Raw genomic sequence first — 247,142 nt, forward strand, 5'->3', positions numbered from 1 at the left:
AACCTGGTTGATTCTATGATTCTATGATCTAATGCTGTCTGCAAACAAACCTCTCTGAAGACTGCAGTATTATTTATAAAAAGTAGGCTGTAAAACTACAAATGGAAGAAAACTGCCATAAACTGAGTGCAAGTATATGAACTATAAATTGGCTTAGAGGGAAAACAGGCTCATATTTCCCCTTCCTCTGCTTAATAACCTACATGGAACTCGATGAGGTAACCCAAAGTAAATTTAAGCAATTCCATTCCTAACTGAATCATCCCATCTTACTGTTATTCATTCTATCTAGGCATGGAACACACAATTTTTTCCTGCTAGCCTATTTAGCAAACCACAGAGTTATCCAGTTAGTGATCAAACCTTAATTAGATTACTTACAAGCCAAAAAAACAAAACAAAACAAAACAAAACAAAACAAAACCCTTCCCCCTCAAAAAAACCCAACCAATAACCCCCCCCAGCAGTCACTTGTGTGAACCACATTAGCTTCAAATAATTTAGAAGGAAATGACAGCCACTGAAAGCAGCAACCTCTGTCATGGATGGGAGAGCAGCTGCCTGTAAGATCCCAGTCATGCCAGAGATACTTTACACTGTGCAGATGGTTCCCTTCCATCTCAGGTCTGAAGATAGAGAGGTGCTGGAGAAGGCTTTTGTAACATTCCTATTGAAAAGTTAATAGCCTACAACCAAATCTGAGCAAAAAAAAAGAGCAGTTGAGTAGTCCCTCTAAATATAAAAATCTATCAATGGTCTTTTAGCAACAGCAACTAATTTGGTATTTCCTAAACAAGGACTTGATTGATGGTACTTGGAAGGAGCAGTGCTTTTAAATGTTAGAAATGGAATGGAATCATTCTTGATTGTAGTGCATGCCTGCTCACACCAGTTATCATCCTTTGCCTGTCTGAGGGTTAATACTCTGTGTACATACTCTAAGAAGAGGAAGTCAGAACAAATTCCTTTCCAAGCATTTTTTTCAGTTCAGTTAGATTTTTTTTTTTACCCTGTAAGAAAACTCTATTTCCAGCATTTCATACGCAGGAAAATGAGCCACAACAAGCAGTACCTTTTGTCACAAAGTTGTGAGTGGCAAAACCTCACCATGTGCAGCAGAATTTTTCTGTGATGTTAGTCAGTTCCTGATGAGCAAGGGCTATACACTCACTTGTAGAGATAGCTTGCAGTTAGGCTGCATCACTGCAGCAAGCTTAGCACACACCTCAGGCAAAAGAAACTGTTAGGGAAGGTGTATAAAAGTGACATAAAGCCCTAACAGCAGGATGCCCTTTCCCTCAGGAACTGAAAATAGCCACCCTCTGAAGGCAGAAGGAGAATTCTAACAGCTGTTCACACAAGTTCATTTTTGTCTTTTGTTCTAATGTCATTGTACAGCTCCAATACTTCCTGTGGCTTCAAAATTAAGCAGGGTGGGTTTCTCTAGCAACAAGAAACACACCAGATCATGAAATGCCATTCCAGCTCTTGCCAGCAGAAACAGAGAAAGAAATGTTCTTCAGTGTTCCATATCAACTGTCTCTGTAAACTAATGTCTGCTTTGTTTAGCATTAAAGTCACTGCTGGCTTTCAACAAGTAGATGGGATGAATCAAAGGCACTGGACAGAGTGGGCTCTCAGGATACTCCCTGTTCTTATGAGTTACTCAACAGCACTCTCCTTACTTTTGCAGTTACTGCAAAGTGCAGGACTCCAAAAATAAAGTCCTGCTGCTAGTATTTTATTTTACACCTGTGAAAGTGGTATCCTGAAAGGTATTCTTGATTGGGATTAAAATGGGATAATAGTTACAGTGTGAAAATAAAACAGTCTCTGCTCCTCTGTAGTCCACAACTACTTAGACAACTGAATAGATTCAATCCATATATAAGCAGGGAAATGGCAGGGTTTGAATTCTTTGTTTGCTTTGCTGGTCTTTTGCAGCATTCTGTAGGTATCCATTTCTTACCAATTATCCCTCCAGTATTATTTCTGGTGAGGACATTGCCTCTGACTGATCTGCCTCTCTACTACAAGCTTTCATCAGCTTGCCAAAATTACTTCATTTGAGCCCTTCCCCAATCCATTCAGGAAAAGACATCTCTGTTCTCATCTGCATACATACTGATGATGATGGCAATGATGATGGTGACTACTATTATTGTTGTTATTTCTAACCACAATTAATATTTTTGGTACTAGTTTGCAAAATAAAATTCAATTGGACTTTTGGGCAAGTATAATTGTAGATACAGAGTGACACTGACTTTTTTATCTCAAATTAAAGCATAGTAAAATGCTAAAATTGAAATAAAATTTTAGTTTAGATTAGCCTCTTAACATTTCTATATTTCACAGTTTTATTGAGTCTGTAATGTTTAGTCACTGATTTTACTACATCATTGTCCCATATATTCCCTTCAGATAGCAGGTACTCTGTCTCAAGAAAAAAAAGACTCTCTGCTTTTAAAATTTAGTAGTAGGCAAAGCAATATCCTGCCACAGTATCTAAAGAGAAGTATGCAAACTGCTCCCCTTCTTAATGCCTATGCCATAAGATCTCCTTTAATGTATGGGGTTTTGCTAATAGCCTCCCAAAGGAAGAGAGATGTGAGAAGCATAGAATCATAGAATCAATCAAGTTGGAAGAGACCTCCAAGATCAGCCAGTCCAACCTAGCACCCAGCCCTAGCCAGTCAACCAGACCATGGCACTAAGTGCCTCATCCAGGCTTTTCTTGAACACCCCCAGGGACGGTGCCTCCACCACCTCCCTGGGCAGCCCATTCCAATGCCAATCACTCTCTCTGCCAACAACTTCCTCCTAACATCCAGCCTAGACTTCCCCCAGCACAACTTGAGACTGTGTCCCCTTTTTCTGTTGCTGGTTGCCTGGGAGAAGAGACCAACCTCCACCTGGCTACAGCCTCCCTTCAGGTATTTGTAGACAGCAATGAGGTCACTCCTGAGCCTCCTCTTCTCCAGGCTGCACACCCCCAGCTCCCTCAGCCTCTCCTCATGGCATTCCAGGCAGCTGTCAATGTGTTTCCAATAAGGTGCTCTGCTATTAGTTTAAATTGTTAGAGTAGCAGGAATTGTGTAAAAGGTTAGTAGGTGGAATTTTTTTTTTTGCCTTCCTTAAACATTTACTCCTGGTCCAGAAATTCAGTTGCTTGCAGCTCAGTGTTTGTACTGGCTGAGCTTCTGACTGAGGCTTACTTTATAAGCCTTTTGTATAACAGTAATAATGCAAATACTTGATGCATATTTTCAAGGGAACTCAGTTTAAACTCTTTAGTTTCTTACTTATTTTGATTTGAGGCAAAATTCTGACCCTTCCCCCCTCAATATTTCCCTTGCATTTTCAAAGGTGATTTTGTATCTACTATTTACATAAATCTTTAGTTCAAAGGTAGCTCATGTTCATAAATGGGCTACCTAATAAAATGTTTAATGCAAGCTAAACACAGAAGCTATGGCTGAGCAATAATGCTGTCACGGAACAAAATGTTGTATTACAAGATGAAAGTGAAGTGAAGATTCACACAGTCAGACCTGGAGGCTGGCAAGCAGCAGTGTCATTTGCCGTTGAGTTGGTGACTATCCTGAAGGAGGGAACTTCATCAGATTCTCTAACCATTCCATGAGCAGTGGTGGCAGCAGCAGAGCACAGCACACCGAAAGCCACCACTGGATGCTGGCTACATCAGCTTCCTGGCACTGGGCTCTTCTTCCAGAACAGGGAATCTGTTCACCCATAGCTGAACTTCTTCAGGATAGGTAATGATTATGCTACTTGGCAGAGCAAAGTTGGTCCTTTTCACTTGGACAGTACCTGCAGAAGTGCTCAGCATCTCCACCCCCTCAGCTATCCTCTCCAGAAAGCCACATTATGCATCCAAGTGTTTCTGTGGCCCTAAGCTATTCTTCATGGCATCATAAACCCTGCATATTTCCAGGGACCCAGGAGGGAGAGTATAGGGAGAAAGCTGCAGTACAACCACAGACAATACAAAATGAATCTGTTACCAGCACACTCTGATCATTTGTGTGCTTACTGATAGATGTATTTACACAGTATATGACTTCAAACAGTACCTCCAGCATGCCACTAAGTAGCTCAAGAAATGTCCTGGTGTCTTTTAAATGAATCAAGGCAGAAGAAAGTTTTTTTTCATGACAGATCAGTCTTGAGCCTAAAAGCAATTGAATGGGCTCCAGATGGCAGCTTTACAATTTGCAGTGATGAAAACATCTTACAGAGAGGACACTAGGGCCAAATGAGCTGTAATGGAGGTTCAGATCATACTGTGCAGCCCTGTCTTACTGATGCTTAATGAGTTTTAACACCATCTGTGACCCACTATGGCAGTCTCTGTGTGGAGATATCTGACCCTATATGAGCCTTGAGACAGAAATTTCAAGACAGGAATAAAATTACATGTGGTTTTTATCCTGACTAGACTGCTTTTTTAATATAGAACATGCAAGAGTAGTCTAAGCAGAAAAAAAACACAGACTGTTTTTTCAGCTAGTATGGAAACTGGACTTTCTCTCAGAGAGACACCATGAAGAATTCCTAAACTTTACTTTTTCAGGGAAAAAGAACAAATGAAAAAAAAATGACAAGAGGCCTATTTTCCCTGAGATGGAGGAAGGAGCTCCATGCTGACCTGCCAGGGACAGCTTCAACTCCTCCAAGAACTGGTGTCAAAGATTCTCACTAACATGTCAGTGAATTCCTCTGCAGCAGAGCAAGAAAGGTCAGAGCAGCTTCTTATTGTGAGAACTGGTTTTCTTACTAAAAATAGCCATTGACTACTCCTTGCCTGGGCTGGTAGCTCTGTGGTTCAGTCCCACGTAACCACAGGTTAGGTGGTGGAGTCGCCATCGTCACGAAAAGCCTGGATGAGACACTTGAACACCTCTAGGGACTGGGACTCCACCACCTCCCTGGGCAGCCCATTCCAATGCCAATCACTCTCTCTGCCAACAACTTCCTCCTAACATCCAGCCTAGACTTCCCCTGGCACGACTTGAGACTGTGTCCCCTTGTTCTGTTGCTGGTTGCCTGGCAGAAGAGACCAACCCCACCTGACTATAACCTCCCTTCGGGTAGTTAGGGTGTGAACGATTTCAGAGGTAGTTGCAGCAGAGAAAACCAAGTTGTGATGGTTTGGGTGTTCCCTGTCCCACTCTTCCCCACCTCCCCCCCTACTTTGGAAATCACCCAGACTAGACTCAGCCAGCTCTGGAAATTGAATGAAGCTTATATTTACAGCTTAGCAGAATACACAATCAGACATTTACAGTAGATACAGTTATAGACAGAAATAGACAAGGGAAAAGGTAATACAGAAACACAACAGCCCTCCCAGAAACCTGAGTCCCCAGGAGGGGCTCCCAACCACCCCTTCACCTTCCCCCTACCCCTCTCAACCTTACCCCAGTCTCAAGGAAGAATGGAGGTTTGGCCAGGGGGTTAGGAAGCAAAGTGAAGCAAAGTGGATTAGTCAAAAAAATGGCAGAGAAAAGGAGGGTGAGGTTAGAGAGAGATGCAGCTCAGAGCTCCCCAGCAGGAGTAGTGAGTGCCTTGTCTATGTTTTGATTCTTCTTCTTGTATCTCTCAGTAAACCTATGAATGAAGTGGACATCACCTTTGTTTTACTTTCCCAGCCTGTAATCTAGTTCTTCTCACCAAAACATTCTAGGTAGCTTCAAACTAGCACACAAGTGCATAGGGAAATGTTTAAGGGACAGGTGAACTACAGGTTTCCAGATGGTTGAAGAGAAAAGCTGAATAGGCAGAACAAGAATGAGTGTCCTTGAAAGAGGCCTCATCTGAATTGATCAAGGTCAAGTTTCTTTTGGAGAAGGTGTTTGAGGCTGCTTTCTACTTTACTAACTTCAGAGTTTACTCTTAGGTTTTCTCAAAATCACAGAAACTACTGTATACCAAATGCACACATGTGCTCTTTGTTGAGAAAACCAGTTTTCCTTTTGTCTGGATGAGGTGAATAAAGTCAAGGGGGTTCAACATCTGCTTCAGAAAAACAAGCTCTCTAGTCACATTTTGCTGCAATAGATGCAGAACTCACCTAACCTTGGCCATGTGAGAAAGACAGCTCTGGTATGTTTGTTAGCAAAGTGTGTATTTTGGTTACATCTTCACTTTCTTTTCAGGAAATTAATAGCCAATGCATTTAGTTAGGCAACTGAATCATAGAATCCACATAGAATCAACCCAGTTGGAAGAGACCTCCAAGCTCATCCAGGCCAACCTAGCACCCAGCCCTAGCCAGTCAACCAGACCATGGCACCGAGTGCCTCATCCAGGCTTTGCTTGAACACGTTCAGGGACGGTGCCTCCACCACCTCCCTGGGCAGCCCATTCCAATGGTGAAACATCTTCAAATGGAGTTCTTTTGGCCTAAAACCTCTGTGTTTCTTCAGGATGGGCAAATGAGGCTGATAGTTGTCTGTACTCATAGAAAATGATTCCTAGAACTATCCAGGAAGCCAGGCTGCTGTGTGAAACAACAAAAGGTGAACCTCAGTTTGTAGCATGACACACTAACTCGTGGCATAGCACAGCAAATGGCCTAGTGCCATAAAAAACGACCCAAACTTTTGCAAACAAGAGGACTGAATTACAGTTAAGCATTGTTACAACTAAATAGCTCAGGTACAACTTCATAAACACTTCAACCAGTGCTCTTGATTTTCCAAATATATTTACTTTACTCCTTTAAAGCACATTAAAGAAAATTGTTCCTTGTTATCTGGGACTATTCAGAATCTTTAGCAGCTCACTTAACAGATCATAATGTCTGTCATAGGCTCTCCTAAAATGCCAGGGGAAAATGCATACTTTGGGAGAAGAATAAATCTCTTCAAAGGTATTAGTGTAATTAAGTAGGTCACCCTGTAGAGGTGAAGTGCCTGTTAGTATAAGTGGATTTTAGTCCTCATTCAGCAGAGTACTTCAGCAAGTTCCACTAAAATCTGTAGGCAAATACATGTGCAAGTTCTTTTTCTAGGACAATCTTTAATTTGGGGGGGGATTTTGCCACTGGCTTGCTTGCTGGTGGAGAGTCATCCTGACAACACATGACATGACACAGCCAGGTGTCAACATATGCATTTTAAATCTGTCTTTCAAGTTCATTGCTCTTCTCCTGAATTGTCACTGTGTAAACCCACCCTACACCAAATATACATGCTTGAGAGTTGCACTGGAAACCTTGTGTATCCTGTGACAAATCTGCAAGAAAGCCTGTGAATGCTCACACAGCATCACAGAGAAGGACTGAGTTTGGAAATGGCCTCTGATAACTGTTTAGTCCAGTCCCAGCTGCTCCGAGCAGAGTCAGATAAAGTAGGTTTGCCAGGATTGTGCCCCATCAGTTATCACCACAATCATAGAACCAACCAGGTTGGAAGAGACCTCTAAGATCATCCAGTCCAACCTAGTACCCAGCCCTAGCCACTCAACTAGACCATGGCACTAAGTGCCCCATCCAGGCTTTGCTTGAACACCTCCAGGGACAGTGACTCCACCACCTCCCTGGGCAGCCCATTCCAATGCCAATCACTCTCTCTGTGAAGAGCTTCCTCCTAACATTCACTTTGCATTCCCACATGTACAAGCTTTGGAAACAAAGCCTGGATAAAGGGAAGCAAGATCCATGCATCATCAAAACAACTGGCTTGCATAATACCATTTTAGCTTTTAGATTGAAGAGTCCAAAGAGTATTTGCTACTCTGGCAGCACTTTGTATCATTCTTACAGACTGTAGTTTATGTCTCCTGTTTCTGACATTCCCAGGCCAGACCTTCCCTGGCCACTTAAAGATGTTTATTTGCTACTTTCCATTGTTAAATCTGTCTCACATTGGGAAAAATTTGAAAGCAGTGAGGTAATTTGGCTCTGACATTACAGTTGAAATTACTTTGCCTGCCTGATACTACAGGACAGTGTCATGTAAATCCTAGGTAAATAGGATGTGAAGTATGCTTCCTTTAGCTTTCTATGTTCTGGCTCCCCATAGCCATGGCAGGAGAATCAATGTTTCAGATACCTTTGTAGATTAAAATAGCCTGACATAAAACATGGATCCCAAAGGACTGAACAAACAAACCAAGTGGTCAGAAGAGCCGACAGAGCAGCTGTCACTGCACACAGAAGCCAGTGAAGGAGAAGGTATGTAAACTCTTGGCTAAGCTGCAAAATTTCCATAGCTGTTCAGCTAAGAAAATTCTTTCCCTTTCTTTCATCCTGAAGATTAAATCATGACCACTCAAGTCCAAATTTAGTAATTCCAGCACTGGCTGAAGAACACTTTTACTGTCGTGCAAATAGGCCATCCCTACTTAGAATGCAGGTATTTCAACTTCCTGCACAAGAGAGCCTCTGCAGTTAGGAGTAGGGATGCTCCTGTGTGCTGAATCACCTCTTTGAAAGCTATCTGCAAAATGGTTTGCGTGCTGGAAGTGCTACAGTCTGTGACAGTTTAGGTGTTACCTACCCCCCAGCTCTTATGAAAATCACCCAGACTAGACTCAGCTGAGCTGGAAATTAGAATGAAGCTTTCTATTTACAGCTTAGCACAAGATACAAACAGATACTTAACAATATTTACAGCTACAGACAGAAATATACAAGGGAAAAGGTAATACAGAAACACAACAGCCTTCCCTGAAACCAGAGTCCCCAGGAGGGGCTCCCAACCACCCTTCCACCTCCTTTCCACCCCTCTACCTTATCCCAGACTTTGTCTTACATTCAAGATGAGTTTGAAGAATTGGCATGGGGGGTTAGAAAGCAGAAGGATTAGTTAGACAGCAGGTTAAGGAGAAAAGTGCAGGCAGCCAGAGCCAGAGAGCAACTGTGTTACTTAAATTTACGTTCTTGGTTTTGTATATCTCAGCAAGCCTATGAGTGAGGTAGACATCACCACTGTTTCCTTTTCATAGCCTATAATCTAATTCTTCTCAGCAAAATATTCCCAGCTAGTTTCAAACTAGCACACAGTCACACAAGAGGTGTCATTAACTTGCATATTGTAGCTGCATATTGTGGTTGGATGTTGCATTTGTATGTTGCATTTTCACACTGCAGTTTCAGCTGAGGTAAAGCTGTTTTCCAGGAAGAGCTCACAAAGCTGCATGAGGGGACCTGGAGCACAAATCCTATGAGGAGAGGCTGAGGGAGCTGGGCCTGTTTAGCCTGGAGAAGAGGAGGCTCAGGGGTGATCTTATTACTGTCTACAACTACCTGAAGGGGCATTGTAGCCAGGTGGGGGGTGGCCTCTTCTCCCAGGTAACCAGCAATAGAACAAGAGGACACAGTCTCAAGTTGTGCCAGGGTAGGTATAGGCTGGATATTAGGAAGAAGTTCTTCACAGTGAAAGTGATTTCCCATTGGAATGGGCTGCCCAGGGAGGTGGTGGAGGCACCATCCCTGGAGGTGTTCAAGCAAAGCCTGGATGAGGCACTTAGTGCCATGGTCTAGTTGATTGGATAGGGCTGGGTGCTAGGTTGGACTGGATGATCTTGGAGGTCTCTTCCAACCTGGTTGATTCTATGATTCTATGATTCTATGAGTGGACAAAAAAGTGGCCTTCTTTTTTTTGTTTGTTTTTTTCCCCCACATTGGCATTAGTAAGCATTAATAAATAAATAAAGGAAGGAAGCTTTGGGGAAACCAATCTAGACTGTTCTTATGGGATGCCAAACTTGAAATTGGCAGTTAAACCTCAGGGAAGTGAGCTAGCAACCATCACCAACAGCCTTTTGAAGGCCAGAAGTAAGAAAGGGGAAAAAAAAAACCAAAAGCAGAGAGTCAAACTCCATCAGAACCACTGAGAACACAAAAGAAAGCATCATTTTGCTTCAGTACAAAATCTCATGCTCACATCTTGGGCATTGTGTGCTGTTTGCTCCTCACTATAAAGTGGAGCTAGAAAAGATGCAGAGAAAGGCAAAAGAAGTGATCACAGTTGTCAAAGAGCTGCATTAAAATGAGAGACTTAAAGCACTACATCTTCAGTTCTGAGTGAAGAATGCTCAGTGAGAAGTGTGAAAGCACTTAGTGAATGAATGCAGAACTGCTAACTCACCAAATCCTTCAGTAATAAAATTAGGTGCCTCCCATTAAAACTACTGGGAAAAGGGTTTAAAAGAGGACAAGCATATACTTCTCTTTCAAACAGCAGACAGCCACATTCTAACATTTGTTGCCATGATTTTTTGGGTCAGCTTCAGCAGAGCATAATAGGAATTTAAAGCTGCTGGTACTATATTCAAGAAACACAAACCCCATGAGGAGAGGCTGAGGGAGCTGGGGGTGTGCAGCCTGGAGAAGAGGAGGCTCAGGGGTGGCCTCATTGCTGTCTACAACTCCTTGAAGGGAGGTTGTAGCCAGGTGGGGGTTGGCCTCTTCTCCCAGGCAACCAGCAACAGAACAAGGGGACACAGTCTCAAGTTGTGCTGGGGGAAGTCTAGGCTGGATGTTAGGAGGAAATTGTTGGCAGAGAGAGTGATTGGCATTGGAATGGGCTGCCCAGGGAGGTGGTGGAGTCACCGTCCTGGGAGGTGTTGAAGCAAAGCCTGGCTGAGGCACTTAGTGCCATGGTCTAGTTGAGTGGCTAGGGCTGGGTGCTAGGTTGGACTGGCTGATCTTGGAGGTCTCTTCCAACCTGGTTGATTCTATGATTCTGTGATTCTATGAAAATAACAAGGAGTTGCTTAATCAATAACTGAACACAGGAGAAGTGGTAGGGAGATTATGGCCAAGACTGCATGCTCTCCATTAACAGCATCTCCTAGCCACTGGTGGAGGCCCAGTACAGTAGGTTATTTTTTGTGTTCTGCATTTCAACACTGAGCCCTACTGAGATGTAATCTGCATCTGCTTCACAGCATCCTCGTCTCCTCACTTTTCCATAGCCTTGTGTAGAAGAGTGCAAGATGATGTCAAATGACTAAGTCATCTGCTGCATATCATACCTGGCTGTTTAAGAACTGTGACAGAGGAAGGCATTGAGAATATCAGGTTGATAGGTAGCAATAACAAAAAAAATGTATATACATTATTCCTTTCAGTTCCTTCTGTTGGCTTTTTGGCTCCTACTGCAGGACATTTTGAGAGTTGGATCATGGGAGGCCATGAACGAGCTTAAATCTTTGGCCTATTTAACCATCTCTGATTTTGTATGTGGGAAGGAAGTGGCCTCCATGTGACCCAGCTAATATATATAATATATTCCATGGCATGTAATGTTTTGACAGCTTAAGTAGATATACGAGCACTGAATTGGTAACTCATTCAGATCAAAATTGGTATGCCTCCTATCTAAGTATTGCAAGTTCTGTTTTTATTCAGATAGCTCTGTTTATTTTTTCTTTTCCAGAAAGATAATTGTGCATATTACTTCAGTCTCTGGTATGTGTTAGTCTTGTCCAGGTTTTTTCTAGTGCACTCTCATGAAATTTTAGATATAGATATCATCTCTGTCAGTGATAGGGAATATAGGTGCTGGACAGGAGCAGCAGATTGAGAATTTCCTGACTTAAACACATTGTTTAGGTCAGAATGCTTCCTTTTTTTTCTTCCCAAGTACAATACTAAATGGACTGTGTGAACACTCGATGAGGGCATGGAGTCAGTCATCAGCAAGTTTGCAGATGACACCAAGCTGGGGGCAGATGTGGCTGGGTTGGAGGGCAGAAGGGCTCTGCAGCAGGACATTGACCGCCTGGACAGATGGGCAGAGTCCAATGGGATGGGGTTCAATAGCTCCAAGTGCAGGGTGCTGCACTTTGGCCACAGCAACCCCATGCAGAGCTAGAGGCTGGGGTCAGAGTGGCTGGAGAGCAGCCAGACAGAGAGGGATCTGGGGGTGCTGATTGATACCCACCTGAACATGAGCCAGCAGTGTGCCCAGGTGGCCAAGAGAGCCAGTGGCATCCTGGCCTGCATCAGGAATGGTGTGGCCAGCAGGAGCAGGGAGGTCATTCTGCCCCTGTACTCTGCACTGGTTAGACCACACCTCGAGTACTGTGTTCAGTTCTGGGCCCCCCAGTTTAGGAGGGACATTGAGATGCTTGAGCATGTCCAGAGAAGGGTGACAAGGCTGGAGAGAGGCCTTGAGCACAGCCCTACGAGGAGAGGCTGAGGGAGCTGGGATTGGTTAGCCTGGAGAAGAGGAGGCTCAGGGGAGACCTTGTTGCTGTCTACAACTACCTGAGGGGTGGTTGTGGCCAGGAGGAGGTTGCTCTCTTCTCTCAGGTGGCCAGCACCAGAACAAGAGGACACAGCCTCAGGCTGTGCCAGGGGAGATTTAGGCTGGAGGTGAGGAGAAAGTTCTTCCCTGAGAGAGTGATTGGACACTGGAATGGGCTGGCCGGGGAGGTGGTGGAGTCGCTGTCCCTGGGGCTGTTCAAGGCAGGATTGGACGTGGCACTTGGTGCCATGGTCTGGCCTTGAGCTGTGTGGTAAAGGGTTGGACTTGATGATCTGTGAGGTCTCTTCCAACCCTGATGATACTGTGACACTGTGATACTGTGAACACTGCATAAATAGTCTGATCTTCCTAATGTCCCTATTATAAACATCTCCAATGTATAAATTAGGAGCTAAGGCACAGAGAAATTTGTGTTTTCTCAGGAAGAGTCAGTGGCAGAGGGATAAGACAGATCTCTGGAATGCCTTAACCACAAAGCTGCTATAGATCAATTGAAATTATTTGGCATGGAGCTAGCCTTATGGTGAATTTGTCAGAGCTGCAGAGTGCTTCCAGGGACATGGTCTGAAACAGAAAGATGAGTTTTATCTGCAGTGTCTATTCTCATCTAATAATGGTAAAATTTGGCACACATCAGATACTTTCCTTCCAACTATTTAAAGCCCTTCAGCATATGCCTGTAACACAGGTAAATGGAATAAAGGGAGTTGTACCACTGGGAACTTGAGCAGATGCAAGGAGAGAGAAGCTAGGTCTCTTGAGGAAAGCTTCCCAAAAGATCCCAGAAGCAGCTTGCACCTCCAGCCATTTGCTTAAATCACATGAACATTTGTGACACTTTTTTTCTTCAGTGCTCTCTTCCTTTTCTCCTTTTTTCTTTCTGTTTTTTTCCCCTAAACACTATTTTCACTTTGCCCATTAAATGTCTGGTTTCTCTCAGCAGCTCAGCCTCTGAGTCTTAAACCATTTCCCACCCCTGCTGAAGGCTTTTCTTACTCCTCAATCGGTGGTTGTGGATAGACTGTCTGGGAAAACTGCATTAGCACTCAAGAACACAATTCTCATACTTCACAGAGTCAGAAAAGCAAGAGAATCAGGAATGTCTCCTGATCATGCTTCCTGCAGTCCCTCATCTTCTCCTCCAGCCTGGGGTCAGCATGAATTGTGAGTAGATGTGCTCACAAGTAGTCTCTTCTCATACCAACCCATGGAATGCAACAATGCTACAATGCTATAGTGCTTATTTATCTGGGGTTAGTGAAGAGGACTTTTAACTCATTTGCTATCTCAATGGCTTAGTGAGAAGATAAAAGATGGTTTTACAGTACTTAATCCCCAAACTTGACTTCAGATGCTTAAAGGAATCTCTGTCTAGATATAGTCTTTGTCTACCCTTTGCCTCCTAGATCTCATTTTTCTACCCATTTTCAACTGTCTTTTACTTTTAACCTTTATTTTCTTCTCCTTTGCTATCTACATTATTTCTTTTCCCAGAATTTGGTAGGCAATGGTATGGAGATTCTTCTTCTGAGAAGCCTGGGAAGATGAGGTTCAAAAGCCAACCTGCAATATATTTACAACAGAGATGGGAAACCTCTAAAGGATCCCTGCACTAATTTGGTTTGAAAGCTGAGTTAATCTCGATGTTCCTTTGGGTTGCTAGTGCTTCAAGGAGTAATAAAAGTGATTGAAAGTATATATAAAAAGAAAAGAAAAATTGCTTTAATAAAACAGATGTTGGCATAGATTTCAAGGGGAAGGAGGAAGAAAGTCTTGCTATTTCCCAAACCCATGAGAAGAAGAATGACCAAAAGAACCTTGCCCATTCACAGGCTCTAATTATGAGCACCATTTCAGATGAATTGAATGGCTGAGCTAGATTGTGTGTGTCTGTTCCTTCCATTTAATAGCTCCTGTTACACCAGTCTATAAACAAGCTTCCCACTGGCTTTAATTTATTTTCCCCATTCTGAGGGAATAATATGGCTTAGAGTAAGGTGGACTGGGTTATTTTGGCAACAGGCTAACTCAAGTACAGAATAAATCTGGCCCTGAAGACTTTAGGCAAGCAAGCATATCTTGTAATGTGGAGTTCTGGGAGCTCAAAACAGGTCTCCTTCTTCTGCAAGCTGTCAAATCTTTGTCTGCATTTTTAGATACAGTATCAATTCAGACATAAAGCTGAGCAGCTGAAAGACTACAAATTCAGAGATGCAGTCACTCAATTTCCCTCCCCTGCACCAAAAACAACCCAAAAAAAAACCCCACCACCCAACTAAGTCCAGCAGGAGCACATTATACATGCAAGCAAAGAGCTTAGGCATGCTAACAAATTCCTCTTGCACTTGAAATGTTGTAATCCTTACTGGAGACTACCGAAGTCTTTGATTATGAAAACCTGTAATCAAAGACAAGAATATGCAAAGGACCCTGGAAACTCCCCTGTGATATGCTGCATAACTGAAGAGGAAAACTTCAGACTCAAGGTAGAGAGCAAGCTGTTCTCTCTAAGGATTTGCAAAGGGACGAGTGAGGAATGGTAATTAAATGTCTGAGTCTGCTTCACCAAACACTCTCAAGGTTATCTATGCTTTGAGATTAACATCTCTCTGTAGCCACAAAACTACAGGAAAAGGTAAATTCTTGAATGCTTTATATATATATATAATATATAAATGTCAGAGCAATTTTTGTTACATCTAGAGAAAAAGAAAACACACAGTCTTTAATGTTAAACCTTTACAACTTATTTCTACATGAGTTCTTTTTGGTTACACAGTGAATTTTAAAAGATCCTGACTGGCTAGGGCTGGGTGCTAGGTTGGACTGGATGAGCTTGGAGGTCTCTTCCAACCTGGTTGATTCTATAGTTCTATGATCCCTTTACAGCTTTCATATTGAGACGTTCAGGTTTATAAGTTGTATTAGTCATTCAAGTTTTGAAGATGGCCAAAGACTCATTAAATAAGTAGTACATTCCTCATAACTTTTTTTCTTCTGTTTCCATTTGTGAAACTGTTTTGATGTTATTATGAGAGTTTTGCTTATTCTCTCCTGACAGAGCAGGGAGAATGTCAGGTTTTATTTTATCACCCCCCCTGACTTCAGCTCAGTATAACTCACTTTACTGCAGCACCCAACTACAAGAATAAAGCCATAGATGCTGAATAGGTGCATCTTGTTAAAAAAATCAACAATTATATATGTAGCTGCTCTATATTTTAATCGATCTGCATAGATTTTGCTTCTGTAGTTAGTAATTTCTTCACATCTTCACATATTTCCTCCTGAATTATCTGAAGTGAACTGGCTCTGAATGCTTCCCTACATAGACCTCAGCAGCACATTCAAATTCCACAAGAAAACCATCTGACCCACCCACAGTATCTGTGGGGCAGAGCACTGAGGATGTTTCCAAGGCCAAACTAATTTCATTGTGCAGACCAAGAACTTGAAAACATAGCCCCAGATATGATGCGACAGTGCCTAATGGAGCATGCAAGCTCCTGTGTGCCTGAACCCTTGAAGTAATTTAGCACAGTACCACAGGCTGCTGGCTGGCAGCAGGCAGATGTCCACAAGTCACCCACATCAGTGAGAGACAGGCAGGTTGATGCCTGCTCACAGCCACTCCCAAACCTGCTCTTTAGAAGAGGTGTGAATGTTGCTAGAGGTGATTTATTGCTGCTGGGTTTCGGTTTATCACTGGCACAGTCTCATGTGGCAGGGAAGGCAGGAGCTAGTGGGTGGCATGGAGAATGAAACTGATCATATTAGAATGGTGAGGGAAAGCGAAGAGATAATAATAATAATAACAAGCAGCACATAGCAGCTGGGCTTTGTAGTGATGAAAAGAGAGAATCATGCAGCATGAGGCCAGCTGGGGAGTTATAAAACTCCGTTTGACAAAAGACCTAGAGCATCTGTACAGGGAAGAATGACTTCTGCACTAGGAGATCCTTGTTCATAGTTTCCCATTAAGAAAGGCAGCCAGACTCTGTAATGCGTTGCTTAAAATACTAGTTCTTTGGGCTAACACCATCAGAAAGAGGATAGTAAATGAGAGAGGAGTTCAGCTTTGTCAAATGTGTTCAGCCATAGCTGAACAGGCCAGGGCTGAAGTGTATTTTCTACAGTGTGTTTTCTATGTGTCTCAAACATGTAGCATTGGTTGTCTGAACAGTCTCCAGTGCAACCGTTCTGGCCCATCTGTGTCTTTGCACCACCACCTCTGCCGCTGATCCTGCCCTGGCTTTTACCAAAGGCAGCCAAGAGGATTCTGCAAAGGCAGCCTTATGTCTTTCTCCCCTGTTTAACACAAAAAGAAACGTAATGACCTTCTTTAGGAAAGAGGCAGGCTGTCTAAACTGCACTTCTTGGAAAAATGCCAAATCAGGCATTTTGATGCTGTGTTTGTAATTCCTAATAGGCTGCAGGGTAATAAGTAAAGAGCAGGGCGAACTTATAAAGAACAAGTGATGTAGCACTAATCTCATTTCCTTCTGTAACATGGTAATTGGCTGTGTGGGTACTGGAGAAATAGTAAATGGATTGTCTTAATTTGGTCTTAGATGATATAAGCAACTTGAGGGTGTATGGTAAAGTAAATCTAATAAAATGGTGAATGGAAAACTGCTTAGAAAACTGTACTCAAAGGATAGTTATAAATGCTGCCCTGGCAAAACAGATGATTATAGCAAGTGCATTTAGAAAGATATTTCCCTAAATCAGTATTTTCAACACTTTTGCTAATGATGATTGGAAAAAAAGACATCTTATTTTTGAGATTATTGAAAAAAAACCCACATTATTTTATTATAAGGACAAGGAAAAAACTAGTGAACTTTAAAATATTTATTTGCATGACTGAGAGATGGAGAACAACCATCTAGATGTCCTTCCTGGGCAAAACAATTAAGAGATTTAGAATCATAGAATCAACCAGGTTGGAAGAGACCTCCAAGCTCAGCCAGCCCAACCTAGCACCCAGCCCTAGCCAGTCAACCAGACCATGGCACTAAGTTCCTCATCCAGGCTTTTCTCAAACACCTCCAGGGACAGTGCCTCCACCACCTCCCTGGGCAGCCCATTCCAATGGCAAATCACTCTCTCTGTGAGTTCACAAACTGAATATAATGAAGGAGGCATAAAAATGTGCCAGACATACCTTAAAATCGTACATCGTAACTCTCCAACTTAGCTCTGGCAAGACTTATTCTGGAGCCTTAGGTTTAGGCTTGGGCAGCCCATTTGAAAAAATCTATGAAACAGAGGGAAGCAGCAAAGATTACCAACAGCCTAGAAAGCCTGCCCTCTGAGACTGAAAGGTCTGGTTGACTGGCTAGGGCTGGGTGCTAGGTTGGACTGGATGATCTTGGAGGTCTCTTCCAACCTGGTTGATTCTGTGATTCTATGATTCTATACAGAAGAGGAGAGGTGTAAGAGCCACCATTAAGTAGGTAGAGACTACTGTGCAAAGGACAGAAATAACTTGTTCTACATGTTTGTTGGAAATAAAGATAATGTGTTAAACTACAGTGCAGGAAATTCAGGTCAGACATAAGCAAAGACTTCTCACCTATGAGACAATTCGCTGGAATAGATCCCTCACCTGATATAATACTTCAGAGCCCTTTGATGCTCTTCCAGCCTTCTTACATGGCATGAAGAATCTCTCTCCAGCAGTTGTGGAAATGTGTTATGTAAGTGGAAATGAGCAATGCTAGAAGGCAGAGTGTGATGGTTTGGGTGCTCCCCACCCCCCACACTTTAGAAATCACCCAGACTAATCTCAGACAGCTCTGGGAATATAAATGAAGCTATTTATTTACAGCTAGCACAATATACAAGCAGATATTTACAGTAGATACAGTTATAGACAGAAATACACAAGGTAAAAGGGAATACAGAAACACAGCTCCCCTCCCAGAAACCTGAGTCCCCAGGAGTTGCTCTCAACCACCCCTGCACCTTCCCCCTGCCCCTCTCAACCTTACCCCAGTCCTAAAGAGGAATAGAGGTTCAGCCAAGAGGTAAAGAAGCAAAGGTGAGTGGAAGGTGAGGTTAGGGAGCTGCAGCTCAGTCAGAAGCCCAAGGCAGAGTGCCACAAAATGTCAAGAGTGTTATCTAATGCTTTCATTTCTTCTTCAGCAAGACTCTGAGGGGAGTAGACATCACCACTGTTTTCCTTTCACAGGCTATGATCTAGCTCCTCTCACCAAAACATTCTAGCTAGCTTCAAACTAGCACACAGAGCATAGGGACAAGTTCCTATTTTGGATTAGATGGAAAGACTTGGGTCAGAAGGAAGTTTCTGGGGCAAGGATAAGATGATGTGAGCACATGGAAGTCACTTAGACATAGAGAAGAAGAAAATAAACCTAAAATCAAATGTGATTTTGATAGGATGTGACTTCCACTATAACTCCAAGTAAGGAGAATAAGTAGCCTGCTACACTTCATAGAATCTTCATAGAATCAACCAGGTTGGAAGAGACCTCCAAGATCAGCCAGTCCAACCTAGCACCCAGCCCTAGCCAGTCAACCAGGCCATGGCACTAAGTGCCTCAGCCAGGCTTTTCTTGAACACCTCCAGGCATGGTGACTGCACCACCTCCCTGGGCAGCCCATTCCAATGCCAATCACTCTCTCTGCCAACAACTTCCTTCTAACATCCAGCCCATACTTTCCCCGGCACAACTTGAGGCTGTGTCCCCTTGTTCTGTTGCTGATTGCCTGGCAGAAGAGACCAACCCCCACCTGGCTACAGCTTCCCTTCAGGTAGTTGTAGACAGCAATGAGGTCACCCCTGAGCCTCCTCTTCTGTAGGCTGCACACCCCCAGCTCCCTCAGCCTCTCCTCATAGGGTTTGTGTTCCAGGCCTCTCACCAGCTTTGTTGCCCTTCTCTGGACACCTTCCAGCACCTCAACATCTCTCTTGAATTGAGGGGCTCAGAACTGGACACAGCACTCAAGGTGTGGCCTGAGCAGTGATACTTAAGGAACTACCAGAAAAACCACTGAAACTCTAAAGATAACTAAACCATCTTAACTTTTCTAATTGTGTGTTATTGCCCCAAATATGGCATAAGACACTGCATAAAAACATCTTCAAACATCCATCATACTATTAAATGGCTGTCAATCATGCATTATATTGTAAATGTTAATTGATTATGTTTCATTAACTTCTTTGATAGGAGCTGCAAAATTATTTGGTGCAAGAAATTGTATTTTAGGAACAAAGCATAGGCCTTTGAAGAAATCCTTTCCTTAGGCACTGCTCAGAGTGCATACATTCATCCACATGTATGCCAACTTGCCCTTCTAATCTACTGCATCCTCTTTGGATATCATGCTCTGTGAACTCAGCTGGCAAAGCAAGCTTTTGCTTCAGGATTCAGAGTTTTATGCTGCTTTGTGCTAACCACAGCTGCTCAAGGCCACGTGGTAATTCTGGTTAAAAAAATTAATTGCATTAGCAGACTATTTTAAGGATATTCATAATGGAAACCTAAACTTCATAAACTTCCTGGGCAAGCTCACTCTCTGCCTAATTATCTGTAGTGCACTAGTAGCAACAGACTAGTTCACTTCTAACAATTAACTGATAATACAACAGCAGACAAAATCATAATGGGAAAACTGCAGCTGTGGCTAAGTGCTCCAGTTACAATGGTTTGGGAAAATCCACCTAACCCAAAGATCTCCCTCTCAGACGAACATAACCCTTCTCAAAATGTATTGATATGACTAAAAAGTAACAGGACTGGAGTTTAGACCAAACTAATGCTGTGAAGGTAAGTATCTATGCTGTTAATGTGTATTTAAAAGGTTAGATTGAATGTGCATTGATGTGTGATAACTCTATCTTGAAAGCCCCCTCAAAAACCTGTCCTTGGCTAAGTGTGTTTGCACAGCAAGAGTAAGTTTCTGCCTCAAAGGGTTTCCAAACTCAATAAATCAGAAATAAAAGGGATGGAACTGTGCAGAGAGATGGGCACATTTGAGATTTTGTAGGAAGAAGCTGGAAATGTTGGGAGTAGTATTTCTGAGTCCCAATGACTCAAGGAAGCACATTGCCTGAAGAAATCTCTCTTATGTACAAATACTTCTTGCAGGTCTAATGGTGTCTGGCTTGCTCTTGTTGAATTCAAAAGGCTATTCACATGAATAAGGTGAAGACAGTTGAGCCCTAGAGTTTTCTAGTGTTTCATTTATTCAGGCTGCTTATTTGACAGACGACTCAGCAGATCCTCACTATAAAGATCCTGGTCTACATCAGCTTCTCCTCACTCTTTTTCTCACATTATTATCCCTTTATACTATCTATCTCATTTAAGTAATTATATCAAGTTTCTGGGGGCACAGAGAATATCTGTCAAAGTCTCTATCTGTCAAAGTTGGTGTCTCTGTTTCTCCCTGGGCTTCTGTTGTTCTGCTGCATCTCTGTAACCCAACTAATCATCCTGCTCCTAACCCCCCTTGCTGATCCTTCCAGCTTACCTTGCATGAAAGGTAGACTCTGGGATAAGGTAGAAGGGTGGAAAGAAGGTGGAAGGACGATTGGGAGCCTCTCCTGGGGACTCTGATTTCTGGGAGTGTTATTGTGTTTCTATGTTACTTTTTTAAACTTGTGTCTTTCTGTATATAGCTGTACATATTTGTAATATATATTGCAAAGATCTGCTTTTATTGTTGTGCTAAGCTGTAAATAGAGCTTCATCATAGGGTCATTTCATAAGTGTGGGGGGTGGCTAACTCCCAAACCATCACACACAACAACTCTTCAACATTCTTGAAACAACTAAAACCTAAGGAAAATAATGCCAAAGTATTCTGGCATCTCAAATTTTAGTGAGACAAGAATAATTTGTGAAGCAACTACTGATTTATTTGTTGCTTGAAACTTCATCTCTTGCAAATACTGTGGTAACTGGAAAGTGAAAAGTTGAATTATGAGAGTCCAGTGTTTTCATCAGTCACAAATGACTATCATCAGTCACAAAGATGCACTGCTTGTATTAGAAAGAAAGATGGGTATGTGTTTAAAAGTAAGAGTTGGAGACAGACCCAAGTTCAGTTGCTTACTAGATCATGCAGTCCTGCAAAACTCTCTCATGTCTCCTGTAGAACCTGATTTTTCCACCTACACATTAAATAGAACTTAGTCTGGCCATAATAGCTCTGTTCAACGGTTTCTTAAGGGCATGGCAGCCCAGTTGCCATGGCAGCACAGAGGCTGTTGAGAGAAGACTGAACAAACTAGCTGAAGAATGGGCACCAGTGAGATTGAAGGGTCAACGAGCTTAGGGACCCCACAGCAGTGTTGGGACCTCAAGTGGAATTGCTGTCCTTCCAGATCTCTCTCAGGCCTCATACAAAACTGAAAGCAAGGTCTAAGTGGTTAATCCTGGTCTCTCACGTCTCTGAACATTAAGGGTCATCTGCTTTGGCACTTTAGTGCCCATGAGAAATGCACTTGTAAGATTAATCTCCTCATAGCCCAAACTTGTGCACTTTGACTCTCACGATGGAGAAACTATTGAGTGTGCAAAATGACATCCTTTCAAATGAAGCTTAGGAGAGAAATCCTGCAAGAGCACCTCTAACACATTTGGACTGCCAATAAGCATTCAATCCTTGGGATGCAGATGGTGCTGTGTGTGAAACACAGAGAGTCGAGGCTGGATCCTCTGCACTGTTTCATTTTGCAGATGCCATTCAGTCACACTAATTGCTAATATAGGCAGAGCCAAGAAGTAGACTTGCTCCCTCATTGCTACAGCACATGCATTAAAGCAAAACAATATTAGGATGATTTTATCAATGACAGAACTCTCTCTGGCATTACACCTGGAATGATAATTAACCATAAAATGTGTGACTTGGGACATTAATATAGGTGAGGCTGATTATACAAACAACAGTTCTTTAATAGTATGTGACCTCTGGGCAGGGAGAAGTAGTTATCTTCTACTAGTAATTTACTCCCTAGTGGGAACTACAAAGCATTTGTAAGTTCAGATGTATATGTCTCTGTTATAAAGCCAATATATCTTACAAACTCTGTTATGGAAGTCATAAGATTACCAATACAAATTTAATATGAAGAGACTGTGCTTAGACTTCACTTTCATACATCCTGGTCATGAGATTACTCATTTTCTCCTAGGAAGAAATATCCTGAATGCAGCATGCAGAGGTTTGATCAACCAAGTGACTGAATTTGGAGCAGATTTACAAGGAAGTTAGCATCACTTCAGTGAAGTGGCTTGGAGGATGGTAGGAGCACTTCCAGCAGATCTTTTCTTTGTCTTTCATATATGTGGCCAAGAAATACTCTCACAGCACAGAAAACCAGCCATGCAGCATTTGGCATCTTGGCAAAGGTAGCTTTAAACAATCTTTGCATCTTTTAGTGACAGCCCAGAAGCTGGAGAAGTGTTTGATTTCATTTGTACAGCTCCACCTGTAATTTCCTAAGCATTGCATGGCACTTATCCTCCTTTAAAGGTATTCCTTCTGACCTCACAGTGCTTCTTGTACTTGGAAAGAGGTCCTAAAGGAAAAGTTTTATGGTTGCCTCTCTATATTGCTCAGGCAGCCATAACCTAGACAAACACACTTCTCTTCTGAATCTTGCACTAGAAAACCTTATCTTTTAAGGCTAAGGTATTGACTGCATTCAAGATGTCCAGATTGTAAGTTGATAGCCCTTATGGAGCAGTCTCAGATGATAACAACAGAGAATGAGCATCTTTTCGTGCATCATTCTGAGGATTGTTCAGTAAAGCCTATGGAGAATACATTCTTTAATCTTCTTTTCTTCTTCTTTTACACCTTTGTAGTAGTCTTTACAAAAGCCTGCCAGCCTTCTGACTTCTAACACTTTATGTCTTTTCCACAAGTACTTCCTCAAGCAAGGGAAAAGCATTTCCAGGACTCAAGTTTTCACAGTTTAGTGAACCCAAGGATGTTAAACTTAGCCTCACAGAGAAGTCTTAACAGTTTAAATTTAATTGTGGCCTAACATGAGAAATAATCTGGGGTGGAAAAACAACCCAACCACCAACCTTACCTAAAAAGGTGACTCACTGTTTGTATTGCACCTTGTCTTTCCAGATGCTTCTGCAGCCCAGTGCTTTGCTCTCTCTCTACAGCTGGCCTATAAAAGAAGGGTTTGCTGTCATGTTCCTGTGTTTTTTCTCTTTCTCGTGCACCTCCTTGAGCTTTGAGCTCTGCATTGCAAACTCCATACGGTGAGGAGATTATGCCCTCCCTTTCCATTCAATACAGCTTCATTAGCAGTGCTTTATTTCAGCAGAGAAGCGAGCTGGGCCCTATGCAGTGCTGCTCTGCACCACATTAGGTCGTTTCTACCAGCCAGGTGGCTCTGTGACATGAGAGAGTTTTACAGATTTTGTATCAGGGTTACTAACAGTGCAAAGGGCAAAAATCAAGGATAAATTGGACCCTAGCATAATGAATTCTTTTGCATGTGAGCACACCTAAATTTCAGATTCAGTAAATATTTGACACTCCTTCACAGAAGATAAGAATCCAACTTAGGCATAGAGTACTTCATAAATGAAATCTTCTTGTGTTTTACAAAATAAGACCCTTGAAAATTCAAGTGGAGTGCAGTAAACAAGATAATTCAGCAAACCCTAATCCATAAAAATGAGCATGTGTACTCTGGCAGTCTATCTCAGCATTTAAATCAAGCTTAAATATTCAAAACAGTCCTTAAACCTACCTCAACATTTGGAAATGTTATTCCAAAGTTTGAAAATATTCTCTATCATATTATTTATGAACCAAAAATGTCTTTTCATGACCATATATTATTTCTAATTTTCTTTCCTCAGGACTCTCATTATGAAGTGAACTTTAAAGCTACAACTGGGAGGTGAATTTAATACCAGTCCTAAAAAGTATAAAGCTCCAGTCCTACAAACACGTCTATGTCTAACTTTAAGCTGATGAATATTTCTATCAACTCAGTGAAGTGCTCCCACTAAAGTTAAGTACATCTATTAAGTGTTTGGAAACCTGGATCTGAAAGTACCACCAAAATAATCATAGGTAAATATTTGTACAGCCTTTCCTTTCTCTAAATCTCTAAACGTTTCATTCTCTGAGCATCTTTAAGATTCCTGGCTAAGAAGTCTGTAAGAGTTTTGGAGCAAATCCAAAAGCTATAACTCTGCAGACCTTGCCAGTTTTGATTTACAGGGATGTCAACAATTCCTGGGTACTCTCAGTTCTGGTTTGCATCCTTGCAATTTGAGATTAGTCTGTTGTGTTCAACCTGATACAGAGAAAATGTAGCACTTTCTGTTTCAACCATACTAAATATAAACATCTTTGATTTGGTTTTGACTGGAACCAGAAACAGGGCAAATAGCTGCATAGTTGAATATTCTCAAAGGTAAGTCAAATTAAGATTAAACAAGTTTGTTTTGGAAAGGACAATATTTCCAACTTATCCAGGCTAGAAATCCAGACCCTAAAACTGTTTTTTAGACAGAAATTTTCAGTCAAACAAATGTAAACCAAATTTGACACATTTCTAAGTGTGTTTGTGAGCACAAGCCCACACTAGAGGTGTAACTGCCACACTTTCTTTTAAATATGGCTCTTTTTTTTTAGATCAGAGTTGAAAGGAGACAAGAGGAAGGAAAATGAGTCTTCCTTAATTATATCTTTCACAGGCACACAAACATGCTAGCAATTTTTCTTCATAAGATTCTTTTTAGCCAGAACTGTTGCATGCTACATGCTCAGTAAGTTTATACATTTTTCTTTCATTCTTTTGTTATATATTTTGTATTTCTCTGTATTCTGCCTGTGCACATTCTATGGCCACAGCTCATAGAATCTTCATAGAATCAACCAGGTTGGAAGAGACCTCCAAGATCATCCAGTCCAACCTAGCACCCAGCCCTAGCCAGTCAACCAGACCATGGCACTAAGTGCCTCAGCCAGGCTTTGCTTGAACACCTCCAGGCACGGTGCCTCCACCACCTCCCTGGGCAGCCCATTCCAATGCCAATCACTCTCTCTGCCAACAACTTCCTCCTAACATCCAGCCTAGACTTCCCCCAGCACAACTTGAGACTGTGTCCCCTTGTTCTGTTGCTGGTTGTCTGGGAGAAGAGACCAACCTCCACCTGGCTACAGCCTCCCTTCAGGTAGTTGTAGATGGCAATGAGGTCTGCCCTGAGAATCATAAGAATCAACCAGGTTGGAAGAGACCTCCAAGATCATCCAGTCCAACCTAGCACCCAGCCCTAGCCAGTCATCTAGACCATGGCACTAAATGCCTCATCCAGCATCAGAATTTCTATACTGCCAGAAATTGACAGTAGATGTGTGTAAAGAAAACACCTACAGACCAGCTTTTGAGGAAGAAAAGCAGCTGCTTTGCCCAGTTGCAATATATGAGAAGTGGAACCAAGTACAAACTTGTCACTGTGCTCCCAGCTGCATTCTAGGGAGATTAGCATCAGTTTCTGTAGAAAGGGCTTTGCAAATACTGAGATGAAGCATATTTCAAAAGAGGGATACAAAGGGTGTACAGATCTGTGGAAATGTCCTTTCACATGCCACATAGAGTGTGTGAGGGTCTGTTGTTAACACAAAAGAAACTGAATCAATGCATCATTTTTCACACTTTGGGCAGAGGCAAGTATGGTTGTGGCAAAGAAGCTAACTTACTTTGGACTAAAACTCATCACGGTGATGACATGAAGCACTCTCATACCTGTGGAGACAAAGTGACTGTCAATGAATGGAAGTTAGCTGTACACACCTGCAGATGATAAACTGACCATCACCAGTGACCAGAGAGGTCATTATAGTAGGAATTACATCCCAGTTTAATCTGCTGAGTGTAACTGATAGACAAATATTAGGATGTGATGGAATTCGAGTGCAAAACTTATCCATCAGAATATGGGCTTGGCAGCATATAACATGTGGGCATTCATAGTGTATCATTTGTCATCTTTATTTTCAAGTGAACTTGCACTTACTCAATGTATAATCCCTCCCAGAGATCCCAAAAATTAACAGCAATGCTCATATTTTAGATAGCAGTAGGAAATAACTGCGTGGCTTCTTTTATATTAATTCTATCAACAACTACATCAAACTCAACTGCCACATGGAGTGTCTGCAATAAAGACAACAGAAAGTATCCATTTGGAGAAAAGAAAAGGGAAAAAAACAAACCAAAACCACAACCCACAGTTGCCACTATATTGTGACAGAACCCCTGCATCTTGACAGGTACTCTAAAAACAGATTATCAGGAAATACTCTGTAAAGAATTCCCAGCCCCCTGAATCAGACATCCCCAACTCACCTAGAGCAACATCATACAGAGATCTTTCCTCCTGTGGCACCAATGGTCCTCCCTGCCAGGGCTCTGCCCAGAAGCTGATGTTTAGTCTGATGGAGGCCTTGCTTCAGATCATCTTTACCCTTTCAACAGGATTCTAGAAATCGTTTCTATTCCTGTACCCAGCTGTACAAGGTTAACCCTCCAGGGGGAGTGACCTTGAACCTGACTCTAGGTGGTCTTGACCCCTCCCCAGGTGGATCTGAACACCACCATGATTAGCCCACTCCCTCTTCCTCTCTAAAGGCCTATAAAAGCTGGGGGACTGCCTGTTCTCTCTCTCTGTGCTCCCTGCTTACCAGCATCACCATCCTGTTTCTGGTTCTTACCACGTGGCCATCACCCACGAGGCAGACAAAGCATCACCATCAAAAGATCAGGTTGTATTTACACATTTTGTATTTGTTTTTCCCTTCCCTATACCTCTGTAACTTCCCTACCTCAGATACCTTTTTAATTTATTGTTAAACTTTTCTTCTTTTTAGCTTCCAAATCAGAGTGAGATTATTTATTTGGGTGTGCTTACCTTTTCCTCTCTCTCCATCTAATTCCTTTCTTTTGGGAAAGAAGGGGGAAGAGGGAAGGGCACTCTATAAATTGTTATTGGTTCTATCAAATGTCTTTGAGTCTCTGGGAATTTCAATTAGAACCAAGACACCAGTGTTGCAGCAGTAGACAAAAAGACCAATAAAACCAGCTTTACAGGTCAGAATGGCATAGGCTTGACAAGACTTCTTCACTCCTTGTCTTTCCTATGGTAGGTTATATTAGACTCTGATACTGATTTCCTTTCCAGAAAAAAAAAAAAGAGAAATCAGGACAAATGCTAGGATGCCTTCCATGACAAAGACTTTAAAAAAGCCCATCAAACCAACAGTATCTGGGAAATAGCAAGAGAAATAACCAGTTCTCCTAGTTTTCTTTCTTATAATTGAACCCAATCTGTAGGCTTGCACTGATAACCAAATTCAATGTGCTGGAGTCCAATTTCCTTGGAGCAAACATCTATCTTTTATCCACCTCCCAAATGAATCTTTGACAAAATAGTACACATAGCTCAAAAGTGAAACAAGATATTTTTTGTTCCTAGCTACCCACAAAAGAACATCTTTCAGTGTTGTTTTGGAAATACTGCAGCACCATTCAGATAAATCATAGAAAGAATATTTCCTGGAGCCTTTGAAATATTCTAAAGCAGCCTGAAGTGAAAGCAAAGCCCTTGACTCTTGCTTAATGCCAAGTAAGTGCTCCTGTCCAAGAAACCAATGATTAAGGTCTTAAAAACTAACACCCAAATAACAACAACAAAACACAAACAAATGAAGAAAGAAGTCCCTCTTGTGTTTCAAAGGCTGTGAAGATGATGATGCTGCACATATTCTGTGTCAAGTAAAAAGAGCATCCAGAGAGTAATGCAGGATCATGCAAACAGGACTTCATGACCTGTCAGGAAAGTATGAGCATTGGGCTCTGCTGAAATGCCAATTGTGAAGCTCATTTAAAGTGAAAAAGAAATTTGGGGGCAAGGGTAGGGGAGTTATGAGAGAACAGGGAGAAAGGTACTTAAGAGCCACAAAAAGAAGAGTCTTTATATCAACTCTACTGTGAGAAAATAGTGGGAAATAAAGCAAGCCTGCATTTTGTCTCCTCTTCACCAGCCAGGTTGTCTGAAGGAAGTCTCGAAGACAGAGGAAATTGTTCAAAGGTGCTTTTGTGGAGGACCTTGATCAGAGTGCACACTGGATCAGTTTATTAACACAGAAGTGAAACCATGTTTGCACTAGAGTCCATATCAAATTCTCACTTAAATTTCTTGTATTGTCAAAGGTACTTCAGGAGTTCATCTCAAGATGCTTGGTAGACCACGAAAGATTTCCGTCCAGACTCAAGAAATTCTTGTCTCTGCATTTGTTCTCAGAACTGGCTCAGCAGGTGTGTGTATCTCCCCTTTCATAATGAAGGCTTATGAAATACCACTGAAGCTCCACGTACCCAGTGATGCTATTCTGATTTCTGGTCTTCACATACATAGAAGTCTGAATCTTCCTGTCTGAGGTAAGGAGATACTATCTGAATAAGTAGCTGCACTGGATCCAGAGAAAGGATGAGATCAAAGGGCAGACATACTTTTGCATCATTTAGAAAGTGCCTCCACATCATTGTCCCATTATTTTATTAAGCTGAGACAGTTCTGGAGACAAAACCTGTGCACAAGATGAGGTATTTCTGAAATTAAATGAAGTTTTCAACATGTGCAAGCTGATTACCACTGGATAGATCTTCATTTGTCAGAACAGGAGGAAAGTGAGCACAGACACAGTGTCTCCTTTACTGAATAGTATGTAATAGTCATTTTACTAGCAACATATAAACAAGCAATAGAGTGATGAAAAGTTCCAGTCTTAAAAGTTATCAGTAGAGAAACAGTGCTAATGGCACAAAGATTCTTCAAACAGATGTCTAGAAATTATCAGCTTAGTAAATATAAATGCTCTAACTTAAGTGCTGCTCCATTTATGGAGCACTTGGAAGCTGGACAGCTGAAACATCATTCAGAAAACTATTCCCAGCTAGATTCCAGACATTTTGAAATGCAATCTCTTCTGTACTTCTATTTATGTCCAAACAACACTAACAGTATTTATTAAAATACACAGGAACTGTTCAAGATTAACTTGGTTCATGCCTCAAAATGAAATTATCACCTTAGATCACTCCTAGAGCTTCTCCTTATTCTTGAAAGATTAAGTTGGTTCTTGCCTCATCTTGGATCACTCCTAGAGCTTCTCCTTATTCTTGAAAGATTAAGTTGGTCCATGCCTCATACTGAAACTATCACCTTGGATCACTCCTAGAGCTTCTCCTTATTCTTGAAAGATTAAGCTGGTTCTTGCCTCAGAATGAAATTATGACCTTAGATCACTCCTAGAGCTTCTCCTTATTCTTGAAAGATTAAGCTGGTTCTTGCCTCATCTTGGATCACTCCTAGAGCTTCTCCTTATTCTTGAAAGATTAAGCTGGTTCATGCCTCAGAATGAAATTATGACCTTAGATCACTCCTAGAGCTTCTCCTTATTCTTGAAAGGTTAAGCTGGTTCATGCCTCATACTGAAACTACCACCTTGGATCACTCCTAGAGCTTCTCCTTATTCTTGAAAACACTGAGTAGGGTATGAGGAAAAGTACACCTTATGCAGGTAAAGCAAATATTGATAACCTTGTATTTTAAAGGAAACAACAATTTTCCCACTCATAGGACAGAAAACAGGACATGAGAGTGTACAATATGTGTTGCACAGATTATTTTGACAAAGATCCCAGAAGCTCTTACTAACATAATTTTCAAGAGGGTTGTATGAATTTATTTGAATCAGAACTGTTTATTCAGCTTGGGCCTGATATAACCTATTAACATTGATGAGCTGATTCCTAATTAACACTAAAGTGCAAATCTCTGTACTTTTAGCTATACATCTGAGTAGTGATGACATTAAAAATAATAATAAAAAATAATTCTTTCCAAAAACCCCAAACAACAACAACAAAAAACCCCTACCAGATATTCCTGTGAAGAGTAGGTAATAATGTTTGTTAGATTATGTAACCATCATGACATCCAGTGTCAGGAGACTTTCAAACCTAATCAGACCTGGACACATCTGAAGTTAGTATCATGTCACATGTCTTCTGAAGTGAAATACACCCGGCAGGCTCAGGGGGGGCCTCATTGCTGTCTACAACTACCTGAAGGGAGGCTGTAGCCAGGTGGGGGGTGGCCTCTTCTCCCAGACAACCAGCAACAGAACAAGGGGACACAGTCTCAAGTTGTGCTGGGGGAAGTCTAGGCTGGATGTTAGGAGGAAGTTGTTGGCAGAGAGAGTGATTGGCATTGGAATGGGCTGCCCAGGGAGGTGGTGGAGGCACTGTGCCTGAAGGTGTTCAAGCAAAGCCAGGATGAGGCACTTAGTGCCATAGTCTGGTTGACTGGCTAGGGCTGGGTGCTAGGTTGGCCTGGCTGATCTTGGAGGTCTCTTCCAACCTGGTTGATGCTATGATTCTATGATTGCAGCTCTCTATTAAAACAGAAGAACATAGTAGGGTCTCCTCTTCCATTAACAAGTTAGAAGTTGCTAATACAACTCTTTCCATGGCATTGCTTCTTGTCAATTGTTTTCTTGTTTTCCTGTGCTGAATATAGTAGGAAGTTTTGATCAAATCAAAAGGTTCTAAATGCTGCTGTGGTTCTGAATGGGAATTTAGTCCCACTGAAAGCATTTCAAGCTCATGTCACATCTGATTAAACAGTGCAGTTTTCCACCATTTTGAGGGAAAAGACTGCACAAAATCATGCCATAATCAGAGATTTGTGGCATAAAATAGCTATTCTATTTTCAGTCTTAAGAACAGAAGCACACTGAAGAATTTTGTCTTATTTTTCCAGATGTTTTAAGCTTATGTTTCAGCTATTTTCTTGTGTGGTTTCAGTTTCCTATTGCTAATTGAGGCAATCTGGGATGCCATTTGAAAAAAGAAAATAGAAAAGAAAGGGTATTTTATGTTTTTTCTTTCTGGATATAAAATCAGTAGCATGAAGAGGGAATGCATTTTTCCATGTGGCTGATAGGACCTCATAAGTTGCTGTGAATAGCAATTAAGGTTGATGCTTTAAGCTCTTTCTCTTTTTTTAAATCATGGAATCGTAGAATCAGTTTGGGTTGGAAGGCACCACAAGGATCAGCCAGTTCCAGCCCCCCTCCTATGGGCAGGGACACCCTACCCTAGAGCAGGATGCCCAGAGCCTCATCCAGCCTGGCCTTAAACACCTCCAGAGATGGGGCCTCAGCCACCTCCCTGGGCAACCCATTCCAGCCTCTCACCATTCTCATGGTGAAGAACTTTCTCCTCACATCCAGCCTGACTCTTCCCACTTCCAGCTTTGCTCCATTCCCCCCAGTCCTTTTACTCCCTGATAGCCTAAAAAGTCCCTCCCCAGCTTTTTTGTTAGGCCCCCTTCAGATCCTGGAGGCCACAAGAAGTTCACCTGGGAGCCTCCTCTTCTGCAGACTGAACAGCCCCAACTCTTTCAGTCTGTGCTCATAGCAGAGCTGCTACAGCCCTCTGAGCATCCCTGTGGCCCTGCTCTGGACACACTCCAGCATCTCCACATCCCTCTTGTAATAGGAGTATTCCAGGTGGGGTCTCACCAGAGAGGAGTAGAGGGAGAGTAGAGGGGGGAGAAATTTTTGTTTGCTTACAATCCCAGAAATGTGACTCACATTGATATCTCCACTTGTATTGCTGAGTACCAATTCAGTTGTAGAATTTATTTTGATTACAAAGCACAAGTGGGTAGAGGAACTCTGGATTACATCTTTACAGTGTTCCAGACTACTGATGGATCATTCTATCAGTAAATGTTCAAAATAAACAAGTCATTAATAAGAGAATAATCTTCTCATCAACTCAATGCCCACACATGTGGAAGGGTTTATTTTGCAAAAGGGAACATTCTCTGTAAATGGGTTAAGGGTTAACTCTCAGTTTCCCTGAAGAAAAGCCTCCTGTATTCTACTAAGAGTTTAAACATTTGTTTCTTTTACCCAAATTGACAGTTTGCTCCAATATTCCAGTCTTATCTCCTACTATTACATTTCCTCCTGTACGTGGCATTCCTTGCTTGTCAGTGTAGCCTGTTTATTCCTTCTTTCAAGAGCTTGGGGGAAAGCTGGCAGAAAGTCATGCCAAAAAATGTTGCTTCCTCTAAAGATATTGCTCTTGTTAATTTCCTGAGGCTCCAGCATCTCAGTGAAGTACCAGGGAATGAAAATAAAGAGAAACCCAATGGTTTGGCCAAGCAAAACATAATCCTGTAACACTGTTCTCAGGAAGTGTCTTCTGACAGGTGACAGACAACTGAACACCACCAAAACATCCACTCTGTCTTTCCCTTCCTTCCTCTGCCTCCACTTCCAAATACCAGGTAGCATCTTGCTCACATCAGTGTCAGCACCTCTTTTTATCAGGCTCTTCAGAAATGAGAGCAGACTGCTTCCTGGGCAGACTATTAGCGCACAGAGCATTCGGCCCCGCATTTTCACTTCTCACCACAATGCCAAATCCCATCTCTGGGCTTTGCTTTAGAAGGTATTAAGGAAATGTTGGGAACAAACTAACATTTAGCAGTGTGGATGGCCAGAAAACCAAGCCAAGTGGAGTCAAGTATTCAACACTGTAGATATACAGTGGTCACTTCCATTGTTTGTTACCATTGTGTGGTAATTGCTCTCTAGAGTGAACAATAAACCACTTTGCACTTCTCTGCATTTTGGAACAAAAATGTGCATGTTGCAAGGCAATATGTGTAGATGTTTAAAACTTCACACCAGCCTGCAGGGAGAATTTCAGTCAGGATGAATAACTAAACTCTCCAGTATGTAAGATCTTCAGGGGGTTGAAGGATGCTTTCCACATTAAAATCCTCATTTTCATAGAATCAACCAGGCTGGAAGAGACCTCCAAGATCAGCCAGTCCAACCTAGCACCCAGCCCTAGCCAGTCAACTAGACCATGGCACTAAGTGCCTCATCCAGGCTTTGCTTCAACACCTCCAGGGACGGTGACTCCCAGGGAGGTCCCTGGGCAGCCAATTCCAATGCCGATCACTCTCTCTGCCAACAACTTCCTCCTAACATCCAGCCTAGACTTCCCCCAGCACAACTTGAGACTGTGTCCCCTTGTTCTGTTGCTGTTGTCTGGCAGAAGAGGCCAACCCCCACATGGCTACAATGTCCCTTCAGGTAGTTGTAGACAGCATGTGAAAAACCCCTAGTGTTGCTTGGTTGACATGAAATACTCTCTCTCAAGTATGATTTTTGTCCTTAGTGGGAAGGCATTGTGCATGGGGAGGAGTCAGAACTTGACACCCCATTCCCAGCACACAGGCAACTCTGGAATGGTCTGGGCACAGGTCCTGGTGCTGCACGCCTGTGCTGACCAGCTGTAGCCTCAAGGCTGAATTCCTCTCTTCTCCCATTATTTGCTATCAGCCATCCCTGCCATATCCTGGCACATTTCCCCCTATATTCTCTCACACTCTTCAGAGATACCACTAAATTGTTGTCCTGGGAGTGGGAAGGGTGGTAGGGCCATGGAAGGAGGACAAAGAGTGAAAACCAACATTAAGAGAAAAAAAAAGAGCCTGTTCTTCCTCTTGCCCAAGAAATGTGTGCCTAGGAAGTGTAAGGCAGGCATGAGTTAAGCGGGATATGGGCTACTAGAGACTGCCAGAGTTAGGTTGTCTTTTTTTCCTCTCTCATGTAACTCTAATTTAAGCCAGTATGCATAGTGGTTCTGGTGAGTTCCACAAGTGGAAAATAAGAAACAAAGATATATGGAAACTTTGATAAGAAAGAGAAAGAAGACTGAGCTTGGGATTTTTTTATCAAAATTCATTTTCCCAAGGATTTGTCAGTAAAGAAGGAGGTGTGTAAGAAAAAGGTTTCATGCCTGCTCTTTTTTTAACAGGGGTAGTTTTTCCTGCAGTGAATAGAAACTGTGAAAACAGTTTTGCTTTCCAAACCCAAGCACCCTCTTTGGCATCTTTACCTAATAAAATTATCCAAGAGTAGGAGCCCATGAGAGTTATGGTCCAGTGGCTCATAGCTTCTGGAACCAATGTTGATTCATGTGCAAAGGAGAAAAATGAAGATGAATATCACAGAAGTAAACAGCACTGTTTTAACTGAAAAATAATAGCAGGACCAAAGGTATTGCATGAGCTGTCTGAACCTTAGCTATGCTGCATACAGGCAAGAATTTCAAGAAGGAGACTCAGAAAGCCTACTGCCTGAAAATATTTAATCTTAAAAGTACCTAGATATCAGAAGCTAAATAGTTGTCCAAAAGTAGATACCATACCTGTTCAGAGACAAGGTAATCTGGGAATTTAGCTCCTGTGTTATCTAGATCTTAATACCTCTTTACCTATGATCTATCAGAGACCTTATCTGAAAAGTATGCTCAAAGGATGCCTCCTACATCACATATTTGGTTTCTAAGGAGAACAAAGCATAGCCCATGCTGGAAACTGGTGGAGGACTAGTGCTGCAGCACTTAGAGAAGTGAGGAGAGGCAATCTGCCCTCTTCAATGCATGCAGAAGGAAGAGAGAAGAGTGCAAGTGTGCAATGCACAGTGTGCTTTCACTGGATGAAAGAAAAATAGTTCAAGGAAGCTGGCAATAGAGCCCCTGTCTGTATGCTTTTACCTCTGAGGAGCCCTAATATGGCAGTGTCAGGATCAAAGATGAATCCTTGCTCCCCTTCTGGCCTTGGGATTGTTGCAGTGTTAGACACTCAACACAACATAAAGGCAAAACAAAGATGCTCAGGAATTTGAATGCTGAGTAGAGATACTTCAACTATGTTACCTGAAGGGAGGCTGTAGCCAGGTGGGGGTTGGTCTCTTCTCCCAGGCAACCAGCAATAGAACAAGGGGACACAGTCTCAAGTTGTGCCAGGGAAGGTATGGGCTGGATGTTAGGAGGAAGTTGTTGGCAGAGAGAGTGATTGGCATTGGAATGGGCTGCCCAGGGAGGTGGTAGAGTCACCGTCCCTGGAGGTGTTCAAGCAAAGCCTGGATGAGGCACTTAGTGCCATGGTCTGGTTGACTGGCTAGGGCTGGGTGCTAGGTTGGACTGGCTGATCTTGGAGGTCTCTTCCCAATCTGGTTGATTCTATATGAAGTGCTAGGAAAGTATGTGTGCATGCATGCAAGTGTGTGTGATATGGCTTGGGAGTACAAGGAGTGAGACCACACACTGGAAGAGAGAGGAAAAACAGCTTCAGCCATCTGAACAGCTCTGCTGTGTAGGCTCATGGGAAGCCTGGATTCATAACTCTTGGGTTAAGGTTCTGGCAGGAAGAATCTTGCAGGAGTAAATGAAGAAGCTGCCATAGGTTGTCTAATTTTTCTTCTGCAGTCAGAGGAGCAAGATTTGTACATTCCTGTAATTCAAAGATAAGTGACTGAATGCATTACTAAGTTTTTTTCACAGCTTGGCAGATCTTGGAAGCTCTCAATCTAACAGTTGCGTACATTAAAACGTGCTGCTAATAGCAGTAGTATGTTTTTCTCTCTGTTCATGGGGAAGATATTTTTAGAAATATTAATATTTGAGTGAGTGCTGTGCCTAGTACCTCATTGCTGTTGTCCTTTATTCATGGTATTTAGAAGTACTTTATATTTCATAAAACCAGACTTCAGTTAGAGTGCACCATTTTGATCCTTTGGTCTGGAAACAACTCAACTCTGAGCTCTCCCAAGAAGGTAGGCCAGCTTCCTGCCTTAGCTATATTTCTGTAAAGCTTCACCAACTGATCATAAGTTTGAAGTGAATCCTGCAATTCAGATCCACAGAGTTACTCCAGATGTATATATGAAATAAGAATTTTAGTCTCATCTGACAAGGGAGGTTGTAGCCAGGTGGGGTTGGTCTCTTCTGCCAGGCAACCAGCAACAGAACAAGGGGACACAGTCTCAAGTTGTGCCGGGGGAAGTCTAGGCTGGATGTTAGGAGGAAGTTGTTGGCAGAGAGTAATTGGCATTGGAATGGGCTGCCCAGGGAGGTGGTGGAGGCACCGTGCCTGGAGGTGTTGAAGCAAAGCCTGGATGAGGCACTTAGTGCCATGGTCTAGTTGAGTGGCTAGGGCTGGGTGCTAGGTTGGACTGGATGATCTTGGGGGTCTCTTCCCACCTGGGTGACTCTATGATTCTAAGTACAGACCATAACCATACATGTTACCTGCCTTGTTGCAGAGTCAGTGGTTTGGCACATCACTCACTGTCGACAAAGAGGAAGAGAAGCTGACATACAGCTGAAAGCCTTAGTTAATCTGAGAAGCCTTAATTAATCTGAGAGAGGTTAAGTCTCCCTTTTGTTAAAGGGAGGAAAGCTGGTGGGGAAGCCAGTTAGCTTTCTTTCAAAAGGAGCCAGGAGACTCCCTTCCTCCCTCTGAGGAAAACCTCTGACTTTTGGAAGGGAGGATCTGTCTACAGAAACAAAGATAGCTCAGGCTTAAAAGAAATTAATGAACTGCAGGCTGGCTGCCCTGTTGAAAGCAAGCAGTGCTGGCTTCTGCAGAGACAAGTAAATAGTTGCATCTCTTTGACCATAACATCCCACTACCACTGACATAATTTAAGATGCAAATTAAATTTATGTACAAAGAATGCACACACAAATCCTGCTGGATTTGTGCTCATAATTCATCAGTCCTGCTGTGTGAGCACTCAGGTGAAGTTTCTCCCCACTCACTGTCAGCAGGATGTTAGGAGGAAGCTGTTGGCAGAGAGAGTGATTGCCATTGGAATGGGCTGCCCAGGGAGGTGGTGGAGTCACCATCCCTGGAGGTGTTCAAGCAAAGCCTGGATGAGGCACTTAGTGCCATGGTCTAGGTGACTGGCTAGGGCTGGGTGCTAGGTTGGACTGGATGATCTTGGAGGTCTCTTCCAACCTGGTTGATTCTATGATTCTAGGCTTAAGCTCAGTCTTAGGCTCAGGCTTAGCATCAGATATGTTCCCCAGCAGTTCTTGGGGCTCCCATGAGCTGCCAGTGATGTGGTCTGTGTTCTGCACGACCACAAAAGCCAGCATGGAATTTAACTGAGTAGTTTAGCCATGGATATTTCAAAGTAACCTTTTCCCTGGTCTTCTATTTTTTTTTATTTTTCAAACGAGGGATGGATGTTTTGCTGCCAGTTTGTGTTTATTTTCCAGTTGCCATGGAAAATAATTGACCTGTTTTCTTCCAAGAATAAATATCTTTATTCAAGCTCCCTAAGAAAGCAGGCAGCCAAGACTTGCACCGAGACCCCACCCATGCTGTCTGCTGCTACAGCCCACAGTGGACAGATAAAGCTTTACTATTTTTACTGAGGCTTTTGAACTGTTGGATGAAAAAGTGTTTCTTACAGTACATTTATTCTGCTGACTCCTACTGTTTCAGCCCAGAGATGTGGTTCTAATGAGAAGCCTAAGCAGATGCAAAACGTAGGGACAGCAAGGCATTCCGCAGTGTCATTGCCCCAGGCTCCTTGCTCGCTTTCTGCAGTCTCTTTAAATCTCCCGAGCAGATAACCGAGCCACCTTTCATGCTCCATGCTTTGGCTAGAGAAGGACTTCATCAAAAGCCCACTGAATTTTCAGGGAAAGCTGATGACACTAGGATTTCAATGCTATGTAGATTATCCTTTGTCTCTGGAGCATTTCCTTTTGTTCACTCAGGGATGTAAAATGAGGACAGAACCCCTTGGAACTCCTCATGCAGCTCCCCCCTGAGAAGCAGCCCATGTGCTCCATTGCCCTCCCTCTAACCCCAGAACATGTATTCAGACACCACTCCAATCACACTAGTCCCTGCCTGTTAACCTTTGTGCATACTGCTCTCGTTTGCATGCTGCTGTGCACTTGAAACCATTCTGAAGCTATTTTTGCTAGGCTATAGGCCGTGTTACTATTTATACACTCTGCATTTGTTTTTTCAGTGCTGCTGAGCACTGCTTTCAGTCTTTGGGGTTTATCCATTCTGGTCAATGTTCAGCGGTGAACATGGCAAGTGAGGCAGCCTTCCTTCTTATGACTGAGAGTGTCTGTAGCTGAAAATGTGGAGGTATGTAGTAAATGCAGAGCCAGGACATGTACAGTGAAATAATGGCTTTGTAAGTTTGATCTTATTTTATCTACCTGAACAGATCATTGTGAGGAAGAAGAACAGTAGTGGCTGCTGCTTCTGTTCTTGTGCAAAAGGTAGTCAAAAGGAGGACTAGGTAGAAAATTCCACAATCGTAGGTGCATCTGTGCTGTTTATTGGGCCATATTTTAGGCCAGACTTGCTCCTTTTCCTTGTATGAATGCCAGGCAGTGGGGTCAGGAGCACACCAGTTGTCTCCAGTGAGACTTGGACAGACAGGAGAACTGGGCAAAGAGGAACCAAATGAGGTTCAACAAGGACAAGTGCAGAGTCCTGCATCTGGGTAGGAATAATAAACTGCACCAGCACAGGCTGGGAGGTGATCTGCTGGAGAGCAGCCCTGTGGAGAAGGAGTTTTGGTGGCTAATAAGTTACCCATGGCACAGCAACGTGCCCTTGTGGCCAAGAGGGACAATGGGATCCTAGGGTGTATTAGGAAGTGTCCAGCAAATCAATGGAGGTTCTCTCCCCCCCTGCTCAGAGCCCATCTTGAGTACTGTGTTCAATTTTGGGTTCTGCAGTTTAAGAGGAACAGGGATCTGTTGGAGAGGGTCCAGCAGAGGGCTCAAAGATGATTAGGGACTGGAGGAGAGGCTGAGGGACCTGGGGCTGTTTAATCTGGAGAAGAGAAGGACTTGATAAAAGTTTATAAATATCTGAGGGCTGGGTGTCAGAAGGCAGGGACAGGCTCTTCTTTCTTGCTCCCTGTGATAGGAGAGGGAGCAATGGATATAAGCTGCAGCACAGGAGGTTCCACCTCAACACAAGAGGGAACTTCATTACTCTAAGGGTCACAGAGCACTGGAACAGGCTCCCTAGAGAGGTTGTGGAGTCTCCTTCTATGGAGACTTTCAAGGCCCATCTGGATGTGTTCCTGTGTGACCTGAGCTAGATTGTATGGTCCTGCTCTGGCAGGGGAGTTGGGCTCGATCTCTTTGGGTCCCTTCCAACCCCTGACATCCTGTGATCCTGTGACCAGTAGAGAGAATCCAGACACATCCTGCTCATGAGTGCCAGTTCAAGCACCCATCTGCACGGATGCTTTGCTCCACCTGGCAGGTACTGCTCTTCCATCAGGGCGAACAGCGACAGCTACAGGATGCTCTCCGAGCTGCAGGGATGCAGCCAGCATGCTGCACGCAGCAGACATTGCAGGTGTGAGCATGTCATGCACCATCTCCTGTGCCCTCCAGCACGGTATGCACCATGAGGACAGCTGTATGCGGTTCCCGAGCCCATCCATCGCATCTGCAGAAGGAAACTGCTGTAAGCCACCCATACTGTCTCCTAGCTATTCTTACAGGACATCATGTATGCTTTAAATTGCAGTTTAAAACCAATTCAGCTTCGTTGAAAATTCCTTTCCCAAATATGCAGCTATACTAAAATGCTTTCCTAGTGTGCATTGCAAGGCTGTTTCAGAAATTAAAGAAGAGAATACCTGGAATTCCTGAAGTAAATGAAACTGATAACCACTAGGGAAAGAAAACTATTATTTACTCAGTGCTGGCTGTAACTCCAAAGTGGTGGTTTTAATCTTGTGTCTTCCCACTAAGTTTTCATGTATGTGAGCTAAATAGTACCAAAGATGCTCACGAGTCTCAGCGTTCCAGCATGACAAATGACTTTGTGATCTCTGTGGACTGACAGCCAGATAACTAGAAGCAGTGTTTATTTTACCACTCAGCAGAGCTTTCAAATATTAGTGCTGTGGCATATTTCCTTTGTTTTACTTTATTTCAAGTGGAATTCCATTCAAGATTTTAGGTCACTGGTTTATGCCCTTGGGCTGGGTACGTAGCTTTAACCAAGCCACTGCAAATAAACAGCAGTGATTTTTTTTGTGTGTGGTTGCAGCTCATGGCAATGCTGTTGTGAGCATTTTCTTTGAATGCCATGTCACTTTCACCTACTGCTTTCAGTGCACTGCATGATATGCAGTAAGTGTCAGTCGAAATGTCACATCTGGGAGGAAGAGCTTGTGTGAACATTAAACTGGAATGTGGAAAACTGGTGTCACATGCTCTGTAAGCTAATGCTGTTTCTGCCTTAAAAGGGATGTTTTCTCTGTGTTGAAGATATGTGTTTAATGACTCCTACTTGAAGTTCAACAGAAACTAAACTTATCTGTTTATCCTCAGTTTCTTGGGAAGCTCTTGCTGCAGTGGTTTTAGGTCCTTGTATATTTTTCTGATGTGATAAGAGCCCTTAACAAATTCTGCAAATGGAAAAGAGAGGAATTAAATTAATCTGTGTCATGCCATGAGAAGGTCAACAATTTCCTAAGACATGAGAGTAGCATTCTACCTCCAAGACTCAAAGTCTTAGGAGAGTCCCTGTTCTTGCACATGGAAGAGTCCCAGTGTAGGAATGTGCAAGCTGTCTACCAATGCATGCCAAGTAACCAACTCAGCTCAGGGATTCAAGAACTTTTTATGCATTATGTGACCTGTTTCCTTTCTGTTTGTTTTTAATCTGTCACCTGCTAGGTCTATTTGCCATCCATACTTCTGACATCAGAAAAACAAGCTGATATTTAACTCCCATTTACTTTGCTGCTTTCTGTTTAGGGAAGTCAATCACTGCACCCTTCCATTGTTTTCTGGGTTATGTGCCATTCCTCTCAAGAAAGCCCTTGTTTGGCTTCAACAATCCTTCTTGTCCTCTCTTTATCTTTGTTTTTACTCTGTTTTGGGGGGATGACAGCAGTGAAAATTCACACAGTTGTTCATTAGTAAGGATTTCTCTTTCAAAATCACTCTCCTGAGTGATAGAAAATATTCCTGAGTCTAACACTTATGCACAGGCATTACTTTTACATTCATGCAGGCAATTTCACCTGTTGTTTCATTACTTCCTTAGCAAGATAAGGCTCTTCTGTAAATCTTCACAGTCAGCTTCCATTCTGATTGCTCCAAACAATATCGTATCATCAGCAACTTCTGCCCCTTCACTGTTTAGCCTCCTTTCCCAGCTCACCGATTATGCTCTCTACCACTGCTTATACTGGTTTAGCTGGTACTTTCAATGGGTTTGAATTCTTACTTCTGAGACATGACATAAGTTCTTTCAGCTGGTATTCAAGTGGTTTTAAACAAGAAGTTAGACAAGTTAACAGTCCAGCTCTTTCAGACTTGCTTTTCTTTCCAGTTCTGCTTTGAACAACACCTGTGTGCAGAGATTTCTCACTATTTACTTGGCTGATGGTTCTGCTCACACCGACAGTTCAGCTCATGGCACATCCTCAGATTTATCCACAAGGGAGAAGGAGTCTGATGGAGAAATGTTCCCAAAGTCTTTAAAGAGAGCACAACTACAACTTCTTTTATTTTCTTTTTCACTGAATATTTCCTTTTATGCCCTGCAAATTTTCTGGCCAGCTTTTTATACCTCATGTTTTTGAAGAAGAATAAATATGACTTTTTAGGTCTTTTCCAGTTTGTTTTCCAAACCTTTTTCCAACCTGCCTTCATATGCATTTATATTTAGCCTGCCAGTTTTTATATTTCCTATTTTTCTCCTTTCAGTGTAGGCTCAGATATTTGAAAGGCTGTCTTCTGCAAATACCATCCATTAACCTGATATTAACTCATGTAAATTGGTTGATTTGGCTTAGAGTGGAGTGTGCTGATGCATCTGAAGTCTGCATGGTAGAAATCCTGCCACCCTTCTGAGCCTTTGATATCTTGTCTATATATAGTCTTCATGTTAAGTGCAAACATTTACTCTTTTAATTGCCTCTTATAGGTATTTATTTTTTACAATAGACTTCTCATTTTTAATATATCTGTCCTTTTTTTTCTTTCTTTTTTTCATCAACTACTATTGAAGTAGATTTTGAAGAGTTGCTCACCAAAATTTTGCTTTCCTAGATTTTAAATCTAGCTGCATAATAATCTGCTTCATTTTCACCTGCAGGGAGACTCCTCCTGATGTTTGGGTTTGGTTTTCTTTTGTGATGCTATGCCATGCACAGTATTGTCTGCTTGGCTCTTTGCATCTTGTCCAGTGGCATAAGCTGCATATATTAGTGTCTGCAGCTCATTGTGTTCTTTTTGTTAAGCAGCAGTTGCATTGTCCACCTTTTGACTGATGGAGTTTGGATGACTAGCAGAAAAAAAGACTGTTTACCAGTGCCCATCAGTGATCTCACCAACAGTGATAAAACACCCATTGGTATCAAAGGGAACACACTTGGTGACAGTGTTTGATCTCCAGAGTGTCTGCCTGCTTATTTTCCACTCCAGAACCTCTGTCATTGCCTTTGGGACCTTGCTGCTACCTTCTCACTTGTTTGAATAACTGGCCATAACAGTGTGTCTTTATGATGAGAGCTTCTGCCTATGTCCTGCTTTCAACTAAGAGGTCACGCACCCAAAGGGCATCCTCTGCACTGCACTTTCTTCAGGTGATATATTCTTCCCTCTGAACCATAGCATTGGATCAACATCCAACTTGCTCTTTTATTTCTAGGCAGGAGGATAATCATGTGGCATCATCCCAGACACTGAAATGAAACTCAGACTTGCAACAGCATCATCACACTACATCTGATAAATCAATCACAGGGCTGTTCACATCTGCCAACACATCAGCATTGCTACTTCTGCCCTCAAGCTGATCACCTGCTCCTGAACTCACATTTCCCACGTGATGGTACAGAACAGGCCACTGGTTTACTGACCTCACTTAATATTTTATTAGTGAACAACTAAATTATTAAAATGCACATAGAAAAGAGGGAAAAAAAAAGGAAACTATGATATAAATAGAACAAGCTTGCTGAGAGCTAAGCAGTCATCCATACCCAGCTTCTAAATGATTTAACTCAGTGCTCTAATTCATTAGCTTCTTCCAGTATTAAAAAAAGAAGCACTTCTTCTATGGCAATCCCCTGAATTTACATTGAGCTGAAGATCTACATAGCCCCTTATAATTTACAAGTTTTTTCATCTCTTCAACCAAAATCTATAAACTCAAGTTAGAGCTTAGCACTAGGTCTATACACTGATGACAGCTACAACACAGTAGTAAAAATGAGTAAGGGAGGTTTAAATCGGCATTATCAGGATGTTGCAGGCACAGTTAGCCTTGACATAAACCAGCTGCAAGCTTCTCAGGCTAAATCAGCACTGAGATAAATCAGGCACTTCTGGCTTGTGTACCATTTTAATTCTATCTCAAAATCCTCCAGGTTTATTAAGATCAAGAGATATTATTATTATGGTGGTTGTTGTTGTTGTTGTATTTGCATGAGTCCTGAAAAACTTCAGCAATAACCTCCCCATATGCTATTTACTTTAGAGGGTCCTAAGTGACCTGTAAAGAAGTTTGAGGTAAATCCCATATTGCAGGCTTGGGAAGATGGACACAAGTGTAACAACGGAGTTCAGAACAAATATTATGTCTGTGTACCAAAGGTCATGGAGAAAAAACTCTCATTCTCAGCAGCTTCCTTCAGTTCTCATTAAGGGGTGGGCTTGGAATTGCCTGATTTGCCAGGAGTTATGCCACTACTGTAGCTTATAAACAGTGCAAAGCTGTCCCCTCTTTCCACAGTTCAGTAAGGTTCACTTTAAGGACAGTAAATGTAAGTATCTTCAATCTGATTCTCCTGAAGTCCTGAGACCAGAAGTGTGTTATGCTGTTTAGTTACTGTCTCAATTGATCACAGAATCATAGAATCAACCAGGTTGGAAGAGACCTCCAAGATCAGCCAGGCCAACCTAGCACCCAGCCCTAGCCAGTCAACTAGACTGTGGCACTAAGTGCCTCAGTCAGGCTTTGCTTCAACACCTCCAGGGATGGTGACTCCACCACCTCCCTGGGCAGCCCATTCCAATGCCAATCACTCTCTCTGCCAACAGCTTCCTCCTAACATCCAGCCTAGACTTACCCTGGCACAACTTGAGACTGTGTCCCCTTGTTCTGTTGCTGCTTGCCTGGGAGAAGAGACCAACTCCCACCTGGCTACAACCTCCCTTCAGGTAGTTGCAGACAGCAATGAGCTCTGCCCTGAGCCTCCTCTTCTGCAGGCTGCACACCCCCAGCGCCCTCAGCCTCTCCTCATAGGGTTTGTGTTCCAGGCCCCTCACCAGCTTCATTGCCCTTCTCTGGACACCTTCCAGCACCTTGGTCCCTTTCTGCCTGCACTTGCAGAGTAGAGTGAGGAGTCTGTAAACACCAGGATTTCTTGTTATTTCACTGGAGGTAATAATCTGAACCTTTCTTTCCAAAAATGCCATCAAGAATTGCAGCTGGTTGCATTTGAACGAATGATCTCACTCTAAATGTATGCCTTTAGTCTTCTCCTTTCTCAGCACCCTGTGATTTTTTCCCTTCAAGAAGGGGAAATGTAAAATGTGAACATCAGTTTAAAGCAGCAGCGAGAGACTCTTTGCAAAGTAGACACTCACAGCTTGAGAAAGGTCCTTTTACACCACTGGATTTGCTGTCTGGCTTGACTAGATGATGATCTCACTGCTGTCACTGAACCAGAAGAAAGACCTCACTGGAGCTGTTCAGGAATTTGAGGACAAAATGTAATGTCACTGGAAAATGCTGATCTGTCAAAAGCAACATACTGTTTGGATACAGTTTGGTTTCAACAAGCGTGTCCCAAATCACAGCCACATTTCCTTTAAAACCTTGCCTGCTTTTCTGACAATTCATATAGCAGGACATTCAGGAGTGTCCAAAGCCTAAAGCTTTGGCCAGATCTGGCAAAGCTTAAAATGAGTTGACTTGGAAGGAGTTGAAGGCTCCAGATTTAGAGTGTGTGAGCAGAAAGGTGGGTTGCAGAAGAGAGCGCTTGACAAGGCATTCAGGAGAAATCCCTCTAATTGCTTGCTGGCTTCACAGGCCTGCTTCTGGGCTACAGCAGCTGGTGACATCATCTGCAGAGAGCAAGCAAGGTCCACTGCTCGGCCTGCCTGACAAAAGAAGATAATCCAGCATCACTGGCACCACCAGGACTGCTCCTCTCATTTCCATCCCTGCAAAACCTTGCTGGGAAAGGGCCAAACAGCACCTGCCTCTGCCGGGTGTCAGAAAGGAAGGATGAGGATGCTGCTATTACAGCAGCCCTCTGTACAGCTCCAGCCCTCTGAGCATCCTCGTTGCCCTTCTCTGGACACACTCCAGCACGTCCACATCCTTCTTGTAATGGGGGCTCCAGAACTGGATGCAGTACTCCAGGTGGGGTCTCACCAGAGCGGAGTAGAGGGGGAGAATCACCTCCCTGGCCCTGCTGGCCACACTTCTCCTGCTGCAGCCCAGGCTCTGCTTGGCTTTCTGGGCTGCAAGTGCACACTGCTGGCTCATCTTGAGATTCTCGTCCACCAGCACCCCCAGGTCACTCTCCCCAGAGCTGCTCTCCAGTCAGGCACTGCCCAGTCTGGATTTGTGCTTGGATTGCCTCGACCCAGAGGCAGGACCTTGCACTCTCTTGTCCTGCCTCTCTTGCTGTAATTGATCAATCAAAACATTGTCATTGACACCTACAGCTGTCTGTCTTATTACAGATGCTTTGGATAGCTGAATGTATCAGCTGTCTGAATTTCATTGATCCATAGATTCATAGAATGGTTTAGCTTGAAAGGACCTTAAAAATCAATTCCCCTGCCATGGACTAGGACACCTTCCACTAGGTCAGGTTGCTCCAGGCCTTGGCCCTAAATAAGAAACCACTTTACTGGCACTTTCTGTCACTTCTCTTTGGCAACCATTGGAGCAAGGGTTAAGAAATGTTGCATTTCATACAGTTAGAAGAACCTGTCAGTCTTAATACTTTCTGCCAAGGCTGATGTCCACAGATGGCAGGCAAGTGTCACCACATACTTCTTTTGAGCCTTGCAAGTGTGCTGCTCATGTCAACAATATGTGACATAATCATATCAAACAAACAAAACAAACCAAAAAGACCATCAGAGGTCACTCTCATGTTTGGACTCTCCAGTGAGGACTACAAAGTACCATGGTAAGCAGGATACTTTTTCCTCTGAGAGCAACAACTCTTTCTGCCTCTGCTCCACACACTGTGAATCCTGCAACAACCCTTCAGTCCCTGCTGGCAGGACCTCAACACAGCTCAGACACAGGTTGGCTGGTGCTGGGTAAGATTAGTTTTGCCATCCCTGCAAGCAGGGCATGGTAATCCTCACTGACAACTATGCTGTCTTGTGAAACCTAAATAGATGGAGAAGTATTTGAGGGATATAATGTGTATGTACAATGGTCTGTCCAGAGCCTAAAAGTCATCCTGGCCTTTGTTTCCTCAGCCACAGTGAAAGCTGTTGGTGAAATAGAGGGTTGGAAATGAGAGCTTTGAGTTGTTCTATGCCACAATCTTTTTTTTTCAATGCTCACTGAAGAAATAACTTCCTTCTGAAGCACATGTTGTTCACAGGCTGAACTGCTGAATTCCATGCTGAAGCTGATATTTATAGCTCCCATGTAGCTACTACAAATCTTTCAAAGGAGAACACTGTCTGACTGCAACAAGGTGTGAGGTTTTAATAAGACAATACTTTCATGGGCTGGACAAAATGTATGTAGCCATTTGTGATGGTTTGGGTGTTACCCCTCTATCCCCCCCACTTTGGAAATCACCCAGACTAGACTCAGCCAGCTCTGGAAATTGAATGAAGCTTTTATTTACAGCTTAGCAGAATACACAAGCAGATATTTACAGCAGATACAGTTATAGACAGAAATAGACAAGGGAAAAGGTAATACAGAAACACAACAGCCCTCCCAGAAACCTGAGTCCCCAGGAGGGGCTCCCAACCATCCCTTCACCTTCCCCCTACCCCTCTCAACCTTACCCCAGTCCCAAGGAAGGATGGAGGCTTGGCCAGGGGGTTAGGAAGCAAAGTGAATTAGGAAAGAAAAAAAAAAAAAAGGTAGGGTGAGGTTAGAGAGAGAGATGCAGCTCGGAGCTCCCCAGCAGGAGAAGTGCCTTTATCTGTGTTTTGCTTTCTGTTCTTATACACCTCAGCAAGCCTACGAGTGAAGCAGACATCACCACTGTTTTCCTTTCACAGCCTGTAATCTAGTCCTTCTCACCAAAACATTCTAGCTTGCAGCGAGCTGGCACACCACTGCACTGCAAACAAAAAGACAGAGAATTAACTACACCCGTGCTAGTGCCAGCAGTCACAGCTACAGTTTGCATCCAGTGCAAAAGAAGCATTCTCTCTTTTTTGTTAGGGCTACCTCCTAGCTGGCTGCAGGTTTTTTGACCGATGACGGTTCAGTATGCAGAATTCCAGGTTCTTTAGGAGTTTTGTACAGAGGAGAGACCAAGCGAGACGACAGTTGCATAAAAAGCCACACTAACGGCATGCGTGATCAGCCGCTGATCTGCATCTGCTTCCTTCACACAGCGAGCCCAAGGTTAGCTGCCTGTGTGGGGACACAGTGACACCCAGTGCCTGCTGCTGCCACACGTTACTGCAGCGCAGCGCTGGACCAGATCGCTAACTCCAGAAGTTCCAGCCTACGCTGTCCACTGGCATAAACACGACTCAGCAACTCGTTGTATTTTATCTGTTTTATTGAAGTTCCTAACACTAAAATAAAAATACACAGCACTAATCACATCAAAGAATAATAACAGTCTCACAAGGCTCTAACTTTTCAAGTTGCATTTTGTACTTGCTTATGAAGAAAGATCCTTTCAGAAAAGAAAATCCAACACCTCTGGATTCACAGAATCAAACAGGTTGGAAGAGGTCTCCAAGATCAGCCAGGCCAACCTAGCACCCAGCCCTAGCCAGTCAACCAGACCATGGCACTAAGTGCCTCATCCAGGCTTTGCTTCAACACCTCCATGCACGGCGACTCCACCACCTCCCTGGGCAGCCCATTCCAATGCCAATCACTCTCTCAGAGTGATTTCTTCTACTGTCTGTCGTATTGATACGTGTTTATTATTGTGAGGAACGAATGATGCAGCCGTGCCAGCTGATACAGAATCACAGAATGGTCTAGGTTGGAAGGGACCTCAAGGATCATCCAGTTCCAACCCCTTGCCGTAGGCAGGGACGCTCCCCACCAGAGCAGGTTGCTCAAGGCCTCATCCAACCTGGCCACAGCAACGTGAAATGAATATAATATTTTCATAGAGCCTTTGCTAAATAAAATCATATCAGCTCAAGTATAATTCAAATCATTAACTGTTTTCCCCATCAGAAAAATGTTTCTAATCAAGTCTGCAGGGGAAATACTCTGTTTTGTATTGAGGGCAGGAAATGGGATGGTTTACATTCAGTTTTATTTTTGCATTTTGACTAGCAAATTTGCTCTTACACTTGACCATGTGTGCAGAGCAGGTCAATGTGTCATATTTTCAAGAGCAAAGATGGGTTTCCTCTTTCTCTGAAGCACAGATTGGAATTTTATTATGTTGTTTGTTTTTGTTTTTTTTTAAGACTCAGGTCAGGCTTTAAGATGGAAACTGAGTGGCAGGTTTAACTAAAGAACAAATTGCTTTTAAATCACTTCAGAATAAATAACCTTCCTTAGAATCATAGAACCAACCAGGTTAGAAGAGACCTCCAAGCTCAGCCAGTCCAACCTAGCACCCAGCCCTAGCCACTCAACTAGACCATGGCACTAAGTGCCTCATCCAGGCTTGGATTCAACACCTCCAGGGACGGTGGCTCCACCACCTCCCTGGGCAGCCCATTCCAAAGACCACAGGCTCCTGACAGAATTTTCTAGTAAGACACTACTGCTACTAGTAGTGCTAAGGGTAGGTGCACTCCGCATTCATACCTTCAGTTGGAAGCAGTCCGTGGTAATTTTGAGTAGAGAACTTAGGACTTAGTGAGTAGAGCTCTTGAGACATCTGCATGTCACAACGGAGACCTAGAAGTAGTTTGGTTTCTGCAAGTACCTTCAGATATAGGCTTGAGGAGGAACAACCCATTCCTGTTTTCCCTATTACTGTTTTTGTGATTTGGAGGAAAAAAAACCTGAGTTTCAATGCCAAGTCTGTTCTTACTGTTACCTTCTGCCCTTTGGCAGGTGGCACCAACTGATCTGAATCTCAAGCTACTTTTTGAGGTCTTGGTAACACGAGAGTTTGAGCAGTTGCAATTGCCATAAAAGTAACCTGATCATTGCTATATCCCAGTCAAAATTTAGTTTACATAAGTTTTGTTTAAAAAAATCCTGTGTATGAAAGAAAGAGATGTCAGGGAACACTCACAAGTAAAAAGGAATGGCAGTATGTGCTGGTTTGAGGCTAATTGGAATATTTTAATGAGGTAAAATAGATCATTGGTTGTGAAAAGGAAAATTGAGTGATGTCTATTTCACTCATAGCTTTGCTGAGATGTGTAAATGCAAAGACACAAACACAGATAAGGCAGTCAGTGTCTCTCCCTGGCCTCTTCCCTATTAACTGCTTCTGCCTGACCTGGCACATAACCCAACTAATCATTGCTTTCTAACCCATCTTGCTGAATCTTCCAACTCACCTGGCATGTAAGGCAGATTCTGGGATAAGAGATGGGAGTGGAAAGAAGGCGGAAGGGTGGTTGGGAGCCCCTCCTGGGCACTCTGACTGGTGGGAAGGGTATTGTGTTTCTATACTACTTTTAAGTGGTATACTACTCTATATAGTTGTATATATTTGTAATACATTGTAAAGATCTGCTTGTATATTGTGCTAAGCTGTAAAATAGAAAGCTTCATTCCTTAATTTTCAGCCAGCTGAGCCTAGTCTGCATGTATTCATTTAGGGGGTGGAGGGGAGTGGGTGAAGCCCAGAACCACTACAGAGTAGAAAAGAGTAAAGTTAAAGCAGGGAAAAAAAAAAATGCAGAGGAGTAAATGTAAAGGGCTGCTTGCCAAATGGAAAGGAATCTCTGCAGTAAGAACTAGTCCCACTCTTATTTTCCCTCCTCTGAAACCCATTCTGTTTTCACACAAGAGAACTACCACAATAAGAACATTAATGCTCTTCTTGCGTGCTAGCTGCTTATTAGAGACTCACAACAAGGAAGGTGATCAGAGAATACTTGTCACATGCCCAAACTACCCTAATTCAAGGAAACTGCCACCTCAGGGCATCATATGAGGCAGGTCAAGCTGAGGGTGAAGCAAGCTTTCTGTGTAAGAATTTTAATTAGCAATGAGCAGAATAAAATACATAAGCTGCTGAAAGTTAACAAGTGCTACTCTTTGAGCTTTACGTTCGAATCCATGCTGTGAGCTTCCACTTCCTCACCGCCACCGTGGATTAGCAGCAGAGTGGATAGTAATCAACAAATATTACAATCATCCTTCTAATCTTATTAACAAACTTGTAAGAAGCATTAAGGACACATTTATACCACTTGTGGGAAACAGTCCAAATACAACGAACCAAAAGCTGCTTATCTAGAAGCAAACCCAGCATTACACGACTGGAGTGGGCCAGGTTAATCAAAGCTATCAAGAGACTAATTTAGATCCAGAGGGCTGGGAAGGCAGATTAAATGATTGCTCCTACATCACTGAAAGCAGACACTATACAGTATTGTACCTATGAACAATGATCTTCTGTAGGGTGCAGTTTCCTCGTTTCTGTGTATCTGTGTTTTGACATTTTAAGTATCTCATCAGCATCTCTTGATCCTGAAGCTGTGAATGTGCAGCAATAGCATTATAACTCAAGCTTGTTAATCACCAGACCTTTAGGAAGGGAGGGGATAGGTTGTAAAAACAAACCTAAAATTGTGCATGTTCATAGGCAGCACTACAGTGCTACATGCAGATACACAATATGAAAGAATATGATCCAAGATACGGTGGAAAAAAATGAGGAAAGCAGCTGAGCATCAAAAATCAATATTTCAGGCTCCTTTTCTTTACAGGGTGGAGGAGAGGACACTGCTGGTTAACTTTTACTCCACAAACATTTTGTAGAAGTACTGAAATACACTGCTTTAGTGAGAAAATCAGCACACTAAAATGGGGGCTTATTCACTGGCTTCATCGTGGAACAACTTGGGGTCTGGTCTCATTATGCCTTTCACAGAATCACAGGAACATTCAGGTTGGAAAAGACCATCAGGATCATCAAGTCCAACCCATATCCCTACTATGCAAGGTGCACCCTAAACCATATCCCCAAGCACCATATCCAAATGACTTTTAAACACATCCAGGGTTAGTGACTCAGCCATCTCCCTGGGCAGCACATTCCAATGCCTGACCACTCTTGTTGGGGAAAAAAAATCCTAATATCTAATCTAAACCTACCTAGTCACAGCTTGAGGCCATTCTTTCTTGTTCTATCACTATTTACCTGTGAGAAGAACCCAGCACCAACCTCTCCACAACTTCCATTCAGGTAGCTGTACAAGGAGGCCTCCCCTCAGTCTCCTCTTGTTTCAAACTAACCACCCCCAGGTCCCTCAGTTGTTCCTTGTAAGACTTACTCTTCAGGCCCTTCATCAGCTTCCTTGCCCTCCTCTGCAATGGCTCCAGCACCTCCACATCCCTCTTGTAACGAGGTGCCCAAAATTGAACACAACACTTGAGCAGCCCATTCTTGTGGTAGGATTGAGACAATCCAGAAGCTATGACCAACTTCTCTGCAGAACTCTCTTCCAAGGCTCAGTGACTCCCTTTCCAGAGCAGCTAAAACACTGCTCTTTGACTGCTTGCTTTTCCCCCGTCATCTATCCTAACAAAGACTTTTTCACCACTTCCCAAAAGTAAAGGATTCTTCCAAAGACTAGTTAGTGGTATTTAGTTTCTGATCACACATGACATGAAACACATTTTGGTACTCTATACAAAATAATTGTCCACATTCGTGCTGCTTGATTTTCCATTGCCAAGCATTATATGCATTAACTTCCATCAGCACAAAGTGAGGGGAAAAACAGCTGTTGTTACAAAGCACTCTGCCTGGAAACATCATGTTCTGGGTGTGGTGGGTTAGGAACTTACACACACACACACCCCCCAGGTAAAGTTTACCAGATGAGGTCAGATGGCTTGGAAGTAAGATAAAGCTGCATTTTACAGCAAAGCTAAATTTACAAGCCTGTATACAAAATATATTTATGTGTATTTACAATTATATATGACTTAGAAATAATACAGAAATCAAATCTTTCCCTCCAGACAAAGAAAAGCCCAGGAGGGGCCAATCATCATAGAATCAACCAGGTTGGAACAGACTTCCAAGATCAGCCAGGCCAACCTAGCACCCAGCCCTAGCCAGTCAACTAGACCATGGCACTAAGTGCCTCATCCAGGCTTGGCTTCAACACCTCCAGGGACGGTGCCTTCACCACCTCCCTGGGCAGCCCATTCCAATGCCAATCACTCTCTCTGCCAACAACTTCCTCCTAACATTCAGCCTAGACTTCCCCCGGCACAACTTGAGACTGTGTCCCCTTGTTCTGTTGCTGGTTGCCTGGGAGAAGAGACCAACCCCACCTGGCTACAGCCTCCCTTCAGGTAGTTGTAGACAGCAGTGAGGTCCCCCCTGAGCCTCCCAATGCCACCCTCTCTCTCTTCCCAGGCAGTATACAACCAGCAAAGCTCACCTGTTGCCAGTCAAGGTTAGTGGAGGAGTTAGAAAGAGAAGCAAAGGAACAGTGAACAGATCCAGTGCCAAGAAGACAGAATTGTTTATACGGTGGCTTTTTATACCTCCTCTTAGCAAATCAGTGAATGATACAGACTTTTCTCATTATTTTCTTTTTACAACCAGTGTCCTGCTCACTCAGATTCTGCAATGAACTCCCAGGAAAGTACCCATTTCTCTTGTTAGAATATCGCAATGAGCCTTAAACTACCATACTGGGATAAAAGACAACACAACACATTAGGAAGAAGAGAGTAGGTTTTTTATTACAATTAAGTTGTGTGCTTTTGTTATTTTTTTCGTAGGAAACAGAAAGGTCTTCAGACTGGAAGAATAAGTGAAGTCAGCAGTTCCATTTTACACACTGCCATGTCAGACTTGCAGAGTCCTGTCTCAACTATCTGAGCAATTGGCTCATTTTTGTGACTTCAAGGATTTGGTTTTCAGTTCTCCTTTTCTTCACTGAAAAACTCTGCATCCCACTCATAGTTCTAGAAGGGTCATTGCCTCAGTACTCATAGAGTGCATAGTTTTTTGGCATAGGACCAAACATAAGCCCTCATCCAGCTCTTGTTTTCTCTCTAGGCCTTACCCCAACCTGGACCCCTAATAGAACCAATCTGGTCCTATTTCATTCATAATGTTGACTGGCAACAAAACTGCACAGCAACCTGAAGCACAAAGTAAATACTTTTTTGGTCATTCTCATTTCTCAGTTTCTTCTTTCAAATCCTGGTTTGCTCCCTATGGTCCTTCAATTGCAATCATTGTCTAAACAAGAATCACCCATCTCCATTCAAGCTCCATCATTCTCCAAGATCTTGTTCTTACAAGGCCACCTGCCTGGACTACACCCTTTCTTCTTCAGATTCAGCAACTTCTATTAAAGTTTTTCTATCAGATGCTTTCTCATTCTTAATTTTTGCAACGACTTCTAAATGGAAAATGAGGTCCTATGAAGGTATATTGGTTGTTTCAAACACCTGTTCACATTCTAGTACATGCTGAACTGAAACTCTGTGCAAGATGTGGCAAAAGTAGCACTAGATTGCCCTCCACTGGCACAGTCCAGGCAGCAGACAAAGGGTTTCTCACTTGTGTAATGTGAAGGGGAAGTGGGTTGAGAGGATGTAGAGGCACCCAAAACCTTCATACTTGAGCAAAGGTGTGTTTCTCAATCCTTCACTGTTCTTGTATGATGGAATCAGATGTAGCAGCTCCTAAAAATCTACTCATTTCCACCTTATTTCAGGTAAGCATGGGCAGAATATCCTGTCTCCTTCAGTGTTTCCTCTGTGTGAAATTCCTTCTGGATCTCAGCTGGTTAAGAACTCCCTAGAAAAAGAATTACAACAGATTTCCTTCTTTTACCAAAATCACTTTAAAAAAGACAATCAGGTGGGGCTTGGTCTCTTCTCCCAGGCAACCAGCAAGAGAACAAGGGGACACAGTCTCAAGTTGTGCCGGGGGAAGTCTAGGCTGGATGTTAGAAGGAAGTTGTTGGCAGAGAGAGTGCTTGGCATTGGAATGGGCTGCCCAGGGAGGTGGTGGAGTCACCATCCCTGGAGGTGTTGAAGCCAAGCCTGGCTGAGGCACTTAGTGCCATGGTCTGGTTGACTGGCTAGGGCTGGGTGCTAGGTTGGACTGGATGATCTTGGAGCTCTCTTCCAACCTGGCTGATTCTATGAAATGATAACAAATGTCTTTACAAATAATGTACTGAAAGCAGAGAAACAGAATGACTTGCTTGCTGGTGTTCATACGAAGACTGTAGTCAGAGTCACAGACAATGAGAAAATATGGAAAATAATTCCAAATAGCAAAAAAGTCTCCTATTTGTTAGGCATGCTCAGCAGCATTGTGAAACTGTCTTCTCCTTCACATCAATCCACATATACTTTAGGTGCACTGAGGAAATCATGCAGTACATGCAAAACTTAGGGTACAGAGCATGAAGCATGAAGAGAAAGAACTCCCCATCTAGCCTATGAAGCAGTTTCATTTGTCACTGCTTCTGCTTGGCATGAGACACAAATGCATACTTTATTAATCCCATAATGTAATATTCTCATTCCTTCTCATTGTCCCAAGTTTCCTCCTCAAAACTGATCCAGAATCAGGCTTCATCTCCTTATCTTTTGTCTCTTCCTACACTTTCACGGTGCCCTGAGAGCTACTCCTTTTATCCCTTCAAGTCTTCCTCTAGCAGTGTATGATCTTCTCTTGTTAGGAGACTGATACCAAATGCCTTAAAGGTTTTGAGACACAATAAAGCAAGTGACACATTTGCATTAAGTGCAAGTAGTTTCTTGATGCAATGTTCTTGTCATCATCCCTGTATGTAGTTAAATAAAGAAAGTTAAAGCAAGCAAACAAAAACAGCCCAAGCCCAGAAACAAAGAAACGATACTAAAGAAGCCTAGGCTTTACAGAGGAATCCAAACAGGTTGAGGCCTGTGGCAGAGCACTCCAAACTGCCTTCCCCATCCTCCTCTCCAGAGGTTTGAATGGGGAAAGAAGACACAAAACTCTTTTCCCTACCCCCACCTCTGATTGCAGAGGTTTGAATGGGGGAAGAAGTAGGCGAGAAGCTACTTCTCCCACCCCTGCAGGCTTGAATGGGGAACAGCAGAGAGCACTCAGTACATATATATATATATATATATATATACACACACACACATATATATATATATATATCTCCTGCCAGCCCTAGGGCTCTGGGCTGCCTTTTATTTTGAAGTGGGGTAAAGTTATTTTGTGGCTTAGCCTTTTTCATTTCCCTGAATTACTAAAATTGCCCATTACTATCCTTGTGAAGGTTTCCTGGCTGAATAAGAACCCATACATAAAATCTATCTAGTTTGTGTATAGTTTAGGGGCAGGGCTCTGCAGGAACTAACAATACCTATATTTATACATGCCAGTGACAACTGAGAAAAAAGTGCTGTGGACTACATCAGCTTCCCATTCTCACTCTTCAGAGGGGGAACATTTTCTTTAATCTTTGCTGATCGATGCACCTGTAGAAGTCCTTTTTGTTAGTGTGTCCCTTGCCATGCTCAGCTCCAGCCCTCCCTCCTGACCTTACCCCTACACCGCAGGGCAGCGCTCCGATACCCCTCATGGGCTACCTGTCCCTGCTTCCACTGTCTAGGCAGTTACCACATTTCTGCTGTCGGCCTTCAGAACAGCTCTGGGAGGTCAAACTGGGCTAAGACATCTAGCCTCATGTCTTGGACATCGCCCACCCTGATGGCTGGAGCGCCTGCACAGCAGCAGCCAGCAGAGCACCGGAGCTGCCATGGCAGTCGTCCAGAGCCTCTGCCACAAAGCCGATCATTTTTACCGTTCGCAGGGTCTTGGCAGACAGACCTCCGCGAGAATTTGGCGAGGGAACAGTTCCGCATGTGGTTTGATCGCAGTGGATCTCCCGGGGCTACATTCTGGAGTGGCATTCAAGTACCATACCAATGCAGCACGTCAGTAACCCACAGGTCTCGGAACGTAAGGCACTATTCGCAACACAGCACTACCACAGCGGCAAGCTCAGAAGCCAGCAATCGGTGGGGATTACCTCTGAGCTGCAGCCCCAAACCGCCCCTCATCGCGACTGCGCGCTGCCAGCGCGTATCCGTCCCGTCCCGGTGAGCAGCCCCGAGAGAGGACACTAACGGCGTCGGGGGCAAGCTCATCAAAAGCCAGCTGCTTCTGAAGGAACGGAGCCGGCCGGGAGGCGGCGGCGGCGCCCCTGTCCGAATGGTGACTAAGGAGCCGCCCGTCCCAGCGAGCGTGACAGCGCAGCGCCCAGCCCCGGCCGGCGCCCTCCCCCTGCCGCCGGTCGGGTCCCGCTCTTCCAATGGGCAGGAGCTTTACACTGGCGTGGCAGCGAGCTCCCAGCAGCGGCGGAGCCGGGGAGCCGCACAGCATTGGCCCTGCCACAGCCAGTCACGGGGAGCCTTGCAAGCAGCCAATCGGAGCGGCGGTGTCGGTTGTTGTTGCCCCGTCAGGCGGCTGCGCTCTGGGTGCTGCCTGCTGATGTAGGAAGGATCTGGGGCGGCTCAAGGCCCTGGTGCCCGCTCGCCTTTCGCTGCCGTCACCGGCCCCTCGGTCCCCGCGGAGGGCGGGGAGATGCAGCCTCCGGGCCCTCAGCAGCCGCCGCTCTTTGCGCCGAGCAACGGGGACTTCACCTTTGTCTCCTCGGCAGACGCCGAAGGTGAGCGCGGTGCCGCGGCTCGGGCCGCTGGCGGAGTCCCGAGAGACAGGCTCCGCCAGGCTCCGGAGGAGCGGCCGGTTGCCGTGCCGTTGGGGTAAAAAAATGCCTTCCTTGCTCTCCTCCCGCCGCCCCCGAGGCTGGCGGCGTGGCTGAAGGCGGAGCAGGGTGGCTGCGACAGCCGCTACTCTGGGGCCGCGGCGCCGGTGCTTGGCTGCTGGAGGGTGCCGGCAGCGTTGTTCGACGCGGGTTGGAGAAGCTGCGGGCGCCAGCGGCGTGGCGCTTCGTTTCTCAGGCTCTCTGAGAGCCCCAATGCAGGTTGTGTCTGGCGGCCAGACCAACTGCTAAGCGCTGTTACAGACCGCTCCTCTTTCCCGTGTTGCTGGAAGCAGTTTGTTGTATGTTGAGGATTGTACCATATGTTCAGATTAGTCGTAACGCTGTGCCAGAGTTCTGTGCTGTGTCCTATTGCAGTACAGTCATGAGAGAGGGAAAAAAGCCCTGTGTTTAGTCAGGGTGGAGCGTGGCCCCTTGCTTAACTGCTGCATAAATAACTCTGGTGTTCCAGCAGTTACTCAGTCTGTGAAAAACGGAGCAGAGTGAGCCGTGTGCCTGTTTCGAGGGCAAGTTATCTTTTGGGCTCATTTAAGCAATGGGCATTCCACTTTATGTGTGTATTTGGTTGCTGTTGTAGTTGTGCATGGCATAGGGAATCATGTAAATCCTGAGTCCTGTGCCCCAACCTGGAAAAGAGTTACTGAAACGGAAAAACCACTGCAGAATACCTCTTCTTTGATAAACTTCACAGTTGTCCTGACGGGCAGTACTATTCAGTAGGTATTGTCTTGGCAGCGGCTTTTTGCTTGCTTGTTTGGGGCTTCCTGAGTGTGTTTGGTATTTAATTTGTTTGTGAATAGTTTGGGGTTTGTTGTTTGTTTTTCTTCACCGTGGCCTGAAGAAGGATCCATGTATCTCTGAATGGGGTTTTCTTCACCTTGGCCTGGAGAAGGATCCATGTATCTCTGAATGGGGTTTTCTTCACCTTGGCTTGAAGAAGGATCCATGTATCTCTGAATGGGGTTTTCTTCACCTTGGCTTGGAGAAGGATCCATGTATCTCTGAATGGGGTTTTCTTCACCGTGGCCTGAAGAAGGATCCATGTATCTCTGAATGGGGTTTTCTTCACCATGGCCTGAAGAAGGATCCATGTATCTCTGAGTGGGGTTTTCTTCACCATGGCCTGAAGAAGGATCCATGTATCTCTGAATGGGGTTTTCTTCACCTTGGCCTGAAGAAGGATCCATGTATCTCTGAATGGGTTTTTTCTTCACCGTGGCCTGAAGAAGGATCCATGTATCTCTGAATGGGGTTTTCTTCACCATGGCCTGAAGAAGGATCCATGTATCTCTGAATGGAGTTTTTCTTCACTGTGGCCTGAAGAAGGATCCATGTATCTCTGAATGGGGTTTTCTTCACCTTGGCCTGGAGAAGGATCCATGTATCTCTGAATGGGGTTTTCTTCACCATGGCCTGAAGAAGGATCTATGTATCTCTGAATGGGGTTTTTCTTCACCGTGGCCTGAAGAAGGATCCATGTATCTCTGAGTGGGGTTTTTCTTCACTGTGGCCTGAAGAAGGATCCATGTATCTCTGAATGGGGTTTTCTTCACCTTGGCCTGGAGAAGGATCCATGTATCTCTGAATGGGGTTTTCTTCACCATGGCCTGAAGAAGGATCCATGTATCTCTGAATGGGGTTTTCTTCACCTTGGCCTGAAGAAGGATCCATGTATCTCTGAATGGGGTTTTTCTTCACCGTGGCCTGAAGAAGGATCCATGTATCTCTGAATGGGGTTTTCTTCACCGTGGCCTGAAGAAGGATCCATGTATCTCTGAATGGGGTTTTCTTCACCTTGGCCTGAAGAAGGATCCATGTATCTCTGAATGGGGTTTTCTTCACCATGGCCTGGAGAAGGATCCATGTATCTCTGAATGGGGTTTTCTTCACCTTGGCCTGAAGAAGGATCCATGTATCTCTGAGTGGGGTTTTTCTTCACTGTGGCCTGAAGAAGGATCCATGTATCTCTGAATGGGGTTTTCTTCACCTTGGCCTGGAGAAGGATCCATGTATCTCTGAATGGGGTTTTTCTTCACCTTGGCCTGAAGAAGGATCCATGTATCTCTGAATGGAAGCACCTTGGATTCCCCTGAAGTGCTTATTGAGCAACGCAGAACCCAATCCAATACAGCCACGTTTCCAGTGGGATGTACTGAATTGCACTTGACTCTGTGGTTTTTCTGTGAACACAGGCAAGGTTCTGCATAGACTTACCCTAACAGGAAAACATGAATGAAGTTAGACAGCTTCATCTTTCTAAATTTAAGTACTGCACATTGCACTCCACTTTTTGTTTGCTTCCCAAATCTAAGCCATGTGAGAAATGGAAAAGCATAAGGTGTTTTATTTTCTGATCTTGTTTCTGTGAAAGGTGGGAACTGTTTGTGGGGAAAAAATGCTGGAGAGAAGTACTCTGTTTAGTGGACAAATGAGGTACAAAGAACAGACTGTTTGGCTGTTGTTTATTTGGGTTTTTTTCTTCTTGCACTACTTGAGAGTACAAGTCTGTCTTGAAGGCTATTTTCCTACAATGACTGGTTGAAATGAGACATGTGAGGTATCTTGGGTTTGCTTCTCTGGTGTTCTTGTCTAAGATAGTAGTAGTGAAGGTACCTTAACTCTTAGAAGCAAGCATTAGAACTACAGTTCTTGGCAGATTCTCGGCACTCTGTTGATGTGGTGATGACCATTCAAAGCAGCTTCTAGAAGAGGATGGAGCACAAACCCTATGAGGAGAGGCTGAGGGAGCTGGGGTTGTTTAGCCTAGAGAAGAGGAGGCTCAGGGGGGACCTCATTGCTGTCTACAACTACCTGAAGGGAGGCTGTAGCCAGGTGGGGGTTGGTCTCTTCTCCCAGGCAACCAGCAACAGAGCAAGGGGACACAGTCTCAAGTTGTGCTGGGGGAAGTCTAGGCTGGATGTTAGGAAGAAGTTGTTGGCAGAGAGAGTGATTGGCATTGGAATGGGCTGCCCAGGGAGGTGGTGGAGTCACCATCCCTGGAGGTGTTGAAGAAAAGCCTGGCTGAGGCACTTAGTGCCATGGTCTAGTTGAGTGGCTAGGGCTGGGTGCTAGGTTGGACTGGCTGATCTTGGAGATCTCTGCCAACCTGGCTGATTCTGTGATTTATTCTCCTTGGTCTCTGTAGCTTTATGTCCCACTTGAGATACCTTGCAAAATGAACTTGTGTCTAGTGAAAATAGTCTACTGACAGGAGCAAAGAGAAATTCCTTCCAGGTTTACAGTGATCATTACAAGGATTGGGCTCAGGTGATGTTACAAGAATCAAAACAATGGTCATTAATTCATTATTGCTCATTCTTATGAAACACCTGAAAGACATTTGTGGGGGAGCTTAAATTTAAGCTTGAGTTGCCTAGCAAGATGATTAAGGAGGGAGAATTCTGTTAATTGCCAGACTGAGTGGTCAGTGAGCGCTTCAGATGTGCTGGCTGAAGACTCTCTAAGATCACTGTACCAATTTTTTTCCCTATAAAAATATGCTGCATTTTGATAGAAGATGTTGCAAGTGTAATCTACAAATATGGTTTTTCTTCCCTCCTGAGGATGTGTTTCAGAAGTGCTTCAGAAATGTTTCAGCATAGCCAAGTGTTCTGGGAAATTTGGGTCTAGGAACACTTTTTTTGTGTGAAAAAATCCCACAACAATGGTAACTTAGGTTTTCTTTGTTGAAGTGAAAAGCTGTTTGATGAGAAAAGAGTTTTCTCAGTATATTTGAAATATATATTACAAAATGTAATGTACCTGTTTTTGTTGGGAATTTTCTTTTTTGGCAAATAATTGAAATTGATGATTTTCTAAAGGAATGATTATTCCCTTCTTCTATATTTTCTTTCTTTGAATTGCTTTGCTCATTTTCAGCTACTATTTTATATTTTTCACCTGTGTGTAGATGACTACAAAGAGGTAATCAGCATTTATTGGTGACTTTGACACAGCCCAAATGTACACTAATTGTTCTTTGCGTTAACTGGAGTTAAAGGGTCTGGAGTGGTATTCTTTTCCTAACATTTTCACCCATATTTATGGTGGGCTACAAATTATAACATCCTGTAGTGTTTTCCAGTCATGAAAAATTGGACATAAAAAGAATGAATTGTTTTGGCTGAAGCAATGCCACTGTGCAGAAATAGACTCCAAGAGAAATATAGCATGGTCAGCAAAAAGACTGTAAGCTCTTCACAACTTGTAGTACAATGGAACTTCTATTAACTCCTTTCTAGCTTTTAAATGCTTAATGATAAAGCAGAAATTGAAGCATTTCTGTTATGCCATAACATTGGCACACTTGTTTTGGTAACACACCCAGAAGCTAAAACTTGGTAATTTGAGACCTAAACTAGTATTGTTACTCTTGCATTAAAACCAGAAGTACCCTTTCAAGTTATGTGATGTTATATTGTTTAACTATGGTGATGATCAGCACCTTTGTCTTTGTCTGTTGTTTATTTTCCCTTTTTCTTTAAGATCTTAGTGGCTCTATAACAACTCCTGATGTTAAGCTCAATCTTGGAGGAGAATTCATCAAAGAATCTACTGCAAGTACATTCCTAAGACAGAGAGGATATGGCTGGCTTCTAGAAGTGGAAGATGATGACCCAGAAGATAACAAACCACTCCTGTATGTCACAGTTACTTTTGGGTATCTGTCTTTATTAGCTGTGTAAGAAAAGCAAAAATCTTGTGCCTCTCAATTTGTCCCACAGCATTTTGCTGTGACTAGAATTCTGTGACAGATTGCTTGATCAGTGAGTGTTTTCTGGGATGGGAATGTGAACATTGTTTATCATTATGGTGGAGGAAAGAAGTGAAATCCAATTTTATTAATCTGTATAAATATGAAGGTTTTATGACTTTCCTGCTATTGAATGTTGATCTTGTAATGGTTCAAAAATGGTTTAAATTACTAGATCATATTCTTTATATCTCTTGTTCTGATGTGGCAAATTTCTTAATGCTGTTAAACAATCAAAGGCAAGACAATTGTGGGGAAAGATTCATGTGGGGTAAATCTAAGCAAATACTGTCAGTTACTCTGAATTAACATAATTGTGAATCATGCTTATTACAATAAGAATACTAGAAGCAAGGTGGCACAGACCTTGTAATCTTTCATTCTTATAAAGCTAGATTAAAAGGGTGTTAGTGTTCAAAGACAAAAATGTTGTTAAAACTGAAAATCTCTGCAGTTCTTGTTCTATTGACAGAAATGTGTTTGGATAAAAAAGGTTTGTGTCTTAAGATGACTGCACTGTGAGTCACCATGAGCCTGGGTGTTAGTCCTTGTTCTGCACCTCAGCAACTTTATTCTCAGTGTTTTCCTGTGCCAATTAATAACAATGGTGCTTTTAAAAATCGAGTAAGCAAGAAGTACTTTGAAGAACTTGATTAAGAGTGTTGGGAGAGAACAGATGTCTGGAGAGTTTAATGATACTGCTACTTGAAAAGTACTTTCAAGTGTGCAGAATGAATAAGTCTTTTCTGTAAACCTCTAACTTTCAGTTAAGGAAGAGAGTGGTGTACTGAGGTGACAAGTTAGGAATTCTTCCTTTTGTGTAACCTTTTATACTCCAAACCCAAAGTTTATGATTTGGAGAGGTGCTGATTGCTTGAAGTGAGAACAGGAACATGATGAGTTTGTGACAAACAGGAGATGATGATAGCTATCCTAACATAGATGACCTTAATCTGATTTTCCTGTAGCTTTTTACATGCATTTCTGTTTATTCCCAAAATGTGTGTTCTAATAAAGCCTTCTAATCTGAATCATACTAAGAATTAGCAAAACAGTCTTCAGCAAAGGGAAATTCACCGAGGCAGTGCTACCACACAAGTGTTTTGCTCAATAGAGTGAGATTATTTTTTAGTTCTTGTTGGTTAGCCTTAATACAGACACCTGTTCCTGGTTACAGCTGCCATTGCTTCTTAGCTGAGGTAAGTCAGCTTTATGTGGAAGACAGTTTATATACATGAGTAACTGTCAGAAGCTCTAGGTGATAACAGATTATTATTTCCAGAAAGGAACTATTTGTATTACAGTTTTCAGAGTAAAATCTGGGAGAGCTACATCTTCTTCAGATGAATGGAGGGAAACAGCTGCTTCTAGTCTCCAATCATTAGATTCAGGGTTGAGTTTAAAGAACAATTTTTGTCATTTAGTAACAGCTTAGTTCAGAAATAGCTTCAATAATAGCAATCCCAAAATTGCCTTGGGAGGCTCAGTGAGCTTTGTTTATTTTAATGACACGTTGTGGTGAATCATGTCTTTGCATTTATTTCTTGCTTCAGATTTTCTGAGGAAAAAGCCATAAATCAAATCCTCATACAAAATTTTCATAAATGGGCTTGGGATATAAATCTACCTTTTTTCCCCACTATGTTCTGAAATGTAGAGCAAAGTGATACCTGCCAGAAACCCCTTGACACTCTTTGGAGCTCCTTGGCCATGACTGCATAAGGCACTAATGTTCTGTCTTAAGGTTCCACATGCAAACTTAAAGAAGCAGAATTGCCAATTACTTCCCAGTGTGCTATGACAACCAGGGCAAGATGTTAAGTCTCCTGTGCAGAAGTCTTCTGGTCAATTTGTAGCAGCTTACAGATTGCACGTAGCAGAGAATGGAGAAGGCAATGAGAACAGCAAGATCTGCTGATAGAATGTATTGCTGATTTCATTAGTTTTTACTTATTTTTACCCATATTGGGAACGAGTCAGTAGTAATTAATTGGTATAAACTGGATGGCTGAAAACTACTGTTGCTGAATGTATTTTGAATGATTTAAGATCAGTGAATGTAGAGCTATTTGTTCTCCTAGAGTTTGAAACAAAATGTTTCCACAAGTGCAGTCATAGCAAACTGCTCAGCGTAGAAATACACAGACATCCTATTTTGTGTGTGCCTGTCTTTGGCTTGTAGGCAATTACAGTGGTGTGAATGTATTCTGTTCCTGCATGGCAAAAATTACATCTACTTAATGGAGATTGTTAGGGTGTTGTGGGAGCCCAAAGGAGTAGTTAACAGAATGTTTAGCTGGGTGCCATATCTCTGTGGGAGCCTGGAGGGTGATGAGTGATGAGACGTTTTGTTGGACCTTGGAAATGTGTGAAAAAGGATGGGAATGTGGAGGTGACAAATTGCTCTATGGCTGAAGTGGATGGGAGAATCAGCTGGGGAAAAAAACATGTTAGAATAAGACAAACCAGTGGGTTGTAGGCTGTGGGAAACTGAAGTAAAGCATGTATGAGTCTCTCAAATAGCTGCTGGTTCTGTAGCTTGAGGCTGTTTTGCCCACTTGGAGCAGTGGTCACCTCATGCAGACTGGTCTGTTGGTTCATATTTCAGCTCACTGTGGTGGGACTGGTTGGATCAGGCTCACTATATTTTCACAATACTCATGAAGAAGATCACAGCTTATGTTGTGTATGATTTCTGTTGTTAGTCATGTAATTGATTTTTGAGTAGCTAAACATGTCTAGCTCTATCAGACCAGTTGCTGAATGTGGGATGAAGATAAGTGTTGCTCTGTTGTGGATGAACTGTTCTGTGCTTTCTATGGTTTTAGAACACCTTAATGTATGACAAGAGATTGGCTCTATAAACCTACTGTTTGCTGCCCTACTTATTTTTGTTATGCTCTGTTTCGTTCCTGTGATGTATAGTAATGCTCTCTTGCTTTGCAATTCCAGAGAAGAACTTGACATTGATCTGAAGGACATTTACTACAAAATTCGATGTGTGTTGATGCCTATGCCATCTCTTGGGTTTAATAGGCAGGTAGTAAGAGACAATCCAGACTTCTGGGGTCCTCTGGCAGTTGTCCTCTTCTTCTCAATGATTTCATTATATGGACAATTTAAGGTGGGTAAAAGCCTCTTTCTACCTAAAAATAAATCTAAGCTAAGTCTGGGGACCTGATTGCAAAGCAGTTTGCATTCTTGGATAGATTATTGTTCACGTACTAATGTGGAGCACTTCAAATGTAGTTTCTCAAGCTACTGTGTAGCAAGACAGGAAGAAGAAATGTAATCAGTAGCTTACAGGAAAGTTAATTATGAACAAGTGTCACATTTGTGTTTTATGCAGTAAATAAAGGAAAGATGTGGTTTCTGGAGGAAACAGATTGATGCTAACAAGTCCAACCAATCTGTTGGTTCATCTTTCCATTTTAATTGTGTTCTTTAGTTAACATACCTATACTAAAATATGTTACCAAAGAACATTTATTTGGATGCCATGAATTTTAATTTTCTGACAAATAATGCTACTTTTAAAATTCATACTGTATCACTGCTGTTACTTGCTATGTTTGTTCTTCATTTGTGCCATATATTGTTCTCCCTGCTGAACTGCCACCAAATAGACTGGTCAACAGACTTTTTCCATAATTCCTTGTGAATTCCAGGGTGAAGAGCTGCTCAGGGGCATTGTGCAGATTTCATTTGCCTTCACAAACACCGTTTGTCTTTTTCTTTATTTTTAGATTGAAATGCAGCAGTGGTATCATTTATAGTCACAATTTGAATGTGAGCCCATGTGATGCTGTCTTAGAAATCTTTGTGTGTAATTAGAGCTGTTTTAAATTCAATACAGCATAGCAATAAGCCATACAGGAAGTAGCAGAACATGCTTATGCAACAATTTTTGTGACTGGTGAGATAAAAACATTCTCTCTGTGACCTCTGGCTTCCATACGGTGCTGAATGAGAATTCACTCTTGTTTATCAGACTACATTTCAGGAGTAGTCTAAACCACTGTTAAAGTCATCTGGGTGGACCACTTCCCTGTCTCCCAGGGAAAAGAAGGATTATTCCTTGATCCCATGATAGAAAATTGACCTTTTGTAGTTTGTGTACCTACTGTATGTGAACAGTAGGTCTCATGTTTCTTGGAAACAATGGATTTACCATCCCAATATAAGAGCACTGTGTATGTGAGGAGGGAAAGTTAGTAGCTAGCAACAGGGTGACTGACAGCAGCAGCATTGGATGAACTGAAAGATGGACTGTAAGATGGAGAGAGATGAGCATTCCTACTCAAGCTTTGATCTGGTCCTCTTCATGTAGACAGTGGAGGAAGTGAAATGAAGGCTCGTGCTACTTTCACAAATGGCATAAAGCCATTCTATTTTTTAAAGCAGTCCTCTGTTTTTTATCTGGTTCTCCCCTATATGATTCTTCTGGGAATCTGGAACTTTTAATTAAGCAAAACATTACATACTAACTTCAGACATTGGTCATTTGGTAATGCAGAGATTAGACTAATTGTATTGTTTACTACTTAAAAAGGTATTTTGAAAGGAAGAGCTTCACTTCTAATAGTTTTACTGGCTCAAGTACAAGAATAGCTAAATTACTTCAGAGGTTCTGCTAAGCCAGAGAATGATTTTTAAGATGTGTGCTTCAAAAAATCTTAGGAGGAGAGCAATGAAAGAAGCAAGAAAAGATGACAAGCTTTGTCCCAGGACTTTGGAGTTGTGTATTAAGATGTATTCATCAAGTTTCTACTGGAAGTCCTATGTCATCTTCTGAACACTCTCTGCTTCAGTGAAAAATAAGGTGGCATATTTAAAGAAATAGAATTCCAGCACCTTGTATTGCTTGGACTGACCTTGGAAAACTTGAGCCCACATTTTGGAATGAGCAGGCTGTGAAGACATTTAACTAGGGTGGTCTTAGCTTTAGTTTTTAAGTAAACTCTTTATACTTTGCTACATTATTGTAGTACTTAAAAAAAACACATTGCATGTGTATTCTATGTTCACCAAATTTACAGTTAATGTGATTCTGTAAACCCCACTTCTGTGTTTTATTCTGAAGTTGCACTGAGTTACTAAGTAAAGCTATTCTTGCTGCAGTTCAGAATTCAGTTTTGAATAATAAAAGTTTTGCAGTGAAAATTATTAATAGAAATGAGTTTGTTTTTCTTGCAAGGAAATGATGAAATTAATTGTTCTTTATCTCTTAAGGTTGTTTCTTGGATTATAACAATTTGGATATTTGGATCCTTGACAATTTTTTTACTGGCCAGGGTTCTTGGAGGAGAAGTAAGTACCTCTATGTGAAAAGGACAGAGGGAGATTATGTAAACTCTGTTGGCTACATCTTTCAGTACTAATTAGGTCTTCTTGGTGCTTGGCTTTGTACCTTCTAGCCAACTAGGAATGGTTGCAGCTGGTAGGTGTAACATCTATATTTCAGGTTCTTAACCTCAACAATGTGAAATACAGACATGGTCAGCTAATCTTTGTGTGATAGATAGGATCCCGGGCATGATAGAACAAAACATGACCTTGTGCTGTGTAGCCCAGACATTGTATCAGCTGCTTACGATCCAGAATTGAAGTGCATTCTTGAGGGACAAGTACTTTCATTTTTTTTTGTCACTAAGCTAAATGGGACCCTTTTGCCTCCTTTGCATTGCTGCCCTTTATTTAATTCTTTTTCAATGGGGCTAGCAGCAGTTGAATAATGTACTTTTGGCTAGAGCACCTACCAGTTGTTTTCATCCTTGTTCTGATGCGGTTGTAATGCATTAAAGGATAACAGCACATATTCTTCAGGAGCAAAGCCAGTTACACATCTACCCTGCATGCCTCTCTTCAGCAGTTTTCACCAGTAGGGTTGGAACAACTCAGAGCTGTCTACAAATCCACTCACGAAGTGATTGAGGTGTAAACAAAAAAGGACTTGCAGCAACACTCAGACAGCTACAGCAGAACAACCTTTAAATGGATTAGCAGCATAAAATGCATTGAACTGTGTTATGAAGAACTAAATATTCAGTGACAGTTGATTTTTGTATTTGAACTGCATTAATGAACTAGTTGCAGACTTCCTACATTGATGTTTGTTTTCATTTTATTTTTTTATATATTTGTCCTTTCAGTCATAATTGCCAGAGTTACCTTCCAGGAACACTGTTTTGAAAGGAAAAGCTTTTATAAATGTGTTTGCATTGAACTGCATGCCAGTGTAATTTTGCATGCTCTTGTATCAATCTATTTTGTGACTCAAAAATTATCGGAGTGGATAACTGGAGAGAGAGCATAGGTCTGCACAGTTCACTGTGAAAGATCAGTGGCCACAAGATGGCTTTCAAGATGGTCCCTTGTCTATCCACTGATTTTTCCTGTTAAATCAAAAAAGCATAGCTGGACCTAGGAATACTTCAGATTGTAGTAGAGGAAAAATCTAACATCAATGCGAGGAACAGTTTTGGAAATACTCTGGACAGAATACTTCTGTCTAAGATAGTAATAATAAACTTAAACTGGAAATCAAAAGATCTCTATGCTTAGAGGGATCAAGTTCTAGGTCTTATACTAATGCCAAAAAGCATTCATGTACTTTATGTATTTATGTATAAATGGATATGAGCACATTAATGCAGAGAATAGTATCTTTGCTGTTTGTGACAGCCAGGACTACAGCTGGTGACTGAAAGGTATACATGACCCTCAGTTATGTGCTTCTGGGTGCCATATATACACTCCATGGAGAGTGCTGGTCAGACCTCTGAAGGTGGAAGATGAAAATATGAGGGGTGGGTGAAGTTGCATATTTTAAGCTGTGTAAACACTTCCATTTGAAATGACCAAGTTGTCATTTAGAGTGTTACAAAAACACAGCATCTTTCTAAGAGAACTGAATTGTTAATGACAAAATTCTAGAGGGTAGCATACAGAAACAGTTTTCATACTACTAAGCTTCCTTAGCTGAAATTTCATGAATACCTGACATTATTATCACTATTTATACTGTTATAACAAGGTCAAATTGTATTTGTTGACAAAGATTGAGTACTTAAAGCTTTTTTTTTATGTGCTTGAAAATTTCAGGTTGCATATGGCCAAGTTCTTGGTGTGATAGGATATTCCCTACTTCCCCTCATTGTCATAGCACCTGTTCTTTTGGTGGTTGGATCATTTGAAGTTGTCTCTACCCTAATAAAAGTAAGTTCAATACAAACATGAGAAGTCTTTACTGTTAGTTTTATGTCACTTTCCTAACACTTTTAAGAATTAATGTGTTCAGGACAATATAGTGATGTAAGAATATGGTTTAATGACCATGGTGGTGTTAGGTCAATAGTTGGACTCCACCTTTGTGGTCTTTTCCAGCCAAAACAATTCTGTGATTCTGTGATATTCAGAACTGCACATGAACTCTGATCCAGTTGTCTAGCATGGTGGACATGACTGCTAAGCAGATTCTGTTTCAAGTGTTTCTTTTCAATGCTTGGAGATATAGGTTGCTGTTGCTATAACAACACCTCTTGTTATCAGGTTAGCTTCTCTTTAAGTATTTTGCTGTACTATACTAGTTGCATTAAAAATAGGATTACACTTTTGAGAATAATTAAACTTCAGAATGAAGAATCTGAAAATAAAGTGTTGTATCCTGCAGCATGTACTGCAGCATGAATATGACATTAGTCATTGTTCTGAGACCTTCCCATAATTGTAGCAGTATAGGGCTTTCAACATCCTTTGCAGAGAAGGTGAGCATTGTTCTGATTTTTACAGATGTGGAATGTGAAGCACAGAGCAAGAATATCTTGCCTGATGCCACCTGCTGTTAGACACCTTTTATGAAACTGGCAAAGCACCTGGTAGATTGCAGAACTCCATCATGTTCTAAAATACTTCCAGTACTATTTGAAACCTTTTTAGGTAACCTTTGAAATTACTGCTGAACTTTTGGGAAGGTTTACTGAGAAGATTGTTACTAGCTAAGCTGGATGCTTTTAGAGTTCTTGTTCTCTTGATTTGATAGATTTCTGTCTTTCTAGCATGCTATTAAACAATATAGTTGTATTTCATGCACTTCAGTTAAAGTGTATGATAAACAACAAAATTGCTGTTAGTGATAACTTGCAATTACTATTAAATGGCACAGTCAAAGAACAAATCGTTAACTTTTCACTTAACATTTACTGTGAGGTTGTATATTAGTTAATTAAATCTCTGTTACTTGATTACTACTAGCAGTCTTAGCATGAGAGTGATCTGTGCAATGTCCTTACCTTTGCATCGTTTGAACCTTGCCCTGCATTTTCACACATATGGCCAAAACTGCTTAGGCCATGACAAGTACTACTACTTGTGACTTGAGAGCTCTGTTCTTAAGGAAATAATTTCACTCTCCTGAAGTGGAATAGTGTAATATCAGTCATTTTTTTTCCAGTTGCAGTCAGCAAAGTGAACTATTAAAGTAATGCACCTTCATTGCTGCAGTGGGTTTTTGGATTATGTTTGGGGTTTTTTGATGGTGGTTTTCTTTTCTTTGTGGTTTGTTTTGTGTTTTGCTTTCTTTTTACTGTAGCAGTTGAATAGGACACAGTCCCACAGGAGGCTTCAGCTTCTCTGACAGAGTTGTGTAAAGTTCTTTGCTGGGATCTGTAGTGGGTTAAAGAGTTTTCCCCCCTCCCAGTCATGACCAGTTCAGACAGCTTGGAAGTAAGATAAAGCTATATTTACAGCAAAGCTAAGTTTACAAGCATATGTACACAATATATTTATAGGTATTTACAATTATATACAATTTAGAAATAACACAGAAGAAGCCCAGAAGGGGCTGAGAGCTACCCTCTCTGACAGAAAAGAAAATGAGCAAGGCTCGTTTGTTACCTAGAAATGTTAGCTGGGGTTAGTGGAAGAGGTTAGAGAGCAGTGAATAGATCCAATGCTCAGAAGGAAAGAAGGACAAATTGTTTATACTTGGGCTTTTTTTTCTCTTGTAGCAAACCAGTGAATGATACAGACTTTATAGTTTTTTTTTTGCAACCAATGATCTAATTTCTCTCATTAGAATATTCCAATTAACTTCAGACCAGCACCAGATCCTATTATGTCAGCTCTCTTTGGTCCTATATTTTGCAGGAAAATAGTGGCTTTGACACTAAAGTATTTTTCCCTTTTCTTTAATGATGCAGGCATTGATAGGGGATAACAATATCTGATTTTTGCTATAACCTTGTTAGTTTCATGTTTGAGACCTCTATTTTTTTAAAGTATGCATGCTAACAGTGGATATCTGTAAGTAATATTGATTTCTACCACTGTTAAGCTGGTTATTACCTAACTTAGCAGTATAGTTTTTGATGCAGACTGTGTTTTGGCAGGCTTCTCACTGCACCTCACAAGAATAGGACTGTGAGGCTGTTACCCTGTGGTGATGGCACCATATTTAAAAATAAGCTTATGAGCCAGATGAATCTTGATGTGAAAAATGGTATATATTGTAGGAAGAAGAGTCAAGTATAGCAACTTTTGTTTAAAGAAAAGGAGGTGGTCAGTAGCTGAGGACAGTCAAGGTAGAGGCAAAAGTTCTTAATCCAGTGAAGTTTTAATTTAAATGAGCTATGTGCATAGGATTGTGGCTTGCTTTATTTTGTCAGGTAATCTCATAGGCATCAATTAATCCAGAATAAATACTTGGTGAAATAGTCACAGCAGTGTGTTTGATTTCTTTAGCCCCCTACAGAAAATTGATAGTATGTGGCTGCAGAGCAAAGTAGGCTTGACATGTCAACCTGTAAAGCAGCTAAAAACTAACAAGGAATATAGTTTGGAGATGCAGGAAAAGTGTCACACATGGGGAAAGTGGCAGCTGAGCTTTCCTAAGGGACATTCTGCCTTTCAAAAAACTGCTGGAATTCTTAGGAAGAGCAGCCAGCATCTGTATAACCATCCCTGGAAGTCTCTAAAAGACAGGTAGATGTGCTTAGTAAAATGGTTTTGTGGTGAAATTGGCAGTGCTGGGTTAGTGGTTGGACTTGATGTACTTAAAGGCCTTTCCTAACCTAAATAATAATTCTATGGTTTCTCTGTGGTATAAGTGAGAGAACATTTACTGTAGATCCTTAGCTGCTCACTTCACTAAAAAATAATCTCCAATTAAAATAACATGCCAGTTTGTTAAAAATATTGCTGAATTTAAATGAAAATGCACAGTATATGCTTTGTGTGTAGTTCCTCCACCAAAAATTACTCCTTGGGGGAGGCTTATTTTTAATTATGTTGAGAATTTTTTATCTTGGTTTTCTTGCAGTGTCAGTTAAGGTTATTCATCTTCTCTTTCAGTTGTTTGGAGTCTTTTGGGCTGCTTACAGTGCTGCATCATTACTAGTTGGAGAAGAATTCAAGACCAAGAAACCCCTTCTAATTTATCCAATCTTTTTATTATACATTTATTTTCTGTCCTTGTACACTGGGGTGTGATCTAGTGCAACATGTGGCCAGAAACCATATTATATTAACTTGCAGACTGATAATGCATAAGGTTAAGGGGACTGGAGAGAATACAAGTGACTGTTTTGTATCCAGTTGTGGAGATGTTTTAAGATTGAAGAGTGTATTTGTGTATATTATTTAATGAAGCAATTGTAGCTATATAGATTTGTATCAAAGTTCTAGGTTTGTTTAAGACTATTCAGATTTTAATTAACAAAATAAAAGAATGTTGGGTTTTATAAGAGAGCATAGCAAAACCACAGCTCAATACCTGTGCCAAAAGCACTAGGACCAGATCACTATATTCGAAGAGAAAAATGAGAAGAAGTAAATGATAACAATCTCCAAGTGCAATTTTTCTTTTGAGTTTAAACACAGCTGGCTTTTTTGACACAGCAAATTCTGTAGATAATATATATTTATGAAACAGTCCTGATTGTTCACAGACTAGTCTGTATAATCAAGACATGACGATGCTACTTTTAATTTAGTGCCTCAAGTACTTTGATTTGGCTATTGAGTTTTTATAACTTCCAGTTTGTTTTCAAAAGGTGTATATACTGTGTATTTTGTACCTATGGCTTGTGTGTAGAGTAAATACTCCTTGGTTAAGGATATATATTGGTTTTTTTTAAATGGAAACTACAGATATTTGAAGTCTTCATTTGCTATTTCTGACCAAAGGAGCAAGATACTTACTGTGTGACACAATTAAAATGCATATTTAGACAATAAAATTATTTTACTGACAAGTATAAATTTACAGAGAAATGGCTCACACCTTTCTCAACTGTAGTGCTGGTTTAATGTTGGAGGGAAAAAAAGGATGATCTATCAAATTTGTGTGATCTTTAAACAATGTTATTTTATGACAAAATAAAAATGCTTTCCCCAACTATGATTTTCAACATCTTGCCCTTACTTTTAATAGTGTGGTATTTAACATGCATCTATTTTGTTTTCTCCAATACTATTAATCCCTTGTGAGGAGTAATAAATATTTGTAAGGCCAGATTCTCCCTCCACTAAAGGCAGAATTACAGCCTTGGGAAAAATTACAGCCTTGCCAGTTTTGACTATCCAATAATTATGTAATAACATGATGACATGTTACATATTTCCTGTGTGCTGTGTTGATTGCTCATGTAATGGTCCTTATTCTAATGTTTCTTCACAAGGGAAGTCCACTGAAGTTCAATTTGCATGGTCCTTCCTAACTTAGGCATTTGCAATCTTCAGTATTTGGTATTGCCAAATTAATCTTAAGTTGTTCTGTTGGGTTTGAGTTGTGGTTTGTTGTTGTTGTAACAGAAAAAGTGCATTTCCCCTGTGCGCTTTTTTTAATGCTGCAAATAAAAATGAACCATGACAAGGTAATAGCAAGGGCTGTCTCTGATCCCTGATGGATGTATTTCCTTACCAGGACTGTGCATTTTCAGCTTTTTAGGCTGCATAAGTTGCCATTTTGGGTAAATTATTTTATCATTCATTACTGATGAAAATGATAGATATTTAAATTCCGGCTTGTGAGGAGTTAAAGAAGAAAAACTGGTGGAGTGATCAACTTTTCACCTAATCTGCAGAAGTGCTGGTGGAATTACTGCAAAGTTGTACTAAACCAATTATACTAGCAGTCTAATTCTTACCTGAAAGTGCTTTGTGAGCATCCATACCACATGAAGAAAAAAGCAAGAGTGTATTAAAAACAGCATGCTAGCGTCAGAGTCTTGTATGGTGATCTGGTCTTACCTCTTTATGACATATTTCTTTTGTAACAGGAATATTAAAATACTATTAGAAAGGTCAATCTAGACTGTGAAATATGTTAACACGTTTAACTGGCATCACCACAAACACGAAGGGTGAGGACACATGTAGGTTACTAGGCTGGCAGATAGCTTTAAACTTAGTTCTTCTTTGTGTAACTGTTCATTAGATGTCCATAATGGATCCTGAAGATTCAGAAGATGCAAGAATGTTGTACTTGAATATCCAAGTATCTTAATTTCCTCTCTGCTAATGTCCTGTGAAACTTAGTTGCAATTTTAATTCTTTCTTTCCACAGACTTGGTACATGTGTAATATGCAATGTAGATATGCACTTAACATACTACATATTTTGTACACAACTGCAGATTTGCACCTTTTAATCTTAGTCTCTCTAGGATTACCTTCTGCATCTACCATGCAAGAAATATGTAAAACCAGCTTTCAGCTGGTTCTGATGGTTTGTAGTAACTTTCCTTTCAAGAAACTCAGCTGAGGTACATGTGTAAATACAAGATGTGTTTTATAACAATTTTGAATTAAACCTGTTTCTAGAATGTATGAAGCTCATTTCTATTTACTGAATGGGGACATCTATATTTCTATGTGTCAATCTCGGTCTTGGAGGCTATAAGTTTTTGCAATACTATACACACTTACATCTTTCTGTCAAAACTGGAAGCTTGAATATGCATCCAGCAACACCTCATTTCAAGAGACATGGCTATCATACCCTAATGAGATATGCTCTTTGGATGATCTTCTGTATAGAACTGCTGGATGGGTATGGGTTCTTCTCCCTCTTCCACCAGTCATTTAAGCTGTTTATCATAAAAGTTCTACCTACATGAAAAACATATTAAATAAATTGTTCCGATGATGACAACATCCACCTTGAGCTTTGCTTTAAGTTTTGTCACTCCTCTGACTGATTTTTAATACTAGGGTCACTTGAAGTGGTAAAGCAAGCTTAAAAGCTGCTGCTTTTGCTTAGAACAGTTTGATTAGCCTGAATTGCATGCAGACCCATCTCGGTTTGGTTTATTTTCCTTTTACTTTTTTTCACCTTTACACAGACACTGGTTCTTAAATAATTTCCCTGCTACCACAGCCTGTGCTATTTTGGGTACTGCTACTACAAACCTTTCCTCTAGGAAACCACATTATATTTGAAACTTTAAAACCAGTGGTAGCTTTCTCAAATATTTCAGCAGAACCTGTCACCCCAGAGAGCCTGGCTGCAGGTATTGTTAGTTAACATACTGTGATGGTTTGGGTGTTCCCTGACCCCCCCCCCCCCCCCCCCCCCACTTTTGGAAATCACCCAGACTAGACTCAGCTGGCTCTGCAAATTGAATGAAGCTTATATTTACAGCTTAGCACAATATACAAGCAGATATTTACAGTAGATACAGTTATGTACAGCAATATACAAGGGAAAAGGTAATACAGAAACACAACAGCCCTCCCAGAAACCTGAGTCCCCAGGAGGGGCTCCCAACTGCCCTTCCACCTTCTCCCCCTCTTCCTCCTCTGAACCTTACCCCAGTCCCAAGGAAGAATGGAGGCTTGGCCAGTGGGTTAGGAAGCAAAGTGGATTAATCAGAGAAATGGCAGAGGATAGAGAGAGAAATGCAGCTTGGAGCTCCCCAGCATAAGTAGTGCCTTATCTATGTTTTGATTCTTGTTCCTATACATCTCAGCAAGCCTATGAGTGAGGTAGACATCAGCCTTGTTTTCCTTCCACAGCCTGTAATCTAGTTCTTCTCTTCAAAACATTCTAGCCACAGATGCTCAAGCTGCACTGGTGCTCCAGGGGGTGAGAGGACAAAATCCAGAACCTTTCCTTATACTCCTGTTATCTTTGAAACGTGTTCAATACTGCCTCAGAGCAAGCGCTGTCATGGGTGCAGTGACTTTATCTCTGGCTTTTGGGGTGGGTGGGTGGTGGCGGTGTTGTGTTTGCTTTTGGGGGGGCCGGGGTCGGGGGGGGAGGGGACAGGACAACGCCGCCACATCACGAAACCATGGTGTGTAATTACACGCGGAGCCGCCAGCGGGCAACGGTGCCGCCCACGGGAAGAGGCAGAGGCAGTCCCTCCGCCACGCAGGGGCAGCCTCCTTAAAAGCAGGGTTTTTTCTGTAAGGGGGAGCTGTAGCACTTCTGCGCTGTGACTTCGTGGTTTGGTACCAAAGCTGGAAGCAACTTCAATAGGGCCTCGGTCACATCACTCCTCAAGGTCAACACAAAAAAGCGGCCTGAGAGACAGACTAACTGTTAACTCCCCATTCGAGTTTCCCGAGGAGGAAAACGGAAAATGCGCTCGTCCGCTTATGCCTCAGTCTTTATCCGAAGCGGTAACGACACCGCACCTACGACAGCCAGGGAGAGGCGGCAGCCAGCCTTCCCCTACCGGCCTCGGGACGGGGCCCGGCGCCCGGCGCCCGGCACTGCTGCCGGCACAACCCAATGCAGGGCTGCACACCGCAGCCTGCCTGCCCGATTCGCTCCCTGCGGGCCACTCGGGCCTGGCCCCGGGACGAGGGGCAGCTCGACCCAGCAGGCGCAGCACCCCCGCACACCCTCTCCTCACACCCACGGCCGCGGGGCAGGCGTCCGCCTCCTCCCGGCAGCGGCGGCGCCCCCCTGAGGCCGCGCAACAGGGAAACCAGGCGGCGCGCGCGTGGCGGCCTCCCGCCGCTCGCGTCCCCCTCCCTCCCCCGCCACAAGCAGCGGCGCTGCCCTCCGAGCCCGGGGCGGGCAGGCGGACCCGCAGCGGCGCTGCCCTCCGAGCCCGGGGCGGGCAGGCGGACCGGCAGCGGCGCTGCCCTCCGAGCCCGGGGCGGTCCGTCCGCATCCGGCGCGGCTGTGTCACTTCCTGCTCACGCTGGCGCTCTCCCTTTCCTCCTCTCCCCGGACCCGGATGGTGACTGGCGGCGGCGGCGGCTCCAGGGACTGTCAGTGAGTGGCTCCCCTCGGGCCTCTTGTACTGAGGGCGGCGGCGACAGCGGCCGGGAAGATGGCTGCGGCGGCCTCCTGCTCTTCGGCAGTAGCTGCGCCGGCTGGGCCTGGGCCCGGGCCCGGGCCCGGGCCGGTGTCGGCTGGGCCGGGTTCCTGCGAGTGGCTGCTGCTGCGGGACGGCTGCTTGCGCTGCGATGCCGACGGTCTCTGCAGCCTGTGCTACCACCCGGCTCTCAACGCCATCCTGGCCGTGACTGCTCGTGGCGCCATCAAAGTCATCGACGGCACCTCGGGGGCCACGCTGCAAGCGTCGGCACTCAACGGTGAGTGCCGGGCACCCGCGGCCTGCCGGGCCCCTCAGCCGCGGCCCAGGCGGGGGGAGGATTGGGCCGTGGCAGCCCTCGGGGCGACTGCAGGGCGCGATCACGGCACTGCGGAGTCCCGGGGAAGCCAGGCCGGAGGGTTTCCCGAAACAGGTGTCGTGGTGGGCGAGGGACTTCCGCGTGGGGAGGCTCATGAGGAAGAGGCCGGCCTTCGTCCGGGCCTTGGTGCTGGGAAGGTTCCCCTGTCTCCGTTTCAATCCTAGCTATTCAAGCCTGAGCAGCAACTAGTTTTGGGGGCAGAAATACTGGTGTAGGTATCATTGAGACCGTTTTATTTGTTGTTGCTGATGATTTTTTTTGTTGTTGGGTGGTCCTGTAAAACATTGGCGTGGTTACTGAAAGATGAAATGGAGGTGGAAGGCTACTACATATACTCCTGTGTTTTTGTATTTGAACTTATTAAATGTGCTTGTGGATAACGTAATGCTGATGCTTCCGAAAATTAGAAGCAAGATGTTATGCAGGGTAGGTCTAGTTCTTATTGATAAGTGATACTGTAATCATTAATTTATTGAGTCTTAGTCTGGGTTTGTTGAGAAGCCTTATGTCTTCAAGGTGTCATTTGCCTTGTAGTTCAGAATTATTGAATATCAGAGCGTTTCATAAAGTTATTTGAAGATATGTTTTTATATGTATTTGCACAGTTCTCTACACCCTTTCTCTGGTGCTGGTAACAATATCCCTGCTGTTGTGTTGTCTACTGATTTTAGGGAGGCTGTTGCATTTCCACTACTGTGAAGCATTTTTTGTATGTTCAGGTTGATGTTTTAGTACTAGCTACAAGCTAGCTGTGTAGAAAAAGATCTCTGTGCCATTAACGGCTTTGTTCTTGGGTCATTAATGGTGCTTAAACTCTGGCACTTGTCAGAACATGGGTAGGGGACTTACTGATTATATTGTGAGCCCAGTCCTTGGAATAGAAAGATAGCATTCTTACTAGTTGTGTGTTTCCATGTTGAGGTTCCCCTTACAGTTATATACAGCTGTTAATAACCTCTTGCTTTACTGAGTGGTGGTAGCGAGGGGTTGGTGTTTGCCACCTCTGCCCAGCATAGTAATGTTGGGATTTCTATGTATATTACACAGTGTACTTTACCTTGAAACCCAGCAACTGTACTACAGTGTCAAACTGAAAAGATCAGGACAAAAATGTCTGATTTCCTTTCAGAAGTTGAAGTTGGTACATTATAAAGTGTAGAAGTGTTGGGGGTCAATAAACATTTGTGGCATTATTAAGAAGCTGTCACCTGCTTATGCTGTCAATCACTTGTATTGAAAATGAGGATCCTGTGTGGCATTTCCTACTTTGTTTAGAATTCAGATCACTTTGCTTCCATAATTCCTTTTCATTGACTGTTCTTTTTTTCCTCCTAAAGTGCTTTTTAAAATTCATAATTTCATTTTTTCCATCAAATTCTTCCTAGAATTTAAGAACTTCATTTCAGTTGTAGATGAAGAGGGCATAAATCAAGGTCTTCATCTATAATTGGTTGTCTGTGTAGGAGATACTTAATACTCATGAACAGAAAAGAAAGGACTATAAATCAAACCCTGAATTGTTGTTTTATGCTTATCCATGCTAAAACCCTTGCAAAGGATTAGATTTAGTGTTCAGAATGCTAATGGTAATTCTTCTCCAAATAGTAACTATTTAAAAATAACATTACTTTGTTTCTGTTGCCTACATTCAGTCATGTATACCCTTTAGTGTCAGTCTTCTCTGTGACAGCATGACTGCAAACATTGTTTTCTCCTCCTCACATGAAACAGCAGAATTGCTTGTAATCTACCCATATTTTGTCTGTGCAGTGTACCTGGGGAAAAAAATTAGTTTGGGCTGAAGAAACTTGAGATTAATGTCCTCATAGATACAGACCTTCATGCCTGTCAGAAAACTGGGTTCATCTCAGCAGTTGGTGTCTGTTAGGGCTGCTAGCAACTGTGTTTACTCTTGTCCTCTCCCTCTTCGGCCTGTCTTTGGAAAGAGGAGGGAAAGAGGATTCAGCTGTTCTCTGATATTTGCTTACTCTGTACAGCTTTAGCTCTTTTACTGTAGCTTAGTCGTAGTTGGACACTTAGATCTGTAGACCAACCCTGTTCCTGATTCCTGCCCTGACATAAATGACAGGTCAAAGGATTTTGCTTCAGGGACTTCTGGTGCTATAACTAAAAATAGAGTCCTTAGGAATTAAAACTACTCCTCTTGGGAGACTGCTTGTCCTCTTTGGTAATTGGGGCTGCAGGTCTTTTGCTCTGCCAAAACATTTATATTGGACAGAACTACTGTTACTCATTACCTAAGGAAAACCAAAACATAGCAGGCCTCTCTTTCTGGAAAGCAGAGTGAGAAAAAGGATCCCTCATGAAGGGAGGAGGGAGGTAAAATAAAACACCACCAGGCCTCACTGTTTCTTTTATTTACAGTTGCAGTTCACCATGGCAATACATCAAACTTTTAGCTCATTCTCAGTGAAGAGATTGAACCTGTGGGATACTGAATCTGGAACAGTGGAGGCTGCCTTCATTAAAATGTGAACGCAGATGTCTCTCTTTGATGTGTAAAAGTACAAGACAGAGGATTTGCAGCCAAAATGGTTATAGATTGTTTCCAAACATCAGGATGTGGTCTCTGGTCTGCGTGCTTCAGTTTCTCATACGAGTATCATTGGTCTGGTCTCTGTAGTGATCCAGGGATAATGTTCTGAGCCCAAACTGTAGAAATCCGATGAGGATTATGGTGATCATTATACCACACTGAACCTTCATCAGATCTGTTTCTTCAAAGTATGTGATCATCTTTAATCTGTTTCCTGTCTGGGCACTGTAGACCTGCTTGAGGGCCGGGTGGTCATTTGCAACAGCCTGGACATGGTAGTGAATAAGACTGCCATTAGTAAGGGGAAATTCAGGTAACATTAATTTTTGCATTACTTAGTTGCAAGATTGTTCTTTCTACTCTACTAAGGCTGTTGCAGGCACACTGTGCCAGACTGGGAGTGCAGGAACAATTCTTGTAGTTGTTGGATATCATGCTTTTCTATGTGTTTGCTAGTTGTGGTTAATCAGGACTAGTTTTGAATGTCATGCAAATCTATCAAGTACTTTATTTGTCCTCTTAGGCATTTAAATATTTGTGTTTTCAGTTGCAAGTTGAGCAATGATAGCCAAAAAGTGTGAATGATCCGTCTCCAAGTAGGGTACTAAGGATGAGTCTTTTCCTCTGCTTCAAGAAACCCCAGACAAAAGCAAAAGCCAGAGAATCATCATCACCTCCCCTAAAACAAATTTCCTGGATAATCTTCAGTAACTCGTAGTAGAGATGTTTGACCTACCAGTTCCTTCTATTTACAAATAAAATAAAAACCTCTTTGCACTGTGAGAGTACTGTAATTCTCAGAGAAGATTTTAGGAACACAGTAAGAAACTAAAAGGTACTGCTGGATGGAAAGTGACTATCTCGAGTGTTTCTGTAGGTTTCTCTAGATCAATTTGACACAGCAGTAGCTTCAAGGCCTTGTTTACTAAAATGTTCAGTGTTTCATTGCCAAAGCCTTATAAATTACTATAGAGACCCTAAAAATAACCCAAATGCAGACATCTGAATCCATACAGGAAATGATCTGTTCATTTTACTTATGTACCAGGGGAAACAGACACTCAGTGTTATTACTAGAAGTCCTCAACCACTATTCCTCCAACAAAAGAATATAGAAGGAAATAGTTCCCAGCCCAGGAGGCTTACCTGTGGCAGTAAGTTCAGCACCATTGTTTCTTGGTCAGAATTCTCTTTTGGGAAACCCTGTTTGTCTTTGCTTGGGTCACTCGGAATTATGGAACCTTGGAAATGTATCAAGGGATATCCAGTTCAGTTTCTTTTTGATTCCTTTCCATGTGAAGCAGGAGGCAATACATGAAGAAAATGCTTTTTTTGCAGCTTAGAAGTCATGGAGGGCATGTACACTTCTTGTAATCTCTAGGGAGAAACCGATGGGATACTCTGTTGTCCAGTTTTAGGCTTGAATTGTCTGGAGACATCATCAGCGATTCAACTGTTTCAAGCTCATTGTGGTAGTAACTACTCAAGTTGTCTCCTTTGTTCCTCAAAATTTGGGCAAGTGTCTCTACATTTTTTTACCTTTATTTATTTTTTTTAATTATGAGGGGAAAAAACCCCAAACTGTTCTTCCTTGTTTGCTTTTTCATCACATGAAGAGTGTTGCCAAATATCTCATGATCTGCTACATCCCACCTTGCGTTTGAGTGTACTTGGGTGACAATGCTAGTCCGGGTAAAACAGATCATTTTATTGATGTGAATGGTTTTATTGATGTATATAATTTGTATATGAAGCACCTTAACTACTTAAAAAAGAAAACAGGAAAACTTAGATTTGAGTTCAGTGATTTGTACCAGTAAAAATTCGAGATGGCTTTGTGCTCCATTTGTCCATTACTTGCTATGCATCTTACCAGGCTGTCAAGGTGCCATTAATTAATATTTCCAGGCTCTGTGGAAGCACATCTCTGTTATCTTGGGCAGAAGCTAAAATAGATTAAAATTAGAGATATCTTTTTTTACACGTGTGTTTAAAGGAGCATTTGCATTGCCCTGTATGTTGCAGGGATCCAGAAGTAACAACAGAGAGAGAGATGCAGCCATATGCTATGTTGCCAGGGAAAATAGCACAATATTTTAAATTTTGTTGTCAGATCATTCTTGTCTCTACTGATGGATTCATGGCTATCATTTCAACAGTAGCACTATATTACTAAAGGCTGCAGATGCCTTAATGTCAGATGGTCAGAAATTTCATAGCCTCTCTAAATGGACTTTGAAAAAGGTCTTCTACAGGAAGATGAGAAAGGTCTTCTACAGGAAGATGTGTCTTGCTGATCCAAAAAAGAAATCCTGAACTCTGTGTCAAGGACTTGAAATTTGACTTTCTGCCCTCTTCTGTCTCATGGCTAGTTAAGGTATGTCTCATTGATTTGAAGAATCCTTGGGAAAATACTCATTTTTAATCTCAGTTCTGATTATATATGTCAAGACAGTTTTTACTGTGCTCCTGTGATAAACCCTTCAGTTCATCTGTCAGTTGTATAGCATACTGTATTACATAAAATGTAGAAGATGCTTGGCAGATGCATTTTCTGATAATTGTGATAATTGATCAGAGTCCTTTTTAACAGCCCACCATAATGTCAGCTGGCTGAGTAGATCCCCTTTCTTGAGTCTTTAGTTACGTTTTCCTCTAAGAATATTTTTATAGTTGCTATTGCATAACTTAAGCTGAAGTGAAACAAGAAAAGTCTATGCTAGACTGAAGAGTCACCTTGCTTCTTTCAAGCTTTTAATAGCAGTTATGTCTGATTTTTTTGTGTAATGTTGAGCTGTCATTTCAGATTTTCTTTCCAAGTTACTTTCACAGAATCATAGAATCAGCCAGGTTGGAAGAGACCTCCAAGGTCATCCAGTCCAACCCATCCCCCAGCCCTATCCAGTCAACTAAACCATGGCACTAAGTGCCTCATCCAGTCTTCAAAGCAGGAAACACAGTTATCCATCCTTGCTGTTACAAAGATTCTTTATTTCTACCTGAACAGTATGATGTCCTTCAGAAACACTTCTTAGGCTGTCTTGGAGGTAATGCTTACAGTCATGTGGACTCTTGGACAACTTTGGAGCATATTAGTCTATGCTATGAAATAGGTTTTTGCATGTTGACTGTTCTACTGGGATTAGTAGCTGCTCATCATTTACTTTTTAATTTTTTAAATAAAAAATATACACATGGATCAGTTCACTTCTCTGATGATTCTTAAGCAATACCACAATATTGCTTTCTGCTGTTAGAAAGCTATCCTTTAAATATTTCATGTTCTCTTAATTGCAGTGACTGCTGGCAGTCACCAGATGAATGGTTATAAGTGAGTGGACAGTTGAGGAAAGAACAGCTGTTGCCCTCAGTTGTGCCATTTTTGTGTGTTACACATGGATACTAACACCAGCAGTTTCTTTTGGTTTCTGTTTAGTCAGGTTGTGCCTTAGCTACCCTGTCCTTGGGAAGAGTATCAAGATGTGGTAAAGACCTGTGCTGGTTTGAGGCTAACTGGAACATTTTACTGAGAGAAATTAAACCCTTAGCTGTGAGAAGAAAGAAAAAAACACAAACCAGTACCCTATATCACTCATTCTTCTGATGAGAAACACAACTAGTCAAAATATAGATAAGACACTCCTCACATACTTCTCAGCTCTCAGTTCTGTTCCTTCTCTCTGGCGGTCTGGGTGTGTGGCTGTATCTGGCTTAACTCTTTGATCCAGTGTAACGGTTTTTCTTCTAACCTCCTTGTTGTCTTTTTGACATCTCATCTCTGTTCTCTCTAGATTTATCATGTGAGATATCCAGGCATTGATCTGATTATTTCTGAAGGGAGAGAAAGAGGGAGGGGGGAGGAGGTTTGGGCTGGGAGCCTCCTGGGGACTTTGATTTTCTGGGAGGGGTACTGCGTTTCTGTATTACTTTTAACTTGTATATAACTGTAAATATTGTGTGCATCTATGCTTGTAAATTGTGTTAAGCTGTCAATATAGCTTCATTCCTTAACTTCCATCCGGCTGAGTCTAGTCTGGGTGATTTAATTGGGGGGGTAGGGGCTGGGGAGGGGGCAGGTAACTCCCAAACCATCATGAGACCCAGCACACACAACTGGCTGAACAGTTGACCAAAATATTTTTGCAGATTTGCATGTATGTTAGGAAGTTATCCTCCACAGATAAGAATGATGCACAAGAGGTATTTGTCAGGGCTGTTCAGTGAGTATGTTATTATCATTTGTGTAATGTGTATCTTGGAATATTTGCTTTTCAGTTTAGTAAACCTGAAAATTAGTAGCATTAGTGAAAACACATACCCAGTCTCAAGTACTAGTTAATGAAAGCTTCCACAGTCTGTCAGCATTCTTCAGTCCCCTGTACAGTTCATGGAGGGAAAACTGATCCACTGCACTTCCCTGACCTTGCTGTGTGTGAAGCAGTCAGGACTTCATCTGAGCATTTAGCAGATGTAGAAGAGTGTGATAAATTGTCTACTGGGCAACAGCTACAGAGACTGTCATGGAAAACCTCTTCTGGACACGAGCTAGGAGGGTGAGGGATGGAATTGAGAACTATCATGAAGTGGCTGGATGACAATGGGGAAGAGGTTAGAGAAGGATTAAGGAAGCAGGAGGCTGGGCAGATGGCAGTGAAGACTAGGGTTATAAGGAGCATTTTATTGGAGAGCAAGAAGACACTGGTGGTTGTCAGAGTTGGCCTGTTTTCTGTGGGATCTTAAGTTCGTATTATGATGTCAATGCTGACATGCAACACTGAGTGATAGAATTTTTTTAATAGTGGTTTTTTTCTGTTCAGCTTCTAATAGCTTTTCTAAGTCAGAATGAACAATATTAGCATTTTCCAACAAATAATCTTGAATTTCCTCTCCATTCAATGCAGAGAAAGGAAAAGTGTTAACTTTCAGAGGACCTTCCTTCCCATTGCCTAGCAAACTTAGCAAGATCAGTCTTACAAGATTTAAGTTTGCTTTTCCAAATGTCTCCTTTTAGTGACAGAACTAAACTTAAACTTACAGAGTCACCATAATCAAATATTCTTGTGCTGCAAATGTGTGTCTTAAATGTATAAGGCCCTTCAGTTTTGCCAGCTTCTCTAAATTTAGAGTTTGAGAAGGCATCCTAATGAGTAGTTTCACTTTTAGATGTAACGTAAACACGAATGTATCTACTGTTTTACTTCATCTTCCAGTTATTAGAAGGACATAAGAATTTAGTGCAGTTGGTGTCTGACTGATAATGCTAGAATGAGATCTTGGAGTTATGCTAGAAATATGAAGTACAGGCTAAACACTCAGTAGTTATCACATAAGCAAATACTAGGGAAATTATCAAGAGCCCAGTGGAGAATTTAAGTCCATTTCAAATGCCTGTATGTGTGCAGTTTTGATTTTTCAGTCTCAGATTTTAACAGTGCTAGAAGCTGAAGATGTGAGATGGTTTATGCATTCAGTCTGAAAAACATAATGATGAGGATGATTTGGAATAGGGAGATAAGAGTGTGAGAGAGATTTGTAAAGTTTTGGAAGTGTGCAAAAATGTAAATCGGGAGTTGATTATTTCTCTAGAGTAAGAGCTGAGAGTATCAAAAGAAGAAGTTGAAAGAAATAGTAAAATGTGGAGTTCCTGGCTACAGAATATTGTGGATGCAGGATGTGTGCAATTGCAACGGTGCTGGACAAAATGGTGGGAGAACAACCTTGTAGTCATTACACAAAAAGGAAATAACTATTGTCTCAGAAGTTCTCAGAGCACAGATTAGCAGGGGCTGAGGCTGTTACCAGAAAGCACCTTTGTATACATAGCCTTCCTAAGTTCTTCACTACACAGTTTAGACTCCTGTCTTGGACCAAATATGGGGTTATCTGTATTTTCCCCTGATCAAATCTTATAGCTTCTGTGTTCAGTGGTGAGTTTCCTTAAAAGCGTTTACAAGTGGAAGGTTTAGTATATCCATTGAACTGTTGCTGCACTAATGGAAAACTGCTGTTAGATTTCCTCCTAGGCTCTTTTACTCCTTTTTGCAGACTAAGCAAGCCCAATTATCTTAGTCTTTCTTCATGTGTGGTCTGCTCCAGCCTTCTTAGCTGTCTTAGTACCCCTTCACGACACTTTCATATATGTGCTGGTACCTCATATGGGCCGAAGCTGGACATGGTATTCTGGATATGGGCTCAAAATTTCTTAGTAGAGGCTAATGGTCCCTAGCTTCTTTTGATGGTATGGGAGTATACCAAGTGTAAGACCTTGTATTTGTCTTTGTTGAACCTAAGGAAGTTTTGTCAAGCCATTTATCTGGCTTTTTAAGGTCGTTTTAAAGGCCACTCCTGCCATTTCGTGCATCAGTTGCCCTCCATCTCTTTCATTCGGTGTCATCCAGTCTTGCCAAAAGTGCAGTCTGACCCATCATCCAATCCATTGATGAATGCAGTAAACCCTACTGAGCTTTGCTCATTGTCATTCAGGAATGGCTGCCAGGTAGATGCTGAATCGTTAAGCAGCCAGTTTTTCACTTGCTGTGCATCCCACTCATCTGCTTTTGTGAGATCGATGATTCTCCCAGCTTGATATTTTGGAAGCTACTTACAATATTGGTGCTTGTGGGAGGGTGAAGCTAAACTGTTTCCTGCCAGATAGTCTTGGGAGTTCAAAAAGTGCCCTGACTGGAGATGTTTTCCCCTCTTACAGAGACTGCAGGGTACATAATGGGTGAACTCAGATGCTCTAGCCGCTTTTATGACTGGTGGTAAAGTTTCATCTGGCAAAGATTCTTTGTTGTGAAATGCTGCGATGGAAATGGCTCTTGAAGAACGGGAACTTCCTGTTACTGAGCTGTGAAGTATTCCTTGCCAGTCTCTGATTCTGGGTGGATGCTGCTATAATCTGTCTGTGCAATTTGTGAAATAGAATTTTCCTGGAAAAAATTTGTCATCGTTTTTCACTTGGGGGGGGAAATGTTGGCAAAGGCATTTTCCTCTGTGAGGTGTTTGTGAATTGCAGGGACTTGACCTTTCACAAGTTACTTGAATTTGCAGGAATGATTGTGGAATACCTTGTGAAATCTTTCATAATTTGTTCTCAGGATAATGGTGTAAAGCTCTGAGTTTTGTATGGCATGCAAGGCAGCGGTAACGTCAGATAACAGAGATCTGGAACAGCATGAAGAGTGTGGGCACAAAGAGCTCACCAGTGTTTTCCTCTGACTCAATCTCTGTTTACATCTATAGAGTGGAAGAGGACTCTGTGCCTGCAAAGCTAGTGAGAGATGAACTGCCTTGATCTCAGTGGGATTTTATTTATGTTCTGAAACATTTTAAGTGCCAGTGTTAGTTAGTAGCTGCTTGATCTAACATATCTAGTTAATATTCATGTGGCAGTCTCTAATGCTTTGGCCCAGATACCACATCTTCCTGCTCTAGAGATTATTAAATGAGTTCTCATAAAATGAAATAGATACTGAAACAACACTGTCCTGTTTGTTGCTGAAGGAAAAGATAAACTGTAGATCACAAGTCTTGTTCTTGATTAACTCAACCCAGTTGTGGCAAATATGGGAGTTAGAAGGCATTTTAAGCTGAGCATTTCTGCCTCCTTTAGGTTTTGGGATTTTTTTTGCTGTTTAGACAATGTTTTAAGTTTTTTTGTTTCAGCTTAGTTTTTGATTTATTCAACCATTTTGGCCTGAATTTTTCTAGGCATTTCTTCTACAGAAGTGGTGACTTATATAGAGGTGATTTGTAAATTCTTTAGCTTCCTGATTTTCAGCCGGCTGTTTTAATCATGCGACCAGCCAGCCATATGTGAACTATGATACAGTTTGTGGCTGGTTTTAGAACCATCTTGAAATGTGTTTTGTGAATGTGGATAACAAGTTTCTGAACTTGGATAACAACTTAACCATGGCACAGCAACGTGCCCTTGTGGCCAAGAAGGCCAATAGGATCTTGAGGTATATTAGGAGGAGTGTGTCCAGCAGATCAAGAGAGGTTCTCCTCCCCCTCTACTGTGCCCTGCTGAGACCTCAGCTTGAATACTGGGTGCAGTTTTGGGCTCCCCAGTTGAAGAGGGACTGGGATCTGCTGGAGAGAGTCCAGTGGAGGGCTATGAAGATGGATAGGGGACTAGAGGGCATGGCTTATGAAGAGAGGCTGAGGGACATGGGGCTTTTTAGTCTGGAGAAAAAAAGACTTAGAGGGGATTTGTTAAATGTTTATAAGTATCCGAAGGCTGCCAGGAGCAGGGGGACAGGCTCTGCTCACTGCTCCCTGTGATAGGACAAGGAGCAATGGGTGTAAGTTGCAGCAAAAGAGGTTATGCCTCAACACAAGAGGGAACTTCTTTACAGTAAGGGTCACAGAGCACTGGAAGAGGCTTCCCAGAGAGGTCATGGAGTCTCCTTCTCTGGAGCCTTTCAAGGCCTGTCTGGATGTGTTCCTCTGTGATCTGTGTTAGATAGCACTGTCCTGTTCTGGCAGAGGGGTTGGACTCGATGATCTCCTTGGGTCCCTTCCAACCCCTGATATTCTGTGAGCCTGTGAACTGAAGAATTAAACTCCTGAGTCGGTAAAATGGCTTGTCAACACTTCAGAAGCTATTCACAGTGTAAACTAGTCAGTTGCAAAATGTTTTTTCCCAGAGTGTTGATTGATGGATCTTCAAGAAAATGATCCAGCTTAGCCTAAGGGAGCTTGTTTTTGGTTTATCTGCTTTAAATGAAATAAACCTGGCAACTGTAAATAACTTTCTGTGAGTGCAACCAACTTGAATATTAACCAGCACCGTGAGAAACACAACTGTTCAGTAATGTATGTCTTGTGCTGCAGTTACTAATATTTGTTTTGTTAATGAAGCTGAAATGTTGTATTGATTAGATGTGTTATCTGCCTCATTAGTAAACTTAATTGACTTCCAAAAATTGAGACTATTTACACAGAGGGCACATTAACTTCACAACAGGAATAATAAAACAATAATAGTCTGGCCTGTAGAACCATAAGGGCTGGGACTCCTCCAGGCTGCTGAACAGGGCATGAGCTTACTCCTGCACTTCTCAGGAAATAAGGAAAGTGCAAAGTAGTTCATAGTGTTTGCTGTGACACACAAGTTCAGTTGCTTTTCCCACTTTCTCTGGGAAGGGTCAAGAAAGCTGGTGAAGGGTCTGGAGAACAGGTCTTATGAGGAGCAGCTGAGGGAACTGGGGTTTAGTCTGGAGAAAAGGAGGCTGAGGGGAGACCTCACTCTACAACTCCGTGTAAGGAGGTTGAAGTGAGGTGGGTGTTGGTCTCTTCAAGTGACAGGATGAGAGAAAATGGCTACAGGTTACAGCAGGGGAGGTTTAGATGGGGTATTAGAAGAAACTTCTTCACTGAATTATCAGTGAAATAGGCTTCCCAGGAGGTGGTTGACTCGTGTCTTTGGAGGTGTTTAAAAGATGCACAGATGTGGTGCTAAGGCACATAGTTTAGCACCAGGCTTGGTAGAGTTAGATAATGGTTGGACTTGGTCTTACCAGTCTTTTCCAACCAAAATGATCCTATGATTCTGTGAATAATCTGCAGACATCATGTGAATCTGCTGAAGTCTCTGGGGCATCAGATGCCTTGCAGTTTGTTTCTGTGAACATTTCCAGTACATTGTTGAAACTTGCACTTTTAAAAGATGTTAAAAGTTGTGCTTGAATTTTAGTCAAAACCATTATTTTTCTGTAGAATTGCTTCCTTTCCTGCAGCTGTGTTGTCTGCAGAAAGTCTTGTGTGAGGAGCTACAATGCTGGCAAAAACACAGTTTGAAACTAGTTCATTTGCCACTTGGAGTATGTTCTTCAGTTGAGCTAGGACTTGCAACTTCAACTTTGAAGTTATTCCAGTGCTCTGGAAGTGTTTCAGACTGTCATAGCAGTGATTACAATTGCAGTATACTTCATGTAGACAAAGGTGTATGGCCTATATTTTGAGAGCATACAAATTGCTTCCAAAATTTTGGTGAGAAGAGCAGGTGACAACTATTCTTGACCTGAGCATTCAAGAGAGGATACCCCAAAGACGTGTGGTTGGACTGATGTGCTCTGTATTTGGAGACTCTGTATTTGGACATTTAACTTTATCAAAAAATGAAGACAACAGAATTATGTGGCAGTCTCTATCTGGATGGTTTTTCTGGATACTAACTACCTAAATTGTGATTATGTGTTTTAATTATTCATGCTAAAACCAGTATCTACTGTTTGAGGAAAGTGGACAGGACTTGATTACACAAAATTTGATGGAACTTCTGTTCCCATGCAACAGCAGTAGATGTGGTTGGTGATGCAGTGATTTAAGCTTTGCTCTTTGGACGGTATATCAGTATACTTCTAAGATATATACAGCTTGCTTTTGTAGCAGCAGCTTACACTTTCTGAGCAGTTTTCCCTTTACATGGCATGTAATAATGTTGATTAGTATTAGAGATATCTGGGGGTAATATCCATTGCTTATTTATTTGTTGACAGTCTTTCTCTACTTCCACCTAACTTCTCTAACCTGTTACCAACATCACATGTGCAGTGCTGACCAGAAATAAGCTGCCTCAGCACCTCAGGGAATGTGTGTAGCATTGACACAAGGTATATCTCTACTTAGTTTTCAGAACTTTGAGTATTGTTTTCCTTGATCAAATAGCATCAGTCAGCCCTAATGGAAAGTTAATAATTTTGTCCTAATTGTCATGTCAATTCATACAGTTTAATTCTTACTCTTGATTGCCAGCCAGTGTTAAGTATGTTAAGTACATTGAGCATCTACAGTAGGCTTGAAAGGTGTAATTTAGTTCTCCTTCCATTACAAGGAAAAAAACATTGTAGTTGTTGCTGAGATGTATAGATTTTGGATGTTTGCTTTTTAACATAGGAAACACATCAGCTTGGTGAAAGCAGATAAAATTCCATTTTTTTATCATTTTAAGAAGTAAAGATTTTGCTGAAGTTTTGTGTTACTTCCCGGAGCAGATATTAAAGGACTTGTGTGTTCTAAACAAATCTTGGTTTTTGTTTTTCTCTTTATAGCAAAACCAGGTGGACGAGTGAAATGTCAGTATATTTCTGCTGTGGATAAAGTGATCTTTGTGGATGATTATGCAGTAGGATGTAGGAAAGATCTGAATGGCATCTTGCTGCTAGACACAGCTCTACAAACGCCAGTTTCGAAACAAGATGATGTGGTTCAGCTTGAATTGCCAGTTACAGAGGTAAGTTGGGGTGGGCAAGGAAATACTGAAACCAGACATTTGACCCTGAGTTTCTAGTGTGATATTAACAGCATGTATTGGAAAAAGGTTCTCAGTTATTAGGTGTCATAGGGCAACAGATTTTTGAAGTTACCCTTATCTGAAACAAGTAAGAGCTTGCCAAACAGTGTTTTATTTCAGACAAGAGAACTTTTTAGTGACCACAAATAGGGATTAATTTCCAGAACTTTGTCAGTGCTTATGTATGGAATTTATATGCACATCTGGCAGTCAGACTGGGCTACTTGAATTTTTCTGATTTAGGTTTTCAGGGGAAAAAACACAATCAAAATCAGCTCACGTGATGTGGCTGCATGTGGAGAATTAATACTGGAATCTTCTTACTAGATCAGTTTGCTTAATGAAAATCTTTTTTCTCCACCTGCAAACCTGGTTTCCTTTTTATGTTTCAACTATTGCAGCTGTAGTGTGGTTGCTCTTGATGTAAGACAATATAACTAAGCACTTAGCATCACTTCAAGTAAATCTAATGTGTACAGTTTTGCATGGAGTGTAGTGCTTAGGATTTTGTTGCATTGATATACCTTCAGCTAGCATAGCATTTCTTATTTTCCATTCTTTTTTAGTACAAGATAGCTAACAGTTGCTTCTACTCTAAGGCATTTGGTAATGATGAAAGTAGCTCTCACCATTGTAGTAGTCATGAAGTAGTAGACCTTGAAAATAACTCTGTACCACAGTTTCAATTACAAACAAGATGAATTCTTTGTTTGGGAAAAGCATCTGCCCTTGATAATGTTTAGAATAGTGCTTTCAGTCAAACAAATCTGAACTACGAGATCCATTCTGTTTGGAACAGTTTGTGGCTGTTTTAAGGACTGACTGATCCTTGCTGTTAGGAAATACTTCCCCATGTTTGCAATTTGAAAGATTTTATGTAACAAGAAAGCTGGACAGTATTCAAGGATCATCTCTTCTGAGCCCAGGAGCAATGCAACTTGACAGAGAAGGGTGGGCAAGAGTATCAGGAAGTGTGCATGGATGAACACTGAGCTCCTGAGCATTGTTAGCTGCAAAAATAAAAGCCTACGGGAGATGCAAGTAGCCAGGGATCAGGTTAGGAAAGCTAAGGTTCAGACAGAATTAAATCTGGCTAAGGGATATCATGGGTAACAAGAACATGGGTTTTTTTAAAGTTTATCAGTGACAAAAGGAACAAGGAAAACGTGGGTTCCCTCTGGAAGGAAACTGGGGACCTGGTCACACAATATGGAGAAGGATGTGGTACTGAACAACTTCTTTGCCTCGATCTTCAGTGATAAGGGCTTACCATCCAAGTTGCAGAAGGCAAGGACAGGGACTGGGAGAATGAAGATTTGCCTACTGTAAGAGAAATCCAGGTTCAAGACAGTCTGATAAACCTGAGGAGTTCACAAAACCATAAGACCTGAGAAGACCCATCTGTGAGTCCTGAATGAAGCTGCAAAGCCACTTTCTGTCAGATGTTAAAAAGTCATGGCTGTGTAGTGAAGTTCCCACTGACTGGGAGAGGGGAAACATAAACTCCATTTTCAAAAAGGGAGATAAGGAAAACCCAGGCAACTACAGGCCAGTCAATCTGCCCTCAAGTGCCTGGCAAGGTAGTGGAGCAGAGCCTTCTGAAGACTCTGCTAGGGCACATGGGAAACAAGGAGATGGTTGGTGTTAAGCAGTATGGCTCCGCAAAGGGCAAACCCTGGCTGACAAATATGGCTTTTTATGACAAGGTCACTTCATTGATGGATAAAGGAAGAGCAAATGATGTCTTCCTGGGCTTGTGCACAGCATTTGATGCTGTCCTCTGTAGGATCCTGGTCTCTAATTTGGAAGGACATGAATTTAATGGATAGACCACCTGGTGGATGAGAAATAAGCTAGGTAGCCGCTCTCAAAAGAGTTGTGACCAATGACTCAGTGTCCAAATGGAGACCTGAGTGCAGACCCTCAGGGATTGGTACTGGGACAGCAAGCTATGCAGTATGGTTGATGTGCTGGAGGAATGGCATATTCAGAGGGATCTTGACAGGCAGGAGAAGTGGGCCTGTGCCAACTTCATGAAGTTCAGCAAGGCGAAGTGCGAGGTCCTGCACCTGAGTTGAGGTAATCTCAAGCACAAATACAGACTTGAGTGATGAGTGGATTGAGAACAGCCCTGCAGAGAAGAACTTGGGGGTGCTGGTTGATGAGACACTTCACATGAGCTGGTGATGTGCGCTTGTAGCCCAAATAGCCAACCATATGCTGGGCTGCATCTAAAGATGTGTGGCCAGCATGCAATTCTGCCCCTCTGCTTTGCTGTGGTGAGACCCCACCTGGACTACTGCATCCAGTTATGGAGCCTCCAACACAAGAAGGACATGGACCTGTTGGAGAGAATCCAGAGAAGGACCATGAAGATGATCAGAGGGCTGGAGCACCTTTCCTATGATGATGGGCTAAGGGAGTTCAGTCTGTTCTGAAGAGAAAGTTTCAGGGAGAGCTTATTGCAACCTTCCAGTATTTGAAGGGGACCTACAGGAAAGCTGGAGAAGGACTATTGAGAAGGGCATGTGGTGGTAGGATAAGGGACAGTGACTTCAAATTAGAGCAGAGTAGATTCAGATTGGACATTTGAAGAAACTGTGATGAGGGTGGTGAGACACTAGAATAGGTTGCCCCGAGAAGTTGTGGGTACCTCATCTCTAGGAGTGTTTTAAGATCAGGCTGGATGAGGCATTGAGCAGCCTGATCTAGTAAAGAGGTTTTCCTGCCTGTGACAGGGTGGGTAGAGTCAGCAGATCTTTAAGGTCCCTTCCAACTCAAGCCATTTTTCAGTTCTTAGCCCACCTAACAACAGATACAGAATTCTCTATGCCTTGCACATAAAGCATGCCTTTAAGTCTTGCTTATCAACATGAAGTTAGCAGAGGGGACAAATTGAGGGACATCTGTTTAGATGGGGCCAGGAAAAAGGTCTGTAAATGGATGTCTATAGTGTTCCTTTCTAGACATACTATTTCTGAGTTTTAAGAATTTCTAGATTTCAAACTAGCTTGGATTTTTCAGCTTCATGATACTAGTATTGTAAGCAATTTATCTCTTCATTTTGTTGCAACATTGTTTTTCTCATTTTCATCTACCTTTTTTAAGATAGAGAGGTACTCAGAAAATTGCCAAAATTTTGTTCTTGTTCTCACTTTTTGTCCCTAAAGCTGAATGAATCCTTTTGAAGGCAAAGCATTGGATGATAGATGTCTTGTTTTTCTTTGGCTTTAATTTATGTTTTAATTGTTTATATGACTGATTTATTTAATATTTGTTAAGATTTCCTTGAGGGAGCCTGTAGTAGTTACTGCCATTGCTGAGGTTTATCTATTGATTAGCCTACAAAGTAAGATTTGGAACTAATTACTCAACTCTGGGTCTTTTATGGAAATTAAGATGATAAAGTAGGATGTGAGGAGTTGTGTTTCCCAGAGTAACAAAGCAGGTGTAATTCTTGTCTGTAGTTGCTCAGTGTGGATGCTAACTTTTCTTGTGCATCTGCATTTCAGGCTCAGCAGCTGTTATCTGCTTGCATAGAAAAAGTAGATGTTTCTAGTACAGAGGGATATGACTTATTCATCACACAGCTGAAGGATGGTTTAAAAAATACCTCACATGAAACAGCAGCAAATCATAAAGTTGCAAAGGTAAGAATTTCTCTGTATTTGGTAGCATGGATTCCCAGGTCCAGCTTGCTTTGGCTGCCACTGAAGCATGCAGAATGCCTGACAGCGCGTTAGATTTTGTTTGAAGAAGGTGGAATGTCTTATGTGTGCCTTAGTTCCTCTGTGTGAAATGTCAGTTGTTGAAAGAACAAAATGCTTGGTTTCTTGCTGATGAACCCAATTAATAAACCCCACCAAGCTTAAAAGATGAAGTTACTGAACTTTCCTTGTGTCGTGTCCATGTTGCTGGTTTTGTATTATTTCTTGACATGAAGAATGTGCAAGACCTTTGCTTGCTTTTGATGCTTTTGTGATCTATTTGTTGTGAAGATGTTAAAGTTGTAAAACATAAACCAGATGTTTTTTCTACTTTTCCCTTCATTTAGTGGGCAACGGTTATGTTCCACCTTCCTCATCATGTTTTGAAGTCTGTCGCCAGTGCCATTGTAAATGAACTCAAGAAGATAAATCAGAACATTGCTGCCTTACCTGTAGCATCCTCTGTGATGGATAGGTTATCTTACCTCTTGCCCAGTGCACGACCAGAGCTTGGCGTGGGACCTGGGCGATCTGTGGACAGGTATACTAAGACAAAATAAGTGGTGAAGTTGACCTCTTAGTTGCACCAGTATAAGCTTTTAGATTACTTCTGTTTATTTGCCAAAGCTACTAGTCCTATTCTGTACAGTTAGGTACCAGTACATTGTTTAATGCATCATGTGCTGTAGAGAAGCATTTATGGGTGCCACAAGACAGTTCTGTTTGGACTTTGATTTTAATGCCAGAGAAATTGAATTTGTATTGGTCTTGATCCCAGCACTTACCCTTGATTCAACAAAGATAAATGCCAAGTCCTGCTCTTGGGTCATACCAGCTTCATGCAGTGCTACAGGCTTGGGATAGAGTGGCTCAAATGTTGTCCAGTAGAGAAGGACCTGGGGGTGTTGGTAGACAGATAGCTGAATATAAACCACCAGTGTGGTCAGATGGCCAAGACGGCCAAGAGCATCTGGCCTGTATCAGGAAGTGTGACAGGCAGGACCAGAAAACTGGTTGCCTTTCTCTACCCAGCACTGGGTGAGGCCACACCTTAAGAACTGTGTTCCAAGAACCCCTTGGTTCAGGAAAGACATTGAGGTCCTGGAGTGGGTCCAGTGAAATTGGCAAAGGCTCTGCAGAACAGGTCTTAGGAGGAGCAGCTGAGGGAACTGGGCTTGTTTAGTCTGGAGAAAAGAAAGCCGAGGGGAGACCTCATTGCTCTCTACAGCTACCTTAAAGGAGGTTGTAGTAAGATGTGTGTTGGTTTAATTTCTCTAGTAACAAGTGACAGGACAACAGGAAATGGCCTCAGGTTGTGCCAGGGGAGGTATATGTGTATTCATATCTCTTCAACTAATAAATCCATTTTTTTGCAGTAGTTGTCATGTTAAAAGAAAAAAAAAGAGCAACACTCCAGCAGTTTTCTTGTGCTTGATTTTGCATATTTCCTAAATGTGGAGTAGCTTTGGGTGTTCAGTGCTTTTCTCCAGTTAGACCAAATAGACTACCTGGAAGCTTATTTTGTCCTAATCATAGGTCTACTTAAAAGTATCCTGAGGGCTACATCTTGAGAAAGTAAGGGGGTCCAAGAGAGCTGGTTCATATTCAAACACCACCTCCCAGCTCAAGAAAAGTGTATACCCTTGAAATAGAAGTGTAGTGGAGGATGCAGGAGATCTGCATGGGTAAGCAAGGAGCTTCTGGAAAAACTCAGCTGGAAGAAGGAAGTCCACAGTAGGTTGAAAAATGGTCTGATCAGTTGGGAGTACTATAGGTATACTGTCAGAGCATGTCATGATACAACAAGGAAGGCTAAGGCTCTCTTGGAACTAAATCTGGATAAAGCTCTGGAAAAAACCTAAGGATTTCTTTAAATACATCAAGAGTAAAAGGAAGAATAGGGGAAAAGTGAGCCACTGTTAAATGAGGTGGGAGATCTGGTGACAGACAATTCAGAGATTACGGAATTAGTGAATGCTGCTTTTGCCTCAGTCTTTTCTGCCAAGGCCAGCTCTCAGAGTGTATCTCCAGCACGTTCACTGATGGTACAAAATTGCAAGGGGTGTCTGACACCCCATCAGACTGTGCTGCTATCCAACAAGATCTGGAATACAGTGTCCAGTTTTGGGCTCCCCAGTTCAAAAGAGAAGGGGACCTGTTGTAGAGAGTCCAATGGAGACCTACAAGCATGAATGTGGCACTTGAACATCTCTCCTGTGAAGAAAGACTTGAGAGAACTGGGGCTGTTTATTGTCAAGAGGAGAAGGCTGAGAGGGGATCTTGTTAACGTCTGTAAATATCTGAAGGGATGTCTGGATCTGTCAGGATGAAGGTGGTCTCTCTTTGGTAGTGCCCAGTGATAGGACAAGGAACAGCAGGTACAAGCTGAAACACAGGAGATTCCACCTCACTGCAAGGATTAACTCGTTACGGTGAGGGTGACAGAGCACTGGAACAGGCTGCCCAGAAAGGCAGAGTCTCCTTCTCTGGAGACTTTCAAAACCCTCGTGGATATGCTCCTGTTCAGCTTGCCTTCTGTGATCCTGCTGTAGACTTGATGTCTGGCGATCCCTTCCAATCTCTAACATTCTGTGGTTTCTAGTGCTGCACTAAGGGTTGTTGTGTTGCTTTTAGTCTTGTGCTGAGGATCTGCTTTAGGCACCCCAATGAGACAACTTTTTAGCTTTTCTGTAATTGTTAATGGTAACTGTACAGGTTACAGATAACAATTCATGGTAGTTGTAATTGTTACCAAAGCATTGGAAATATCTCATAAATAGTTTGTTTTTTTTCTCATAAGTGGCAGTTTTGGGTAATGTAGAATTATTCACCTTTTTAGGTCTTTGATGTATAGTGAAGCTAACAGACGGGAGACATTCACTTCATGGCCTCACGTGGGTTATAGGTGGGCACAGCCAGATCCCATGGCTCAGGCTGGATTCTATCACCAGGTAAAAGGTTTAGTTCTTCATTTTTGTCTTTTAGGTGAACAGTTTCTCTTTTTTCCTTTTTTTTTTTTCTTTAATAATAGATTCCTTCAGTGATGCAAAAACCTTAAAGAAAGAAAATGTCATTTGGTTCTATAAATTTGAGGAATTTTACTTGTGTTGAGGTTGCTTTTTTTTTTGTACATATCACAGAAAATATTGTTCAAACCTTCAGCATATAAAACATTTCAGTATCAAACTGACCTGAGTGAAACCACGTTAAAGATGAAGTTGGTTGATACATAGTGTCTCTTTCTCCTTGTTATATTGTTAAGTATCCTTACTTTAAGCTAAACAAGCAATAAGTTTGACATTAGAGTTCTCTAACTATACTTTCTTAGTGGGATTTAAATCATACCATAACAAACAATGGTCCTAGATCACATGATTAAGCTTAGTAAAGAAATACTTTTGCATATTTCTATTTTTTTCTTTCATATTAATTATACTATTAACATATTTTATAATATGAATTTGGAGAACAAGGGCTAGGCAGCACATATCATTTGACATCAATATTGCCTGCCTCGTTATGTCAACTGGTATGTGCAGAGGATAATGTTTTGGAGGATTTCTCAAGCTTTTTCAAGAGGAGAAATGTTGGAAGCTTATGTGTTAGGACTGCATCTGCATATTCCCACACAGAACTCTGACTTGAAATGTGATTGTGAAATGGCTGAAAATGGAAATTTCCATTATTTTTTGTCTGTTTCTTCAGCTAATTACAGCAGTTCTTTTCAGAATAGTGATACAGAATGCTTTATATTACAGCAGACTGAATGCATAATAGGAGGTTCTGAATTTTTTTCACTTTGAACTTTTTTTAAGAGCAAAAAGCACCTTAGTGTATGTGGTTTTTATCCAGAGCCTCACAGATGTGTTAGTCGTGAATCTCTCTTCTTCTTTTCTTAATGTGAAATACTGAGACTTGATAGGATGGTTTTTGTGGCCTTTCATATGTATGTGGTACTTTGCTATGCCACTAGAAGGAGAAGATGTGATCATCTACTTAAAGTGTTTCATAGTAGGTAGCTATATAAATTTCAATAACTTCTTATTTTAATAGCCTGCTTCATCAGGAGATGACAGAGCCATGTGCTTTACCTGTAGTGTATGTTTAGTATGCTGGGAGCCTACAGATGAACCTTGGTAAGTAAAGTACACTTATTTTTGGGCTAAAGAGGTTAGAACCTCAGTGGTATTTCTGCTGAGTTTAAGGATTGTGTTCAACAAGAATGAATTTCCAAAATGATTCCATGGGACAAGTCACAAAGTAATTCCCTGTACTATGTCTGTACTGTAGAATGCTAAATACACCAAGTTATATTTTGCTTTATTTCCTGATTCTGAGCTGCTATTTTACTTCAAATAAGCAAATAGCAAAGATGGCAGCCAAAGTTTCTTTGTAAGAGTCTAATCCCAATCTTCTGTGTGGTAGTGACTAGGACACATCTTTTATAAGTTCTTAAACTGCATTGTTTGTGCAGCATACATCTACTTTTTATGTGAAATTGCAAGATCCTTTACTAGTTTCCTGAATCAGCTAAAATTGTTTATAACAACAGAAATGCAGGACCCTTATGTTATTTTTAAATGGGTTCTTAATGTAAGTTTTCTCTTGGTTATTTGGTGATTTGCAATCATTATTTGAACACATCAGATTAATGAGTTGCTGAAAACTTTGCTGTGTATATTAGCTTCATAGTCCTTGTCTCCTCCTTTCCTTTTTTACATTCCAGACACTGTGTAGTAGTGTTAATTGCTCTTTGCATTGTCTCTGCCATAGGTATATATTAAGATTAGAAGAGTTTTTCTTGCCTCTTGGTCGATGTCATTCTGGTTATGTCATGCAAGACTCTATTTTTTTGTAAGTGTAGATGTAGAGCTAGATACAGGGCATTGTTTCATCTTAACTAAGATTACTTAAAAGAACACAACCTTGGGATTCTAATATGTGTTTTGTAGAATCTGATCTGCACTTTATGAGGATAGGAAGGGCTACTGTCTATAGAATAATTTTTCAATGGATTAATTTTGCTAATACCACTGTGTGTAGATTCCTCCTTTTGAATATGAGCCTCTATTAAATGATCAAAGGCTTTATATTAGTCTACTACTGGGAAACAGCATGGAGAGCTGTATTTGTGGCTTCAGCACTCTTACATGATTGACTGCAGTGCTGTTCAAACAGTTTAGTCACAGCTTCATTTTAAAGGCTGAGTTTGTATACAATGTGCATGCTTTTTTAAAGTAATAAATCAACGTTTACCGTGTTTGTTTTTAATATGAAAAGGTCTGAACATGAGAGACATTCCCCAAACTGCCCATTTGTCAAGGGTGAGCACACTCAGAATGTACCTCTTTCAGTCACGCTGGCAACCAGTCCGGCACAGTTTCCCTGCACAGATGGCACTGACAGAATAGCCTGCTTTGGATCTGGAAGTTGCCCTCATTTTCTAGCTGCTGCAACAAAACGAGGAAAGATCTGCATATGGGATGTTTCCAAACTTATGAAGGTATACAACATGAAAAAACCCTCCATTTTTACTAATGCAGTACTCAATAAGCATATCTCTTTAAATCAAAGACCTGTTGTGAGTGGTTTTGTTGCTATTTTTCAGGTCCACTTAAAATTTGAGATCAATGCATATGATCCAGCTATTGTGCAGCAACTTACATTATCAGGAGAACAGAGCTCAGGGGTTGACTCAAGGAGACCAACACTAGCATGGCTAGAAGATTCATCTAGCTGCTCAGATATACCAAAATTAGAAGGAGACAGGTATGTGCTTCGTGAAATGTAAGACTAATTCTTTTTTCTTAACAGAAAATTGGTGTATATCTGTACACAGTTCAACACTTGAAAAAGAGAGTAATTTAAATTTCATTCCTTAAAGCCAGGTCCATTTTATTCCTGCTGTTTAAGTTTTTATACTCCGCTAACACAGATAACCAAACCTCATTGCTGCCCTGTGCTGACATTCCAGAGGCAGTGAAAAAAAAGCAAGTTTTGGAACAGTTTCTCATTTTACTTCTGGCTTATGTGTTTCTGGTTTTGAAAGTAAAGGCTACTTGTGAGCTTCTGGAACATGCTTTTCTCTGCTTTGGCACAATATCTGCTTCTATCATTCTGAAAGTGATTATGTGGATGTGCTAGGAATTTTTTCATTTTGTACTTTCAACACATGCATACAAACTATAAACAGTTGACAGTCTTGTCACAATCTTGTAGATAAACTGGAGGGTATGCCAGTGCTTAGAAAGTGTCATGTGAGAAAACCCAGTATTCTTTCATTTGTACTTTTTACAGTCTGTAACTGGAAACATCTACTGCCAAAACTCCAACTAGAGTGGTAGGGCTGATGGTGACACTAAAATAAATGCTAGGTTATAATACATACTGTATTTTCTACTTTTCACTAAGTAAAAATTAGAATGCAGCTACAATATACATGTAATTTTTTGTTTTTGCTTCAGTGATGACCTACTGGAGGACTCAGACAGTGAAGAGCACTCCAGATCAGAATCTGTGACAGGTGGGTTATATCTGATCCATGTAATAATTTAGAGGCCAGAAGGGAAATTGTTCTTGGTGTTTTGAAAAAGCCATGTCAAAACCAGTGGAATTATATTGATTCTGTTAGGAAAAAGAAAAAGATTGACCTTCAAAGCAGTGCCAATGTTTAAGTCACTGTTTTTGTGGTGGAGAGATTACACACAGGAGAAAAAGTATACTTTGTTGGTTAATAAGTGTGATGGTTTGGGTGTTCCCTGCCCCCATACACTTTAGAAATCACCCAGACTAGACTCAGCCAGCTCTGGAAATATGAATGAAGCTTATATTTACAGCTAGCACAATATACAAGCAGATATTTACAGTAGATACAGTTATAGACAGAAATATGCAAGGTAAAAGGGAATACAAAAACACAGCAGCCCTCCCAGAAACCTGAGTCCCCAGGAGGGGCTCCCAACCACCCCTTCACCTTCCCCCTGCCCCTCTCAACCTTACCCCAGTCCCAAGGAAGAACGGAGGTTTGGCCAGGAGGTTAGGAAGCGAAGTGGATTAGTCCCAAAACTGGAGGGTGAGGTTAGAGAGTAAGATGTACCTCAGCCAGCAGCCCAAGCGAGAGTGGTTAGCTAACGTTTTTATTTCTTGTTCCTGTACATCTCAGCAAGCCTATGAGTGAAGTAGACATCACCATTGTTTTCTTTCCACAGCCTGTAATCTGAGTCTTCTCGCCAAAACATTCTATCCTGCTTCAAACTAGCACAATAAGTTTCTTACTTGACAAGAAGCATTGCTTATTTTGTTGTCAGTAAAATGCACAAACCAAGGTAAAAGAAGTTAGAACAGAAGTACGTCACAGCTGTAATGGGATTCAGGGGTTTACCAGAGAAAGTTGCTTTATCTTGATTGTTTCCATGTATGTGCTTTTTATTCAGCATGTGAAATTATCTATCAGAGTTCATATGGAAGCTGAACAGTTCTATGCGTGGTGTTCTTGTGGTATTTTGTTAGAGGCTGAATCAGATATTTGGATGGGAGGGAGGGCTACATTCTTCATGCTCCATTTTGCATCGTTTCAGTAAGGCTCAGCTGGGGCCAGGGGGAAAGGAATGTGTACATGCACACAAGGAAAGAGACTGGAAATGCCAAAAGAAATGTAAAGAGGATTTTTTTCAATGAAAGTACTAGCAAAGGTGGTGCTTTGTTGTTTATACTTGAACAGTCTCTTTAATCTGGGTTTGTACCATATCCTTTGTAATCTTTGAAATCTCTGCATCATTTAGCTGAACTCTTCTGATTGATTGTTTTTCTTGCAGCATTGTTTCCTTTGATCAGGCTTTGAAGGTTTTACTGCGTCTTGTTTTATAGTAGTTTGGAGTTCTTCCTGTTAGGTGGTCTGTTATGCAGTGGGAAGTACCAGGTTTTAGGGTAAAATGACTTGGTTTTCAATGAAGATTGGAGAATGGGTCTGCAGGATTCCAGAGCTTTTATTTTTTAATGGCACTGGATTGCTGAGGAAGGAAAAGGAATGATTTATTGCAGAACATGTATGGAGTTGATGCAGTGAGTTGCATTTTGGGGTGGTGGTCTGCCTAACCAGAGAGTTGGTAAAGAGGTAATGCACTTTATTGTGATGATGGTTACAAAGGCTGATGTTCTGTTCTATTCCTCTTTTGTTGATTAAAATTAGAACTTTCTTTGTGGAAGGAATGTTTCTTGACCTCTTTCATAGTTTCTTGACTGTCAGCACTTGAACATATGGGATGTTGTAACATACTGAAACTGAAGCAGTTAATTCTTGCTTAATTATGAAGATAAGTCCATCATATATTCAGTATGATTTTTTAACATGTATTATCTTAAACATTTTTTAAAGGACACACATCACAAAAAGAAGCTATGGAAGTCAGCCTTGATATAACTTCTCTCAGCATTCTTCAGCAGCCTGAAAAACTTCAGTGGGAAATCGTTGCAAATGTTCTGGAAGACACGGTTAAGGATCTAGAAGAACTTGGGGCAAATCCCTGTCTAGCCAACTGTAAGAGTGAAAAGATGAAGGAAAAGCACCTAGAACAACACAACATTCCCTTTCCTTGTTTGTTAGCTGGAGGTCTATTAACATACAAATCACCTGCTACCTCTCCTGTTAGCAGTAACTCTCAGAGATCACTGGATGGCTTAAGTAGGACTCGAGATGAGAGTGTCTCAGAACAGGGATCAACTGACAATGAATCCTGCACTAACTCAGAACTGAATTCCCCTCTGGTAAGGAGGACTTTACCTGTACTGCTGCTATACAGCATTAAGGAGTCTGATGAAAAAGCAGGAAAACTCTTTTCACAGATGAACAATATTATGAGTAAAAGTATACATGATGATGGTTTCACAGTTCCACAGATCATTGAAATGGAGCTGGACAGTCAGGAACAGTTACTGTTGCAGGATCCCCCTGTGACTTACATTCAGCAGTTTGCAGATGCTGCAGCCAACCTAACTTCTCCAGACTCGGACAAGTGGAGCTCCATGATTCCCAAGCCTGGGACTTTGGTTCAGTGCCTGCGTCTGCCAAAGTTTGCAGAGGAGGAGAACTTGTGTGTAGATTCAATCACTCCTTGTGCAGATGGAGTTCATTTGTTAATAGGACTGAGAACTTGTCCTGTCGATTCTCTGAGTGCAATAAATCAAGTAGAGGCCTTGAATAATTTAAATAAGTTGAACTCGGCACTATGTAATAGAAGGAAAGGGGAACTAGAATCCAGCCTTGCTGTAGTGAATGGCACAAGTATTGATGTAATCCAGCAGGAGTCACCAGCAGATGTACCAGCTCCTTTAATAATTCAACCTGAACAGAGAAGTGTTAGTGGTGGATACCTAGTACTTTATAAAATGAATTATGCCACCAGAATAGTTACTCTAGAGGAGGAACCAGTAAAAATCCAGCATATCAAAGACCCCCAAGACACAATTACCTCAATGATTTTGCTCCCACCAGATATATTGGATAATCGAGAGGATGACTGTGAGGAGCCTGTAGAGGAAATACAATTAAGTTCTAAAAATGGCAGTGGGAGAGAGAGAAGATCTGAGATCTCTACTCTTGGTCACCTGGTAATAACTACTCAGGGAGGATATGTAAAAATACTAGACCTTTCGAACTTTGAAATTCTGGCCAAAGTGGAGCCACCTAAAAAGGAGGGCACAGAAGAACCAGATATGTTTGTCTCTGTGATATACTGTTCGGGCACAGACAGATTATGTGCATGCACCAAAGGTAAGACTTCTTTTTCTTTTTAAATGCTTCTTTCTTTTTTAATGCTTTATTTGACTGTATTTGGATTGTATTATAGAATGTTAGGCTTTGTTTCAAAATAGTTCTGTTGAATTTAAGTGCACTTCTGTTCAGTTCTAGGGAGCATGGGCTCTGTTTAATTCCCTATCTCAAATGTAGATTTTCATTTCCGAAATGGTTAATAACTCCTAAGTATGTTGAGTGCATTATTTGTTCTTGTAGATTTTCTTAGATCCAAACCAAAGTTTTGTAGATAATTATTTCTGTTAGAGTTCCACATTGCAGAAAAATGTTTCCTGTCTAATTTTCCAGGATCTGAAGGGAGCCTACAAAAAGGCTGGGGAGGGACTTTTTAGGATATCAGGGAGTGACAGGACTAGGGGGAATGGAGCAAAGCTGGAGGTGGTTAGGTTCAGACTGGACATGAGGAGAAAGTTGTTCAGCATGAGAGTGGTGAGAGCCTGGAATGGGTTGCCCAGGGAGGTGGTTGAGGCCCCATCCCTGGAGGTGTTCAAGGCCAGGCTGGCTGAGGCTGTGGCCAGCCTGATCTAGGGTAGGATGTCCCTGCCCATAGGAGAGGGGTTGCAACTAGATGATCATTGTGGTCCCTTCCAACCCTAACTGATTCTGTGATTCTGATTTACAGTATTCAAGAAGATAATGTCTATACCTTATTCCAGTGATTCCTTATCTTTCAGATGGGGCTGCTGGTTCTGCTTCAGCCTTTAGCAATTGGGTTACACTTTCTTGAGCATGAGAGTCAGGCTATCTGCGCAGGTAGTTACGTCTTGTTCAAAATGAAGACATTCTGGGGGAAGAATGCAAGTAAGAGGGAAGCATAAGTTAAGTCCAGGCAGCTCCTCCTTTGTAGAGGCCCTTCTCTGTTTCTTGTGTCACTCTAGGACAGTGGAAGCAGCTGTGGCTGTTATTTGACTTGATCTCCTCCATGCACCAATGCCTCATTTAGTTCTGCATGTGAATGAGACTGATGAAAACACTTAGCCTTTTAAAGGAGCTAAGCTGATGAGTAGGTTCATGCATTTCAAATGAATCCTCACCAATATCATATGTAATGTTATCTCTACTGGGAGTACTTAAATCGGCACGTTTCCACCTTTCATGGTGGTTTTATGTTGATTACACTGTCCTCCATAAGCAGACTGTAAACACAGACCAATCTACAAGTCTGCTAGAAAAAAAATATAGCAGGGAGGGATCAGTCCCAGAGGTTCTGAAGTTCCAGGAATATGTGGAAGATAACTTCCTGACACAGCTGGTGATGGAGCTAACTAGGCAAAGTGCTTGCTGGACCTGCTGTTCATGAATACAGAAGGACTCGTAGGTGATGTAGTGGTTGGGGGCTGTTTTGGGCACAGTGATCATGAAATTGTAGTTTTCAGTTGTTGAATGAAAGAGAGGGGTCAGCAGAACTGACACCTAGGACTTAGGGTGGACAGACTTAGGCCTCTTTCAGAGACTGGTGGACAGAGTCCCTTGGAGGGCAGTCCTGAAGGGCTAAGGAGTCCAGGAAGACTGGGCACAGGGAACTTTTAAAGGTGCATGAATTGGCCATCCCTATGTGCCAAAAGATGAGCAAGTGGGGGAAGAAGACTGGCCTGGGTAAATAGAGAGGTTTGGTTGCTCCGTGGGGAAAAAATGAGAGTCTGTAGTTGTTGGCAGAAGAGGCAGGCCACTGAGGAGGACCACAGGATTGTCATGAGATTATGCAGGGGGAAATTTTGGCTTTAGCTGGAAGATAGGGATGGGGAGCAGAAGGAAGCCCCTGTAATCCAAAAGAAGATGATTAGTGACCTGCTGCACCACTTACACGTACGTAAGTCTGTGGAGCTGGATGTCATACATCTGAGGATACTGACAGAGCTGGTGGAAGTGCTCACCAAGCCACTTGCCATCATTTACCAACAGTCCTGGCTAAGTGGGGAGGCCCCAGCTGACTGGAGACTGGCAGATGTGATACCCAGCTACAGGAAGGTACAGAAGAAGTACCTGGGGAGCTACAGACCTGTTAGTCTGACCTTGGTGCTAGTGAAGGACATGGAACAGGTCATCTTGAGTATTACTGTGCATCATGTGCAGGGCAAACAGGTGGTCAGGCCTAGCCAGCATGGGTTCATGAAGAGCAGGTCCTGCTTGATGAACCTGATCTCCTATGACAAATTGACCCACTTAGTGGATGAGAGAAGGGCTGTGGATCATGTTTATCTGGACTTCAGTAAAGCCTTTGACACTATTTTCCACAGCATCCCTCTGGCCAGACTGTCTTGTTCCTGGCTTGGGTAGCTGGAAGCTTTGCTGGGTGAAAAACTGACTGGATGGTCGTGCCCAAAGAGTAGTGGTGAATGGAGTTAAATTTAGTTTGTGGCCTGTCACTTGTGCTGTTCCCAAGGGCTCAGTACTGGGGCCAGTTCTCTTCAATATCTTTGTCAGTGATCTGGATAAGGGAATTGTGTGCACCCTCAGTGAATTTGCAGATGACACTAAACTGGGGAGGAGTGTTGATCTGCTCAAAGGTAGGAGGGCTCTGCAGAGGAATCTGGACAAGCTGGATTGATAGGCTGAGGTCATTTGTATGAGGCTTAACAAAGCCAAGTGCTGGGTCCTGCACTTAGGGCACAACCTCACCTAAGGCTACAGGCCTAGGGCAGCGTGGCTGGAGAGCTGCCAAGCGGAAAAGGACCTGGGGATGCTTGTTGACAGCCAGCTGAACATGAGCCAGCTGTGTATGCAGGTGGCCAAGAAGGCTAATGACTTCCTGTCCTGTATCAGGAATAGTGTGATCAGCAGGGCCAGGCATGTGGTTGTGCCTCTGTACGCAGCACTGATGAGGCCACATCTCAAATACTGTGTTCACTTTTGAGCCTCTCACTACAGAAAAGGCACTGAATTGCTGAAACCTGCTCAGAGAAGGGCAACCAGGCTGGTGAAGGCTCTGCAGGAAAAGTCTTATGAGGAGTGGCTGAGGAAACTGAGGTTATTCAGTCAGGAGAAAAGGAGGCTTGTTGCTCTCTACAGCTGTCAGAAAGAAGGTTGTAGTGAGGAAGGACTTAACTTTTTTTCAAGTAATTGAATGATAGGAAATGGCCTGAAATTGTGCCAAGGAGGTTTAGGTTGGATGCTAGGAAAAATTTCTTTACTGAAAGAATGGTCAGACATTGAAATAAGTTGCCCAGGAAGGTAGTAGGTTCACCATCCCTGGTAGTGTTCAAGAAATGTGTGGAGATGGCACTTTGCCACATGGTTTACTGGCCATTGTGGTCTTAGGTTGATGGTTAGACTTGATCTTAAGAGACATTTCCCAAATAAAAGAGTTCTATGAGTCTGTGTGGAGGTCTGTTGAGCTGGGAGCATTTATTCTCTGAGTAGGAGTATTTATTTCAGCTGCTTAGATGACCATCACCTACTGAGAATACTTCCATCTCCCTCTTAATAGACAATCATGTCATTCTCACTTTTCAGTAAGCATATGTATTTTTTAATGTGTTCTGTATAGCACTCAGTGTTGTAACATCCATTTAGTAATTTATTAATAGATTTATTATGATTTCCTTTGTCCTTGCTCCCTGAAAGATCATAGAATCAACCAGGTTGGAAGAGACCTCCAAGATCATCCAGTCCAACCCATCCTCTATGCCACAGACTTCTCTCTATGCCACAGACTTCTCTCTGTCCTCAAATTTCTTCTTTTGAATATAATACTTTGTTAACTGAGATTTTTTAGTCTGTGGATTATTCTTATCTTTCATTTATAACCATTGCATCTCTGTTTGGAACTTGATTTTCTACCCTGAAAAAAATTAGACTGTACTTCAGAATTCATTGTTTTAATGTCTTTCTATTTCTATTAATTTTTTAACATTTTAGTAATTTCTTGTGTAATTTTTCTCACCTCTAAGAAATTAAATCCAAAGCTGTCATAAATATGTAGGGGCCAGTGTTCATTACAAGTCAGTTTCAGGGTCTGATACTAGATATGTCTGAAGCTTCAAAGTCCTATTGTTTATGCCAACATATGGAGCTTTGTAAAGAGTAACTCGACCTTAATGTTCATAAGTCATTGTACTGCATGAAGTTCAGGAATACTAAAATAAAAAGCAAATTAAGAAGCTCAACTATTAATAGAATTTCTTTGTCCTATATCTTGTTGCTCATTTGAATATCTTCATGTAAGGAGAAGGTTTTGCCTTTTTTTTTTTTTACTGAATCATAATAATCCTTTAATCTTTCTGCTTTAAGACTCACAAGAGCTTCTTTTACTAAACTGCTGGGTAGATGATTTTCTTCATGCCATAATAGTGCATTTCATTATTTCTTGCTAGGCATAGTAACTTTCACTTCATGCTATTCAATTGCATTCTATTTTTTCATAAGCTGGCATGCAATTTTTGCAGCTGAAATCTCCAAGAATAGTGTAAGTTCTGTTGGAGTGAGGTTTTGGGGATGTTTTCTTGAGGTCATTTTTCAAGTCTTCTGAAGTAGTATGTTTGAGCTAACCCTTTCTTTACAGGCTCTGTGATGAGATGAGGAGGAGTGCAAGTTTGTTTAGAGGAAAGTTTCCTATTCTATGGCTATGTTCAACTGTGTCCTTGTGCTGTGATTGGCTATCAGCAGTTTTCCATACTCCTGCGAGAGTGCAGGATACATGGAGTACACAGAGCATTTCACTAGATGAGCTTTGGCTGCAATGGTGTAGACTCTAATGTATTCTCTGAATTGTGCCATTGTCACTTTATTGAAAGTGGTAGCTATCAAAAGGAAACTTGGAATTTGGGTTTTATGTTCTGTTTGTGTAACCCATCCTGGGTTCTTGAGTCCAAGCAAATTACAGATTTCAAATACAATTCAAAATTAAGATTAGAATATGTTACCTGTTGTTTTGAGAAGTATAATCATGCTGGTTTCCAGTTATTCTCTTTTGTGATTACTAAATGAAGTGTCAGCTTCTGTATCTTCTTGGTAGTGCAACAGAAGTGTGTATCATATCTGTAAAAGTGATGCAAGTAGAGAAGTCTTCAGATAAACTGCTACTTACAAGTTTGCTACCTGGCTAGAATTAGATAGCACCAGACTATTAGTGTATACCTTGAGCCTGTAGTAATGCCAACCCAAACCAAAAACCCAGCATTGACCTTTGCAGAGTGGTGGGTGGGTGTTTTTCCTGTTTTTTTTGTTGTTTGGTTGGTTGGGTTTTTTTTCCTGGCACTTGACTGTAGGAACTATGGTATCTTTGAAACAAATAATTGAGCATTTGTCATCATAAGGTCATCTTTGGATGTTCTAGGAGGACAGATACCTCCTTAGTGATACAGAAGCAAAGCAGAGTTTTGGGTAACATGTGTAAGCACTAGTAATTTTAGAGGTTAATGCTGTATAATTGAAATTTGTGCTAGTTCTCTACAGAAGCTTTTTGAAAACAAACAGGAGTAAATGAGGTACCTCAAGTCTAGCAAAGAATTTTTCTTGGAAATATTCCAGAGTCTTTCAGGAATGTGGTGATTGTGACTTTTTTTTCTTCCTGTAGTATGGGTACAAAGATGATAATGTTTTTGTAGCTGATAATTAGTGGCAGAAACTCAGAAACTTGGTTTGAGAAGGAACAGGTTTGTTTCTTTAGAACCAAACCCTACTCAAACATCAATGGAGTAAGTGGGATTTTGGCATAACTTTTCCTTAGAAAAAAACACAACTTTGAAGTTCTTCAGTGTTTCTCCTGCTGTCAGCCATAAAACTGGCATAGTGCAAGTTAATACATAGAATTTACATTCCATGAGGAGGTACTTGATTTCCAGTATTGGAGTTTATCTCATTTTGATCACTGAGGTTGTTCTGTTGATTTATTTCTGAGCAGTAAACAGAACAGGAAACACACTGAGGTTTGGCTTATGATCAAATGAAGCTCTTGTGGTCTGTTTTCTAGTGTCCTTAATTCTGTCTGTTTGAGGAAAATTGCTTATTTTTGAGCTGCTGAATTTCAAGTAAACTCATTCTAAGCTTTACTTGCTAGAATTGATTCCCTGCCCCCACCCTCCTCCACTCTTGAGATCTACATTGTACTGTTCTGCATCGGGGGGTGGGTGAGCTGAGGCTGAGAGAGAGGCAGTACAGACTTCTAACTGCATCTCAGTGAGAAAACCCCATCAACAAACTGTTTAACAGAATAGCTGGTTTAACAAGATTGACTGAAAACAGAAGTGTAAGTAGTGAGAAAATGCCATGTCCCATCAGTTGCTGGGATCCCTGATTTTATGCAGCATCACCCAGACCCTGTGTGGAATTTCCCACAGCACACTCCACAGATCTTATCAATGGAAGGATTCTTCTTTTTCTGTTATTAGAGCCTAATATTTTCCTCTTTTCATTCTGTTTTGCTAAAACAATCATTTTTATTAAACCATCTGTTGGACCTTTCTTATTGAGATCACAAAGAAGCCTACATACCACCTCTTGTACATCTCTGTGCCTCCCACACGTTCACTCTCTGCTTTGCTGTGCCTCTGTTGCTCTGATTCGCTCCTCTCATCATGGAGAACATGTACCTCCTAATTATGCTTTTAGAATTTTTTTAATTAGGTATATTATCTCAAGTTTGTTTCAGATTACTTGGGTAATTTGTGTAACAGGGTTTGTCATAATGTTAGTCAGATGCTGAAGAAGAGTCTGTAATCAGTTTTCAGAAGAACTATGAAAGGCCTGCACTAGGATTTTCTTCTTTGTTTAAATCCTACTGATAGAGGTTTTGTAACTTCTGAAACTGTTGACAGACCTTCTCCTTCCTCCAGCTTTATGTAAAATCGAGCATTCCTTTTCTGTTACTTCTCTGTAAATTCATCTGTGTATATCTGTAGCATCTCCTTGAATGATTTCAAGCTTCTGTTAAAATGTATCCACTGAAAATTTTGGAGTTGCTCTTTTGATTGTCAACCTAATCAGTGTTGTAATACCTGTTGTGAATTGACTTTAGTTATGTCTGCCTGTCTGAACTTCTGTTGTCTGCAATTATTTTAGGTGGAGAACTTCATTTCCTTCAGATTGGAGGGACCTGTGATGACATAGATGAAGCTGATATACTTGTAGAGGGATCCCTTTCCAAAAGTGTAGAACAGTCATCAGAAGGCACCAAGCCCTTATCTAACCCTTCCAGTCCAGGCATTACAGGTAAGTTAATGTTGAAATGTGTACTAAATGTTTAAATGTATACTTCTTTATAAATTACTTCTGTAATTCTTTGTAATATGTAATTTTTTGAAGCTGTGTAGTAAGGTGAATTTGAGTCACTTAATAGCATGGTTTCTTTCTTGTTTTTCACTGCCTGTATTTGAAATTCAGTAGTTGCTGTAAGTCTATTGTTGGTTATACACAAACAACACTTTAGCAGTTCTGAATTGGAAAAAAAAAAAACAAGCCAAAGAACAACCCAACACAACCCCCAAACCCAGAAACAATACACTTTTTATGTATAACTGATTGTTTTTCCAACATCTACATGTAATTTTGAGTTCAGCAGGTAATAATGCAGGCATTGGACTTCCTTCATCGTTTAAGTAAGCTGGAGCTCTTTATTTGTAATTAAAAGCATATGTTTATTCTGTAAAATGGCCAAAAGCTTCATGCAGAAGGTGTGCTGCTCTACTTAATAAAACTCTACAAAACATGTATTCAACAGATACTGTTGGGCACAGTGAAATTCATTCTCTCTGTTATACTTCAAGCAGTGCAGTTGCTGTTGATTTGATTAAACTTAGTAATGTGGAATTTTGGTTTTAGTAGCTTCCCTAGGTGAACTGATTTACTAAAATTCTGATGTCATTTACCTTCTAATCTCCTTCCTGGAAGGGTTGTCAGCCCTTGGACAGCAAGAAGTAACTGTTTCTAGTTGTCCATATCTTTTTATGCTAAACATCATATTTAGGTCTTGTCATTACTGCAGTTCTGATATACCAGTCCTGCTACCAGTTTGATGCCTTTTTTAGTATTACCCTGTCTCACTTTGTTAAAATAAGGACTTGAGGGAGAGGGCTGTTCACAAAAGACCAACCTTTAGGTAGAAGGGAAAAAAAGGTAAGGGACTTCTGCTCATGAGAGAGACCAGTGAACATGCAGGTTATGAGAGTTACTTTGTGGGCTCCTTGATCTTTTTTCAGCTCTCATCAAAGGTGCTTTAGTGTGGATAATAATTTGCTCCAAAAACATAACACCATGTCTAATTTTGCTGGTTAAAGCTGAGTTAGATTTCAGTCACGCTGAGGTTTTTAAAGTGTGTATGTATATATATACACACATATGTGTGCATGTATAGAGAAGAGTCTTGCTTTTGAGTTTTAAAGGGAACTGTGTGAGAGAGCTGTTAAACTACTGTGGTTTTGATTTTGTTTCAGTCTGCGGTTGCTAAAGGTAGAGAGACAAAGTGTAATTATTTTAGTTGGATTGGAGTTTTGGTCATGTGTGTTGGACAGGAGTAGGGATATGCTGGGAATAGATGACCTAGAATATGAAACACAAGAATAAATAATACAAAGCATGAAGATAAAGCAATGATGCAGTGGAAATAAAGCATTTGTGTAGCTGTAACTATTTCACAGAAGTGATGTTAATTTCAAGTGTGCATGTTTCTGGTGGGGATGTCTTTGCCTGCAACTGTAAGGGATGAAAAATGCTGGGAGAGGACTAAGAGGCAGACAGCCAACTATGCCAGCCCCTCCCACTTACATAGCATATGTGACTGTTGTGTGGTATGGATAACCCATCAGCTGGCTCAGCTAGCTATCCTGGGTGTATCCCCTCCCCACTTTTGGGGGAAAAAAAATTAACCCCATCCTAGCTGAACCCAGCACAGTAATAAACCATTACATATATGTGAAGGAATGAAGTCTGTGATTTTCTTCTTTGGCTAATGGCAGGTGAAACTAAAAAGTTAATATGAATATCCAGGGAATAAATATGCTTCAGTAGATGCATTCCCTGTTACAGTAGCTTATCAGCAGATTTAGGTGACATCCATTCAAATGGTAACTGACTAATCTGGTAAGTCAAACCAATGATCACTACTGTTTAAATTCTCCCAGTACTGTAATGGGCAATTCTTTTTTTTGTTGTTGTAATCTGCTCCCCATCCAGCCTTCAGTATAGGCATGAATATGGCTTATTGGAACAAGGAAGGAGGTTACTTTTCTACAGACTTGGAAGTATCCAATCTAAGTATCCTTAGATTGTCCTCCTTGAAGTAGTCATACAAATCAGAGAATGTAATATTGCTTGATCTTGGTCTGTAATGGTTTCCAAAGAGTTGTTGGCTATACCATAATGATCAGATAAATGGAATACTATTTTGCTATGGCATCAAACTTAGCCACTTAAAGCTGGGAAAGAACTGCAGAAAGCCATTGCTGAATTGAGAGTGCTATGGGAAAGAGTCGAAACCAAATGATGGCTCCAGAGCTGTTAGTCTGAACTGTTTGCATTAGGGATACTGAAGTCAATGGTGCTGGATTCTTAGCATATAACATATGAACAATTGCTAGGATGGTGCAAACATTTTCTGCTGCTAATGAAGCTGTCATAGTGTGTACAGATTATGATTGGATGTTGCCTCCAACATTTATAACATCATTGTTGCTTCTCTTATAATAAAAATACTAAACAACAAGAATGAAACCTCTGTTTTGTTCCCCTTTTATCATGCTGATGCTGTAAAATTCAGCTATGTAAGGAAACTCTCTAAGACTCCAGTTGTAGGTTTTAGAAGGTGGGCATTTTATTTAAAGGTTGCACAAGTTTTAAATAGAAAGGAGGTTCATGTCTGTGATCTTCCACACCTAGAGTAGCCACTTTTATTTAAACACATGCATATACATCAGATTTCCCAGAATGGTCATGCATATTCATATAATTTCCTTCAATTTATCACCATAGAACAGAACAATTAAGCTTGCAAGGTGTATCTCAGGTGGTCTTTGAGGGGGGTCTAACATCAAGGCCTTTGGTTGAACTTTAATACAGAATTTGCAGTTAGCTGGAATTTTGTAATTGGGTTTTTGACCTTGAGGATGGCCTGATTTGGTACAGTTTTCTTCTGTATCAAAGAAGCAAGGTTCCTCCCTATGCATTGTGTGTGATGAGAACATCTGTGTCTTGTCCTTGAAAATTCTATTTTCACAGTTACTCTTTGTTAGTACATCTTCATTTCCATTGAGCTGAACTTTATCAGTGCTTTCCAAACAGATACATAGCTCAACAGAAAGCTTTCTGTTTGGAGAAGTGAACTCCTAGGTGGATCTGACTGAGCATAAAGACTTGATTTATAAATCTTGTTCACAGCTGATGGCAGGAAGTTGCAGGGTGTTTTTATGAAATCAATTTGGTGTTCTGTGTGGGCAAAAGATGCTATAGTCCAGGTAGAAACTACAGTAAGAAGCATGATCTTTTACTCTTACATTGTTCATATATATTGTGAGTTTTGGTTATGTTAACTTTTCTCTGGTTTTGGCATTCTGGAAGGCATTTCTTCATTTTTATTTTCTAGCTTGCATTTGACAACTTAGATAAAATGTAAATTATATTGTTTTAAAAGGAAATAGTTAACTTTACCAAGTTATAAACCTTAGGTTAAAATTATTTCCTTTTCAGGAGTGGAGCACTTTTTCAGTGATGTAAAATAATCACTTTCTTTTAGATGATAATTGAAAAAAAGCAATATGAGTTTTCATGCCCAGTTTAAAATCCACTGCTCACATCTTGTTTTCTCTTGAGTTTTCAGGTTTTTGTTTGTTTATTTTCCAATGAATCTTGATTCTCTTTAGAGCTCCTTTGTAATGTTTCTCTAGTTTATTTCTCTCCTTGGGATATTTTATTTGTTTAGTAGTTTAGTAGTTTCAATTAATATCTTGGACTTGAATATGAAAACAAGAAGACAGGATATCTGTCTAGGCCCAGTGTCTTCTAAGGGCATTACATGAAGCATGTTTGGTTTTTGCTTACCCTTCTTTTTAAGCCTTCCAAAACATTTTAGTAATCCACCATGAAACAAGTCTATATTGATAAGCAGGTGCCAAATTAATGTTTCAGCCAGGGATAAAAATGCAGCAATTGCGTAGTAATTCCATGTGTCTGTTTTCATTAAATAAAACTCTTCTTTTTTCCATCTGAGTCAATAGAAGTATTAAAAAAACTTAATCAGCTTTACATCATCCAAGTCTAGCTGGATAATATTCCTGATTCTCCTGGTTAAATCTGAGACAGCATGTTCAGAGCTCTCTGGAATAAATTTGCTAAGTACTGATAAAGCTGCTTTCAAAGGATACTGGTTTCGAGCCTAATGTTGTTTGGTTGCTTGGTTTTGGATTTTTTTGTTGTTGTTGTTTGGTTGGTTTGGATTTTTCTCCTTTATTAGTTTGGGGATTTTTGTGGTTTTGTTGGGTTGTTTTTTTTGGTAATTTGTGTTGATTGGTTGGTTTGGTGGAGTTTTTTGTTTGACTTAATTTCATTCTAGAAACTTGATTTGCTGTGGTTAATTTTACCTATAGCAGTTTGGATGTATTTATAACTGCTTATAGAATGTTCTGCAAAAATGCTATATGTAACAATGAATGTGTGCTCTCTGATTTTACAGGAGTTGACCTTTTGGTGGACCAGCCATTGTCCCTTGAAACACTGACGTCCTTGGTAGAGCTGACCCGTTTTGAAACCCTGACACCGCGGTTTTCAGCTACTGTTCCTCCCTGCTGGGTGGAAGTCCAGCAGGAGCAACAGCAAAGGCGACATCCTCAGCATTTGCACCAGCAGCACCATGGGGATGCAGCTCAACATACTCGAACTTGGAAGCTACAGACAGACAGGTAGGCAGAGTAACAGCACAGAAAGAATCACATGTGTGTATCACAGAACCTTCGAAGTTCTGTGATCATTGAGTCCAGCCCCCCTGCCGAGGCAGGATCACCTAGCATAGTGTGCAGAGGAACGCATCCAGGTGGCTTGTGAAAGTCTCCAGAGGAGGAGATTGCTCAGTCTCTCTGGGTAGCCTGTTCCAGTGCTCCATCATCCTCACTGTAAAGAAGTTTTTCCTCATGTCGAGGTGAAACCTTCTGTATTCCAGTTTCTAGTCAGTGCTCCCTGTCCTGTCACTGCTGACCACTAAAAAGAAATTTGCCCAGTCCACTTGATACTCACCCCTCAGATATTTGTATACATTGATAAGATCTCCTCTCAGTCTTCTCCAGACTGAACAGCCCCATGTCTCTGAGTCTCTCTTCATAGGGGAGATGCTTAGGTCGCCCAGTCATCCTTATGGTTCTCTGCCGGACTCTATCCAGCAGGTCCCTATTCTCTTGAACTGTGTAGCCCAAAACTGGGGGTGCAATATTCCAGGTGTGGTCTCACCAGAGCAGAGTAAAGGGGGAGAAGAACCTCCCTAGACCTGCTGGCCACACTGCCTGATGCACCCCAGGATGCCATTGTCTCTCTTCGCCCCAAGAGCACATTGCTTTCAAAGATAATAAGCCCTATTTGATAGTTTGTCAATCTCAAAGCCCTGTAATGCAGATTTGTTGTAGTGGACATTGAAACAAATTGAAAAGTGAAGTTTTGAACTGAACCATAGGATCGTAGAGTCAGCCAGGTTGGAAGAGACTTCCAAGATCATGCAGTCCAACCTATCCAACCAAGATCATCCAGTCCACCCCTAACCAATCAACTAGACCATGGCACTAAGTGCCTCATCCAGTCCTTTCTTGAACACCTCCAGGGGCAGTGACTCCACCACCTCCCTGGGCAGCCATTCCAATGGGAAATCACCCTCTGTGAAGAACTTCCACCTAATATCAAGCCTATACCTCCTCCGGCACAACTTGAGACTGTGTCCTCTTGTTCTGTTGCTGGTTGCATGGGAGAAGAGATCAACCCCACCTGGCTACAGCCTCATTGCTTTGTCGTGTTCTAATTTGACAGGCACATTCACTGCAATTGTAGATACTCTTGATTCACCCTTCTTATGCATGCACACATTCCTAGTACACTCTTTAATGAGAAAATGCAAGCTACAGGTGGGAGCATGACTGAGCAGTTGTCCTAAACAGTAGTCTGGTTTAAAATGTGAAGATAGAATTTGAACTTATGTCTGTTCATATCAAGTTAAATCTTGCTAAAACGAATTTTCATTGCAATGAGCTGCACCATTATGGTATGTGTAGTACTTAGTTTTTTTACATGTGATGTAGGAACTTCAGATTTCTCTGGGATCCTGAAGGCTGGAACAGCAGTGCTGCAGTCTCCTTGAAGAGCTGCTTTAAACAAAATAGAGAAATAAGTTGTCTTGTGTGTTCTGTTAAAAGACATGCATAATAAATCACTAGATCTTTTAGGTCAGGCTGTCACTCATCTGCCCCACTGATGTATAAGTTCTGGATAGCAGTGTGGAATCAAAATGCCCATACTAGGCAAACAATCAAAGTAGCCAAAGGACACTACAGCAGCTAGAGAAAAAAAAACCTCTTGCATAAATAAATGAAAGCTAGCATGTGATAATGGAGCATTCCAGGTGGGAAAAGCACGTCTGGAAGGTAATAGTTGCAGACATTTCTGAGCCTGACTTATGAGGTTTGTTTTAATTAAATGCTCATAAGCTACAGTTAAATTTGAAACATGTTACAGGCTTTAAAGCCTTTCTCTTGTGATTTTTGCAAGTCAAATATTTTATATGTAACAAGTGGAAAGGAGGTGATTCCTGGCAAAATAATTTTTGTTGAAAATTGTTGATTATCCATTCTGTTCAGCAACAGCTGAAAAGTGCAAAGCTACCAATATGAAGAAATAAGGAAATAAACACTGAAGGTCGTAGCTGTTCATTGGAAAGTGATAGGTGGAGCATTAGTTTATGAATACTATTTCATTACAGGAAAAAATTATGCCTTTGACAGTTGCTAAATGGCCAGTGATGAAAAATGATTAAATTACAGTCCTTCCGTTCATAAGATAGAATACACAATTTTAAGATTTAGATCAGTGCTAGCTGTTAATTAAAAGTTATATGGGAAAAAAACGTTATGGTTTTGGACTATTTTGTTAGTCCTTAATACGGGAATCACAAGGTTAGATGGATGAGTCATGCAATTTGGTATGGTAATTCTTTTGCTCTCAAACAGAAAGGGATAATCCTGTAAATGTGTTGTAGAGAACAGCATTATATTATACTCTGTTTGTAAAAGTCTGCATAATAAAGAAAGCAGGAAAAGCAGTCTAGTTTGCCTTACAAATTATCTAAATATTAGTGTTTCCTCTTCAGTGGTAAGGTAACTGAAATGTTTAAATGGCATTAATCCTTTGTTTAAACATCCATGAGTTCCCAGTATTCTTTAAGCAGTGCCATTTACCTTTTCTGGCTTTTTCTCTTGTACAGATGTATTTGAAAATAATCAAAAGGAGGAGCTGATGTGCTTTCTGATGTTAAACTCTGGAAGTGGGCCTGCAGCTCAGAGTTCAGTTGTAGTGGAAGACAGATATCAATGAGATGTTCTAGAAAAGGAATGAAAAAATCCTGATTTATATTTGTGAGAATGGTGGCAGAACAGAGTCTTGGTTCTGTATTCTTGAAAATGATGCTATAGATTTTCAGAAGTTCCAAAGATGAAGCCCTTTATGTGAAGGGTTGAAAGTTTTAGGTGAAGTGTTGTAGCAAATCTTGGCAAAAGAAGTTGCATTAGGTAATTAGAGAAAAGTGATATTTGGGATTAATAAGCTAAAATGCTGAGAACATAAGGACATTTTTTGCTTCTTTTGAAACTTTACACATGAATAAAGAGGATGCATTTAAACAGGAGAAAAAAAAGGCCTATGGGGAGTTTTTTGCTCATTGCAGAATTAGATTGTAATGTTCATTGCCACAGAATAAGAAGGTCTCTTCACTTTGGAATTAATGTGAGACCTGCATAGAGGATCATTATTTCTTGCATGCCTATTGAAAAATACTTTAACATTTCCTTTGGGGCATGTGCTGCTGAATTCTGTCAAAAGTACATTCCTGGAGTAGACAGTTGTTGTAATGTTTCATTGATAGCTGTGGTTATTACTTCTTTACTACAACTTAGGAAAATATTGACTGATAAATTGAGAATTATCTCAAAGTGCAATTCTTTTAAAAATCTATACAACTGTGTCACTTCTCACACTTCTAGTTTTGAGTTTCTCTTTTATTTGAAGTATTTTTTGCCAACCTGTGTTTATCAAACTGTGGAACCAATCATTAAGGGATACCATCAGTGCCAACCAAAGGTAGCCTCTAAAGGAAAACGTGACTCAAAGACCACTGCATCCATTTTACACAGTGCAGCCTTCTGCTTGTTCACCTTTTGTGAAGCACTTCTCATAAATTATCAACTGTATTTAATATTTTGGAAGCAGTGATTTAATTCTCCTGGATGTGGCCGTTGTATCAATGGTGCTTTGCAGAGTTTAACATCAGCGGAGAAGGCCAGTTTAAGGGATTGCAGAGTGATTACTGTCATGCTTTTTGTACACTTCATTAGCTGGCAGATCCTTCTGTAGTCATTGCCCTGCCACATACACATGCCATCACTTTTTGTCTAGAAATGAGCAACCAATTCATAGTAGTATGGAAAATGCACTGTAATGAACAGGGAATGTTTTCGCTGCTATTTTTAGCTGAACATGGAATCGCCCTCTCTTATCAATTGGGTTTTAATGTGTTGTTGACAAAATGAGTGTGGCTGACTGCAGCTCGAAAGACTTCTACTTCAGAAATCCATGTAGATGTCAACTTCAGCAAAATGAGTTCTTCTTCTTGCTAAAGAAGGCATGCATAGGTGGTGAAGGCGCTGCTTTATCTACATTTTCTTTTAACACTGAAGCATTGTTATCTTTTTCCCTCACAGCAACAGCTGGGATGAGCATGTCTTTGAACTGGTTCTACCAAAAGCCTGTATGGTTGGACATGTGGACTTCAAATTTGTTTTAAATTCAAACATCACAAACATTCCCCAGATTCAAGTGACTTTACTGAAAAATAAAGCTCCAGGCTTAGGGAAAGTCAATGGTAAGAAAGAACTTAAAGTGTCTTTTAGGATATTTATTTTCTCAAACACATTATGCTCTGTGATGTATATTAGAAGACTTTCTTGAAACTGTGTAAATATTCTTGTTTTCCATTTTATTCTGGTTTCATGGTCTCTTCTCACTTACTGTTTCAGTGTAAACTGGGGAAAATGAGCTGGGGAAATAGTTTGAATGCAGCAGTCATTAACCAAAACATATCATCAATTTGAAATCTTCCTAGAGGTCAACTGCTGAGACAAATGGTGCCCTAATTTGTAAAAAACAGTACAGGCTTTCATATAACTTCTCCATCTGTAGCATCCCCAATGCTTTACAAGAAAAAAAGGTGCTGGAGATGCTCTGTAAAGAAATCCTAGAAACTGGTAGTTACCTGAGATATTTCTTCATCTTAGACAAAAGCATATTTCAGCTTCGTTTGGGATACTGGATAGTTTAAGAGTTTTAACAGAAGTGTTAGCTGTGACTGCAGGACATCAGTCCACAGGTGTCCTTGCAGAGTTTTCCTTTGTTTAATGTTTGAAGTAAAACCTTAATTTTAACATGTAACTAATTGTTTTTCTATCAAAGCAGAAGATAGGACAGATATAGTTCATGCTGCTCTGTTTTGTTTTCGGTGCGAGTTCTGGAATTAGTCCCTCTTCAGGTCTGAATGTCAGGATTAATCTAAAGATCTTCACAAGTGAAACAAAATAGCAAAAGAAAAGATAAATTTTCCTTCATGTTTCAGTTTTAAATATTTCTGACCAGATAGTTCCATGAGTTGGTAACTCTTTGAAGACATTCTATTTGGATATGAAATAGATTGCTAGAGCTTTTTGTAGGTTCTTTACAGCATGCTGATCCTAAGACATGACAGAGTGCTTCCAGAAAGTCACATTTCACTTCCTTACGTGCAGTGTAGTGGAATTTTTGGATTTTTTTCTGTTATGGATCTGGTGGATAAAGAATGAAATGGAGGGCTGGGGTATACACATACAGCTGGGAAAGGGCTGAGGGATGATGAGAATGCCTGCAAGGCAATATTGGCAAGGTCTATCTGATGCAATTTCAGATGCAATTCTAATATGAAAAACATGCCTTTGTGTATTGGTAGCTCTCATACTAGGCAGGAAGTGGATACATTTCATATGAAAACTGCTGCTTCTGTTTTCTGTGGTCCTTAAGCTTATGAAAGCCTGGCAATGTTTTTACTTCCAGAAGCAGCAGTAGACAGACAGATAACATTTCCGTTATCTCCAGCTCATAATATTGATGTGGAGAGGAATGGAAAACCAGGACTGGTTGAATTCAGTGAAGAAATGCAGTATATGGATGTAGAGGAGCCACAATGTAAGCTCTATTTGTTTTGTTATACCTTGTTTAAAGTACAAGCTTGCTCTTTTTTCTGACTTTCTGTAATACACTGGAATTTCTCAGGCATTTAAAACAGACTAATTCCTCAACCCTCTTCAATGTTACCTCTCCCAATAGTCTGTTTATTGTGTGATTTGTAAATTTAACAGAAACACACCAACCCCCCCAAAAAAATGAAGAAATTAAATAGATTGTCATGGCATCTTTCTAACATAAACTCTTGCCCTGTTCCAGCAGTATTTTACTTCCTCAGTTTTAGTGGATTTTTTCTTTGCATGCCTAGCTTTTGCAGAGACTGCTGCTGTGAACTAAGGCAACAATGAGCAGGGAGTAAAGAATTCCTGGCTAGTCATGCTGGCTTTCCTTTTCCTGTAACCTTTTCTCTTACCCAGTATTATTTTGCAAAATACATTGAGAGACTCTGAAACAGGCAGTCAGGTTGGATCAGAGGGAGAAAAACTACAGAGTAAAAAGTATAGAGTAAAAATTGATAGTTGGCATGAATCAACTCCAGATCTATGATTCTTGCACCTTCCAATAGTCTTACCTCACATCTTCCTTCCTTTCATGTGATCAGGCTTACCCAGAGCATGACTTCAAAGGTCCTTTCCAACCCAATCAATTTCTGTTTCTTCAACCCCAAGAAATATGGGGCAAAGGGGGAGGGATTGAAGGGGTGATAAAAGTGCTGTGAGGAGGTGTTTTGTGTTGAGAAGGAAGCAGCAGATGCATGTATGGTAATTTTGGTATACCACAGGAGAAACAGGGATATTTTTGTGTCATGGGGTTTGGGTGTTGTGGGAGTTTTTTTTGTTGTTGGGTGTTTTGTTGGTTTCATTTGTGTTTTGTTCTTTTGTTTTGGGGTGATTTTTGTTTGAATGCTTAGGGGTTTTGTTTGGGTTTGGTCTGATTTGGTTTTGTTCTTGGTGAGGGTCGTGAGGGTTTTAGTTGTTTTCTTTGTGTCTGTTGTCATGCTTTAGAAAAGACTCAGTGAGAGATGTGGTTTATCATTTCATCTGTGCTGTGTTTTGCTCCTCTGATGAGCCAATCAGTGTACATACTATCCATATAACTGAAAATGCTTTGAAAACTGTCATTTACCTCTATTGATTTCACTGGAAAATGACTAAAACTGAACCTCAGATAATTGTTAACTTTCTGATGTAGCTTGTATGCATATAGTGATCAGAATTTGATGTGGTGTATGTTTAACCCATGCAAATGATTTTGTGGCTTAATGATGAGCACTTCACATCCATGATGTTCATGGTTTTTAAGGTCTTAGACTGTGCCCTTTTCTGGAGGAACACAAGGAAGATATACTTTGTGGTCCAGTATGGCTGGCTACTGGGCTTGATCTATCAGGACACGCTGGAATGTTGACACTAACAAGTCCAAAGCTTGTTAAAGGTAAACCAATCTGTTATGGTATTTACATGAAACGATGTGACAGAAGCACATCTCGTACAGCTGTAGTCAGACTTGTATTTGTGTTTATTTCTGTGTTGACAAATTTTGCAGCATCATGCTGTTAAAGAACTGTGATTAATACAGTTAAGCTCTGTTTGTATGTTGTTATTCATGAAGCCAAAATCTGTTCATAACTTGCCCTAGTAAACTATGCATGTTATTCCTCCTCACACCCTTCCTTTTTGCCTTCTGCTTCCAGGCATGGCTGGTGGCAAGTACCGCTCATTTTTAATTCATGTTAAAGCAGTGAATGACAGAGGAACAGAAGAAATCTGCAATGGTGGCATTAGACCAGTTGTTAGAATACCATCTCTAAAACCTCAGGCTAACAAGGGCCATTCCCTTGCTTCTTTGTTGGCAAAAGTTGCAGCTGGCAAGGTGAGGAATAGCTAAGAACATCTGTATTAAAATTGTAGAATTGCTATGAATTATGTAATAGGAAAATAAAACAGCTGTTAGGAGAATTAATATCCTTTAGAAGTGATTTTTTTTCAAGAGTTGACACTGTGTTAACACATTAATTATCAAAGATCAGCATTTCTGAAGTCGTTTCTTTTGTGCAGATTTAGTTGCAAGGTCTGTTCTGTCATTTTTCCATTCTGAGCACTTGGGTTTTAAACTTGCAATTTCCTGAGTGTTTTCATTAGCTGATAACCTCATCCTCTTAAGATTTTTTCTCTGTGTGGGGGTATGTTTTACTCTTGATTGTTGTAGTTGTAAGATTGGATGATATGATGCGTATCTTGTGGACGTTGCTAGAATAGTTAGAACATAATAAATTGCAGAGTATTCTAAATCTGAAGTTTTGTATTAAAGGAATTAGTAAAAGCAGTGTGTTTTAGTACAGTGCTCAAACTGAGCAAGAGAGTTTTCTGAACTGTATGCATTTCAGTGACCAAGTTATGCAGATGAAGCAGTCAAAACCAATGTGATTTGTGAATTATTTTTCCTCCTTCTCCAAAAACAAAAAATCAGGAAAAGCCATCGAGCAAAATTGAAACCACTAACTCTTCAAGAAAGTCAGATAATCTGAGAGGCTGTGATTTACTTCAAGAAGTCTCTGTGACAATTCGAAGATTTAAAAAAACTTCAATTTCCAAGGAAAGGTCAGTGGACATCTTTTAATTCTGAATATTAGCTGTACTTACGCTTAGCATCATAGAATCAACCAGATTGGAAGAGACCTCCAAGATCAGCCAGTCCAATCCATCCCCCAGCCCTATCCAATCAACTAGGCCATGGCACTAAGTGCCTCATCCAGTCCTTTCTTGAACACCTCCAGGGACTGTGACTCCACCATCTCCCTGGGCAGCCCATTCCAATGGGCAAATCATTGCCAAAAAAGTGTCACAGATGATGAAAGTTAGTGTAGGATTAGAAGCTACTGGGCAAGTTGATAGGGAAAAAATAAAATCCCTGAAGGTTACTAAATATACAGTAACCTAAGAAGTTCTGTGAGCAGAAAAGAGGGAGATTGGGAATGCATGCATGGAATATATGTTATGTTCTCGTGTGCTAGTTTTACTCTCATCTAGGCATCTTTTTTTTCCTGCTCCTAGGGCAGTATACAAAGCTAGAGGGATACTTTAATGGGAGAGTGACCAGAATGGATAATTCTGTGTTGCTTTTTTCCTTTCTCCTAGAGTCCAACGGTGTGCCATGCTACAGTTTTCAGAGTTCCATGAGAAGCTGCTCACCACTCTTTGCAAGAAGACAGATGATGGTCTGACTACAGAACATGCTCAGAGTCTTGTACTGGACACGCTTTGTTGGCTGGCTGGAGTGTATTCAAATGGACCTGGCAGGTAAGAGAGAAATTGTATTTAAATCAACACGGCTATTTCTCAGTGTCAAGTGAGATTTGTTTTATTTTATGTGTTTCTCTGAAATATGCAACTCCTTTTTGACAGCTCAAAAGAAGGAAACGACAGCTTGCTTTCTAAAACACGTAAATGCGTCTCTGATATAATACGCGTTTGCTTCTTTGAAGCTGGCCGGAGCATAGCTCATAAATGTGCACGGTTTCTTGCACTCTGCATCAGGTCAGTGCTAATTATGTCTTGTTTTTTAACATATTTGAGGGGGAGATTTGCATGCAATCTGAATTTTGTATTTCTGTTTATTGTTGTTGAACATTAAATGTATAAAGCAACAAGATCTGGAATATCTGTGGAGGAAAAATGTGTTAGGGGTATGGTTACGAAGAACATGAATCTTTTCAACCATCTTCTGGAGAAGATTTCATGTTCCACGCTTTTAAAATGTTAAATGTGTTTCTTTGTAGCAATGGCAGGTGTGACCCCAGTCAGCAGGGGTTCGGATCAGTTCTTCTAAAAGCTTTGCTTGACAATATGCCTCTTTTGCCTGCTGCTGCAACAGGTGGTATGTATACAACGTTTGTGTCATAAAAATACACAGTACATCTCTTGTTTGGCATGACTTTCTTGGGAAACAAGAACTAGGTATTTGTTCAGTTAGTACAGACTGCTGCTTGGGCTGATCTGGTCAGGTTGTGTCCAAGTATGAAGTATGGCTTTATAGATGATGGACTCTTAAGCAAATTAGCTGACTTAAACCAGTGCTAAAGCACTGAATTTTTTTTGGAGCACTGAAGTAAGTTCTGAAATAATTTTCCATGTTAAGTAACCACAGATTCTGTTGAAATAAGTGAGATTCAGGATTGTCTGTTATTTCTGATTAAGAGCTTTATTCCAGGGAGTGTAGCTATCAGAATATTGTCAATCTAGCAATCCACTTCTGTTAGTTCTGCATCAAAAGGAGATTTTAAATTAAGTTCCTTGTCATCTACACTGCAAAGTAATGTTACCTTAGCACCCTGCTGAAGCCTTTGAAATTTCAGATAGAAAGGGAAAATTACTTGTATTGCTCATGTTTGGGGTGGCAATACCTGTTTGTCTTTTTCATAATAGAAATTTCTTGAATTGTGTCTAGCTTGGCATCACCAAGAGCCTTGTAGGAATATTAGTTTGCAGTGCGAAATACTTATTGTGCTACAACCCAGGTTAGAAACATTCAACATGCTGCTGTTGAGGGTATGGAACGCACAAGGAGTGTAGGGAGAGGGAGCTGAGGTATGTATTTTATACAGAACCACAGGTCCATGCTCCCAGACTGATGTGTTAAGGAAACAGCCTCCAGCAAATACAGAATATAGAGACAGCAGCCAAAATCAGATAAGAGTAGAATCTAGAGTAAGCCTTGGCTCTGCAGGAATTGGAACCCCTAGCCTAGCACCTAGGTGTCTCAAGCATTTTGACTGCTTCTGCCAATTGCTTGTACAACAATGAGAGAAGTAGGTGCTTCAATTCCAAATTAGCTGATAAAAAACTACTAATTACAGAATGATTATAAATTGAAGCCTCTCAGAAAATGGGAAAGTGGAGAATACTTCCTAGTCTGTATTCAGTAAATAAATACTTAATTTATCGCTTCCATTAATTATGATTCAGAATATGCTTTCTGAGTGTCAGATTGGAAAATTCACATCATCTTGTTTGTTCTTTAAACACAGGATCTGTGTATTGGTATTTTGTATTGCTGAATTATGTGAAAGATGAAGATTTGGCAGGGTGTAGTACAACTTGTGCATCGCTGCTAACCGCTGTGTCCCGACAATTGCAGGATCGCCTAACACCTATGGAAGCATTGCTTCAAACAAGGTACTAAGAAATGTGCTTGGGAACTTAAGCAAATGCACAAACTGTCTAATGCTATCCTCTGGTGTCCTGAAAAATGTTGGCTATTAAAAGGCAAAAAAAAGAGAGTGTTTTACAATATCTGTTTGGGCAACAATTAATTTGATTTTAACAATGGAAAGTAGTTGGATTTGAGCAAGTGTTATCTTGTAATTTGCAATGCACTTTAAATCAGCAAATGTGTACATCCTGTCTGTGTAATCCTAAAGTTGATGTCTCAAATTTTGGGTGTGAGGATTTTGAGTGTGGGAGGGAATTGGACATCCTGAACAAAATTGGTCATCTTACAGAGACATACACACATTTAGTATACTGCTACTGAACGCCAAATTCTCAGTCTAGAGACCTGGAGTCATTTACTGGGAATGCAGGTTCTTACTGTGAATTGTATGTCAGTATCATTTGAACTTCTGTAGCATCTCTTACATTGTGAACTGGTTGGCCATTTAACTTTGGATTTCTGTGATACTTAGAAGAAATCTATGGTGGATCAGTTTTTGTAGCCATTTCCAAATCTGTGTTATGATGGTGGTAACATGTTGCCATTAGACAGCTCTTCCAGTTATCATTTGTGGATAAGAGTTTTCTTCCATGTTAAGCAAGATCAAGGTAGTGGAATTCTGATAGATGTCAGTTCAGAATCTTAAGGTGAAATTGAAAATTTAGTAAGCCAAGTTTGCATGAGGAGAGTTGTCAGGGTGTGTGTGGGGTTTTTTGTGTTGTTTGCTATATGTCAATTGAAAATAGTGGTGTGGAATGTCCTAAGTCCTGGTGACTAAATATGTGCCCTTTAATTTTATATGAAATCTTACTGTTTGATTAGAGTTTTTTGTCTTACTCCATTTGCAGATATGGATTATATAGTTCACCTTTTGATCCAGTTCTGTTTGATTTGGAAATAAGTGGCTCTTCTTGTAAAAATATATACAACAGCAGCATAGGAGTACAGTCAGATGAAATTGATTTGTCTGATGTTCTATCAGGTACATATGTTTAATTTATTGTGGATGAATGGGTAATTCTCTTTTTCTATACTGTTTACTGATGATATGTTTTTATCCTTTCCATCTGTTTTATAGCTGTGCACAGTGGTGTCCAAGATGTTTCTTTGCTTTGTGAGATATCTTGCATTTCCTTGAACCCTTAGGGCAAGAAAGCATCGCTGCTTTGTGGAATCTGTGCTCTTCTTATCCTGTAGATTTAAGAAAAGGCTAGAGATTAAATAGAGAGGCTTCTGTCATTCCCTGGGTCACAGCCTTCTAGGATGCATCTGTCACTTCTTTTGAGATAGCTTCCTTGAGATAAGTTATTCGTTTAGACTACCAACCATCTCATAGGCAAAGAAACCTAAATGGATTTTTCTGAAGTACTTCTATCACAGTCTTCTACTTAAATGTCACAAATTTAATGTGATTTTTTTCCTGTTTCATGCACATTAAAATGCTTTAAAAGCATATTTGTATCTGTCGCTCAGATTAGTTCATAAGTAAATCTTTAGACCATGGAATACCCTGAGAACGAGACTGCTGTTACCTGTCAGGAAATTCTTTTTGCAGCAAGCATATTCATCAGTCATAGTGACTCCTTTCCTTCTCTTGGATATTCTTCCCATCCCTCCCTCCCTCCAGCACTGTGGATTTGTTATATGTTGAATAATAGTCTAGATTTTATGCTGACTTGGTGTATGATCTTAGTTGTGTCATTTTCCTTCTCTTCCTGTGCAGCAGTATCAATATATTTTTGCAAGCTAATTTTCTCACAGTGTGGAGTGTAAACTTAAGAAGGTTACACTAGGCTTCTGCAGTCACATTTGATAGTTTCACTTATTAGGATACCCAGTTAATAACAGACATAGCAGCATTATCCATTTAAAAAATATACTTTCCTTTATATTGTGGATGTGATGTCATTTGAGTGGTTGTTCCTTAACATGAAGGAATAAAATACATGTGTTATATTTATCTGTTCCTTTCAAGTCTACATCACTTGAAAGGCAGCTGTCAAGAAAACATTAGCTGATTGTGCAGATATTTATTATTCTTTCAGGAAATGGGAAAATCAGTAGCTGTGCAGCTGCTGAGGGAAGTTTTACTTCACTTACTGGACTTCTGGAAGTTGAACCTCTGCACTTCAGCTGTGTTTCAACAAGTGATGGGACTAGAATAGAAAGGGACGATGCAAGTACGTTTACTGGTATATACAATTTTTCATTCTTTTCTACTTAACATAGTTCCACATAGTTCTGCTTGAAAACCAGATTGCCTGTTGTTTAAAGTGTTTAAATGTGAGTGTGAGGGTTGCTCGAGTTATGTTTTTAAGTAGTTACTATCTATGAAGTTAAACTTCTTAGAGCTTAGCAAACTGGATTCCAGATTTATTAATTTGAATGGATTTTGTTTCTGTTGGATTGTGTAACATACAAGCTGGCATCTTTACCTTTCAGCCTTACATGGCAAAAGGATTCCAGGATATGAGGTGGCTCTTCTCTAATGAAAGTGTTGCATGTGTAATGAATATGCACAGTCTGTAAACCATATACTTTGTAATTCAAGGTAGTATTACTTTGTAGCAAGAGCTGGATAAAAGCAGATATTTCTCTTGTTTATACCTTGCTCTTAACAATTAGTAACAAACTTAATTAAAGTGTATTTTATAATCTACATACATGTTTGTTTGGTTTGGTTTTTTTGTTTGTTTGTTTCATGCCAGTGAGTACCTTTGGGGTTACCCCAGCAGTTGGTGGCCTCTCTTCTGGAACGGTTGGGGAAGCCTCGACAGCACTGAGTTCAGCAGCCCAGGTAGCTTTGCAGTCTCTCTCTCATGCAATGGCCTCAGCCGAGCAACAGCTCCAGGTGCTGCAAGAGAAACAGCAGCAGCTTTTGAAGCTTCAGCAACAGGTTGGAGGCTATTTAGCTATTTTTTAATGCTGTCTCTAAACTTCAAAAGCCAAGAAAGTAGTTGTAGAGCTAGTTGCCTTTTTTGTTTTGTTTGTTGTTTGTCCATGGTTTCTTGTTTGTGGTTTTTTTTTCCCTCCATAGCATAATTGAGGAAGGAAAAGCACTGCACTGTGGATCACTCTTTCTAAGCAAAATGCTGAGAGTGTCTTCCATGCTTCTTTGGTCTTTTAGACATTTTTTTTGTGTATTTCAAGGGTGAGTTGGGATTTTGTTAATCAAAATCAAGTCTTAGTATGTGAAGCTTATCAGTCTGGAACTGAAAAGAGCCCACAAGATGAAAAGCACAGTTGTCCCATTGTCAGTGTGAAGCTTGGCTGTGTTGACTCTACTTTGCTGTTCAGTATTTTTATTATTCCAGTTCTTTCATTCCACATGTTTGTCAGCAGTTGAAGTCAGATTGAACAGTTTGGTTTTTTAGCTTATTGTTGAACACCTAAATGCTTATGTTGAAGGAAGCTTAGAGTAATTAAATCTAGTTCTAAATGAAAGCTGTAGTTCTGCTGTGTTCACAAGCAGTATTACCTGTTGCATACACTGCTTTCATTTTCCCCACAGAAAGCTAAGCTGGAAGCAAAACTGCATCAGACAACAGCAGCAGCGGCGGCAGCAGCATCAGCAGTTGGTCCTGTCCACAACTCTGTGCCTTCTAATCCCGTAGCAGCTCCAGGGTTCTTCATCCATCCTTCAGATGTCATCCCACCCACACCAAAAACAACTCCTCTTTTCATGACTCCACCTTTGACTCCACCTAATGAGGCAGTTTCTGCTGTTATTAATGCAGAGCTTGCTCAGCTTTTTCCTGGTTCAGTCATTGATCCCCCAACAGTTAACCTTGCAGCACATAACAAAAATGCAAGCAAGTCTAGAACGGTAAATATTTTGTGTGGTTTTTCTCATAGAAAGATGATCATAGAAGGTGTTGGATTGGACAGGACCTTTAAAGGTTATCTATTCAAACCCCCCTACAGTAGTATAGATATACCCAGCTAGATTAGGTTGCTCAGAGACCCACAAAGCCTGATCTTGAGTGTCTCTAGGGATGGGACCTCCACCACCTCCCTGAGCAACCTTCTTCTAGTGTTCCACCACTCTCACAGTAAAGGATTTCCTCCTGATGTCCAGTCTAAATCTACTCTTCCCTAGTTTAAAACAATTGTCCCTCATCCTATAGGTCTTTGTGAACAATCACTCCTCAGCTTTCTTGTAGGCCCCCATCAGGTAGTGGAAGGTCGTTATTAGGTCTCCACAGAACCTTTGTCTTTGTATGACAGCCCTCTGCTTAATTTTTAAGATGCTGTAAGCCTTATCAAGATCTATTTTGTACTTGAGTGCTAGTAAATGTTTATTTGTATTAGATGTGAAAACAGCATCACTAAATGTAAATCATATGAAAAGACTTATGAAAGAACACTAGAGTTAGAGCAACTCAAATGGTTTCTTTTAATTGGAGCTAGCTTAACTGTATAAGGAATTATTCATCCTTTGACTGTAGTAGTTAATGTATTTTTATGATGTTATCAAAATGATATATCTTTTAATCATAAGAGTTTTCCTTACAGTGTTTTCTAAAGAACATACTACTGTAAATGCATGGATTTTTAGTAACTTCATTTTACTGATTATTTCTTTTCCCCTCCCCCCACTTCTCAGAATCCACTTGGATCCGGTCTTGCTCTTGCAATATCTCATGCTTCACATTTTCTGCAACCTCCACCTCATCAGTCCATTATTATAGAGCGAATGCACTCAGGTAAAAGCAGAATTCCTGATAATAATTTTGATATGTTTTCTATTAAGTGGAATATTTTCCAGAGTCTTAAGTAAGTTGTTTAGCTACAGTCTCACTTGGCTTTCTAAAGAAAAGATATCTTTCAGTTTGAATTTCTGTTGTATCTGAAAGCTTAGGACTTAATGTTGAGTGATGTTTATCACGTTGAAAAATCCCAGGGGCTGGGTGAATATTTTGAGTCTCTGGACAGAGCACCTGTTCTGAAATAGTGCATAACAAGTTGAAGCCAAAATTTTCTTCTCAAAGGGTTAGAAGCTGTGGTGAATGATTCTGAGGTGGGGCAGCTATTTTTAACCTGAAATACATGTCTTTAGAAGAAGATCTAAACAAAGGCTTTGTTGTTTGAGAAGCAACATCTCTTTGATTAACATGCACTGGTGTTTTAGGCAACCCTGTCTTTTTTCCCTAGGAGCAAGAAGATTTGTGACCTTAGATTTTGGAAGGCCGATATTGCTGACAGATGTCTTGATTCCCACCTGTGGAGATTTGGCTTCTTTGTCTATTGACATCTGGACTTTGGGAGAAGAAGTGGATGGAAGGCGACTGGTAGTAGCTACTGACATTAGCACACATTCACTTATTTTACATGACTTGTTGCCACCCCCAGTTTGCAGGTTCATGAAGGTAAAAGGAGATAGACTTCATATCCTTATCTTTTAAACTCATTATCTATGTTAACATGTGATCTTAATTTCCTGTGTTCTCTTCAGGCCACAATTTAGTTGGCTGTAATTTTTTATCAGTTCTTGACTTGGTGTTTGTTTTTGTGTTGGTACATTTGTATTACAGTACAGTTGTGTTCTCTTGCAGATCACTGTTATTGGTCGATATGGCAGCACAAATGCTAGAGCAAAAATTCCACTAGGATTTTATTATGGCCATACCTATATCTTACCTTTTGAAAATGAGCTGAAACTGATGCATGATCCCCTCAGAGGAGAAGGTGAAGCCGCAAATCAGCCAGAAATTGATCAACATTTGGCAATGATGATTGCATTGCAAGAGGACATACAATGCAGGTCAGAATTAAAAGAGGTGTCCATACTGGTTATTGTTAAACTTGAAACACTGGATTGTAATCTTCTAGACTTTTACTATTATTTTTATTTATGTTTTTGCTTCTTCCAGTAGTAGTCTTCAGACAAAAGAAAAGTCTGCCTTTGTTACAGAGTTGGTACAGTGACTATCTCTAGAGCAGCAACAAAGCTTATGCTGTAGTTCTTCTTCCTTTTATTCCCTCCTCCCAAGTATTTGTTTTAATAGTTGATTCAAAATGGACCAGTGGTCATCTTCTGGCAGTGTGACTGTCAAATGCATTGCCATTTGCTGATGTCTATTGACTGGTGTGTTGAAATGTTTCCCTTTTAGGTATAATTTGGCCTGCCATCGGTTAGAAATCCTGCTGCAGAGTATTGACCTGCCACCGCTCAACAGCGCTAACAATGCCCAGTACTTTCTACGAAAGCCAGACAAGGCAGTAGAAGAAGACAGCAGAGTATTTTCTGCTTACCAGGACTGCATTCAGCTACAGCTCCAACTCAACTTGGCTCACCATGCTGTTCAGAGGCTCAAAGTGGCTTTAGGTGCAAGCAGGAAGACACTGAAGGAGCATTCTGATCCAAAAGAGTTGGTACAGATGTCATCCACAGAACAGTTACGCACCATCATTAGATACTTACTGGATACTTTGCTTAGTTTACTACATTCTTCCAATGGTTAGTAATTTTTGAGGGTTTTGTATTTTTTTTACATTAGTGGAAACAGTTTGCTTCTATTTCTTGAACTGGACTTTCCAATTTAGAAAGCTTTTGTTTCTGTTTCTTGAACTGTACTTTCCCATTTAGAAAGCTTTTGTTTCTATTTCTTGAACTGGACTTTCCCATTTAGAAAGCTTTTGTTTCTATTTCTTGAACTGTACTTTCCCATTTAGAAAGCTTTTGTTTCTATTTCTTGAACTGTACTTTCCCATTTAGAAAGGTTTTAAACTATGTTCAGATAGGACTGGAGACCAGTGACAAGTAGTGTCCTTCAGGATCAGTGCTGGGACCAGTGCTGTTTAAATGTCTTTGTCAGCAAAATGGGCAGAGGAATGAAGTGCACCATCATAGAATCAACCAGGTTGGAAGAGACCTCCAAGATCATCCAGTCCAACCTAGCACCCAGCCCTAGCCAGTCAACTAGACCATGGCACTAAGTGACTCATCCAGCCTTTTCTTGCAGATAACACCAAGCTGCGTGGCATAGTCGACTTGCTAGAGGGCAGGGATGCAATCCAGAGGGACAGGCTGGAGAGGTGGCCTCAGGCCAACCTCATGAAATTCAGCAAAGCCAAGTGTAAGGTCCTGCACCTGGGTCGGCACAATCCCAAACAGAAATAGAGACTGGGTGGTGAAAGGCTGGAGAGCAGCCCTGAGGAAAAGGACTTGGGGGTCTGGGTTGATGAAAAGCTCAACATGAGCCAGCAGTGTGCGCACAGCCCAGACAGCAACCGTGTCCTGGGCTGTGTCAAGAGAAATGTGGCCAGCAGGGTAAGGGAGGTGATTCTGTCCCTTTGCCCTCGTCAGACCGCACCTGGAGTACTGTGTATGGTTCTGGAGCTCCCAACACAGGAAGGACTTCAAACTGTTTGAGCAAGTCTCTAGAAGGGCTGTGAAGATGATCAGAGGGGCTGGAGCTCCTCTCCTGTGTGAGGACAGGCTATGGGAGTTGGGGCTTTTCAGCCTGGAGAAGAGAAGGCTTCAAGGAGACTGTAGTGGCCTTCTAGTGTCTGGAGGGGACCTACAAGAAAGCTGGGGAGGGACTATTTACACGGTCTTGTAGTGACAGAATGAGGAGTAATGGGTTTAAACTGGAAAGGGGGAGATTTACAGTAGATGTTAGGGAAGTTCTTTACAGTGAGATTGATGAAGCACTGGAATAGGTTGCCCAGGGAGGTTGTGGATGCTCCCTCTCTAGAGGTGTTCATGGCTAGGTTGGATGAAGCCTTGAGCAACCTGTTCTAGTGGGAGGTGTCCCTGCCTATGGCAGGGGGTTGGAACTGGATAATCTGAGGTCCCTTCCAACCTAAACTGTTCTATGTTTTATTATGGTTTCAGTAGCTGGTTTCATACAATGCAGAGTTCTGCCAGTGACACCAAGCTGGCCTAACTGATTCCTGCTCCTGAAAAGGGTAGGAGAGGGTGTTGAGGTCTTTCTCCCTTTCCCATAGTCCTGGCTGCATGTTATTTTGTTGAGGTAGTTGTCTGTTCCTTCTGTATGGTGATTAGTTTTGCTGAAGTAACAAAGGACTGCTCAGGCAGGGTATTCATGTTGTCGTAGGTAGATTTAGGTTGTAGAAGCATCTGTGAACATCAAAGCCTATGTAACCCTGAGGATGGATTAGGCAATTAGAAGTGGGGAAGTGTAGCAGAAGTTGCTTTGATGGAGGGAGGGAAGTCATAGAACCAGTATACCTACTCAATTAAAAATTTTAGTACTCAGTAAGGATTTTTGTTTTCTGAATTTGCCATTAAAACTGCCTGTCCTGTAAATTCATCTACCAGTTTGTGCTTAACTGTAACCAGTTTGTGCTTAACTGTAACCATGGCTTAGTTCTGTTTTGTGCAGATCCCATGGAAATATTTGCATTGATGTGAAACTGATTTGGTTTTGACCAAATGGCCTGGTGTTTATGGGCTGCCTGGAAATGGGTTACATTTCCTTACATGTTCCTTCCACCTTGTGCCAATTAGTCTAATCATCCTAACTTTTAGAACTTACTTTCAAGGCATTATCTTCTTATTGCTTTCAAGGCAGTATCTTCTTAAACATAGCTGCTTTTTTCTCTTTTCTTCAAAGGGCATTCTGTTCCTGTGGTTCTGCAAAGTACTTTTCATGCTCAGGCTTGTGAAGAATTATTTAAACACCTGTGTATCAGTGGAACCCCAAAAATACGACTGCACACTGGCCTTCTGCTTGTTCAGCTCTGTGGAGGCGAGAGATGGTGGGGTCAGTTTCTCTCAAATGTACTGCAGGAATTATACAATTCAGAGCAACTTCTCATATTCCCCCAAGACAGGTAAGTAATAAGTCTTGCTGATACCTGTGTATTGCTTAAATATTTCCACTATTCATAACTTAACAATGGAATTGACAACATGGGACTGAAGAATACTGACACATCTATTCTGTTGATTTAAGAGTAATCCCAAAAAAGCACTGCCAATGATGACTGATTGCACTTATTTACTGCACACGTTTGGTGCTTGCACAATAAATTGCTGTATTCTAATAGTAATCTTCACATACTGCTCCTCACTGCCAAAAATGGCCTTCTCCACAATAAATTGTTGTATTCTCATACTTAGTGATCTTCACATACGTAACAGGACTGCTTCCTCACTGTCAAAAATTGCCTTCTCCACAATAGATTGCTGTATTCTCTTACTTAGTGACTTCACATACCTAACAGGACTGCTCCTCACTGTCAAAAATTGCCTTCTCCACAACAGATTGCTGTATTCTCTTACTTAGTGACTTCACATACCTAACAGGACTGCTCCTCACTGTCAAAAATTGCCTTCTCCACAACAGATTGCTGTGTTCTCTTACTTAGTGACTTCACATACCTAACAGGAGGACTGTCAGAAATTGCCTTCTCCTTTATCAAGTTTAAACATGCTCTCATCATACTGCTGCTCTGCTAGCACTTTGGGAAGTAGAACTGAGACAAAAGCCACACTACTAGCATTTAATACACAAAATAAGAGAAGATAAATGTTGAGTTCAGTGTTGGATGTTAGATGTGTTTGTTATATAACTGATTAAACTCTTGGATATTCTAAATATTAGCATTTTATTTTAATCAAACATATTTACTGTTCTGTGGCTTTCTGCCTTCTTTGGATAGCAACATTTACATTTTTGCAATTCTTCAAAAGTTAATTCCAATTCTATGGGAATACATAGAATTAATTCTCTATTCTTGCTGTTCAGTGTGTCATACATAACAGGAAATAAAGTGGGTGAGATCTTGTTTCAGATGATAGGTTTGGAATGCCTGGCTGGCCTTTTGAAGGGGAGATAGAAAATGTGCACTCTGAAATACTGCATCATCGTTGCAACACCAGAAGTTGAAACCAGTTCACTTGCTGGGCCACAGCAGCAATATCCTTGTGCCTCAAATTAAAGCCTAGGGGACTGTTGTTCTGTAAGGGGTTTTCAGATTATTACTGGACCTGAAAAAGAAATAAATCCTAAATATGTAAATTTTGTTTTTAGGGTCTTCATGTTGCTTTCTTGCATTGGCCAAAGATCACTTAGCAACAGTGGTGTTTTGGAAAGTCTACTTAATCTCCTGGATAACCTGCTGTCACCGCTGCAACCTCATTTACCTGTGCACAGAAGAACTGAAGGTAGCTTTCTGATTTGGGAAAATATATTTTCATATTCATTATAAGATAGTAAACTTAGAGACTAGCTCACAATTTTTGGTGTATTGAAAGAAGAAATTGTTTACTATATTTCCAAAATATAGCTGTCATTTAAAATTGCTGAAACTTCTTGTTCTTTAGGTTCTAAAAGAGATTTCTCCACCCCCACTCCTCCTCCCTCTGTTTAAACCTGAGCAAAATCTATTTGATTGTTTTTCACTCATCTAGGCAGCTTTAAAGTTTTAACAGAGTGGGGGGAACATCCAGTGTGTAGACAGACATCTTTAGTGGCTCTGACTCCAGTGTACATAGCATTTTGGAAGGAAGTGCCCCTTTTTTCTCAGGAGATCCTTTCTAAGTTTTGAGTTTTTGAAGTGAAATGTGGTTATGACGGCAAGTTTCTTAGGTATCTTTGCATGGTTTTGCCAAACTACATGGTGGGGTTGTTTTTTTGTAATCACAAGGAACTTACATTTTTTTTTAACCTAAAAAGCACTGAAATTCTTCCAACATGATTTTCTTTGAGTGTTTTCTTGACAACTTTAAATATGAAGGAAATGCTCACCTTTGGAAGCATGGAACCCTAGGCTACTTTTGTGTAACGTCCATGTAGCAGAACATTGTAGATGATGCATTTTTAAATTCTCAGCATTGTGAAGTTGATACATGCCAGATGAGACTGTCCTTACTTTTTACCCTGCCTTTTGATGTAAAAAAGCCTACAGCTGGTGGCAGAAGCTGCCCTATTGCTTCCCATTGGTCTACCGTGTACTTTCTCTGTCGTGGCCATATCCTGCTGTAGTCTCTAACTAGTTTGAGGCAAACCCAAGCTTACATCTCCTCTACCTCTGTTTGCACTCTCCCCACAGCTGCCAATTCCTTTCATAGCTCTTGCCTTACTAGTTGTCCTCACGGAGGACTTTAGGAAGCAGAAGTAACTGATACTTCAGAGCTTTATTTGCTGGTCTTCCAGCTTCCTTCCTCCTGGACAGTACAGGTGAGTACTAGGGCAGTATGTGTGGTGGAAGCATCAGGTACAGCAGAAGAAATTCCTATTTGAGAACTATCACACATAACTAAGGGTCGAAGGGGTGAAAACTTACTGGGTAAAAAGTCAGAAAACAGTGGACAATCAGAACAACAGGTGAGTGTTCTGGGTAGAAAGAAGTTGTCAACTTGAAGACTGAGGGAGCATAAAAGCAATAACCAGAAGACACTTGCAGGGAGAGAGAGAAGCTGAAACTCTTCATTTAAGAGGTAAAAGGAAAAGAAGTACACTTATTTATCAGATGTGAGAGGAGGAGTATACTTCACTCTGCAACAGACTCCTTTTTCTTTTTTGTTTTTACTGTGTCAAGCAAAAAGATGAGTAGAGTTCTCCAGAGCTACTCATCTATTCTTGCAATTTAGTCTGCAGTTCCTGTTCAGGTCCTGTTACAGGGAGGCCTCCTTTACCTGCTTAGCTGTGAGCAGTGTTCTGCTGGTATGGACAGAAAAGTGGAGTTAACAGTCAGGGCCTGCGTCTCCCATTCCCTGGGTTAGCAGCAGTTATATGTGATCTTAGGTGGGTCTGTGCCTTGGACAGGTCTCTGCCATAGTTTTCCTGTTTCATCTGTAATTAATAATAGTTGGTGTTAGTTAAATAATTTTTAAGATGAGAACATAAAAAGTGTAGAGTAGTTAAATTTGGCTCAGCAGAGTGTGTAGATAAGAAAATGTGCTTGTAATCTCTAGTACTAAGGAGTTTGCTGTATGAAAAAGTATGCCACTTGCACAATGGCTGTCCTTAAATGGTCATTAATTGTAGGTTTCTGGTCTTTATTGAGCACTGCTGAGTTCACTTTAGAACTGCTCATTTAGATTCGTTTATGCACACAGAAAATGGTTCTTTCATGGTGTATAATGTGGTTTCTTTTCCCTTCTACCTGTACAAAAATGTGTGAGACTGAAATAGGCAATAGCCAGTCATTAGAGCCACCTGCATGGTTTATCCGATGGGAACTCTTGGCTTTCCTGCATCTTATTCAAATGGATATGTGAAAATGCACTAATAAAAGTATAAAAATGAAGGTATTCTGCTGGAGCCCCTACTGCTGAAGATATCTCACACTCTAGAATTTGAGATATCAAATTCCTGTGCTTAAATGCGAGCATCTCTCATTTTGCATTTGGTATTTAGGAAATAAAGACAGTGTGGCGGGAGGGGTTAAAATGTGCTTCATTTTCAGCTTCAAAAATAGAGATTAAGCTTTTACTTCTGACTTCACCAGACTGAAAGAACTGTGACATTTTCTCTTGCACCTGAATACTATGCTGAATGTTTGGGTTTCGTTTCTTATTTATGAGTGCTCAGATTTTTGTCCTTGTTTTGTAACAAAGCCAACAACAACAGAAAAAATGGAACCTTTGTGGCCAGTGAAATGTGTACCAACTAATGCTGTTTGTGATATCTTAAAAACTAATCTGTTCTAGCTTCAAAACCTTATTAAGATGCTTTAAATATATTTTTTGAAGGAGTTTTAGACATCCCCATGATCAGCTGGGTTGTAATGCTGGTGTCCAGACTACTGGATTATGTAGCTACTGTTGAAGATGAAGCAGCCACAGCCAAGAAACCTCTGAATGGGAAAGAAAGGGAACGATTTTTGACAGGTGTGTGACAGTTACTAATAAAACTTGCTTCTGTGGGTGTGGGTTTGGGAGCCATTCAGATGTTTAAAATATATTTTCAATTCACTTGGAAAATTAGATTTTTAAAGCAGATGGTGTGATCATTTCATTTGCACTGCCACCTGCTTCCTTAAGTTGTTTGGACAGGGCCGGATGCTAGGTTGGACTGGATGATCTTGGAGGTCTCTTCCAACCTGCTTGATTCTATGATTAGGATTCTAAGTCCCCTTCTCTTTAGAAATGTAACTTTTCATTTTTTTTAGGTGGAGACTACAGGATGGATTTCAGTTTGTGAAATGTCTATACATTATGCCATGAGTGGCACCTTAAAATTGAGAATTCCCCCCAGTTGAGACAGTGTATTGTGAGGAAGTGTAGCAGTAGAACTTTTGTTGTAATTTTGTCAGGTTATTTTTACTGTTGAAGTTGATTAGTTGTGGTTTTCTTTGAACATCTTTATAGAAAATGAAAACTGTAAAGCTTTTGTGATAGGGAAGCTGTTCAGACATGTTTAGTTAGGATAGCCATGTTTAAATAAAAAGAAGGAAAATAAGGTGGTACCATTTCTATTTAAAATTACCCAGAAATTACCACCTGCAATGGTGATGGATGTGTAACACTAAAAGTTAGATTTTGCTCCTGGATTCAGTGTATGGAGATGCTAACTGCTGCTGCAACAGAAGTGCTTTTCTCTGGAGTTAAATGACATTTAATAAAGTGAATTAATGTCTTCTTTTCTTTTCTTTTCCATTAGGAAACCAGTGGAGTTTTATAAATAATAGCCTTCACACTCAGAGTCTGAGCAGATCTACCAAAGGCAACAGTAGCCTAGATAGACTGTATTCTCGAAAGATCAGAAAACAGCTTGTGCATCATAAACAGGTGACTTCAAGCACAGTAGTGGCTGTTTTCACAGAGTGTTTCTCTTATTGTATGTCTCATTTCTTGGAAGAACAGCTTTGGCCTTGGACTCATTCAGCCTTGCTTTTGCATAGATCTGGTCTGTACCTAAAGGCTGCCTAACTTCTTTGACATTCGTCTCAAACCATGGGGCATGGGATCTGCTGGAATAACTGATGTTGGAGTGACCTGTGGCACTCTGTGTCCCTCATTGCATAACAAATCTAATTTACTTTCTAGATAAATCTGGATACACCTGAGTGCAAAAATCAAAGCAGTGATTAAAAACTTCTCATTCTTAAGCCACAAAACTTCAGTTTTTAAATGCAACCATGCAGGTTTTATGACCCTGGGCATGTGTGCTTGAGCTTCTTTAAAACTACTGATTCTTCTTAAACTTAATCTACTCTGGGTCTGCTAGTTGCCCCTCCTGGTGTCTTAATTAAAATTGTATATATACTATATTTTGAAAGCCCAAGTTACAATTTGAACTGAAGATTACTATCATATGAACATACTGATCCTTTTAACATCTTATTGCTTAAATTTTCATTTTTTCCTATTAACATTTTCTTTTAGCAACTTAACTTATTAAAAGCAAAGCAGAAGGCTTTGGTGGAACAGATGGAAAAAGAGAAAATACAAAGCAACAAAGGATCATCATACAAACTTTTAGTAGAACAGGCAAAACTAAAGCAGGCTACTTCAAAGGTATGATGCTCTGAAACTGTGACTGACTTCTTGTCCTTTGTGTGAAAAGATCTGTTCCTGCAGTCATTTTTGTCCTACACTGACCTTACTTTAAAAAGTAATTTCATCATGGCTGCTATCAAGTATATTCTGATGCTGAAAACAGCAGCCATCTGGAAACTTCTTGCACTGTGAAAAATAGGTTGTCCTTCTACAGGAGATTTCTAGGTAGCCAGGAACAGAATCACCAATGATGTTGTAGCTTTCAGAATGCCAGTCATATCTTTACACTTTGGATAGTAGATACCAATTGAAATGTGAGGTACTTTATCTGACCATCTTTTATGCAGGATGAGTAACCAGAAATTATGTCAACGACTATCTCCCCAAGCTAAGACTTTTGAGAATGTATCCTGAGCTTTCTCAGAAGCTTTTTAACTTCTTGGAAGCACTTACAATGTATGTTGTGGCACTGTGTAGTGAGCCACAGATACTGACAGTGGATGTGGTAGTTGGAGAATAACTTTGATTATGAGATGAGATCTGAAATTGAGGGGTTTCTGGAGATGGCAACATGCCCTTTGCAGAGAACACAAAAAATGTGTGAATCTTTCTAGCTGCCAAACTTCTGTATCTCTTTACATATTTACTCTTCACTTCCAGAAGATCTAATATCTGTTATGATGATTGAAAGTAGGCCTCTGGCAAGGACCTTGGACCTTAGAGGCAATCTGAAGGGAAATCTGATTTCACAATTACTACCAGCAATAACAAACAAAACCACCTTCAACCAAAATTGAAATACTAGCATAAAAATAAAGCCCAAAGTTTTCACTAACTGCTTGTCATGAGCTGTTCTTTTTGCACTATCTTCTGCATCATTCCAACAAGTTATATCAAGGGGACTATTCCACCGCTGGCCCTCTCAAGGCGTATCTAAATGTGCCACTAGCAACAAATATGCTGTCCAGCTATTTAAGTTTCACTTTATAGCAGCCATATTGCATCCAAAAAAGCATGTTGAACTAAATTTTCCCTAACCTCTAGTTGTGATGTTACTGTACATTTAATAGTTGCATTTCATGCGGTTCTTACTACTCTGCATACTAATCACTTTCAATTATGACAAGTTGTGAGTAACTTAAAGGTACTGCATTTAGAAGGAAGCTGAAACAGTTGAGTTTATTAAATCATACAGTCACAGAATGGTTTGGGCTGCAAAGGACCTTGGTTTTTTCTCTGTTCTATTTCAGTAGACTACAGCGAGATTTTAAGAGATGTTTGTGTTATGTAATGGTAGGTTTCTTGTATAGCTGGTACAATAAACTGAACAGGTACATGTATGTATGTGGAAGCTGGGAGCATTAATAAAAGAACTATCTACCCACTGTATTTTTAGACTGCCAAAAAGGTTGTAGTAGAGCTCTGACCAATTGTCAGACTGGTTCAGTTTATGGTGACTAATGGGCACTTCGTACCCTGAGAAGTATTAAAGAAGCTAGAAACTACTGATGATTTATTTACTATGAAGAAACAAAAAGTCATCATTCTTGTAAGGGTGCTTTTTGTATGCAGTTTGCTTTGTGGTAACTGTAGCTTTATATACACCTATGGAAAGAAACTTCTAAAATAGATATTCTCAATATATTTTCTGGCAAATATGAAGGCTTAATAGACACTCGTGCTGCCAAAGCAAATTTCTGTCAAACCCTGAATTCCATTCCATTCCAGGCTCTCATATATTCTTAGGCTTTTTTTTCCCCTTAAGTTTTACAGTAATTCTCTTAGCTGCCTCTGATTTTCACTGTGAAAAGATTTAGAGATTAGTTTTTAAATGTCACTGTGTTTGTTTCAAATCTGATTTCTGCAGCACTTCAAGGATTTAATCCGATTGCGTCGGACTGCAGAGTGGCCTCGCTCTACTTTAGATACGGAAGTATCAGCAACAAAGGAAACTCCAGAAATTGAGCCACTTCCATTTACACTGGCACATGAACGTTGTATTTCTGTTGTGCAGAAGCTGGCACTCTTTCTCCTGTCCATGGACTTTACTTGTCATGCAGATTTGCTTCTATTTGTTTGTAAGGTAAACAAATACAGAACATTACTCTGTAGTTGCAATGCAGCATATGGTAAATGAGCTTTCCATGACTGCTTTTTTTGATGGCTTGATAATAAAAATCAGCTGCAACAGGAAAATTTCCACTAATTTCTGGTGAGGTAGTTTTTCTGATTGTCACCTTTCGTGTAACTTAGGATTGGTGTCTTCAAAACTGAGCAGAAAAAATAACTTTAAAATGTTTTTTTTCCATGTAATTGCATTTGTAAAATTCTGAAATCTAAGCTAGTGTGCCTGATTTACTTGGAAGCAAAATCCAATAGTCATAGGAATTAAAACTATCAGATATTATAATCTTGCCTTGTGTTTTTTCTGGTAGGTTCTTGCTAGAATTGCAAATGCTACAAGACCAACAATTCATTTATGTGAGATTGTGAATGAGACTCAGCTGGAAAGATTATTGCTGCTGCTTGTTGGAACTGACTTTAACAGAGGAGACATCTCCTGGGGAGGAGCGTGGGCTCAGTATTCTCTGACTTGTATGCTGCAGGATATTCTAGCAGGTTTGTTTTCGTATTTCTCAGACTGTGTGTTTTACTCAAATCTTTCTTCCTTTAATATTTTAGGGGTTTTACTACTATGTAGAATCCACTGACAGTGTGAAGACTGGGGAGAAAATCATACCGTTGAGAATAGTGTGTGGAAAATGCAAGATGGATTTGCAGTTTGCAGTCACTCCTAAAAAGTTACTTGAAAATTACTCAGAACTGTTCCTCTTGAAACAGTAGCCCATAGAGAATTCAGTTAGATGAGGAAAAACAAAACAGGTGGCCTAAACACTAGGATATTTGTTTTTAACTGGAATAAAGCTTGAAATAGCCTTGTCTATTTGATCTAATTTGTAGGAGAGCTGTTGGCACCTATGGCTGCTGAAGCTATGGAAGAAACTGCTTTGGGGGAAGATGCTGGAGCTTCGGCTGGGGATTCTGATGATTCTCTCCAGCAGTCCACAGTTCAGTTAGTGGAAACAATAGATGAGCCTTTGACACATGACATCACAGGTAAATATTGACCTACATATGTGTACTGCAAAATGCTTTTAAAATGTTGCTGTTACTTTGTCCATCAAAATAGCAGTAAAGGATTTTTGGTGATAGAATAACCACTTTCTGAAACTGTAGGCAGTCTATATCAATAATTCTTCAACTCAACTTTACATCCAGTCATTAAAAAATTCCCTTTTTCAAAGGCAATTTGGCTGCATTCATTAACTAACTTCATTATAAGCTGTAATATTAAAAGCATTAAAGTTAGCCATGTTTTATAATTTGTACTTGTGATAGTACTATTCTGTTAATCATTCAAAGGTGCTCCACCTCTATCATCTTTGGAAAAAGATAAGGACATTGACCTTGAATTATTGCAAGACCTGATGGAAGTTGATATTGATCCTTTGGATATTGATTTGGAAAAAGATCCACTTGCAGCCAAAGTCTTCAAGGTATGACACACCAGTGTTTTCAGGAGAGCTTTACCTGTGAAATAGTAAAATCTTTTCTATTCTGCACGTTGACAATTAGTGGAATTCGGTGTCTTAGGCGTGATTTTTAGCATAAAGGTTCAATGTGGAGTGACAGAAAAGAATGTGAAGTTTGTGTTTGCATCTCAGATGTATTCATACCTCAGTTGATCATAAATAGTTTACTTTTGCATGACTCAGAACAAGAGGTTCTGAGTTTACTCATGCTTTTGACAATGTTAAAGGCAACAAAAGGACATCTGGCCTCCTAAGGTGATAGATGGAGCTGGGGACCAGTGTAGTCCCCCTGTAATCCAGGGGGAAGGAGTAAGGGACCTGCTGAGCCACTTGGATCCTCACAAGTCTGATTACCTGATTGGGTGTCCTCTAAAAGACAACCAGAAAACCACTTCTTTCTTAACCCTCCTTAAGGTTTCTATCTGTAAGAGGGCAGTTGATACTGGATCTTGCCATTAAAAGGACAGGCATGCACAAATTGCCTTCATACAGCCTTGCACTACTTTTTCTTATGATCCATATAATTTCTTAATGTCTTAAAGATTTTTGAGTACCAATTACTCAACTTTTGCAGAACCCAATACAAATAACTTCTGAGCCTCACTAAATCTTCAAGCTACTTTAATAGGACAGTTAATAATACAGTACTCTGTTTTAATTAATAACTTCCCTGAAATGTGTGATACTCCACTTCCAAATTTACAGTATGGTACACAATGTGTGAATTCAAACTGATGATAACCTTTTCAGACTGACTTCTTGTAGTTTGCTGCAAAGAATCATTGCTGGATTTTGACAGTCTTAAGGATTCAGTGGTTTATACTGCAATAGAAATGGAAATAATTTTCTGAAGCTTTTGGATCCAGTCTTCTGCTTTTGTTTTATTCTAACTTCAACATTTATTATTAGTCATCACAAATTCTTATTTTATAGTTGGACAGTCTAAAAAGTTTCTGTTAATTTTTATTCTCTTGTTTTGGTTTTTTTTTTCAAGCCCATAAGCAGCACCTGGTATGATTACTGGGGTGCTGATTATGGTACCTATAATTACAACCCTTACATCGGAGGAGTTGGAATTCCAGTTGCAAAGCCACCAGTAACTACAGAGAAAAATGGATCACAAACTGTGAGCGTATCAGTCTCTCAAGGTAAGCAATTAATTGCAGGTCTGCTTAGGGCCTCTTTGCTGTGGCATTCTGTTAGACAACTTCATATGCTGTTTTCACAATATCAACATGTATTAAGGGGAAACTGAATTTTCTAAACACCATAGTTTTTCTTTAGTAAACAAGAGAATGTTATGTGAAGTTTAAAACAGCTTAACGGAGCATAAAATCTTAGTTTTCATCATTTTTTTTAACATGCACTTACAGACACTTTCAAATCATTTCTGTTTTGTCAGTACATATTTAAAGCTTTTTTTCCTAGTTGACTGATAATTTGCCTTACCCTAAAGAATGAGTTGAGTTTGAAGGAGTACTCCTAGGGTGATAGATCTTTCCCCTGATTCTTGTCTAGCAGCCTTAATTGAAGCAGGCTTAAACATACAGATTTAGTCATGTGTGCTATTAAAAGGACTGGGGAAAAAAGTGCATTTTTAACAGAAATGTGCTATTTTATTAATCATATATTTGGTGCCTGTAAGAATCTTGTGTTCATTTCAGGGTATGTTTCTACATTCTGCTTCTGTCTTATATAAAGGTGAAAATTCCTGTTAGATACTGAGAATTTTTTCAGCCTCTGTGGTGTGTACCTCTATTGCTTGCACAGAAAGTTCGAGTAACTATATGTCTTTAATTCAGTTTTACCCTGTTTGTTGCCTTGTGTAGCCTTGGATGCACGTCTGGAAGTTGGACTTGAACAGCAGGCTGAGCTGATGCTGAAAATGATGTCCACCCTGGAGGCTGATTCCATTCTACAAGCATTAACAAACACGTCTCCTACATGTAACTACATGTTGTCAAATCATTCTCTTCACATATTGACCATGATGCTCTTGAAATTTGTACTAATTTTATTTTGCTTAGAAGCAGTTGTTTTGCTGAGTTTTCTTGTTTGGGCAAGTTTTAAGGCCACTTCTTCAGTCAGGCATTTTAGTTGTGTGTATAAATACACTGAAGACATTTTGCAGAAGTGGTTAAATATGCAGGATTTCTTTTACAGTGCATTTTCCTACAGCTGAGAAACTGTTTCAGTTTCAGATGTAGGTACAGATTTCTTGGCTTTGTGTAGCTTCATTCTTTTGTTCATTGTGAAAGTTTAGCTGTTTCAGAGCTGCTTTGCATTTGACAGTTTCATCTGCAAGTCAACATTTTTTAATACAGTTTCAAACTCAGCTGTTCAGTGAGCTTTATATTCCAAAAAGCACTCATGATGCCAGTTTACTTCTGATCATACTTTCAGTGAGTTGTCTTAGTATACATCAGTCATGAGCTGAATATATTTCATGTTGGCATCCTCAGCTCTCATTCTCTGGAACCATATTACTGACTGCAATAGTTTTAGCATAACACATGAAAGAAGTATTCCAGTTGTTTGTGCTATCAGGACACTCCTATAGTACATGTTCAGCAAGAACTGTGAAAATGTGCTTGCATGAACTCACCTTTCCTAAATTGCAGTGGCAGTGGCAATGTCCAGTGTTGAAGGATACCTTTGGCAGTCAGTAGTCCAACTCAGCTAACGCTATGTTGAAGATGTTCCTGTGAATTATAAGTGTCCTCCTCTTAAGTAGACACTGCAAGGAAATAAATGTGACATTATTTTTTGCAACTTGTGCAAAATAATTTATGGGAGGAATGGTCCTTTTTGGTTGTTTGTTTGGTTTTTTTAGTAACCCAGTCTCCTAGCGGAACAGATGATTCGTTGCTAAGAGGATTACACGCTGCTAACCAAAACGCCCAGCTGATGGTACAATTGTCATCTATACCCATGCTGAGTACATGCTTCAACAAACTTTTCTCTATGCTGCAAGTCCACCATGTTCAGGTATACAGTTAGGAAGTTCAAAATGTTTTAATGGTATTTGTCTCTAAACTTTAAAGCTATTTTCCTGTGCATCTTACTACTTGGCATACTAGTAAGCCATTCTTTTGTGCACTTTATTGGTTCTGATGCTGTCGTGGGCAGTAGTGCCAGTAATGTAATAGACAAGCTGCTGAAGGCTTTTACCAGACAGGACATTTCTTGTTGCACTGAAAAAGTGTGTATACATTTTCATATTTAAAAACAAGTTTGTAGGTTCACTGAAAGATAATCGATAGCTTATTAATAATGAGCGTTACTAAGTGTGCAGCCCTCATTGGTGGATGTTTTTGAAACATCTGGATAACCCCCCAACAACTCACTCTAGCATCTTCTGTAGCACTTCACTTTGAGTAGAAGACTGAAGTGCATAACCTCCAGAGCTCCTTTCCAACCTGTGTTATCCTTTTGTCTTAAGTGCTAAAAACAAAGTCATGCTTTTGGAAAAGTCTCTGGTTTAGCAGCAGATCCCTTGGTGCATACAAAGGAGTGCCATGCATGCTTTGTGTGAGTGATCAGCTACCTGCCTCTCTGTTAACATTTCAGTTGGGTAACTGACTCCATCCTGGGATTGTTCTCTAAATATTTAAAATAAAATTTGTGCTTCTCTAGAATATCTAAATAATTGATTTCCTCAAGGGAGTTATTCAGAGTGAGCCTCAGTGCCTCACTAATAGTAAAGGAGATTTCCCAGTAACTAAACTGGCCTTTTGAAAAATTTTGATTGACTGGTAAACATCACTTGGCTGTTGAGATGGTTCAAATGCTTGTATGTAAACCAGGTGTAAGGTTATGGTATAGAAGTTTCTGAGTAGTGTGTAAAACTGCTTTTTTGAACATAAGCTTGAAGAAACTTCTTAAGAGAAATTTGTACTGTATTTAGAATAATTACAAAAGCATAAAAGCATTTGCTAATTATGCTGAATTTGCCTTGAACATTACTGTGTTTGAAGATTCTGATAAAGAGAATGAGCATGTATGTTATTAGTGAAACAGCAGCACCTGACAATGTGGATGAGACTTGTGAAAACAAAACATAACTTCTTGTTCTGGAAAAACACTTCACTTTGGTCTGATAATGGTTTCATTCCTTTTTTTTCCCAGCTTGAATCTCTTCTGCAGTTATGGCTCACATTAAGCCTGAATTCTAACTCCTCTGGAAGTAAAGATAGTGGTGCTGATGTTTTCCTTTATAATGCTAACCGAATACCTGTCATTTCCTTGAACCAAGGTAAATACATTAAGTGCAGGAAATGAATTTCAAAACATCTAAGAGAAGATATTTTAATTACTCATTTTTTACTAATAAGCAGAAAGTATTGCAATAAGTACACTTGATAAACATCAGTGTTGGGATAATTTCTGTGTTCTTACTACAGAGCTCTTGGGCTCATTATGTCCTTAACATGAAAAATGTGTAGCTTATTATGTTCTTAACAAAAAAGATGTGTAGGTTTTTATGTTATTAACATGAAAAATGTGTAGCTTATTATGTTCTTAACATGAAAAATGTGTAGGTTTTTATGTTCTTAACATGAAAAATGTGTGGCTTATTATGTTCTTAACATGAAAAATGTGTAGCTAGTATGTGACTAGCATGAAAAGTGATTCCATGAATTTACTATCTTCTCAGAAATTAAGTTGTAAAATTTGTTGTTCTTGGCTCATTCTCTTGGCAAGAGGAGTTTTTAAAATGTATTTCTCAATCTAAGGTGAACTGTGTACCTGAGTGCCCTTCTCTGACAAATTTCTTCTCTTGCACACCCTCTTATGATCTCTTTACTATCCTAGTAGTCAGTGGTGAGGGTTCTCTGTTGCTTTTTGGCATCAGGCTACTACTTAGTACAAAGAGTTATCAAATTATTTTTTTTCTGTAATACCTTATACTGTATACCTCAGTTTAGAAAATGTCTGTTATAATGAACCTGTTAAACTGACTACTATGAGAGTATTTTGAAACCACTTTCTTTACATTGTTTTCTGGGATGTCAGTGTCTGAGCCCTTCAGGAAGTTCTGTGGGCCAGTTCCTGTGAAGAGTTGGCTTCTTTCCTTATTTCATATTAACTATAATTGTTTAAGTAACTACACCAAATAACATTTATTATAAATATAGCATCTTATGGTGAAAAAGGCATTTGTAATAGTGCTCTGAAGATTAAAGATTGGAAAACCATGTTTTACTTCACAGCTTCAGTAACTAGTTTCCTGTCAGTTCTGGCGTGGTATCCTAATACACTACTTCGGACGTGGTGCCTTGTGCTTCATAGCCTAACTCTCATGACAAATATGCAGCTTAATGGTAAGTTTTGAGGTGTTTGGGGTTTTATATTTCCCATTTTACTGACTTACAAATGAGTAGTGATTCCTTTCTGAAAGCCACAACTTTTCCTTCTGTTATATAACTACTTGGTTGGTTCTCCATAGCTTCAGGCTTTTCAAGAGTGAGACTCTGACTCACCTGTCCCATGGTAAACTGAAATGCTAGTGATAGAAGAAAATAACTAGGTTGGCAATGTCTTCTAAAAATGAGTTTGTAGTAGTAGCTAGTGATCCTTAGGAATTACCTTTGTGTTGTGACAAGAAGTAGCAGGAAGGAAGGATTAAGGTGCTGTGAGAGAGATAATGGTTTCTGCTGCAGTAGGAATATTTTCATACAGAAGCAGGCAAGAGTCATTGCTTATGTTATTTGAAAATAAGCTCCTGCAAGCTGAATCTGTGAAAAAGGAAATCCATCTCTCTCATTTCATTTTCCTGTGCACACCACATTCTCTCACATTCTGTGTATTCCTCTGTAACACATTACAAACAACCTCACTCTGTGAATGCAATTTTACCACATGACTGGTAGATGTTAAAGGATGTAATTGTCTTAATTAAGAAATTAAGATTCTAGTTCATAAGACAGTTGTAAGGAATGCTTTCATGATATGTTCAAGGCTAAAGAAAATATCACTAATAAGAGCTTGGAGACTGGAATCTTTGACAAGCTACATCATAGACCAATTCAGAACTCATCTAAATTCTGGTTTTACTCCAAATGCATAAAGACAGTAATTACAGAAGAAAGAAACCCAGAGTGACTTAAAGATTACACTTCTATGAACTGGTTTGCAATCTTGTAACACAGTCCATGATTTTCTTCCAAGAGGCTGATGAATCTTTGTTTCATGTATACTATTTCAAATAACTGCCTTTGGGTGCACTTTTTCCATCAGGTTGTTAGTTTCTCTCCATTTTATGTGGTGTTATTTAGAGGTCCTTCTCCTAAACGTCAGCTGAAATTTTTGCTATTAGGTGAGGCAGTGGGGCTTTGACTAAACCAAGGGAAGTGACTTGGTGAATACTTACAAACTGAGACATCCATCTTACTCTTGGTGTTTTGAGAGCAGAACGTGGCCTGATAAGCGTCTGCTGTTAACACCTATGTGTATTTTCAGCGAACACTGCAAAACCAAGTTCCTCCTGAGACTGCTGAAATGTGACATGTCAGCCTTCTTTCAAGTCAAGTTTCTTTTGTAGCCTCTTAATTATGGTTTAAGCTCCAAAGTTCAAATTGTTCATGTGTCTTCAGTGTATTGACAGATCGTTTAGAGGTTGTGGGGTTTTAAACTGCTACTATGTTAACTGCAGTTCATTGGGAATGATTTCAGTTAGTCTTTCTAGATGTATGTTTCTAAAATGAGGCACTTTCCCCTTTTAATACCTAAAATACAAGGCCCCATTTGCAGAATATCTTTGCTAATGAAAAAACTGACCCAGCCAGAAATGCTATGTTCAGGTGACTTCAGGTACAATAAACCTTTTCAGATGTAGTAAGCCTTTTAAATAAGCAGGAAGACACAGCTTCTTGATGTAATCCTCCTTAGATAATCATTTGCTCTTCAGAAACTAAAAAACTTGCCTAACTGGGATGTGAAGGGATGCCAGCTAAGATGCTGTATCAGAGCATAACATCCTCTTGGTTTAATCTTTTGTATATGACGATGTAGTCTGAAAGAAATCTCATTTTCAGCATGTAATAACCTGTCATTTCATTGTGATAGATGTAACATTATAAGCACATATATTTTTATTTCACAGATCTCATGTTTTTTTTCAAGCTGTGTTTGGATTCAGTGTGTCACTGCTGAATGGATAAGACTTCACATTTAATGAGCTCATTTGTTTGATCATTAAATTTTAGTTCCATTTTCATTCTAATTCCAATCCTCAGATTTCTTATCTGTTCAGCTCCTTATAATTTTAGTTAATGATGAGCAGTCTCAAAATGTGCCAGAAACAAAAATATCTTAATTGGTTACAAGATAATAAAACACTTAGTCTCTCTCTGACAGCAGAGAGTAGCAAAGAGAAAGAAATCAAAATGTGTCTATATATTTCTTCTATAAAATGAAGCTCTTCTTTCAGGGTTACTTCCTTATCAAGCTTGGAACACTAGTGGAATAGTTTCAGGGTTATATCTGTGCTTAATGGAAAACTTACAATTGTAGTCCTGAAAAAGCAGCTCTTAGTAGATGATTTTGCTGAGAACATTTACACATTGGGAAATAAGCATAAGGGATATGCAGTATAAGTCTTTCATTTATACTTAGTGCTTATGATTACAGATTTGATTTTTATGTCTTTATTTTTAAGCTGGTCTAAGTGGTGCCATTGGAGCTCAGGAAAGTACTGCCCAGTTGTTGGTGTCAGATCCAAACCTCATTCATGTGTTAGTGAAATTTCTTTCTGGCACTAATCCTCATGGAACAAATCAACACAGTCCACAGGTACTTAATGATTAATATAAAAGAAGAGCTCTTTGTAATAGGATTTCAGCTGATAAACTTTGCATGTTGTTCATAATGTACAATGTCCTTAGCTTGTTTCTTTGTTGTTTTGGTTAGTCACTTGGTACTGATAGCAAACAGGGAAATTCATGTTGGTGATCACAGGATGTTAGGGGTTGAAAGGGACCCAGAGAGAATGAGTCCAATCTCCCTGCCAGAGCAGGACCATACAATCTGTCTCAGGTCACAGAGAACGCATCCAGATAGGCCTTGAACATCTCCAGAGGAGGAGACTCCACAGCCTTCCTAAGGAGCCTGTTCAGTGCTCTGTGACCCTTACAGTAAAGAAGTTCCTCTTGTGTTGAGTTGGAACCTCCTGTGCTGCAGCTTACATTCATTGCTCCTTGTCCTATCACAGCAAGCAAGTAAGAGCCTGACCCCCAGCTCCTAACACCCAGCTCTCAGATATTTATAAACATTTATTAGGTCCCCACTCAGCTGTCTGCTCTCCAGACTAAAAAGCCCCAGGTCCCTCAGCCTCTCCTCATAAGGCATGTGTTCCAGTCCCCTGATCTTAAGAGTAATGACTGTATTTTTCTTCCATAAAATTTTCAAGAAAGTACACATTTTTTCCCAGAATTTAAGCAGTATTATTAATTTGAAACACTTAAATAAGAAGTTTGTGGAAAAAACATTCAGATGAGCAGAGAAGTGTATTGTATGTGAAGTTTGCATTGCCAAAAGTTTAAGTCTCAAGTTGAAAGATGGCACTTAGACAACTGAATCACTTGGTTTTTTTTACTGATGGTTAGTATACATAATATGACTGGATATGGAGTAGTTCTCCTGTGAAAACCCTGTACATTTTTTTGTATGGCAAGCTACATGAATTTTTTTGGTCTTAGAAAATGTTTTTGTTAAATATTACTCAGTGTTCTTCAAGACATTTCATTTTCTATGATACTAAACCACTTTTCCCTTTAGGTTGGGCCAACAGCGACACAAGCTATGCAAGAATTTCTTACTCGATTACAAGTGCACCTTTCTTCAACTTGTCCTCAGATGTTCAGTGAATTTTTATTGAAACTAATACATATACTTTCAACAGAAAGGTAAATGTTAACTTTTGGGTTTGATTATTCTTTCCTGCCCTCTTTGTCTTTAAAAATCTGTGTGAGTGGAAATCACAACTAAAATATGTATGTCTCGTCTTATAACGCTGTCAGCTTATATGTGGATGAGGATCTTAGGGTTGCTTTAGCACAAATCACAACTAAAATATGTATGTCTCATCTTATAACACTATCAACTTCTATGTGGATGAGGATCTTAGGGTTGCTTTAGCACTACCAGCAGGATACAGACTGCTTCTGGCATGTGGAAGAGCACAACTCAAATTTGCACACAGCCATCACCATGTGAGGGACAGTGCGGAAGGGCATGGGAAAGCAAGGAGACAGCTCAATATGAGCTATGCTATCCAAGCAATGCACACTTTATTGAGAGCATCAGGCTTCAAGTTACAAAGCACATGCTTTTCAGTTAGGGTGAGAAAAGTGAGCACACACAGCATGCAATGTGGTACTGTTCACAGGCATTTGGTGCATCTAAATATTTGAATAGGCATGATCTTCCCTACTTGCATTTACTGCAAGAGCATTTAGTGCACCTAGATATTAGAATTTGCATATTCCTCCTATTTCCCTCCTACTCTGCACACTGTCTCACAGAAGCTGTTTATCAGAAGGCTCAAGGACAAATTCCTCTGAGCTTCCTCACACACACAGTGCTGTGGTTTACTGCAGTTCCAATGCTCAGACCTCACATCCAAGGCTTGGTTGTACAAGCTTCTAGGGGCTCATGCCCCCTCTTTTTCAGCCAGTTCCCAACAGGACAGTGAGCGGAAACTCTAAAGAGTGACTTGGATTAATTTGTCTAGAGTACTTTTTAAAGGAGCCTAAAATAAGGGTGCTGTTGATGAGCATACTGTTAAAAAGATTAAAAAGTACTCCTAGGCTTCAATTGAGAACAGGCTCTAGAAATAATTCATAGATTGTGAAAATAGTATAGATGGGTTTTATATTATGGCAGGATGAAATATGAGAGTCCATGGTCCTATTTATGCAATATGTACATTTATTGCTTTGCCTTTTATTTCATCTTCTCACTCCCACCACCCCCCTCCCCCACCTCTGCCCCACTGTCCTTCTGGGGTCTATTGATGCCTCCCAACTAGTGTAGAGGAGAAGTGGCTGTTGGCAGGGTAAGAGATAAGAGCTTATGGCTTGTCTTTTACAGATCTTCAGAGCTAGATCAATGGGTACAAGACTATTGTGTATCCAGCAGTACACTGTAGATGCAATAATTGTGCACTAGGAATTATCATTTATGTCTAGGAATGATGTTCTGCTAATCCCCAGACAGAGGCTTCATGTAATTATGGATAAGCTTCCTCAGGTTCTGGTTTCCCAGTAGGTGGCACTTTGGTGTTATCTGTTCTTTAATCATACAGGAAACAGTTTCAGCCTTCTCTAAGAGCTGTTTGCATGTAAATTTGGCAGGTGGTGTTTACCAGGTTACATTGATGATCAGTCACTTATACAAGAAATATAATAAATGAATTCACAGTGGATTTTGTAGTGTATGTCTGCATGCTACAATTTATTTGAAATAAGCTCATGCCACCACTGAAAGGACAAGTTTTTGAAATGTGTTGGATTTTTTGAGGCAAACCAAAGGTGGGACTGAAATGTCATTAAGTGGAAGCAAAACTCCAGAAAAGAGTTTAGATGGCTGTTCCTAAAACCTAATTATTGAAGTATACTATATCTGCTCAAAGCATAAAGCTGATTGTGAGATGTTGCAGAGGGAATTCATTAATGGGAGATGATATTTTTCCATAATTAATACTCTTTATTAATTTTGATACTCAGAACTCTCACCACCCCCGACCACTGATTTTAATAATGGTTTGGTTCTTACACGGTCATGGAAACATTCTGTGGGTAATATCCAGGGTAGGTCTAGGCTGGATATTAGGAAGAAGTTCTTCACAGAGAGAGTGATTTGCCATTGGAATGGGCTGCCCAGGGAGGTGGTGGAGGCACCGTCCCTGGGGGTCTTCAAGCAAAGACTGGATGAGGCACTTAGTGCCATGGTCTAGTTGATTGGTTAGGGCTGGGTGATAGGTTGGACTGGCTGATCTTGGAGGTCTCTTCCAACCTGGTTGATTCTATGATTCTATGATCTAGATCTAGTAATAACCAGCAAAATATTTAAGCATCAATGGAACTGGAAGAGAAGATTATCAATATGCTGCTTGCCCAGTAGCTCTTTCTGCTTTATGGCAGAAGGCAATGGAGAATTAGAAAGAGGCATTTAAGCATTTACTCACCAATTATTATTGTTATTGCCCTTGCCAGGGCTAGCCACAGTCCAGGCAACGCCCAAACGCTTGCAGGGAACTCTTGTCTTGTTGGACGTTGAGACTTGAATCTTCCCGGGCTGTGAACACAAACCCTATGAGGAGAGGCTGAGGGAGCTGGGCTTGTTTAGCCTGGAGAAGAGGAGGCTTAGGGGGGACCTCATTGCTGTCTACAACTACCTGAAGGGACATTGTAGCCAGGTGGGCAGTGGCCTCTTCTCCCAGGACACCAGCAATAGAACAAGGGGACACAGTCTCAAGTTGTGCTGGGGGAAGTACCGGCTGGGTGTTAGGAGGAAGTTGTTGGCAGAGAGAGTGATTGGCATTGGAATGGGCTGCCCAGGGAGGTGGTGGAGTCACCGTGCCTGGAGGTGTTCAAGAACAGACTGGATGAGGCACTTAGTGCCATGGTCTGGTTGAGTGGCTAGGGCTGGGTGCTAGGTTGGACTGGCTGATCTTGGAGGTCTCTTCCAACCTGGTTGATTCTATGATTCTATTTTCTTCTTGCAGGGGTTCTTTCCAGACGGGCCAGGGACCCTTGGATGCCCAAGTGAAACTCCTGGAGTTTACCCTGGAACAGAATTTTGAAGTTGTGTCAGTTAGCACTATTTCTGCAGTAATTGAGTCCATAACCTTCCTCGTGCATCACTACATTACCTGTTCAGACAAAGTCATGTCTCGCAGCGGCTCAGACAGCTCCGTGGGTGCTCGAGCATGTTTTGGAGGGCTTTTTGCCAACATTATCCGTCCAGGTGATGCCAAAGCAGTTTGTGGAGAAATGACAAGGGATCAGCTTATGTTTGATTTGTTAAAGCTGGTCAACATTTTAGTTCAGCTGCCTCTATCTAGTAACCGAGAGTATAGTGCCCGCGTTCCAGTAGCAAGCAGTACCACAGATAGCGTATCCGATGAAGAGAAAGTGTCAGGAGGAAAAGACGGCAATGGAAGCAACCCTAATACTCAAGGATCCACTGCTTATGTGGCAGACTTGGTGTTAGCCAACCAACAAATTATGAGCCAGATTTTGTCTGCGCTTGGCCAGTGTAACAGCAGTGCTATGGCAATGATTATTGGTAAGTATTTTGTAAATGAAATGAAAGATTGTTTGGGGTGATCTCATGCTTTACAAATTGCCTGTGGTTCCAGTTCATAACTATTTGAATTTCTACAGTACAGCAGTTATCAAAAACCTGGCCTTTGCCCCATGGTTAATAGCTAAGTTGGTACATATTTCTGTTGCCAGTAGATATTAGTGTATCTGTGATGCTGTGATGGTTTGGGAGTTACCCCCTCCCCCCACTTTCTGAAATCACTCAGACTAGACTCAGAGTGCTGGAAGTGAAGGAATGAAGCTTTATATTCACAGCTTAGCACAATACACAAGCAGATATTTACAGCTACATATAGAAATATACAAGTTAAAAGTAATACAGAACACAACACCCCTCCCTGAAATGCATCCCCAGGAGGGGGTCCCAGCCACCCTTCCATCCCTCAACCTTATCCCAGAGTTTGCCTTATGTGTAAGGTGAGTTTGGAGGATCAGCAAGGGAGGTAAGAAGCAGAAAGATTAGCTATACATGAAATGAGGGGCAGTAATTAAAGCAAACAGGCATTATTTTTTTGGCATTTGAATTTGCTGCATCTCAGAATGGTCAGTGTTGAAAGGGGCCTCTAGAGAACACTTAGCTCAAACCCTGTGTCAAAGAGCAGGTTGTTCAGTACCTTATCAATTTGTGGGTTTAATTCACCTCTGTGACAATCTTCAATCATTCTTGAACTGGAAAAGCTTCCTTATATTTAAATGGTATTTCTTGTGCTTCATTCTTTACCTATTGCATGGATTCATTAGCATTACTCTTTAGTTTGTACTGTAGACACACTGCCTCAATTCTTTTTTTATGCATTGCATTATTTTCCTTTTTTTTAATAGTTTCTGAGAAGGACAAATTACAGCTATGGCCTTTGCACAGAATACATCAACTTTTCTATTCCAGTCTTTTACCAGGAATCTCATTAACATCATGTTATGGGAGTTCCACTTATGGGTGGAATCTTCCTGCTGTGAGCAAATGAGGCTAAAAATACTTTGAATGGCAAAGTTGGTCTTTGTCAGACATGTACTTCAGGTGCATTTTTCCCAGGAATTTGAATGTAATGTGCTTGTGAGCTGTGAGGGTAGCATGGAGTTAGTGTAAATTAGATGCTGGCTGAAGTACCATGAATGCTTCTATGTGCACAGAGCTGGAAAAGTGCTTTGCAGGAGGATATGCAGAGAACTTGCACTCCATTTCAGGCACAATAGTGGTCTATAGCCTTGCTGCACTACTTTGTTTTTTTAAGAGAATGGGAAGCTATTAACCAGTGTTATTACCAGAAAAGGGTGTACTCTTTGAGAGCACATGAATGTTAGACCATTGATTAATTTTGCCATAAAAACAATTGAGAAAAAAGTATACTAATGCACAGTAGTCAAATCAAACAGCAGGTAAGATTTGCCTAGTCTGAATTGTGGTGTTGGAACCTTCCTGAAATTAATTCCAGGATGTCTCCTCCTTTGCTCTCGTTAATCATTGTCAGATGCACTGTGAACACTGAAAGTAGTTTGTTCTGGAAGTGATGGTTTGTTCTGAGTACATGTTTCTTTGGAGTGAAATTTCAAAGATCCTTCTTCTCAACCTGGATGTCTTTCTAAACCATGAATGTCTGTTAAGCACTTGTTCTGAGGGCAAAGAAGTGTTTTGGGGATTTTGGTGTCTGTTAGGGTTTTTTGTTTGTTTTGTTTGTGGGTGTTTTTTTTAAAGGCAATTTGGAATGGTAGTGTTGTTTCAAACTGGTTTTTGTTGAATTCAGGTTACTGAGACAGCAGATCTCTGCAGTGGTTTGTTCCTTCCAAGGACATTTAGTATAGGTTATTGGAACTAATTTGTATGTGTACTTTGGGAAGATGTAACACAGCTATTTGTGGGCTTAGTTCCTTCATGAAAAACTGTAGTAAAGATCTCTTCACAAACACTCTATGAACAAAATAAAAAAGACATTTATCCAAGACTGCATGATCCAAAAATCCATTGTCAGCACATAATAGTAAACATGTAATAGCTACTGCAACAAGCTAGCTACCCAAGAAACACAAACACTGATAAGCAGTGGCTCTGGTGACAGAATTTATGCTAATAACATTAATTTACTGCACCTGGCAAGCCAGCTGGTCAGGAACTAGGATGGCCTTGAGTAATTCACTTGTCACATGAAGTTAAAACATTTTTGCTGAGTCTTTTAGTTTTGTAACCATTTTGTCCATTTCATTAGGATTTTATGCTTTGTCCTTGACAGACCAAATTGTACAGTAACAGTGTTCCACTCCTATCGTGCCTTCACTCTTCATTCCATTTAACTTTTTTTTAACATAACATTTAACTTTTTTTTAACATAACATTTAACTTTTCAGAGACTGTTTTAAGACTTTATGTTCACTGTCTCCATGCATCCAGTGCTTATCAGTATTTTCTTTCTTGATAGCTTGAAGTATTACAGTTGTCAGTTCTCTTGCCAAAGTTTCTCTAATGCATGTGCCAAAGATCACTTGAACACATGAATTTTTAGTAATATTTGTTAGTATAGCTGCAGAATCTCTAAATAAAATGGAATTATTCCATCAATTGCCCCCACAAATCGAAAACCTCACTTCTAAAAGCTCATATGCTATCCTGTTCTTTGTAAGACAGTTGTATTTAGAGGTAGTCTCTTCCCTGGGAAGGATGTTCTCCTGCTTTTCTATCCTCACTGGCAGCAATGTGTAATCAATCTTGATATTCACTAAATCCTCAGGAATAAATCCTGAGCTGTAACACTGAGGAGGGGAGTTCTAACACTGAGAGGGGTATTCTGGAAGAGGTATTTCAGATACAAATTTATATGGTTCAATATATGGGGCTTTTTGGCTGCAGAATTCCTCTTCCCAGTTCAGGAAGGACAGGGATTTACTTGAAAAAGTCCAGTGGAGGTCTGTGAAGATGATCAAGGAGTTGGAACACATGCCCTCTGAGGGGTGGCTGAGGCACCCAGGACTTTTTGGTCTGTTGAGGAGAAGACTTAGAGGGGATCTTGTCAGTGTTTATGAGGACTGAGTGTCAAGAAGAAAGAGACAGCCCCTTCTCACTTGTCCCCTGTGATAGGATAAGGAGCAATGGATGTAAACTGCAACACAGGAAGTTCCACCTCAACAGGACAAAGAACTTTACTGTAAGGGTCACAGAGCTCTGAGACAGGTTCCCCAGAGAGGTTGTGGAGTCTCTTCCTCTAGAGACTTTCAAGATCTGTTTGGATGTGTTCCTGTGTGACCTGAGCTAGATTCTATGGTCCTGCTTTGGTGAGGGAGTTTGGACTTGATGGTCTCTGGAGGCCTATTCCAACCCCTGACATCCCGTGATTCCAGTCCTTGTACCTCTTACTCTGTTTCCTTCGTTGATAGGACTCATTTTTATTATCTTAACAAAAATAGAATTTAAATTGCTTGACTTCCAAGGTCAGGTCTTCCTATTTATACTGTCAATAAGATAGTGCATATTTGGGATCACTAACTGTAATTTATATGCTCCTGAAAACTGACCCATTGATAGTTTGTAAAATCCATGTGAGCACTTAAAAAAGCTCAAAAGCTATTTCTGTTAAGTGCTGTCATGATTTGTTTGATGTCTCTTTCTGACCTTTGAACTGTTTGTGTTCTCACTAAGGTGCAAGTGGCTTACACCTCACTAAACATGAAAATTTTCATGGTGGCTTAGATGCAATATCAGTTGGAGATGGTTTGTTCACTATCCTTACAACGCTTAGTAAAAAAGCAACAACAGTGCAAGTGATGCTTCAGCCAATTCTTACATACATGGCCTGTGGGTACATGGGAAGACAGGTAAGTTCCCTTAGGTCTGCTGTGCATCAAGGGAGTTGTAGGCTAATTGTGTAACCCATAATAAGCTCAGAAAACTGAGCTAGTGCCATATGAAAGCAAGGTTAGCAGTTATCCACCCTCAGTGCTGAAGTTAGGAGGCCTCCTTCTGTTCATGGAGTGGAGAGGAGAGAGTTTCAGTAAGGACATTTTGGTGCTCCCTTAAATGTGCCCAGCTAAAGGCTTAAAGATGGGTGGAATGTTATGCACAGATGGGAAACACATTTGTTGTGTTCATATTAATGGGCATATTAAATGCTTAAGATAATTTCCCTTCAGCTGCTTAGCTGAGCAATTAGATCTTTTGCTCATCAGAAAGACTTCCTTTGTGTAAGAACTGGGCCATGTGAAAGAGAATGGTACTAATCTGTATCAAGGAAGTCATCGATGGGGATGTTTCCTCTCTCTGATTTTTGCTTATTAAGAAGGGAGGGTAAAATTGGTGTGGTGGGTTAGGAACTTCACCCCCTACACTGTTGAAATGTACCAGACTAGCTCAGAGGGTTTGGAAGTAAGATGGAGCAATATTTACAGCAAAGCAAAGCTGACAAGTATATACACAAAATACATTTACAAGTATTTACAATTATATACAAATCAGAAATAATACAGAAATCCAAACTCTTTCACAGACAAGGGAAACTGCCCAGGAGGGGCTCAAAGCTACCCCCTCTTTCTCCCTCTGCTTTCCCAGACAGGCAAACAAAAACAACCAGCAAAGCTTAAATTTTTTGTTTGTTAGTGGAGAGATTAGAGCTGAATGAAGGAGAAGCAAATAAGAGCAGCATTGCAGAGCCAAAAGGGACAAAGTGTTTCCACTTTGGCTTTTTGTTGTTCTCAGCAAACCAATTGATTATACAGACTTCATCATTAGTTTCTTTTTTACAACCAATGGTCTAATTTCTCTCATTAAAATATTCCAATTAGCCTCAAAGCAGCACAATCAGCATGTTCTATAAAAGTGTGTATTTCTTAACTGTTTTTCTTCTAGGGTTCTCTTGCCACTTGCCAGTTATCTGAGCCACTGCTCTGGTTCATTTTGCGGGTGTTGGATACAAGCGAGGCACTGAAGGCTTTCCATGATATGGGTGAGAATGACTTTTCTTTAGCTGCAACAAGTAGTAACAGGTTTATTGTAGAGTATTTTTTGCCACAAAGAAGAAATACAGGTACATATTTGAAGGAACTAGTTTACTAAATAAGTCTTTGCTTGCTTAGAGTCTACTGCATGCTTCTGAACAGTGTTGTTTCCCCCACCTCACTGTACACAGGTGGTGTCCAGCTTATTTGTAACAACATGGTAACAAGCACAAGAGCTATTGTTAACACAGCAAGAAGTATGGTTTCAACTATTATGAAATTTCTGGATTGTGGTCCTACCAAAGCAACAGATAGCAGTTTGAAAGCTAGAGTGCTTGCTTCTGAGCCTGATAATGCAGAAGGAATTCATAACTTTGCACCGTTGGGTAAGTAATATTTCCTGCTTTTGTATTAATATATCCACTGGTCATTTGAATATTTACATTTTTAACAGAGAAGGTATTGTGTCAAACCTTTCAATATTACTAAATCTCTTAGCCAGAGGGATTGATGGTGTTTCAGGATGTGGAGAAGGTTAGCAAGTCCTCCACAGGAAACAAGACCTTGTGCGGCTAGGGGAAAGAAGGAAAAGCAATCAGTGTCTGGTTTAGTCATGTGTCAGAGTGGGCTCCTTCCTTCTTCCCTAGGCCAGGGATACCCAGTTGCAGCCCACCACCACACTAAGACTGACTGAATTCACTTGTGGCACATCAGGTTTAATGGGCTTGTTACAGAAACACAGCAAAGCTGAATGGCACAGAATGAGCCCAAGCTGGGTCAGAGGAGAAACTGGAACATAGGGCTGTTCTTGCTGCTGCTGCTGCTGCTCACACCTGCACCTAACCATGCCAGTGTTACCTTCATGAGCATCTGTTAGAACTGTAGGGATGTTTTGGCATCAGTGCAATGGCTGTTTAACTACAAAGCATGTGTTCTAAGATGGAAATATCTGTATTATGGTATCTTACAAAGGTTTCTTTTCACAACTAAGTGTTGTAAGATTTGCTGTGTGTGCCCACTAGCCTAGTGTGGCTCATGAGTTCATAAAGTGTGTCTCACTGTCAAAGAAGGGAGAAAGAAAGGGTTATATTTTAAATTTCTAGAAACCTCAGTCCTGTCACTCAACTATAGAAGTGTCAAAAACAATGAAAATATTTATTTAGATAGTAGTGATTTATGGGCAGAACAGGGAGCTGTCAGAAATCTTCCTTACTCTTCACAAATTGCAAAAAGACAAATTTAAGAATCCAGCAACTGTTAGTACTTGATGAAAGACTCCTATGCATATATGATAGTTGTTACCTGCATCTTGATATCTTACAACCCAGCTTGCAAAGTGTTGCAGTTCTTGATGTTCTTCACTTAATACTTCCAGTCAGCAACATGCTTTTGAAATTAACCTTTTCATTGTCCTCACTTCCTGCACTCTTATTCTCATCATGTAGTGTTCTCTGAGACACTAACTGAAATTTATTTGTTTGGAATGAAAATCTATTGAAATGTGTCCAGGAGTTCACTTCCAGCTGGTACTAGGCATTCAGACATGGGACCAGATTAAAGCTAAACACACCAAGTACCTGTAGTTGGAGCAGCACAAATCTGGTCTCGTGCCATACTATTTGCTAGAGAACACATAAACTAGATCTTTCTATTTCATTAACTCAAGAATAGGAAAATAAGCGACTGCTATGATCACAGGTTTGCAGACTTTGGTTATAAAGTCTTTTATCATTGTAACATTTAATCCTTCAGAACCTGAAGGGAGGTTGTAGCCAGGTGGGGGTTGGTCTCTTCTCCCAGGCAACCAGCAATAGAACTAGGGGACACAGTCTCAAGTAGTGCCAGGGGAAGTATAGGCTGGATGTTAGGAGGAAGTTCTTCCCAGAGAGTGGCTTGCCATTGGAATGGGTTGCCCAGGGAGGTGGTGGAGTCACCATTCCTGGAGGTGTTGAAGGAAAGCCTGGATGAGGCACTTAGTGCCATGGTCTGGTTGAGTGGCTAGGTCTGGGTGCTAGGTTGGCCTGGCTGATCTTGGAGGTCTCTTCCAACCTGGTTGATTCTATGATTAAGTATGAATTAACTGAGTTCAAGTTGTAAGCATACAGTATCACAGTATCATCAGGGTTGGAAGAGACCTCATAGATCATCAAGTCCAACCCTTTACCACGGAGCTCAAGCTAGACCATGGCACCAAGTGCCACGTCCAACCTTGCCTTGAACAGCTCCAGGGACGGTGACTCCTGTTCAACTTGGACCTTTTTAGCTTGTTTTTGTAATGAACTCCTGATACAAAGTTTGGTAGTTTTGCCAGAGGACACTTGCTGCCAGTTTTCAAGTACATGCATGTGGATGTGTAAACCTCCTAAGTAAAACAGCATAAAAGTATCTCAGCAGTTGTCATTCTCACATGTGGAATATTGCCTATAAACCAAAACAGGTGAGAGAGAAAGAAAAAGTAGTTTCCACATTGCAGGTTGTAAGCTCATCTGGGTTTTATTAATAAACATTAATAATCAATGTTAATGGTGCTGGTTTTGAAGGTTCAATCACCTCAAGCAGTCCCACTGCCCAGCCTGCTGAGGTGCTGTTGCAGGCAACTCCTCCCCACAGACGAGCTCGGTCTGCTGCGTGGTCATACATATTTTTGCCTGAAGAAGCTTGGTGTGACCTCACGATTCACCTTCCTGCTGCTGTGCTGCTCAAGGAGATCCACATCCAGCCTCACCTGGCCTCTCTAGCAAGTAAGTAGATTCACTGACATTGATGCTGATTAAAAAACCTTGAAGGGTAGGATTTAGAAGTGATACAAAGAGTGTGATCAGAGGAATGCTTACAGATTGTTTGAGAGATGCCTATACAGTAAGTCGCAATGCTTGTTAGCTTGGTACATGTCACTGCCCCTGGGGAGGTTCCAGCGGTGTGTGGACCTGGTATAGTGTTGACCCTTCAGTGCTGGGTCGAGGTTTGGACTGCACAATCCAAGCAGATTGATTCTATGATAAGCCTTTGACACTGTCCTGCACAACATCCTGATTTCCAAACTGGTGAAACATGAAGATCAGCAAGACCAAGAGCAAGGTCCTGCATCTGGGTCGAGGCAGTCCCAAGCACCAATATAGTCTGGGCAGTGACTGGCTTGAGAACAGCCCTGAGGAGAGTGAATTGTGGATGAGAAGCTCAATGTGAGCTGTCAGTGTGCTCTTGCAGCCCAGAAAGCCAGCCAGATCCTGAACTGCATCAAGAGAAGTGTGGCCAGCAGGTCAAGGGAGGTGTCCCTGCCCATGGCAGAACTAGATGATCCTAGTGGTCCTTCCACCCCTGACTGATTCCATGATAGGTATTGAGGCATTAGTGTTAAACATGCCAAAAAGCCTCTCCTCAGAACTTTCTGTAGTGAGAATATGATATTGGTGAAGGGATCCTCGGGCAAAAAAAGGTTTTATGTGGTAGTTGAAATACAGCATGAGATTTGCAGCTCTTAGCATTGTGGCTCTGTTGGGGCAACATGGTGTCATTTACACTGACAGGATTTCATCTGCAGTCTTTGAAATGAACTTTATATGCATAAACTATGTATCAACATTCTTAAGCATTTTAACACGTACCCTCTAGCAGGTCAAATTCTCCAGCTGCCGTTCTGTAGTAGTGTTTCTTGAAGATCACTGTCAGTCATCCTTTTCTGTGTCTTTAACAGGAATACATGTTTAAGACCTAAAATTCAACCCAGTTCAGCTTTTTAAACGCTGTTGAACTTTCCTGTCTTACTCTGCAGCTTGCCCTTCGTCAGTATCTGTTGAAGTGAGCGCAGATGGTGTGAATATGCTGCCTTTGTCCACTCCTGTTATTACAAGTGGTCTCACCTATATAAAAATCCAGCTGGTAAAAGCTGAAGTTGCCTCAGCTGTCTGCCTTCGTCTGCATCGTCCTCGAGATGCCAGCACACTGGGCCTCTCTCAGATCAAACTGTTAGGCCTCACAGCCTTTGGAAGCACCTCATCTGCAACTGTCAATAATCCATTCCTTCCCTCTGAGGATCAGGTTTCTAAAACAAGGTAAGCTTCAAGTATTGAAGGACAGAAGCATGTTTGTGCCACTTCACAGTTTGGGGTCTTTTTAATGATGCTTTCCACTCTTGAGTCAGATCTTTCAGTAGCAAACTGTATTTGCAAGTCCCTATTTTTGCACTTGAACATTGAGATTTACAAAATCTGATTTCAGATGGCTTAGGAAAGTTGTGGGGGTTTGGTTTGGTTGGTTTGGTTTCGATGAAGACAAATCTAAACAGGATTTTTCACTTTTTCAGTAGGTGCTTGTTCTGTGTGTGTTAAAGAAAACGTTTAGGGAATGGTGGAAGAATACAAAGCAGAGGAAAGCATTCAGAGTTGCACTCTTTAATGAGTAGACATTTGTCAGAACGAACTAAAGTAGCAACATGCTTCTTATCCCTGCTGAAGTCAACAGTTACATGAGTAATGGAGCAGGAATAGAACTGGGACAATGAGAGGTTTTGTGGAAGTCATACTGCTGTTGGCAAACATTTGAGAAAGAGGAACTGAATGTTGTTATGACTGATCTACAAGATATCCTTTCAGAAGGTTTGATTTGGTTAGGTGGCATCTTACTCTATTTTTTTAACCTTAAGCTTTTATTTTTCAAGAATGTTAAGTCCAACTTGGAATTTTACTTAAATGGGTGAATTTTAGAGTGTTCCTACATTTACAGTTGAGCTTACTAAACTGTAAAAAGTCATTAACATATCTTATGTTTGAACATTGATGTTTATAGATTTGAAAAGAGAGCATGAGATTTTTTTTTTGTAAACCTTTTCTTCTTTAGTTGGGAGAAACTTTGCAAGAGCAAAGAAATTTAGAGGACAGGAGTATTGTCCAGTGTATAATTGATAAAATCTGTATAACTGGAATTAGTCTTTGATCTTGAATAAGTCATGCAAATTTTCATCACCAAATTACACTATTGTTGTATTTGTACTTCAGAAAAGGTTAACTTCAAGTCACACAAATAATCAGTATGTAAAGGAAGAAGATAAGTGTTCATTCTTCATATCTTGAAGTGCTTTATTGTGACTTTCAACTTCAGGTTTTTAAGCATCTCAATAAAGGTAGTAATGTGAGATATAATCAATAAAAATTACCAAACCATTTACTCTTTTCTAAAATTACATATATTTGTGAGTCAGTTATTCCTGAAAAAGTTACAACCTTCATTTAAGATCTGAATGTAAGTTGGCCTGGTTTTTGAGTTAGCTGTACAAGCGAGATAAACTTTTAGTTTAGATCTTGTCACTGAAAAGGGCATTTGTAAACAAAGTCTTGTTAATGTGCCTCCAAATTGATTCAGTTATGATTTACTTTTCAAGATTTAGTATGGAACAGAATACTGAACAGTCTTGTTAAGAGGAGGCTCAGGGGTGACCTCATTGCTGTCTACAACTACCTGAAGGGAGGCTGTAGCCAGGTAGGGGTTGGTCCCTTCTCCCAAGCAACCAGCAACAGAACAAGGGGACACAGTCTCAGGTTGTGCTGGGGGAAGTCTAGGCTGGATGTTAGGAGGAAGTTGTTGGCAGAGAGAGTGATTGGCATTGGAATGGGCTGCCCAGGGAGGTGGTGGAGTCACCATCCCTGGAGGTGTTCAAGAGAAGCCTGGGTGAGGCACTTAGTGCCATGGTGTAGTTGACTGGCTAGGGCTGGGTGCTAGGTTGGACTGGCTGATCTTGGAGGTCTCTTCCAACCTGGTTGATTCTATGATATGAGGGAAATGCAGTGGCTAACATGTTTTTAATTTCTGCACTTCTTCTGAGTCTTTTTTGAATTAGATTCCCTGGAAGGTCACTCTGTAGTCCAGCATACACAAATGTGCAGTGGCCTAAAAGTTTGTAATGTCAGGGAAGATGTGCAGGTGTAATGTCAACAAACTGCTGCAGAATTTGATCTTAAGTACTCTTTGATTTATTCCTATTTAAGTGAGGCAGTGTGCTGTCCTGTGTTTCACATCTGTGTTTTGGCCAGGTCCTATTAATGAAATAAAACAACACTCCAACAAACAAAACCAAACCAAACACCCCCCCACCATCTCCCTCAACAAGAACAAAAGAAGACCCAAACCCCCACATCCTTTACCCTACCTTCCCCACACAATGAATTGACTATTGGAAGAAACACATGTGAATCAAGTCTTGAGAAATGTTAGTAATAACACTTAGTGGGTGTTAACTCTTTCTACTCACAAACTCTGCCTTCCATAAACCAATTTGTGGTCTAAAATTGTGTCATTTTAATTTGTTTATGTCAGGTGATGTCTTGTATGTCACAGAAGCTTTCTGCAGTACTGGTTCTGTGACATCTAACACAGGTGATAAAGTTATAGATGGAAAAAAGAAATAGTAAGCAAATGGTATATTAATATTTCTTTTTCCTTTTCAGTATTGGATGGTTAAGGTTATTACACCATTGCCTCACTCACATTAGTGATTTGGAAGGAATGATGGCTAGTGCCGCGGCACCCACTGCTAATCTATTGCAAACTTGTGCTGCTTTACTCATGTCACCTTACTGTGGTATGCATTCTCCAAATATTGAGGCTGTACTTGTAAAAATTGGGCTCCAGTCCACCAGAATTGGCCTAAAATTGATTGACATTCTTCTGAGAAACTGCTCAGCATCTGGAAGTGATCCTGCAGGTGAGAGCAGTGTTTTTCTTTTCAGCCACTGGTTAGAAACATTGCTTGTACAAGTACAAATGTATTGTGTTCGTGTCTTACTTTCTGATTTTGAGTTGCTGGAACTTGCCATTCTGCTTTGTTATGCTTTTGAGTATCACCATCTTGGTATGTGCACAGTTCTAGGACAGTGAGGTGGCATAACCAACTTTGGTTTGGTTTGTGCTTTTTGGTGTAAAATAGGTAGATAATGAGGTCAACTTTTTGAAGACCTGAGTAGCACATACAGTATGTTGTAAGTGAATCTTGCTACAGCTAGATACTATGTCAAGATGTTTCAAAGTAAAGAGCCTTTATAAGTAGGACTAAGAAATTAAATTATTTGGGCAGTGCTAGTCTGTAGGACATTGCATATTCTAAATGGTACTAAGCGTTGAAAACAGTTACAGCTAAAGATATGTATGCAAATCTGTTTTCCCACAACTAAATTTTGCCATAGCTCTTCTGTTAATGCACTGGGGACTTTGTGTGTATGATTCCATACCACATTCCTTTGCTGCATTGTGGCTTTAAAATGAAAGAAAACTGGATTCCTATTTTTCCTCATTTGAGATTGCTTACGTTAACAGAAACAGCTCTTTTTGCAAGGGCTTCCATGACTTGCTCTGCCATGAGTTATTGTTCAGCATCACCTAATGTTGTTGGCTGGAATGCAGTTAAATGGGGGTGCAGTGTCCTGCAGGGCAGGAGATGAACACAGTAAGGAGAAAATGAATAGGAAATAATCTGGGGATTAAAGCTGAAGATTTCCTATTGATGAAAACACAAGCTTCCCTTTAGAAATAAATGTTTGCTTCTCTGAAGCATGAATTTTGACATCTCTGTTGGAATTAATATTGTCTTTTTGGAGTATTGAAGAAAATCCTACAATTTAAAACTCTAAGTCCTGTATCTGGTGAAAGTTGTAATGGTTTCTCCTTTAGATAAAAAAGTCTGAACTTAACATTGAGCTTTCAGAATGCACAGTGTTGAGATAATTGTGTGTATAAGAATTGCATCCTTATGTTAAAGGCAAAACTGTGTTCAGTCTTAATCCTGGAATTCTGTAATAATTTCATTAGTACTTTAAAAAAATACATATGTAAGTACTTCTGTTATTTCCCCTTCCCTTTGTTTGTTTTGTTCTTTTCTTCCTTTGTTTTTTTAATGCGGCAAGATCTGAATAGCCCTTTACTGTTTGGAAGATTAAATGGTCTCTCTTCTGACTCCACAATAGACATTCTTTATCAGCTTGGAACAACTCAAGACCCTGGAACAAAAGATAGGTAATGCTATTTAGATTGTCATGTGGAAGCATATACAAAAAGTCTGTGAAACTGTGGCTTGATATTGCTGCACAAGTACAATATTTTGGAGCATGGTTGTTACGAGAAAGTGCAGGAATCTGAAGAAGCTTTCCAGATTCCCCTCCTAGCTTGCTGAAACCTTTGTAGAGAATGTTGTCCTTATTTTTCTGCTCTTATTAATATGATATAATATTTGTCCAGTTCTGGGCTCCTAAATTCAGGAGAGATCTTGAGGTGCTGGAGGGTGTCCAGAGAAGGGCAACAAAGCTGGTGAGGGGCCTGGAACACAAACCCTATGAGGAGAGATTGAGGGAGCTGGGGGTGTGCAGCCTGGAGAAGAGGAGGCTCAGGGGGGACCTCATTGCTGTCTACAACTACCTGAAGGGAGGCTGTAGCCAGGTGGGGGTTGGTCTCTTCTCCCAGGCAACCAGCAACAGAACAAGGGGACACAGTCTCATGTAGTACTAGGGGAGGTCTAGGCTGGATGTTGGGAAGAAGTTGTTGGCAGAGAGAGTGATTGGCATTGGAATGGGCTGCCCAGGGAGGTGGTGGAGTCACTGTCCCTGGAGGTGTTCAAGCAAAGCCTGGATGAGGCACTTAGTGCCATGGTCTGGTTGAGTGGCTAGGGCTGGGTGCTAGGTTGGACTGGCTGATCTTGGAGGTCTCTTCCAACCTGCCTGATTCGATGATAAAACCTCTTTTGTTCAACACGTTTTTCTCTGAAATACCCAGAACTCAGGTACCTGCTAGGTTTTCTTCATCTGTAGAAATAAAGCTTACATTTGTCTGTCCAGGAGAACTGCCTTTAATTAATTTTTTCCCTGGTATGGACCTAAGTCTTGAAAAAACAATTTGAGCTCACTCTCAAGCTTCACTTCAAAGAAAGAGATAAAGCTATAAATCAGATTCTAAAAAGACAGCAAGCTAATTTGGTTTTGAGTGTTTCTTTGACCTTTCATAATGTACTACACCATCTTGCATTGCAGGATTCAAGCATTGCTGAAATGGGTCAGCGATTCCGCAAGAGTTGCAGCTATGAAAAAAAGCGGCCGGGCCAGCTACATCTGTCCAAGTAGTTCCACACGAGAATATGGTCTTTTGATGCCATCTCCTTCTCACTTGCATTGTGTAGCAGCAATTCTGTGGCATAGTTACGAATTGCTTGTTGAATATGACTTACCAGCCTTGCTGGACAGAGAGCTCTTCGAGTAAGTAAAGCACTTTTGCACCACTTAATTTCTACACCTGAATTACTTTGGTCACTGAAATGATGTGCTTGAAGTGTGCTCATTATGAAATCATCATCTCAGAAGCTAATTGATGGAGTGAATACTTAGATACCTAAACAGGTAGTTTTTTAGCTCTAAACATGAAACTGCACTTCACACATTCCAGCTATGATTGTGCTTAAAAATCCAAACCAAAAGAGCATATCCATGTATGTCTTTGTACATACATGAAAGGTAAACCCGTGTATGGTTTAGTTTGGGGGGTTTATTAATGTATGATTCTTGGCTGCTGTTGCTGAAATGGAGTGTTCACAGTAATCTTCACAGTACCTATTAAAATAATCTTCAGTAGTATGTTATAAAATATTTCAGTAGTATCTATATGTTATAAACTTAATTGTTAATATTGGTGGTATCCAATATCTGTAACTGATAGCTAAGACCAAGGGGAGGGAGGGAATAGGTTTTTTGGTGTTGATTGTTTTGTTCTATCCTGTGTGACTGGAAAGAAAAACAGCACAAAAACTTAAGCAAATCTTGACCTATGAGTTTGCTGGATTCTAAAGGAAAAGTTCACCCTAAATAGCAAATGTATAGTTTTTATCATTCCAGGTGGAAAATATGAGCTAACATTCTTAATTTATGTTGCTTAACCACCTCTGCTGTTCAAAGAAAACAAAAAGAGAAGCTGCAGAGTCTTATTTCATGTGTGTTATAGAAATGTAGTTGTTAAATTCCCTTGTCTTTCATTTACCCTGTAGAATGTAATTCCAGTTAATGAAAGGACTTTGATAGTATGTAATTTTTTTGGTGCCCTTAGGAAATATTCATGTTTTTATACAAGCATGCTGTCTTCTTGAAGCACAATCAAATGTGCAGACACTGGGAAATGTACAAGTTACTGTTATGGGTGCAATCATGTGGAGCTCTTGTATATGTGGAACATGATGGTCTTTAGATACATGACTACAAATCAGGCCTTCCCCAAAGATACCTAGGTGATAACATCATATAAACTTGTTCATTTTCAGAAGAAAATTAAGGATTTTTAAATGCAGGTCAGGCTTTCCAGCAGTACCTTTTAATGTTTAAAAATTAAGAACTGTCTTTTGGATACCTGTGTCCAGTTCTGGGCTCCTCACTTCAAGAGAGATGTTGAGGTACTGGAACATGTCCAGAGGAGGGCAATGAATCTGGTGAGGGCCCGGAGCACAGCCCTGTGAGGAGAGATTGAGGGAGCTGGGGATGTGCAGCCTGCAGAAGAGGAAGCTCAGGGGTGACCTTATTGCTGTCTACAACTACCTGAAGGGAGGCTGTAGCCAGGTGGGGGTTGGTCTCTTCTCCCAGGCAATCAGCAACAGAACAAGGGGACACAGTCTCAAGTAGTACTGGGGGAAGTCTGGGCTGGATGTTAGGAGGAAGTTGTTGGCAGAGAGAGTGATTGGCATTGGAATGGGCTGCCCAGGGAGGTGGTGGAGTCACCATCCCTGGAGGTGTTGAAGAAAAGCCTGGATGAGGCACTCAGTGCCATGGTCTGGTTGATTGGCTAGGGCTGGGTGCTAGGTTGGGCTGGATAATCATGGAGGTCTCTTCCACCCTGTTTGATTCTGTGATTCTGTGGAGGAAAGTATGTTGTTTTAATAACAGGCTGAAATGAAGAAATACTCATAGTACTATTGTAGTTAGTTTGAGTGTGCATTTTGCAGTATAGCCCTGCTCCTTTGTCTCCTGTCAAAGAAATCTGTAATTCATGTCGGCCAGAACCTGGACCAAATTATAGAACACTTTATTAATAGCTATACAAGAATTGTGGTCAGACTTAGGTGGGTAAATAATTATAATAAAAATAACATCCAATGTGTATTCTTCATCCTCTTTCATGTTTTAACTTTTAAAACACTTTCATAGATCTAACTGTGACTCCTATTTTCTCATTCATGTGATATTTCACTTTTTTCTTGCATGTATTCTTCCATCACTCCTGTTTTCCACTTTGGCCAATGGATACTCATTTATTACTTAGTTAGTTTTTAATATATAGTTGGAGTAGAATCTTATTTTTCGTAGACCCTGAACTTACCCAGAAAACTTTGGCAGAAAGGTTGTATGAATAGGTAGTTGGAGACAAATGTAAGTGTACTTTTATTATACATGGACGTCAGGAATCTGACACTATCTTCCCAAAGTTATGGGTTGTTTGGTCACTGATTGACTTAGAGCACTTCCATCCAGAAGAGGGGAAAAACAATCCTTATCTGGAAAATGGAATGTGATATGTGGTGATACATTCAAACTCAAAAACCTAACAGGGAAGGGTGATGCATTCAAACTTACTTAAACACCTAACAGGGAAGAGTGATGCATTCAAACTTACTGAAAAACCTGACAGGGAAGGGTGATGCATTCAAACTTAACTTAACATGGAAGGGTGATGCATTCAAACTTAACTTAACATGGAAGGGTGATGCATTCAAACTTAACTTAACATGGAAGGGTGATGCATTCAAACTTACTGAAAAACCTAACATGGAAGTGACACAAAGTTTGTGTTCACCTTTATACGTAGAGGTTGAAATAATATTTCTGTACAGTGTCAAGGTGTTGGCATTGCAGTTCAGAAACCTTTTTTTTACAAAGAACACTTTGAACAAGTCTGTATGAAGAAATTATTCCAGTGTTTTAATTGAATTTAATGGAATAATGGCATCTAAGTTAGCTCCTGTGTTAATATACCTTGAATTAACATTGAAGCAGATAGCATTTGGACAGAAGTGAGCTCAGAGGTAGGTCAGATTTTGGTATCTCTGAGACAGAGATCTCTTGTTAACTTGTGTCCCAAGTTCAGTTTGAATAAGGGTAGCAAGAGTAACACCATTCAACCAGGATTGTTTCTACTTTCTTTGTTTTTGCAACATCTTCAGATAGAATTCTTACACAGCAAATGTGTTTTGTTTTTTTTTTTGTTAAACATGTTAAAATACTTCAAATTCATGCAAACAATTAAGAGAACCTCAAAGGAGTGTCTGCATATATGGACATGTGATCTTTGTAGCTTCAGCCTGGAGAGTTGAAATCACAAAGAGTTTGCACTTGGCTCAAAAGTGCATAGATTGTGATAACTACCAGAAGACTGAAATCCTGTCTTTCATGTGCAACATGCCAGAGAAGTTGGGTTATCTGTTTTAAATGTGGTACAATGAAAGAGGTTTAGATATGTAGTGGAGGAAAGCCTTTTGGGTCATCAATGTCCTGCTGTTCCTATGATCCAAAGAGGTTTCCAAGCTCAGCGCTGCATGTTTTACAGCAGCTAATCATAGGTGTGGAAAGATGTTTCATGAGCCAACAAAGAAAAGGGAGTATGAGTGATAAACTATGTGTTGACATGACTTTCTGTCCTCTACAGGTCGTTGTTTAACTGGTCCATGTCTCTTCCCTGCAACATGGTGTTGAAGAAGGCTGTTGATAGTTTGCTTTGTTCAATGTGCCACATCCACCCAAATTATTTTTCTTTACTCATGGGGTGGATGGGTATCACCCCTCCTCCAATTCAGTGTCAGCACAGACTGTCCATGACTGATGACAGCAAAAAGCAGGACCTTAGTTCATCCTTAACAGATGACTCTAAAAATGCCCAAGCCCCTCTTGCACTAACGGAGTCTCACCTGGCTACTCTTGCTGCTTCATCTCAGTCTCCTGAAGCTATCAAGCAATTACTGGACTCAGGTTTGCCTTCACTGCTCGTGAGAAGTCTTGCTAGTTTTTGCTTTAACCATACTTCAAGCTCTGACTGCACTGCACAATCAATGGATATCACCCACGACAGGCTCAGGAGGCATCATGTCCCACAGCACTTTAACAAAATGCCTATTACTGCAGACCTGGTTGCTCCTGTTCTCAGGTTTTTGACAGAAGTTGGTAACAGCCACATGATGAAGGATTGGTTGGGTGGCTCTGAAGTAAATCCATTGTGGACAGCTCTTTTATTTCTGTTGTGCCATTCTGGTGCTACTTCTGGAGGACACAATGTGACAACACAACAGACCAGTGCAAGATCCAGCTTGCTTTCTTCAACTGTAACAACAGGCTTGACCACGCAGCAGCGGACAGCAATTGAAAATGCAACAGTCGCCTTCTTCTTGCAGTGCATCTCTTGCCATCCTAATAACCAGAGACTTATGGCACAGGTAAGAGGGTTAAAAAATGGTCTTGATTTCCATATTAATACCTACAGCCAGGTAACAAAATCTTTTCTTGGCTTTCTTCAATGTAACTTGAGCTTTTTTGGTCTGACTTTGAAAAGTATAAAACTGTTTTGTCATGGCTGTCCAGTCCTATCTTGGTTTAGAGGAATAAAGTACTGTTTTTGACTGGATGGCTCTGAATTCTTCTAAAATGGAATTTGAAAGTCAAGCTTCATACACAGTTTTCCTATTAGTAACTAAAGCAGATGTCCTGGTAAATTCACTTGTGCAACAATGTGCCCTGCACAACCTGTGACTGGTGAAATAGAAGCTGTTGCAGAATACATTTTGCATTCAGCATTCAAATGCAAATTTAGCTATTTTCATCACACCAATTGACCTTGCAGACCTACCTGAATAAAGGTATACTTTAAAAAAAGCTTTTTCACTGTAAGAATAGAGATGCCCCAGGAACAGCTAGACTTAAACAAAAAAACCCAGTACAGTTTTCTGTTAATGGATGGTAGTAGTACCACATTATGCACTGGAAAGATTTTGCTTTAGGAATTTTAAAGCTCTTTATCTTTTTAAAGTTCTTTATCTTTCTTTTGTCTGGAGTAGTTTCTGTGTTTACAATGATTTTTAATGCTGTGATTTGTGTTTTGAACTTTTTTTTTATTAAAAATACCCTTATGTGCTGCTGTTTCCTTCAGCGGTGCTCATTTCTGATGTGGTTTGATACCTGGAAGGTAGATCTTGGGTATTACCTCTTATGAGTCTGTAGAACTGTTCTTTAGAGACCCAAATACAGAAATATTCTGAATCTGCTCTCATTTTGCATTCCCAGGTTCTCTGTGAATTGTTCCAGTCCTCTCCTCAGCGTGGGAATCTCCCAACCTCTGGAAATATTTCAGGATTTATTAGGAGGCTTTTTTTGCAGCTCATGCTAGAGGATGAGAAAGTGACTTTGTTTCTTCAGTCTCCATGTCCAGTAAGAATTTTTTGATAGCCATATGGTGAACATGGAATAAATTTAGCCTTAAAGCAAATAAATCTGCCTGTATTCAACTTCAAAATGTCAGGTGGCAGCTTTTCTTGTTGGACACAGTGTGGAATTTTTAAAAGGAAGGTGTTGGTAAATTGTAACAGTATTGTAAAAGAAAATTTAGGGCTCTGTTGTAAGACACTGCTTCTGAAAGACTTGCCAACTGAAATTTATGTCATGGAAGACTCTTTAATAGTATCCTTAAATGTAAGCAGCAAGTACAGATACAGGTTCTGGTTCTTTCAGCATTTCTTCATTCTCAGTTTCATGTACTTGCAAATATCAGAATCTCTGTTTTTCTTATATTCAGCTGTTTAAAATAGTTGTGTTGTTTAAAAACAAATATGATAGGCTGTTTCAGATGCTCCAAGTACTCTGGGCTTTCAAAGCAAATTCTTTTTGAGTATAAATCCTAATCCTAATTGGATGCATTTTTACTCTCTACCTGTAATGTTGAAGGATATGCCATTTGTTAGCACACAAAAATACTTATTTTGCAGAGGTGAATTTATAAGAACTTAGTATTTTAACTTAATTCTGAAGTCATGTTGTTGCCTTTTTTTTTAATGTTTTATTTTAAATGTTGTCTTTTTCCTTTCAGCTGTACAAAGGCAGAATTAATGCTACTAGTCATGTAATTCAACATCCAATGTATGGAGCTGGACACAAATTTCGTACTCTTCATTTGCCTGTCTCAACAACTCTAGCAGAGGTTCTTGATCGTGTGTCAGGCGAGTTGAGATTTTTGTTGTGGGAATTTTTGGTTAATTTTGTTGGGCTTTTTTACTTTTTAATACTAAAATGTTGTTAAGTATCTCACAGGGTATTTGGAAGATCATATAAATGTCAGTTAAATACCTGTAACTTACGTTTGTCTCAAAATAGAGGTGAAACCATGTTGCTGTGAAAAGGATGGTATTGAAGACTCCATTTAATTTATGTGGAGATATATTTGCCTCATATATAAGCTTTAGAGTTTGTTCATTAAATGGAGCAAATAATGGTAGTTGGTAGATGTGATGGTTTGGGTGTTCTCTGCCCCCCCCCACACTTTAGAAATCACCCAGACTAGACTCAGGCAGCTCTGGAAATTGAATGAAGCTTATATTTACAGCTAGCACAATATACAAGCAGATATTTACAGTAGATACAGTTATAGACAGAAATATACCAGGTAAAAGGTAATACAGAAACACAACAGCCCTCCCAGAAACCTGAGTCCCCAGGAGGGGCTTTCAACCACCCCTTCACCTTCTCCCTACCCCTCTCAACCTTACCCTGGTCCCAAGAAGAATGGAGGTTTGGCCAGAGGTTTAGGAAGCAAAGTGGATTAGCCCAAAATGAAGGGTGAGGTTAGAGAGATGCAGCTCAGCCAGCAGCCTCAGTGAGAGTGATTATCTAATGTTTTTATTCCTCATTCCTATACATCTCAGCAAGCCTGTGAGCAAAGTAGACGTCACCACAGCCTGTAATCTAGTTCTTCTCACCAAAATGTTCTAGCTAGCTTCAAACTAGCACAGTAGAATAGAAGACAGAACAAGGTGTGCTTTTGGCTTTTAGTTCAGAAAAATAATGTTTTGCAGGGGAATGCTTGAAGCTTGCTTATCAGGGAATAGCTTGTTGCTCCTGGTATAATTCTGTAGTCACTGTGCAGACAGTTGTGTGTGCAATGTGATTAATGTCTCTAGATCCTTCCTTCAGTTTATGGTCAGAATTACTGTAATGGCTGAGAAAGTCACTACGTGAGCGATAGGGATCAGTTGTTGAACAGTGACATAAACTGTACTTAATGGCTGCCTTAATGGTATATTGCTGTCAACTTGATAGCCAGTGTTAATAGAGACTGAGGAGGGGAAGGTCGTGATGTGACATACCATAACATCTGCAACTGAAATTGATCAAGTGCTGACTTTGTAGGACACCATAACTTTAGGGTTTGCTACAGAACTATTGTTTTTCAGCTAAAGTCTTTCTAAACTGGAAGAATGAATTCTGAAAAATTCAGATTCACTTGTTTCCATCCTTCATCTACTGTAACTTCTCTTAATTTATTAAATGGTTAGGACATAGTAAAGAAGAATATATGAGAAGTAAACACTGTGTTTGGGATGAAAGAGAGAGGATAGATGGACTAGGGATAGAAAGGACGAAAAGAGTGCTGCCACTGCAGCAGTAGGAGGTTGTCAAGGTTCTGTGACAGTCCATTGCTTTTCTCTTACCTACTCTGTTAATGTCTGAAATTGGTCACATCTTACTTTGTGCAAAAATGAATCACAATAAGCATTTCATGCTTTTTTCCCAACCTTTAGAGAAAAAAGGTGAGAGGAGCTAAATATGCTACTTGCATCCCTTCACCATCGGAAGAAACTGTGCAGTATCACTGCAGATAGGATTATCTAGGATGAGTACCAGTTGGTTGTATTTTATTCACCTTGGTCTTAAGTTACTGGTCTTGATTGGTCAGCAAAATTACACATCCAATCTAGATATCACCTAGGTAGTAAAAATACCATTGTTTAAGCTTCATTAATTATATTAATCACCTTGAAATTCTTCAGCAGTGAATGACCGTTCAGTCCATGGGATCAAGCTGGGGTAACTCTGAAGTTTAGTAATAGTAGCAGCAGTTCCACACTGTATCATCTCTTGGTCAAGTACACAGATGGGCACAAATCACAGGGTATTTACAAGCCATCAAGCCACGTATCTTTCAGCACCCCACCCACTGTGACATACAGTTAAAGATGTCACTTCTAGATCTTGAGCCTCTACATACAGCTTAAGGCTGCTGTGGCTATGTGGAAACAAGTTAATACTCTAAAGCAATTAGAGAATGATTCCATTATTTTAGTGCTTGTGTTGTACCTTACAAGGTGTGAAATGATCGACTGTCACCAACAGTTCATTAGTCGTTTGCTGATACATGACCTGCACTAATGAATAAACCAGAGCAGTGAACTGTAGTAATCTCTGTTTGCTTAAGCAAGGAGCACAAGTTGTGGGTATGTAATGTACTTCAGGCATTTTTTTTTTTGGTCAAAGGAACAGCCATACTTGCCAATTCTGAAATTGGGTCAGTATGTAACACTTAAAGACCAAACAGACTTAAAGCCAAAAATGTAGATCTGCAGTTGTCCTCAGAAAAAAGACTTTTGTTTTTAGAATTAATTTACTTATTGTTTTGTTGGATTTTTTTTTTTTGGTGGTTTGTTCTGTGGGGTTTTGGGGGGATGTTTGAGTGGACTTTTTTTTTAGTCGATTTTATTTTTGGCTGGTTGCACTGATGCTGTAACATGAATACATTGAGTTCCTCAGAAGTGGTTTTAAACTGTCACAAGTTTAAATAGAAGACATATTTGGTGGGTAAGAGAGTACCAGAATTAGCATAATACCTGAATTCACAGGTATTTGGAAGACTCTTGCTGCCTGGGTTGGAACCTAATCCACTGTAATAGTTGGAAATAGCCTTGTTAATAGTGTAGAACTAAAACAATCAACTTGATATATTGAAATACTTTTCTGGCTTCTTTTTTTAACTCCCCATATAGATACACCCAGTATTACAGCAAAGCTAATTAATGAACAGAAGGAAGATAAAGAGAAAAAGAACTATGAAGAGAAAGAAAAAGTTAAAGCAGAAAATGGATTTCAGGATAATTATAGTGTCGTTGTTGCTTCTGGTATGTCTTTTTCATGTATCTTCTGAAAAAATGGACCTTTCTGGTGATAAAAGTTTGTATAAGCATCTGCTAACAATTCTTTTTATTACTACTGCTGGCCAGAAAAATTGTGGTGTCCAGTTAATCTAACTGGCTGTTAGGCAGCAAATCTGCCTCTAACAGATTATGTACTTTGATAGATTTGCACCTGTGTGTGTCAGTGATAGGTGGTGGATGCCTTTGCTAGTGCTTTTTACAGAACTGTGTAGAGAAATTATAGGATTGTATGGTAATGTATTATTGCTGGTGCACAGTTGTTGTGGTGTGGGCACTACTACCTCTACCTTTTCCAGTGGCTAATGCAGCAAATTTTAATCACTTCTGCTCCTGCGGTATGCTTTGGAAATAAAAGGATCCATATACTTTGCATAACAGATGGTAGTACTCTGCTATAAACTGTCAGGTAAACAAGTAAGCATAAAGCTATGTTATTCCACTGGGAAACCACAAATACAGGATTTTTGTCCAGAGCATTCACCTTCCAAAAATTAACATGAAGATCTTTCTGATGTCTTGAATCTTTTTCCTCCAAAACTGCTATGAAGGTTATAGATAGAAGATAGTTAATTTTGTAGTGATGCAAAACAATTACAGTTCAGTTCATGGCTGTAGTCTTTTGCTCTGAAATTCTGATGTGTGCAAGAGAGATTAGTGAACTTCAAATTACTATTTCCTCACTAGCTTTCTGCCTTCACTGAGGTACCTCTGCTTCATTTACAGTTTGTGAGGCATAAAGAAGAGATGATGATTTCCTTTGACTTCTGGCACCAATATTTCTTAAGCTTTTTATTTCAGTTCTTTAGATGTAGATATAAATCTAAACTCAAGTATTGACTAGGGCAGCAGCTTCATAGACCTCAGTATATATCTACAGCAATAGAGCTGATGTTAATTGCAGCATGTTTATCTGTAAGGATACTTGCAGTGGATGCTACTTAAACAAGGTGAATGTGTTCTGGTAATATCTAAAATATCAATAGGTCCAAATGAAGAGCTAAAACATGAGTAAAGACTCTAAGAAACAGAAAATATGCTAAGCTTTACAGTAAAGTGTACCATAGTCAGCCATGTCTCACCCCAGTTGCATCTCTGATGCCACTCTTTGGCATAGTCCTTCCCTACGTAGAAGGAAGCAGACTCTATTTTTTTTTCCTTCTTTTTGTTTGGAGGTTTGGTGTTAAGTGGAAGAGTTTAAACTCCCATTTACATCTCTTTTTCCTACCTGTTGGTGAAGTATTTCCTTCTTTTGTTTTCATCTTTTCATGTATTTGGGTGGTTGTTTGTTTTTTCAGTGTCCTCAGTCTCAAGCAAGTATTGCCTAAATTGTTCCCTATTGGTAAAATTAAGAGAAGCTAGAGGTAGTATTTGGAATCTGATCTTGCTGAGAAAAGATAGATTGGAGATTACTGAGGTTATGTATCATAGCTGCTGATACTGATCAACTGAAACCAGACTATGATAGCATTTCAGATGTGGATGTTCTTTTGAAGCTGCTTTTAGCTAGTGATAAGACAGTAACTGTATGCATCTGCTGGCCTTTTCACTTGGACCTCTCACATGCATAGAAGTGTATGTGATAGTGTAAATTCTCTCTACCTTAAGTCAACTTAGGCTGTCCCAAAAAATGGTTATCTTGCTATGGAAGTTCAGTAATATTTTGTGTACCTATTCTACCTTTTAATTTTTGCACAGTGCTTACCACAAAAGTTTTGACTTAGGCAACTTTAAAAGCATGTTTAAAGCCACCTCTCTCACATGTGATCCTGTCAGCACTGCAGCTGAAGTCATGTTCATAGGCCAGATGAGTGGTTCTTATGCATAGTTTGCTGAAGTGTCTGTCAACTTAGAAATCTCTCTGATTTCAAAGTTTTGCTGTAGGGCTCATCACTTGACAGGCATTTTTAAGTTTAAGAGCAGAATTAGAGTAGCTTTTGCATTATGTTTATTGGATTATATAATATAGTTATGGTTTGAGTTAGGTTTGGGACTTGAGGTGATGCACAGCCATGTAACCATAAAATATCAAGATTATATTCAAATATATCCTATACATGTATGCTGTTCTGATACTTAATTATCCAGTGCTGAAAATGTTTCCTTTTTTGCTATCATCAAAGTTATGGAGTACCTTCCTTCTGGGCTGACTGAAGTTATTAAACACTAGAATGACTTTGATTTTCTTACTACTGTAATAGGTTTGAAATCTCAGTCAAAAAGAGCTGTTTCATCCACCCCTCCACGTCCACCATCAAGGCGAGGAAGAGTGATGGCAGATAAAGTTGGTACCTCTTCCTCAGGAGGAGAAACTTCCAGCAAGACCATTAGTGTTCCAGTCTTTCATCTATACCATAAACTTCTGCCAGGTAACTTTTATAACTTGTTTTAAATGTCAGAATTGTGATCATACATCATCAGAAGGTAGATGTAATGCCAGGGGATATCTTCTATCTTTATGTTGAGCATCTTGAAATGTAAAACCCTTATCTTCTGGGTTGATAACAACTTTAAACTGGAAGAGGAACAGTATCACATCATTGTAGCTTGTCAAAAGTAAGGATTGTGCTGCTTTTCCTTGAAGTTTAGTTCTTTGTTCCTAAACAAGAGCTCAAACATTTCCGCTTTGGCTCAGAAATAAGAGAGGTGGGTTTGTAAGCTGATTTTTTTTTCACCTGTGAGGCAGAACTGAACAGATACTTGTGCCCCATTTTTTCATGTTCTGAATGGGCAGCCAACTTGTATTGCTCTTTGGAAAGTTCATTTGTGAGTTCAGGTATGTTCTTGAATTTTGTAATACTTGTGTTTTCAAAAGCAGCGTGTTTTAAGCAGCTAATCATGTTTTACATGTAGCAGATAGGTGATAAAATGCATGTATGTATCTAGATAGAGATGGTTAGCAGTGGTGAGGCATAGACATATTTCTCCTAGAGAGAAATTGGTGTGACTCAAATTCTTACCCTAAAAGGACAGGGACGTGGGCAGAACACTTTAATATTACGTAGAAGAGCTGCTTCCCTGTTTCATAGCAGAAAAATAGGAACCAGCTGATGAGATTAAGTGGTAAACTTCTGATCAAGGTGATTTTCACTCAATTAAAAAAATCTAACTTACTACCAAATTATTGACTTTGAGGCTGTCCTTGGGGATGATTTTGATTAAAATACAATTAAAGCTGCTGCTGTTTTGGGGAGGACATCAAAACCCAATGCCTATTTTCATTATCTGAGTGTTAAGTACACAGAGAATGGTCTGCATTCTTTATGTGTGCTCTGGCTGACCAAATGTCTTGTGAAACAGCTGGCTCTTAACAAGAGGCAGCTATGAAAAGCAGAATCAGTGTTGAAATATAAGGGTAGAAAACTTAATCACTTACATAATGGCAAGACATTTTGAATTCTTCTTTCTTAACACAGTATCTTCCATGGAAGAAACAGGTTGCTACTAAAGAACTTCCTGGAACTTGTGTTATTTCATTAAGTCAAGCTGAAATAAGCAGAATACATGCATTATATGATCTGACTCTAAACATTTTGCTTCATGAGCAAGTCTGCTAGTTCTCAGGAAAGGTTCTGCCTGGAGGGTAATTTGTAATTTCAAGGTAAAACATATTTTTCATAACCACCAACATGGCCAAAGTCTTGGTCTGGGTCACGATTTGGGGCTGTATTGCGTGTGCATTTCGAGTCTACATGGCAGCTGAGAAAAGTATTCCTGGCAGTGCCATTCTTTTTTTTGTTTTCTTTCTTTCTTTCTTACTGAATTGTGTCCCCAGATAAAAGTAATGAGTTGTGCTTGGGACTAATAGGACAGAAAAAGAATCACCTATTTCTTTCTTTTTCACTTTTTTTCCCCCTCAGCTGTTTTACCATAAGGGCACACACCTTTGTGCCACCACAATTCAAGCATGAGGCAAGGTCAGGGTTTGATAGTAGGGAACAGACAGTACTAACTTAGAATGTACATCAAATTACAGCCTTAGCCATTTGCCAGTTATACTCAGTACTAAAGCTCTTAGCATAGAGCTGCCTTAAGGGATGTTGGCAGAGTTCTGTGATGGTTGGTTCCAGAGTGATAGGCCCTGATTTGGAGCCAGGTAGTACTTACTCTACTTGGCATCTGTGGTACAAGTAATGCACAGCACCTGGATATATATGCTAGCATAACCCAATCCTAGTTTTCCCCTCTGACTCAATGCCATTGTTGTTTAGGCCAACCGCTACCAGCTGAAATGACACTTGCTCAGCTTCTGACTCTGCTGTATGACCGTAAGCTCCCGCAAGGGTATCGATCCATAGATCTGATAGTTAAGCTTGGTTCCAAAGTCATCTCGGACCCAAGCTTATCAAAAACAGACTCATTTAAACGTCTTCACACAGAAAAAGGTAATCCTTCTTGCCTACTTGTTGTCTTTCTTTGTAAAATGCCTTTGTTTTGGACAAAAATGGGGTTCATTTTCTTGGTAAGAAGCAGTGGTTTTCTGTGCTGCCTTGGATGATGCTCCTGAACCATTTTCAACAAGTGCTAAACTTCTGATAAAGAGCAAATCTGTTGCCTGGCTTTGGATTGTATCTCAAAGATGCACCAATGTGGTTGTTATGGTTTCACATTTCTTTCTTCATTGCAGTGTTGTGTATGATACAATTCTAGGATTGTATAGGTACATTTTACAGCAGTCTAGCAGTTCTCTGTAGCGCATATTTCTGCTGATAACTGGGGCAGATTAAGTAATGCATGAGCTGAGTTATGGAAGCTTGTGGAATTTTTTTGTCTACTTGGGTACTTAGTTGCATCTTTGAAAATGGGACTCTGTCTTAAATCCATCTAAACAGCCTTTGTAACTCTAGCTTTTAAAAACCTTACTTTAAACTTTTTCTAGTGTGATCTGTTTCTTGCTAGTGTTTTTTCTTACTGCTTGCTACCTGCTTAATCACAGTGCTGTGGGGAGGGAGGAGCTGTATCCACGGAACCTTTTTTGAAGTATTTTGATACTGTTGCTTCAGTGAAGGGCTTAGGGGAATGGGACCTCGCTGTGCTGGTGATACATTGATCACCAGCCTGCCAACATAGATCAAATTCTAATAAGACATAAAAATACATAATAACATCTAAGTGCCAAGTTATGACGTAGATCTGCCATTACTGGAGAAAGGTACCACAAATATTGTTACTTTCTTTTTATATTCTTGTACTCACGTGTTCCTGACTCAGGTTTTCCTTAAAAAGGAAGCCCACCTTTAAGTGGGGATATGAAAATAAACCTAATATTGATAGTGGTGTATTCATTTCTCTTACTTCTATGCTTTTGTAGAGCATGCAGATTTACTGGGACCATGCCCTGAAGATGAAGTCATCAGTCCTGGAGATGAGTGCATGGATGCAGTTCTAGATGAATCGCTTCTTGAAACCTGTCCTATTCAGTCTCCACTGCAAGTTTTTGCAGGAATGGGGGGATTGGCCCTTATTGCAGAGAGACTGCCTATGCTTTATCCTGATGTAATTCAGCAAGTGAGTGAAAAAAATCAGTGTAGGAAAACATTCTTGGAGTGGATTGTTTGTTTATTTAGTGACAGTGTTTTTTCCTTGTATTTCTCTTTGGTTCAATTTGATATCTGAGTTATGTGAGGAAGCTGCTTTAAAATAGGCTGCTGCAGAACTCAACCACCCAGTCCAGCTGTACATGCTGCTGCTGCTTCTCTGTACGTGTTACAGGTTGTGCACCCATGTCCTTGTGGAACAAATGAGTGAAACAAAAGCAGTGTTACTGCTTGCCTTGCTTGTGTTACTTCGTAAAAAATCTTGGGTGCTGTAGTAGCATAAAGTTGCTGATCTACTATAGAGCTGTATTTGCTTATCTAATTACTCATGAAAGCCTACCTCTGGGTATGGTTTTTTTCCTCCATTTTTTATTATTCTATAGATAACTGTATAATTACCATTATGTTCCTAAAGAACATAGGTAAAGTTAAATTATCTAGTACAAATATGCATGTTAATTTTTTTATGTATACTTGCTGTAGTTCTGCAAAGAATTTCTCTGAAGCCACTGATAGGCATTTCAAAAGTGTCAGCAGTGGAATTAGTGTGGTGTTACTGCTGTGACAGCTGTTCTGGGTACAGCCTTTACTAAAAAAGGAAAAGAAAATCCATGAATACTCAAATTTTTTTTAGCTCTATTTTTGGTTGTTACTTCTAACAGGAAACATTATGAGTATTTATTCCCTTCAAAATTAACTTAATCATGAATTAAAGAGGCGGTTCAGTAGCCTTGCAGCAAAACTATGGTAGGAGCAGGAACAGTGTACTGAAACTAGATGATTAGTGTGAATCCTTTGTAAATAATTCTGTGAAGATGTTTTAGAGGTGTGGTATCAAGCTGTTTCAAAAACTAAGCTATGGAAACAGATTCAGATTGAAAATACTGTATTTTGAAATCCAAGATAGTTAGTCTATACTCTGTATTGAAGACTGACTCACAGAATTCTGCAACAGGAGAAAAGCAAATGCTGTATTTTCAAGTCCAAGGTAGTTAGTGTATACTCTGTATTGAAGACTGATGCACAGAATTCTGCAACAGGAGAAAGGCAGCTTGAAGACCATGACAAATTTCATCCCTTTTCCCCCTTATTTTTCTGTAGTCCTGGAAAGTTACTTTCTTATTGTGATTGGGTTTGGTTTTTTTTAGCTTGAGATGTGACTTTGGATTCAAATGTTGAGTCAGAATTCTGTGATCCATAAAAAAGCAAATTAAGTGCAATAACACTAACCAGGAGATTCAGAGTAAAGACTGATAAATATTCCAGATTCCTCATTCTTTATTTTTCTTTTTATATGTCTCTAAGCAATTGATACTTCTGATTCTCTTAATATGTTGATGGTGGGTGTAAATGCAGCTAAGCACAGCTTTAACTTTTAATTAGCAATTTGATATTCTGAATAAATTCTGCAAGGGTTTTCAGATCAGACTTGTCCAGTTTAGATCAGTCTAGTGATAAATAGTAGAATTTAAAATATGACTGCATGAGTTCATCTCAGTAGTATAAAAGCCTGAAATTTCTGTGATGTTTAACTATGAGTCATGCCTTCATTTTAACTGAGTGTATGGCTGTTTCCTGAGGAACTCTACACGTGTTGAACCCCTTAAACACAGATATAATGTCTATCTGCATAATCCTCTGTGCAGTGTTAGTCCATAAAGCAGAACTACAGACTGTTCTGTTAAAGCATAATAGTAATAAAGCCTGCCAAATTAATACAAAGCCAAAAAGGAGCACGTGAGTTGCTACAAGACTGCAAAGGTACCCAAATTTCTTTGTAGTTCTTGAAGGTACTGTGATGAATTGCTCTCCTTTCTGCAACACGCAATTAAAACCTGAACACCTGAGTTCACACTCAGTCCTTAAACATTAAAAATAAGAGGAACATTTCTTAAGTCTGATATAATAGCCAAAAAAAGTATCACAGTATCATCAGGGTTGGAAGAGACCTCACAGATCATCGAGTCCAACCCTTTACCACAGAGCTCAAGGCTAGACCATGGCACCAAGTGCCACGTCCAACCTTGCCTTGAAGTGCCCCAGGGACGGCGACTCCACCACCTCCCCGGGCAGCCCATTCCAGTGTCCAGTGACTCTCTCAGTGAAGAACTTTCTCCTCACCTCCAGCCTAAATTTCCCCTGGCGCAGCCTGAGGCTGTGTCCTCTTGTTCTGGTGCTGGCCACCTGAGAGAAGAGAGCAACCTCCTCCTGGCCACAACCACCCCTCAGGTAGTTGTAGACAGCAATAAGGTCATCCCTGAGCCTCCTCTTCTCCAGGCTAAACAATCCCAGCTCCCTCAGCCTCTCCTCATAGGGCTTGTAATTTGTCTTCTGTGCCTTTAGATGTTAAGCAGCCACTTTTACCTGAGGGTCTTAGATGGTGGAAGATAGCTGCTTGCTTGTGTAGGAGGTATTTTCTAGAAGTGTATGGAAAATGCAACAAGTCAACAAGTCTGCCCCTTTCAGCCATTTAGCCAGGTCCTTGCATCTGTAAATGATAGTGTATTGACGTGGCTTTTATATGGTGTCCTATGTTAAGGTTGTATGTTCTTCACATCCTGACAGTACTAGGATTTATGCCTGGATGAGTAACCGAATGACTAACAAAGTTGTTTTGTTCTTTTTTTTTTTCACCTAAGGTGAGCACTCCAGTGGTTACCTCAACCACTCAGGAAAAGCAAAAGGACAGTGATCAGTTTGAATGGGTGACCATTGAGCAGTCTGGGGAATTGGTGTACGAAGCACCAGAAACAATTGCTGCAGAACCTCCACCCATCAAGTCAACAGTTCAGACTATGTCTCCCATACCCGCACATTCTTTGGCTGCCTTTGGTTTATTTCTTCGTCTGCCGGGCTATGCTGAGGTGCTGCTAAAAGAACGGAAACATGCTCAGTGTCTGTTGAGATTGGTGTTGGGAGTTACGGATGATGGTGAAGGAAGTATGTGGTGCAGTTATTATGTTTCTTTGTAGCTCACTGCTAGATCGTTTTACTTGAATGTATTTACACTGCAATGCTTCCAGCAGGAAGTTAAAATTGATTTCTTTGCAACTGTGTTGCTAGCATCTTTGATTGTTGTCTCTCAATGTTAAATTCTAGCTGGCAAAATGTTGTCACAGTCATCAAGATTCAAGTGTTCTTATCTAGACTTGTGAAATAGCTGATAAAATGACACTGAAAATGGCAGTACATTCAGATAGAACAATCCTGGTACCTGGGTGTGCTCAACTAATTGAGCAGATATTGTATAGTTCTGCAACAACATGGAGAAGAATGTGGATAGGACCACAACTACAGCAGATGTAGAATAACCTCTTGAATAACACTGGGTTAGAAAACAAGAGAAAGATCTAAAGATCACAGTGATCAAATTAGCTAAGCAGGAGCCCTGTCTTAATGGTGTGAGTTCAGAGGAGAAATGGTGCATTCTTTGAAAGAACAGATGAGCCTGGAGGCAGTTTGTAGTCAATGTCTCTGCAGCTGAACCTGGAATTCTACATGTAGTTCCGTATTTGTGTTTCTTAGTGATTTGGAAGACTGGAAGAGTGTATGTAGGAGATGTTTTAGTATTTTTAAGACATTTACTTTCATTATGACTTTGAAAAGTATGCTGTGCTTTCTATGCAGCAGTGCACTGAAGTCAGTCTTTGTTCAGCACCCTGTGGAACGATGGACAACATGTAGGTCAGAAGGCAAACTTCTGTTTGTCTTTAGATACAGGAGTGTAGACAACTGCAACAATTTAGTCATACTGCTTACTCCTGTCTAATGCTAGTAATAGTCAACTGAAGAGCAGTCCCTCAGATTTTTGTATCTTTGAGTGGTGCTGGTTCAGTAGTCCCATGTTGTTGCAAACATTTTTAATACTGGGGAGGTTCCCCCTTTCAGTGAAGAGACCAACTCAAACCCTTAAAATTTGAGTTGCTTTCTTTCACATGTGTGTATCCACTATTGCAATCTGAATACAGTTCCAGAACACTTTTCTGATGGGTAGACACTGCTTAAATTTTGAGCCTAAATTTGTTTGTATCCAGTTAGTGCCCAGTTTTCATTGTGCCAGCATTGTTCCTCATCATAAATAGTTCTTTTCTCTAATGCATTTGTAGACAGGAATGGTATTTCCTCTTAGCCTTGTTTTTGTTTGACTAAACAGTCCATTTCTCCACTCCCTAAGCCAGACATCCAAATTCAGCTCTTTACAAGTTGAGATCAATTGTACACCATTGTCCACATGAATTCTCTGCATAAAGCTTTAATATTTTTTTCTTGGAAATGCACTTTTCATGCACCTAGAATCTCTGTTTTCTTTGCATGATATGAAGAGCTGCATTTCTAGGTCCATGGCTTATCGAGTAAAACATGGATTCAGTTACCTGCAAAGATAAATCCTGAACAAATGCCTAGGTTTCTTTTTGTTTGTTGTTCCAGCATTTGGCTACACTCCACAATTCTGGAAGTCTGTCAGATGAGCTTTGTTCCAGAGGTGTTCACTTTTATTTATAAATATCTCAGTGAGAGGGCTTTCTGTATTCCCCTTCCTGTCTTTACAAAGAGTATCAGATAGATAAGAACTTCAATATTTGAAGTATTTTCCCCTGTCAGGTATCTCTGTTTATGTAGGCACTGGGAAAGCAGAAATGCATTAATAAGTCACTGTTACTTGAAAAGTGACTTTTGAAAGAAGCAGTTCTTGCTGCAATACAAAAGGGTTTAAAAGTGAAAATAATTCTACTCCAAAATTCAAGCTTGCAGCTCTTCTAATAATAATTATGTTAGTATTTCACCATGTGTTCAACTTCAATAGAATCACAGCTTGGACTGTGTCAATGACTTAATTCTCGCTTCAGGCACATGAGTGTGGAAAAAAAACTACATCATCATAAACTGCAGTTGAGATGCCATTAGCTGACCTAATTTGCTGTTGTTGGAATGGTTTGGGGTTGGTCAGTGGGTTTTTTTTTTTTGTTTTGGAGTGGTTTGAGGTTTTTGTGTGTTTTGGGGGGTGGGAGGTTGGTTGTTTTTCATTGGGTTTTTTATTTCAGCAGTCTGAACTGCCTTGGTTTTCTTTATTCAGAAATGCAACCTGAATTGTAGTCAAATAGAGAATTATGCTTGCTATTATTGACAAACCAAGTTGTTTTATAACCAGATTTTATAGCTTCAATCCTTAACCAGATCAGTAGAGGAAAAAAACATTCTTTCTTCTGCTGATTTTTTTGTGTGGAGAGAAAGCTAATATCAGATAGCTTACCATGTGCAAATGTTTAAGTCTTTAGTAGATTTCTGTATGTATCCTTTATAAGCTGCTGCAAATTTTAACAGGCTTTATTGAACTATAATAAGAAAATGTGAGTTTGGTGTTTTTCTTCTTCAATCTAGGTCATATCCTGCAGTCACCTTCAGCAAATGTGCTTCCAACTCTGCCTTTCCATGTGTTGCGCAGTTTGTTCAGCACAACACCACTGACTACTGATGATGGAGTACTGCTTAGGCGGATGGCACTGGAGATTGGTGCTATACATCTTATCCTTGCTTGTCTGTCTGCTCTAAGCCATCATGCACCAAGAGTGCCCAACTCTAGCCCCAGCCAGGCAGAGGTAAGTTTAGCAGCAGAATAATTGCCATTGAGAAGTAGAAGAGTTTTAACTATAAACAAGAAAATAATCTAATTTCTTACAGTCTGGTTTTTGCAGAGCAGTCATTTGAATGAAGGAAAATAAATAATTGAAAGCAGTTGAGTAATTTTTCTTGCATGTCGCCAATGAAGTTAGTAATCATGAAATTGAACCAACAAAGGCACAGCCATGAGGCATTAAATTGTAATCACTTTCTTCCACAGGACTCTACTTTTCAGTGCATGAGAGGCATAATGCTCAATGGATGGTGGTTCTTTAATCTGCATTAGATAGTATGACCTCGTTACCTTATTTAACATTCAGCATCTCAACTCTACTGGCTGCAAATTGTTTCTTCTTAACTGCTTCACAAACATAAATGAGTTGTGAAAATTAATGAACTGATGCAGTGATTCATTTTTTGTTTGGTTTTGGTGGGGTTTTTTGGTTTGTTTTTTTATCTATACCTTTTACTGGTGAGGAAATGAGATATAAAGACAAAAAAATTCCATAAAGTTGAAGATCTTAAGTGATTGTCCAAAATTAAACTTGTTCAAGATAGTTCCTGTATTACACCACCTTCTATTCAGAAGGGTATTCCCTGAATTTTAGGATTATGACTTACCATTTCTGCATAACCTGCCAACTGTCTATAAAAGTGGTTTGTTTGTTTAAAAGTTGTCCTGCTGCCTTGTTGCTGTTTCAAAAGCTTGTGTGAAAAAGTTCCTGGTGGCTAAATATGGTTAAGTAGCTACAAAATACTGGTCGTTAAAGGCACAGTGTGTGCTTGAGTGATATAATGTGTAGCATCCATGAGTGATGTAACAAGTAGTGTCTACATGAGAATAACCACATAGCTATTTCATCACCAAGCTCCATTACATTCCCAATGTAGAAGTTAAATGGTGATTCCAGACTGCTTTCAGTAAGGTAGGTACTTCATAGGTGATAACTTCTTTAACCATTGCAATCTGTTTGTACATAATTCCTTTAACAAAGTCACTGAGGAAGAGATGTGAACAGAAAATGAAGCTTTTTAGAGCCATAAATTAAATACTGCAAACTAAACTTGGGCATCTGCTGACAAGATCTGTTTTCCAGTAAGGCTAACTGTCACTAAGTAACTCTAATGAAAATAGCAAGTGCTCATCACTTTGGAAAACAAAATCACTTGTTTATGGTGCTAAATGGATGATTAGGAAATCATTCCTTTAAAAATGCTGATTGAATGGGGTATTTTTATGTAGCCTTTTCACCAAACTTTGAAAATAAGCATTAAGTATTTAAAGAGCTTCATAAGGGCTAAGCAATATTACATTGGAGTTAAATTAGTAAAATGCAGTGAGGCAGACCACAGGACAAAGCCATCAGAGCACCTCTGGAAAATGCACTCTCTGAGAACATTTTAAGAACAAGGTGCTTTCACCTCTTTTCTGGAGAGGAAATAGTGCCTTTCAGTGCCCCAAAGATGATTTGTCAGAGCTGTAGATGTTAGCATGCACCTCTTGCTGTTTGGGAACATTTATTCAAGCTGAGCACATGCTCGAGCATCTTAGCGTTTCACTTGTGCATGTTTTGGTAACATTTCTATTCCCATCCCCGTCATCTAGTTAGGTTATTAAACTTCACTGGGTGTTCAACACTAATACTTCTAGAACTGATGTGTAGCATGATAGTGATTAAGTACCATTTTAACCTCTTTCACAGAATCTCAGAATGTTAGAGGCTGGAAGGGACCTCCAGAGGTCATCAAATCCAACCCCCCTGCCAAAAGCACAGTCACTTAGGGTACTTCACTCAGGAGCACATACAGGCAGGTTTTGAAAGTCTCCAGGGAAGGAGACTCCACAACCCACCATGGCAGCTTATTCCAATGCTCCATCACGCTCACTGTAAAGAAGTTTCTCCTCATGTTGAGGTGAAACCGTCTGTGTTCAAGTTTGTATCCATTGTTCCTTGTCTTACTACTGTGCACTACTGAAAAGAGATTGGCCCCAGCCACTTGACACCCATCCCTCAGATACTTTTTTTCATCATTGAAGGACTGACAGTCTTGGAGAAGAAAAGCAGGTTTATAGTCCTAGTCCAGTTGAGGGATCACTTGCAAGAGTTTAGCACTGGCCTGGACTAGAACTCCATGTTATGTGACAATCTTTCCTATCTAAAGCTTTGATTTTTACTAGATCCTAATGTGTGTATGAAGTTACTAAGTTGAGACTACATACTTTTGCAGGATAAGGTCTTTCTAAAGACAATGTTCATGAGATGAAAAATGAGAGATTGTTGCAACTTGTTGTTTTAACTTAGCCACAGGTGTCAAGTACGCACAGCAGCGCATCAACAGAAGAACAACAGTTGTACTGGGCTAAGGGTACAGGTTTTGGAACAGGCTCCACAGCTTCAGGATGGGATGTTGAACAAGCTTTGACTAAGCAAAGGCTGGAAGAAGAGCATGTGACCTGCCTTCTACAGGTGTGTAATAATGAAATTTTGGTGAACAGCAAGCACCTAAAACATTAGGACCGGGAAATAAAAATGGAGCTTGTATCTTTTTAGTCATGGAGCAGAATAATTGTGATATTTGGGGCAAAAATTACTTCACAACCACCTGTCTACAAGACAAATTATAGAGTGTATTTTCAGTGAGGCTGTTTTTCACCATCACTAGGCTGCTGCATAAAAAAAACCATGCATGGGTAGGCTTGGGTGACAGTTCTGAACTGACAGTCAAGCAAGCAGCATTCCAGTGTATTTCCCTGGAGCTGTCACATATCTGTCATCATCACTGCATTCAGTCTAAAGTAAATGCTGCCTGTTAATGGAGGAGGATGTGGAAGTGGGCATTTTGTTTGTGTATTTATTTCTCACATGTTTTTGTTCTGCTTTAAGGAAATGCCCATAGTTGTGACAAATGCCCATAGTTGTTACAATTGCCCATGAATGTGTTCTGCCAATATACCAAACTCCTCCTCAGACATACTGGAAAATCATAAGTGTCAAATAAGTGACAAGAGTAAGTCACCAGTAAACGCTGAGATCTTAGTAAAACTGATGCTCATGCTAAGGAGGTGAAAATCCTACATAGTTGTGCTTTCAATCTATTGTGAAATGCACCAGCCTCTGTTACTTTAGCTCACTGTAGGGAAATTGAGATTCTGTCTACTTACTGAAAATGGCATTCACAGGACTGTCAGCTCAAGTGCATTAGCTAACGTAACTGCCGGGGTATGCAAAGGAGGTGAAATTCTGAAAATGCCCTAACTGATTACATCAAAATGCTATCTTCTTCAGTTATTTCAGTTTCTGTAGCTTAGGAGGCATTATGAGGCACAAATTAACACATCTCTTACAAAAGCAAAACAAATCCCAAACAGTTTCCTTAAATGAGAAGGAGGAATGTCACATGAATTACTTCGGCCAAACTTCTAGGCAGTGTTCTGTATTATCCCATACAGAGGTTTAGCTGTAAACTGTGGTAAGTCATGAGGCAAGGAGGTATTTGCTTTGGACAGTCAGCAGCTGGAAGCAGCAGTGAAAAAACACTCAACATTTTGCTGAAGATGTCTGTCATGCAGCAGACTTTTCCTGGTCCCTTCTCCTGTTTGGAAGAATTCTCTTATGGGGGGTGCTGATAAGATGCTGCAGTAGACTACCTTGGATAATGGGGTTAGAGCAAAGAGAGAAGAAGCTAAAAAAGGTGGATAGACCCCATGAGACCAAGTAATACAGCTTTTCAGGCCTTGAAGTTAATTAATTTGAGAGTACAACTGCACAAATAAGACTCAAGGAAATGCATGGTAAGGGCCTTTGAATTCAGCCAGAAGTACCCTGGGACAAGGAGGTGCAGTTGTGAGATGACTCCCTTACTGTCACTGAGAAGAGGGTTGCTTTCTGTTTACTGAACCAAGAGCCATACTCACAAGTGGTTGTCCCAAGTAACTGTTATGGTCACCCTAAGTTGTTGCTTCATCTGTAAACAACAAAGGGTTTTGCAAATTTGCAGTAAATATATATATTATATGTATTTTGTTGGTATTTGGTGTTCTGAAGTGAATGGGACTGAGCAATCAGCTGCCTTCTGAGTGGAGCGAGCTGGCAAAATCCTGCTTTGAGAACTCCAGTAGATTTGCCAGAGTTAGTATTAACTGATCTGTTAAAGTCATTCAGAATTATTATTTTACCAGTGGCCAAAGATGGAATTGTGGTCTAACAACTGTATGGATTATTTTTTTCTGAGACCTTTTTGGGACTGCTGAAATAAATACCAGTCCTGAATTAGCAAACTAGCTAGTGAAGTATTATGGTGTCCTCCTTAAGGCAGGAAAGGCAAAGTTCTCCTGCCTAAAATAAACCCATTTTAATTAAGTATTTTTATGTATTTCAGGTTCTTGCCAGTTACATAAATCCTGCAGGGAGTATATCAAGTGGAGAGACCCAGACTAGCCATGAGGGCAGAGGACAAAACAGCAGTGCTCTTCCATCTGTTCTCCTGGAGTTACTCAGTCAATCCTGCCTCATCCCAGCTATGTCTTCATACCTCCGCAATGATTCAGGTAAGGTGGCAGTGTCGTGTCCTAAATCAAAGTTGGCTTACTGCTGTCAAACAAATTTTTGTGTAAGCAATGAGTAGTGAGTGGGTTTAGTACATTTGCCATAGAACTGTACCAATGGAACATTCACTCCAGCCTCAGAAAACAAGACTCTAGCATTTGTTAAAATACTTACTTGTTTTAAGAATTTAGACTTGGTTGTTTGAAACTCTTTTAACATTCTAATTCAACTGTTAAACTGGAAACCAACAGTAAACCAGTATCTTCATCTGAAAAGTTTACACTTTAGTTCTTCTACAGAAGATACATGGAGAGTACTTTTTACAAGAGCATGTGGAGAAATATGTTCATTTTGTAAGATAATTGAGTGAGTATATGCCTGAAGCTGGTGAATGTTGCATATACCAGAACTGGACTTCGATCAGAGCTTTCTGTGCTTTATTGAGAACAGACAAATAGAAGCCTCATTTCAAAACTGCAAAATATTTTACATCTATGGAAACAAAGCAATTATATTTTGTGTAGGAAAAAACAGTGACTTGTCTCATCACATTTCTACTGACTTTTAAAACAAAATTATTTTGGTGGTTTTCATCTGGTATGTTGCACCTTGCTTGCTGTGGAAGCCGTTGCAGTTTTACAAGGTGGTGTCAAGCAGTATGAGTTAAGCCTGTGTGGAAGTAATGGCAGCACAGCAGACTGTTGATAACTTATATTCAGTCTCTCTAGGTGACAGGGTTTACTATGAAGGTATTGATAAACATATTTTCTTCAGTTAACTCTCAGCCTGAAGTTTTTAAGCACTGCCTGAGCCTTAGGTTGGGATTTTTGTTCAGGTACTTTGTTAAAATGGATTTAATTCTTAAGTAGCAACAGGAGTTGTTCCATATTTGAATAATTTGGGTTTGGGCTTTATTTTGCATGCCCTGTTTTTGGAGTAGCTGATGTCTTGTCCCATTACTGCAGTTCTCTTGGATGCCAGTTGTAGGGTGTGGTGATGTGAATTTCTTGAAACAATGTCATAGCTTCTTGTTGAGCTACACAGCACATTTTATCTCCAAGGTAAAAGAAATCATCCATGTCTGAACTATTTACAAATCTACCTAGGCCTAAAACAAGAACATAGCTCTTCTCATCTGTAGTAACTAGAGCATTACATAATCTTGTATGATGGGATGGAAGTAATTCAGAAACTCTGCTGAGACCTTATAGTAAAAAGAAAAATGTGAAGATCTTTCACTTAGTGCAGATTGAGACTTCTCCCTATTTGTGCAGTTAGTTACATCTCTGGGCCCCTCAATTCAAGAGAGATGTTGAGGTGCTGGAAAGTGCCCAGAGAAGGGCAACAAAGCTGGTGAGTGGCCTGGAACACAAACCCTGTGAGGAGAGGCTGAGGGAGCTGGGGGTGTGCAGCCTGCAGAAGAGGAGGCTCAGGGGTGACCTCGTTGCTGTCTACAACTACCTGAAGGGAGGTTGCAGCCATGTGGGGTTGGTCTCTTCTGCCAGGCAACCAGCAACAGAACAAGGGGACACAGTCTCAAGTTGTGCATTAGTAGCAATGCTTATGTGCATGGTACTCCAGTTTTCAGACCACTGTACCTTCTTCTATCAAAAGGAACTTTGTGGAAGAAGCAGGTAACTGTATTCTTTCTGTAATTAGGACACCACTTGCAGGTAACTCACAGAGTGTTCCCAGGTTCTGGCAGCACAGAAGGAACAAGGTGTGCCCAGCACAATGCTGGCCAAAAGTGCTTTTTCAGCAAGTCTGTAACTTTCTCAGATTTCAGTGGATGCCAGTGGAACTTAAAGGTTACCATTGTGCTGGAGGCATTCTGGTAGTTCTTTAGGTTTTACTATCGATAGTTAGAATAACAATGACCTTCACACATTTTGTTGTGTTAATCTCTATCTGCCATGTGCATAAAATCCCAGGAGGAAATGTGTTTTGAAGAAATACATGCAGTGAAGCTGCCATTATGCCATTTCCTTTATTGCACAGTAGGCTGATACAGCTGTGGTGATAGAAGATAGGAAGGATTTTGACAGTGCTGACAGCTTTGTATTCTGTTTATTACACATTCACTTTGCAAGCAGCCTACACCCTACCTGTTGCTGTGTTGTTTTGGCAAAATTCTTGAACAGTTCTGGTGTTGAAATATAAGATTGGCCTATGTCATAGTTAGAAGTTTATCTAGGTTTTTTGATTGCTTGAATGGATTTTGAAATCTCTTGTTTCATTTGCCCTAAATATGCATGGACTCTACATCATTATCTAGACTGATCTAGGTTAAAAGGAATGTTTACCAGATAAAGAGTGCTCACGTATAATCTAACATTTTAGCAACCTTACCTTGAAGTGGATCATTACAAACCAGATTACTCTGACACATTCTGCACCTTCATCTGCATCACAGCAAGGTGATTGTTAAGTCCTTGACAATTGTGAAGTGGTCGCTTTCATTTCCTTAATTGCTTCTTTTTGTTTGGAGAAGGAACGTTTATCTGGCTTTGAAGGACTGCAAGATAGATCCTAGCTGTAGTCACCAGGAGTGATAGCTGCTCTAACTCTCACCCTTCCTCTTGGTATTTTTTCCCTGGTTTTGTGTCCTGTTCTGACATTACTGTGCCTTTTAATAGCTTTCATATTAGAAGTCGAAAGTTTCTCTTTGTAGCATCATTGGGTTTTGTATTTTTTATTACACTTGTGTTTACTCCTAAGGACTGAAGACTTTGTAAAATTGATGTTCCATGATACAGAAGTTAGGAATTCCATCTGGCTTGTATTCATTACCGTGCATTTATGCACATTTTGCTCAAAGCTGCCATATAAAACCTTTTCACTGCACATTTTTGGGGAAAGAATTGCTGTTGTAGAAAGTCTTTGAAATATGCTCACACTTTTCCTTGAACAAAATGCTCAGCAATAAAATTTGCACTAACTAGAGCACATGGCTATTTTTGAAGTCTAGATTTTGCTGATGAAAGGAAGAGTTACTTAACTGATGAGCCTTGGTTTATAAAGACTAGTACAATCCAGTATTTACAAGTGGGAGAGGGGAAGGCAGTAGTACTAGAAGTCTTTGTAGCTAACAAAGTTTAGAGAGAGAAGGCAGTGGAAGGGACTCAGGAAACAGAAGGAAAATCAAATTGCATTTAGGACAAGGACTGTCTGTTTTGTTTTGGATTTGGACATTGAAAAGCCCAGCAAAGTTGAGATTTTACTAGTGATGCCACAGTACCTCTTCTCACTTAAAAATACAGTACTGCTTTGGCTCTAAACTGCAAACCTTGAGCTGACTTAATCTTGTTTAAAGATGAAGAGTGAAATGTTGCTGCCATCTCCTCGTTGGAAGACAGACCTCATAGCAAGTGGCAGAATTTCCCCTGAAATGTCTTTGCTTGAATTTCCAGGCTCACAGGAAGCAGATCAGACACTGTGAGTTTAGTTGCAGCTTTTTTGCATGCCTCCTCCCTTAGATCTCTTAGAGCCATTCTCTCTATGTATTGTGTTCAGCATAGCTTCTGTAGTGTTAGATTAACTCAGTCTTCCCTGGGTTTGACTGCAGAGAAGAGATATTTCCATGTAAGGACTCCACTGAAGGGATTGTTTCCTTGCTTCGTAAAACTCCCAGTACTTGCTTTTAATGCACCTCTCATAGTTTACTAAGTACTGTCACACTCTGATCTTGTGGGTCTATTAGCAGCCATGCTGCCCTAGTCATGCTTCTGGTAAGTACTGTGGCTAAAATCTGTTGAAGGTGAACATTCTGAACTCTCTTTTGGCCTCTTTTCATATACATCTTTGTCGAATCTGTCAATACTTTTCAGATCCTGAACTGCATTAGATTGCACACTGAAGTTAGGATATTTCTTTTCTACTGATCATTTTGATTCCCCAGACATTATATGGTATTGCTTAACTTTTTGTCAAGTAGTCCAGTTCTACTGGACTGTGAGCACTTTGATTACTTTAGGAGGCTTGTATTCCCTTGTAGATCTCCAGAGTTAGTACACTGAGTTTATACCTCATCTTTATTCATCCATTTTTGAAGGTGTAAAGATACCTCTTCAGTGTACATGTTGAATCATCATGAAATTCTGCTCTTCCCTAGGTTACTGACTTTTTACTATGTCTAATTACTTTGTTCAAATTCTTGTGCATCTATTGGACTAGCTGTGTAAGCATCACTGCTGTGTATTTGAGCTTATTTAACTCAGGAGGATAGAGCACATGAATATAGGGCAAAAGTATTACCTGTTAAGAGATCATACTAGATTTCTGTTCTAAAGCAAAATAGAGTTTTTAGGCTGGGGCAATTTCTAATGATATTATTCTGTAACTTTCTTCAAAGGGTTAAAACCTTTTTGCTATATTTAGAAGTACAATTAGAAGTATGATGGCAGTTTAGGTAGAGAGAATATAATTGCCACAATTAAATATTCCTCTAGTTTTCCTTCATGTTCATTCATTAGTAAGAGAAGAATGCTGAACCTTTGCAAAAAAAAAAACAGTTATAACTTCAGAATTGAATTGCTTTTGGTCTGTTTTTTGCTGTTGAAGTGCTAACAAAACCAGGTGCATAATGCCAGTCCACTACTGGAGTTGACTCATAATTTAGAGAAGAGAGCTATGCACTGAAATAACATTAAATAAAACTCTTTATTTTTTCACAGAATTGACACTTTCTGTAATAACCTAAGGATCAAAAGAAGCAGCACTAATTTCTACCTGAATTTCATACTTCTGCTTAATTTTCAGGTTTTCATAATCTTTCATTTTAAGGACATCTCAAATGTCCTCATATTAACACCAGTGATATCCATAACTTTGTAGATATAAGTAGTATATTGGAAAAAAAATGGTGTATTGGCTGCCTTCTGTAGTCTTAAATAAACTTGGATAACCTGCATAATTCTTTTAGAATGTAGCTTAGTTACACAGAATGCTTTGGTGCTCCATATACTGAAAATGAGTACACAATCTAGAGACTTGCTGTAGGCTATGGATAGTGAATTCACTTTCTTTTTGCAAATGCTTGCTTCCAGTGCAGCCTCACCTCTGATTATCATTTCTTCTGATGGAGCCAGTGTTGACTCAGAGTTGTAAAACCAGAATATGCCCTCTTCCACCTCATTTGTCCATATATCAGTGTTACACCATAGTTTCTACAACTGATTGAAATATCTTTGCCAGATTCATTCTGTTCTAGATCCCTGACCTGAGTTACAAATGGAATTGTTTTGATGTGACTTCAAAAGGCTCAGTTGGTTTAGCAGCTACAAAGTTGTGTACAGTAATAATCTATCACCTACACAAAAGATATACTTCTTTACTTGTCTTTTTTATGGAAGGACTGTATATTGCAGCCTAGGAGAAGGAACTCAGCTGGTTCTTCAGAAATGCAACCTCTCCATTGTTCCTCTGTGGCACATGTAATTCCAAGAAAGATATTTATTAAATCCAGTGTTGCTTTTTTTTTCCAGTGTTGTTTTTACACTCTCTCTAATTCTCAAAAGTAGCTTTTCTGTTAGAAGATACATGCAAAATGTAATCATGACTACAAAAACTTACACATCTCAGACTGTCTGCAGCTGTGGATCTAATGGAAAGGCATACATAGGTTTCATTTAAAATAGGAAATTCATTTCCTCAGTTTCAGCAGCCTCTTTGCATCCTACACAATCTCCCATGGAGTGTGCATAAGATTTGCAGTTCTGGGCCTCAATCATCAGTGATACAAAAAGGGTACCTGGTCCAGAAAGAGAGACTACACTTTTCTGGGCTGTTTTCCTTGCATGACCACGAATCCTTATGTGATAAGCTTTATTATACTTGAAAATAAGCATCAGAATGAATACACAAAAGCTGTTATTTGATGTATTTTAAACAGATTCTAAAAATGGCTATATAGAAAATATAACATTTTTTTCCTTTTGCAGAATATTACTGTGTAATTTGTAGTTATTCCATTTTAAAAAGTACTGGAACTTCTTTTTTCACACCACTTGAAAGGATTTTTAATTAGAAAAGTACATGGTCAATATAGCATGGTTTCAAATACACATTCAGTAAAGGCCATAACACCTAGCCTTTTTCAGCTTCCCACAAGACTAAGAAAATGCTGCAGAATAGAGTCAATAGTTAAAATTGTCTTTAAACACTACAGTTTTTGGTATAATAGTGTTCCTGTTTGCACACTTATACATTAGTGTAAATTATAAGCCTAAATTAGAGTGATCTAAAAATGAAAGCCTGTTTTCTGACCTCAACTATGAGGGGAGATATTGCACAAAACCATGGAAAGCATCATGGGGCTTGCTTATATGTATTTCATCTCTTTCTGTATTCTGATTGTTTCCAGTGTTTGCTTACATTCCTTGTGCTTTGCATGTTTGATGGCACTAAAACAGTGCCTCTGTTTCTGCTATTTGGAATTCATCCCACATCAATAAGAAGTTGAATGTAGTCTGCCTTATTTTACATAATTTAGCACTCTGGGCTCACAGATACATTTAGCAGTCATCACCCTTAGCTAGACACCTTGCTCTGGAATGTTTTTGATGGTCTTTTCAGACCAGAGGGCTTTTTGCTTTAAATGTCTGGAAATCATTCTTACCATCGCTGGTCTTTGCACTGTGTGCTGTGCAATTGATGTTCAAAAATGTCATCAAAGTGTAGTGTAGATGTACACAAAAACAATAACAAATAAGTTGAGCACAGTTCCAATAATGCCAAGCAGTGCTAAAATAGACTCTTCTTTTTCCTCCTTTTCCTCTTGCCTTTTTACATCTTCCAGTGTTGTAATGGCTGAGGTCCCCATTTTTCCTGCAAATACCTTCACCAGTATTCTGGCAGCTAGCTAGAAGAAAGAAAGCAAATAGTAAATCTGATCTGACAAACATGCAAGCTTTGATCTTTTGAAAAGCAATTCCATACTGCTTTATATTCCTTAATGCTGGATTTATAGAGTTGTATCAATGTCTTTTGTGTGTGCATGTGAACGTGTTCATATTAAAAGTAATTATTCTGTAGATAGATTTGATAGGAGTTTAAAATAGCTTGGAGCTTCCAGCCACTTAATGTGCTTTATTGTAAGAGAGATTTCAGATCTGTCTCTAGCAGGCTAATTTATTTCCTTATGAAACATAGGATTGGTTAAAGCAGGTATGTAGGCATTATCAAATACCTCATAATGCCAAGGGAAATTATGTGAATTTTCAGCTGCTGTAAAATATTTAACTGTCACAGTACAAACACAGCTGGAAATGTATGTCTGCTCTTTGGAAACATAGATATACACCTCCTTGACACAGACAGTATCAGTCTGGTTTTTAACCAGTGAGACCTAAGTAGACAATTGCAGGTGAGATCTTATGCTTTTACTTGTTCAATAGTCAGCTTTTTTAACATCCATGCAACAGTCAGCATTTAACAGAAAATGTCTCTCTCTCTAGTGTCATGGTTATTATGTGTGCTTATTATTGCAGAATGGCAAAGGGCAGTAGTACTTAACAAAATTCTGTGTAAGGATTTGAAATAGATACCTACAGAGGCACATGTGATTTATTACCTTTTTTGTTACAGAAGTGGGATTGGCAGGTCATCTCTATCACTTATCTGCTCTTGTATTCTTAAATCATAGGCAAATATCCTGTAGAAATATTCCCAACTTCATTACGTGCATTGGTGGCAGAGATGTTGGTATTATAGGTAATCTACTATGCTGATGTAGCCTTACTGATCAGGAATTTGCAGCCTTACACCACAATTTCATTGGGATTGGGATTTCTGCTAGTTCAGATAGCCCCAGTTTGCTGAAGATAGGTTGTCACATTTTCAGTGCAGTAGCTGCCCTTTTTTTTCCCCTGGCAAACATCTTTAATCATTGGAGATAAACATTTCTGCTGCGGGTCTAGTTAAAGACATCAGATCAAAGCATCTGTACCTCACAGAAAGGTAATAAAAGATATGTTCCTTACCCTACATTGCATCAGGAATAAAATGTCATCAGACATGCTTCTTACTTGTCGATTCAGGGGCAAGCCAGGCTTTTATCTTCATGAAGGGGCTGCTCTCCTCGCTCAGACAGACCAGACAGGAGCATGGACAGTTCCTCGATGAAGAAGTTTATCAGGGAGGATAATAACAGAATCTTCTTTCTCAGTAATCCATTAAAGCAAATGTAGCCAAAACCCAGTAAAGCCCTTTCTGGTGACGATCCTCAGCGTTGTCTAATTGTCACGAAAAGCGAGGCTTTTTTTCCCTTAGATGATGCAGAGCACCGAGATGCATTCCGTTCGGTGCTGCCTTTTACCGACACCAACACAAACAGCTCCTGCTTTTATTCACTGAGACTTAGTTAGTTATTAAGACTTCAGAAAAAGCCCAGCCTTTGATTTACTCTCGGTGGCAGCTGTCTGAAGAGGCTTCCTCCCGTTGACACGCTGTCATTCCAAAGGCAGCGAACTACGTGCAGCCACGCTATGTAATTTTAGTCCAGCCTGCAAAGGGATGGAAAGAAGTCAGCTTTGCTGGCAGTAGTGTGAGCGCCGTCACACACCTGCATTCAGAGCCTCCGGAAAGAATTGCGAGGTATCCTTCGGAGCATTGCATAACTTAGGCAGGCAGGTCTGAAGAGAGGAATGACAGCGGCTTTAGCTGAGCGCTGTGGTGAGCTGTGACATTGATTAAACATGCACTTGGCACTCGCTGAATAAAGAAGGAGCTACGAGCCACCCTTGCAGATAGTGAGTTGCATAACAATGTGCGATGGCTCTGCTGTTTCATTGTCAGGCCCAGCGCATTTTAATCCTCTTCTAACAGAGAAAGTCTGCTGTGGAAAGAGGAGCAGAGTTAACTGTACTTGAGGGTTTCCTGAGCAAGTGCTGCATGACAAATGGTGACATTAAGGCAGTCAAGCTGAAAGCGTTTCTGCCTTTTGTCTTTTTGTGCTTTGTTTGATAGGCAATTGCTTCTATGGGAAATACTACTTCTGCTGATTTTTCTCCTCTTCTTTACCGCCCAAAGAACTGTTGTATAATTAGTGAAAACACTGAGTTACAGAAAACCACTCCTGTCCTGGTTTCATAGGAATAAATAATTCAGGTTTTTTCCTAGTTAAATCAGAGGAGCAGTTTTTCTTTGCTCTTTTGGAAAGAGGGAGCAGCTCTGCAAAGTCTTCCTCTTACTCCAGATCTCTCTTCAGATAAAAAGCCACGATTTTAATAACCTCTGCAAGAGGATTTTGTCTGTAGAAAATTTAAATCCTGTCTCTTCCTTCCCTACAGAAAATATTTCCCTTAGTTCTTTGGCTAAGTGGAAAATAAATTTGACACACCTAGCTTGCCTTTAATATTAGTTTTACTACATCTACCTCAGACATTATTGGTTCTTTTAATCTTATTAAGTGGCATAGTGAAGAGTTGTATTAATAATTATGTTGGGGTTTTTTATCCTCTGACCAGACAAAAAACTTTCTATAGCTCTTCTTTTATACTTTTATTTTATCTATAGTTTTCTTTATTCTATGTGATGCAATCAATAACATAATGATATAATCCTGTAGCTTTATATTGATGCTTACTTGCACTTGTTTTCTAGATTTGAATGCAAATATGACCCAGTAGCAGATTCATGCTTTTGATTGTATGTCTTCATATGTTGTTGGTTTTAAAGAACAGATGTTGGATTGCTTCTGGAGTGTCTATTAGAAGAAAGATATGGACATGCTGGAACATGTGCAGAGAAGGGCCACGAGGATGATCGGAGTGCTGGAGCACCTCTCTTAGGAGGAGAGGCTGAGAGAGTTGGGATTGTTTAGTTTTGAGGAGAGAAGGCTCCAAGGAGATCTTATTCTGGCCTTCCAGTATCTGAAGGGAGCCTGCAGGAAAGGTGGCAAGGGACTTTTATAGGGTGTCAGGTGGTGACAGGACTAGGGGAAATGGATCCAAGCTAGAGGAGGATAGATTAGATTAGACATTAGGAAAGGTTCTTCACCGTGATGATGGTGAGATGCTGGAACAGGTTGTTTAAAGAGGTGGTGGAAGCCCCATACCTGGTAGTTGTTACAGCCAGGCTGGATGTGATTTTGGGCAACCTGATCTAGTGAAAAGCACCCCTGCCCATGGCAGGGGGATTTGAGATAGATGATTCTTCAGGTCCCTTCCAACCTCAACAATTCTGTGATTCCTTGATAGTCAGAATGGTGCTGTGAAAATGCTTCTGTTGTTCTTAACAACAAAAAGTGAAGGAAAAGTCAAGCTAGTTAAATTACTACAAGACTACACTGTTTAGATAGGTTTTGTTTTACTCTTACCCAAAGGCTAATGTTTTCTTAAAGAGATCTGATTTGGAAATACTCTGTAGGCAGTCTTTTTTCTTCCTGTTGAAACAGAACAGAATGCAGGGTGTTAGTTAACCCTATTATAAAAGAGGCTTGCCCAGGGTTGATTCTGAGACAGAAAATCAAGAGGCAGCAGAGCATGCTGTATTTGGAACTGACACTACTGCCTGCAGCATGGACTACATTCATAGATCATATGTTTTCAGAGATGCAGCAAAGAGGGGCGAAGGAATGCTTTGGCTTTTAAAGTATTAGCAAAGGGATGTGTGGCCCTTTTGGAGAGAGTGTGGTTCACTTTTGCTCGATAGTAACTGTGGCCATAGGACTGTCTTTGTGTGGCTCTGTTGAATGGCAGTGTTTGTAGCTATTGAGAGTCTTTCATGTGAGAATGGGACCCACGTGTCTTGAATCGTGGCTGTGGATTTTAAGTTTGTGAATAGCATCCTGAGACATCAAAAGTATGTCAGTAATTACTAAGAGTGTTTTAGAGATGGTGTGTAATTGACAGAACTTCAAGATCCAGGTTTAAATTACTCACAGGTAAAAAAAAGTTTTAAAAAATGAAGTAGCAGGTGTGTGTGGCTCTGCAGTTCTGATCTTAACATTACACTTTTTAGTAGCATGGTTATTAAGTGTCTTATTTTACTTTTAGCTTCTTAATTTTACTTTTAGCTTCTGAAGTTGATGAGATCAATAACCTTTTAATCCTTACTAGCAGAAAATAAGAAATAGGTATCTCAGAATACAAAGATATTTCCTTGGGTTTTCTGCAGGAGAAGTCAGGATACTCTGTTGTAAATTGTAAGCACTTGTACATGGTGTGAATAGAGCAGAGTTATTATTTTATGGTAGCTGCTCTACATAATTGTCAGGTTGGAAGAGACCTCCAAGATCATCCAGTCCAACCTAGCACCCAGCCCTAGCCACTCAACCAGACCATGGCACTAAGTGCCTCATCCAGGCTTTGCTTCAACACCTCCAGGCGCGGTGACTCCACCACCTCCCTGGGCAGCCCATTCCAATGCCAATCACTCTCTCTGCCAACAACTTCCTCCTAACATCCAGTCTATACCTCTCCCAGCACAACTTGAGACTGTGTCCCCTTGTTCTATTGCTGGTTGCCTGGGAGAACAGACTGACTCCCAACTGGCTACAACCTCCCTTCAAGTAGTTGTAGATAGCAATGAGGTCACCTCTGAGCCTCCTCTTCTGCAGGCTGCACACCTCCAGCTCCCTCAGCCTCTCCTCATAGGGTTTGTGTTCCAGGCCCCTCACCAGCTTTGTTGCCCTTCTCTGGACACCTTCCAGCACCTCAACATCTCTCTTGAATTGAGGAGCCCAGAACTGGACACAGCACTCAAGGTGTGGCCTGACCAGTGCTGAGTACAGGGGCAGAATAACCTCCCTTGTCCTACTGGCCACACTGTTCCTGATGCAGGCCAGGATGCCATTGGCTCTCTTGGCCACCTGGGCACACTGCTGCCTCATCTTCAGCCTACTATCCTAGTTCATGGTGAGAATCACAATTGGAAGGCCTTCACATTAGATGCAAGTAAAGCAGAGCTTTGCATTAATTTCTTACAACTTACTCTTCTGTGTGTTAGCTGCTGTAACATCTGTAATATTTTTTATATCATGGCTGTACCACATTACTAATTTTCTTTATTTTGTGATATATTTGAAACATCCTCTGCAATGGAAATAAGTTTAATAATCTTATGGCCAGTTAAGTTGTACTGAGGTTGTTAAATGGATTGCAAGAAAAAAAATTTATTGCTGTTCAGTGCTATCTATTTAATGGTCCATTAGGCCTGGCTGTTCTTTGTTTGAATATTGTATAATAGTGAAAGAAAGCAAAGGAGGATTAGACTCAGTTGGGCCATTACCTTGTTACAGATACATATGCAATTTGAGGAGATACATTGATCCTATGGAACTGCCTGCCCTTGGAGGGGGGGTTAAATTGTACCAATGTTGTAACTGCTTATGGTTAAGCATAGGTCTGTGTAGGAAGTTAAATCTGTATTGGTGATGAGTACATAGCTGTGTGGAAAGCAACTGGAATGCTTCAAATTCACATCTAATCTTTGAATGTTAGTCACTTTTTTCCCTGCAGTAAGTAGGCTATCTAGCAGTTTTCCATAATGTGATCAGTGCCTTAATATCCCAGGAGCTTTAGGCATTTGGAAAGAGTGCACTTTTCAAAAGACAAGATGCTCAGCAGCTTCTGAAAGTCAGGACTGCTCAAAATTGCTTCAGTCAGGATCCTCTTTCCTCCAACCCCCTCTTCTCCTGAAACAAGCTGCTGCTTGTTACTAGCATATGAGGGCTTGTTTCATAATATGTCTAATATTTTACCTATTCAGCCTTAGGTGTCCTTCTAAATTGCAAATGCTATGGCTAGAGACTAACAGAGTCATGGTGATTCCACTAAAACTTGGCCTTCATTTACCTAAAGGAATGGGGGAAGGATAACACCTTAGCCCAATAAACCATGAGATGTTTTCCAGACGTTAGCCAACTCCACCTGTGTTAGTAAATGACTCTGCTGATGTCCCTGCTTTTCATAAATGCAGCAAACCCTTTTGAGTGCTGTGTCCAGTTCTGGGCCCCTCAATTCAAGAGAGATGTTGAGGTGCTGGAAGGTGTCCAGAGAAGGGCAACAAAGCTGGTGAGGGGCCTGGAACACAAACCCTATGAGGAGAGACTGAGGGAGCTGGGGGTGTGCAGCCTGCAGAAGAGGAGGCTCAGGGCAGACCTCATTGCTGTCTACAGCTACCTGATGGGAGGTTGTAGCCAGGTGGGGTTGGTCTCTTCTGCCAGGCAACCAGCAATAGAACAAGGGGACACAGCCTCAAGTTGTGCCAGGGGAGGTCTAGGCTGGATGTTAGGAGGAAGTTGTTGGCAGAGAGAGTGATTGGCATTGGAATGGGCTGCCCAGGGAGGTGGTGGAGTCACCGTCCCTGGAGGTGTTGAAGCAAAGCCTGGATGAGGCACTCAGTTCCATGGTCTGGTTGAGTGGCTAGGGCTGGGTGCTAGGTTGGACTGTCTGATCTTGGAGGTCTCTTCCAACCTGGTTGATTCTCTGATTCTATCACTCCATGATTCCTAAGTATACCTGCATGCTGCCTGTTGTCCGGAAAGGCTACCGTGCAGCTAATTACCGAGCACAATGAGACATTGCCCTGCTTTGCTGGATAAATGCAGTCATCTTTCTAGAACTGGTAATTGCTGCAGTTAATAAAACAAAGGCCGTGAGGAAGGTACTGCTGTTACTCTTCTTTATGTCAGCTGTCGATGGCATTTTGAGAGCACTGCTGCCACCTTACGCTGCTGCTCTGTCACCTTCCAGCCTCATTCCTTCACCCTGGATTGCCACAGCTGCCTCCAGAGCTTGCAGCGAGGGCCATTTTACAGCTCTGCAGCTTGCTGCTGACACTCCAGTATCAAGCCCCAGTTTTTAGCTTGTGCTCTGCTTCACATTGCACGCCTTGAACTGGTTAGCTGCTAGCCAAAAGGTGAGACCTTGATGTGCATTTACTGTCTGCAACTTGAGAAGCAGGCTGGGTCACAGTGTTCAGGCACTAGTTTTGCAGCTTTCTCAGACACAGCACCACTGTCACTAGGCAGCCCTATCCTGCCAGCCCTGTCTAAGGCAGACAAGGAAGCAGGATAAAAACTGAATGTAAATCCCTGCTTCAAGTCTAGTCTTGCCTCTTTTGAAGTATGGAGTATGCAGTAGTTATTTGAAGGAATGCTAAGCAAACCTTAGGCAAAAAGGGGGAGCTTCTGAACTGGTCTTTGTAGTGGGGGTTGGGCCTTCCTCCTCAGTTCACTGTCCTGCAGAATCTCAGAGAACAAACAGCTCCAAAAACGGCAGATGTGAGTGAGCCCACAGTTCATGTGTGCCTAATGGCCAGAACAGTCCAGTCAGTGTGGGAGCCTGAAAGCACCAAAATAAGCTGTTTGGGAAATGTGGTTGTCATTTATTTACTAACGGTTTAGACCTTTGAGATAACAAATGTGTAATCCATCTGTCATTTGTACAAAGCCAAGAATTCTCATCTCCCAGTTTCCTTCTTCAGGAGTGCTGTGTGTTTGCAGTTTCATGCTTGCAAGTGTGCTCATATGCATGGCCATTTAACTAGAACAGTTTCAGTGCCTGACACATTTAAGATGTGCAAGTGGTCTTCAAGTGATAGATCTGTTATAAGCAAAACTATTTGTTCCTATTTTATGATGTGTTGGGTTTTCCTTCCTACACAAGAAGCTACCTTTTTTAATTCAAGTGAAATGTCTTGCTACACCTGCATTACCCAGTTCAGTCTGGCAGGAAAAGACTTAATAATAATCATAGAATCAACCAGGTCAGAAGAGACCTCCAAGATCATCCAGTCCAACCTAGCACCCAGCCCTAGCCACTCAACCAGACCATGGCACTGCATGTTCTCAAGGAGTAACTTGCTTTGACCACAACAGTAGTGGATTACTTTTAACACTTGTTTTTCAGTGAAATTTATGTTTGTTTAGAATCCAAAGAGCTGCATCTTATTGGTAAGATACCTGTATGTGAAGATGATAGTCCCAAGGTTCCATTGCTTCGATTAGATGGAAGCAGGATATGTTCATTTGCAGATTTGTATTTTATGTTTTTATTTGTGGTTTTAGTATTTTAAAGGAGTTTGTTCAAAGCTGTACCTCTTACATTGCTGGAATACTCCTCCCAAACATTTCTATAATGATACCTAATGAAAGACAAAACTAAAGACAATAATGGCATTAAGAAAATTACTTTAGAAGAGGGCAGCATTAAGATAAAATAAATCGGTAGTTGTTTCATAGAAGATTATTTAAATAGAAACCAAACTAATGCATTTCGTTTGTTTCACCTGGGAAAGCAGTTTGCAAGCGAGTTGGATCTCCTAAATTCAGGAATGCTCTTCTATCTTTCTAGAAAACATTCCCATTTTAAAGTTATGTCAGTTCTGTTTCCATCATGACAGTAATTTTCGATTTAACTACTCGTTTAGCAAAGGAGAGGGCAAGCAAGCATTGAAGAATTTGGAATTAGATATTCTAGCCTCATGAAAATTGTATGGATTAAATAGATGTGTTCCAGGAGTGAAATGCTGTGGTTATCTAAGAGGTCCTATCTCTCCTTCACTCACTATCTACATAATCACAGTATCACAGTATCACCAAGGTTGGAAGAGACCTCATAGATCATCAAGTCCAACCCTTTACCACAGAGCTCAAGGCCAGACCATGGCACCAAGTGCCACGTCCAGTCCTGCCTTGAACAGCTCCAGGGACAGCGACTCCACCACCTCCCCGGGCAGCCCATTCCAGTGTCCAATGACTCTCTCAGGGAAGAACTTTCTCCTCACCTCCAGCCTAAATCTCCCCTGGCGCAGCCTGAGGCTGTGTCCTCTTGTTCTGGTGCTGGCCACCTGAGAGAAGAGACCAACCTCCGCCTGGCCACAACCACCCCTCAGGTAGTTGTAGACAGCAATAAGGTCCCCCCTGAGCCTCCTCTTCTCCAGGCTAACCAATCCCAGCTCCCTCAGCCTCTCCTCGTAGGGCTGTGCTCAAGGCCTCTCCCCAGCCTCGTCACCCTTCTCTGGACATGCTCAAGCATCTCAATGTCCCTCCTAAACTGGGGGGCCCAGAACTGAACACAGCTATTGATTCAATTGAGGAGCTGCTTGATCTTTAACACTATAGATGGGTGGTGGCTTGCTGGTTTAATGGTCTCCCATTCTCCCTTTTGCTCCATTCTTTTTCCCCACACCTCCCCACCTCTTTCCCCTCCTTCCTCATGTTCCCCTGCTCACATGTCACCACATTGAGCCATGGTTTTTTTAAGGACAGTTTGCACAGTGAGGATTTTTATTTTGGCAATTATTGTTCACTAGAGACTAAGCATAAGAAACAGAGGTATGTACATATGTTTAATAATACTACATGTATACACATACAATAAATATAGTCTACTATTGTGCAGTATATATGCAATAATATGTATGGAAAACATACAAATTATATCAATCAACAGGTAATTGAAATAGTTTTTCTTAATGCCAGTGTTTTAAATTCAATGGAGTTTGCTTTAAATATATGGAATATTTTGACATGGGATATTTTTAGAACCAGGAAATGCTACCAAGCCTGACAGATCAATGCTTTGACTCCAGCAGATTTTCTTCCTGTTCAAGACAGCAGAACTTCTTCCATTTATGAGTTTGTGCCACTGTAGTAATTGCAAAATTCAAATAGCAAGAGAAGGCTTAGTAAAGCTAAACCTTGCTTTAATCCTGAGTAAAACCTGCCTGTTGAATTTTGCTTGGCTGTTTATACTGTCCCATTGTGCTGTACTCAGAGCTAAGGGTTTGATGACAGGAGATGAAAGTTTGTGATCTGCATTAGCTTGGAGGGCGAGTTGTGCTAAATGAAACATTAAACAGTTCTGTGCTTTGTCCTGTCCTAATGCAAGTTGTCAGGGGGTTTTTGTTTGCTGGGGTTTGTTCTCTGGAAAAAGCATAGATTTATTTTATCAGAAACTCAGTCAATTGTAAATACTTTGAACTAGAGCAATTTTTTTGCCTGCAGTTAGGTTAAAAATAGCATGTCCTAGGGACAGAGGAAGCAGCTGTGTTAAAGTATCTGTGTATTGCTGCATTTTCAGGATTTCTATTAATGATACAAAGTCAGTTGAGATGACATCTATTGCAGATTTGTCCAAGCAAGTGGAAGAGAAAAATAACCAATGTGGTGCTAGAGAATCCATCAGAATGGTGTGGCTCTGCTTCTCCAAGTCAGAAGAGCTGATATCTATATTCTACTCACAGTCATTTTGGTAATACACATACATCACACTGAGCAGCACTAAGACAGTGAGGTCTGTCTACCTAATATATGTTCTTTTCTGGCTTTGCTGTTTTGTGATTCATCTATATGCAGATAAAATTTGCATCTTCAGAACCACTGCATGCTCTGAAGAATGCATAATGGTTTCTGAAATACTTCCTCCATGAAATGAAGCAAAGCTGGACTTCTGAGTAGACTTCCTCATTTCACTGACCATAAACATTCCTGCAGTCATGCAGGCAAATTCTCCCGGAGGAGAAGGTAACTACAAATGGAAGGGGTGATAGGAGATTCTTTATTAATGCTTATGCTGCTAGAATCAGAAAGTGCCACCCAGCTGCAATTCAACAGGTTACAGGTTTTAGTCTGTAGATACGCTATTGCTGTCAACGTACAACCTGAAGCATGATTGTATATTGAGCTACTAGAAATGACTGTAACGTGGTAATCCTGTTCCAAACCTTGCTGACACTTTTGTCCTCTTGCATCTGTTGCTAACCTTTGTTTTCCAGGCATCTAATCCCATTTTTTTTTCTGAACAAGTCCATTAGCTCAGGAATTCTAAATGGCTGTTACAAAATGCTCTGTGTGTCATTAAATGCCATTCATATTTTAATAATAATAAATGTATTGAACGTCTGTACTGAGAGTAAAATATCTTCAGTTTCAGCAATTTCTGTGCACTGTTTTTGTCCCCTAGTTTTGGATATGGCCAGACACGTTCCCCTTTACCGAGCTCTGCTGGAATTGCTGCGTGCTATCGCCTCCTGCACATCCATGGTACCGCTACTGCTTCCCCTGTCAGGAGAAAGTAGTGAGGAGGAGGAAGAACAGCTGGAGTCACAAGCTTCCGTTGGGACTTTGTTGGCTAAAATGAAGACCTGTGTGGATACCTACACCAACCGGCTGAGGTAACTGCTCCTAACCTTCATTTAAACTGTAGTTTGTATTTACACGTTATGAGTATGGAAGTGAAGGAAGATTCAGTGCTGTAAATGTGTCTGGATGGGTCCCGCAGTGCAGCGGGAGAACATGGCATCTGCTGGAGCTGAGCTAACGTTTATGTGCACACACTCTCTCTTTCTGTGCTGTTTGCAAGGAGTGTTGTTGCACGACACAAGCTGGGAGGTTTGCATACTCTTGTCACTTGATTGGTAACTTCACGTCTGTCTCTGATTTCTTCTCTTCAACGAGGTTAATCTTGGTTTTGCAGGATTGTGCATTTCCTGCTGTCAGTATGAAAGCAGGAGCACTCCCTGGGAGAAGGAATGTTGAAGAAACCCATTTTGTAAAAAATGAGGTTGGAGAAGTCCAAACCAAATGATAGTTTCTACCAAAAAATGTTCTTTCTATCCTCTGTGTGCTTCTATACAGCTTTAGCCATTGAGGAAGGACCAGGTTCCTCAATGGATTCTCCATCAGAGGCTAATAAAGCAGGAGAGAAGCCTTTGGCTTCTATCAGGAAGATTAAGTTTTGGGAGGTAAAAGATTTGAGAACTGTTATTTGTGATGAGAAGCCTAACTAGGGTTGAAAATGGAAAATTTTGAAGGGTGAAAGTTTTTGATTGGTGGTAACTGTTGGCACTAGATAGGAAAAGTGTTTCTCTCTCTGATGCTGTAGCAGCTGATTAGTCTCTTAGCACAGGCACCAGAGGTGAGCCAGTATACTGAAAATGTTACAGAATTACACACTGACACCCTAGATCTATCCGTGCCAGACCTGGGAGGTCTTCCAGCCTCCTGTGAGAAACCATCTGACAGCATTTGTCAGATACCTGCACTCTGGTAGAGCGAATAGCAAATAAATGGCAAAGTGTTTGAATGTCCCATCTGTGCTGTGATGCTGTCAGGCTGTGGAAGTGTTGCAGTCTAATGCTGCATGATCTTGTTCTGCTCATCTCCCTGAAGTTAGTGACTTCTAAAGGAAGCAGGGCAAACCACGAGGAGTTGCTTTCAGTAACCACAGACCAGCCTCTAACTCCCTTTGTAAAATGATTATGAAGATGATGATAATAATAAACACAGGTTCTTTACCAAGCTCAGGCTGATTGTTAGCTGTTCTTCCCTGATGGTTTTGGTGTAGTACACAGTTAGGAGACAGTTTTGCTTTGTGAAACGTGATCTGACCAGCTGTTTGGGCCGTAGATGTTGCAGAAGAATGAAAGGCAGACTGGCAGTCTTTTTTTCCCATTCTACTCAGTAACAACCAATATCCATAACTCAATTACCCCTCTAAATTCTCTCCTTTGACATAGAAAAAGCTGCTCTCTAGGAATAAATACAGTGCACCTTGCTATTCTCGTAGCAGCCCAAACTACTTACTTCTATCTTCTTGGTGTTTCTTTTGTACTGGGTCCTGCCTCTCAAATATGGCATAGATGCTTTCCTTTTGCATTGGGATGCTGGAATATAACCAGTTAAGCCTGAGGCGTTTCTCCTGCTATTGGTTTTCACTGTCTTCACTGTTACCTCACACAAGTTCTGTGTGAATTGGTGCATTCTGCAAAGATGTTCTTGATCATTGAATCGCAAGAATTGAGGCCAAATTCCTTGTAATTGATCTTTCTTCAAAAGACAAAATAAACTGTCTGGTTGGTTTGTTCTATTTTGAAGCTTGTGTTCAGAGGTGATGGTTGGCTGCAGAGAGCAGTCCTGCAGCCTTTGCTAATCTGGAATGCTTCAGCTAAGTGTCTTGTATGTACAGTGCCCAAAGAGGTGCGTGCAGAAGTGTCTCAAAGGAGATTACTCCCTTTCATCACTGGTGTTTGTGGCATTTATCTGCAAAGACATGGTCATTTTGCCTGATTTCAGGAGGTTGGTTTAAGCATCCATGAATTTCTGGAAGGAACAAGCTTCTCTTTGGTACCTGTCAGAACCTACAGAACGTGAGGGGCCACGAGCGCTGCGTTAGCATGGCTGCAAACCTATGGCGGTTTGATGAGCATATGTAAAGCTGAGCAGCACTCTGCTGTAAGCATTGTCCCTCTGGTGCACAAGGGCTGGTTCATTAGCTTTGTTTTGTGAATGCTTCTATAAAGGTATCATTAGGTATCATTGTGTTTACCTCTAAGTATCAGGCATGACTGAGTAAGTATTAGTATTGGCTTTAAAAATTAGAGTTGCCTTGGGAGTGTATCATTCATTATTCATTTAGCACAGCACAAAGAGAAGGCTGTCACCTTCTAGCACCAGCTAAATTAATGGCTTAAGTTATTAGCATACACACTGCTGTCTCTTCTAGAAAATACATTAGTGACTGTCATCCCTTTAAATGTGAGTTGACATGATTTTATCTGCTTTTTTTCTTTAATGGCTGAAAAACAGTGTGGGGCGGTTTCTAAGTCTCAATTAAATATTTAGCTCCTCCTTCACTCTAAAGAATGTAACCTTTAGCTAAAGGTTTGGCCTGTGTTAAATAACTGCATTAAATTTTGAGTCGTGAGCAGAGTATTGGCAGAAAGAAATTTACAGTATAATGCAGACATTAAATAGAGAAAATGTGCAGCAACATATTCACATGGTTATATATTTGACCATAGTTTGTTATGTATGAATATTACTGGTTCAGAAGTTTCTTCAGAATCCCATGGAGAAAGCACAATTAGAGCTCAGGAGATTGATTATGTTGTTCAGTTTATCTGCATGCATAAATTCATATGCAGGCTTCTAGAGTGCAGAGAAGAAACTAAAGAATTGTGCTGGCTCTACCACTTAGTTGCTTTATCTCTGGAGGTTCCTTCCAACCCCTAACATTCTGTGATTCTGTGATTTTGGTATTTCATCTCCCTGTTTGTATAATTTTGGGGAGAGGCTTGTCACTCCTGGCATCTCCCTCTCTTGAACTGGGACTCTATTTATTGCTTTGAATCATGTGAGTCCTACACAGCTTGGAGAGAGCTCAGTGTGCTGGAGGTGACACTGAGAAGGGAGAATGATGTTTTCTCAACTCATAATTTGCCCATGTAGTACTACATGTTTCACTTAGAAATAGGTTCATGAACACCAAAGTATCAACTGCAGAAATGCTATAAATTTGTCCTGGGAGCAACATTTGCAGTGCCCTGAAAATCCTCATTTCTGTCTCCAGACTGAATCTATAAAGTTCTGTTACTTATGGCTTGGAATCCACACAGCAGGCCTACAGAGACCACAAGCAACCATGGCCTTGGTTAGCTCTTCATGTTGTAAGAGCCACCAGTGCACTGCCCACATGCAAAGCCCATTAAACTTTTTCACAAGGCTTTGAGGTACACCTGTGTGACCCCCCCTTTTATAGCCTTTGATACAGGCTAGGAAACTAGAGGCTTTCCAGACCAGCACCACATTATTCCATCAGGGATGTGGGTGGATGGACCATCTCCACACCTCCATCTGCACCTCCAGAGCAGTTTCACTTGAGATTTTAAGCTTGGAATGTGTTGAATTTCTTTTAATAGCATTTATTTAATAATAGTAATCTTATCTATGTATTATTACTATTATTATTGCTAGATTAATGATAATATAGACTGTTAAATATTATGTACTGTTTATATAATAATAACATTAACTATTATATAATAATAGTTAATCATGCCAAATTACAGTTAAGGATATGATTTTAGATAGGGCTGCTGTGGTCTTGTAGTGTAGAAGAAACATAAAATTGAGTGTAACAACTTCTGTCTGCAGTGAAGTCTCAGGTGGCCAAGTGATGACAAAACGATTGTCAGCGTGAAAGCACAAACCACTGGGGAGCATCTTACAGATTTCCCCATCTAGAGTCTAGGGAATCACTTGATTTACCATATGTTGATTGTAAGTAAACTGAGAAACTGTACAGGACTGTTAAATAATTCCAAATGTTTGTGTATAACATTGAATATATAGATATAAGATAATATAGCAGACACTTTAGGAGCGGTGGTGCAGGATTACATGCATTAGGTTAATATTCTTAAAGCAAAAAATCAACGTAAGTGTAGGAAGACAAAATGAAGGAGGGAAAAAAGGCAGGTCCTCATTAATAGTAGTCTTGAAAGTTACAGCAATACCAATTGGATTTTTCCCTGAAAGAAGGAGGAAAAAACCACTCTCTTTGCCCTAACCATTAGAATGTGACTTGTGTCAGGAACCTTAAATGCTGACAAGGCAGTATGTCTGATTTTGGAGTTCTGTGATGGCAGCTATCTTATTCTCCCTGAAACTGGCTGAAATCACTGATTAGACACAGTCAAGGTCAAATATGAGACCTTGGGTTGGTTATTTTTGTGTCATTGGTAGAATCAATCCTGCACTTCCCTTCCTAAACTGCTTTTATGCAGTTTTGGCCTGACTCAGAAGTTAAGTAACTTGGTAATGTAACCAACTCATAGACTCCAGATAACTACAGGTGACAGGATGGAGGTGTTCAGCAAATGATTTAAAATGTCTGTTCTGAGGAGAGGAGTGTTTGTCTGTTCAGCTCTTGATTACAGTGGACGGAATCATCATCATGGTGCTAAAGGAGGCAGTGAGAAAACACAGATCAAAAGTGCTGAACTGTTAACTGTTCTGGACAGCAATGACAGCAAGAGGGAACTGGCACTGAGAATTTACATTTGATGTCTCATTTTCCTACTGCTCCAGCTAGGTCCTAGATGCAAAGACATGTAATTAGACAAAGGGGGAAGGAACCACTGGCTTCAATCTGCAAGAAGCTAGATTGAAATTGAGGGTGGTGAGGGAGGTGTCCCTGCCTATAGCAGAGGGGTTAGACCTAGGTGAACTTTAAGGTCCTGTGCAACCTAAGCCGTTCTATGATACTGCTTATCTGCTTGGGTAGTTGACTGTCAGTAACTCAGTGTGTCTGTAGGAGGTTTTAGGCATTTTGTCTGATGAGTCCAACACTTCAAAAGGTTTTATTAAAAAAAGTCCTAGTGGTCTAAATTGTACATGGTAAAAGCCATGTGGAAGATGAAAGACTTGCAAGACCACTATCTTGTAAAGAAATTTGTAAGAATTCATTTCATTTCAGTTCCTTCACTATGTTTGTTGCTTTTCACACATCTTTCTCTTGGATAAGCCCACTGACATTTCATTGCAGCCAAAAATTCTCTAAGGGTTTTGTAGCAAACAGCTCACGGATTCTAAATCAACAGCAAGCAGTTCCAAATCTGTGCACCTTTCCTAGGACTGGTTGTTGGCAGCGTGTCTGTGAGGTTAAAACAGGTTATCACTGAGGTTTACTGACCCACCTGAATAGATTAGGTAAAAATATTGGCCTAAATTCCCACAAGGAAAAAGACATTCATAAGGATTCTGTAAAGTATGAAAAGGAGAGGCAGCTGCTGCTTCTTTGTCTTACACTCTTCCTTAAATGGTTTGGCTCTGATGCTTTTCTTCTCACTTGGAGCCCCTGAAAATTCAGCAGCACTTAATGTCAACAATAGGCTAACATCCTTTATGACCCAGTCTGGAACAGGGAAAATGTACCATGCTGCAGTAATGAATTTTGTTATTAATGTGCTCTAGGGCTATTTTCATTTGATTAGGTACAGCACAGAGACTTTCACTATTAATGTAATCACCTCTGCTAAATAATTTAGAGACTCATTCTCTATGCATGATTTCAGTCTAGATTAAAATACAGAAAGGATACAGTGCATAGTAGTTGCTAAAATGTTTAAGACATCAAAGCATGAAATTGCTAATTTCTCATGTCTAGGTAGCTTTCTGGTTTGCTTCCAGGTATGGTAGTGGCAAAGAGAAAAACAGTGCTTCTTGGCTATTGAAATTCTTTGGGTCTTAAAATGAACAAGTGCTACTGAAAAAAAAACCAAACAAATAAATGAAAACAACCAAAAAAACCCACAAATTGCAGTGAAACAATTACAAAGTAACTATGTACATTTATGCTAGCTTTTAAAACATAGAAACTTGTAAATAGGCACATTTAGGTTAGATGTTATCAAATACCATGTTCTTCATATCAGCAGTTCAATGTATATGCTGGTACAGATTGAATCATAGAATCACAGAATCAACCAGGTTGGAAGAGACCTCCAAGCTCATCCAGTCCAACCTAGCACCCAGCCCTAGCCAATCAACTAGACCATGGCACTAAGTGCCTCATCCAGGCTTCTCTTGAACACCTCCAGGGATGGTGACTCCACCACCTCCCTGGGCAGCCCATTCCAATGCCAATCACTCTCTCTGCCAACAGCTGCCTTCTAACATCCATCCTATACTTCCCCCGGCACAACTTGAGACTGTGTCCCCTTGTTCTGTTGCTGGTTGGCTGGGAGAAGCAGGTAGTTGTAGACAGCAATGAAGTCTCCCCTGAGCCTCCTCTTCTCCAGGCTGCACACCCCCAGCTCCCTCAGCCTCTCCTCATAGGGTTTGTGTTACCATAAGCTGAATGTTTAAATAGATCTTAAGTGACTCAGCAGCTAGCTTTTACCTAACAATAGTGTTGGTATGCATTTTCAAATTACTTAATCAGAAAAACTTGAGGTCTTTAAATTTACATTTTAGCTTGCAAAACATTGATTATAAACATCTGCTGTAATACAGACATCTTCTATATTTTTAAGTTGTTTTAAATTATGTTGAAATTAAAGATCTTAACTTCTGCAGCCCAAAAGAGAACTGTGGGGAGTGACTAACTTCATTTGTGTCCCACTCTTTTGGCTGCAGTTTGTAGACATGCTGTGAATTTTTACTAAGGGTTTTCTGGTGTTTTACCTTCTGTTTATTTTAAATAAAAAGAGTACTTCATTACTTATTTAGGATTTGATTTTGCATGAGGTTCTCCATGGGTAGATGGAATGCACGTTCATGAGATGATCTTTGTTACACTCTGTAAGCTTTTCTAGTACCTTTTGAACCTGTACAAAGATGAGGTCAGCATGCAGCATACCAATCAAAAGTACTAACTGGTTGAAGCAGAAACACTGTTTGCTTGTTCATATTTTTACTCCTTGTATCAGCTGTACATCTGCTTGTCAGATCAAAACTATGTTCAGTATTGTCACAGTTGACTGCTACATTTGTTGGTTGAACTGGAGATACATAGAGATACTCCACTTCAGAAGACTTGTTTTCATCTTGCTCCTTTCATCTTTGACATGTGCCACTGTATGACTGGTTAAAAAATATTCCCTCCTGCTATATTGTTGTTGTTTTTTTTTCCCCCAAACAGATCTAAAAAGGACAAAGCTAAAGCAGGAGTAAAAGCAGATACTTCTGATCAAGAACCAGAGGGACTGACACTTTTGGTACCAGACATCCAAAAGACTGCAGAGATAGTTTATGCTGCTACCACCAGTTTGCGCCAAGCAAACCAAGGTAAAGTAGAAATACTTAATGATTACCATATGGTGGTTATTTGTAGTATCTTCATTAACATGACTTATAAATTAGCAAGAAAAATTTCTTCCTTCCTGCCCCCAGCCACCAACTGCATTTTCAGAGGTGGCTGGACCTTTGTCATAGTCTTAAAAGCTTTGATCAGGAAACTGAATAAATCAAGTAAGCTAACATGTGTCTAGCTACTTCCTGCATAAGTATGTAGCTCCTTTTTTTTCAGTCCTTCAAGAACTGAACCTGTAGACAATTCAGAGGACCATCTGGTTGTGCAGTAATCTGTAGTTTTCCTCAAGTAGCTTAACTGGGGGAGTGGATTTTAAAAAGCCATGTATAAGCAGCTCCTACTTCTGGAGAGCGTATCGGGAATATGTGTGCAAGTGTCCATTCACACAAGCATATGTCAGATTCCCTATTTTAAATACACAAAGCAGAAGAAGCAGTAAGAGATTATTTATAGCAGCAGCAGACATTAATTATTTCTGAGCTGAGACTATGACCATCACTTACTTCGAGCTGTTCAGGTAATGAAATGGTAGCGAGAGAAGTGATCACAGTTTTGAGACTCCTCTCCAAACAATGCAACCATAACATGTCATTTAAAGTTGAAAATCCCCAAATGCTTGTTAATACTTGCCTCAAAATTACATGCTTAACTACAAACAATCATCATGTTTTATCTAACAGAAAAGAAGATGGCTGAATACTCCAAAAAGGCTGCTGTGAAGCCCAAGCCTTTGTCTGTTTTGCGGTCTCTAGAAGAAAAGTATGTGGCTGTCATGAAAAAGCTCCAGTTTGGTAGGTTGAGAAGTGTGTGGCTTTTTGTGGCTTTGGAGAGAAAATACTGAAGAAATAGGTCATCTCTTGGATGGAATCCCAAATTATGTTTTAAAATTACCAACTTCTTTTACATGTGACCCCTGATACTTTTCATATATGCTGAACTACCAAAGTCTGTATTTTCAAGGCTACCAACCTGTGCACTAAGAGATATTTTAAGCATACACTTGATTAATTCAGGGGACCAGATGAATTCAATGATGGTGCTCGTGTTTCCATTCCAGTAATGATTTGTGAATCTTTCAGTCCACATAGAACATTGAAATGATTTGCCATTGGAATGGGCTGCCCAGGGACTTGGTGGAGTCACTGTCCCTAGAGGTGTTCAGGCAAAGCCTGGATGAGGCACTTAGTGCCATGGTCTGGTTGAGTGGCTAGGGCTGGGTGCTAGGTTGGACTTGGGTGATCTTGGAGGTCTCTTCCAACCTGGTTAATTCTATGATTCTAGACTATTTTAAAGCTCTATGTGACAGTATACATATGTTTGTTAAGGTAGCTTTATTTTTTAAATGGAATAAAATTCAGATCAAAATGAGTTGTTTAGAATGAAACAGTAGTAAGCTTCATGTGTCCTCTCATGGAGTGCAGTATATTGCACTGGAAAAATCATGGGAATTGGTGCTGATTTTGGCCATAATTGGAACATGTTAAAAAAAAATTTGTAAAGGACAAATACTATCTTGTCCAAAAAGAGCTGTGAAATTCCTGCAACACCGTGTTCTAAGAGTATTTTCTGAGCTGCAGAGACAGCATTTGCAGTCATATGTTTCTAGTGCTGTATTTGTAAGGGATTGTCCTCACAAATGTTTGTGGAATTCATGCCAAGAATTAGGGGGTAGGGAAGTTTGTAATGGCAGCTTTTCACCCTGGCAGCCATGCTGTAGGTTTTTCCTAAGCAGTGATTAAAGAGAACTTGTGGTGCTGTGATTTTTCTCTTGTTTTTTAATAACACTGGAGCCACCACACAAGTAAATACAGCTGGCACTCTGCTTCACACCCATTTCTTCATTAGCATTAGTATGTATTCATCAGTGTCGTTATCTTCCTGGAGTAGCTGGTAGCTTTCCAAATCAGAAATGGTGTGCATTCAACAAGTTGGATATCATAGAATCATAGAATCAACCAGGTTGGAAGAGACCTCCAAGATCAGACAGTCCAACCTAGTCCCCAGCCCTAGCCAGTCAACCAGACCATGGCACTAAGTGCCTCAGCCAGGCTTTGCTTGAACACCTCCAGGGACAGTGACTCCACCACCTCCCTGGGCAGCCCATTCCAATGCTAATCACTCTCTCTGCCAACAACTTCCTCTTAACATCCAGCCTAGAATTTCCCCAGCACAACTTGAGACTGTGTCCCCTTGTTCTGTTGCTGGTTGTCTGGGAGAAGAGACCAACCCCCTGCAGAAATTGATCCAGCCCCGGACTATTATGCTTTGTTTTCTGTGATGGCTCTGAACTCACAAAATACATTGGGGTTTTGTTTTTTGTCATTAATATAACAGAAATTAAATTCCCAATTTAAATACTGAGTCTTTATCCAAAACTCATCCATGATTTACTTCAGTGTCTTCCTGAAGCTTTAAAATTTTCTTCTCTTCCAGATACATTTGAAATGGTTTCTGAAGATGATGATGGAAAATTGGTCTTTAAAGTAAATTACCACTACATGTCTCAGGTAAAGAATGCAAGTGATGCCAACAGTGCTGCCAGAGCCCGCCGTCTTGCTCAAGAAGCTGTGACTCTTTCAACCTCACTGCCTCTCTCATCCTCATCCAGTGTTTTTGTACGTTGTGATGAGGAGCGGCTGGACATTATGAAGGTAAAGCAGCAAAGTTATTTCCTTGTTTCAGTTTGGCATAGAAATGTTTAAGAATGTGCCTTGAATCTCAAGAGAAAAACCAGAAGTATTTCATATGAACTTTAACTGCTATCCAAACTTCAGCTAAGTAGTAGTATTTTATAGTGTAGTCCTCCTTAGTGAGAGGCAGGATGAGACTTTCTCCCCCAGGAATGCTGTGTTAACCAAGGACACTTCATTCTGAAGCAGAAGTTTAATTTGATACTCCATTGTGGTCAAGAAATATCTTTGAATAGGACCATTTCAGCTGATTAAAAGCAGCAGGTATGGCGAAGTGCACTCAGTGTCTCTAGGCCCAAAGTTGGAAGAAAAGATTCTATTATCGCTGTCCAGCAGCAGGTAGATTTTTAGCTCCTCATGTTTTGCTTTCCACTTATCATCTGGAAAAATGAACATCAGCAGAAGGCTTTTCTTGCCCAGAGTATCAAAGTGAACAAACAGACAGGTTGTGTGTGATTATGCTGTCTAATGGTATTTTCTGATAAGCCACACGTGGAACTGAAGTGCTTTATACAACTTCAAATCCCAACAGTGTAGCAAGTAGGAGGGGTTGTTTGAAAACCTGTCCTATTGGGGGTTTTAATCGCTTTTCCTTTGGTCCCCACAACTTTAGGTTCTCATTACTGGTCCTGCAGACACCCCTTACGCCAATGGTTGCTTTGAGTTTGATGTGTATTTCCCCCAAGACTATCCCAATTCTCCTCCACTTGTCAATCTGGAAACAACCGGAGGGCATAGCGTGAGATTTAATCCAAACCTCTACAATGATGGCAAGGTAGGTCAGCTTCATTCTTGTGTAAAGATCATAGAATCAACCAGGTGGGAAGAGACCTCCAAGATCAGCCAGTCCAACCTAGCACCCAGCCCTAGCCAGTCAACCAGACCATGGCACTAAGTGCCTCATCCAGGCTTTGCTTGAACATCTCCAGGGATGGTGACTCCACCACCTCCCTGGGCAGCCCATTCCAATGCCAATCACTCTCTTTGGGAAGAACTTCCTCCTAACATCCAGCCTATGATGAAACTTCTTCTCCTTTGCAATAAAAATGATAGGCTGCTTCTATCTGCTGGAGGAAGCTGTTTAAGATTGATCTTCAAACTTAAAGGAAGAGTAATTTTGACAGTTTCAAATGGGAATAAGCTCCTTCCTGAATCATAGTGGCAATTGGACCAAAAAGCATGTAATTTTGACCTAGAAAAATGTTCTTTTCCATTTTCTTAGCTAAGTAAAGCAGGCAGAAGTTTATTTTGGCTAGCTGAAATACTCAGGATTCTTTCCACAGACAAAGTGTGCTTCATATTAGCTGCAAGTGAATGTTTTTGCCAAGTGACTTCTCTCTCATTTTTCCATGCAAAAGGCCCTCTCTAAAGTCCAGATCAGTCAAGTAAGTTAAGGAATATTTCCAATTCATCAATAGCCTATGAGACAGAAGCCACCTTTCATGTGCTTAAGCAGCAATGTGGTTAAAAACTGCCACAGGACATGTTAGAACAGGATTTAAAGAGGAAAGGAAAGAGTCAGGTGGTATTCATCATTTAATTTTTTTGGAGCCACTAGAATTCACAGGTTTTCCTTGATAAAAAGTAATCAGCCTTGCCTTGTTCATTTATTAATATGCTTGTCCACATTGGGGTTAGCTGCTTGTATCTCAGATGACTTTCCCAGGAAACCAATTTGCCTTTTAGACTGCAGTTATACAGAGGTCTGTAAAGATTAAACAGTTGGTGTGCAGTGTTAACATTGGGCCTAACAGAACACTTTCACCATAATGTTTCTCTGTGGCATTGTCACCTCTTCAGGTATGTTTAAGCATACTTAACACGTGGCATGGGAGGCCAGAAGAGAAATGGAACCCACAAACATCAAGTTTTTTGCAGGTGAGCATCATTTCTTTCTTTTCAGTAGTTTAGGGCTAGTGAGTAATCTGTCAATCATAAGGATTATTGTTCTAGGACTTTTAAACTAGAATTTTCTTTCTCAAGTCAGCTAAATGTCCAGAAGACATCTTTGGGAACTCAAGAAGAGAAACACCCTAGCGCAGACAAGTTCTTCAGACTGCTCCTTCCAACAGTATTTCTACTGAGCTTGTCTTGAAGAGTGGCTGTTCATGTGTGTAGCTCCTTACTGCACTGCCTGCACTTGGAATTATTTCAAGACACTGGAAGATAGCAACCTCCTCCTTGAACTCTCTGTTACAGTGTAGGCTCTGCATTATGGGAGATGAGGAACTAGTGCCAGCTGTTAAGTTACTCCCCTGAAGTCTACACGTAGCTGAATGGGGGAATAAACCTGCAGGGAGGTGAAGTGTTCCTGAACACAGCATACCTACGGTTAGGGTTAGATTAGGGTGGGGTTTCTTAGCACATACAACCCTTATCAAAATTTCACTTTTGTCATAGAAATGCACTGGCAAACATGTAAAGTAAAAGTAAAGTTTGCAGTGGCTTATTGCCTGTGACATTTTCTGGTTTTATTCCTTCCTTGGAATAAGTACTGCATAGCACAAGGTATACCTTTGTTCTGAAAACCTAAAACTCTATAGTTCCTGTTTCAGCATAGTTTCAGTTCTGGTCTTCAGCAGGACAGACTTCAGCTTGTTCAGGAGCTGGACTTGGAGAACTGGTTGATCGGTCTCCTGAATGTTCAAGAGTGGTCTATTTCTATGTGTGTAAGTCAAGCAAGAATGACAGAAAGCTACCCTGGGTGAAAACAGAACTCCTGCCTAAGCTCAACTGCAAGAAGAAAGTATACAGAAGGCACAATAAGGGGATGGGCTACTCATTAGAAATACTTTGACCAAGCATTCAGGAGAGAAATGAGGAAAACCAAAGTTAGATTTGTGTTGAAAATGGCCAAGGATATAAAGAGGAACAAGAAAGGTTACTTAGGAGAGGGTTAGCACCAAACCCCACATTTTTTTCTAAGCTTTCCTGCTGCTCAGTGGGGCAGGCAACTCACTGACAAGGACACAGAAAATCCAGAGGTCACCTCTGCCTCATTGTTTAGGGGTGAGGTTTGCTTTCCATGGTCCAGAGCCTTCTGTAGGTCTGTGACAAGAGGAATTACTCGCAGTAGAGGATACAGTATTTGGACTGATTGGACCCACCAGTTCATAGAACCAAGTCTCAGGTATACAGGAGTGCTGAGCGAGCCAGACAAGGTCACTGCAAAGCCACCAGGCTCTTGTCTTTGAAAGGTCAGAACAAAAGGGAGCTCACTGGCAAATATCACTTCTAGACAGGCAAGAAGGATGATCTGGGGGAACTGCAGGCTGGTCAGCAGCACCTAAGTCCTCAGGAAGGTGATGGAGCAAATGTGGAAGCTGTTTTCAAGTACAGGAAGGACAAGATAGAGACTGTGAACAGCCAGCATAGATTTACTGGGGGCAAGTAGCACCTATGTAACCTGCATGCCTTCTGCAGTCAGGTGACTGGCTCTGCATAAAGGAAGAGCAGTGGATGCCAGCTTACCCTGACTCCATCAAGACCTCTGATTCAGTATCTTATAATACCCCTGTAGCCAAATTGGTGAGATGCAGATTATAAGCAGGTGAAAAACTGGCTAGTCCAATGGCAAAGAGATCTTGCTGCTGTCTTGGTAAAGGTACAGAGGAGATGGCGCCAGACACCTCTCAAAGATGCACTTAAAGAGCAGTAGGACAAGTATCAGCTGACACAAGATGGAAAATGGGAATTTTTTATTAAATATTAGGAAGAACTTTTTCACTATGAAGGTGATCAAATGCTAGGATAAGTGTCCAAGAGACTGGCAGTTCCAGAGATTCCTTGGAATAGTCATGTTCCCTCTGCTTTCAAGACACAATTAACAGTTTTAAGACTGAAGCTGCAGTTCCTTACAGAGTATTTTGATTTTCATGTTTCACACAAAGTAGCCATGGCTGCTTCTAGCTGGGAGTGTGGCAGGCACTGCAGACCATGTGATGGCGCACATGTAACAGTACCTAGCTGGAGCACCTGCCCAAGAAACAGGAAAAACGTGCCTGCTTTTCCTTCTCAGCACAAGGAGTGCTACTTCACATTTCCCACTGCCCTGTCCATCAGCATAAAGACTTCAGTTGCCCTGGGTTGCGTTTCCATGCAGTGGTTAAAGCACAGCAACTGTACAACTACAAAGTGTCGTGGCACCAAATGGAATAATGCTGCATTTCTGTGAGGTGGGGCTGAGACTAACCTTCAACTTCCAAGTGACTTTTGGGCTGTTGCCAGGAATTATGGTTTTTATGTGTAGTAAGAGTTTTTGGTTTGCAAGCATGGACGTTGCCTCCTTGCACATAGCTTCTCTTACAAATGACAGTACTTTGCAATAGAAGTGGTTTTGCATTCAGGATAAGCAAAACTATGTGTGGGCAGCACAATTTTAATACTTAGCTTCTTGGGTTAACAGGTGTTAGTGTCTGTGCAGTCCCTAATACTGGTGACAGAACCATACTTTAACGAGCCGGGCTACGAACGGTCACGAGGGACTCCAAGTGGTACCCAGAGCTCCAGGGAATACGATGGAAACATTCGACAGGCAACAGTGAAGTGGGCAATGCTTGAACAAATCAGAAATCCACTGCCATGTTTTAAGGAGGTAGGTTTTGTCAAATGCTGTGCATGCCTTGGTTTGTTTAAAGTGTTAAGAATAATGCAAGTATTTGGAAGCAGCATGTGTTGCACAAGACGATGGGTTTAGACACCTTTCTATTCCCTGGGGCAACTGGCTCTAGAGGTTGAAGTGAAGGATGCTCCTGACTTCCTGGGATTCTGTTCTGGGAAAGGGGAATGAACACAAATTGGGACTGACCTATAGAGAGACTTAGTGCACAATCTGATAAAACATAGTTCATACAGTTTGGCTCATTCTTACTAGCAGGTGGTGTAGGAAAGCCGTTGTGTATCCCTACAAATGGGCCCTGGTTTTGGTCTCACTGGGAGACAGTTAGGGCATGGGGAAAAGAATTGACCTTGCCAGTTACTTTTACAGTGTTTGCAGGATTTATGGGATCAAATAATGAAATTACAATATCCAGGGCAACCAGTTCATCCCTGGGATGAATCTTGGTCTCTAGTTTTTTTTAGGCAGTCTGGGATAACCTGGAACCCTTCAAACCACAACAGTATTGTAAAACAATTTAGTTGTTAGGGAATTCTCTCACAGTGTCTGTACTCCACCTTTTATCAAAGCAGTTAAATTAGATCTCATGGACTTGAACATATATAGTAAAGGATTCATGGGAAAAAGAGTGGAACATAAATGTGTAAGTAAGATGTGTGAATATTAATGGAAAATGATTTGTCAGACTTGAGTCAAGTCAAATGCACAGAGAAATGCATTTTACTCTGAACTACTAGAACTGTTGCTTCTTCTAAATTGAGGTGTGGAACCATCTTGTAGCACCACCTATGCTTTCCATTGTCTGCATATGAAAATGCTGAGAAAGCACAATTGTATTAGGATTATGCCCATTGCAAAATGAGAGGATTGTCCCCTATCTGTTCACTGCTGCCCACACAAACATCCTTTGGAGTGCAAAACTGATTTTCCATTGAACTGACTGTGTTGTGTGGAATAAGAAATCATAGATGCTTCACCTGCATAACAGGAGTGAAATAATGCAGGAGGAGAAGGATGTGCAGTGTACTCTTGTGTGCTGAATTAATGCAGACAGACATGGTGGATGTTCTAAAATACCTCTTAAACTTTTTACTCAGTTAAGTTGAAGACTTCATATTGTGACATATAATCAAATAGACTCTGTTAATAGGTCCTTTTTTTCTAGCTAAATATAACCATTTTCAGTCTTTCTTATTTTGCCAGAAAGAGTTCTCAAATTAGTGAGTGTAAATTAATTGAAGACACCATCAGGTGAGGTCTCCCTGGCAATTGCACTCTTATCTTTCTTTTCTCATGTAGAGAGGTGAAGGATATGCAGCACTACACTGCCTGGCAAATGATGCCCAGCTGCTGTCACTGCGCTTTCTCACAAGAAGCTGATCAGTCTTGTGGTTACTCTGTAGCTTTGTTCTAACTGTATGACAAAAGCTGACATCCTGCCTCTCTTCAGGAAGTAAAATTAGTAAGATGCATCCAAATGGTGGTGCTTCAATGGAAGACTTGTCATTTCCTGAGAATACCTGATTTAGCATTACCAAAAGGCAGATGCTGAAAGCAGTGCAACTGCTGCCTTTCTGAACGTGGTGTGTCAGCTGGGGCTGAGTTATGCTGAGCCACAGGCACACCTGCAAATGAAAAGTAGCACAGAGAGGTAGAGAGCAGTTTGCAGAGGTGTGTTTGGCATTTTAATCTCCCTTTTGTTACCTGTGAACAGGCAAGTGTTTTGCTGTGCAGGAGAAAACTGGCCAACACTTAAAAGCTTTGTATCCCAAGTTCTTTTGTTGGATTTGGGTAACTACAGTTTTCCTCATTTTCAAAGGCACAGTATTTGATTTTTCTCTGAGTTGTGGTTTTTAGGACAGTATGATGAAATCCTCAAGGTTCTGATATGAAATGTGGAAGTTTTGGTAGCCTGCTTCTGTAAGGAGAAGTTTGAGGCTAAGATAGTATGCTTTGGAGTTAAAATTGCAATCACAGTAGCTTAACCTTGGAGTCCTACCCAGTGCCTTATCAATTGGTGCAACGTGAGAACTCCTCTCAACTTCTCTGTCACTGTGTAAAGTGTCATGTGTCTTTCTTCACCTATCAAAACCTATGCACTGGCAGGCATGGTATTTTTCTCTGATGCAAGAGCAGAATTTTGGAAGGAAGCAAGTCTGTGGTCCCATCCAAATGAAAATGCATCTCTTGTATAGACTATCTGATGGCTCCTCTGAGAGACTGGCTTCTGTAAAGACAGCTAGGGATTTTTGTGGGCCTGTGTTAGGAACCTTAGCAGTGATGATCTTTCAATAACGTGTGTGCAAAGGCATCCTGAAAACTGAGGGCTAAGAAAATACACAGCTTGTATCTTTCTAAGATCTTTTGTCTTCACAAATAGGAGCTGGCTTCCCTTCAGTGTCTTAAATGACAAGTAGTCTCAGGAGATCTAAATTGCATCTTTGGGAGTTCTTCCAGATTCCATTATGGCTATAAGGAATGTGTCCAGAACTGAAGTCAATTATGTTTTCAGTATGCAGTTTTTCTTTAGACAGATAGCTGTGTTATCCAACCTTTAGAGGGAAAGATGATTTTGTCAGTTACATTGCAATAGTGCCAAGAACTCTCTGTGCTCAGTACAATCTGTTGGATTTTTGTTGTTTCTTAAGCAGGCAGAGATTTGGAAATCTGTTTGACAAAGGCATGCTAAGCAGAGTCTCACAACTTTGAGGGTTGAGCATTTGGATTTTTGAAACTCAAAGCTGTACAGAAATACCAAAATTACTGTGCTATCAAGTACTGGTTCCCACTCCAACTAGGCAATTCAACTACTGCCTGGGAATTCTAGAGTCCCCAGAGGTAGTGCCTCTGCCAGGACTTGTAACTGTGGTTGCATCTTTTCCATTGCAGCATGTATGATCCTTCTCTGTGGAGAAGCATGTTTTGTTCCAATACATGTACTGTCAGCAGTGTTGCTGATTGCTTATTGTTCACTCAGCAAGTGGTTAGTGACAGGGGAAGACACAATGTTGATGCTTCCTGCCTGCACTGCTTTACTAAAACAGGACTGTAGAAGCAGTAGTAAAAGCCTTAGTGTTGTATCTCTGTGACCTTGCCCCGTGCCAATGTAAATGTCCGTACATAGTGCCTGCATACCACGTACTGAGATCATCTTTGAGCTGAACAAAGTGTCCATCATTCTACTCCTGCTTTTTCTTTTCTGTAGTGTGAACTGTATTTCTGGCACTCAATTTACCCTTCACCCAGGTAATACAAGTGAACGCTGAAATGGCAGGATGCACTTATATCATCAATTCACAGTGACTGCAAGAGAAGTTCAGGCCAACCATCTCCTCAAAACAGGATCAGCTGAATTCAGACCAGGCTCCTCAGGATCAGGTTACAGAAACCTCCAAGGGCAGAAGTTTAGGTTCAATGCTGAGTTACCTTCATACTTATTTTTTTTTATATACAGTTAGAATTGTAAGGGTCTTCCTTATTTTGTATTGTTGAAGTACATGGCTCTTAGGCAATGATGAAGACTGTTCTTTCATTTGGGATGTTTTCTTGTAGGTCATCCACAAACATTTTTACTTGAAAAGGGTGGAGATCATGGCTCAGTGTGAGGAGTGGATAGCAGACATACAGCAGTACAGCAGTGACAAACGGGTAGGCAGGACTATGTCTCATCATGCAGCAGCTCTAAAGGTGAGGCTTGCTTTTATAATTGTATGTTCTTTAATCCAAAGGTGACCAATGGTAATTGAAATGCTCTGCAGCTGAGTTTTATAATAACACTAATAGAAAACCACAGCAACTTTAAAACATGTAAACAAACCTAAGTGTCCTAACTGTCAAGTGGTAAAGTTCCACTTCCTCAGTATTTTTTCCCTTCAGGTTAGCTTTTCCTTTAGTGCCTGCCCTTCCTATTTTCCTGTAAGTAGTTACATAAGATACAGAGGTTTTTTCTTTCTCAAGGTGGGTGAAGGATTAAGTTAAAGTACTGAAACCCATTCCTTGCCAGAAAGGAAGCTTTTTGAATGAACAAGGAGTTATTAAACTGCAGCCCACTTCTGGTTGTTATACACTATCTTAACTTCTAACAACAGTCATAACCATTTTATAATGTGTATTACCTTCCCCTGAGGAGCACAAAAAAACCCCAAAGACTTCATTTTCTGTTGGTAGCCTTGCCTGCTTTCCCATTGGCTGGTCATCAAAATGAAAGTATTAGTAGTTACTGCGTACTGCAGTCACTATTGAGACCGCTGTAGATCTCTCTCTGTAACAGATCTCATCAGGAACTCTATTTATAAATTAATACATTGATTGTATGGCCTACCTAGTCCAAGACAGTTTCTGCTGTGATCACAGAATACAGCTCAAGATAAATACTGCAACGTTTAGGCTGATGCACTTGTTTGCTGCAGTGCTGTTCACTGACTTGAATTTGCTTTGTAGCATCACTTTCTCCTTTTTCAGTCATCCTTAAATAGAGAGGGAAGTCTATTCAGTCATTGAAGCAGTACATAAACATCTTCTCTGCTTAATACTTCTCTTTGCCATGTATTACCTAACATTGTGAGAGGTGTTGCATTAGCTGTGGTCTTCCACACTGACCTGTTTGTATATTCAGCGTCATACAGCTCAGCTGCGGGAAGAACTCCTAAAGCTTCCCTGTCCCGAGGGCCTGGATCCCGACGCTGACGACTCCGCAGAAAAATGCAGTGCCACAAGTTCAGAAGAGACAATGTTGCACGAACAGGTTAAACCCAGCAGCAGTAAAGATATCCCTACTGATTTCAAGTTATGAATTGCATTGACATGGACTTTCTAGAAACAAGGCTTCGAAGCACAAGCCAAATATGTCAATATTTGTATGTAAGAAGCTAATTATGTAATAGGTAATGAAATTGAAACTATACTATGCCCTTAAGGATATACAGTTTAATTCAAGATGATCTTTTATTTACCTGTACAAGAGTGTAAACTTTTTTGTGCTTTTATTTTTCAATTGTGAGAACCACTGATTGGTCTGTTTAAAAAAGTTATGTATACATGAAATGGATAAATCACTGCTCTATAAGGGAAACTACCTTAGGAAAGAATGTTTACTGAATGTTTATTATTTTTTTTTACTTGTAGAGTGAGGGCGGTTGTAACAAAGAATATATATTGGTCATTCTTACAGCTCCTATTTAAAGTCAGACAATTTTCACTGAATTTGATAGATTTTATGTTTGGCCATATATCCATGCTCATATTTGACTCTAAAGGAAACCCTCCTGTATACTTCAATAAAGGATGAATGGACATGATCCCTCTTTTATGATTTACTGGTACATTTTTTAAATAAACTGCCATGAGCTACATCCTAGCTGAGGACTTGCACTTGTTGGACTGAATTCATTGCAGTCAACACCTCTCATGTTATGCTTACTAATTCTGAAACGCAGCTGAAATAAATGCACATGGTTTGATCTCGTGCCAAAATCCGGACTTCCGAATCCATCTTTGGTTTGGCTGTTTTATGCAAGCTAACAGTGTTCTAAATTTCTTAAGGGCTTTTCTGGAACAGAGTCTCTTCTTGGTTGAAATGTGATCACCTGTGCTCTTTTAAGTGCTGATGGGGACTGATGGTGTGCCATGCAGGACGCTAACGTTCTTCAGTCCTACTGTATAGATTTATTTCCAACTTTGTACTTGCAGCCATGGATCTCTGACTGAAAAGGGTAAAGGATCTTCTTGATTTAATAATCAAGTTTTGCTTTTAACATAACATGCATTGCTATCACTCTTCAACATTTCTGACCAGTCATTGAAGGACTAAAAAGTTATTACTGGTATCACCTCAGACTAATGATCTGTTGTATTATAAGTAGTATAAATCAGGCAAAACCGAAGCTTTTTTGGTTTCTATTTGTTCTTTGTTTATAAGTATCATGCTGGAACTTTCTGACTTTTTGTTTTCCAATGTATTGTTTCTAATCATTAAAAATGGCACCAACTGAGGCTGTGTTCTTATGCTGACAGTGAACAAAGTTTGGTAGTTCTGACTGAAGTAAAATATTTCTGTTGCATGGATATGTTGTGTTAATCCGAGGCCTGTCCTGACTGTGCATACCTCTCAAAAATAACAATGTAGGCTTGCCCACATTACTTCAGGAGAGCTTAGTCAAAGACCAAAACAAGCTGCTCTGTGCCAGAGCTGCTGGTTAACATGTGAAATGAAGAGCTTATGCCACATAGTCCAAGCATTAGAACTTCATCAGTGTTAAAAACAGCACCACATTTTTCTAGATGGATGCTTATTTCCCTTCTGTTACTACACAAAATGACTGTGATATTCTTGTAAAGGCTCCAAAGGCAAAATTACCTGCAAACTTCCACCTGTGTTTAAGTTGGTGGCTTCCATTAGAGCTCTTTGTTTAGTGCTTGAACTATCTGCCTGCAGGAGCATAGCCTTTTTATAAAATCCTGGCACTTGTACCAAAACTAAATGTATCAGACCTGAAGATGCTCATTAAACGTGGAGAGGTTTGGGGTTTTTTTAACCATTAAAAACCAGCATCGAAATAAGTACCTAATGCATTGATTTGACCTGGAGAGGGTGGCTAACATGGTTGTACCTTTTTTTTAAGCATGTATTTATGGTGTCATAGCAATACTGCCTAATTAAGCAGATGTAAACAGCTGCATGGGATATTAAACTCTGATTTGTATCCACGTTACCAATGATTGTTTGCTCTAACCTGAGCTAGAATGGTATTGTACCAAATTAATGCAGATATTCAAGCCTTAGTAGCTTGCCACTGTTAGAGTTTAGTAAGTAAACTGATCTTGGCAACAGATAGGAAATAAATATTTTCAAGGTTTTAGCTATAAAATGCAAAGTAGCTGTCTTTGCAGAAGAATCAGAGTAAATCCCATGAGGTATGCAGACAACTGAGTGCTTTTTTGAATCATGTCCCTTCATCTTTTATCACCTTATCAAACTGAACAGAAACCTGTACAGCTGGAGCAGTTTCTAGCCAGCACATAAAGGTCCCAGGTTTTAACTCTTAAGCTGGTTTTGTAGAAAATGTGTTAAGAATTATTTTTCAAAAGCAGGGAGGTCAGCAAACTGCTCGTTGGACTGTGATGGAACAGTACCACAGGAGGTTTTGTCCTGCCTTGGGCCCAAGATTCACCTCTGACATGTTACCATGTTGCACAGAGCGGGATGTTACCAGGTGTTGGAATCACTGTGGCCACTCTGCCCAAGGGAGAGTGCACCACGCAAGGCAGTCATCTCCTGATGCTTCTAGGGAAAAGAGGGGAAAAAAGGACACATTTTTAGAATAAGAATCATGGAATCATAGAGTTGTCCAGGCTAGAAGGCACCTCCCAAGGTCATCTAGTCCAACCCTCACTGCATTCAGCAGGGGGGGGAGGTGGTGGAGGCACTGTCCCTGGAGGTGTTAAAGAAAAGCCTGGATGAGGCACTTGGTGTCATGGTCTGGTTGACTGGCTAGGGCTGGGTGCTAGGTTGGACTGGCTGATCTTGGAGGTCTCTTCCAACCTGGTTGATTCTATGATTCTGTAATATCCTGAACTGGATGAGGTTGCTCAGAACCCTGTAAACAACTTTGAAGTTTCACTCCTGTGATTAGATATTTAGGTACTAGCAGAATAAAGTATGTGTGACTATAGATTGGCTGGGTCTGCAGCAGCCTCTCTGGCACTGTTGGTTGGGTTTTGCTGCTGTTTTTCTTCTCTAAATCTCTGACAAAAGTTCAAGGTAGACTGATATGGAGACTCCCTTGCAGCAGATAAAATCCTGTGCATGGAGGCAAGATTGCTAGCTTCTAGGGAACTTTAGTGTGGGTCTGCCATCATCACGGTGCTTGGATGATTATCCATTAAGCAGCAGTGGAGCTTGAATTCTTTATTTAAAGAAAGCAAGATCCCATACAACACAGGAAATAAATGTACTACACTGCTAATGCTGGCTTTAAGCTCTGCTTGCTCTGTTAAATACAGCATTCAGGAACGGCAGGAATCATGTTGTTAAAGGCATTAGTACAAAACAATCTTCTTTTCCATGCAACTATGTAATCCTACCCAAAACCTGGTTATTAGGGTGGCTTTTCTTGTCCAAAGTGTTTCTGGTGTTAACATAAACAAAAGATCTCTCTTACACCCTGAGGTGAACAGCTTGGTAAGAAAATAACCATATCCACTTACCTTGTTTACCCATAAATGTCTGAAGCCAGTACTACACTATGTTACCCTGGATCCTTGTGGGGAGGGGAATTACTGAGGCTAAGGTTTTCAGCTGCAATTCCTCAGACATGTCTTCATTTTTACCTCCATGCTGCCTTTGTACTAATGTGACTTAGAAGTCTTCTTTTCCTGTTCCTTTATTTGCTTCTCCAGAAGCCAGTTTCCATCATCTGCCTCCCTGGACTGTCAACTCTGCGTAGTTACAAAATAGAAATTAGAATCATTTTTCACTGGAAAGAAGGCAGAGATCTGCATTTATCTTACCATAAGGAACAAGTATAAAGTATGGAAGCTATTTCAGGTACATGTTCTTTATTTTTTTCCCCCACATCTATATACACACATTTAGGTTTAAATGTGTTGAGTCTGGCAGCTACTGGTCTTTGAAAAGCAGTTTTCTGAGCTTTGCTGTTTCACTCCTTTTCCACAGATAGTGACATTAGGTGGAATTTGCAGGTGTTTATACTGCAACATGATAGAAGTGAGTTTCACAATTGCTAAAACAACACAGGTCAAACCATTTCATTTCCCAGACATTTTGTTGCTGCTGCTGTTCGATTCTCATAGAACATATATGCAGGCAATAAAAGATATACCCAGTGAATTGCTGCAGTCGAGCTCTAAAACAATCTCAGCACTGCCTCAGAAAACAAATACCTAAACCACAATGAGCCATCTTGATTGAGAGAGATCTCTGTGTTGTAGCTTGTCATTTCTACAGGCTGCAGTCTCTTCTTTGAAGCAACTTTTTGAACTCTTGCAAAGTGATAACCTGGTCCACTTAGTTCTCTAGCTATATTAATGCTACTTACCTTTTACATTAAGAGTGCCTATAATATCTATATCATTTAATAATTCAATGCCATGACTTCCAGACATCTCGTTTAGATCATGCTTCTGCTAAGAAAGGTTGGACCAGATGATCCTTCGTGTTCCTTCCAACCTAGTATTCTATGATCATCCTCAAATGCCTAGATATGTTCCTGACTCTAGCATTAATATTTTCTGTAATTCAGATTGTTAACAACCTTAAATACAAAGTTTACCTGTCCATACAGGAAACAAAGCAGGTTCTCTATCAGTCAGAGACCATACAGGGTATCTAGCAGGATATCTGATAGGAAGATAGCTGAGTTAATCTTGGGATGCATTGCAAGCAGAGCCCTGAGAAAATCTGGGAGTGATGTTCTTTTTCCTCCTTCAAAGGCATTTAGAAGTGAGGTAACTGGTGAGGCTTGCACACCACAGAAGCTGTTAAACATCAAGAATAACTATACTTAAACCAAATATAAGGAAATAGAAATCAATACAAATATAAGTCAAATGCAAACATGGGTTTGGAGAAATAAGCAAGCTGCTCTGATAGGGTTGCTAGATGTGGTTTTATATGAGGAACATGTTTCTCAAACATCATGTCTTACTGCACTTAAAAACCTTCAGGTGGCTCCCTGTTGCCACTGTTGTGCTCCACATTTCCAACATAACCACTTACTGGTTTTTGTTTTGCTTAATTTGCTTATCCTGCACCTCCATTCATTGTTCTCTTTCCCACATCCAGAGACAAGCACAAAGCCTTCAGTAGTTCATCAACTCTGCATAAAGCTTTATGGGCAGAAAGTAACCACATCTTAATCTCCCAAGAGCAAACATACAAACACAATTAAAAAGTAGCACATCCAACCAGAAAATTACAAATTGAATAATAAAAAAATCAATTTGCCATCATTAAAGACTGCCTCTGTTCCGGTAGCAGGGCAAATGGGAAAAGCAAAAGGTAGGGTTTTCCATCTTTGCAACTTTCTTTCAGCTATTTAAATGAGTACTTAAAATGGGTGTGTGATTCAGGAGAAAAAAAGAGAAACCAATAGAAAGTGTTTTGCAACCAACTCCTAAGCAATGGTTTGGATGTCTCCAGAAGTCCTCTTCCCTCACTGTGAAACTAAGTTTCCAGCCACAGAAAAACGTTGCCCTTCAGTAAATAAGCAGTAACCACATCAGTGCAAACTTTCAGGGCCTTGTCAGTCATAGAATTATAGACTGCACAGGGTTGGAAGGACCTCTAGAGGTCACCTAGTCCAGTCCCCTTGCAGTAAGTAGGGACATCCCCAAACTGATCTCAGGTTGTTCAGACCCCCATAGGCTGGATGTTAGGAAGAAGTTCTTCACAGAGAGAGTGACTGGCATTGGAATGGGCTGCCCAGGGAGGTGGTGGAGGCACCGTCCCTGGAGGTGTTGAGGAAAAGCCTGGATGAGACACTTAGTGCCATGGTCTAGTTGACTGGCTAGGGCTGGGTGCTAGGTTGGACTGGCTGAGCTTGGAGGTCTCTTCCAACCTGGTTGATTCTATGATTCTATGATCTCCAGGGTTGGGACCTGCACCACTTCCCTGAGCAGCCCTCCAGTGTACAATTCCCTTGTATAAAACCTCTAGTAATAAGCTTACTTTTGCAATTACTTCAAGCAGCTAGTTGAGAAAATTCTAATGAGCTGGATGCCACACAGCTGTACAACAGGCTTGGCTGAAGCCCAGCCCAGCACAGTTCTGAGCCTGGAGTGTGACAGCAACTCCTGCAACACTGCGGGAGAGTAACGCTGCACACAGGGTACCAGTGCGGTTAATTTACTCTGCAGCAAGATGTGCATCATTCACACATGCACAGCCAGCCCAGCCAAGCACCTGGCTTGCTGTGCCAGGGAGGCCAGATCCACAAGCGTGCTAGCTGGAACAGTTCTGCATGCTGCATGTTCCAGCCTCCATCCTGGCTGTAGCTACAGTTTAGGCTGTCCTGAAAGCCTTGCAAATGTTTGCTGGCAACATACTGTGGCAGCAACAAGAGGAAATGGAAGTGACATGGCAGATCAAATAGCCAACAGCAGGAATGCTGGAAAGGAGATGATTTGTGTGCCAGCAGGACCCATCCTCTCAACTACTAAGTTATCACTGTGCAAATCCCAACTGGATTTTGAGGCAGTTTGAAACAGTGCGATTTGGTGTGATAGGAAATTCAGAGAGGCTGACCTTCAGCTCAGCAGCAGTCACAAAAGAAACCCAGTGACCATCTGGGCTGGCTGAATTTTGCCATAGGATGTGGGTTTCTGGAGAACTCCCAGAGCATTACAGAAGCCCTAACCTAGGGAAAAAATATTCCTTCTAAATTCAGTTCAGCACAGCTCCCACCTCTATCATGGGCACTAAAGGAAACAACAGAATGTGCAGGCAGATCACAGACACTGCAGCTCCTGCTGTTGTATCTCCCAGGGAGGTTTTAGAGATTACCAACATGAAGGATCTAAATTGACACTTCCTGATCCATGTGACAGAACGAAGACAAGATGGGAATTATATCCAAATGAGGATTTAGCTCCATACAGATCTCATTCTAGTTCTTAAAAAACTAGTAATAACACAAACAGCAAAATCCCAAACAAACTGAGGGGGAAAAAAACCAAACCCACTCCCAATGCATACACAGTCACAAACAACTGTTGTTGGTGGCTGCAAGTGGTGACCAAAGCAGAAGCACTCTGAAGGACAAGACAGCCTGTTGTATCTGCACATCTACTGATGTGTTAAGCCTCTTTCCACTCTCTTCTAGCTGTTTCTCCAAGGAAATAATTCATGATAGAAAACAAACAAATGAAAAATGACACAGTAGGGAACTGAACATCAGTACCTTGTATCAGGAGAGAAGCCAAGCCGTTTACACAAAGAAGAGGAGAACAACAGTACCTGGCTCCTGATAAACTGTAATTCAGGAAAGATGTTTCTGTCTTGAAGAGCTCTCCAGAGTCTCTCTTGCTAACAGAAACAAATGCAGGGTAGCACAGACATTTCAAGCCTGCATGCAGAGAAATGCAGTGGAATGCGTAATTCGATGTATGCCTAATGCGAGACATGGATTCATTCTCTGCATAACATGGTTGAGATACTGCTGTCTTCCTGAAGATGTTTGTATGACTTGTGTATTTTTAATGACTACTTTAGATATGCCTCTGCTTTTACTTGCAAATACATTTTCAGGCACAGGATCCAATAGCAGATGATCCTCCATTGCCAAGCATGCCTTCGAAGGCAGTTGTCCAGCCACTGTTACTATGGACTAACAGTGACTGCAAACTCACCCAGTTTTCATTTTCCCCTGCTAGTTCATTTTGCACATTTCAGCACTCTGACCTTCTTCTATGCATCAAAGCTCCACTGAGGCAACAAAACAGTGTTCAGTGCCCCAGCATTCATCACTGGCTGCAGTTAAACATTCTTGTAGGTCAGGATCAGGAGTCCCACCACAAAGCATGCTGAAGCTGGCATACAGAAATTATTCTCTGTTCATTCCCAAGTACTACCTCCTGTGACTGACACCCTTTAAACTGCCAGCAATGTTTGCCTCAACCCTTGCCTTCTTTTTATCAGACTGAATTTGCTCCACAAGCCCTCTGGGGAAAAAAATGCTACTATTTACATTTTTCCTAAGTTTAAAGTATTTCCATAGTTGAACAGCTTTTGCTTTAACAGCCTTCGGGGTTTAGTTAGCATACATAAAGAAAACATTTCCAAGTTCTTGTTCCACATCATCTTTTTTGATTGTAACTTTAGGCCTCTGTACATGAGTTGCTATTTAGATGACATCTGAGGAGAAGGACAGCTCTGTGTGAAGTTAAGGAAATGCTTCGAGTGTCATTTTGAGGCACATATCAGGAAATATTATTATCTCTTTGATTTCTTGTTAAACTGCAATTCCAACATTCACATGACTATTCTGCATTCTAAGTCCTCTGCCCAAAGTCAGTTTTAGTGCAGAAATGCTGACCAGCTGGAGGTGATCACCCTTTGGCCGCGCTCCTCCCCAGTCTCAGCTCCCTCAATGACTAGGGCTGCTCATGGAATGTGTGATCCAAATCCCATCCTACAGTTTTGACTCCGTGCTTCAAGCTAATTGCTTTCTCTCTTTTGTGCCTGTTCCAGTTAAGTAGCAATGTTACCATGGATACCCTGCGTTTATAGCTTTCTTCAGTTACAAGGCACAGTTTGTACATTTTAATTTACTCAAACTCAAAACCATTTCACAATAGGTGAAGAAAACAAGGAAGGAAAGTGAGCATAGGTCATGTTTCACTTTAAAAAGGCTGGCAGTTTCCAGTTTCTCTCATACCTGCAGTAAAACCATTAATCATCATAAACCCATCTTGTCCAAAAGGAGAAGTAAGACATTTTTCCATGTAAATCACTTCATTGCCATGACAGAATGATGTCAGACAATCTAAACAGGTGATCTAATCAATTTTCCTTTTGGAATATTGCTTAGGATTAAAGGTGGGGACATGGACACACACCCCCCACAGGGTGTGATTTATATCAGTTCCTGGTAAGAAAAATTCAGTACTAATTTTTGTAAAACAGACCTTTCTAGAACAAAATTCCAACTGTATCTAACTTTCTCTTCAAAAAGCCCCACATTACAGAAGCTGTGAGTTCACTCATGCCTAGAGAAGTTACTGTAGAAGTACTAGGAGATCATCATGCCCAGGAACAGATCCTTTTGCTGTATCTCAGCCTGCTCTTCCACCCTGAATTCTATTCAAACATGTATGTAAGCAAGGAATCTGTCTCACTTTTAGTTCTGATGAAGATTAAAACAAAAAACCATCACAGCAGGGATAGCTGGTTTGTGTTTAAAGAACCAAGACAGACAGCTAACTCATCTTCTAGTCATATTCAGCAAACAACTTTCTTATGAATCCTCAAAAGCTTGGAGATTCCCACTGTGTCCTTTCTAGCAGTTACTTCTGTCCATGGCTGCTGCTTTTTTACTGTCAAGGAAGAATACAGCTTGGCAGGCCCCAAGTTCATGGTAGATTCCTTCAGAAGTTCTGAACGTCTCCTACCTACCTACTCTTGCCATGAAAGCTGAATTTCACAGTGTCTTGGGTTAAAAAGTGAAGCCAGCTACAAACTGATTTGAAGTCCTCCAAGTTATGCCAATGAATGAATGAGTAATAACACCTTATCTATGTCCACTACTCTGCTTAAGGTTTCTTTACAGAAAAGCAACAAGATGTTTTCCAGCTGGCTTCCACTGTCAGCATCATTCTGAAGCCTGAGAAGGTTTGTAAAGAAACATTCAAAGAAGACTCCTTTAAAACCAGTTATTTCTGATTGGCTTTAGTCTGCTACAACAGCTATGAACTATTAGGGCACTAAATCAGAAATGTACTGTATGCTAAACTAATAAATATGAAGCTTCCCTGCTATTAGGCCTGTGCAGAGGAGGAACATGGAGCCTGCAATACCTGAACACTCAACTATTAAAGTAAACAAGGGACACATTCAAAACTCAGTTAATTTGTCAACCTGACAGCAGCTGGAAGGTTTCTGCATGCAAAATAGAGAAGCATCTGGCTATCAAGACTATTAAGACCTTACCTATTGATCTCTTTCATCTGCTTACATTAATTCGAGATGTTAAAGTGCTCCAAAAATGGTATCACAGTATCACAGTATCACCAAGGTTGGAAGAGACCTCACAGATCATCAAGTCCAACCCTTCACCACAGAGCTCAAGGCTAGACCATGGCACCAAGCGCCACGTCCAACCTTGCCTTGAACTGCCCCAGGGACGGCGACTCCACCACCTCCCCGGGCAGAATCTTGGTGATTCAAGATCCCATGCATGTAAAATTCAAATCTCAATGAAGCAATAAGGAGACAATTATACAAATACTACACAACAAAACTGGCAAAGAGCTCCCAAATAACTGATTGAAAACATATAAAGACCAGCAAGCTGCCTGCCAGAAAGGGTGGACACTATGGTTCATTTGAAAAATGAGAGGAAAATGAACTGCATTTTGTTAAGAAGGACTTCAAGGAGGAAATCCTTGCAATCAGAGATAAGGAAATAGAAGATAGGGAAAATGCTGTTTGTATTTCTACTACATGTTTGTTTTTAAAAAGGGCCAGGCTACAGAATTGCCTACAAATATAGGTGAGGTGTAACTTCTCTGACAAAGATCTATAGTCCCTGCAAATCTGGGTTTCATATACTAAATCCCTGCAGCAGATTCATTTCAATTAGAAACTGGAAGACTTCACAACATAAACCAACGCAGATCACTCCACTAACTAGGCAGCTTAAAGACACAAGCCTTATTTTACTTTTGTTTATATAGTTTTGAAGAGAGCAGGATGAAATTCAAGTCCCAAACACCTACTTTTATTCTTCCAGAAAGAATTTAACTATAGCAAGGGCATCATCTTTATCCAGTACCTTTCTTCCCTTTTGTAGTGCTAGCATAGAAAAGTTATGGCTTGAAAATGAGACGTAAATAGAAGTAGCTATTATTCTATGTCAGGAGCAAGGAGATGTCATTTGAGGAGAACCTGTTCACATTAAGAGCCAGACTAAATTAAGTCTTGACCTATACCACACTGCTGTGATGCTATCAGAATCTGGCTGCATGCCAGTCATCCTCAATGTCATCTCTTCAATCTAAATTTGGCTATTATATATATACAAATTTATCTATTGGGGAAAAAAAAGGTTATCAACAATGGTGTGTTGCTTTCTTTCTAAATTTAGAGAGAAGAAAGAGAACATTATTTTAATAGTTGCAACAATCAATGTCATTAAGACTGAATAATTCATAGCTGTGAAAAATGCCAGTAGAAGTGCAGAAGTGATTTCCAGTTGCTGGAAAATCTGCCTAGTCTTTCCAACATCATGCATCATTCCCACAGTCAGACTCATTATTCATTATGGGGCTCTGCCTGGGTGGAAATTGGGACTGAGATAATCACAAGATCACAGCATGTTAGGGAGTGGAAGAAACCTCTTGAGATCTTTGAGTCCAACCTCTCTGCCAGAGCTGGACCATTTAATCTAGCACAGGTCACATAGGAATGCATCCAGATGAGTCTTGAAAGTCTCCAAAGAAGAAGACTCCACAACCTCTCTGGGGAGCCTGTTCCAGTTCTCTGTGACCCTTATAGTAAAGGTCTTCCTCATGTTGAAGTGGAGCTGCCTGTGCAGGAGGTAATTTAGGCAAAATTCCTCTCCTCAGAAGACCACGGAAGTCTGAATGTGTGTGCTGAACATCCTTTACCTCCTCTTCATAGCAGCTTTTACAAACAGACTATCACGAAATCCCCTAATGCTTACCTTTTTTACTAAATACCATCCCAACTTTTTTGCCACAGGTTAACTCATACAAGAATAACAGTTGAGAAAGAAACCAGAGGCAAGTTGAGAATTACTGATTAATGGAAAACATAAAGCAAAAAAAAACCTTCTAGTTCCCTAGAAGCTGTTTGGCTCTTCTTTAGCTGTTGTCAGGAAAAAACCCAACCCAACCCAAACCCCTCTGTGGGTCAAGAAATCTTCATTTGTTTCTGAGCATTCAGAGACTCTGTACTGACACAATTCCTTACTTTTATTGAGGAAATAAGTTAACACACTCCACAGGTTAAAATATACTCATTAAAATGTCAAGCACAAATACATGCATGCATCCTATGATTTTTACCATGAAAAAAAGGTCTTGCTAAAAAAAAACCCCACAACCAAACCAAACCCCATAAATTAGTTCTGAGAAGGATTGTTTAGCAATAAAGGAAGAGCTTAGCTAAAAGGTTTTAGCATTGAAGGTTGAAATGGCATGTGAGCGTTCGGCGTGGGAATGATGAATTGGCACCCAGCAGTAGAATTACTGCCAAGTCCAAATGAAAACTTCAATCACATCACCTGGAGAAGAAAAGGCAAGGTATGTGTTCATAACCTTTTTTTGAGGGGAAAAAAAATAAAAAGACCAGGAAGATTTGAGAATATTATCAAGACACAGGCAGCAGCAGAGACCCAAACCCTGGTGCTTGAAGTTCTAAGAAAGGATGTTTTATTCAGCAAGACACTATCACTATGCCTTTTTTGGTCTGATCTCTCCTTATCTTGTGCAGGCTTATAAATTTTTAGAAGCAAATCCTGTAGGACTTCTGCCAGACATCAAGTCACATGCTTTTAGCCCAAGTGTGCTGACAAGAATTTGGCGGTAATATTAACATACACCTGAGAAGTCCTTGTGAAAAATGCAATTCTAATGACTTTGAGGAAGGGCAGAACACCCACTGTGTCACCAAGGTTATCAAAGGTAATAAGCATAAGAAGGGGGAAAGAATCAAATTGCTATTTCTGGAAAAGAAGGCT

The 247,142-nt window shown here is 40.6% G+C and overlaps 2 protein-coding genes and 2 long non-coding RNA genes across 7 annotated transcripts; 3 read left to right on the top strand and 1 right to left on the bottom strand.

Annotated features, from left to right (window-relative positions):
• Positions 1–27,941: 27,941 nt before the first annotated feature.
• Positions 27,942–43,256, top strand: LOC135183316 (uncharacterized). The gene is made up of 2 exons (XR_010305506.1): positions 27,942–28,710; positions 42,878–43,256. It is a non-coding gene; the product is annotated as an uncharacterized LOC135183316 (long non-coding RNA).
• Positions 43,257–56,836: 13,580 nt separating this feature from the next.
• YIPF4 (Yip1 domain family member 4) lies at positions 56,837–74,911 on the top strand. Its single transcript, XM_064158737.1, has 6 exons — positions 56,837–57,216; positions 61,816–61,969; positions 65,036–65,207; positions 67,316–67,393; positions 69,188–69,301; positions 72,434–74,911. Exons 1-6 carry the CDS (start codon positions 57,132–57,134, stop codon positions 72,569–72,571), a joined length of 741 nt encoding a protein of 246 aa, XP_064014807.1. The 5' UTR covers positions 56,837–57,131; the 3' UTR covers positions 72,572–74,911.
• Positions 74,912–77,256: 2,345 nt separating this feature from the next.
• BIRC6 (baculoviral IAP repeat containing 6) lies at positions 77,257–235,694 on the top strand. 4 transcript variants are annotated; one of them, XM_064158738.1, is made up of 74 exons: positions 77,257–77,635; positions 91,352–91,533; positions 95,106–95,243; positions 95,648–95,841; positions 98,140–98,251; positions 99,354–99,436; positions 100,581–100,803; positions 100,909–101,069; positions 101,765–101,823; positions 103,675–105,069; positions 112,111–112,260; positions 116,711–116,936; positions 120,984–121,144; positions 122,362–122,493; positions 123,796–123,927; positions 124,187–124,365; positions 124,963–125,093; positions 125,631–125,792; positions 125,898–126,029; positions 126,272–126,369; positions 127,520–127,667; positions 128,553–128,686; positions 129,750–129,896; positions 130,413–130,600; positions 131,216–131,530; positions 132,311–132,410; positions 132,859–133,073; positions 133,260–133,468; positions 133,818–134,164; positions 136,287–136,506; positions 137,709–137,842; positions 140,375–140,512; positions 141,285–141,412; positions 142,010–142,141; positions 143,991–144,206; positions 144,559–144,742; positions 145,085–145,240; positions 145,547–145,680; positions 146,711–146,864; positions 147,546–147,662; positions 148,550–148,704; positions 149,845–149,971; positions 150,930–151,040; positions 153,377–153,510; positions 154,495–154,622; positions 157,445–158,007; positions 161,671–161,846; positions 162,874–162,970; positions 163,154–163,348; positions 165,503–165,703; positions 166,735–167,014; positions 169,403–169,659; positions 170,855–170,963; positions 171,971–172,192; positions 175,617–176,397; positions 177,242–177,385; positions 178,041–178,170; positions 180,988–181,119; positions 183,354–183,521; positions 185,364–185,537; positions 186,464–186,660; positions 189,329–189,629; positions 192,069–192,286; positions 194,612–194,776; positions 196,689–196,857; positions 214,765–214,975; positions 222,226–222,371; positions 223,077–223,187; positions 224,830–225,047; positions 225,700–225,861; positions 226,887–226,964; positions 229,492–229,680; positions 233,257–233,391; positions 234,320–235,694. In XM_064158738.1, exons 1-74 carry the CDS (start codon positions 77,371–77,373, stop codon positions 234,494–234,496), a joined length of 14,592 nt encoding a protein of 4,863 aa, XP_064014808.1. In that variant the 5' UTR covers positions 77,257–77,370; the 3' UTR covers positions 234,497–235,694. The 4 variants fall into 4 exon arrangements, with proteins under 4 accessions (XP_064014808.1, XP_064014810.1, XP_064014809.1 ...); XM_064158740.1 differs by having other exon boundaries at positions 170,915–170,963; XM_064158739.1 differs by having other exon boundaries at positions 129,750–129,884.
• LOC135183579 (uncharacterized) lies at positions 201,496–205,717 on the bottom strand. The gene is made up of 2 exons (XR_010305610.1): positions 204,835–205,717; positions 201,496–203,714 (listed from the first exon to the last, which is right to left on the bottom strand). It is a non-coding gene; the product is annotated as an uncharacterized LOC135183579 (long non-coding RNA).
• Positions 235,695–247,142: the final 11,448 nt, after the last annotated feature.

The sequence above is a fragment of the Pogoniulus pusillus genome, chromosome 18 (assembly GCF_015220805.1).
Source record: "Pogoniulus pusillus isolate bPogPus1 chromosome 18, bPogPus1.pri, whole genome shotgun sequence".
Taxonomy (NCBI): Eukaryota; Metazoa; Chordata; class Aves; order Piciformes; family Lybiidae; genus Pogoniulus; species Pogoniulus pusillus.

What these genes read in the sequence shown, in the direction of transcription:
- YIPF4 (XM_064158737.1), top strand. Translation starts at nt 57,132, where the DNA reads ATGCAGCCTCCGGGCCCTCAGCAGCCGCCGCTCTTTGCGCCGAGCAAC. An exon ending in CTCCTCGGCAGACGCCGAAG is followed by an intron (nt 57,217 to 61,815) that starts GTGAGCGCGGTG and finishes TTTTTCTTTAAG; the next exon opens with ATCTTAGTGGCTCTATAACA. An exon ending in GAAGATAACAAACCACTCCT is followed by an intron (nt 61,970 to 65,035) that starts GTATGTCACAGT and finishes TTGCAATTCCAG; the next exon opens with AGAAGAACTTGACATTGATC.
- BIRC6 (XM_064158738.1), top strand. Translation starts at nt 77,371, where the DNA reads ATGGCTGCGGCGGCCTCCTGCTCTTCGGCAGTAGCTGCGCCGGCTGGG. An exon ending in CAAATCATAAAGTTGCAAAG is followed by an intron (nt 95,244 to 95,647) that starts GTAAGAATTTCT and finishes CCCTTCATTTAG; the next exon opens with TGGGCAACGGTTATGTTCCA. An exon ending in TGCAAGTCCACCATGTTCAG is followed by an intron (nt 148,705 to 149,844) that starts GTATACAGTTAG and finishes TTTTTTTCCCAG; the next exon opens with CTTGAATCTCTTCTGCAGTT.